Source organism: Phyllosticta citribraziliensis (assembly GCF_038025025.1).
Source record: "Phyllosticta citribraziliensis strain CPC 17464 chromosome Unknown J3D65scaffold_3, whole genome shotgun sequence".
Classification (NCBI taxonomy): domain Eukaryota; kingdom Fungi; phylum Ascomycota; class Dothideomycetes; order Botryosphaeriales; family Phyllostictaceae; genus Phyllosticta; species Phyllosticta citribraziliensis.
The window spans coordinates 2,250,405-2,512,282 of NW_027117340.1; the positions used below are offsets into that span (position 1 = coordinate 2,250,405).

At 50.4% G+C, this 261,878-nt stretch overlaps 77 protein-coding genes and 1 non-coding gene across 78 annotated transcripts; 35 read left to right on the forward strand and 43 right to left on the reverse strand.

The window, feature by feature from the left end:
- Positions 1-415: 415 nt before the first annotated feature.
- J3D65DRAFT_601283 (uncharacterized protein) lies at positions 416-991 on the reverse strand (the record flags this gene model as incomplete). Its single annotated transcript, XM_066798028.1, has 1 exon — positions 416-991. One exon carries the CDS (start codon positions 989-991, stop codon positions 416-418), a length of 576 nt encoding a protein of 191 aa, XP_066658135.1.
- Positions 992-2,666: 1,675 nt separating this feature from the next.
- On the reverse strand, positions 2,667-4,902 carry J3D65DRAFT_270468 (uncharacterized protein). Its single transcript, XM_066794959.1, has one exon. The coding sequence runs from the start codon at positions 4,721-4,723 to the stop codon at positions 2,918-2,920; it is 1,806 nt and encodes a 601-aa protein (XP_066658136.1). The 5' UTR covers positions 4,724-4,902; the 3' UTR covers positions 2,667-2,917.
- A 3,816-nt stretch (positions 4,903-8,718) lies between these two features.
- On the reverse strand, positions 8,719-9,383 carry J3D65DRAFT_617806 (uncharacterized protein). The gene has a single exon (XM_066799592.1). It carries the CDS (start codon positions 9,143-9,145, stop codon positions 8,819-8,821), a length of 327 nt encoding a protein of 108 aa, XP_066658137.1. The 5' UTR covers positions 9,146-9,383; the 3' UTR covers positions 8,719-8,818.
- A 3,052-nt stretch (positions 9,384-12,435) lies between these two features.
- J3D65DRAFT_270744 (uncharacterized protein) lies at positions 12,436-13,667 on the reverse strand. Its single transcript, XM_066794961.1, has 3 exons — positions 13,466-13,667; positions 12,546-13,402; positions 12,436-12,441 (listed from the first exon to the last, which is right to left on the reverse strand). The coding sequence occupies exons 1-2, from the start codon at positions 13,529-13,531 to the stop codon at positions 12,683-12,685; spliced, it is 786 nt and encodes a 261-aa protein (XP_066658138.1). The 5' UTR covers positions 13,532-13,667; the 3' UTR covers positions 12,436-12,441; positions 12,546-12,682.
- A 91-nt stretch (positions 13,668-13,758) lies between these two features.
- On the forward strand, positions 13,759-15,104 carry J3D65DRAFT_617814 (NADH-ubiquinone oxidoreductase). Its single transcript, XM_066799593.1, has 3 exons — positions 13,759-14,199; positions 14,300-14,467; positions 14,562-15,104. The coding sequence occupies exons 1-3, from the start codon at positions 13,858-13,860 to the stop codon at positions 14,688-14,690; spliced, it is 639 nt and encodes a 212-aa protein (XP_066658139.1). The 5' UTR covers positions 13,759-13,857; the 3' UTR covers positions 14,691-15,104.
- Positions 14,956-16,029, reverse strand: J3D65DRAFT_617817 (uncharacterized protein). The gene is made up of 2 exons (XM_066799594.1): positions 15,463-16,029; positions 14,956-15,338 (listed from the first exon to the last, which is right to left on the reverse strand). The coding sequence occupies exons 1-2, from the start codon at positions 15,988-15,990 to the stop codon at positions 15,180-15,182; spliced, it is 687 nt and encodes a 228-aa protein (XP_066658140.1). The 5' UTR covers positions 15,991-16,029; the 3' UTR covers positions 14,956-15,179.
- Positions 16,030-16,338: 309 nt separating this feature from the next.
- Positions 16,339-17,300, reverse strand: J3D65DRAFT_617819 (uncharacterized protein). The gene is made up of 2 exons (XM_066799595.1): positions 16,590-17,300; positions 16,339-16,541 (listed from the first exon to the last, which is right to left on the reverse strand). Exon 1 carries the CDS (start codon positions 17,230-17,232, stop codon positions 16,597-16,599), a length of 636 nt encoding a protein of 211 aa, XP_066658141.1. The 5' UTR covers positions 17,233-17,300; the 3' UTR covers positions 16,339-16,541; positions 16,590-16,596.
- Positions 17,301-18,211: 911 nt separating this feature from the next.
- On the reverse strand, positions 18,212-20,916 carry J3D65DRAFT_617820 (major facilitator superfamily domain-containing protein). The gene is made up of 5 exons (XM_066799596.1): positions 20,567-20,916; positions 20,242-20,336; positions 19,749-20,072; positions 19,546-19,698; positions 18,212-19,497 (listed from the first exon to the last, which is right to left on the reverse strand). The coding sequence occupies exons 1-5, from the start codon at positions 20,751-20,753 to the stop codon at positions 18,532-18,534; spliced, it is 1,725 nt and encodes a 574-aa protein (XP_066658142.1). The 5' UTR covers positions 20,754-20,916; the 3' UTR covers positions 18,212-18,531.
- A 250-nt stretch (positions 20,917-21,166) lies between these two features.
- On the forward strand, positions 21,167-23,884 carry J3D65DRAFT_601290 (uncharacterized protein; the record flags this gene model as incomplete). The annotated part of the gene is made up of 3 exons (XM_066798029.1): positions 21,167-21,203; positions 21,258-23,408; positions 23,496-23,884. The coding sequence occupies 3 exons, from the start codon at positions 21,167-21,169 to the stop codon at positions 23,882-23,884; spliced, it is 2,577 nt and encodes an 858-aa protein (XP_066658143.1).
- A 675-nt stretch (positions 23,885-24,559) lies between these two features.
- Positions 24,560-25,536, forward strand: J3D65DRAFT_271099 (putative ester cyclase). The gene is made up of 2 exons (XM_066794962.1): positions 24,560-25,234; positions 25,368-25,536. The coding sequence occupies exons 1-2, from the start codon at positions 24,845-24,847 to the stop codon at positions 25,428-25,430; spliced, it is 453 nt and encodes a 150-aa protein (XP_066658144.1). The 5' UTR covers positions 24,560-24,844; the 3' UTR covers positions 25,431-25,536.
- Positions 25,537-25,835: 299 nt separating this feature from the next.
- J3D65DRAFT_549745 (amidase signature domain-containing protein) lies at positions 25,836-27,798 on the forward strand (the record flags this gene model as incomplete). The annotated part of the gene is made up of 3 exons (XM_066796969.1): positions 25,836-25,984; positions 26,041-26,621; positions 26,672-27,798. The coding sequence occupies 3 exons, from the start codon at positions 25,836-25,838 to the stop codon at positions 27,796-27,798; spliced, it is 1,857 nt and encodes a 618-aa protein (XP_066658145.1).
- Positions 27,799-28,473: 675 nt separating this feature from the next.
- On the reverse strand, positions 28,474-30,125 carry J3D65DRAFT_617839 (GTP-binding nuclear protein GSP1/Ran). The gene is made up of 6 exons (XM_066799597.1): positions 30,021-30,125; positions 29,810-29,928; positions 29,598-29,690; positions 29,383-29,536; positions 29,126-29,331; positions 28,474-29,075 (listed from the first exon to the last, which is right to left on the reverse strand). Exons 2-6 carry the CDS (start codon positions 29,873-29,875, stop codon positions 28,944-28,946), a joined length of 651 nt encoding a protein of 216 aa, XP_066658146.1. The 5' UTR covers positions 29,876-29,928; positions 30,021-30,125; the 3' UTR covers positions 28,474-28,943.
- Positions 30,126-30,376: 251 nt separating this feature from the next.
- On the reverse strand, positions 30,377-31,655 carry J3D65DRAFT_617846 (26S proteasome non-ATPase regulatory subunit 9). Its single transcript, XM_066799598.1, has 4 exons — positions 31,208-31,655; positions 31,067-31,139; positions 30,680-31,008; positions 30,377-30,619 (listed from the first exon to the last, which is right to left on the reverse strand). The coding sequence occupies exons 1-4, from the start codon at positions 31,364-31,366 to the stop codon at positions 30,497-30,499; spliced, it is 684 nt and encodes a 227-aa protein (XP_066658147.1). The 5' UTR covers positions 31,367-31,655; the 3' UTR covers positions 30,377-30,496.
- Positions 31,656-32,264: 609 nt separating this feature from the next.
- On the forward strand, positions 32,265-35,925 carry J3D65DRAFT_644873 (uncharacterized protein; the record flags this gene model as incomplete). The annotated part of the gene is made up of 6 exons (XM_066802181.1): positions 32,265-33,347; positions 33,396-33,756; positions 33,798-34,003; positions 34,054-34,272; positions 34,322-34,556; positions 34,616-35,925. The coding sequence occupies 6 exons, from the start codon at positions 32,265-32,267 to the stop codon at positions 35,923-35,925; spliced, it is 3,414 nt and encodes a 1,137-aa protein (XP_066658148.1).
- A 799-nt stretch (positions 35,926-36,724) lies between these two features.
- Positions 36,725-37,757, forward strand: J3D65DRAFT_617850 (ribosome maturation protein). The gene is made up of 3 exons (XM_066799599.1): positions 36,725-36,987; positions 37,170-37,293; positions 37,346-37,757. Exons 1-3 carry the CDS (start codon positions 36,824-36,826, stop codon positions 37,400-37,402), a joined length of 345 nt encoding a protein of 114 aa, XP_066658149.1. The 5' UTR covers positions 36,725-36,823; the 3' UTR covers positions 37,403-37,757.
- Positions 37,671-38,361, reverse strand: J3D65DRAFT_656844 (uncharacterized protein; the record flags this gene model as incomplete). Its single annotated transcript, XM_066802507.1, has 2 exons — positions 37,813-38,361; positions 37,671-37,783 (listed from the first exon to the last, which is right to left on the reverse strand). The coding sequence occupies exons 1-2, from the start codon at positions 38,165-38,167 to the stop codon at positions 37,671-37,673; spliced, it is 468 nt and encodes a 155-aa protein (XP_066658150.1). The 5' UTR covers positions 38,168-38,361.
- An 891-nt stretch (positions 38,362-39,252) lies between these two features.
- Positions 39,253-41,429, reverse strand: J3D65DRAFT_271599 (uncharacterized protein). Its single transcript, XM_066794963.1, has 4 exons — positions 41,222-41,429; positions 41,072-41,154; positions 40,479-41,016; positions 39,253-40,430 (listed from the first exon to the last, which is right to left on the reverse strand). Exons 1-4 carry the CDS (start codon positions 41,223-41,225, stop codon positions 39,340-39,342), a joined length of 1,716 nt encoding a protein of 571 aa, XP_066658151.1. The 5' UTR covers positions 41,226-41,429; the 3' UTR covers positions 39,253-39,339.
- A 290-nt stretch (positions 41,430-41,719) lies between these two features.
- On the forward strand, positions 41,720-43,944 carry J3D65DRAFT_665937 (histone acetyltransferases subunit 3-domain-containing protein; the record flags this gene model as incomplete). The annotated part of the gene is made up of 2 exons (XM_066802876.1): positions 41,720-42,230; positions 42,575-43,944. The coding sequence occupies 2 exons, from the start codon at positions 41,720-41,722 to the stop codon at positions 43,942-43,944; spliced, it is 1,881 nt and encodes a 626-aa protein (XP_066658152.1).
- Positions 43,945-45,104: 1,160 nt separating this feature from the next.
- On the reverse strand, positions 45,105-45,744 carry J3D65DRAFT_617857 (uncharacterized protein). Its single transcript, XM_066799600.1, has one exon. The coding sequence runs from the start codon at positions 45,510-45,512 to the stop codon at positions 45,189-45,191; it is 324 nt and encodes a 107-aa protein (XP_066658153.1). The 5' UTR covers positions 45,513-45,744; the 3' UTR covers positions 45,105-45,188.
- Positions 45,745-46,256: 512 nt separating this feature from the next.
- J3D65DRAFT_271631 (uncharacterized protein) lies at positions 46,257-48,578 on the reverse strand. The gene has a single exon (XM_066794964.1). The coding sequence runs from the start codon at positions 48,331-48,333 to the stop codon at positions 46,444-46,446; it is 1,890 nt and encodes a 629-aa protein (XP_066658154.1). The 5' UTR covers positions 48,334-48,578; the 3' UTR covers positions 46,257-46,443.
- A 1,738-nt stretch (positions 48,579-50,316) lies between these two features.
- On the reverse strand, positions 50,317-56,248 carry J3D65DRAFT_585837 (nucleoporin subcomplex protein binding to Pom34-domain-containing protein). Its single transcript, XM_066797752.1, has 2 exons — positions 56,102-56,248; positions 50,317-56,049 (listed from the first exon to the last, which is right to left on the reverse strand). Exons 1-2 carry the CDS (start codon positions 56,173-56,175, stop codon positions 50,568-50,570), a joined length of 5,556 nt encoding a protein of 1,851 aa, XP_066658155.1. The 5' UTR covers positions 56,176-56,248; the 3' UTR covers positions 50,317-50,567.
- An 866-nt stretch (positions 56,249-57,114) lies between these two features.
- On the forward strand, positions 57,115-58,892 carry J3D65DRAFT_271758 (uncharacterized protein). The gene is made up of 6 exons (XM_066794965.1): positions 57,115-57,395; positions 57,445-57,571; positions 57,629-57,887; positions 57,941-58,252; positions 58,306-58,520; positions 58,607-58,892. Exons 1-6 carry the CDS (start codon positions 57,343-57,345, stop codon positions 58,865-58,867), a joined length of 1,227 nt encoding a protein of 408 aa, XP_066658156.1. The 5' UTR covers positions 57,115-57,342; the 3' UTR covers positions 58,868-58,892.
- Positions 58,893-59,605: 713 nt separating this feature from the next.
- J3D65DRAFT_271793 (uncharacterized protein) lies at positions 59,606-61,325 on the reverse strand. Its single transcript, XM_066794966.1, has 4 exons — positions 60,986-61,325; positions 60,504-60,931; positions 60,281-60,433; positions 59,606-60,156 (listed from the first exon to the last, which is right to left on the reverse strand). Exons 1-4 carry the CDS (start codon positions 61,198-61,200, stop codon positions 59,738-59,740), a joined length of 1,215 nt encoding a protein of 404 aa, XP_066658157.1. The 5' UTR covers positions 61,201-61,325; the 3' UTR covers positions 59,606-59,737.
- A 1,657-nt stretch (positions 61,326-62,982) lies between these two features.
- Positions 62,983-64,586, reverse strand: J3D65DRAFT_271821 (cyclin-dependent protein kinase-like protein Ssn3). The gene is made up of 2 exons (XM_066794967.1): positions 64,263-64,586; positions 62,983-64,194 (listed from the first exon to the last, which is right to left on the reverse strand). The coding sequence occupies exons 1-2, from the start codon at positions 64,400-64,402 to the stop codon at positions 63,120-63,122; spliced, it is 1,215 nt and encodes a 404-aa protein (XP_066658158.1). The 5' UTR covers positions 64,403-64,586; the 3' UTR covers positions 62,983-63,119.
- Positions 64,587-64,979: 393 nt separating this feature from the next.
- On the forward strand, positions 64,980-67,146 carry J3D65DRAFT_617875 (vacuolar protein sorting-associated protein 73). The gene is made up of 3 exons (XM_066799601.1): positions 64,980-65,176; positions 65,230-66,026; positions 66,076-67,146. The coding sequence occupies exons 2-3, from the start codon at positions 65,273-65,275 to the stop codon at positions 66,798-66,800; spliced, it is 1,479 nt and encodes a 492-aa protein (XP_066658159.1). The 5' UTR covers positions 64,980-65,176; positions 65,230-65,272; the 3' UTR covers positions 66,801-67,146.
- A 645-nt stretch (positions 67,147-67,791) lies between these two features.
- Positions 67,792-69,486, reverse strand: J3D65DRAFT_650402 (DNA repair protein-like protein Ntg1; the record flags this gene model as incomplete). The annotated part of the gene is made up of 4 exons (XM_066802431.1): positions 67,792-68,082; positions 68,104-68,941; positions 69,095-69,325; positions 69,407-69,486. The coding sequence occupies 4 exons, from the start codon at positions 69,484-69,486 to the stop codon at positions 67,960-67,962; spliced, it is 1,272 nt and encodes a 423-aa protein (XP_066658160.1). The 3' UTR covers positions 67,792-67,959.
- A 194-nt stretch (positions 69,487-69,680) lies between these two features.
- J3D65DRAFT_617877 (P-loop containing nucleoside triphosphate hydrolase protein) lies at positions 69,681-72,141 on the forward strand. The gene is made up of 4 exons (XM_066799602.1): positions 69,681-70,183; positions 70,251-70,283; positions 70,336-71,738; positions 71,799-72,141. The coding sequence occupies exons 1-4, from the start codon at positions 69,747-69,749 to the stop codon at positions 71,945-71,947; spliced, it is 2,022 nt and encodes a 673-aa protein (XP_066658161.1). The 5' UTR covers positions 69,681-69,746; the 3' UTR covers positions 71,948-72,141.
- Positions 72,142-72,209: 68 nt separating this feature from the next.
- J3D65DRAFT_617880 (uncharacterized protein) lies at positions 72,210-75,481 on the forward strand. The gene is made up of 2 exons (XM_066799603.1): positions 72,210-73,135; positions 73,186-75,481. The coding sequence occupies exons 1-2, from the start codon at positions 72,539-72,541 to the stop codon at positions 75,025-75,027; spliced, it is 2,439 nt and encodes an 812-aa protein (XP_066658162.1). The 5' UTR covers positions 72,210-72,538; the 3' UTR covers positions 75,028-75,481.
- A 150-nt stretch (positions 75,482-75,631) lies between these two features.
- On the reverse strand, positions 75,632-76,697 carry J3D65DRAFT_665948 (trimeric LpxA-like protein; the record flags this gene model as incomplete). The annotated part of the gene is made up of 2 exons (XM_066802877.1): positions 75,632-76,270; positions 76,641-76,697. 2 exons carry the CDS (start codon positions 76,695-76,697, stop codon positions 75,632-75,634), a joined length of 696 nt encoding a protein of 231 aa, XP_066658163.1.
- Positions 76,698-77,116: 419 nt separating this feature from the next.
- J3D65DRAFT_617884 (transmembrane amino acid transporter) lies at positions 77,117-79,272 on the forward strand. Its single transcript, XM_066799604.1, has 2 exons — positions 77,117-77,686; positions 77,794-79,272. The coding sequence occupies exons 1-2, from the start codon at positions 77,576-77,578 to the stop codon at positions 79,030-79,032; spliced, it is 1,350 nt and encodes a 449-aa protein (XP_066658164.1). The 5' UTR covers positions 77,117-77,575; the 3' UTR covers positions 79,033-79,272.
- A 58-nt stretch (positions 79,273-79,330) lies between these two features.
- J3D65DRAFT_601312 (uncharacterized protein) lies at positions 79,331-79,983 on the reverse strand (the record flags this gene model as incomplete). The annotated part of the gene is made up of 2 exons (XM_066798030.1): positions 79,331-79,907; positions 79,979-79,983. 2 exons carry the CDS (start codon positions 79,981-79,983, stop codon positions 79,331-79,333), a joined length of 582 nt encoding a protein of 193 aa, XP_066658165.1.
- A 2,546-nt stretch (positions 79,984-82,529) lies between these two features.
- On the forward strand, positions 82,530-84,127 carry J3D65DRAFT_617894 (aldehyde reductase). The gene is made up of 3 exons (XM_066799605.1): positions 82,530-83,523; positions 83,588-83,722; positions 83,775-84,127. Exons 1-3 carry the CDS (start codon positions 82,914-82,916, stop codon positions 84,071-84,073), a joined length of 1,044 nt encoding a protein of 347 aa, XP_066658166.1. The 5' UTR covers positions 82,530-82,913; the 3' UTR covers positions 84,074-84,127.
- Positions 84,012-85,392, reverse strand: J3D65DRAFT_272117 (uncharacterized protein). The gene has a single exon (XM_066794970.1). It carries the CDS (start codon positions 85,248-85,250, stop codon positions 84,285-84,287), a length of 966 nt encoding a protein of 321 aa, XP_066658167.1. The 5' UTR covers positions 85,251-85,392; the 3' UTR covers positions 84,012-84,284.
- A 735-nt stretch (positions 85,393-86,127) lies between these two features.
- Positions 86,128-88,049, forward strand: J3D65DRAFT_272125 (uncharacterized protein). The gene is made up of 2 exons (XM_066794971.1): positions 86,128-86,630; positions 86,705-88,049. Exons 1-2 carry the CDS (start codon positions 86,325-86,327, stop codon positions 87,875-87,877), a joined length of 1,479 nt encoding a protein of 492 aa, XP_066658168.1. The 5' UTR covers positions 86,128-86,324; the 3' UTR covers positions 87,878-88,049.
- Positions 88,050-88,175: 126 nt separating this feature from the next.
- On the forward strand, positions 88,176-90,213 carry J3D65DRAFT_272101 (uncharacterized protein). The gene has a single exon (XM_066794969.1). It carries the CDS (start codon positions 88,475-88,477, stop codon positions 90,059-90,061), a length of 1,587 nt encoding a protein of 528 aa, XP_066658169.1. The 5' UTR covers positions 88,176-88,474; the 3' UTR covers positions 90,062-90,213.
- On the forward strand, positions 90,214-90,938 carry J3D65DRAFT_272158 (uncharacterized protein). Its single transcript, XM_066794972.1, has one exon. It carries the CDS (start codon positions 90,366-90,368, stop codon positions 90,792-90,794), a length of 429 nt encoding a protein of 142 aa, XP_066658170.1. The 5' UTR covers positions 90,214-90,365; the 3' UTR covers positions 90,795-90,938.
- A 550-nt stretch (positions 90,939-91,488) lies between these two features.
- Positions 91,489-94,006, reverse strand: J3D65DRAFT_617901 (uncharacterized protein). The gene has a single exon (XM_066799606.1). It carries the CDS (start codon positions 93,621-93,623, stop codon positions 91,599-91,601), a length of 2,025 nt encoding a protein of 674 aa, XP_066658171.1. The 5' UTR covers positions 93,624-94,006; the 3' UTR covers positions 91,489-91,598.
- A 1,097-nt stretch (positions 94,007-95,103) lies between these two features.
- On the reverse strand, positions 95,104-97,034 carry J3D65DRAFT_665955 (uncharacterized protein; the record flags this gene model as incomplete). Its single annotated transcript, XM_066802878.1, has 2 exons — positions 95,104-96,270; positions 96,333-97,034. 2 exons carry the CDS (start codon positions 97,032-97,034, stop codon positions 95,104-95,106), a joined length of 1,869 nt encoding a protein of 622 aa, XP_066658172.1.
- A 3,489-nt stretch (positions 97,035-100,523) lies between these two features.
- Positions 100,524-103,156, forward strand: J3D65DRAFT_272249 (cyclin-like protein). The gene is made up of 3 exons (XM_066794973.1): positions 100,524-101,760; positions 101,812-102,366; positions 102,422-103,156. The coding sequence occupies exons 1-3, from the start codon at positions 100,621-100,623 to the stop codon at positions 102,704-102,706; spliced, it is 1,980 nt and encodes a 659-aa protein (XP_066658173.1). The 5' UTR covers positions 100,524-100,620; the 3' UTR covers positions 102,707-103,156.
- Positions 103,157-103,906: 750 nt separating this feature from the next.
- J3D65DRAFT_617913 (GTP-binding protein AGP-1) lies at positions 103,907-105,040 on the reverse strand. Its single transcript, XM_066799607.1, has 3 exons — positions 104,628-105,040; positions 104,476-104,568; positions 103,907-104,379 (listed from the first exon to the last, which is right to left on the reverse strand). Exons 1-3 carry the CDS (start codon positions 104,754-104,756, stop codon positions 104,302-104,304), a joined length of 300 nt encoding a protein of 99 aa, XP_066658174.1. The 5' UTR covers positions 104,757-105,040; the 3' UTR covers positions 103,907-104,301.
- On the forward strand, positions 104,998-107,480 carry J3D65DRAFT_617917 (YAP-binding/ALF4/Glomulin). The gene has a single exon (XM_066799608.1). The coding sequence runs from the start codon at positions 105,329-105,331 to the stop codon at positions 107,363-107,365; it is 2,037 nt and encodes a 678-aa protein (XP_066658175.1). The 5' UTR covers positions 104,998-105,328; the 3' UTR covers positions 107,366-107,480.
- Positions 107,481-107,935: 455 nt separating this feature from the next.
- J3D65DRAFT_272323 (Haloacid dehalogenase-like hydrolase-domain-containing protein) lies at positions 107,936-109,041 on the forward strand. Its single transcript, XM_066794974.1, has one exon. It carries the CDS (start codon positions 108,074-108,076, stop codon positions 108,878-108,880), a length of 807 nt encoding a protein of 268 aa, XP_066658176.1. The 5' UTR covers positions 107,936-108,073; the 3' UTR covers positions 108,881-109,041.
- Positions 109,042-109,629: 588 nt separating this feature from the next.
- On the reverse strand, positions 109,630-111,941 carry J3D65DRAFT_617920 (uncharacterized protein). The gene is made up of 2 exons (XM_066799609.1): positions 111,185-111,941; positions 109,630-111,134 (listed from the first exon to the last, which is right to left on the reverse strand). Exons 1-2 carry the CDS (start codon positions 111,790-111,792, stop codon positions 109,904-109,906), a joined length of 1,839 nt encoding a protein of 612 aa, XP_066658177.1. The 5' UTR covers positions 111,793-111,941; the 3' UTR covers positions 109,630-109,903.
- Positions 111,942-113,368: 1,427 nt separating this feature from the next.
- On the forward strand, positions 113,369-115,226 carry J3D65DRAFT_675399 (2-dehydropantoate 2-reductase family protein). The gene is made up of 3 exons (XM_066803574.1): positions 113,369-113,802; positions 113,862-114,520; positions 114,610-115,226. The coding sequence occupies exons 1-3, from the start codon at positions 113,601-113,603 to the stop codon at positions 114,790-114,792; spliced, it is 1,044 nt and encodes a 347-aa protein (XP_066658178.1). The 5' UTR covers positions 113,369-113,600; the 3' UTR covers positions 114,793-115,226.
- On the reverse strand, positions 115,068-117,002 carry J3D65DRAFT_617925 (splicing factor, Prp19-binding domain-containing protein). Its single transcript, XM_066799610.1, has one exon. It carries the CDS (start codon positions 116,829-116,831, stop codon positions 115,533-115,535), a length of 1,299 nt encoding a protein of 432 aa, XP_066658179.1. The 5' UTR covers positions 116,832-117,002; the 3' UTR covers positions 115,068-115,532.
- Positions 117,003-117,250: 248 nt separating this feature from the next.
- Positions 117,251-118,948, reverse strand: J3D65DRAFT_548959 (peptidyl-prolyl cis-trans isomerase-like protein-like 2; the record flags this gene model as incomplete). The annotated part of the gene is made up of 1 exon (XM_066796929.1): positions 117,251-118,948. The coding sequence occupies one exon, from the start codon at positions 118,946-118,948 to the stop codon at positions 117,251-117,253; it is 1,698 nt and encodes a 565-aa protein (XP_066658180.1).
- Positions 118,949-119,462: 514 nt separating this feature from the next.
- Positions 119,463-120,422, reverse strand: J3D65DRAFT_272546 (uncharacterized protein). Its single transcript, XM_066794978.1, has one exon. The coding sequence runs from the start codon at positions 120,316-120,318 to the stop codon at positions 119,608-119,610; it is 711 nt and encodes a 236-aa protein (XP_066658181.1). The 5' UTR covers positions 120,319-120,422; the 3' UTR covers positions 119,463-119,607.
- A 278-nt stretch (positions 120,423-120,700) lies between these two features.
- Positions 120,701-122,630, reverse strand: J3D65DRAFT_617928 (arabinosidase). Its single transcript, XM_066799611.1, has 4 exons — positions 121,878-122,630; positions 121,675-121,831; positions 121,586-121,617; positions 120,701-121,536 (listed from the first exon to the last, which is right to left on the reverse strand). Exons 1-4 carry the CDS (start codon positions 122,220-122,222, stop codon positions 121,054-121,056), a joined length of 1,017 nt encoding a protein of 338 aa, XP_066658182.1. The 5' UTR covers positions 122,223-122,630; the 3' UTR covers positions 120,701-121,053.
- J3D65DRAFT_272449 (uncharacterized protein) lies at positions 122,470-124,298 on the forward strand. Its single transcript, XM_066794977.1, has 4 exons — positions 122,470-122,757; positions 122,820-122,968; positions 123,024-123,121; positions 123,173-124,298. The coding sequence occupies exons 1-4, from the start codon at positions 122,716-122,718 to the stop codon at positions 124,198-124,200; spliced, it is 1,317 nt and encodes a 438-aa protein (XP_066658183.1). The 5' UTR covers positions 122,470-122,715; the 3' UTR covers positions 124,201-124,298.
- Positions 124,299-124,395: 97 nt separating this feature from the next.
- J3D65DRAFT_665967 (uncharacterized protein) lies at positions 124,396-125,104 on the forward strand (the record flags this gene model as incomplete). Its single annotated transcript, XM_066802879.1, has 2 exons — positions 124,396-124,898; positions 124,987-125,104. The coding sequence occupies 2 exons, from the start codon at positions 124,396-124,398 to the stop codon at positions 125,102-125,104; spliced, it is 621 nt and encodes a 206-aa protein (XP_066658184.1).
- A 469-nt stretch (positions 125,105-125,573) lies between these two features.
- J3D65DRAFT_601329 (uncharacterized protein) lies at positions 125,574-127,268 on the reverse strand (the record flags this gene model as incomplete). The annotated part of the gene is made up of 1 exon (XM_066798031.1): positions 125,574-127,268. One exon carries the CDS (start codon positions 127,266-127,268, stop codon positions 125,574-125,576), a length of 1,695 nt encoding a protein of 564 aa, XP_066658185.1.
- A 966-nt stretch (positions 127,269-128,234) lies between these two features.
- Positions 128,235-131,637, forward strand: J3D65DRAFT_617938 (P-loop containing nucleoside triphosphate hydrolase protein). The gene is made up of 6 exons (XM_066799612.1): positions 128,235-128,485; positions 128,540-128,567; positions 128,619-128,671; positions 128,722-128,971; positions 129,027-130,518; positions 130,568-131,637. Exons 1-6 carry the CDS (start codon positions 128,433-128,435, stop codon positions 131,155-131,157), a joined length of 2,466 nt encoding a protein of 821 aa, XP_066658186.1. The 5' UTR covers positions 128,235-128,432; the 3' UTR covers positions 131,158-131,637.
- A 1,640-nt stretch (positions 131,638-133,277) lies between these two features.
- Positions 133,278-134,030, reverse strand: J3D65DRAFT_272377 (uncharacterized protein). The gene has a single exon (XM_066794976.1). The coding sequence runs from the start codon at positions 133,827-133,829 to the stop codon at positions 133,395-133,397; it is 435 nt and encodes a 144-aa protein (XP_066658187.1). The 5' UTR covers positions 133,830-134,030; the 3' UTR covers positions 133,278-133,394.
- Positions 134,031-134,730: 700 nt separating this feature from the next.
- On the forward strand, positions 134,731-136,926 carry J3D65DRAFT_272732 (uncharacterized protein). The gene is made up of 3 exons (XM_066794979.1): positions 134,731-135,204; positions 135,256-135,417; positions 135,464-136,926. Exons 1-3 carry the CDS (start codon positions 134,937-134,939, stop codon positions 136,519-136,521), a joined length of 1,488 nt encoding a protein of 495 aa, XP_066658188.1. The 5' UTR covers positions 134,731-134,936; the 3' UTR covers positions 136,522-136,926.
- Positions 136,927-139,382: 2,456 nt separating this feature from the next.
- J3D65DRAFT_644892 (chitin synthase III catalytic subunit) lies at positions 139,383-140,523 on the reverse strand (the record flags this gene model as incomplete). The annotated part of the gene is made up of 3 exons (XM_066802182.1): positions 139,383-139,574; positions 139,630-140,201; positions 140,283-140,523. 3 exons carry the CDS (start codon positions 140,521-140,523, stop codon positions 139,383-139,385), a joined length of 1,005 nt encoding a protein of 334 aa, XP_066658189.1.
- Positions 140,524-142,025: 1,502 nt separating this feature from the next.
- J3D65DRAFT_548750 (fungal-specific transcription factor domain-containing protein) lies at positions 142,026-144,681 on the reverse strand (the record flags this gene model as incomplete). Its single annotated transcript, XM_066796921.1, has 4 exons — positions 142,026-142,173; positions 142,223-143,220; positions 143,270-144,462; positions 144,546-144,681. 4 exons carry the CDS (start codon positions 144,679-144,681, stop codon positions 142,026-142,028), a joined length of 2,475 nt encoding a protein of 824 aa, XP_066658190.1.
- A 4,171-nt stretch (positions 144,682-148,852) lies between these two features.
- Positions 148,853-152,528, forward strand: J3D65DRAFT_272900 (ras guanine nucleotide exchange factor domain-containing protein). The gene is made up of 2 exons (XM_066794980.1): positions 148,853-149,699; positions 149,756-152,528. The coding sequence occupies exons 1-2, from the start codon at positions 149,049-149,051 to the stop codon at positions 152,498-152,500; spliced, it is 3,396 nt and encodes a 1,131-aa protein (XP_066658191.1). The 5' UTR covers positions 148,853-149,048; the 3' UTR covers positions 152,501-152,528.
- A 1,516-nt stretch (positions 152,529-154,044) lies between these two features.
- On the forward strand, positions 154,045-155,200 carry J3D65DRAFT_548862 (concanavalin A-like lectin/glucanase domain-containing protein; the record flags this gene model as incomplete). Its single annotated transcript, XM_066796925.1, has 2 exons — positions 154,045-154,455; positions 154,529-155,200. 2 exons carry the CDS (start codon positions 154,045-154,047, stop codon positions 155,198-155,200), a joined length of 1,083 nt encoding a protein of 360 aa, XP_066658192.1.
- A 975-nt stretch (positions 155,201-156,175) lies between these two features.
- J3D65DRAFT_t33 lies at positions 156,176-156,282 on the forward strand. The gene has a single exon. It is a non-coding gene; the product is annotated as a tRNA-Met (tRNA).
- Positions 156,283-157,052: 770 nt separating this feature from the next.
- J3D65DRAFT_273230 (uncharacterized protein) lies at positions 157,053-158,099 on the reverse strand. Its single transcript, XM_066794984.1, has one exon. The coding sequence runs from the start codon at positions 157,756-157,758 to the stop codon at positions 157,150-157,152; it is 609 nt and encodes a 202-aa protein (XP_066658193.1). The 5' UTR covers positions 157,759-158,099; the 3' UTR covers positions 157,053-157,149.
- J3D65DRAFT_272989 (isoprenoid synthase domain-containing protein) lies at positions 157,986-159,982 on the reverse strand. The gene is made up of 3 exons (XM_066794981.1): positions 159,071-159,982; positions 158,681-159,007; positions 157,986-158,613 (listed from the first exon to the last, which is right to left on the reverse strand). Exons 1-3 carry the CDS (start codon positions 159,616-159,618, stop codon positions 158,214-158,216), a joined length of 1,275 nt encoding a protein of 424 aa, XP_066658194.1. The 5' UTR covers positions 159,619-159,982; the 3' UTR covers positions 157,986-158,213.
- A 679-nt stretch (positions 159,983-160,661) lies between these two features.
- On the reverse strand, positions 160,662-162,207 carry J3D65DRAFT_548998 (uncharacterized protein; the record flags this gene model as incomplete). The annotated part of the gene is made up of 3 exons (XM_066796933.1): positions 160,662-161,113; positions 161,164-161,698; positions 161,824-162,207. 3 exons carry the CDS (start codon positions 162,205-162,207, stop codon positions 160,662-160,664), a joined length of 1,371 nt encoding a protein of 456 aa, XP_066658195.1.
- Positions 162,208-162,450: 243 nt separating this feature from the next.
- J3D65DRAFT_273104 (uncharacterized protein) lies at positions 162,451-163,353 on the forward strand. The gene has a single exon (XM_066794982.1). The coding sequence runs from the start codon at positions 162,782-162,784 to the stop codon at positions 163,250-163,252; it is 471 nt and encodes a 156-aa protein (XP_066658196.1). The 5' UTR covers positions 162,451-162,781; the 3' UTR covers positions 163,253-163,353.
- J3D65DRAFT_273176 (uncharacterized protein) lies at positions 163,260-164,202 on the reverse strand. The gene has a single exon (XM_066794983.1). The coding sequence runs from the start codon at positions 163,958-163,960 to the stop codon at positions 163,412-163,414; it is 549 nt and encodes a 182-aa protein (XP_066658197.1). The 5' UTR covers positions 163,961-164,202; the 3' UTR covers positions 163,260-163,411.
- On the reverse strand, positions 164,000-165,162 carry J3D65DRAFT_601341 (uncharacterized protein; the record flags this gene model as incomplete). Its single annotated transcript, XM_066798032.1, has 3 exons — positions 164,000-164,615; positions 164,882-164,926; positions 164,966-165,162. The coding sequence occupies 3 exons, from the start codon at positions 165,160-165,162 to the stop codon at positions 164,000-164,002; spliced, it is 858 nt and encodes a 285-aa protein (XP_066658198.1).
- Positions 165,163-167,431: 2,269 nt separating this feature from the next.
- Positions 167,432-169,461, reverse strand: J3D65DRAFT_665979 (RNA polymerase III RPC4-domain-containing protein; the record flags this gene model as incomplete). Its single annotated transcript, XM_066802880.1, has 2 exons — positions 167,432-168,738; positions 168,792-169,461. The coding sequence occupies 2 exons, from the start codon at positions 169,459-169,461 to the stop codon at positions 167,432-167,434; spliced, it is 1,977 nt and encodes a 658-aa protein (XP_066658199.1).
- Positions 169,462-170,339: 878 nt separating this feature from the next.
- Positions 170,340-171,785, reverse strand: J3D65DRAFT_675418 (uncharacterized protein; the record flags this gene model as incomplete). The annotated part of the gene is made up of 1 exon (XM_066803575.1): positions 170,340-171,785. One exon carries the CDS (start codon positions 171,783-171,785, stop codon positions 170,340-170,342), a length of 1,446 nt encoding a protein of 481 aa, XP_066658200.1.
- A 2,907-nt stretch (positions 171,786-174,692) lies between these two features.
- J3D65DRAFT_692591 (uncharacterized protein) lies at positions 174,693-177,772 on the reverse strand (the record flags this gene model as incomplete). The annotated part of the gene is made up of 2 exons (XM_066803941.1): positions 174,693-177,222; positions 177,283-177,772. 2 exons carry the CDS (start codon positions 177,770-177,772, stop codon positions 174,803-174,805), a joined length of 2,910 nt encoding a protein of 969 aa, XP_066658201.1. The 3' UTR covers positions 174,693-174,802.
- Positions 177,773-179,224: 1,452 nt separating this feature from the next.
- Positions 179,225-179,557, forward strand: J3D65DRAFT_549571 (Tim10/DDP family zinc finger protein; the record flags this gene model as incomplete). Its single annotated transcript, XM_066796959.1, has 2 exons — positions 179,225-179,293; positions 179,363-179,557. Coding segments are annotated over 2 exons (264 nt in total), but the record flags the coding sequence as incomplete, so codon positions are not given.
- Positions 179,558-181,703: 2,146 nt separating this feature from the next.
- J3D65DRAFT_618008 (uncharacterized protein) lies at positions 181,704-183,385 on the forward strand. Its single transcript, XM_066799613.1, has one exon. It carries the CDS (start codon positions 182,009-182,011, stop codon positions 183,119-183,121), a length of 1,113 nt encoding a protein of 370 aa, XP_066658203.1. The 5' UTR covers positions 181,704-182,008; the 3' UTR covers positions 183,122-183,385.
- A 187-nt stretch (positions 183,386-183,572) lies between these two features.
- J3D65DRAFT_618012 (Asp/Glu/hydantoin racemase) lies at positions 183,573-185,356 on the forward strand. The gene is made up of 2 exons (XM_066799614.1): positions 183,573-183,839; positions 184,220-185,356. Exons 1-2 carry the CDS (start codon positions 183,723-183,725, stop codon positions 184,946-184,948), a joined length of 846 nt encoding a protein of 281 aa, XP_066658204.1. The 5' UTR covers positions 183,573-183,722; the 3' UTR covers positions 184,949-185,356.
- A 55-nt stretch (positions 185,357-185,411) lies between these two features.
- Positions 185,412-186,221, forward strand: J3D65DRAFT_273452 (uncharacterized protein). Its single transcript, XM_066794986.1, has 2 exons — positions 185,412-186,067; positions 186,123-186,221. The coding sequence occupies exon 1, from the start codon at positions 185,561-185,563 to the stop codon at positions 186,059-186,061; it is 501 nt and encodes a 166-aa protein (XP_066658205.1). The 5' UTR covers positions 185,412-185,560; the 3' UTR covers positions 186,062-186,067; positions 186,123-186,221.
- A 715-nt stretch (positions 186,222-186,936) lies between these two features.
- Positions 186,937-188,769, reverse strand: J3D65DRAFT_585920 (uncharacterized protein; the record flags this gene model as incomplete). The annotated part of the gene is made up of 4 exons (XM_066797753.1): positions 188,318-188,769; positions 187,462-188,266; positions 187,144-187,405; positions 186,937-187,059 (listed from the first exon to the last, which is right to left on the reverse strand). The coding sequence occupies exons 1-4, from the start codon at positions 188,682-188,684 to the stop codon at positions 186,937-186,939; spliced, it is 1,557 nt and encodes a 518-aa protein (XP_066658206.1). The 5' UTR covers positions 188,685-188,769.
- Positions 188,770-190,787: 2,018 nt separating this feature from the next.
- J3D65DRAFT_273500 (uncharacterized protein) lies at positions 190,788-194,495 on the forward strand. Its single transcript, XM_066794987.1, has 5 exons — positions 190,788-190,985; positions 191,049-191,375; positions 192,255-192,481; positions 192,532-192,877; positions 192,937-194,495. The coding sequence occupies exons 1-5, from the start codon at positions 190,958-190,960 to the stop codon at positions 194,391-194,393; spliced, it is 2,385 nt and encodes a 794-aa protein (XP_066658207.1). The 5' UTR covers positions 190,788-190,957; the 3' UTR covers positions 194,394-194,495.
- Positions 194,496-196,410: 1,915 nt separating this feature from the next.
- J3D65DRAFT_665987 (uncharacterized protein) lies at positions 196,411-197,596 on the reverse strand (the record flags this gene model as incomplete). The annotated part of the gene is made up of 2 exons (XM_066802882.1): positions 196,411-196,604; positions 196,672-197,596. The coding sequence occupies 2 exons, from the start codon at positions 197,594-197,596 to the stop codon at positions 196,411-196,413; spliced, it is 1,119 nt and encodes a 372-aa protein (XP_066658208.1).
- Positions 197,597-197,761: 165 nt separating this feature from the next.
- Positions 197,762-201,914, forward strand: J3D65DRAFT_618026 (DNA polymerase gamma). Its single transcript, XM_066799615.1, has 2 exons — positions 197,762-198,075; positions 198,127-201,914. Exons 1-2 carry the CDS (start codon positions 197,904-197,906, stop codon positions 201,450-201,452), a joined length of 3,498 nt encoding a protein of 1,165 aa, XP_066658209.1. The 5' UTR covers positions 197,762-197,903; the 3' UTR covers positions 201,453-201,914.
- Positions 201,915-202,121: 207 nt separating this feature from the next.
- On the reverse strand, positions 202,122-203,607 carry J3D65DRAFT_692623 (ZIP zinc transporter-domain-containing protein; the record flags this gene model as incomplete). Its single annotated transcript, XM_066803942.1, has 2 exons — positions 202,122-203,404; positions 203,470-203,607. 2 exons carry the CDS (start codon positions 203,605-203,607, stop codon positions 202,313-202,315), a joined length of 1,230 nt encoding a protein of 409 aa, XP_066658210.1. The 3' UTR covers positions 202,122-202,312.
- A 255-nt stretch (positions 203,608-203,862) lies between these two features.
- J3D65DRAFT_665990 (nucleolar protein 16) lies at positions 203,863-204,655 on the forward strand (the record flags this gene model as incomplete). The annotated part of the gene is made up of 2 exons (XM_066802883.1): positions 203,863-203,972; positions 204,055-204,655. The coding sequence occupies 2 exons, from the start codon at positions 203,863-203,865 to the stop codon at positions 204,653-204,655; spliced, it is 711 nt and encodes a 236-aa protein (XP_066658211.1).
- Positions 204,656-261,878: the final 57,223 nt, after the last annotated feature.

A 261,878-nucleotide genomic window follows, 5' to 3' on the forward strand; every position in this document is an offset into this window, starting at 1 on the left:
ATCCAAAGAGATGATGATTCTTGCCGCAAAACACCTTCGCGGCCTCAATACCAAGCTCAGCAGGCAGCAGTCGCGCTCAGCAAGAAAGCGGCGGGCAAAGCAGGCAGACAGACAAGCTAGCACACGCAGACGTTTCGCCCCGCAACCCAGCACAAGGCAATCCGGTTGCACCGCAACTGCTCTCACAAGTTTCAACCAAGAAAGCCTTTTGGTCAGACTGCCCAGGCGATGCGGTCGTTCGTTCAGTCTGAGCCCAGCCGGCCCAGGCGGTGGATGCTTGCAACTGCTTGGAGGAAGAGGAGAGCGAGCATCGTTACCTCTGGTTGGTAGGGCAGGTAAGTTCGTACCAAACAGCCATGTTCCCTGCCGCTGGATGCCGCTCGTTTTGCAGGGTTTAGTTGCCTTAAAACCCTACCTAGGCAAGCTCACGAGCTAGGCAGCTAGTTGCCGACTGGAGCTTGCTGAGCTTGGGGCACACGCGCACGCAACCCACGCACACGAGACAGGGCAGCAGCAGTAGCAACATCAGCCGGGCAGGGGTCCAGCTGCGCTTCAGAGCCGTGGCTGAAACACTTGATGGTCCCTGGTCACTTGGCCCGTAGCCAGTCTCTTGCTCGTCCACCCAGTAGGGCGGGTTTTGTTTTTCTGCCTGAGGCCAGTCGGAAACAAACCATGTGTGGGATGGTGGTGGTGTTTGGGCTTTGAGGGGACTTAATTGCTCTACTGACGTGGGGAGCATGGAGCGAGACGGAGAAATATCTGAATGGGCGTTGTGCTTGGTACTGCGTCTTTGCTTATCGGTCTGCGTGTAAGTGGTCGCGCGGAAACCCTCGGCAGGCCGGGTCGCGGGGTTCGTCCTTGTGGTTCTGCTATACTCATTAGTCTGGTCACATTGCGAGAAGGAGAGGAGAGAAAGAGGGGCGGATATGGGTGGCAGCAGCAGGAGGGGAATGCGACATGTGCTCTGCGCATGCTTTGCATAGCCTGGCATGGCATGCAGCCCAGACAGGCAGAGGGCAGACGGCAGACTGTGTAGATATGGTGACCGTGTGGAGAAGACAGTAGAGAAGGAGGCTGCTGAGGGGGAGGGCGGTCTATCATCAATAGACGGGACTACCTCACATGCCACATGCCCACCTGCGCAGATGCAAGTACCTCAGAAGTACCATCCACTTACTCATTTTCAGAGCGCAACAGTAGCTTGTGAATGCCCAGGCAAGTCTACTCCACTCGCCTGCCTCCCTCCTCTTTTTCCCTCCCCCTACATTACATCCACTTTCCTGGATGCGCAGATGGAGAGTGGCCGGTGTGAAATGCCTTGCCTACGTCATTGCTAGTTTTGGTCGCATGTCAGGTCAGTGACTGACACAGACGCGCACCCAGCAACCGTTTCTCCGCTCCCATCTCTTTTCTTTTCTTATTTCCGTTCTTCTTTGCCTTTTCCATGCCCTTCCATCGTATTTCTCCGACAGCGGCGTCATCGCACATTTGCTTTGCCCGCGCAAAGCCATGGGCCAGGCGAAGCTGACGACCTGACCTGTGCGGCGCCGCATCATTTGTGCTACAACGCAGTAGGTCAGAGTCAGAGTGAGCGCAGAACAAAAGCAAAAAGACAAAAAAGGCCGAACGCGCGCCAGACACCGCGCGTGCAACAGTCGATCATGCAGTCAGTTAGTCTACTCTGCGCTGTGCAACAACGCCCAGCCCAGCCCGGTAGACGGGCAGCGCGATAGTCCGTCCGTCTGGGCCCTGTGTTTGTGTCGCCATCAGCCAACCTTCGGCCGACGACGAGCACGCACGCGCTCAGGCGCTGATTTTGGCCAGTGGTGACTGGTGAAAGCCCAGTGAGTGTAGCGCCTGTCCATCTGCTGAGGTTAGCAACCCAGCTAGAGAAGCGCAAGGTGACAGGGACGTCGCAAGTTCTTGTGCAGCAGCGGCTAGCCTTGCCGAGTGGGGTCGTTTGGGTCATCGCGATGAACGTTGCGTTGGTTGCGATGCGAAACGCGTCGTGTGTGGCCCCCGCAGGCGACGGGTATCGGAACGAGTGGGGTGTGGGAGGGGTTCATGTCGAGATCGTGCCGGTGCCGTCATCGTCGATAAGGCGTTGGGAAGCTGTTCCTTGTTCACATGCCGGCCGTGGTACATCGCAGTCGCCGAACAAGAGTAAAAATCGTATGCTCCAATTGATGTTGACTTTCGTTGTTGTTTTTGCGCAACGAATGCTTGCTTGCTTGCTAGCCATACGTAAACTTTGTGTCGTGGTAAGCTGCTTAGCCCATCCAGTGAAGGATCATGGGCTTTGAATAGAATGAGAAACTCTGCCTTCCTTGAGCACTGCTCTCCATATTGATCGAGTTTGCCCTGCCGTGATCCAGTAAAGAGGAAAAGAAAACGAGGAAAAAATGGTCCGCTCATGGATCCTCCCAATGCAACCTGGGGAGAAAATAGAGAGCCGAGAAAGAGTACACACTATGTTTTGACGGTCAAGCCCCCGGCATGTACCGCCGTCGCTTCCAAGATAAATGTCATCAGTACTAATCGCCGCCAACCAAGATAAGGAAAACGCAGTAAATCACCAAGAAAGAGGAAATTTTGAACAAACGCCAAAGTAATCACAAAATAGCCGCCGAGGGTCTAACGATTGGAAGTTGGGACTGTCAGCGAGCGACGGAAGGTCTAGGAAGAGGTAGAAATAAAAAGACGCTGGCGCGCCTTTCGGAAACGGCCGTGGGTATCGAAGAGGTTGGCAACACCGGAGTGAGTGGGATGAGGGGCATAAAAGTACAAGGTGAAAAGGGGTCGAGTGGGGGTCGCAACGTCGTAGCGGTCGTAGCAAAGAGGTGTCGTTGGCGGGGACGCGGGTCGTATAACTGAACCAGTCATGTCGTCAAGCAGCATCAAGCGTGCTCTTCGAGAACTAGTAGAATCCCAGAGTGCTCTTCCTCTTCCTCAGCTTGCGCTGAATTCCAGTCGGCTCAAGCTCGTCTGGGAAGGGAGGCAACTCGAAAGGAGGTTCTCTTTCATCCGCTCCTCTGGGGACCAATTTGAACTTTCCGGGAACGCTCGACTTGCGGCGTTGCGCAGCCACTCCAGCGGCGCTGTCGGGAGGCGATACAGCGCTCATCCTGGAACTGCTACGACGACCATATACCGAGCTTGCTGGAGAGGAAACAGAGTAAGTACTTGGTGTGACTGGGGTTGGCGGCATCGAAGGGCCTAGGGGCGAGGGAGAGTACAAGCTGTGTTTGACTTCGGCTGGCTCCGTCATGGGAGAGATGGGCGACAGGATGGCAAAGTCCTGCTCGGGGGCCGGCTGTGACTTGGATTTGCTCTTGGACCTGTCCCGTTTGCTGGCGGGCGTGACAGCCATCTTGGCCAGGGTAAGGGTGCGGCTGATGCTGCGCAGGCGGCGATGCGTGGGTTTGCCTTCGGCGCTCTTTGGGGAGACTTCCTTCTTCTCGAATGGGTCCGTGTCGAGGAACGTGGGCGTCTTAACCGACTTGGTCGAAGCGAGGGACGTCGTCGACGGGAAAGTGGGCAAGTGGACGGAGCCTGAGCGTTGGCGGATGTGCAGGACAGAGCCGCGTTTGGACCGGGGCGGTTGGGAATAGGACGACCTGGCGGAAGACGGGCGGCGGAAGAAGCTGGAAATCGTGGGGGGCCTTTCAAGGGCTGGCGAAGCTGGTTCCTGTTCCCGAGTAGAAGAACGGCTTAGCGTAGATGGAGTGGGCGTCATTCTGGCGCCATGTTCAACTTCACCTCGGGCGAAGCCAACTTCGCCCTCAGTGGACCTGCGTCCCTTGGAAGGACTTGGGGTTCTGCGGCTTCTCAAATCCATCACGGAAGCTCGTTGCATGCGGCGGTGGTTTTCCCTGGTTTTGGCGTTCCAGCCTGGGTTAGAGTCGATCGGTCCCATGGAAGTGGTTACGTCAGTTGTAGACCTCATTAGCCTGGGGCGGTCAAACTGCCCATACGACGGGGCCATGGCCATGCTAAAATGCCTGGCAGACTTGGTGGTCCGCAACGAACCCGTCGAAGGAATAGGCCTCAGGACGTCGCCGTTCTGGACGAGGGGCGACTTGGGGAGAGGAGGGCGTTGAGACGTGGGCATGGCGGTCCTGCGTCTCTCGGCCTTGACGTCTCGCATGTCCTGTCTCAGAGAAAAGTTTGGTCGATCGGCACTCGCAGGGGGGGTGTGGCCGGCCATGAAGGACATTCTCGACGTTCGGGGAACAGGAGACTTGAGTATGGGGACAGCGTTGGCCACGGACGGCACGCTGATTGTTTGTTCTCGGACAGTAGGACTTTCGGATAGGTCCACGACCTTGGCCCGGCCGGCGGAAACGTAGGATACTGCTGTAGCGACCTTGCACGGGCTCGGAATGGTGGTGCAAGAGTGGCGTGGAGACACGACTTCGGCTTCCATGATTTCGACATCGTCTTCGTCCAGTTCGAACGACTCGGTGGAGTCCCGATCCGTGGGAGAGAGGTCCTCCTCGGAGGAGAGATATCTTTCATGTAGCAAGGCATCCGAGGATCGCAATGCAGGATTTTGGTGGGTGGAAGAGGGCGCAATGCGGATGCGCTCAGAATCGTCGAGGTCAGGCGTGCTGGCAGGGCTGCCTGAACTCCTGCTCTGCTCGTAAGGTTTGGCGAGAGGCCATTGGGGGTGGTGAACGCGTGAGAGCGGCTGGACGTCAACCATTTTGGCGGCGCTCGACATGGGGAACGTCTGTCGGCAGAGAAGGAGGCAGGTGGGAGTTTATGAAGGCACAGGGCCGAAGGGGTAATTGGGAGAAGTCAAGAGAAGTAGGTAGGTAGTGGGAGCTTGACCCAATACCGCGTTTGCGCAGCTTGCCTGAAGCCTGGTGTGGAGGGATCCTGGAGTATTGTCGAGAAGGGAGTCCCCAGCAGGCGGAGGAGTGATCAGGGATCCGGTGGTTCGAGGGACCCTTTGTCGGTTTTATTAGGATGAACCGACGGTTGTCAGTGCGCGGGCATGAAAGGTTTCAGATACAGACGGGCTTGGAGGGAGTGGGAGGAAATGGAGGAGGAAAAACGGCGGACGCGACTAGAGTAATTAATTGGCAGCGCTCGAGGGCGGAAAGGCGGAGAGACGGGCCCGTAAGTAGGTACTGACCTGCAGCGCAAGTGGGTGTGGGCGTGGGCGTGGGCGGTGGAGTCCAGTGCGGTGGAGGCTTGTGGCCGTCAGCTGGTGGTTGCAGGCACAGTAGCCCTGGGAGAACCGAAGTCCCCTGCCCTGCCCTGCTCGCACTGCACTGCCCAGGGGCACACCTCCACCACCACCACCACCACAGCGAGTCAGCAAACGTCGCGTCGCGTCGGCCCTCTGGCCCTTTTGGTGGCCATGCACCTCGGTCACACTGCAACCGCTGCCCTCGCGTGGCCGGCGTGAAGACGCTGAGGTGAGGGTACCTGATGGATACCTACACTCCCTCTCCATCCCATCCGGATGTGGCGCGCCGAAGCAGGGTTGCTCCGTGTTTCGCCTGGCTTCGCGAGCGCAACCACTCGCAAGTCGACGCTCGACCACGACCACGTCCACGACCTCGTCCGTCACCACCATCAAGGTCGCTGACGGATGCGACAGCTCAGACTCATGTCACTCTCACGGGCAGCGAACCAGCAATCCGCCCTCAAAGCTTGTCTGCCCAACGGCGCTTGTCGATCGAGGCACCATCCACGGCGGCACGCTATCGGTTGGCTCTCTCAGGGTCCCGTCTGCCATCCATCGTCACGACCGACTCATGGCCTGACGCACATCATCGCCTCTGCAAAAACAACCGCGGCGGGCCCACCGAGGTTGCGATCACCACCGACCGCAGGGGGCGTGCCGCCCTCGTCACCACACCTCCCCCCCCCCCCCCCCCCCCCCCCCCTCCCCAGATGCAAATGCCATCAACCACCACGGCTGTGCTGTCGCTCTTCATCAACCGCCCTCATCTACTCCACTCCGCTAGATCAAGTAGGTAGCTCTCGCAAACTAGCAGCTGCCGTCCCGTCGCCCATTCTCGTGTCTTCTCGCCCGGCGTCGTCAGCTCCACGAGAACGTCACTCGCCAGGGACGCCATCAATGCATCCGTCTTTGCACCGTCTGCTCGTGCCTCCGCTCCGGGCCTGTACATGGCCAGTGTTGGCCTACTTTAGCCGCCTCCATGCGGGAGCTGGCTCGCTTGCATTGCGTTTGTTGCATGCTCCCGGCCACATCGTCGATGCATCATTTGCTGCCAAAGACCACCGCGCGCCCCCGAAGCCCTCCGAATCCGCATCTCCTTGCCAGAAGAAGCTGGAGTCGTCGCCGAGGCCCCCAGGAAAATCCTCTCGTTCCTGCACCTGCATGACGACGACCATCGCTTGGCTACATCACCTGATGGTCCTACTTGTCCACCTACCGTGGCTATCCTCCTCGCCTATGTGCAGACCCACTACAAACACGACCTCGATGGCTTTTTCTGCGTCAAGCATTTCACCTCTGTTTCAATCTGCTCGACCCGTGGCTTTGCAGAGAGCGTCGTTTGATCCCCTAGCCGGCTGACACGCGAATTGCGACGGAACATTTTTGGCCGTTGGCTGCACTGCAATATGTCGCATGCCGACATTGCTTTTGCTCCTTCTCTCATGCAGGGAAGGCGAGTCACCCCAGGAACGGTTCCGAGCACGATAAACCTCCAGCCTTGGCACCACCACCACCCACTCCATCACCATCACCATCACCAAATCCTCAAGGGCATCAAAACATGACATGTCCATTTTTGCCGTGCCATTTCCATCGTCGCCGCCGTCTGTCGCCATCGGGCCACGCCGCTGCTAGACCAAGCCATCAGCCAGACTAGCCGTTGACGCCCAAACCCTCAACCGCCACTTGCAACGCCCTCGTTCCTACGTAGCTTGCCCCTTATTTTTAGCCGTCATCCCCTCTGGCTCGCCATGGCTGCCCGCTGTCCAGAGTCCCAGCCTCACGAATTTGCCAGACTGCCCAAACCCGCTAACCACGACCAGTCCGCAAACGGTCGGGGCATCCACGGTTTGCCATCATCGTCTCAAACAGCAGCCAGTCTCTCTGCTTGTAAGCAGCAGAAAGCTAAATCGTTTCCTAGATGCAGGCTGCTCATTTCTATTTTCGGCGCATCTGTCCACCTGCTGCTACAACCTCGTCTCTTGTCAGTTGTTTGCAGTCGGCCTGCGAATGCTGCCGTGAACCAGGTCTGCCGGGCGCCCGAATCGCCATGCTAGCGTACCTGACTTCTGCGTCGTCCCGCCTTGCAGCAAAGTGTCCGAGTCGACAGCGTCCTGACAGCTTGACCGCTACTGCGTCGTTCCCTCGCCTAATGCATCGTGGCGCAATAGCGGGCGTTGACGACATGGCGACTTTTCGCCTCTGCAGCAAACGGCGGCCAGCCATTGCAATTCCACCTTCTGCCTGCGCCAAAGAGACGAACAAAGCCAAATCTCCACCGTCGCTGTCAAAAATCGACATCACCACGCCGCCGTATCGACTTGTCTCTTCTCATTTGGCGCTCCGTCGTTACTCTCTCTTTGTTCCTCTCTTCCTTCAGGCTTCCACATTCATCCTCCCGGTGCTGTCTCCGTCTCCCTATCACACCTGGGCAATCAAGTCCCGCGCGCTCGGCGGGCGTTGGGCGTGCCGCCTCCACTGCTGATCTCGCAGCTCTTGCCTTCGTTTGTCCTCCATCTTTGGCGTTCCGAGCTTTCAGAGAACATCATTACCCACGGCGACAAAAAGCCCCGTCCCTCCATCGTAGGAGTAGTCCGGCTTTGGTCCGCCTTAAATCCCCCAAAAGACCCTTCCCCATCCACGTCCCATATTTTATTCTGTCCGTGGCTTCGGCCAAAAGGCGATCACCCACCTTCGCCTCGTGCCTCACCGCCCTTTTGACGACTCGTTGCCTCCAGCTCGGTGGTTCGGCGCAGGCAACCTATACACGTGTGTCCGCCTTGGGAAGCCCTGCACGCCACGACATCCACAACATCACTCCTCCTCCACTACTTGCCCATAAACCTACCCTCTCCATTACCCCATCTACCCACTCCCACACGTCGAGCCCTCTTCTTTTAGTCCACCCAGCTAGGCCCCTAGCTCCCCAGCCCCCCTCCTCTCCATCTTGGCTCTTGGCTTGGGTCTACGTCGTCGACGTCGCCGTCTCGTCCTCTTTCCCACCACCACCAGCGCAGTGCTTACGCGAATTGGCTTTGCGCGGCCTGCCCCCGCTGCCGCAGCCGCCGTCTCGTGTGTACCCGGTTTGGCCTTGTCGCCTTCTTGACGTCAGGCACGCTTGTCACTTCGACGCGGACAGGCGGGTGAGAGGCTTGTGTGCGTTGAGGGAATCAATGCCGTTTCAGCGCCGCCGCGACGGAGCGTGAAACGTGGGGCGCTGGCTGCTTGCTTGCTTGGACTATGCTGTAGGAAGACGTGGTGATGAGCATGTTGGGTACGAACTTGAACAGTAAGTGAGGGGGCTGGGGAGGGAAGGGAGGGAAAGGGAATAGAAATGTGGTGGTTGGTCGTTGGTGATGAAGCCAGTAGGAGCAGAATGTTTGGAGTTAGAGCTGCACATCAGCTGTCACTTACTCCATGTCCTCTTCAAAGACTGTTCCCTTTCGCAATGTCGCGTCTCTTGCCGACTGCGGTATGAAAGATTGGCTTTGCGAAAAGAGACATTCAGACCCGTCGCTCACACTAGACTCCACCATCATGAGCCTGCCAATGAACCCACACAGACAACGAGATTGGCTGTAGGAGAAGAGGTTTGCTGGTAAGGGGTGATTTGGGTCGGGCTTACCTTCGATCAGGAAGAAGCGGAAAAGAGGTGTACGCGCGCCTGTGAAAGCCATTCAGAAGAAACACGTCCGGTCTGAAGAGTAAGACAACAAAGACGAAGCACGACCATGCTATGTACCTAAACTCGACAACGACATGCAGGCATTCCACACGTCGGTACACATCTCTCGACTTGCTCTGTCGTCTTGTCTTGCAGCAGAGAGCCTTCCCTGATCCAACACCAACGAAGAAGAAGAAGACGACGAACGAGGTGGCAACATCAATGGCGACGATGTCGATATCAAGCGTCGAGAAGTCGTTCAAAGACGAAGCACCTCCCACCATCCACCCCCGACATGTCTGACCCCGTCTGCTGCCACGGGCAACAGCACAAACCACAGGCCAGACCGCCGCCAAAAAAGAAACAGACTACAAGCCACAGCGGGCACCGAACAAACCATCAACCTCCTCCACGCCAAACGCGCAAATTCGATGAGCGGTAGATGGGGAATCTCATCGTCGTCACGCTCCCTGCCTCTGCTGCATGCTGTAGATGCATACGAGCTAGCCGCCCGAACAGCGTAAATTGCGGCGATGGAGACGAGGATGCGTTGTCTTTGGCTCCCTGCCTGCCTGCCTGTCTCGCACCTCGGTCGTAAGGGCGAGCATGCAAGGTGCGAATAATGGCAAACAGAGGAAAAATAGATGGGCACCGCGGGACGGGACAAAGATAGGGATAGAGATAGACACAGGGAGGGGAGGCATGGCCGATGCGGCGTGCGGTCAGGGGGGGGGAAGGAAGGAAGGAAGGAAGACAGGAAAGAGGAGAGTGCGAACAAGGGTCGAGATCAAGGTCAAGGTCAGGGTTTGCAAAGAGAACGAGATGCCGAAAGAGGGAGAGCGATTTAAAGAAAGGAAAACAAAAAAAGAAAAAAGAAAAAGAAAAAGCAGACGAACAAGAAAAAGGGGAGATTGCATGAAATTTCCCCTGCGCGGGAAGAAGCGTGACAGGGGAGGTGGCTGTAGGCTAATAGGCGCATAAACGGACAGGCGGATCAGCTGCTATTAGAAAGCTATTAGGAAGATGGGGACTTGCGGGTGGGTAGGGATGGTGACGACATTTGCGTCATTCACACATCTTGATGCTGTCTTCCCCCTTGGTTGGGTTTGTTGGTATCTGCTTTGCTTGGCCGACTGTGCGGAGTTGCGGCGCCGGGAATGAAGCATGAGCAAGATACGAGATCTGTTCGTTTCGCAGGTTGGTGTGCTCGTTCGCGTTGGGAGAACGAGCGGTTTGTTTGCTTGCGGCGAGGCGGGCGGATGGGAGGAAGGGATGGTCGATGCTGTCAATGGGACTGGAGCTCCTGACACTGTGGGTACTGTAGACATTGCTGTGAGGATCAAGACCACACGGCGCAAGTCAACAGATTGGGACTGCGGCTCTTCACCTCAATCTCTCCAGTCGCCGTCCAGCTGGAGAGCGATCTGACCAGCCAGCCTCACAGGGCTGAAGAAGACTACCGTCGTGATGGAATGTCGCTCTGTGCAATGCAGGGTCCAAAGAGCCGTTGCGAGCTCCTCCAAGTCATGGACAAGCCGCATCGATCCTCGCACTCACACGACGCTCTCTCCACCGGCAACCAACCGCTCGCAATTCCAACAACCCCTCCTCGTCACCTCATTACCGCGCTCCTGGAGGATGGACAGCAACTCCCTCCAACCCGCCATGCCTGTCCCAGCACACGGACACGGACAAAAAAGATCTCGCTCACTTCCATCCGGCGGGACCAGGATACCCCCCGTCTCCACCTATCGGTTAGGAGCAAAAAACACACCTCAAGGCACGGCGCGTCTGAAACAACAAGGAATCTAATCTTTTCTCCGCCGCTCTTGTGAAGACAGACGGCTTGCTCGAATCATGCGTGCCCCTGGCAGTGATCGACCCACACGCTCGCAGCGATGGACCCAGGGCGAGGGACGTGCGTGCGTGTGTGGGAATGGTTGAGGTGATTTTGAAAAATGTCTCGCGATGACAGTGCTTGTTGGAGAGAGATGCGTGAGATTGGGGCGCCCGTCAGTGAGATGCCGCGGTACGGAGCGGGTGTTGAAGTGAGTCCGAAGATACATGTCTATGCCGAGGGGGTGGCTGATCGTATGAGTATGGCGGACAAGTGATACTATGATGAATGAATCCCCGCGGTATCTGCCCTGGTGCACTCATTCTACCCATTGACTGTCATTGAAGCGTAATGAGGCGGGCATGATTTGGTGGCTGTTGAGCTTGATCGCTTGCTTGGCCGTTTACAGCGTCGTTGCCAACGTCTTCGTTGTGAATCCGTCGCATCAGGAATCCGCGAAAAAGTGGTCGTCACGGAGATGGCTGTTGGTCGCGCTCAGCATGTCCTCCCTGTCGTCGTGCGCTCTACTTACAACGTCTCCATCGCGTGTGTCCGGCAGTATACTGCCGTACTCGTGTTCTCTCAGTAATCTGCGCGTCCCTATCTTCAATCACCCCTATTCAGCCAACCCAAACAAGAGGCTCCGCTCCGCAAGACCCTTCATTTCGCAAACTCCCGCTGCGAAGCAGGGATGTAGCTGCTGGGGTGAGACTGGGATGTGGTGGTCGCCAGGAACAGCCGAGGAGAGGAACGAGCCAGGGCAGGCAGGCTTGGCCATCGGGTAGACAGGGGCCCCTCTCGACCGGACGATTGAGAGTTTGGCATGACGGAAATGAGATTGAGAGCAATGGCCACAGCCCGTCGGTCGGTCGGCCGGTCGGCCGTGGCTCCACGCGGCTGCACAGGCCAAAGTCTGTTTGGACTGCAGATGGACGGAAGAGGATTCCTGCCTGTTGGCCTGCAGCGGGTGGCGCTGGGACTGGCAGATAGGGTTTTCGCGGGGTTGCTTGGCTCGCGGTTCTCTTGGAAGACATGATGTTGTTGCTGGAACTGCGGATGCGCGGGAGATTGCTGCAGACGCGTACGAATGCCTCGCGATTGGGGATGCTCGTCGGTCGACATGGCAATTTTGGCAGTGTGAAATAAGGACTCGTATACCAGTGAAGAGAATGAGGGGGTAGAAAGTAGAGGACGTCTTGACGCGCTTGTTGGGTCTTGGCTTGAGAGCATGATAAGGCTTGTCATTGGCTATCGGACACTGGAGCAAGCACACGTAAGGCTTAACAAGTAGTCTTTCGACTCCTTTTGCCTTTCCCGAGTATCCGAATACCATGTGACGAAAAGACAAAGGTCGCGTGTGCTGGTGTATCCTTCCGAAATGAATCGCAAAGCGACGAAAGCAAAGTTAACCGCAAGCATTCAAAGCGGTCGGCAGGAAGAGTACTGCCCTTGAGAAGGAACGACTTTGAATACAGGTACTCGTAGAGAGTAGCAATGAGAATGCAAAAAGGAATTGCTGCTTGTTGAAAGCATAAGACAAAAGGGAAGTTTTTTTCACGAAAAAATAGACCCGCCAGCCGGTACTGACAATCCATGAATCAAGTAAAAGCTACCTCACTGGCGGTAGCAGAGCTCACCTCCCCCTATTCACAATCCATCAAGGTTTTCCACACCTTCTGAGCTTGGCATATTTTTCATTGCCCGGTTGTCCTATCGATAATATCTATACTGAAGCTTCTGCGGCTTTTAGACTCCAGTTGAGATTAGTGCCTGGTATGATAGTCGATGAACGAACAGGCTGTTGGGAAGGCCATGTCATGTACCAGATTTGAATTCGGAGCACTGACATGTCAATCAAAGAGCGATGGCTCTAGCAGCAGCGCGTCATGCTCTTCAAAGTCTTGGCCTGAATCGCAAGACGATGGGAAAATCCTGATCCTGCACAGGGTGCAGTTTGTGTGAGAAACCAAGTCCGGGGTCTCGTTCAATCACCCTGTCTGCCCCTTTGCTTTGTGCTTGGGCAATCGGATTTGATGTGGCCTCTTTTACCACAGCCAAAGCACTCGACGCTATTGTTGGCGCCGCGCTGATTGTTCGCGCCTCCCGAAATGCTCCTCAGTCTATTCAGGTTGACCTCCTTCTTCTTGCGGCCCGCTGCAAACTGTGCCATCTTTGCCGCCTCTGCTTCTTTTTTCTCCTTGCGCTTTGCGCGCGCCGCTTCCTTCCGCTGCTCACGGATCATGGCCGCGGTGGGATCCTCGTCCTCGTCCGCCTCCGAGCTATCAGATTCACTGTCGCTACCGCTGTCATTGTCCGGGGCCGGTGGGGGAGGCTTTTTGCCAAAGGTCATCCGCCCCACCTGAGGAACATCGTCCTCATCATCTTCGTCATCATCGTCATTGGCGTTGTCCAGATCGGCGTAGCCGGCGCTGACTACGTTCAACGAGCCCTTTCGGCGTGACTCCTTTTCCGGCTCCATGAATGAAAGGACCCATCTGGTTTCACCAGCTTCAGCAGCCTGGCGCTCCATGGCGGCGGCGCGCTTGGCCTCTTCAGCGGCGATGGCTGCTTGAACTGCCTCATAGTCGGTGGGAGTCGCCGGGGAAGATGCGGCAGAGGTGCGCTGGCGCTTTGTAGGAGGACCAGAGGGCGTAGATGGTGACTTGGGCGTAGTGTTATGAGAGGCGGCTGCGCGTTGCATAAACTGTCATTCATTGCGAAACATCAACACAAAGCCATAAAAAATTGAAGTGGACCTCTTGATTACTTTCATAGACAGGAGCCGGTTCGAGGGCCCTGAGACCTTGGAAGAGCGGCCATTGGGAGTCGTCATGGCGCTCGGTGGGTGAAGAAGAGGGTGATGTCAGTGTCAGGTGGAAAGGTCTGGCGTGAGAAAGGCGTCGTCGTGTTTGGCGGTGGTCCACAAAAAATGAGGAGGTTGTGGAGTTGGGCGGTGGCGGCCGTGAGCGTGACCGCCAATCGTTGCAGACATGGCAGGAAGGAGCGGCCATCACTTACGCACTGACGAGCTCGGGCCTCTCTCCTCCACGCTCAGCCAACATCAGTCCACATCTCGCGGGGAAACGCTCCTACACTGTTAAAGCTCCCATCAACCGCGACGAGCTCACCACTCAAGTCTCATCGATTTCAAATTTCACAATGCTCAGACAAGCACCTCTTCGTCTCAGGGCTTCCATTGCCCCTGCCTCGCGCACCTTCGCCCGCGCTGTCTCCAACAACTCTCAAGTCCCCCCGACCGGCACCGTCCCCGCAAATGACCCGAACCCCAAAGACGGCGTCCAGAATGTCTCCTCGACCAATGCCACCCCAACTTCTTCAATGGGAGCAACCGGCGAGACGCTCGTAGAGAGCGTCGAGCAGGCTGAAGAGCTCCGCACTCAGCAAGCTCCCAACAGGAAGGGCATCTGGAGTAGGAGCCAGCAGCCGAGGGAGCGCGCCATGGCTGGTCCGAGATTCGAACAGACCATCATGGCTGATCAGGTATGTCGACAATGGCTGTTCTCGAGCTTCCTATCACGACGACAAGCTCGTCAGAGTGAATGGGGCGCCGGCATTCTGAATAAAGCTAACCTCGACTTAGCCACGCCCCCATGCTGCCATCGACCTCATCCACAAGCAACCCGTTCGATGGGTAAGCCAACGCCAGGTCTCCTGTGACGGCGGCGGTGGACCTCTCGGACACCCCAGGATCTTCATCAACGTGGACAAGCCCAAGATTTGCTGGTGCACTTACTGCGGTCTGCCTTTCGTAAGCGTCCCTGTTCACTCCTTGGGGCCGGAAATTCGATTCCGAGACCTCATTCGATTCTTGTGACATTGGTATGCTAACAACTCGATTCCAGGCCCACGAGCACCACAGGCAGCACATCGAGTCCCAGCCATCCACTTCCTATCCCTTGGAGGCTACCGGCCAGCCTGGAGAAGTCGAGCCCAGCCAGAGCATCACAAACAAGCCGTTAGAGCAACGGTAAGCGCGATTATTTAGAGATGGGGCCGTGAACCAGGCTTTCAGTTTTCGTTCGTGTTTTGTGCTCATTTTTCTTCCCAATGACAGAATTAAAGAAGCGTTGCTCCAATCCTCCAAGCGAAGAATCAGGTCGCGAATTGGGTCGCAAATGGCAATGTTGGTGGGAGCGATCTGAGTTTCATGAACCACTGAGTTTTGCCTGGCGTTCGAGGAGCATGGTCATTGAAGCGGAGCAGTCACTTTTTTGTTTTTCTTCACGAACTTCTAGACGCCTTACGGATGCGTTGGCTTTGTCATTTGTACTTCTGGTTACCCCAGATCTACGCCCAGTCTGCCACGGCTCGCTGCCGTTGAGGCAGATCCACTGTCCAGCTCAACGTCTCATACAATAGAAGCTGCATCAGCCATTCCAAAGGAATCCATTGAAGCGTGGAGCCGTGAGTTGTCTTGGATGTGGTAATTCTACCGCACCATGTCCCCGTCATATCTCTGTTCATGACTTTTCGCCCTGGATGGTTGCCACCACTTTCCTGGTGTGCTTGTAGGCGCGAAACTCGAGATACCAGATACCTTGCCATGTGCCTGTAGCAAGCTTGCCGTCCTTGATCGGGATTGTGACGCTAGCGCCCACAAGTGCCGACTTGATGTGAGCCTATTAAAGCAGATCAGTGAATGGAACAACCTCAACCAAAACTTTTTCTCGTCCCCCAGGGACTCTTCAATCTCACGCCCTCCAACTCCGGCGCGCCCGGATCCTAAGGCAAGAATCCACGTACCGGCATGTCATCCAGGCCCTCAGCGCTGTGCCTGTACAAATTGCCCTTTGTGTCCTCGGGGGCCACGCGGTCGAGGGCATCGGTCATGTCGTCGCGGACATCCTCGTCCCAGTTCTCGTTGAGGCTGAGGGCGCACGACGTGTGCTGGACGAAGAGGTTGAGCAGGCCGACCTTGTAGTTGCGGATCTCGGGGACGCTCTGCAGGACGTGGTCGGTGACGAGGTAGGAGCCCTTGGACTTGGAGGGCAGCGTGAAGGTCTTTTGCGTCCACGACATGGTGGGCGGCGGCGGCGCGGAGGCGGAGGGGGGTGTGGTGATGCTGGCTGGGGAGAAAAGTTGTGCGGCCGGAAAGCAGTGGGCGGCGGGGCAGCAGTCGCAGGTCGGGAGGTTCGGCGCCAATTGCTTGCTGGAGAAGAGGGGCGCAAATGGCAGGGAGAGGATGGTGATGAAGAGATTGGGGAAGAAGGCGAGGATCAGGACGAGCAGGAAAAGGACTGAAGTCGAAGCTGTCGCGGTGGGTAGCGGCATGGTGGTCGGCGGCGAGGCGGCGACGTCATTGGGTGCCAGCGGCCAAGACACCTAACCTCTCGGAAGAGGCGCTTGGACCGCACTGCTTATTTATACACGTCCTGTCAACGGTCCAGTTCTGGTTGTCACGACAAGCCCCAATCGATTGTTGTGTTTTTGTTCGCAACTCCTCCAGCCCCATCTGTACCGCAAGATTGAATCGTATCCAAAGAAAACCACGTCAAGTTGATCCGCCGGAGCCCGGAGCCCATCCGTAAACCAAAACCAAAAGCAGAAGGAAATTTTTTCGGATGACCTTGATCCAATCCGTCGAAATGCAAGAAGGATGAAAAGCAAATTTTTGAAAGAATCGCGAGCCGTGGTGCTGGCGAATGATAACGGCTGGGCTGTGCCAATTGGGTCGAGGCTGGGCAACGCGCTGAGCCAGTGATCCGAGAAACTCACGTCTTGACTGAAAAGCCGAGACTGCGAGTAGATTTTTGTTGCCTTGTCAAGGCTGGTCTGAAGAGCTTGGAGACAAAATCGTCAAGCCTGTCGAAAGTGAAGTTGACCTTTGCTTTCGTCAGCATTTGCTTCATCAGACGGATCAAAACACGCACCTCGGCATCACTCTTCACTGCGAGCGCGCACAAAGTAGAGGTTGCCGTGGCGCTGGTCAACGCGCCATTCGCCCGGGCGCAAGTTGTCTTCGATGAAAGCGTAAGGGCGGATGTATCTGGTGCCGTCGAGGTCTCTCACCCAGAACGACTGGTCAGGGCGAGGGTTGCGCGGCATGATCTCGTGGCGGCCGTTGGCACCGTCGCGCTCAGCAAGAACCTTGTTGTCGTCACGAACTTCTGCTTCGGTCCTGCCATACCAGACGTGCTGCTGGTTGCTCGGATTGTTGTAGACGACGCAGTCGTTCGGATAGTAGTAGCCGTAGGGGTAGTCGAATGGGTAGAGCGGCTGGACGAACTCAGGTCGGCTGGGAGCGTACATCGGGACCAAGTGCTGGACACGCGCTTCAGCCAAACGCCTCAACCTCTCAATCTCGACAAGGTATCCGTCAATGGCGGGAGCTCTCTCGACAACACTGGCGCTGCGAGGGCGGTACTGGTGCTGATGAAGTCTGTTGTCATTGGGCTGAGGGTTGGGGCCAGACTGAGGGTTGGGGCCAGGCTGAGAGTTGACGATGCCAGTGCGACGGCGACGCGACTCCGACCTCTGCCAGGCATCGTAGTTGCTCTCGCCGAGACGCTCCATGATCTTTGCCGTCGGGTTGTGATGATGATGATGCGGTGATGGAGTGCGAAGGTCGGCGCGAGTTGGATTTATTTGTGGGTGGGTGGGTTGAAGATAGAGAGAGAGGGCAGGAGCCGGGGCAAAAGGCTCGAGACTGACAACGAATCACGAGACTGGCAACTCACCGAGTATAGGCTGGACCACCAATGCACCCGCTTGCACTTCGACTTCTTCGACTGCTTCGCCTGCTTCGACCGCCTTCTCCTCAGTGAAGGCCTCGGCACCTCTTCGAACTCGTACTCGGTAAAGGGCCAGCACATGTTTGCTGGCTTGCGATGTTGAAGTGCTTGAGCAATGGTGGAGACAGTTGCTGAAAGGTGTTGAAGAGTGGGAGAGTATCTGAGGGCTGCCAAGTTGAACACTCTTCACCGACTCTGCGACCACAGCGTATTCACTCCGAATGTGTGTGCGAGAGCCTTGTTCAGGGGACCATACATTTAGGAGTGTGTCACCCTGTGATCTCTTGATGTTTGCTATTTTCTTTGCACCACAAACACAGACAAGCGTCGGTTGGCTCCAAGTGGACACAAAGAAGGTGTCCTGGCATCTGCCACCAGCGCGGAGTGCCTGATTCGACCGGCACTTGACCGCTCAGACGATTCTTCTTCCCAGCTTGCCGATAGCCTCTGACGGTGCATCGTGTCGAGTATCCACCTTATTTCTTGGCTACATGGCATCAACATCTGGCCTCTATTGGAGAAGGTATTGATGTTTAAAGACCAAGCGGAATACCAATCTAAACTTGCCTGGCTTTCGTGCACTGATTCTTCACATAGCAATCAATCCGGTAGGAAAATTCTCGAAGAAGACATCCTTGATGAAACTTTGGTGGTTTTCGCGTGACACCCACCACTTTCGATATCGCGCAAAATTTGCCACAGGTGGAAAGGCCTGCGGTATGGTGAGCGCCTAGTTGCCATTTTGGCTTGGAGAATTCGAAGCCGTCGATTTCTTTTATCAGAAAGACAAAACACTTGTTACTCCCGGCGTGCCCGATGTCTATGTCAGATTGCTTGACATGCCTTATTTCCTTTCATGTTCTGAAATTGAAAAAACGCCAACGACTCCAAGCCTTTCGCCTTTCGCCTTCCTGTGTAAGAGAGAGGGTCTCCAGTATCTTGCAAGACTTCTCTCTCGCGTTATATCGATGCTCCCTTATCTACATATCTATGGTCAATCTATGCAATGCCGAAATGCTTGTCTCTACCCACGAACTTGCCCATTTTCCCGACCGTTGATGAAATCGTTTCAAAAACATCTTCACGCAGCCCCAAATTCAGCCCGCTCGGCCTCTTCAACCTCGTCCCTCCTCTGCTCCTCACTGTCACGTTCGTGCTCACCCGGCCGCTCTTCCCAGCCCTTCCAGCCAGTGCCCGCTTGCGCAAATACGACACCCACGCCGACCGCGACCGCGACCAAAAAGAGGCCCCTCAGAGCACCTTCGTAAGATGCCACTGCGACCTCTCGTTCCACACCCTGCAGCTTTCCAACCAACGCTGGACTGCCGACCAATCTCCTGATCAACTCCCTGATACGCTCCTCTTTAGGATCGATACCGTGATTTTGGAAGCCCTCGTAGAGAAAGCTCGAGAGGAAGCGAGCAAAAATGCCGCCACCGGCCGCGGCACCAAACGAACCGGCAAAGCCACGAAAAGTTGCAAGGAGGGAGGTGACAATGAAGTGGGTGGCGGGCGGCGTGAGGTGCAAGGCGTGGACCAGAGTGTAGTTGACAACTGCGCCGGTGACTGCGCCGTTGATAAACGTCAGGACGACGTAGCCCGCCGCGGGAAAGGCAGCAGTGCCGCTCAACGCCATGGAGAGGAGACTGATTGGAAAGAGCACAGTAAAGAAGAGGGACGGGAAGTAAAAGGAGCCCGCGCGGCGTATGTGCAGGGCGCCAACGGCCAAGCCGCCAATTGCGAAGCCCAAGTTTGTGGGAATGAGAATTGAGCCGGCAGCAGCGGGGGCCCAGAGTCGCACGCCTATGGCGTAGACAGGCGTGTAAAAGAGAACAGACCAGCGTGACGCCATGAAGGTGACGGTGGCGAGGCAGGAGAGGAGTAGGCCTCGTGAGGAGAGCAGAGAGACGGGGATAATCGGGTCAGGAGAGACTCGGAGTTCGACGAAGGTAAACAGGGGAAGAAAGACCAAAAGAGAGACAAGAATGGGGATGGCTTTGATGCTGCGGCCTGAAAGCCCGAGCAGGAGAACGAAAATGGTGAGCGTCTGAGAGTAATCAGCATTGGCTACAACAAATGGGGCGTGTCAACTTACTAGAAGTACAGCTCCTAGATAATCTATCTGCATTAGCCTTTCACGCAAAGATCGCGTGTCGTTCTTTGAAGCTCCAAGATGCGAGGGTATGCTCAAGAAGACGGCGATTCCGGCCAATATCAAAAGTGGCGTCTGTGGCCAAAACACTGCTCTCTTCGCAAGGCGTCAGTCACAGTGCAAGTCCAAACCGCTTCCGAACTTACCCATCCAAGTCTAGGTTCAATGACTCCACCTAGCACAGCTCCAAGAGATACACCAGTGGTGATGATGGAATTGGTCACACCCAACAGCAGCCCACGGTGTTTCGCTCCGCCAACTTGAAGGACGATGATAATGGCAACTGAGGTGACGCCGGCTCCTGCAGAACCTGCGACCACTCGCCCCACGAGGAACCATTCCAAAGATCGTGAGAATGCAGCAATTAAGGATCCAAGTCCAAAGACGAGCGCCGAGACGAATATGCAGATGCGAGGAGAGAAGACCTGACTGAGTCGACCCATGAGAGGGGTGATGCTAGACATTGGGATCTTTCAGTTGTCAGTTGATATACAACACATTACACGCTGTATTTGTAGCGGAAAGCACAGTTCTGGCACATGCGAAGATGACGACTTCAAAACATTTCCCGAATTCGCTGTTGGAAATTGAATGGAGCGGCAGTAGGATCAAAGATGGAGCATCATTTCCAAGACGTACCAGGTAAGCCGAAGTGAACCAGGTAGCCTCTTCAAATGCATCAAATTCTGCAGCAATCGAGGATTGAGTGGTCGTGAGAAGGGAGAAATTGCAGGCTATGTCGTCATCAGCAGCTGGACTCGCATCAAACATGGAATTCCAGGCGAGCCAATAGAGGGGGATGTGTAACAACAACGCAGAAACTCAGAACCACTTGGATGGGATACGCGTGCCCCAACTTTGTGAAACCTTTCCCAAGGCATGGATGCTGTTCATCGCGCTCTGCACTTTGTCTGGCTGAAGTCTGCGAATGGTCGCACCAGCACACCATGTCAATTGCACCGACCTTGAAGGAATATAATCATGCCAAGAGAGGCAACGATGGCCGCTCCTCGATAGACAGAGATGGTCTGCTCAGACCCGTGTTCGACATGCCGAGCCGATGATGTCGACGACTTGGAAGAATGTGATGACGGGGACCGAGGTGGTAGCAGGGGGGATGTTTCGCTGGAGGGGCCGTTTCTGACAGTCATGTTGAAGGATGATGGGAGGTAGAGTGCGGAGAAGGGAGCGAGGGAGCCATGTGTTCCGCAGCCTCGGGGGAACCAAGATCAAAGTGGGAGAGTCAGCCATGTCTTTGATATGGGTCAGATAGTTGATTACAAAGGGAAGGCCGAACTCGTCGGGTGTGCCAGGTGCCGTGGGTGGAGTGCCTGAGGCCGGAGGCTAGCAGGGATCTTTCCGCGGTGAGGTGCCCTGTGCATCTTGCTTGGTGGCATCTTGACCAAGCTGCACTGTACCTCATCCAACCCACTTGATTTCCGCTCGCCACCAAGGCTTCTTCATGATACCCTTTTCCCCTTTACGTCATGTCGTGATTTCTCGCTCTCTTGCTCTCGTCTTCCTCTGGGACCTCTAAACCCTCGTCTTCCTTGTCTTGCGCGCAATGACATACCGGTCTTGGCGGCTTTGGCCGCTGCTACGTGAGCTTCTCCTACACGATCTCCAAGACTTGCGAATCTGACACTCATTGACAGTAATCGCTCTCATTGTCGCAACCATCGCCATCGCCCAAGACCATGCCCCCGAAGACCGCCATCAACACGCGCACAACCATGCCCCTCATCGACAACAAGTGCTGGCCGACGGGAGCTGGTCCAAGGTGTCGCACGACACCCCGGTGAAGGGTAGGCACCACACCGTGGACAAATTCGTCGTCGCTGACCCGGGACCAGGTGTGCACGAGGTCGAGCAAGCAATAACACTCCTTCGCAAGATTCGACCGTCGGGCAGTCGCCTAGCCACAATCGCAAAGCCAAACGGTGTCCTCGGCTCGACCGCGTACTATGCGAAGGAACTGTTCTTCCTCCTGTTCATGAATGGACCTCCCAAGCAAGATCTTCTTTCCTCAGAAGGCCAGACAAGAAAACTAAGCCCACCACTGGCGGATGCCACTCGGCTTCTGGCTTCCGCTGCCGAGGAGGGAAACCCGGACGCCATTTTCCTCTTGGCCGAAATGAATTTCTATGGAAATTATACGCACCCGCGAAACTATCCAGAGGCATTCAAGAGATATCATGAGCTTTCAAACCTGAACGGCAATGCTACAGCTCAACACATGCTTGGATTTATGTACGCTACAGGAATCGGAGGTGTTGTGGAAAAGGACCAGGCCAAAGCAATGCTCTACCACACGTTTGCAGCTGAGGGCGGGAATCTGAGATCTCAGATGACGATTGCCTACCATTACCACACCGGCATCGCTACTCCTCGGGAATGCGAGCAGGCTGTGCATTGGTACAAAAAAGTTGCAGATCAGGCGGTAGAGTACATGCGCTCAGGACCACCTGGTGGATACGTCATGATGAAAGAGGGGTATAGGATTGCAGATGACGTTGGTGGTGTGTACGGAGAAGGCGCCAGCGTGAGCAGTGCAGGCCCAAATGCAAAAATCGGCGGGGCCACTTCTGATGCCCATGCGGCTTTTGACGACGTGTTGGAGTATCTGGATCTAATGTCCCGGAAAGGCGACCTCAAGGCCACTTTTAGCCTGGGCAAACTACACTACGATGGAGGCAGGGAACTCAAACGGGACCTCAAAGCGGCGAAAGCATACTTTCTCGAAGTCGCTCGCGTCGTCTGGAACAAGGAGGGCAAGGTCAACAAAGATCTTCCTACTGGCGCGGAAAGACTTGCATCCAAAGCGGCCGGATACCTTGGACGAATGTTTCTGAGGGGCGAGGGCATCGAGCAAAGCTTCTCCATTGCAAAAATCTGGTTTCAGCGCGGACTTACGCATGGGGACGCCCTTTGCCAGTATTCACTTGGTCTCATGTACCTGGAAGGCCTTGGAGTTTCGCAAGACGCTCTCAAAGCGGCAGACCTTCTAGCCGCAGCAGCAGACCAAGACCTGTCTGGCGCCCAGGTTCGTCTGGGAGCCCTTTTCCTGGACCAAGGAGATGTGGGAACGGCGAGCAAGTACTTTGATTTGGCGGCACGCAACGGCCATTTTGAAGCTTTCTACTATTTGGCCGAGCTGGCCCACAAGGGTATTGGAAGGGACACGTCGTGCAGCCTTGCTGTCGCGTATTACAAAATCGTGGCTGAAAAGGCTGAAGTCATCGTTTCCCCTGTCAGAGAAGCCAACGACGCATATGAAGCTGGCGACGTTGAAACGGCTCTTGTCAACTTCATGATGGCCGCAGAACAAGGCTTCGAGACGGGACAGGCGAACGTTGCCTACCTCCTGGACCAGGCGCGACCACGGCCAGTGTGGAACTCGTTGCTCCCCAAGAGCCATGTGCCCCTCCTGGGAGACTCTTCACTGGCCCTGATTTATTGGACTCGGTCAGCCAAGCAGAGTAATATCGACTCAATGGTCAAAATGGGAGACTACTATCTTGACGGACTTGGAACCTCTCCCGACCAGGACAAAGCAGCAGCGTGCTATCAAGCCGCCGCCGAAACGATGCAGAGCGCCCAGGCTCTTTGGAACTTGGGATGGATGCACGAGAACGGGGTTGGACTGGACCAGGACTACCACCTCGCGAAGCGTTTCTACGACCAGGCGCTTGAGACCAACAGGGAGGCGTACCTCCCCGTGACTCTCGCTCTTTTGAAGCTCAGGGCAAGAAGCTGGTGGAATACGATCACGCACGGTCGCATCAACAGCATCCAGGACGAAGATGGTAAGTCTTGAGTATTTCTCGCCTTTGCTTTTGCATTTGGCGCCGCCGCCGTGGCCCTCAAGGCGCGCGTCTAATTGTCGTCAACAGAACCTCGCAAACCTCGCTCTCTCGCAGAGTGGCTCACTGCATTCCTGGAGGCAGATGCGGCCGCATACTATGAACATTTCGAGCCAGATGATCTGGATGGCGAGAGAGGATACGACGATTACTATGACGAACTGGACGAAAGCATCCTGGAGACACTGCTCATTCTTGGCTTGGCGGGTGCACTAGCGGGCCTCGTTTGGTGGCGCAACCAGGCGGCGGAGAGAGCAAGGAGAAACAGAGAACAACAGCAGCAGCAGCAGCAACAGCAAGGAATGGACGCTGCCAACTTTGGAGATGTTGGGAACGGCGGAGCGCCGGATAGGGGATTATTCCCGCCGCCGGACGATCCGAACTTTAATGGGTGGGTTGTGGGTGGAGTAGGGCATTGATGAAGGTGCATAGAAGGATACCTCTGTGTTCAGTTCCTTTTTTTATACATACAGATATTCCTGCAGCGGGTGCGCTAGAGAAAGTATCCGCTGGTGTCACCAATGATGGTGGACCTTGACCAGCGTAGGCCCTTTGCTTGGCGCGTTGACGTTCCCCAAAAGCTTGTCTCGGAATGGTTCTTGAGCTTCTTTCAGCACGGTGGTTTTTAGCCGGCTCAGCTGCGGTGGCGACCTTGTGCCAAGATGGGGCTGTGAAATCAAATAGCTGCTTGAAGCAGGGCGTTGTTTGCACGGATGGCATAGCGCTAGGGAGGCACGTTTGATGTCTAGACCGCGAGGTAAGACGGGATCAGCTGGCATGTGGTGCGCTGTGCATGTCGACCCCAGCATGCAAACGAGACGGTAGAGCACATGGTGGCCGAGTGGTCAGTCGTTGAATTTTGGTCCTGGTTCTGAAAAAGTCAAAGTCGACCAACCTGTGTTTACATTTCAAATGACAGCCAAGCTTTTTGACCGTTCGTGTTTTCACCAAGACAAATGGCCAAGCTGTCGCTGGCATTGCGCCAGAGGAACAGGGGACCTGTACATTGTCGCCTGGCCAAACAGGAGCGAGGCAAACGCGCCGTGTAGTGTTTGGTCGCTACATGAGGTGCGGGTTAGTATGGTGGCCCGAAACGAACTAGGAAGCAGAACGCGGTAGGCAAGTGCAAAGGGAACCGCGCTGGAAAGAGGATGATGGACTTGGACTGCTCGACAAAAGGCGGCCAAGCAATTGAAGCAGCTAAGGTAGGTAAGCCAATGGTCGTGACCTGAAGCCTGTTTGCCTGTTCCAGCCAGTGGTCTCGTCTCCACCTGACTGCCCTGGTCAACGTGAGCTCAAATAGCAGCCAACCACCCACCTCACCCGCTCTGCTCGGGCTGATCCTCCTCCGCAAGCCTCGCCTCTCCTCAAGGACTCCAATGGACTCTGAACAGCTCGAACAACATTACCGGCGCTACATCAGCCAACTCAATGCAAAAAAGACCGACGACCTAGACCTCAACGACTATGTCCACGACGAGGTCACGCACAATGGCCGCCGCATGTCTCGCAGCGAATACGGCGCCATGATCGCCTCGAGCATTACGGCCGCCCCAGACCTCTTCTTCGACGTCCACCTGCTCGTCGCCAACGACGACCAAGTCGCGGCCCGCATCAACTTCAACTGCACTCCCGTCGCCGAGCTCAACGGCAAAAAGCCCACGGGCGACAAGGTTGCCTTTTCGGAACACGCCTTTTACCAGTTCGAGGACGGCAAGATCCGCGAGGTTTGGGCTTTGTTCGACGAGCCTGCTCCGGTTGCGGCGGCGGCGGGAGCACCTCCACCGACAGCGACAGCAACTGCAACGGCGGCAGCAACATAGGCAGGCGGCGAGGGTGGTCCGGATGCTGAAATGGTGCAGAGTCAGCGCGGAAGGGTCCGCGGGTTAAGGTTGGCGGCAGCGGAGGAAGCGGTTAGCGGAGGGGTTTGGCGCAAGTCATCGTATCCATCACCCACATGGTTAGGTTGGTCAGCTAGCATCCGCCCGCATGACACGAAGCACAAAAGACATGGCCGTTTTCTACTTTGGGCCGAGGTCTTTAGGTCACTGGCGAGGCGTTCGGACGGGCACGTTCTCAATCCCATTTCTCTTTTGCACGCTAACTACACCGTGGTTGTCATGTGAGTGCTGGCTTGTGGAGATTCCGCTTCTCCCGGGGTTTGTCGTGATAACCAATGCCTGGTCCGCGGGTTTCCGTTGATGGAGACAGCTCGAGTTTGACTGCACCGCTGCTGAAACCAGGAAGCTCTGCTCAACAGTTGAGCCCTGGTCGTATATTGACCTCCAGCCCCGGCTCCACAAATACGCGCTGCCACCCGCCGTCCCTAACTCGACGTCATTGCGTTTGGATCCAACCCACATCGTCAACATGTCTGGACAAGAAGAGAATGCCCCGTTTACCGAGCCCACCGCCTACAACTACCCCGAGCCCAAGGCGACGAACAAGCCATTTGAGCAGCCAGACGAGCCAAAGAATCCCGTCGTCCGCGGCCTCCCGCTGTACTATGGAGCCTCACTGTGAGCCGCGCCGCTGTCAAATCCTCCATCGACGCTGACTGACGACATTCTTGTAGGATCTCGTCGCTTGGCATCGTACAAGAATTCCTCTGGAAAAACACTGGCTTTGGCCGGTTGCGTGACAGCTCCGAGCTCAACGACGTTGAGCCGCGCTACAATCCCACCGTCATCCCCGTCCCCTCGACCAACGCATCCAACTCTCAACCCGCGACGCCAGCCGACGCCCCGCGAGTCCCTGCCGCTGATGCCGACGGCCGCTTCTATACCGTTTACGACTACCACGAGGCGTACAAGACTGGCAAGGTCACCCCCACTAGGGTGGCTGAAGTCTTGCTGCCTCTGATACGGCGGGACGTCGAAAAGCCCTCGGAGCACTCGAAGGCGTGGCTCGATGTGAGACCGGACTTGATATTGGCGGCCGCCGCCGCGTCGACGCAGCGCTACAAAGAAGGCAAGCCGCTGGGTCTGCTTGATGGCGTGCCCGTGACTGTCAAGGACGAGGTTGACCTGGCTGGACACAGGAAGAGCATTGGCACAACCCACGACTATACAAACAAGGAGGGTGCAACGTCATTCTGCGTGACGCAATGGGAAGAGGAGGGAGCTGTCATTCTTGGGAAGTCGAGCATGCACGAGTGTACGAAGACCCCAGACAGATGCAACGTGGGAGCTAACCAGGACTTGCAGTGGGCTTGGACACGACGAACAACAATCCCAACCACGGCACCCCTCTGAATCCCTACAACTCTCACTACTACACCGGTGGCTCGTCAGGGGGTTCAGGCTACGCTGTAGGCTCGGGCCTGATACCCTTAGCGCTGGGGGCTGACGGAGGAGGCTCCATCCGCATTCCGTCGCAATACTGCGGCATATTTGGCATCAAGACCAGCCATGGGAGAGTGTCGCTGCGTCCGACCAGCAGTCTAGCCAAAAGCACCGGCGTCATTGGGCCCATGGCAGCTAACATGGCAGACCTCGAAATCGGCTACCGCACGCTGGCGCAACCCGACCGCCTCAACCCAACCTCTGCGCGCTTCCCTCCGCCCCCGACCTCGATCAACCTGCGCGCCTCTCGCCCCAAGGTGCTCGGCATCTGCAAGCCATGGTTCGACCGGGCCGACGCGCCCGTCAAGGAGCGTTGCAAAGCGGCGCTGGACCACCTCGTGCAAACGCAGGGCTACAGCGTCATCGACATCTCGCTGCCGAACCTGGCAGCGGGACAGTCGGCGCACGCGCTGACCATCCTGGCCGAGATCGGGTCCGGCACGCCGTCGCTGGCCGGGCTGACGGCGCCCAACAAGATCCTGCTGTCGGTGGGCGCGCACGCGTCCGGCATCGACTTCCTCGCCGCCCAGAAGCTGCGCAACCTGCTCATGCAGCACCTGGCGCACCTGTATCGCGCGCACCCGGGCCTGCTCGTCGTCACGCCCACGACGCCCAACGCCGGCTGGCACATCAGCGGCGGCGCCGCCGACCTCGCCTACGGCGTCTCCGACGGGAACCGCTCCATCCGCAGCATGGAGTACGTCTGGCTCGCCAACTTCACCGGCTGCCCGGCCATCCAGGCGCCCGTGGGCTACGCGGATCCCGCCGAGGGTGACGGCCCGGTCCCCGTTGGCCTCATGGCCATGGGGGAGTGGGGCGACGAGGAGACCTGCATCGCCTTTGGCTACGACGTCGAGGCGTGGTTGAACGGCGGCTTGAAGGGCGGCCGCCGCAGGCCCGACAAGTGGGTCGATGTGCTGGCGCTGGCTGTGGAGAAGATGGCCAGCGCCGAGGGCGAGGGCGATGGCGAAGTCTCGGGCAAGTTGTAGGCTTTGACGTGCGTGCTGGAGGACTATAGTCCTTCATGGTGAGATTTTGGGTTTCGTCTTGGATGTGTGTTTAAGATTTACGAGTTATTTGGATGGAGGTATCTTTTTAGACATCTTCTCTTGCCCTTGACATTGGATATCAAGAATCATTTCAACAAATTTGTCCCTATTGGTGAAATAAAACATTGAAAACGACGTCGTCCACGAGGAACGATCCCGCGTAACCGAGAAGCAGAAAGCGAGTCAAACCACACCAGACACAGGATCAAGGTCTGACGGTTGAGCTATCGCTCGTCAACCGCTCCAACAGTCTTCCTTCACGGCTCATTGTCGTCTGAGACAACAGGCAAAGCTGAGTTGTCGCACGGGATGGGATGGGCGAGTGCCTGAATGAATGTCTACCCATCAGCTCTTTGTCGGAAGGGCAGGCGCACACATGCGCAACAGAAGCATGAATGCAAGTTGGCGTGCATTTGTGAAGTCACAAAGGCTTCAAGTCTTGGCTGGCGAGCATGCCAATGGCTCGACGAGCAGGATAGGGATGTATTTGGTAGCAGTGCCATCGACGAGGTGAAAGGATTGCTCTTTGACTTGCGCAATGCTCAAAGGGTGCGTGGAGAGAAAGGATCGCTCTGTGAAAACGACGAACGACTACAGGTCAGACAAAACCGGAGGACTCAAGACAGGGAAAGGAAAAGAACAAGTCGTCATTCAAGAGTCCGAGTTGGGTCAATATGGCGCAGCACGTGAAATCTGGATTGCTGCAAACTTTGGGTCTAGTTTTGGCTACCTACTTTCAAAAATCCTCGGACGCGCACCGCACTCCTTCTTGGACTGCTGTTGAGAAGCCGGGTCCAGTGAAAGAAGAAGCAGACGCGCGCAACTTGCCCCGGCTCGCGAAGCGAGAGAGGCAAGCCGAAGAAGAGTGGTAGGGAAAGAGTTCGACGGGGCCCGTGTGTTCGTGTCGCCTGCCTCGACCGTCTAATTTGAAAATCGCTAGCAATCAATCCCATCCATCGGACCGCTGCCTTCCTGTGATGTCGTAGCGGCCGGATGCTATCCCTGATATCATAGCATAAACCGCAAATCGGTCGTAAAAACTTCCGGCTCCTGTCCGCATGACAAGCCCCAGCCCATTAAGCGCTTTACAGGTCCGCGTCCTCCTCGTCGGGCAGAGGCATGTTGGAGGCAGCCTCCATCTCCTTCTGGTACTGCTCGAGAACGGCCTGGTCGACCTGCACCTCGGGAGGAGCAAGGGCGGGAGCAGCGACGAACTCCTACGTCAAGGATTAGTAGTTTTCTAGGGAAGTGAATCAGAGGCACGTACGAGAGACTGGTTGCCGACGAGCTTCCTGGCGAGCCACAGGAAGGGCTTCTCGAAGTTGTAGTTGGACTTGGCCGAGATGTCGTAGTACTGGAGGTTCTTCTTGCGGTGGAACGTGATGGTCTTGGCCTTGACCTTGCGCTCCTTCACGTCAACCTTGTTGCCGCACAGAACGATGGGGATGTTCTCGCAAACGCGGACGAGATCGCCTAACACCCGTCAGATTTTCTTTTCGTGGGCGTTTGGAACGGGATTCTTACGGTGCCAGTTGGGAACGTTCTTGTAGGTGATGCGCGAGGTGACATCGAACATGATGATGCCGCACTGGCCATTGATGTAGTAGCCATCACGGAGACCACCGAACTTCTCCTGTCCAGCGGTGTCCCAGACGTCGAACTGGATGGCGCCAAGGTTCTATCGATCTTTGTGAGTGTGCGTTCGACGGCGAAGGTTATCGGGCGAGGGGGAAGCGTACGGTGGTGAAGCCGAGAGGGTGAACCTCGACACCGAGCGTGGCAATGTACTTCTTCTCGAACTCTCCCGTCAAGTGGCGCTTGACGAAGGTAGTCTGCGGGGTGAGAGGTCAGTAATGATGGCGGTTAAAAAGCTTTGAAAGGCGGTCGCCAGATCATGACGCAACGGCGGCGTGAAGGGTGGCGCTCGGCGGGAGGAAATTCTTGCACTTGCCTTTCCGGTACCGCCGTCACCAACAAGGACGAGCTTGAAGGTAGGGGGAGCTTGACCCTCGGCCATGGTGTTTTGTGATCGATAGCGGGGATGTTGATGGTGGGTGTCGGTTGTTTGGACTGAGAAGGCGGGGTGGGTTAGTGTGGTTTTCTTCTTGGGCGCAGGCAGCCGGTCGGCTAAGCGAGCATGAGGCGGGAGGTTGCAGGCTCACAGATGGGGAGGAGACGTTGGATGGGACCTCGGAGCGTCAAAGATGGTCGTGGGGCAAGAGGTCAGGGAGGAGTGGTTGTGTCTTGGTCGGAAGATTTCGAGTTGTTGTGAGGACGATCATCAGCCTTGGTTCTTGTCAGCTAGCGCTGTCGGCACGTGACTGGAAAATTCCGCCAAGCCCCAGACGGGACTCAGACGGGCGACAGTCACTGCTGTCACTGCTGTGTACCACGCTGTGAGTTGGCAAGTCAACAACATGAACCTAACCCAATCGTCAAGTCAAGGCAAGGCCTCCATCGTGTCGTGTCTTCCTTGATCAATCGCCCGCAGCGCCTACAAAACACCCATGCTTCCCAACGCCAGTTTTATGCCTGCCCACCCATTCCTTCCACCCCGCTTGCGCCACGAAGCCCACGACCGCCACCCAACGCCATCCAATGCCCACGCATCGCCGCTCCACCGTCTACAAGTCCGTCCCTACAGCGGCAGCAAGTGGCAGCCCAGCAGCCCTCGTCCACCCCAGTTCCGCCTGGGAGTCAGCTGCAGGCTCATCGTCTCTGGAGTCGCTCCCTCTCGCGACACCTGCAACGTCAACGGGCGCTGCAACTTTGTCAGCTGTCCATGTCCATTCACCATCCGGTGTCTATCGAGCCTGCTTACCCCCTCGCTCTGCGATACTGCCTCGGCCACTTTGCTCAGCTTCTCATGGTTCATCCAGTTCGCGCTCCCAAACTTGACAATCTTGTCGCCTGCCTTCAGCCCTGCAGCATCCGCGGGACTGCCCGGAACGACGCTATTGACTTTGGCAAACGGAGCCTGGAGAGCAGCATCTTGGTCGGCTCTGGCCGCGGTCGATGTTCCTGCAGCACCCTGAGCAGCCGCTGCTTCTCTTGATGCGGCGTGGTGTGCGTGCAGGCCGATCTCAATCTTGTCCATCAACGCCTTGAGATCATTTTGAAGATGGATGATGCGCGCCCGCGTAATGCGCACTGGCGACAGCTACAAGTTAGAGCGGCGTCGGCCCTGGCACACGGGCTACCTACGCACCTTGGGCTACGTCAATGTCATCTCGCGGATATCCATCAAAGGTGGTCAGGCTCGTGCGCATGTTGACGCCGTGCTGCAGACGGCCATGGTCAGCTACCTATATACGGAGGGCTCGGGCGCGGAGGAAGAGAGGCGGCGCACCGAGTCTAGAACGGAACTTAGCGCTGACAGCTCGCCCTCGACGCGCTGCTTTTCCGCGATGAGGTCGCCAAGGGACAGATCCTGCGTCGATAGTCCATTTGAGGCGCCGTTGGTCGAGGCCACGGCGGGCGTGTGAATGTCGTCCATCGGGAGACCCATGGAATAAGAGGGTGAGGTGTGGGTTCCGTTGCGCAGGGACGAGACGAGACGAGACGAGGTGGTGGGGGATTACATGCAAACGCACGACCAACGCGTCGACTGGTCTGACGAAAGCGGCCGAGAGCGAGATTGACGCGGCGGCGAGGTGGATGCAGTGCAGTGCCTGTGGTGGTGGCGGGGAGAGGCCGTGCACGGGCCGGCGACGCCCTCCCTCCCTTCCGTTCCATCGGATTGACCTGACCCCGGCCCCCGTCAGGTCTTGACCTCCACTCCTCGTCCCTTGGCTCCGACAACGTCAACAACGGAAATGCCGTGGTCATTGCAGACAGCGAGGCCTAGTGCCTGTAGAGGCCGCGTCGTCACAACGGCACGGCATCCTACAACGCATCGCAGCGCGCCAAACGACCCCCGCCTGACGTCTCACCTTTGGTTGCACTAACACAACGGCCCTATCCACGGCCGTGGGACTCACTTCTAGAATCCATCCACATTGCTGTTTGCATTCCTGGTGCACTGGGCCGATTGCGGCCCGTTGGCTCAGAACGACGGACGGACGGACTTGAGCGCGAGCGAGGGAGAGAAAGCAGTCGCGGCCCAACTCCAACATACAAACCTTCTCTTGCTTGATACATACTCCTGTCTGTCCTGTCCGGTCCTGTCGACTTGTTCCATCGGTTCCTGCCTGCCTGCCTAGGTACCTTGGCCAACGCAACCTACCTACCTCACCGCATGCTGGCCTGCCTCCCACTGCCGTCTGGTACCTACCACTACATGTACCTTGCTGCTGCTGCGGTCCCCGTACCATGACCGCTGCGCCCTCTCTTATTCTCTGCGCCCTCTCTCTCGTCGTCGTCGTCGTCCTTGTCCCCGCTGCGTCCATGACTTGTTGATTCCAGTCATGGCATACGTCCTCTCGGTGCCCTCGCATAGCCCACTCAAGCGCTCGTTCAGCGAGACCCCATACCTACGCTCGCCGTCTCCGCTGTCTCACGACTCCGCCAACACTGTCCGACGTTGTAAACCTAACAACGTATCAGCTACCTCCCTCATCTCTTTTGCCTCGGCGCAAAACGGCCCATGGCTCAAACCAAACGAGAACACTCCTCCAACCGTCGCCTCGCGCTCATTGCTAGACTTGATCAATGAGCTGTCTGCCTGTCCTTCCCTTCACTCTTCCCTAGAGTGCGTGCCGGAAAAGATCTCATGGGTCTCCAACATTCCACTCCCTCCCTCCCCGGACCCTCGTCGCACCTCGTTCGAACAGACCGCCCTCTCCATCCACGTCGATAGACCAACCGAAAACTGCCCTTCGCCGGTGCCTACATTCCACGAAGATCCCAATTCCGCCTCAGAATCCGGAGGTTCGCCCACGGACGATCGAGATGCCTTTTTTAGCTCCGCTTCGAGCATACTGGAATCTCCTGGAGAGCCCACAGACTCTTTCTCTGCGCCGGTGATAGAAGAAGAAAACGACGATTATGACGATGACGCTGCCGAGGAAGATGATGGAATCGAGACAAAAGCGACGCCCTTCAAGAGATGGGTCAGCACGCTGAGGCGACGCAACAAGAACCCAGTCAAAGGTCGCAAGTCCAGACCGGAGAATTTGCCAGTGGACGACTTTCCCCCAGAGCTATCGAGGATCAGGACCGAGCACGAGGCAAGATCCAGATCAGGTCACACAAAGTCGTCGTCTCTAGCATCGTCAATGGCTTTTGTCACGGCTGTCAAGTCAGCATCCGTCACTTTGGCGAGCACTAGCATTGCGCCACTCAGCCGCCTCGGGACAAGATACAGCAGAGGAAGAGATCGCGGTAGCAGCATCACTGACGCTCGATCTGCACGGGACACGGCATACCAGTCAATCATCCCTGTCATGGATGAGCGCGCATGGGAGAGAGCCAAGCAACGTCGGCGCATCCTTGAAGAGATTATATCTTCAGAGGAGGGTTACATTGGAGACCTGAAAGTGTTGTCAAATGTGAGGAGAAGACGCGCCATGCAACGGAGACAGGGTTAACAGATTCAGGTATACTTGACGGTGCTCGCGTCGGTCCCTTCGGTCTCACCGCAGACGCGCATGTCGATCCATCGCAATGTTTCACAACTTGTGCAGCTGCATGAGGATCTCCTTGGAGAGCTTCACCGCATCATCCCGAATTCTGAATTCACCCAAGATGACAGCGTTTTCGAGCATCGACCGAGGCCGCGCCATACTCGCTGGCACAGTATTGATGGTCTCCCACACAGAGCTTCCGGAATTGCCATCAATCGTAGATCGCAACGTCACTCGCTGGATATGTGCAAGCCAGAAGAGCCGACTCCGTTGGGCGTGACGGCGGATACGGAAACTGTTGCGCAAGTCGCCAGGCTGTTTGACCAACTTGTAAGTGTACCCTTCCTAGGCATTGGAGCCATCATTGACGGGAAGTTCAGATGAGACGATTCTTTGCATATGAAGAGTACAGTGCCCAGTTTGAGTCGGTCAACAGCGAGCTGGAAGCCAGTCATCGGACCATTCCGGCATGGCAGACCTACGAGAGAGGCATTGAAGCCCTATCGAGTATGCTAGTCTCAGCAAACAAGAGAGATGCTAGCTGTCGGAAGGGCCTGACTCTGGCAGATTTGATGATCAAGGTCAGTGCGAACCAATTCCATCTAGAAGAACGTTCTAACGCTGGCCTTAGCCCATCCAGCGCACTTCGAAATACCCATTGTTCTTTGCAGACCTAATGAAGCACACCCCTGTTGCTGATGACCCTGTCGCACACGCCGAGCTAGAAAAAGTCCACTTTCGCCTCAAAGACGCGAACCAGGAGATCAACAATGCCAAAGACGACCACCTCAGGAGGAAGCTTATCGAAACAACTTGGCTCCTCCAAGACCGACTTGTCTTTGCGCAAGATGTAAGAGACTCGGCCGAGCCAGTGTATGAAGTTGCTGACTGTGACATAGCAACCTATTCCTCGCGTCGTATTGACCAGGCTACTTGGCCATGTCGTCTTGTGTGGTGTTTTACACGTCACATACCAGACAAATGATCCGCGCATTCACGGAAAGTACATGATTTGCATGTTATTCAGGTCTTGCCTCATCTTGGCGCAAACGGACAAGTCTTATTCCAACTACAACGTCTTCGCCATGATCGCCCTTGGGAACGGCAGCATCGAGAGGTCTGACAATGGTCGAGGTGAGGGCTCTATCCTGAATCTTGCGCTGGGATTTGTTTCACTGACCCGACTGCATCAGGCCTTCAGTGCCACACGGCACCGTTCACGTGGAAGCTCATCTTCGAGTCTAGCAACCGGTTTCACGAAGTGATTCTCAGCGCATGCTCGGCGGAAGAAGAAATGGTGTGGAAGAAGACGCTGAAGTCGCACATTTCTGCGGAAAACAGCGATCTCGTTGAGGGCAGGAGCTGCATGCAAGATCTTTTCTCATCTCTCTCGGTCGAGTTGAAATGTCTTGGTGCAAGTTTCGGAACTCCAGACAGCCTGACCCGGAAGATGGCCCTTCGTCGCGCTGCAACTGTTGGGCCGAAGATGCACTTGCAACAAGTCATTATTAAAAACACGCAAGCACAGAAGAGACCAGATGTTTCACAGTCGACAAGCTCGCTTCCAGTGGGTCGATCTCAGTCTACAATGACCTCGAATACTCTCATTCCCACGCTCGCACCTCGCCGCGGCGAGCGAATCCGTCTGGAAACGGTCATCGGTGACGTATGGACCAAGGAGAGCATTCCGTATCCCGGTATGGGAACCCGAAGAGCGGAGAATCCAATCAGAGCGTCGGCCAACTCTGTCATGCGGAAGCTCAGCATGGCCAGCATTGCGAGTAACTTTTCCTCAAAACGCTCTGGCAGTTACAACAGTCTAAGCCAGCTGCGCAAAGACGACCCATGGAAATCGAGGAGGAGGTCACCTTCGGGCACACTGTCCAAACCAGCATCTCCAGCTCCGCCATGTATCAAAGTTGACTTCCACAGCGCGCCGGAGCAATTCTTGCCAGCGGATTTTGAGCTCGTGACGCCAAACAACCGGACGAGGAGGACGGGCCATGTCGCGGAAAGGGAAAGCGACCGCATTGTTGGGCCGGGCACTCTGCCTAGAGGAATGAGCCTCTCTCCGTCTCCGCGACCGTCTCCGCACTCGGGCTTGTCGAAGAAGATTTCAATGCCGTCGCTGGGTCAAGCCAGAACGCCTTCTACACGCGACGCGTCAAGAGAAACAAGACTGCGGAGGAAGCTGTCAATGCCAACACTGCCCAGCTCGCCTCTTCCGGCAAACGGGTATGAACGACCGGCCACGGCAGCTGGGCCTGCTGCGGCACCGAAGCTGGATGTCAAGCTGCCGCATTGCAACGAAGCGGATGATGCTGGTCTTGCTTCACTTCCAAACTCGCCTGGAGCGACGCCGTCGAGGAAGAGGTCGATCAACGTCAAGCCACGTACGAGGTTGTTCAAATTCTGGGCGCATTGCAGCGAGTCGCCAAAGGGCGTCTTTGCTTCGATTCGCGGCAACACGACACCGTCGCGCTCGCCATCGCGTCGCGTTTGATGGCCGCGTGCTTGGCAGAGACGCAGAATGCTGCGTTTGCGGTCGCGTCGTGGGGTGGTGCGACGTGAGGGCTGGGTGCGGAAAAGTCAGACGGGTGGGACAGGATGGAGTTGCACAAGACAAAGCTGACGTTGAGATATGATATCATTGGCAAGAGTTCAGGAGAGGCAGAAGTGGAGCTTCGTTTTGGAAGATGGTACTTGCTTTGCGGTTGACGCAACTTGTTGGTTGTGGAGCCGTGGCTGGTGGGTTCAGGGCGCAGGTGGCACGGGCGTTTCTGCGGTTAGGTTTTCTTGGGAGTGAATGGATTTGGAGAGGGGGATCATCGTCATGCAAGGTACCCGGACACTCAGGGACATGGTTGAGGAAGGTGTTTCTGGGACGGAGGAGTTTGTTTGTTGGAGGCTCTCCTCTTCTTGCTGGTCGGTTGCTTTTGGGACAGCTGCTAGACGGCCGCAGCATTTGGACTAGAAGAAGACGGAACACGGAGCTGGCACTTGACAGCATGAACAGGATGATATCCATAGCGAGCAGAATACAATTTTAGACTGACTGACTGGATGGCAAGCCAGCCTCCATCATCAATTGTCGCAGATACAGGGCGTTGACGTGACCTCAGTCTTGGAAGAGCATCGAAAGGAAGCGCAGCACAGCCAGTGGAGTGCCAGTGCCAGTGCCAGTGCCAGGGAGCAGCAGATCGTGGGGTCCCTGCGCCCGTGCGCCCATGACGTAGCCGCCAGCCCAGGTGCTACAAAACCACCCCGCCGCTGCCCTCACCTCTCCCCTCCATCTCTCTTCACACACACCACTACAAAGCCTCTTACAACTCTGCTCGTCTCACTTATCCCACCAAACAACACACACACTCATCACCCTCGAAACCTATTCTCTCGACACAATGACTCGCGGCAACGACACCCAGACCAAGGTCCACTACCAGGGCAAGGAGGAGGACTTCATCATCTTCGTCGACGACGTCGAGGCCGTCCAGAAGTGGAAGAACGACAAAAGCGTTCCCCTCGCCCAGGTTGTCAGCGGCTGGAAGGTCTTTGTCACCCACAAGTAAGCTTCCCCGATGGCTCTTCAGTCACGCGACACAGGTTCCTTCTCAAACGCGTTGCTTGCCTCCATGGACTCATCGGATGCGCCCTCATCGATGCATCCACGGCAAGCTCGCACTAACTCTTTCCAATGGCCTCCGAAATCATGCTCAAGGCAACTTATGCTAACGCGGCTGTCTACAGGCACGGCGCTCAGGGTGTCCTCGACGGTGCATCAAAGGCCGCACTGGAGAACGAGTTCGGCACATCCAAGGACGACGACGTTGTAACTCAGATCCTGGAGAAGGGTGATGTCCAGGCCACCGAGGTAAGCTCCAACACATCTCTAGCGTTGACTCCAGAAACTAACGCTCCACCAGAACGCTGGACGCAATGGAGACCGGAACATCGCCGGCGGCCCTCGCGTCGCACACTAAGCGGCTCAATGGAGCTCAGCTGAGCAAGCGGACACTGGCTACGACGACGATGCATATACCCAACCAAAAGAGTTTCGGCTCGTTATCAGCTACACCCAATTTCTTCTCGTCAGAACAACACCACGACGGGCGTGGTTTTGGTTCTAGGGACAAGGCGTAGTCCGCCCATTTCGTTTTTTCGATTCAAAGCCGGGCTCATTGATTGAGAAAAGGGCCTGGAAACCACCTCAGGGTCGGAGATACCTACCACCTTGCCTACCTACCTCTCTTACATAGCTATGCCGTATAATGTCGGCGTCTCTTGAGGAGATGAGACGGAAATGAATGACACGATGTCTACGACACAGTTTGAGCCTCCATTGCGTGTTTGATTGCTCTCGTCTATTTTGTGTGTCACTGAATGGGCTTACGAAATCGCGTGATGGCCCCATCTGAGAACACAGCTGCCTTGCTTTGCAAGGCGAGCTGGCCCCAGCTGGCACCCGTGGACCTTGGAGGTCCCACCAGGAACCCCACCACCGTCGATGACGTCACACACATCTCACCACAACTGGAAAGGAAGACGACGGCGGGCATTTGCATGCATTGATACATTCCAAACACACCATTCCATTCTTGCCCCGGCAACCAACCAACCAACCAACAACCGGCAGAGTAAACATTCCTCCCTTCATATAGCATCCAAGTAGGACACCGTAGCGCGCACGGCAGGGGCAGCGGCAGCGGCAGGGCCAGGGCCAGGGCGAAGGGATTGGCAGGCAGCATGCTGCGCGCGCCGAACCGTTGTCCGTACCGTGCCGTGCCCGAGCCGTCCGTGTCGTTATGTAGCTACTTTCTTTCTCTGCTTTGTCGGTTGACGGGATAATAGGAGTGGTTCGTATCGCTGCTGCTGCTGCTGCTGTTGTTGGTTGTTGTGCCTCATGACTGCCGCAGGGTACCTTGGTACTTAGCCCGTGAGGATCTTGGGCTGGCTGGCTTGGCTGGCTGGCTGGCTGGCTACCTTGGGCATTTCCTGCGTCACACCTACTTCGCCCGCAGGAACGGCACACTTCATGGATGGATCGATGGATTGATTGACGCGGGGTGGGTGTTTTCGGCTTTCTTTTGATGCATTTGATTGTCATTTCTTTTCTGTGCCTAGGTTACTGCGTGCCTGGTACTTGTAAATACCAATCACCACCACCACCATGACTCTCCCCTCCTTCCTCCCTGCTCTGCTCTGCTCTGCCCTCCCACCTTTCCCTACATGTGCCGATGGTTGACACGCCGATGAGTACTTTCACCTCCGTGCTACGCTCCAGACGTACACGAGGTTGATATTACAAGACTGTATTAGAAAAACCGCGGCAAGAACGAGTGGACGAAAATAAAAAAAATTAAAAAAACCCCCCGCCCCCCCGACCAAAAGAGAAAGAGTGTCTCGAGGAGAAAATCCAATGAACAAGAAGACCATGAGAGCCAGCTCCGCACTTGGAGATAAAAGATTCGACAGTGCCGGTTAGACAAGAGCAAAGCAAAGCAAAGCACTGCTGGATTACAAAATGAATGAGTGCGTGGCGGCGCAGTTGTCTGGGTATAATTGCGTACCAAGCGCACGAGTACAAAGAGCAACTAAACCAAAGCCGTGGGGTGGTGGAAGAGAAGGTTATACGCAAGATAGAAAGAAAAGAAAAGAAAGCTTTCGACGCAAACAAAAGAAAACCCAGGGTATCATTATTCGTCTTCGTGTCGTCCAATCCCCTCCGTCCCGCCTCCCATTGTTAACAAAAGGAAAAAGAAAAATGCCACTCGAGACCAAAGATTTTAGAAAAAGGGGATGTCTCAAAGCCAAACCATACCTTAGTCTCCTGAGACCAAGTCGACAACAGAAACATCAAACCAATGCCAGCCTGCGTTTGGCTGTTTCTTGCAAGTCCAGACGAAGAGGGGCTGTCGCATTATCCCAAATTTGGCCATACTCGGCCGAGCATCTTGCGCCAGCGGCCACTACGCGACTCGTTTGCATCAGCCACAGTCGACGCGTCTGGATGATGGTCGCGACCCAGCATGGAAAGGGCGCGCTGGCGAGCCCATTCGCGGCGCGAGGCGGTGCCGGCAGCCGGACGTTGCGGTGTACCAGCAGCCGCCGGTCTCGATCTGGAAACGTCGGCCATGTTTGGCGTCGGGGCGGCCGATGCATGATTTCTGTGATCCCCAAGAACAGTCGCGGTCGGCGTTGCTGCCATGCGACTGCGCTCTCCAGCGTCATCGTCGGGACACTCGGTAGATGAAGCCACTGCTGACCTGCTGGTTTGCATTTCGACATCGGGCCTCGCGTTGGCGCCGGTTGCTCTTCTTGCGGCGTTGCCCATGACCATGAAAGCCGCTGCGCGCATCAGACCGCCTCGACTGTTCTCTGCAGCTCTGCGCATCTCCTCTTCCCGTAACTGCTCCTCGCTCACGCCGCGTGCAGCTGCTCTTGACCGCAGTCTCCGAATCCAGCGCTCCCTCCGAACCATGGAGTTGGTGATGACCGCCGGACAATAACCTACGGGCAGCACCGTCTTCTTGCATAGCGGGCACAAGGAAGAATTGTCGCGCAAGAAGTTGTCTATGCACTCGGGGTGGTAGATGTGGTGACAGGGAAGCTCGCGGACTTGCGTCTCCTTGTGGACGAAGTCGTCCAGACAAATTGCGCATGTTGGCTGAGAATAGGAGACGGAACGTTCGGACGTGGCAGGCACAGCCGGAGGATCGGCTCTGAGCGCGTTTCCGCTGCCGTCCACCGAGTCCCCGACAGGAGGCGTGGCAGAATTTGCATCATAAATGTAGAGGGGCAGGCGATCCAGAACCTCTTGAGGTACAGTCAGACGTCTGACGCCTAGCGCTTCGAGGTCGATTTCGCCTCGGATGACTCGATCACGAAGCTGATTGCGCAGCCTCTTTTGGTGCCAATGAACACCAACGGATGAACCGGCAATGGCTAGGATCATGAGGCCAAGGACAATGAGCAGAAATACCCATAGACTGGGCAATTGGGAGCCACCGTCTAGAAACAGTCAGCACTGCACACGCTGTAAAGGCGTTGTAGACCCACTAGTTGGAATCTCGACAATCTGCCGCACGTAGTCGCTGGGATGGTACAGAGATGATAGGTTTCGGCCATACGGAACACTGGTGAGATTGCCAGAATACGCTGCCAGCTCTGGCATGACCAGGCGTCCCGTGTAACCGGATACGGCATATATTGCAAAGTCGCGGTCAGTCTTCCATTGGCCGCCATCGTTGAGATCCCATAGCACAGCGTTTGCGGGAGGTGGTATGCCGACGCTGTTGTCCGTGGGAAAAAAGATGAAGGCCCTCAGTAGTGGATCGGCAGCGGCGTTGGATAGAAATTCGTGGACGCACTGGGCCGAGGACCACGGAGCTATGGCAATCTGGTGATACTTTTTGGCCGGAGGCAGGTCGGCGTAACGAGTGACGTTGGCGGGAATGTACGGAGCAGTGACATTTCTGCAGAGGTCGGTCTGGAGGTCCGGAACGTAGAGGGGGCCGATGATGTTTTCGCCAGGACTGATGCCGTTGGTAGAAAGGGTTCGTACGTTGGTGTCGGGCAAGTAGAAGCCGAGTCGCGACTGCACAGAAGGTTATGGTTAATTGTGGACATACGACAACGTTGAACAAGCTTACTTGGACCAGAGTCACATTGTCGGCGGGCTCCACAGAATCAAGCCCGGGAAACACAGCCGTCTGGAATTGGATCTGCTGGGCAGCTGGGTAGAAGGAAGACGATCAGATCAGCAAGAGGATTGGAACGCGAGGGCGGAGGCGTGTACATACTCATAGTACGCAGACATGCGTGCGGACGAGGTTAGCGGCAGCAGGAAGAGGCGGCAAGAGGCAACGCGACGGCGGTAGAAGAGAAAATTGGAGAGAGAGTTGCGGCGAGGGCGGAGAGAGGATCAAGCAGCCAAGGTACGGTTAGGGTAGGGCATGTAGCGTGGAGTTAGTGTAGAGAGAGGTAATGCGTAGTCCCCAGCCCCCAAGCCAGCCAGCCAGCCAGCCAGCCCACACAGCCCACAGCCCACCACCCACCACCCACGAACTCCATACGATCCGGCCACCCCCAGACGCGCCCGGCATCCACCTAGGTCGATCCCGCCCGACGCACGGCCCGGCGGTCCCGCTCGCCAGCGCCAGCCCCGAACTCCCGAACTCCCGAACTCCCGAACTCCCGCTCAGCTCACTAGCTACCCTACCCGACCTTAGCAACCTACCGACCGACCTCTCTGTACCTTACTGCTTCCAAAACACCCGCCCCTCTCCAATCCTGGAACCATGCCTATCCACAGACCCCCCTCCAAGTCAAAGACGCACTCTCAGTCGCGCGACCGTCGCTCCCGCAGTCGCAACACCACGCCCATTGACCGCCAAAGCGTCCAGCCCTCCGTCGAGTCGACCACCTCGCCCTCCGTCATGCAAAATACCCTGTCGCACCTCAGCAATCCCTCGGCCGTCTTCATCGAGGACATCTTCACCAATGGCTCCTCGTCCCAGGCCATCCCCTCGCCCGAGAGCCTGCACGCCATGCTCGAGGACGTCAAGAGCCGCTTCCTGCCCGCCCAGAGCCTGCGAGTCGAGGCCAACGAAAAGTTTATGCGCCACCTGATGCAGCGTCGCAAAGCTCGCATGGAGCGCCAACACGACCTTGACCGCGCCGACCGCGAGGCCGAGGAGAGGAAACACAAGCTCAAAATCAAGCCCAAGAAACGCGAGCCCGACGAGGACCGCCCACTTGCCGTAGGCGCACACGGCCTGGCCAGGCAGGATGGGACCGATATGCACAAAGGTAGGCACCTTCTACTCTTTTGCTGTCCTTCCCTGGCACAAGTCGACCCAACGCCTCCATCATCTTCGACTCCCAAAATCTCGCATCCTTACACAATGCGCCGACATGCACCATCACATACGCAGTATATGCTTCAGGCAGACGAGGAGCTCCTCAAATGGGTCCGACAGCTCGGTGCTGTGGAGGGAGAGGTGGCTCCGAGGTGCTCTCACCCACCTGACTGCGTCGCTAGCCTGCCCTTCGTATTCGGCCCTTCAGTATCTCTGTACCCATGATGTTATTTGGTCGTCCCTTAACATGGCGCCCAAGACACGACTCTTCCCCGCGCTAATCAATCTTTGCAGATGCATCCTCGACCATTTCCTCGCCAATCTCTCAACCACCTCCATCAGCCACCGGGACTGGTAATATGGACAGAGCTTCTGTGAGCGGTTCTGAAGATTCACACCAACCGGAGAAAGCGCCTGCAGTTCCCGCCTACCAAACGTTTGGCCCTGACCCGACCAAATTCGACGACCCTACGATATACCACATCCGCGAAATCGCCGACGACACACCAGAGAGACTGAAAAAGGAAATACTGGGGGTGGCGACATATCCAAAGAGCGACCTGAAGGATCTTACTCCTGGCACTCCACCAGACCGTGACTTTAGCAATCCGAAACCGCAGACTCAGGTCAACGCCAACGTTTTTGCCAACTATGTGGAGCCTTATATTCGGCCGTTGACCGAGGAGGACTTGTCTTTTCTCAAGGAGCGTGGAGATCGGATAGCGCCATTTAATATGCCGCGTCGGGGGCCTCGCCACTACAAAGATGTTTGGGCGGATGAAGACGGCGCCATGGCCATCGACTCGACGAGCGACAAGCTCCCTCCCAACGAACCCCGGGGTAACATAGAAATGATTAACGACGAGGTGGCCGAGACGGACGCTGTGGGACCAGGACCGCTCGTATCGCGCCTGCTCTCCACCTTCCGCTCCGAAGGCCGCAACCCCTCAGATTCCAACGGCACAAATTCCATGACCGAGATGGAAATCGACGGTGAAAATCCACCGGATACCGCGGGTGCACCCTCGCTCCCAGCAACTCATATAGCCGAGTCGAACAATGCGTCCTTCAAGAACGGCACGACTCAAAAGCCGGACTTTGTGACTATGGAGGAGCGTGCCATGCAAGAGCTGATACACATTGGTTTTCTTTCTGCCGACGACAAACCAGACTACGATGGGCACTTTGATGATGAAGTCGCAGCGCGGTTACGGTATTTGCAAGATGAGCTGCGACGGCAGAGTATAGTGAACGGCGCGCGCAAGGCGCGGCTTCTGGAACTGGCCCAGCACCGCATGGCACAGCAAGAATACTGTGCCATTGAAGACGACCTCAACAATCAGCTCAATGCTGCGTATCTCAAACGCAATCGCAACCTGGGGAAAGGAAAGAAGAACACCAAGAACCGGCCCGGCGGAGCGGGTGGTGGATCGCATGTGGTGCAAGTGGGCGGCGGCGTCAGCGGGGGTGCTGGCGCCGGTGCCAGGGGCCTCGGCGAGGAAATTCGCGCTCTCATGGAGAAAAAGGAGCGCTGGACCAGTGTTATTGGGCCCGTCGTCGACTATGGCAAGGCGGGCATTCCCCGCGAAAGCGTATTCGACGAGGAGACGATGAAGCGCTATATCGAAAAAGAGCAGGAAGGCTGGACCGAGGAACAAGAGTAGCACGCATGCTGGCTTTCCTGTGGCGCTGTATTTGCATGTGGCGTGTACATGTTGCTCGCGCGTTGTCGGTCTACGCCGTTTCGTACCGCAGATGGAGAATTATTCGCAGAGCTTTCACACCTGTCTGCTACCATTTGCTCCATGTGCTATCTCTGCAACGCCTTATTTTTGCCTTCCCTCGGCCGACATGGACTTTTCTGGCCCCAGGCCGGGTCTACTCTCCCAGCGTCGTCGAGCAGCTGGGCGTCGAGTAACAGCCATCTTTTCCCCCTTCATTGCTCCAGACAGCCGAAATACCGCCTACACTGCCCAGGAGACGCCGAACAAGGCACTTCATCCCAGAGACTCGCCGCCAGAATCTCACTCTCCAAAGCTATCCTTGTCGTCATCTACGCTGTCGCCAATCCGGTCCTGTGCGAATGCACTCAATCAACATGTCCTCCTATCGTACCCACACACGGAAGTAGATGCTTGACCCCTTTGGAGTTTGGCTTAGCACCAGGCCGCAGTAGCCTGCCATCAGTATCAAATTTGGCGTCGACGTCTTGAGATTGGTGGGCCCCTGGATTTGGTATAGACAGGCGGATGACAGGGCTGGACAGGGCACGTGGGAGTAGGAGTGGCAGTGAAAGAGGATGCGCGGACTAAACACTACGAACAACTCGCTGGCTACCCGATTCGGCAGTTGCAGTGAGAGGTCTTACCGGATTTGAACCATCCAAGGAAGTGTTTGGAACGCAACTTCATACGTCATAGGACGGCACGAGGTGCGTGATTGGGTCTATTCAGGTACAATTTCAATATTGGGGATCAGGATTGCAGCCGCCGCAAACAAGGCCAAGCGCGGACGTGGCATTATTACCGGCTCAGGTCTTGAGCGAGGTGATTCGATTCGCTGTATTCAATCCCAGAAGACGTTCTCGCAGGGACAAATCGGACCCGTTTGGCCAACTAGAACCGCATCTGCTAGCCAGTGATGATGGGGGCTAAGATGCTGCTGGTGGGTGGAGGGCGCGGATGATACGCCAGCAATTGGACGCGGAGAGATGGTGCGAGCAATCTTTTCCCAAACGCATCTGCCCGCCTGACCGATATCTGATCCTGTTTGCAGAAGAGATCTACGCGTGATTATCTATCTTGTGTCGTGCCTGTTGTGAGCCCCGGTAGGAGAGCCGCAGTGCAATGCCTTTGGCTGGCGCGTCGTTTTTTCTCCTATATATCTCTGCCCGAAAGTCATCGTCTTTTCAGACCAGGCCAGACAGACTCGGACCGCCAGATAGCTTTGCCCTTGCTGTGGACAGCTGGCTTGCTTGCTTTTTCCAACCATGACGCACCCTTCCTCGGGTCAAGTGCAGAAGCACAACCAACACCACCACGTTCAACACCACGGGCACCACGGGCACCACCAGCATCAACATCAACAGCATCATTCGCACCACTCGCACTACCACTGGCACGAGCACTACTCGTACCACCACCACTCGCACCACCAGCACCAGCATCACCAACACCAGCATCATCAGCATCAACACCATCAGGGCCACCAAAACAACAGCAGCAACCATCATCACCAGCACTCCGCCCAGCAGCACCACCACAAGCACCACTAGTTAGCACCGGCGCTAGCACTGGCAGCAGAAGACGCAGGACTGCAGGCAGGCCCAAAAATAGCCATGTCTGCTGCGCGCTGCGTGCAGCGTGCAGTGGGGGCGCCAGTCAGCAGCGGCGGCTGGGCGGCCGAGCGGTTGATACCAGTGGCTGGAATTAGAGCGCGGGCGGGCGCGGCGGGGGCATAGAGGGAGGGAGGGAGGGGATTTCCGGGTCTGATTGTGGCACGGCAGGTACGCACGTGTTGGGCGTGAGTGACGGGCAGGAGCGCGGGCGGCGTCGAGTGGGGGCGCGTTGTTGGTTGGGGTCCAGGAGGCTTTGGGTGCTTGGAGACGGGGGCTGTGGCTGGAAGCGGAAGAGTGTCGGAATAGTGTGGGGGCAGTGAGCATGTGGTGGAAGTGAGAGGGACGTGGATAGTGTAGTCATTGAACAGAGGAATCGTTTTCGGGATACGGAGATGGGCAAGTGCTCTGTTGTTTGTAGATTTTCTTCATTTGTTGTGGACAAAGTATTCATTTGTCTAGAGACTATGATGATATTGGACTCAAACGTTACCTTCAGATCAGTGGTGAAAGGAGAAGGTTCAAAACGCCATGAAATGCCCAAGCGGAGGTGGTATAACGAAAGTGAAGCCAAAAGCCCGACCCATCCCAACCCAATCCAGTCCAGTCCGGTCTATGCGTTCATTCATTCCTGGCAACAGCTCGCTCAAGCGCTGCAGAAAACCCAAAAATGCCGCCCAAAGAAAAAAAGAAAAAGAAAACGAGGGACAACCAATCAATCGAGAATATACCCAAAATAAGTAGAAAAAGGCTCGCGCCGCACGGCTCTGACCACCGCAGGAAAGATGTCAACAGGCAGGGCGAACAAGGAGGCCCTGAGCCGCTCTAGTCATAACTCCCCCTGAAAGAGGAACCCGGTGCCCTCGCCCCCTTTGACGCGGAACTCGGCGCCCTCCTCGGCGCCCACCTCGGGCAGGGGAACCGTAGCCCTAGGCGTGGAGCCGTAGCAGCTGTCGAGGCGCTCGTCGAAGCCTTCCCAGCCGACGCACTTCCAGCAGCGGAACAGGCTGGTTGGGTCCCACTTGCGCTTGATGCTGAGCAGCCTGTCGTAGTTTGCGCCGAAGAACGTCTGCTGCCACTCTTCCTCGCCGTAGTCTGCCTCGTTGAGGTAGCAGCCGCCGCCCGGCGTCAGTTTCTTGATGAAGTCGATGGCCGTGCGGGAGGCCTTCCACAGCTTCGCGACGGCCGCCTTGGACGTGCCGTCCCAGTAGCCCGACACGAAGTCGATGGTCCACAGCGCGTCGCGCCAGGCTGGGTGCGCCGACGTGGCGCCCTCGCTATCGGGGGTGTTGGCTGGCGTGGTCGCGTAGATCTGGAGCATGAAGCCTGGCACCTTTGTGCCGGCCGCTAGGCCGTTGAGCAGGGCGTCGACGAGAGCTGATGTCTTTTCTCCTGGCGCAAAGAGCGGACGCGGAACCAGACGTCCGGTCTCGACAACTGCCATGCCGCCCGGTGCATTGCGCTGGATGATCCAATGGTAGTCCGAGTCGGTAGCCCAGTCCTTGTAAGTGTTGAAGTGCTCGTACGCGTGCTTGTGGATGCTGAGGCCGGGGAGCGAGGTGAGGAAGTTGGCCCATTCCGAGGTCAGGTCAATGAGATGTGACAGGGGCTTGTTGGACGGATATACGAGGTGGGTCTCGATCTTGTCGTGGCAGAAGAAGTTGTAGCCCGAAATGTTGTTGGCTGACCAAAAAGGTTGACTCTGGACGAAGGCGTGAAGAATGGTGCGGTAAACCCATGACTCTCGGATGTCTTCGGGGATGTCGGTGATGTTTGCCAGGAAGCTGTAGGTGTTGAATTGAACATGGGGGTGGACCTTGAACTTGTAGTTTATCAAGACGGCATATGTTCCACCGCCGCCGCCCCTCATGGCCCAGAACAGGTCTGGCTCGTTGCATTCGTTGATAGTCCTGAAGACTCCATCGGCAGTGACCACATCGAACTCGACTGCCTGGTCGACCATGAGACCGTAAGAGGGACCAAAGGGACCGTGGCCAGCCCCCTGACCGAAGCCTCCAGCAGGGCCTACGGTACCGACAGCACCTAGCGTAATATCCATGCCTCGTGCCTGGAAGAAGTCCCGAGCTTCGCCAGCGCTCACACCAGCACCAATCACACCAATGTTTTCGTGCGATCCAGCGCAGTTGTGGAGAGAGAAGTTTTCATGATATTCCAGATTCCGGATGTTGCGAGTCCACAGCGCCAGCGAATTCGCAGCCACACTGCGTCCAAGATAATCATGGCCAGAGTTCTTGATGGAAAGCCTAATACCGGTCTTGTTGACAAACTTGAGAGTCTGAACAACGTCGTCTGTGGTTGTCGCGTTTACGTAGTACGCTGAGAGGGCTCCCAGAGAGCAGGGTTCTTGTATTGGTGCGCTCTGCAGCTTGCCCGTCTTAACCAGGCATTCTTGTTCTCCACATCCCTCCCATTGAAGATTTTGCATCGCGCCATAGACCGAAGCTCTTGCAATGTCGTCTCCGTAGCGACTTTGAACCCAGGCACACTGCTTTGCGTCGTAGTTGCTCGAACCCTCAAAGCATGAGCTGGCAATGGGCTCCGTGACCCGTAGTTGGCCGCCGAGACTGGTGTTGAGAGCACGCCATTGGTCGTTGGAAGGCCAGCAGGGCTCACCCGGTTGGCATGAAAAGGAGGCTGATGATAGTTGTGCTGCCAGAAGCAGCAAAAGCGTCTGCGGTAGTGTTGATAGAGTAACCATGTTGCGTTGGGTATAGGACGGTCAGGACCGGTCTGTCAAGATGGGACCACGGCTATATGTAAAACACATGTCGAGCAGAACCAGGGCCGTCTAAGGCGCTGCTGCGGCTGCGTCGCCGGTAACAGCAAAAGACGAAAAAAGGACAATGCGCCGCAGCAACCCCCATCACCGCCCGGAGTCTAGGGTAGTGAGAAGAAAGTAGCGAGAATGATGAACAGAAAAAGCGTCATTGGCTCAAGCGCGAGGCATCATTGGCGGCGGCGCAGGCAGCCAGGCGCTAGAGCGCTGTGATGAGGGCTCAGCCTTCAAATCGGGGGCCATTCTTTTGCGCAACTGACGTGATACTGCTTAGCAGAGCGCATGTTCGAAGAGAAAACGGTCGCGACGGCTAGGCTAGGCTAGGCGACTTGTCCCCGCGTGCGCGTGAGCCGTCAGACATTGGCGGCGGCCGCGGTGAAGGGGTTCTGGGGTGGGAAAGTCAGACTTGCAGTCAGCCACGGCACTGTAGATCCGCTTGTCGTCGCCGCGATAAGATGAACAGGTACGTGGACACGGGCCAAACCATTCCTGAACCAGCCCTCCGACGGTGAGTGACTGGTACTGCGCCGCTTGCAGCCTGCGGATTTGCGGCAATTGGGATGGGAGGAGCGTGAGAGGTATTCATGCGATGACGCTGTATTGCGTGCGCTGCTGGTTCGCGAGCACCGGCGACAACAGCTCTATCCATTTCAGTCTAGGTCGATGGATAGGTCGTGGAACACATTCGACAATTTTTTGCGCAGAAGCCGAGTCCTGCGCGACGAGACCTGAGCTATTCGTGGATTTGTGCAACTTTGATGGGACGCCAATCAGCCGCATGTAACAAGGACGCTGGCCATCCCGGAGGTAGGATCTAACCCAACGGAATAATCCATCTTGGGAATCGAATCACTCTCCCCAGAGACTGTCCAGCGCAAGAAGGCACCAGATGTGGACTGGCCCCCCGGCGACGTCAGTAATGACGCGCTCCATTCCGCAGCCTCACCGTCGCCCTTTGGCTTGTGGGTTGAGATGGAGGAGATTTCTCAGTCGGATGCATAGTCGGATGCATACTGCACCTTCTGTCGGCAAACGACCTTTCCCAGATGAGGAATATGGTGCGTGGCGTGTGTGGTACAACGATTGATGTCGACTCGGCAATGCCCGGCAATGGTTGATGGGTTGGTTGCAGACCAATGACCATGCGTTTCCGACAATGGGGCACGCACGATGCTGCTGTGTTCCGATCATTCAGCCTCATCATTGCCTTGCGGCCTGCCTCGTCGCCTGGCGGTCGCGGATACGGCCACGGGAAGCAGCAAATGCCAAAAGTCGTCTTCTCTCCGCCGTGGCGGTCTTGGTCCATACAGTCACCGTGGCATGGATCATTCGTCTGCTCAACGGTGCGTCAGCTCAGCCGATTGCGCGGGCGATCCTTGCTCGTCGTCTTGTTCCTTTTGTCCATTGGCGCTGGGCGCGCTGCTCTCGGGCTGGTCTGGACCGTCATGGCGATAGGGCTGTGAGGTTGACTCGTCAGTCGTTTCCGGTATAGATTGCCTGTAGTCGCGTTCCTTCACCGTAGCTGCACGGCGGTCAGTCGCTGAGACGCTGCCCTGCGCATGGGACTGAGGGAGATCCGCGCAACCGAGCGGTTACGTCAGTGGGGTGAATCGGCCTAGGTCAGGACGTGGTATGAACATATTGACCGTAATTCGTATCCCGCGGCTCAAAGCGGGAATTCGAGACTTCTGGATGCTTCACGTCCAGTTCCAGAGACATCGAGGGAGACACACAGCCAAGGCCGTGGGGGTGAAACCGGAACACGTAAGATGGCCAAGTGCTTGGTTGAAGTTTGATGTTTCGCGGATGGTCGAGTTCCTTTTCGACTCCGGTCTGGCGGGGTCGTTTGAAACGAGAAGGCATGTCGTTGATTCAAAGTTTGGTGATGAAAGAGAACAGGCAACAGCCAAACACCAGCTTGAAGGGCGCTAGTGGCTGTGCTAGATGCCTGACGGTCAATCCTGAGGCATGCACTGGAGACCCATATCCAACACAACAAGCTTGGTATTCAACACGTGGAGCCGCCTTTCCGCCCCAGCATGCAGTCGGTCTCCTTGGTCAACTTCCTAGTTTTCCTGATAAACTCCACCGCTTGAAAATGCCCCAAAAAGAACAAAGAAACCACGCAGACGTTGAATCCCGGCAAATATTGCCCCTTATTGACCTGTCTCAACGCTAGCCACGAGACACTCCAACGCCCGCGTCAACTCGCCCAATATCCTCTCCTCCAACCTGTTCTCGCTAGAGCTGTTTTCCTCCAACGGCTTCTTGCTCAGGAGCTCAACCTCCTTCTCTGTTACTGGCACTATCCTCTCCCTTAGACTCCTCCTTCCTTGCACCCAGCCCTCGACGTCTTCCTTGACAACCGCCTTGTCCCACTTTAGCTCTAGCATGCCGCCATCCACACCAGCAAGCTCCGGGTTCTCTTGGCGGAACCTCTCTAGAACAAGGGAGATGAGTGCAAGAGAGTGTGCCTCGGCAGCAGAGCCAAGGTTGACCCCACCAGCGTTCGGATCTTTGGCCGTGGGTGTGATCCTAGGATTGAGGCATCCAGAGGCACGGGCAAGCTGCTCAGGGAACTGATTCAAGAAGGCAGCGACCTCCGGCGCCACAGCAGGGCCAACGGCGACCAGAATGTTCAGGCAGAGCGGCAGGATTCCCTTGACCCAAATTGAAAAGAGACGATGAGGTGCGTCAAACGGCCCCATTCCCCTAGGTCGGCGGTACAGATTCATCAGGTTTGCTGTACTGAGACGAGATAAGACGCCCTCGACGGCCAGCATCTCCGCCATTGGGAAAAGGGAAGAAAGCTCGAGCAGGAACAGAATGCTCAATTCGCCAAAGACCGGATCGTTGTCAGTACCGACGATCAATTTGTCAGCCCACGTGAATAGTGACACCGCATAACGCACGGTATTGCAGTTGGCGAACAGGACGGTTATTTCGGCTTGGATCCCCTTGATTCCTGGAAGGCGGAGAATGCTCTGCAAGAGTCCGCTGATGAGCACAAAGTCCGCAGGCTCTACGCTTTTCGCGTCCTCGTGCAGCTGACTGGCAAGAGACTGGAGGCCTCGTGCAACGACCTTGTCAAGAATTTCGAGTACCTGCGTTGTATTCTCAGGCATGGTATTCCTAATGCCTCGTTCTTGCTGTGATGCTCTGAGGGGGGCATCCGACCGAACGTGAGGTTGCAGGGTCAAGAAGAGAATCTTTAGCAGCGTGCGGTAATAGTCAGCCTGCTCTCCAACAAAAGCAATGTCGAAATCTTGACCAGAGAGTCGGATCGTCTCCCATGCCACGTTGAACAAGCCTCGGAGGCGTTCGCCCTTGAACTCGGCCGCCACAAGCTTCTGCATGAGCACAAAGGCGAATTCTGCTCGGATCAAGACTAAACGCGCAAAGAGCTGTTGAGATCCTGTGGCTTGCTGGTTGGCCCTGAGGCAATCTTCCACCACCTGAGTCAGAATGTCCTCCAGTCTGTTGTCCTTGTTGGCGATGGAGGCGAGCTCCGTAGCGAGGAGCTTCCAACTTTTTAAGAGCATGATCTGCGTCTCCACTTGCGAGAGATTGACGTTGGCCCTTTCGAGCTCGTTGCTGAAACCGCCGTTACCATCTCTTCCGACCCAGGTCTGGTCGAAGCCAATGACCTTCTTGGCGAACTCCAAGTCATAATAGTAACCCGTGCCGAACTCTGTCTTTTGCAGCGCAGTCTTTTTGAAACTTGAAAGCTGACAACCAGGAAACCTTCTTTCAATGTTCCTCTTGAGATTGGAATGCAACGACTGGTTGTAAGAGGGCGGCTCCACGCCATGTGCAATCAGATAGTTTAATTTTGCCATGACGTGCTGCGCAGGGCGGACGTCACCCAGCTGGCGCGCATAGTGAAGGCACATGGCACCGATATCTGCAACCAATGAAGCCATGTGGGCCTTGATGCAGTCTTCCACGAGCTCCCCAGGTGGACGATTCGGTGTCCCTTGACTCAGATCGCGGATAAAGTCCATGATGGAAGTCAGGAATTGGCGGTGTCGGTGCATACTAGTCACTGCCCACGGCCAATGATTCTGCGCCACACAGATGAATTGCAGCATTGCCACAGCTCGTCGAGGCTCCAGATTCTGGATTTCACACAACTCGTCGAGGGCGATTTGCAAGACTGGCTTACCCCTGGGCCTGCCCTGGACTTGCTTTGCCGTGCTCTTCAGAGAGTCGCGAGGAGTGTTGCCGGTGAGCAGGTAGATGGAGAACCATTGTTGCTTGCTCCCCACGACAGCTGAAAGCAATCTCCAGACGTCAACTTCAAGCTGCTTGTCTTTCAAAGGTCCGCTCATGATTGACATGACGCTGAGGAACGCCCTGGCGGTTTCGGGTCCTAGATGCCCTAGGAGAGACGGAGGTTCTCTGTCTCCTCTTGCAGCACTTTTGACTAGTGTTTCAAACAGTCTTAGCACCGGAGACTTGAAGCTTTCATGGGCTATTGACAGCCGTGCGAGAAGCGGCGAAGCCTTGAAGAGCTTTTTCTCAAGATATGACGTGGGCAAGTCCAAGAGGACTGTTGCCTGCAAGGCAAGGGAGGTGAGTTCAAGTGCGGAAATGGTAGAGGCCGTCCAAAGCTGCACAGTTTTTACAGACGTAGTCGTCGTCGGGCGGTTGGTTCCGTAGAAGAATTGATTGAGCAAAGCGTGGACTGAGATGTCATTGGCAGACTCCGACGCGTATGTGTCCAAAACGTATGCAGCAGCGGGTGCGAGAACACCGAAAAGCTTTTGCTGCGCATCGGTGGTCTCGTTGTCAAAGCCGTAGACTGTCTGGAGGATGAGGTAGAAAGTGTCGGTGATGAGCCAATTCAGCTCTAATCTTTGCTCAACTGCTGCGAATCTCCAGCTGGGTGCGCTTTCAAAGACACCGACCAAAGTCTTTGTGAAAGCCATGATTACTTTGGTTTTGATTTTGTCAGAAGATGATCCGCCAGCAGCTGGAGAGGCCGCAAAACGCACGGCGGCGCGGCTATTCTGGCGGCTAGAAACGGCATGCCCGATGCAGTCGTCCGTAAGCGCTTTGAGGAGCCGAGCACAACTCAGGAGAAAGTCGTACCGACCCGCGACCATCTCGGTTCCTGACACAACGGCCTCGAGATTGCCACCAGAGCCCTCGATATCCAGCAATCGGCTTCTCGTGAAAAACGGCCAGACCCTGTTGGGAAAGACTGAAAGGAGGGCGTGGATGAATTGGATGCAGTTGACGAGCAGCTCCAGAGAGCCTTCGGAATTTGGCCTCTCACGCAGTCCCTGAAGCTCTTGCTCAAAAATGTCGAAAATCAAACTGATAATGTCGCCTTGATCGTCCTCAAGGCCCTCGCTGGCATCTTCCAAGATGCTCTGGGCTTCCACTTTTGGATCTGCGTCTGCAATGTGGGCTTTGATGGAGGCGGTTATCAACATGGCAAGAAGGCCAATGTATTCGCTCGCAATCTCTATGCTGATGTGCTCGCCGCTTCCCAGTTCGATGACGTCGTTGCCTGCGAGATAGCTAGACAAGTGCGTCGCCAGATAGCGCAGCACCGAGTGCCTGTATACCCAAGCAACAACGAGCGGTCTGGCATCTGGGTTCAGAACGTACCCGACAGTCCTGGCAGGCAGAATATGCCTAGACTCTACGTGGAGAGTGTCCTCGGCCAAGACAACTTCGTTACCCTCTGGAATTTCGACGATTGGGCGCTTGGTCAATTTCTTGTTCCAAAAGAGGCTCAAGTCCTCTGTGAGCTCGACGGCGTAAGAGTTTTCTTCCTCGCGAATTGGCGTGTACGAGACGAACTTGGGGGGCAGCGTCTGGGTGAATTGGGCCTTGTTTTGCAGCCAATCTGCCACCACGAGATTTCCTTCTTCATTGAGCTCGGCGGCGAAACACGCTGCCCGGCAAAACTTGAGCAGTGGCAAGGTTTCGTACGGATATCGCAGTTTGGCTTCTTGAAGGATGCCAAGACCGTCCTCTGCCAGAGCCGCATCTAGGACGGGGTCTCCTGCTGCGGCTGCTGGCTTGCCGATGAAGTCCCAGTAATCTTGGCCGCCGTTCACGACGGCAAAAACGCTCAGGATAACTTCAGGAGAATACTGCACTGTGAACATCCCATCGCGAATGAGGGACATCAACTGGAAGCGCATGCGGTTTTCGACATGCAAATCCACCCATGCTCTTATCCCCTTGTCGCTGCGACCAGATCGTCCGTCGAAAATCTCTCTTACGTTCAATGCCAGGTCGGAGATAAGCTCGTGTACCCTAGCATTCGCCACTGTTGCTTTTGTGAGAAACACGATAGGCTCGTCGTCGATTTCTAGATCGATGGTGATAAAAGCGTCGTGAATCTTCTCCACGAGAGTGTTCTGAGAAACCGCGCCGCCCTGAGTTAGGGCATGGTCGCGTTCCTGCGCCAACACAGCACTCTCCTGCTTGCAGATGAGGCCAAAAATCACAAATGCAAATGCACCCAACGTCGCTGGTGTCGGACCTTCACTAGCGATAAGGAAGATGTCCAACAGACTTTGGATACACTTTGTGTTGTGCACCCACTTTTCGTCTTGCAACTCGTTCTCCACGCTGGCGTTCGCGCCATCTGTTTCGATGAACCTGAGAGCCGCTGGCAGGTTGAGAATTGCCACTGAAACCATAGCAACGAGGATTTGAAAGTGGGGAACCAAAGCGGGTTGGGTTTGAAAGGGCAAAACAACGTCTCTCAAGAACTTGAAATCCTCCAAGAGCCGGAACCAGCTCAAGACGCAGACCTGAGGGAGGGGCTCGCTGGCGAAGTCCGCGTGGGTGAAAATGAGTTGGAGAAGCAGGCCGGCTTCCGCGAATTGGCAATGGCTCCACAACTCTGCCGCTTGCACGCTGCCTCCCTGCTCTTTGAACCATTTGTCTCCCGCATAGCATTCGGACAAGCGAACCCGAACTTCTTCGATGCCAAGGTAGATGGAGTTTTCGCCTTGCGCCAAGAAAGTCTTCCTCCCAAGCTCTTGGACCCATTGCGCACATGCTCTCCGATCGGGTGTGCCAGAGCGCTCTTCTTCCAGAGTTGCAGCTCCAATGCGAGCAATAAGATCGCCCACGCGCAGAATGTGGATCCTCTCGGAAGTGTAGACTTCGAGAATCCGTAGCCGTCTCTGCTCCAGGGTGTTGAAGCCTGCAAAACTCTGACCAATGCTGCTGGCCGTCGCCGCCATGATGGATGATTTGGGCAAAAAGGTTGATGAGCCCAGATTCGCGCCTCCAGCAGCGTCTTGCACGCTGAGGGTCTCCTCTTCTGTAAATCCACTCAGCAGCTGTGCAGCAGGCCGTGCCTGCCACTCCAGCAAAACAATCCTGAGCGCATCGATTTCATTGACGTTTGCCTCTCCAGAAAGCCATTCTGTGTCCGCCTTGATTTCTTTGATGTCATAATGGTCGTTTTCTCCTGGAGTAACGTTTATGGCGGCGGTCTTGGTCTCGTAGCTTGATTTCGACTGGGGATTCGGCGGTCGGAAGGGCTCGAATGGTTTGTTGAGCGCGGCGGCGACGCTCTCGTCGTTCAAAAAGTTACGCAGGGTATCGTTTTCGCCATTGGGGTCTTGGTTGGAGAGGGCCGAAAACACGTCCTTCCAGGACCTGAAGCAGTCAGTAGAGCCCATCAGTCGCGCTGTGTTGATGAGGTGCGTACAGGAGCGGCTGCTCTCCGCCGAGGCATCTGTCCAGAGGAGGAAAGACAGCGGCGTCTCCAGATATTGCGGCCATGTCGCGCGTATGTGCGCTTCGATTTGCGCACTCAAAATGCCATGGAGTGGTGTGGCAGAGACTGGAAGAGTCGAGCTGGATTGGAGCTTGGGGAAAACACCGCGACGGACGCGGTCCGAGTGCAAGCGCGATTCCGCTCCGCCCACCGCCAAGATTCTCCGACGGCTTCTTCACCAATCACGGCCTCCATCTCCTTCTACACAACGAACGCTGCGACGTACATTCTTACCGTCATCAAATCCCGGTCTTCTCTTCGGCGCCTTACAGAATCGATCGCGATTCACGAACGGCGTCCACAAGTAGCAGGCCTTGATCAGTCGCTTGATGCAACCGGAAGCATCCGCGCTCGCCGACTTGACTCTTCGCGACTCCGCTTCCAGGCAGCCCTTTGCTTGACCCAATACTTCAGACAGAAGAACATCGCTCTTGCTCAGTCTTGAAGAATCTTTGCAAAGGACGTCTAAAATTCCGGGAAAAATCAGGATACGCCTGCTTGACTTGAAAAGTCGTTCAGCAAAGGCGGACGGACGTCTTTAAAATGTGCTCCAATCCTCGAAACTGCCTCTTTCTCTCAAAAGCAAGCTCTTTCGACTTCTTTGGCCCAGGAAAGACCGCGATATTTGAGTCAACAGCCCAGTCTTGGCCCAATGAGACGTCTGATACTGATGCGGTTGCCTCACTCCAACCAATCTACTTCCAGGCCAACCCATCGTTGTACACCTTGATTATGTACACGTCGTAATGATTAATTGTCACGCGCTTGCTGCGGCATTCCAAAACTTCGCTCCCGTTGTCACGAACCGTTGCTGAAACCTTCATCCGACGACATTCGAAACCAGCCAAATTCGGACCTCCGGCTTCGCACCACGAGGCGCCTCAGCCATGTCGAAGCCTAAATTCTAGGAGCAGAATCTGGCTCTCAAGGACGGGCCATGTTTTCGTCTTCAATGCGTGATCCCTCGCCTTGCCAATTCGGTTTAGATGGAGTTCGCCCAGAGAGCTTGCCTCGCATTGCATATTCATATAAACTGATTTGTTCCGCAACACTTAGCTCTTCCGGCCAGTCTTTCTCTTTGTTTTTGCCAAAGTTGGACACACTTTCCTTTTTCCCCAGAAACGGTTTGTTGCGAATATTCTAAGCACTGGATTTCGACTACCACTTGCGTAATGTTTTTAAGGCTCGCCCTCGTAGCGTGTCTACTGGCACTGGCGGATGCTCGGTAAGCCCTTCAATGTTCTCTCTTGGGATCGTCTGCTTACCCGACCCAGCACCGGACAGGAGCAGATACCAATCGCCGCAATCAGGGCCATCAATGGCGCCAGACGAGGGCAGGCGGATGCAATCGCGGACAGGGCCGTCAGCGATCTGACGACCAATGCCAACTCATGTGATAAGGTATAGCAAAACGATATCCGCAATTGACTCGTCTTGATCTAAACAGTGTCAACATAGCTCCGCCGCGCAGACCAAATCATGGCTCAACTAGGAACTGGCGCAGATTCCCTCAAAGCCGCCATCGGGATGGTGGCAGCCGAGAAGAACTTCAACAACAACCGGGGCTCGGGCTTGCCAGCATTGTGCGGCGAACCGGCTCTACCTCAAACCCCACAGCTCAGGGGCATTACTCCCCTCATCGACCCAGAGGTGCTCAACGCCCAGGTGGCAAATCAGCTGTCGGCGAAGACGGAGGCTGCTCCCATCGATGCAAGAGGTATGCCCAAAGATTCAATTTATGACAACGCTATGAAGCTGATTGAATATTAGGCATGAGTATTGCCGACCTCATGGTAGCAAATGGCTTTACCCAGTTCGTCAGAGAATCCTTGGACGGGACTACTACTAGCAGCCAAAACCAAAACCCAGCCCCTGCTTCAAATAATCCCAATGTAAACCCCAACGCCGCAAATCCAAACGCAGGCGCAAATGGTGCTGGAGCTGGCACGAACAACCCCAACGCTGGCGGTGCCGGCGTTGCAGGAGCTGGGGCTGGCAGTTCAAACAATGGGAATACAGGTGCCACAGCCTCAGGGGGTGGTGGAAGCTCAGGCATCGGTGGTGCAAGTGGAAGCGGAAGCAGTAGGTCATTCTCAAAACTTCATCACCATCCTCATTCTGACGATTCTCGGCAGTAAGCGATCCTCTCGTCATCAGTCCTCAATTTTCAGGGCAGGGGCAAACGGCCCAAGCCGCGAGCAACGGGGTCAATCTCCAAGCGTCAAGCATCAGTGGAGTTGACTTTGGCAAATGCCTCCCTACCATGAAGTTCGAAGGCGGACTCGACGGCAGGTCCGCCAACGAAGGCGCGTTCCAAGCCATCGACCCGCAAATTGCAGCCGGCCAACAGGTACGTAGACTCTGTCATCCACAACAAAAAAGGCTTCCTCCACACTGCTGTCATCATGATCCAACAACTGACGCTGCTCCCTCCAGTCCTCGCGCGACCCCAAAGACATCACAGCCCGCGTCTGCGCCCAAGTCAGCAGCGCCGCATGCGGCGCCAACGACGCAGCCCAGGGCGCATGCGAGTCGGCCAGGGCGCAAATCGCGGCGCAAAACGACAACGACAAGAGCACGGTGGACGCGTGGAACACGGCGCTGGGATTCGCCGGGACCAAGACGAACCCGAGCGGCGGCCGCGAAAACCCTCGGAGTCGTCGACGACTCAGGAGTCGACGCTTCGACGCGTCGTAGAAACTTGCTTGCGTCTGCGGCGGGGAAAAGGGGGGGGGGGGGGGGTGTGGAGGATCAAATGTAAACGAGGAATTCAGGTGGTGGTAATTTGATATATACCTTCCTTTTTGAACAAACTGCGGCTCGGGGGTTTTCAAACGGAGTTTCGATTCGTTCGTCGGTTGATGATCGTAATGCGCGTCGTCAAGTTACGCAGGCCAAGCACACGGGCTTCTATGTCCAGCGAAAGGGGGAAAGGAGAGCAACGAGCGAAGGCGCCGAGCTCAGGGTGGAGGAGTGGAACAAGATGACGATGACGGCACAAGGAGCAGTCTTGGTAGTAGATTTGTGTTTGTGGCGCAATTCGATTCTGTACCTGTTTTACCTCTCCTCAAAATGTAGCAGCAGCCCAAACGACTAGCAGTAGGCCTGCTGCACATTCCTGTCCTTTGTATAACAATGCATTCATTGCCTTCCGCCTCCGTCTCGAGCGACCTGGGAGCCTCCCGCAGCCGCCCTGCCTCGCCCGTCCCTCTAGTGTTGAAGCCAAAGGGCGCCCTGGCTTTCCCAAGCAACTTGGCCGCCACACCACGACCACTCGCTGCCGACGCCTGCCCGTCTCAAACATGCCACCGCTGAACCAGCCAGCCAGCCGTGTTGAACTAAACCCAGGGTCGTCGAATCGTACCCGTACGTGCACTGTCGAATCCAGTGCCGTCCACCTACCTGTACGCCAAGGAAAATGCTTCAATACCACACACCCAGCACCTGATTTTTGGTTTTCACCTTGTGTAACTCCTCTCTCTGCTGCCTTCAACTCCGCTCCCCAAATCAGCACAGTACAACACACCCACCCACAACTCCCCCACCACCTCGTCCTTAACCAGTCTCTTACGGCTCACCCGGCCAAATCTCATCCGCAATCTGGCGAATCAGCTGCAACTTCTTCCACATGCCATCCCAATCAATCAAGTTGCCCTCCTCGTGGCTAGCAAATCCGCACTGGGGGCTGACACCCAGACTCTTGAGCGCCTGGTCGCGCGTCTGGCCGCGACCCTGCGCAACCACGTCGGCGGCCTCAAAGACGCGCCGCTTCATCTCCTCCTTGTCCTCGAGCTGCGGGAACTTGGATGTGACGACGCCCAGCACCACGTTCTTGTGCGGCGGCAGCGCCGCCAGTGGCGCGAAGCCGCCCGCGCGCGGCGTGTCGTATTCGAGGTAGTACGTCGATGCGTTGAGCGTCTGGAAGAGCTTCGTTGCGATGCGGTCATATGCGCCTTCGGCGAAGTGGCGCGAGCCGACAAAGTTGCCTGGACGGGAAGGTGAGCGTCAGTGAGGGGGGAGAGATTGGTGAGGCGGGCCGTTGGAAGTGGGGCCAGAAGGAGGGGAGGGGATGCGGGGAGAGAGTTAAATATCATCCCGTGATTCACGCACCTCTGCACAGGTGGATGCCAATGTGCATGTCGGCAGGGACCTTCGCGATGCAGTCGTTGTACAGCTTGATGTATGCGTCGAGCGTCTCGTCGGCCGTGTGCTTGTTGCGGTTGTCGTTCTTCCAGCCGTCAAGCATGTTGTCGGAGCAAAAGTCTGCGCCTTGTGAGCCTGGATTTCTTTCTATTGGGCCACATTACAGAGGCTGGCCTCGTCAATGACTTACACGCCAAGTTGGGGTCGTCGTATTGGACGTTGCGCACGCCGGCCTTGTACAGAATGTCCAGCTCTGTCTGGTACGCTTTGGCAATGTCGGCGAAATACTCCGCGTCGCTGCTGTACACATCCGTTGGGTACGCCTGTCCCTCCCTGTAGCGCAAGTGGTACCAGTTCGGCGCCGCGAGCGTGAGCTTGATGTCGCCCCAGCGCTCCTCGGGCACGAGCGTCTTGAGGTGCTCGACCTGGCTGATGTAGCTCGACTTGCCCGTGTGTCTAATCTTGCCAACGCAAATGACCGTTTCGCCTGGCACGTGGTTCGTCTCGAGGAAGGCGGCCATGTCGGGCACGTAGGTGCGGAACATGTCGAGCGAAGGCTGCTGGACCTCCTTCATGCCTTCGAGCGTGGGCCAGAAGGAGCCCCAGAACATGTGACGCCTGCGTCTGGAGTCAGAGTAGATTCGTCATTGCTGTCGATGGGCTGCTACGTACGTGTACTCGCCATCCGTCACGGCGCGGAATCCGAGTTCGATCTGCTTCTCTACGGCTTGCTTGATGGAAGCATCCTCGACAGGCTTCAAAGCCTCAGGCTTGAGCTTGCCATCATGGACAGCCTGGCGCTTTTCCAGGAGTTCCTTGGGACGGAGCAATGAGCCAAGGTGTTCGGCGCGGAAAGGGGGTTGGTGATGCTCCTTGGTTGCAGACATGTTGGTTCGAGTCGACTGGAAATCCGATAATTGTCGTTGACTAAAAAGGACGACCCAATCGTAGGTGAATTAGATGTATGAACGAGACGATCCAAGACTTAACAGGATGAGGGGAAGGAGCAAAGTGAGGAAAGGAGGGCTGGGGAATTGAATTTCAGCTGCTAAGCTCCGGAAGACCCCTCTGTGGGGTAAGATCTAAACAAGCCGACGAGGCGGAATACTCGACTTTCATGATTGGTCCGTTTAAAAGTTTAGTGGGTAAATATGTCCGTGGAGAGTGTGGAGACGCTCCGCTGTCGTATGCTCGCTGAAAACTGGACCAGTCCATGGAAGTGAGGAAAAAGCTGGAGCGTTGTTCCGGCGATTCGCGGCGTCCATCGGCTTTGTATGCTTCCGTACCTAGCCAGCATCTCATGGACAAGGTTTTAATGCTTCTGTGATAGTCATCTTGTCCCGATGTTGCCTGTAAAAACCATCAGCGACCGCGCAGTGGCAGTTCGTCCGATCATGCTGGCGGGTGCACAATTTGAAGAATGCCGCGTGGAAACTGTGTCGTCAAACCAATGCTCGTCGGATTTAAGCGGGGGTCCATCCGACTCATGACGCTACCGGGTTCTGGGGACTGTTAAAAGTGGGGACCCTCCCGGACGATCAATAAACCCTGTCGGTAGCTTGGCTGTTGCCCGCTCGCACCTAGTTGCGTACTCGCGACCACTTCCCATCCAGCTCATTGGTCGATACCTCTCGTGAATTCCGTATCACTGCGTCGATAGAGGCGTTAGTCGATGTCTTTACGGTGGGAATGACTTCTGGATCTTTACCTCTAGTTCAAGCAAGTCCCTCCGCAAAAGCCTGCGTCCTTGTTTAGAAATACAAAGTACCGTAATCGAGCGAAGTGAGGATAGACGGAGGATGATGGAAAGGAATCTATTCTAGAATCTATTGCAGAATGTGATGCAACCATGGATGCAATGCAATGCCGTGATGCAAAAACCCCAAGTGTATGCAACGAGCAGTAGTCCAATCTTCCAGGCTGTTTTTTCAAAAGGGAGTAATGCATGTTGGCTTCAAGGTCCCAGAATATCAATCTCTGAAACCAGGGATTGGCAATCAGACCATTTCTAGGAATGAATGCTGCGCTGAGAATGCCATGCCTCGTTGAGGCGGTCTGAACTATTTCAGTGGAACGAGTCCGTTACGAGTCCGAAATTATGCGCCTTCCATCCGAGCTCCCGGGTTCCCGAGTCGATGATCCAGGCGAGCAAGTGATTTCGTCTCCGCAGGTAATCAGATCGACGGATGACGCCGTGCTAACTACTGAAGAGCATGGGCTAGCCACTGGCGGTGGATATTGGTCGTCCAAGTAGTCCGTTTCCTCGGGAGAACCAGTCGGTGTTTCTGGCGACGGACCAAAGACGGAAGTCGTGAATTTGAACTGTGTTTCTGGGCTGGGTAAAGGTGACGGGTGTGGACCGAGATTCAATTCCTCCATTTCTTGCAGGCTAGGACCATCCTTTACTGTATCGATGGTCGCCATTGCTTCTTCGAGAGGCTGGACAACATATTCGGGGTAGGCAGCCGCCAAGAAATCAGCGATGCCAGATTTCGGATGCTCCTCGACGATGAGATTGTGCTCCGCAGTCATTATATCCTTGGCATACCCTACTCCCGCTTGCCCAGGACTGCTGAAGTTTCCTGCTTCTCGGATTAGAGCCCGTGGACATGGTGATGAAGCAGCGCAAACACTGCAAGCAGAATGCTTTTTGCTGCTAACCTCCAGTCTGTCAAGAATATTTAGGAGATCCTGAGTGTCCCACGTCTGCCAGGTCTGGGTCAGTCTGGGCGACGCATCCTGCTCACAATGCCATTAGCAAATGGCAAACACGAGCAAAAGAGACTGGGCGCTCTGATCATGACAATCAGACCTCCTTGAGCCTCTTAGATGGTCTGCCCAGCAGGGTATCATCCGGAAGTCCACTGCGCTTGGAGCCTGGCAGACTCGACGTCCTAATGTCGTTGTCGTCGGCTTTGACGGCGCGGCGCGGATACTCGATCTTGGATCCTTCGAAGCAATTGTCACTAGGCTTCTGGCCGTCGGCCAGTCCAACCTTGAAATACGGATGGTGCAAGGCCTGCTCAGCGGTGAGACGCTTCTTAGGGTCGTATTCGAGCAAGCCCTGCAGGAGAGCATAGCCCTCTGGACCAGGAGTTTCACCAGGCCTGTCAGGATATCCATTGGTTCTCATGCAAGAGTCGTACCAGGCCCGAAGGCCCATGGGCCTGTTGATGCGTGGATTACCGGCGGAGAGCGAGGGGAGCTGCGGATACTCGGGCATGGCACGGAGGAGCGGCCACTCTTCGACACGGGGCATGCCCATTATCTCGACGATTCTTTGCATCTGGTTGCGCTGGAATGGGGGCTGTTTTTTATTGTCGAGCTTGGCCTCTTCTCCCTTGAAAATGGGCCGCAAAGCCAGCAGCTCAGCAAAAATGCACCCAACCGCCCAGAGGTCGATGGCAGGTGTGTAGTGCCGGGCGCCAAGTAAGAGTTCGGGAGCACGATACCAGATGGTTACGACAACCTTATCGCCGCTGTAGAGGGAGCCAAGGGGCTTGTAAAACAGTCTTGCCAGCCCGAGGTCACCAATCTTGACGGCGCCGGCGCCTGTGACCATGATGTTGGCTGGTTTGAGGTCACGGTGCATGACCCAATTCCTGTGCAGGTAATGGAGGCCTTTGAGCAATTGATACAAAATGGATTGGATGGTCCTGGCTGGAATGGGCTGGCGGGGCGTTTGCGTGTGGTGATGGACGATCTGGAGCAAGTCGTGTTCGGCGTACTCAAAGACGATGAAGATGCACTTGTCCTCGAGAATGATTTCAACCGTGTGGACCACGTTTGGATGCTCGAGCTCTGTGCACAAGGCCATCTCGCGAATGGCAGATTGAGAGATTCCCGTGTACTGTATCTCGCCTTCCTTGTCGGGCTTGAATCTGGTGAGGGGAGGTTAGACGGCGGGTTGCCTGATGGGGAAATATTGATGGGGCAGGGATGGGCAAACTTTTTGATGGCAAACAAGCCAACCTGGCCGGTCCTGCTCTGAGCCTTGAAGACTCGTCCGTAGGTGCCGCTACTGATGAAGCCCAGGATCTTGTAGCGCTCCTGGACGCGCTTCTTGCTCGAGTAGCCGCCGGCCAGCATGACGGCGGGTTCAGAGGATGGAGCTGTCAAGGGCGTCTGGTTAGGATTTGATTGCCAAAGGAAAAAGCGCCAGCGCACGACAGGGACAAATAGCAAGCAGGGCGGCAAGGGCGGCACTGAAATGCCGTCCGTTCATCAGACTGGAGGAAAGGAAAGGAAGGGAAGGAGAGGCGCCGACGGAGTCTTGGAAGAGAGAGGCCCGGGGTCAAGGCTGGGCTGGGGTTATCGATACCGAGCGTGGTATGAGGTAAGCTGCTTGTGTGCATCATTGCACCGGCCAGCGGCTGCCCACTGCCGCTGCCACTGCCGACTGAGGCGGATGCGGATGCGGGCGCCGAGCAGTAATCTGGGGATTTGGAAGCCATCGGATGGTTTGTCTGTCTGGCTTCCTTGGGTCGGGACGAACGCGTCCACCATGTTGCTGTAACAGCTGCCAGCCGGCGCGGGAAGCTAATGTGCATGTAAAGTCATGGCCTCCTCGGCCGGATTCCTGCACCGAGCTAGCGGCAACCACTTACCCTGGTCCTCACCCCAAGACTCCGGTCCGCCATCGTTGGTCATGCCGACCTACGGCCTACCTACATACATATTCTTCCATACACCTTGTTTCCGGCCATCGCAAAGCTGTGTCCACCAAACATCTGCGTCGCTGCTCTTGATGACTGAACCCCCGCTGCTTGCACACTTCTAGCCTGCGCCCTCGCGCGGTATTCCACCCGCTCCCTTGGACTTCGCTATCCAGGAGAAGCCCGTCTCAAGCCTCCCTCGGGCACAGGTATGCTTCCTCAGCCCGCCACAACCACCACCACAAGTTGACATCCGCCGCGGTCCGGAGCTTTCCACCCTTTCCTTTCCCTCAGCTCGCTCGCCATGGATTTCCGCAGCTGGGCCAGGGACCTGACGGCCTACTTCATCTTCCTGCTCTTCACAGCCACGCTGGGCCCGCTGCTGTTTGGCTTCCACCTGGCCGAGCTGAACACGCCCGAAGATGTCATCAGGTGCAAGAAGAAATCGCTGTTCGCCAAATCGGCCGCCAAGCTCCCGCAATGCATGCCCATGGACCCGGCCCAATGGGGTCTCGTAGGCTCCATCTTCACCCTGGGCGGTCTGATCGGCGCCCTGTCTGCCGGCCCCGTGGCCGGCCGCTACGGTCGTCTCAAGTGCATGCAGTTCACCACCGTCTTTTTTGTCCTTGGTCCCGTGCTTGAGGCCTTGTCGCCCTCTTTTGGTGTGCTCGTCTTCGGCCGCTTTGTTTCTGGTCTGGGTGCTGGCGTTGCCGTCGTCGTTGTCCCCATTTACATCTCTGAAGTTGCGCCTCCGGCCGAGCGCGGCTTCTTTGGTTCCTTTACCCAGATCATGTGCAATGTAGGCATTTTAATTACGCAGCTGCTGGGTTACTTCCTCAGTCATGGCCGCATGTGGAGGCTGATTTTGGCTGCCGCCGGTGTAATCGGAGTCATCCAAGCAGTTGGACTCATTGCTGGAGTCGAGAGCCCCAAGTGGCTCGCGGACCAAGGAAGGCCCTCAAAGGCAAAGAAGAACCTTCGCAAAATCAGAGGCCAAGATGCCAACATTAGCGAAGAGGTTCAGGAATGGGGCGTTGGAGACGTTGACCAGATGAGCGGTGCGTGTGGCCCCTCGAAGCCCCCAACGCAGCTAACACCCCCCTTTAGATGAAGAAGAGACGCTCCTCAACAACCCAGAGGATAGCACCATATCGCCGCCTCCAGACAAGGCCAACAAATCACCGATGGGAACACTGTCCGTCCTTACGCACCCCGAGACGGCGCGCGCCACCTTCTCCGTCATGATGGTGATGCTAGCGCAGCAATTCACCGGCATCAACAGCATCATCATGTACGGCGTCTCCCTACTTGCGACACTACTCGCAGCCAACTCGGCGCTTCTCAACCTGCTCGTCTCCGTCGTCAACATCATCGCCACGACGAGCGGCGCGCTGCTCGTCGAGCGCCTCGGCCGCAAGACGTGCATCCTCGGCTCCATCTCCGGCATGGGCGTCTCGTCGCTGCTGCTCGGCCTCTCCATCCTGCGGCACATCCCCATCCTGTCGGCCATCGCCGTCGTCGGCTTCGTGGCGAGCTTCGGGCTGGGACTGGGCCCCGTCCCCTTCATCCTGGCCAGCGAGCTGGTCGGGCCCGAGGCCGTTGGCGCCGTGCAGAGCTGGGCCCTCGCCGCCAACTGGGTCGCCACGTTCGTCGTCGCCCAGTTCTTCCCCATCCTCAGCGCTCGCCTGGGCGGGCACGTCTTCTTCATATTTGCGGCGCTTGCGATCGTCTTCGGCACTTTTATCGCGTTTTTTGTCCCCGAGACCAAGGGGAAGCGGAATGCTGATGAGGTTTGGGGCCGCCAGAGACCGGCGTCGACGAGGGAGGACTAGACGCGTGTGTCCTTGGGCGAGAGATTGCGAGCTACCAGCGCAGCGGTCGTCGTGCCATACCACTCATCGGTACAGTGAGCATGCGGTTCTTGTCAAATTGCTTCCCCCGTTCTTCTCTTTTTACTTTCGCCTTGTCTCATTGCACCTTGCGCCGCGCTTTCCACTCGTTGCATCCCATCTTCGCACCCCATCCAGCTGGCGATTGTTCGGGGTTGGTGGCTATGGGTTGGTTGGTTGGTCAGTTCATTTGGGACACGAGTTACGATAGCGATACAGACAGACAGACAGAAAGAAAGAAATGAAAGAAATACAGGCAGGCAGGCAGCAGGCGTTTGTCCATCTAGCTCTCCCACAACCTCTAATAACCTTGTTCGTGCTGCTTTCTACATTCTCTGTCTTTCCCCACTGCGTGACCTGCCCTATCTCGTCTAGTTCAACAACTTGTGCATAGTACTCATAGCCTAAGTCAGACTCAGTCATCCTTCACCTCATCACAGGATCTGTACAACGGAACCCCTGGTCCCCTCCCAGAGAGTCAAAGCCAGCAGCCAACGAAGCACTCGCCCAACGACCACCACTACTACCACAACCGTACAAACCACGAAACTCAACGCCCTCACATCGAGCAATGACCCGTCGTGGTGCAGTGGTAGCCACGCTGGATGGTTGACTGAGGAGCACATTGGCAATGCCGTGTGGAGCCCAATGGGTCAGCCATTGGGGAACCCGCCCTGGGGTAAGGGGAGCTTAGTTCAAAGTCCAGAGACCCGAGGTCGATTCTCGGCGACGGAGTGTCTTTTTGCCTTGTGTTCACTGCACATGTACGTGTGCGGGGGAAACAGAGAGGGAGTGAGGGAGGGAGGGGGATCTTAAGGAAGGAGGAGGGAGAGGAGGTATCAGGGCTAGGGAGGTTGAGTTTTGGGGGTTCGCTCTTTCAGAGGTAGAGTTGTGAGGGTTGTTGTGCTTTCTGTTTGGAAGAGGTGACGGAAGAGTAGAAGACGTTTCATTGATAGGAAGAGCCATATTGTTCTCCTCGGTATTTACAGGTTTTTCTTTTTACTTTTGCATGCAACGACTAATGCGTGGGATGGGATATCTTGTACATGACAGCTGCAACACGCTCAACTACTTCGGCAAACAAACAAAGAATCCCAACGTCTCACTGACCTACCTTGATGGCTCGTCCCCTTGTCGTCCGCGTCGTCGTTTCCGCTTTCTCGACCGTCCCCAAGTCTTCAATATCCGGCACCGTCTCGACCTTGACTTGATCTTCGGCCAACTCCTCTTTAACAGCGGCACTTACCTCGGAGCCTAATACTCCCACTTCTCCGTCAATTTCCTCCTTGATCACCTTCTCCTTCTTCACGGTCGTCTTCTTCTTGCGCTCCGCCACAACACTCGGACACAGCGCGGCGGCAGCCAAATCGCACTCGCCACACTTCCTGCCCACAGGCGTGCAGACAGTCTGGCCCAAGCCGACCAGCAGCCAATTGATCTCGTGCCATTTGTCGCGGGGCAGCCAGCTCTCGAGCTGCGCACGCGTCTCTTCAGGCGTCCGCGTGCGGTGCCAACCCCACAGGTTTGTAATCCTGTGCACATGGACGTCGACCCCGATGCCCTCGTCGCGACCCCAAGCCGCCGACATGCACAGGTACGCCATCTTGGGCCCGACACCCGGCAGCGCTGTCAAGCCCTCTATCGTGTCGGGAATGTCGCCGTCGTGGCGGTCGCGCAGAATCTCGGCAGTGGCTTTGATATACTTGGTCTTGTTGTTGTGAAAGCCGACTTTTTCAATCAGCCGGTTCAGGTCTGGAGGAGCCACGGCCAGTAGCGACGAGAGCGTAAAGCCGCCGGGCAGATTGCTGCGCAAATTGGACATGGCGGCGGCCGTCACTGTGTCTTTGGTTTGCGAGGAGAGCATCAGCGCGACGAGCGTTTGTAGACGTTGGTCGCGTGGTGACGATGCCTCATCCGCCAACGTTTCGCAACCCATGGTGTCCACAGGCGCGGGAATGCGCCGCCGCATGGCCATTGTCGTGCTATATACCTGGTCCCAATTGGGAGGAGGGTCAACCTTGGTAATGCCATCGGCAGAAGTGGTCGCTTTTGCGGATTTACGCCTAGGCTTTTTCGGTTGTGAGCTGGGCCCATTTCCCACTTGCACAGACTCTTCTGCGACGCATTCTTTCAGTGATTCAGCGGTGCCGGATGCTGCTCCTTTGGTCCTCGACGAACGCCGCGTCGTCACTGAAGTAGCGGCCGGGAATGACGAGGCGGAGGTTGGATTCAGAGACCCGGGCTCGCCGGGCGACACGGCGCCGCGCTTGCGCTTGCGTGGCGCCGCCGTCGTAGAGGCTGGGTCAGTGGCAGGCTTCAGCGAGCTCTTTTCGAATGCGACAGTCTCTCCGTCGATGTCGGATGGCACGGACGAGAGATCTGACGATGGGTCGCCGGCAGCGGACGGAGGTTGTGGCGGGGCTTGCGAAGAACTTGTCGAGGGGGCGGCGTGGGAGTGGGCTTCGCCGCTGTCTTCGTAGTGATGTTTGATCGGCGCTCGCGAAACTCGTCGTGTTTTACGAACAGAAGAAGCGCGAGCCGAGTTGGACAAGGTCGGGACTTTCCATGGCGAGGACGACAAAGCGCGCATCGCGAGGGCAGCATCCTGCGAGAGGCGTGAGCTGCGCATGTCGAAGATGGAGGGAGAGGAAATGGTGCAAGTGTTGGTGATGTTGTGGAATCAGCAGACGGTGATAGGACGAGAGGGGAGCAGCCCAGAGCACGGCAGCCAGGCACACACACGCGGGAACACTGGCCCAAGCTTTGGTGCTTGCAAGCTAAATGCTCTTGGCGTACGCAACGCGGCGTCTCTGTACCGTAGAACTCTCATGCGCCGATTTGGCTCCACGCCTCCCAGGTACCGAACTACAACCTCAAACCTCGACGACGATGCCTCTCCAGCCGACCGATATCCCCTCGTTCGCAACGACCCAGCTCTCCTTGCTCAATGCCGAACTCGAAGCCGAACGCGCCGAGACCGCCCTGCTTACCTCTGCACACGCGCCCCAAACGCTCGCGCGCGCCGGCCTCGCCATCGTCAACCTGACCGTCGCGTCCCAACGCACTGGCCTGGGCGGCAAAACCGTGCTCGATCTCGAGCAGGATTCGGCCGTCAAGGGCGCCACCGGCGAACTGCCCCAGCATGGAATCCGTGTTGGCGACATTGTGGGCCTGGCCGAGCAGCCGGCGGGGAGCGCACGCAAGAAAGACAAGGTGGAAAAGAAGGAGCGAGGCGTCGAGGGTGTCGTGCTAAAAGTTACGAGAGGCGCCGTATCCGTGGCACTAGACAAGGAGGAGGTCGAGGTTCCTGGCGGACGACTCTGGCTGTGGGTTCCCTGCTGCTGTCTCGAGAGGCTTGCGCGAAAGTCCTATGCTGATGGCTACGTGTGGCAGAGTCAAGCTCGCCAATGATGTCACTTACAAGAGGTACGTCTCTAATATTGCCTTTTTGGTGCGACGCACATCTGATGGATCAAAGAATGTCGCAAACAATGACTCGGCTGCAGAAATTCACAGAGAGTGAATACAGTCCTTTCATTCGTGCTCTGTTTGGCTTGTCGTCGCTCTCTCCGCTCCCTTCCGATCTGCCAAGCCCCGATTGGATCGATGCGACCCTGAACGACAGCCAAAAAGACGCCATCAGATTCGCCTTGGGCGCACGGGAGCTTGGTCTGATCCACGGCCCGCCAGGCACGGGTAAGACGCACACGCTGATTGAGCTTATTCTGCAAATGCTGAGGCAGGGGTTGCGGCTACTCGTGTGCGGACCAAGCAATATCTCAGTCGACAATATTGTGGAGAGACTGGCGCCTCATAAGGTGCCCATGATTAGGCTGGGGCACCCGGCTCGGCTCCTACCGAGCGTCTTGAACCACTCGCTCGACGTGCTCACTCGCACGTCGGACGCGGCCGAGATAGTCCAAGACATTCGCAATGAAATGGACCAGAAGCAAGCGAGCATCCGCAAGACCAGGAACGGGCGGGAACGCAAGGCAATCTACGCAGAGATGAAGGAGTTGAGAAAGGACTTTCGGGAGCGGGAGAAGCGGTGCGTCGACGAGCTGGTGCGGGGCAGCAAGGTTGTGCTTGCTACACTCCACGGAGCCGGGGGGTTCCATCTAAAGGAGCAGCAGTTTGATGTGGTGATTATCGACGAAGCCAGCCAGGCCCTTGAGGCGCAATGCTGGGTGCCGCTGCTCTCGGCCAAAAAGGTAGTGTTGGCAGGCGATCACCTGCAGCTTCCGCCGACGATAAAGTCTTTGAATAGCAAATCGAGACAGGGGCCGAAGAAGGACAAGGTGGGCGAGGCCAAGGGCATGACCCTGGAGCAGACGCTCTTTGACCGTCTGCTGGCTCTGCATGGGCCGTCGATCAAACGCATGCTCACGACTCAGTACCGCATGCACGAGACGATCATGGCGTTTCCCTCGCAGGAGCTGTACGAGTCGAAACTTGTTGCAGCCGAGTCAGTCGGGGCGCGGCTGCTGTGCCATCTGCCCTATGGGGTTCAGGAGACTGACGACACACGGGAGCCGTTGGTGTTTTGGGACACGCAGGGGGGCGATTTTCCCGAACGGACCGACGACGAGAGCTCGCTGCTGGGCGACAGCAAGAGCAACGACATGGAGGCGGCGGTCGTGGGGTTGCACGTCGGGCGGCTCGTCGAGGCGGGCGTGCGGGCAGAGGACATTGCGGTGGTGACGCCGTACAACGGGCAGATGGCGGTGCTGTCGCAGATGCTGAAGGAGCGGCACCCAGGACTCGAGCTCGGCAGCGTGGACGGGTTCCAGGGGCGGGAGAAGGAAGCGGTGGTAGTGAGCCTCGTTCGGAGCAACGCCGAAAACGAGGTGGGCTTCTTGGGGGAGAAGAGACGGCTCAACGGTAAGGCTCTTCAGTTGTAGCGTGCCGAGGTCTGAGAGACGACCTAGCTAATTGTGACAGTGGCCATGACGCGGCCCAGACGACATTTGTGCGTGGTAGGGGACTCGGAGGTGGTGGGCAGGGGCGGCAAGTTTCTCAAGCGGTGGATGGAGTTTTTGCAGGACCACGGCGACCTGCGATACCCTAGCGTCGACGAGCTGTCGGTGTAGTACCTGGCTACAGTAGCATGAGGACGACGACGGAGCTTTGTCTGTTCTGTGGGAGTTGAGGGTGCCGGAGCGGCGGGATCTGCCCGGCCCTCATTTTACATTCGCGACTGCTTGTGCAACAGCGGGGTCCAACCTCAGACCCCCCCGTCCCGTTACTTAAGCTAGTTACCACCGATACCCTGCTCTGCTCTGCCTACTGTTCCCAGCTCTCCCATCGTCCAGTCGTCTCGACCTCCGCGCTGCTCAAACGCCCGCTTGCTTTCTTCTTCTTCTTCTTCGTCGTCGTCGTCTCCCTCTTCTTCGTCTGCTTCTGCTTCTACCTACTTCTGTCCTTCCCTTCCGCATCCCGCCGCCCCGTTCGATTCGACATCGCTCGTTTGACACCCGACCACTTTTTTACTTACTTCACTTGTCCTCTGGTGATACGGCATTGAACCTCTTCCCACACGCTCGCGCCCCGTGCTACACTAGCCGCCCCGGAGCTGCATCACCATGGGCCTTTCCATCCCAGCCCTGCCTCTGCATTGCCAGTAAAGCCAACAAACAACGTCAACCCCGATTTTGACCCGCCGCCCGCCTGCCGTTCCAGCCATGGCTGACGCACCTGTCGACCGGTCCGCCGCCTCCGTCCCTGCTGCAAAGCCACCTGCACATCGCCCAAGTTGGAAGGCCGAAGCCATTCGTCGTGGCCATTTGAGATTTAACGGCCCCTCGCCGCTCGACGACGACTTTGACCTGGACGACCAAGTCTGCGACGAGGGCCCTCCGTACAAGAAGCGCTTGACCGACCCCAACTCCTTCTTCAAGGATCCCGCCGCCCCTGCTCGCCGCCTACTCCACAAGGGCCCCCAAGCCTCCATTGCCTCCTCTCTGCGCCCCACCAGTCGGCATGACCTGCGCTCCTCAACCGACGTCCGCGAACCCAGCATCATGCAGAGCAGCGACTGGTCTTCGAAGCATACTCCCGACCGCTCTGCTTCTTTCCTAGCTTCGTCCTTTTCCGCCTCTCATTCCGCCTCTCATTCGGCTTCCCATTCTGCTTCTGTTGGCACTGTGACCAAACGCAACACCAAGCGTGGCTCGATATCCACCGCGTTCAAAAAGATTTTTGGTGGCGGGAGAAAGAGGCAGAATGAAAAGACCGACTCACCATCGCCGTCGGCCGGCGCCCACTTTCACCACCGCAGCGTAATAATACCGCTCCGTACAAGCCCCTTCAATGTGCTGACACGGCTCAGGAACCTCTGGGTCGTAAAGTCTCCCCACCGAGACCTCTTCTTGTACAGCATCGAGCTGTTTCTCAAGACTCGCGTCGTTCCCAGTCATTCTCTGCTCGCAACTCGTCACGCGCCACGCCAGTCTCCCACCTACCGTTCCCCATGAACGTAAACGCGCCACCTCAGGAAGATGGTAGCCAACCAAGTTACATGGAGCATGGAAGACCTCCTCCCCAAGGGCCTCGCCGCCGCGCAACCCTTCCAAGCGTCGTCAGGAACTCCGCCGACGCAACTACTCTATCTGCCATTTGGAGCGAATCGCAATCTCGTACAGGACACGATGATCAAAGTGTACGAGAGGATATCGGAGTCGCCTATTCTGGCTCGCCAAGATCATCAAAGAGGACGTCTCGGCGAAGATCTCGCAGCGTGAGCGCGATTGACGACCTCAGGCACTTACCCGACGTCACTCCCAGCCGCCAAAGTGGCCAAAGCTTCCAAAGTAGCAACTGGCACAAGCATCTGAGCTCGAGCCCGGAGCCAGCCACAAAGTTTCGGCAGGCCAGGGACTTTCGTTTCCCGCCGAGGGTCGATTCTCGCTATCCAAGTCACGAAGCTCCTCGCCAGAACGCTCATGTCCAGAGCCTGAATGGCGAGGAAATTCGTGCTTTCGATTTTGGGCCGTTCCATCCAAGTGATCCAGGGACCCCCCGGACCGGACCGCAAACACCTTCAGCCAGGGCCGAGTTCGGGCTTGGCCTTGAGCCACCGCCGACGACTATTGAAGATCGTCTGGAGCGGTTGGAGACCAATATGCGCTACTTTGACCAGTCGTTGCGCCACATGAGAGGTCGCAATAACCGCCAGACTATCATCCTCGAAAACTCACCCACTAGACGCCCAAGCTCATCATCGCGCGCCGAGCAGCTCTCCGATTCGTCAGCTCGAAGACCCTCCGGTCCCTTTTCCGAGAACCATACCAATTCGCCGGTGACCCCTGCCACGTCCTATCCTTCTCACTCGCAAAACCCTAGCGCTAGCGTCCACGAGTTTCCTGTGTTGGCTACGTATCCAAGTATGGGAACCATGAGCAGCGCGCCAACCATGGTTGCAACTGCACATGGCCTTCCTCAAACTTCGTACTCTTACAACGACGAAGGACTTGCTTCCCTTTACTCTCTACTCTACCAGGAACGCACGGCTCGTCAAGATCTCGAGTTGCAGGTGGAACAGCTCCGTCGGGAGATGGAAGAGCTCAAGCTGCGAGCTGATCGACGCTACTCTCGTGTCTACCAGGCTCCGGTCCGCGTCCAAACCAAAGGCGTCACAAAGCAAGCTCAAGTCACATACACTACGACCAGCGCGCACACAACCACCAATTTGTACAACTACGCGTCGTACCCTGGTGCCCAAAACGCCTATGCGACCTCTAGCCCAAACATCCTCCTGACCTCGGCTCCAGCCAGCAACATGACATCCTTGAACGGTTCCAACGTGCCTTCGACTCACGTCTCGGTCCACTTTGACCCAGAAAGCGAAGCCGAAGTGAAACATCTCCGGTATTCGGCCATTTCGCTGGACGACCCAAACCGCGCGGCGCGGAAATCGCACTTTAGCTTTGACAGTGAGCAGGAGTCGACCAGCTGCGGCAATGGCAGTAGCATTAGTCCAGCACGCGGGGGACCCGTCGGCGGCGAAGAGTTGACGGTCCTGAGCGATATTCCGATTCCGTCGTTTGAGTCTGAAGACCGTAGTCCGATTGATGGCTACACGACGCCGTACGAGTCGCCGTACGAGAGCCCAGTGCTGGAGAAGCAGCCCGACGAGTCACGCTTGTCGAAGGTGGGCGTGAAGATGTTTTGATGATGGCACTCGGAATGCCTTGCTTTCTTGTAAGCACAAGAGATCTTTCGTTTCACGGCACACAAAGGCCACTTTGGATGCATTCTTTTGTAATGACTTTTAACGACGGGCGTCCTGTCTCTGTTGCTGTCTCTTCTTTCACATAATTCACGTCATTCGCTCCTTGCCTTTTTCTCTGTCGACTTTTTACTTGCTTTCATGTAGCCTTGCCCAAAAGATACCCTTCTTGATCTCTTGCGTAATCTCTTTGGAAGAGGGGTGAGGGGAAGGAATGAGGCGGCGACAGGTTGTAAACCGTCGTAGTGGCGTGGTCGTCTACAGTAGTAATTTTCGAAAGGGTTCTCCATCCAAGCGTCTCGTCTGCTCTTGAAACCTCGCATGCCGGATTTTGGTACTGGTTGTCTACTTGCCAAGGTGTCAGTTCCATTGTTGAATAACGAGATGCAATGAATTCCTTCTAGCTCCTGACGCCACCTATGATATTCTTTTACTCGACTGTGAGCATGATGCCTCTGAGAATCTCATGAAAGCTATAGCCCTCCCGCAGCACCCTCCCGATTCACCAGCCACACAGCAAAATCCACATTGTCCACGCGCCCTCCCACTACCGAATACTCCTGACCAACTCCCTCAAATCGCCACCCTCAACCCACGCCTCACCGGGCGCGCCGCTCGTCGCAGCAGCACCAGCAGCAGCGCCGCCAACACCACCACCAGCCTGGACGCCCCAGCCCTCGCCGAGCTCGGCGACGACCCTGGCGGGGCGGCCACCGACGACGGAGTTGCTGGGCACGACCATGTTGGCGGGGACGACGCTGTGGGGCAGGATCTTGACGTTGTCGCGGATGAGGCAGAAGGGCTCGAGGACGGCGTGCGCGCCGACGTGCACATGAGAGCTGATGCTAGCAGCGCTGATGCGGCAGTGCGGGCCGATGAAGACGTTGTCGCCGATCTTCATGGGGTAGTGCGAGAGTAGGCCGCGCGAGACGCGCGCGGGCGGCCGGATCGTGCAGTTGGGGCTGATGATGGTGCAGCGGCCGATGCTGATGGCGTTGGAGTGCTGAGAGGATGAGGGCGGCGGCTGCTGCTGCTGCGCCGTTGATGATGTGGTTGACGAGCTTGTTTTCAGTCGGTGCAGGTCGCCGCGCAGAACCACTTCGGATTGGATCACGGTTTTGCCGCCCAGCGTGATGTTGGCTGTGCCGCTGATGTGGGCGCGGCGCGAGACTTTGTTGCCCGAGTCCTGGGGTGCGAGGGGTCGTTAGCTTGGGGATTGATGGATCATGGTAAAGAAGGACGAGGGGAGGACGGACACGGTTTGGCGAGAAAAATCAACTTGGTGATGGACGCTGGCTGGGCCTTTTTCGGCAGGGCAGTGCAAGGAAAGCTAAGGGGAGAGGGCAGACAGACGCAAAAGCACAGTATCAATATGTCCTGCCAAGTAGCCAACGTGCTCTTTTCAAAATAGCTATTTTGAGAAGAAAGACATTGAGAGGAAAGGCAAACCTTCTCGCGACAGAAGCAAATGACGGAAGAAAAGCAGTGACAAGAAGGACTCCATGAAAGCACCCAAAAAAGCCAAAAGAGAAATAATGAATTCAAGCTGCACTCACCGTCTCAATGTACTCGCCCTTGGCGGCTTTGCGCGCCGCGCTCGGACGCGACGACATGCTGTACGCGACAAATTTGGAGTGGAGCGGGGTATCGAAGAAGACTACAGCACGCTTGTTTTCGGTCTCGAGAATTTTCTTGTCGACGTGATGAGGTGGTGGAGTATAGTTGTTGCACTAGTGTTTGGTTGCAGTTCCCAAGTCGTTGACAAGCACGTGGCAGGGCAAGGAATAGGTCAGATCACGTGAGCCGAGGTCGACGACGCTCTGCCCATGATAATTCATACCTTGGAGTTGCCTACTTTTTTGTGGACTTCACACATGAGGAAAGAGCTTTTGCTGCTGATCTTGCCCTTCTATGCCGCAATCTTGGATTCTAGACAGACTGCCTGCTTTGGTTCCACTATCACGTGTATCTCACGCTTTGACCATCACCTAGCCCTCTGACTTCACCCCATCTTCGTGCGACCTTTTTAACTGCCCTATCAACGGATCGACCCGTTGCGCGTCGCCAACGAATCATGAAACAAGCCCAACTGCAGTCGCACGCAATCTCCTGAGCCGATGAAGCGACAAAAGCATCCAACAAGCCGTCACCTTGCCTATCAGTGCCGTTGTCCGCGCAAGCTTTCGAGGACCTTCGCGCACGGGTAAGACAATCAACGTTTCTTTTGGTCGAATGATGATCGACTTTGCGCCGTCTCGCCAGCTGTGCGATGTGATTGAGCGCGTTGTGCAAGGGTGCTGGCCGGCTGGCGGCACGTTGAACACAGAGAGCGATAAGCAAGCCTGCCTACGGATGGCTACCCTCTTTGGTGAGTAGGTTGACGCATCTACGCAGCCAAATGGGAATGTAGGTTGCGCGCTCTCTTTTTGCACCGCTTGTCATGATTGAACGAGCACTCTTTTCTTTTGGACATTCACTGTCCTAGGCCGCAATGGAATCCAAAGCCCCCGGCACTGCCTGTCATAGCGATGAGCGGCTGTCGACAGCTCATCCCGTCACCTATGATGACGTCGATGTTTTTGGCTACGAGGGCAACCATCAGGTGAGAACCATTCGCTATTCTCACGACGCTTTCCAACGGACAGAGACTCACGAGCTCATTCCAAAGTCGAGATTCTCGCGGGCCGCTCACGCTCACAATGGCTCTAGATTGTCTACAAGACCCTGTCTTGGCAAATGGTGGCAGTCCTGATGATTTGCGAAATCGTCTCCAATGGCATGCTCTCACTGCCATCGTCGCTCGCAGTCGTAGGAACTGTGCCTGGGCTCATCCTCATCATTTTCCTGGGCATCTTTGCGACGTACACGGCATGGCTCCTCGTGCAGTTCAAACTGCGCCATCCAGACGTCCACAACATGGGCGACGCCGGCTACATCCTCTTCGGACCCATTGGCCGTGAAGTGCTAGCCTTTGGCACCGTCCTCTTCGCCATCTTTGGTACAGGCAGCCAGATGCTGGCTGGCGAGATAGCACTGGCAACGCTTTCGGACAACAAGCTATGCGCCATGCTCTACACCGGCATCTTCGCCATTCCCATTCTCATCTTCAGCTTCCCGCGCACCTTCTCCAAGCTGACGCACCTCTCCATCGCAGCCTGCGTGTCGATTCTGGTCGCCGGTCTTGTGGGCATGATCGGAGCTGGCGTGCACCCAACGCCCAACCGCAGCGTGCAGGCGGCCAAGTCGTCCGACTTCTACTCGGCCTTTGTGTCCATCACGAACCCCGTCTTCGCTTACGCGGGACACTTCATGTTCTTCACGCTCATCTCGGAGATGCGGCGGCCGGCCGATGCCATGAAGGCGGCATACTGGCTGCAGGGCTTCGCAACGACCTTTTACGCCGTCTTTGCCGCCGTCGTGTATGCATACGCGGGCAACGACGTGGCGAGCCCGTCGTTCTCGAGCCTCGCGCCCAAGTGGCAGAAGGCGGCGTACGGCATCGCGCTGCCCAACTTTTTGATCGCGGGCGCGCTGTACTCGCACACGGCGAGCAAGCTCTTCTTCGTGCGGCTGTTCCGCAAGAGCCGGCACCTGCACTCGCACACGGTCCGCGGGTGGGCGGTGTGGACGGCGCTGATCGTCGCGTCCAACGGCGCGGCCTTTGTGCTGGCCGTCGGCGTGCCCATCTTCAACTACCTGCTCGGCCTCGTCGCCAGCCTGTTCGCCGCGTGGTACACGTACGGCGTCGCGGGCTTCTTCTGGCTGCACGACGCCTATTACGACTTTGACGGTTGGCGCACGTGGGCCAAGCGCTGGCCGCAGACGTCACTCGCCGTCTTCACGATTGTGGCGGGCGCCTTCATTTGCGTCGCTGGCACCTATGTTAATGTCAGGGGCATTGTTGATGCATACAGAGACGGTACGGTGTCGGGAGCTTTCAGTTGCTGATGTTTCAGTCAGGGGGGCGGTACGGTGGTGATTAACATTATGTGCACTCTCTGTTCTAGTGCCTCGACGGCAAATGAAGGAGCTGAATGCCGCTTTATCCGCTGCGGACCATGCCAACAAGAAACCCATGGTACACGCTCTATTCCCGTTCCAGATGCATATGAAAAAAAAAAAAAAAAAAAAAACGAAGGCGCCGTGTCCCAATGCTTCCCAGAACTTTTTCCCCGATCCAAAAAGAAAAGAACAGCGAAAGACCCATAAACGCTCCAAAATGCTATCAACAACCAACGTACCCATGTCACCACGTCCGACTACGCCTTGGCACGTCGGCTGCTGCTTCCAGGCTGGCTCGATGCAGCGCCTCGGCGCTGTTGCGCCGCGAGACGATGCGGCCCTTTTCCTCGCGAAACAGGCGCCACAGCTCGGCGCACCAGCCGGGGAAGGCGAGCCAGGACGAGGGCTCGAACAGGTAGTCGATGAGGGGGTCGAGGGTGGCCATCATGGCGGGCAGCTCGCGCAGCAGCAGCGGGGCGGCGATCAAGTACAGCAGGTTGATGCTGAAGAGCCAGTCGGCGTTGTTGTCGGTGTTGGTGCTGCCGTGGTAGTTGTATTGGTATTGGTGCTGGTGGTGATGATGTGATGCGACGTGAGATGATGTCGATATTGTGGGGTCCGCAGGGTAGCAAGTGTCGAAAGCGGCGGCGGAATGGTGCTGGTAGCCGAGCAATGGCAATAATGCGTTGGTGGGGAGAGACCCACCCCCGCCACCACCGACTCCACCGACGGCAGCCGTTGCAGCGGCCAGGACGTGCAGTGATGCGAGGGCGCGGGTCGAGAGGGGTATTATCGCGGCGGCGGCAGCAGCAGTGGTAGTACTGAATTTTAGGATTTGGCGTTAGTTTCGACCGGCACGAAGCGAGGACGACTATGCTGGGGCCAGACTTACTTCATGGTGGGATTTGCCGGAGCCCTTGATTGCTGATTGCTTATCCGATTACTGTTGGGTGGAATCCGCGTCGTGAATTGCTCCTCTGCTGGATGTTGAATGCGTCGTCGTGTCTATGTAAATGGGCGGCAAAGCGATGGTTCGACCAATTGACGTTTCGTTGCGAGGCGTGAGAGACGTCTAATAATGAGGCATGCTCTTCGTGTGCTGCGCGCGTGTTGTTTGCATGTCCGCCGGGGACCATTCAAGCAGTTTGACGGCGATGATGCTGCGACGGGAAAGACCAAAACAGGACGGAGCAGAAAAGATGGACAAAGACGAGGCACGCAGGAAGAACGCAGAGGCAAAAGCAAGACCAATTGACCGCAACGCGAACGAGGAGGTTGGTCTGGTGTGTGCGTGGTTTTTTGGATGTGATGGGTGAGAGAGGGAAAGAGAACTGAGACCAGGCCAGGCACGAGCGAGGATCGAGGGGCCAACACCGCTCCCCAATATACCCAATCCACACCTGGGTGACCCAGGAGCAGCACCGGGATAGGCACGGCGGGCGCGGCGGGAACTTGACGAGAGAGAGGGCCGGCCGGCCGCAGCCAGTCCGACGGAAAAGACGGGAGGGGTTAAGGGTACAACCTAGGAACATAACTTCAGTTCCTTCGCAGGGACCCCAAGGAATTATTTGGCGCGTCAAAATCTGACTTGCGACGCGCACACCACCATGGCCCTATCGCTCTCGTCGTCTCGTTTTCCTCGCCGCCGCTGCCGTGCACCGTCAATTGACTGCGAAAGCATCGCAGACATCGATGCCATGCAATGCAAAGCCATGTCCATTCCTGTGCCCAACCGTTACCTGGTTGGGCTGCCGAATGCGGCAATTCGTCGTGCTGGTTGCCATACACCAGACCACCTAGGTGGTGCGGAAACATATCTGCCTCCTTCCCGCCACAAAACCGCCGCTTGTAGAGTAGTAGCCTGCTCGGTTGTTCGTGTGGCTCGCTTCGCTTTGACGGCGAGCGTGTTAGTTGAGCGAGCGCGATGCGGTGCCATGTCTCCACCTCGCCTTGGTTGCACCATAATCGCCGGCTCAGCGGCCCTCGGCGAATAGTTTGGTGGGTAGGACGGTACATGCAATAGGCAGCGCTCGCACCGAGGCCAGCATCTGCAAGCCATCGTAATCGTCTTGGCCTCCTGGTACTCGCTCGGATTCGGGTCCGTGTTTGTGGAGAGACCAGCGGCGGTTGCGGCGTTAGACAGGCCTGCGGCTATGCGCAGCAGCAGCAGTTCGGCGTTAAGTGTCCGTGGTACAACTATGAGCCCTACCTAGCCGAGTCCAGTCGCGTCGATAATATTCTAAGCTGATGCATTTTCTTCGCTGGCTCTCTGTCGTAAGCGCACGCCTGTGCTCGGGGCCCGACGTCGAGGTACGGATAGCCTTTCGGCTGCTTCACAACCCCGGGACACGTTGGTTGCGGCATCGCGCGGCGCCGGGGCAACAAATTGGGTGCCGCAGTCCAGTGTCACTGAGTGGCTCTCACAAACATCACTGCCTCCACCGTTTTTCCTCTTCGGAGACTTCTCGCACTCGGCTACCTCATCCAGCCCACCACCAACATCACAATCCACCCAAGCAGGCAGCCTGTCCGCTTCATCCGGCGTCCGCCCCCTTCGCCCAGGCGCGATGACGCCGTCAAGGTGGACGCGTGAACACCAAGCGCGTTTTTGTTGGCGACATCATGCGCCGCAGCAACAGCAGCAGCAGCGGTGCCTGCCGTGGTGCCGTGGTGCCTGTTGTACCTGGCACCCATCGGTACACGCAGGTTCTGCGTGCGACGCTACTGGCCTGCTTCGGTTGTGCTAGCCGCCGTGACTGGTCTCTCTGAAACGTGGGACGCGAAGTAGCTTCCCCCATATTGAGACAAGCGGGCAAGCAAGGGAGCAAGCCCAGCGCGAGCGCCGTTCAGAACTCTATTCCGCTCTGACCGCATCTCGAATCTCGATTTCCTGCGACGGCCGCATTTGGATGGGCGAGAGGTTGAGACTCGAGACGCCAAAGTGGGCGGGCGGTCGGTTGAGAACGAGGACGGCTCGACATGAGCCGGCTCATGTTCAGGAATGAAGATTCCCCGGCCGGATGCGGTGAGCTTGTGTTTGCTTCACGGTCGCCGGGCCGTTCACCCAGACTTTTCTTTTTTTTTTTTTTTTCGTCCGGCGTAGACACGAATTGGTCAGCGATGACCGGCGACCATGCAGCGGAAGGATGCGATTTCCACCCCGCCATAGCGCAAGCACACAGCCAGAAGCGAAAGAGCGGGGAAACCTGGTCGATGACGTAGGCCCTGGGGCCCGCCGCCTTCGGTTTGTCAGGTCCACCGGCAGTCGCTTGTGCTGTGCCTCAATTGGTCGCTGGCTTCCAAGACCCTGAGGCCCTGCAGCGCTCATTGTACGACAGCCAAACCCACGTTGACCGGCCAATCGCACGACATGTGGAAAGAAGGATTCTGAAAGAGGTAATCTACCCCCATGTCAACACCAGTGAACCATTGTGAGAGTGAGTCGTCATGGCCGGCAAGCACCGCCACAGGATACAGACGGCGGCAGTCTTGACTTGTTGCCTGCCTATCAGAGACTACGGCACACGCTATGGGCCGTTCTCACACCGAACAGCCAAGCCCAGGTCTCCACCTCGTTGATTGATTTCTTGATCTGCCGAAAATATGAGCTACTGTCATATGCTCCTCGTAGTTCGGGGACTTGGCGAATTACAGCCACGGTGGACGGATAGCCGGACGCAGAGACAGAGCACGCGGTGTGGAGACCAGCACAGTCTCGAGGCGCGGCTCAGTGTTGAAGTAAGGGAGCTGGAATACTAGCACTTCTTTTTAAACCGCCGTCCAACTCGAGTAAACGGTTGCTTCCCAATCCCAAGCCCGCGCGCAACATGGCACCCATCGACAACCCCGTCCTGCCCCCTGGCTCCACGATCCTGGTCACAGGCGTCAATGGCTTCATCGCCTCGGTCGTGGCCGACGTACTGCTGTCCCATGGCTACAACGTGCGCGGTACGGTGCGCGACACGGCCAAGCATGCGTGGATGGCATCGCACTTTGAGCATAAGCACGGCGCTGGCCGCTTCGAGCTCGTCCACGTCGCCAACATATCGGCGCCGGGCGCTTTCGATGCGGCCATGCAGGATGTCACCGGCGTGGCTCACGTCGCTGCCATCATGAACCACGATCCAGACCCGAACAACGTGGTCCCGCCGTCTCTGGAGGCAATCAATAGCGTCCTGGAGAGCGCGGCCAAGACGCCTTCGGTCAAGCGCTTCGTCTTGACCTCGACGGGCATGACGGTGCGCTCGGTCGATTCGAGAGACCATGTCGTCTTGACGCAGGCGTCGTGGAATGAGACGAGCGTCGAGCGCGCGTGGAAGCCGCCGCCATATGAGCCCGAACGCGGCCTGGAGGTATACGGGGCGGCCAAAGTGGCAACTGAGAAGGCCATGTGGAAGTTTGTCGAAGAGCGGAAACCGGCCTTTGCGTGCAATTCTGGTAAGTGTGCCTTTGATGATTGATGTGTCACTATTGCTGACTGGGGATTTGTGAATCGGAATAGTGCTGCCCGCATTCACCTTTGGTCGTCTCTTGAGCCCTGAACACCAGGGCACCCCGTCGTCCACCCAATTCGTCGCTGCGCTTTTCAAGGGCGACATGCAAGTCCTGGCCCATATGACATCCTTGATCAAGTGCTGTACGTGGCGGCCCCTGAATCCACCTGTTTATCTGCTGACGACGTGCTTCAGTTGGATACTCGGACGTTGATGACGTTGCGTATTTGCACCTTGCTGGCCTCATCCACCCAGACGTCCAGGGCCAGCGCCTATGGGCATATGATAAGTCATACCATTGGAATGACTTGCTCGCAGTTTTCAGAAAGAATTTCCCTGACCGCCAATTCGTCGATGACGTTGCAGGAGTCTTTCGTGACCCAGCAGAAAATCAGCCTGCCCAGAAGTCGAATGAGATCTTGAGGGACTTTGGGAGACCTGGGTTGGCCGAGATGGAGGACAGCATCGTCAAGTGGATTCCCCAATTCATCTGAAGAACGAGAAGATGTATTGGAGGGCCCCGTGAGTGGTTTATCTTTCTATGCTCTATGTTAGATGTTAGGAAACGAAACATGGCAAGTCACTTGATCCAAACGAGCCAGAATGGAAAGTGAGTGAATCAGAAGCAGGCCGAGAATATCATTCTGTCAACGTTGACTTACAGAGACACCGGTCTTGCAAAGGATAGGGATTGTTTCACTCCTTTCAAATTTTCGCTCCGAACTCAGCGCCATCCACCTTACCTAGGAATCCCACGACTCTTTTGATCAAGTCCTTGACGACTTCGTCTGGGCTTTTCATCAGGTTGTGCGACGCTCCCGGCACGATACCACCGTTGATATCGTCCACGGAGCCCCCAGCCTCCTTGACAAGCCTCATCCATGTCTTGACCAACGCCTCCTTGTCCACAGACTTGGGCACGAATTCATCACTGCCTCCGTACAAGAAGCAAACGGGTGTCTTCGACCTGGCAATAGCTTCACACCACTCGCCCCACCTCTTTTCACCCAGGTCAGAACTGAAATAGTCATCGGCTCCGCGGTGTTCAGGACCCGGGCTGGTCAAGTCGAGCCACCGGCGCGCACACACCGGCGCCGGGCCCATGAGGTCTTTTGTGAAGCGGCTGGGAAGAACATCTTCGCCACGGCCCTGTTCCACAAACTCGCGGGCCGCAGCGACGCCTTCATTGTAGTCTTTCTCGCCAAGCGCCAGGTACAGGGCCTCACGATCGCTGACGGGCGCCTGCAGCGCAATGCCGTCAACCTTTTCCCTCGCGTCCGCCCCCTTGCCTGTCACGTATTCGGCCAGATCCTGAGTGCCGGTCGAGTGCCCCATCAGCACGACTTTGGTGCCCGGCCGCAGCTTGCGGAAGTATGCGACACATTGTCCGATTTCGGCGGCGTCCTTTGCGATGCTGGACATGCCCCAGCCGTTGTAGGCGGACGAGAGGAGCACTTGTGCGAGCGTCCAGGTGGGCGGCAGCGATGCTGCGAGGTGCCTCACGTAGGAGACGGTGAGCAGCCCATCTCCAAGTCCGCCGACCCAGAGGAGTGTGTTGGGCGGGCTGGATTCGGTCTGTGTGGAGCTGGACGGCGTCGAGAGCTCAAAGGCGCTGAGCTGCGGTGTGAAGCGGTGGACTGTTCCCGGGACAGAGAATGGCGTGAATGGCATGGTCACGATTGAGTTGTTGTATCCGTGATATGAATGATGTCGTCGGCAGAAGTTTGAGGTTGGTGGTCGCGCAATGGTGCGGTCGCGAAGCTACCCCGCGAGTGGGAAACAGGCCAGCTCTTATCGCACCCCGCCATCGCAGCAAACTTTCAGCCATCGACTCTCCGCATACGCCGAACCCTCCATGGAAAATCTTCACGCCATAATGTTCCCCTTTCTTGCAATGAGCTTGCTGCGAGTCAAGAACATCCCCATTTCTGCAGCTTTGAAACGCCGACCGCGTGTCAGGCTACACCGATCACGTGGTCACGCGCCCAACATGACGGAATCAGAGACTCGCGTTGCGCGAATGCAACACTAATTCGCGCAATGAAAGTTTCAAAAAAGTCTCGGATCATTCCCCTTTCTTCAAACGGTGAGGCTTGCTCCAGAGAACGGGACTGCAACATGTTAGCATATGAGCCTCGACCAAAGCTGCCAGTGCTCGTTCAAGGCGGTTTGAAGCTCGCTTCACTTTGCATGACCTGGAGCCACTGTCTCCGCCAGATCTCATAAGACTTTTGGATACAAACAGCCTCCAGGGGAAAACAAAAGGCTGCAAGAACAGAGGCCAGAAAAATGTTGAAGAAGTTTTGGTAATGAGTCTGCAACGGACGAGATGAGAATGCTTGCGCGGGACGGTGTGTAAATGGTGCAGAGGAACATTTTTCTTCTCACCATTCTCAAAACCATGTCTGCGTTTGTCCAAGGCGTCGAAGTACATGTAGACCTGTCTCAGCGATTACGCGTCTCCGTGATGGCGCGACACAGGAAAACCTACTACTTCATTTGGTTTAGCTCGACGCGGCCGGGGTTGACCTCGCGCGTCGCCCGTCGAACTCGGTTTCCCCCGCAACTCCTCTCTTTGTCGCTGACAGGCTCTCACGATACTTCTCTGCTGGTTTTCATGTCGGAGTTGTCCTTTCGCGCGGTTCTCACTCTCAACCAATCAAACCCTTCCTGTCGTCTAGTCGCGCGACTCTACCATACCACAAAGTCCCGGTTCGATCGATCCCTTGCTGGCCAACGTAGAACATGCCAGAGATGTTCAATCCGACAAAGCCACCGGTGCTCAGATGCAACGGATTTCAGTTTTGTCGAGACCGCTTCACCTTGGAAGATACGGATATTGCGCGCGTTGAAGGTCCACGCCTACATGGGCTTTTGCATCCAGAGACACTGTCGCTGCAAGGCCGCATGGTAGCCGCAGAAGAGGCTCGCAAATTATTCAAGAAAGACTTCTTCGCGGCACAGTTGCGCTTTTATGGAATTGAATTCCGTATGTCCAGCAAAGTCGCCGATCTTCGAAGTCTGCTTGAGGAGTCGGTTCATCATGGCAAGGTAAGTACCGGGATTTCACTTGATTCTCTTACGGCTTTACATGAAGCCGTACCTATAGACTGATATCGTCTCAGTGCGACGTTGTCCCCGAACCAATAGCGCGCCTGGAGCAAAGAATGTGCCTCGAATATGAATCGATGTACCAAGCATGGAAGAAGCAGGTTCGCGCTTGGGACGAGGAGAAAAGGCAACGAGAAACCGAAGCCAAGGCGAGAGAAAAGGAGCGTCAAGATGCAGCCTTTGCCCAATGCAAAACACCCAGCGAAAAAGCAAGCTATGACTTGCAAAGATTCATGGATTTCTACTACTTAAATGAGGGAAAGCCGGATAAATCGAAGACCCCTGCGCCTATGGTCCTTCAAATTCACCCCAGAGGCCTTGACAAGAAGCTGAGTCTCCATGATCTATCTCAGAGATACGATCTCCACACGAAATTTTGCATGTCGCACGAAGGCCCAAGACACTGCATTGGATGGGATCGCGACGCTGTGTACCGCTTGGCGGACAACATCAATAAAGAAAAGAAAGAAGCGGAGAGAAGAGAACGTGATACTGACTATCAGCGTTGCGTCGCTCGAGCAAGACAGCGCTGCCAATCGCAAGGCAATACATCATTTGAGCTTCGCCAATGCGTAGGCTCATATTCCATTGAATGTGATGCGGCTCTCAAGTTTGACAAACGCTACGAAAACAACCTCACGATGGACATATCAACAGCTGGAAATGAGACTCTGATTGCCGCCTACGATTTTGGGGTGATAAAGGGGACCATGCTCTTGAGTCTCTCTGAAGAGAATCTGGACGCCATTACTGGAGCAGTGTCTAAACAGCAATACTATTCTGACTACGACGATGAAGAGTACGACGAAGACAGTGACGAGGCAACGAATACCTTGGCAAAGACTGTTCCAAAGACTGTAGCAAATAAACGAGCAGCAGGAGGCCCTTCAAATGCTTCAAAGAAACGTAAAAGAATACCTACCCTCTCTCGGCGGGTCTACTACCGACTCCGAGGCCAAGAAACTGGCGAAGGTCAAATAATTCCTGACTCCGCGCCAGGCCACCTCGAATTCCTATCAGATGGGTGCACAAAATTTGTGGGACTGGCCTACGATTTCCCCTACATCGACCGCAACGTCAGATTTTTGGGATATAAAGTATCGGAGCAGCCGCTAAAGAAGCCGGATCCATGGGACGCTTTCTCCTACGGAACTTATGGACTTGCATCCACAGGGAGATGGAATTGAACGACTCACCGTTGCTCGATGAACGAATTGGTCACAGAAGATGGAGATCTGTTTTAATATCCCCTACATGAAGAGGTCAATGCTGTTAGGTTTCAGTGATTCACGAAGTCAAAATCCTCTCCAATCAAACAGCGTTTGGCCTGCTCAAAACCCCTTTGCTTCGGGTACACGATGCTCCTCTGGGCCTGACCAACAACGCCTCGTAAGGAACATTACCAAAGAATCAAGGAAATTGGGAAAACAGCATACAACACAGGAAGATTCACTTTGCTTACGATTCCTCTCCTAATTCACTACCAGTGGATCACTAGTCACCTCGACACTGTATGAATTCAACCAATCAATGACGTTGGTCGATCCCGCAGCCCGAGCCTCTTCTGAATCAGTGCCTTGCGCTTCAGGGCAGATACTTCTCGGAAGCGCGCGCTTATTTCGTCGGCTTCCCTTAAGCCCAGACGCGAAATCGCGCGACGCGTCACGTAAACCACACCACTGCATCTTGGGTTCTTCAACTTATCACCAACCACACTCCGCCGCGTCCAAGCAGTTCCTCTATTCGCCCATCTCACCTTTGCCACTCGACTTGCAGCTTGGAAAATGGCATCCTTTCATTATGGTCGTCCAGAGCCTCCAGTGTTCAAACAGAACGGCTTTGAACTCCGTGACCAGACTTTCACTGTGTCTGGGTACGAGCGTTTCGACAGCCAGCGCTTGAGGGAAGTCCTCTATCCTCAGCCCCAACTAACTCAATCCACTGGGCAAGAAAGTGTTTTTCGCCGCGCAACTGAAGCATTACGGCATCGACTTCCGCCCATCAACCCCGGTCGCCGAGATACGCACCCTACTCGAGGAGTCAATTCGTCAGGGCAAAGTACGCGGGAGAAGGGATCCCTAAGATTGAGTCTCGATGCTGACTGGTCTCATCAACAGTGCGAACAGATTTCAGACTCCGCGATTGAAGTTCAGCAAAAAATGAAGCGCGATGACGAGCCACAGCGCCAGGAATGGGCAAACGAGTTTCGAGTCTGGGATGAAAGCAACAAAGCAAAGTGTAACACGCCCCAGAAGAGAGCCGAATACGACTTCGAATGGTTCTTGAGTCACCACTACTTTACTGATGGGAGAGAGCCGGATCGCACCAAGACACCAGATGTCTTGGTCTTGCAGGGCTTCGACCACAAAAGGGACCTGATCGCTCGTACCATCCCTGGCCTTCACACAGCCCTGTGCCGCTCTCGGGACGAATTCACAGAGACTCCTGACCTTTGCATCGGTTGGGACGAAGCCTCTGTCGTTCGCAAGGTGCAAGACACAAACAATGAGGTGGAGGAGGAGCGACAGCGCAAGGAGGATAGAGAGCTGAAAAAGCGCGACGAACACTGGCAAAAAGATATTGAGCCACACCGACGATATCTTCATCGGCGGCATACCATGAACACTCCTCCACTGCAGTCATTCGAGCTGCGACACTGCGTCGGCTCATATCTTGTCCGCTGCGACGAAATTGCCAAAAAGGAGTGGTGGTGCTCTCCACGCATGCTGCACCTGGATATCTCGCTTGGTCCAGACGGGATATTGATTGGTACCTTCGATTTCAACCTCATCGAGGGCACCATGCTGTTGGGGTTCTCAGAGGAAAAGCTTGATGAACTCGTTGCTAGGATCGAAGGAAAAGAAAGACGCAGGCGAGAACGCGAGGCCAAACGCAACAGGTACAGGTGCCACAAGCACGAAGACTGCTGGGAGGATTACCCAAGCGATCTCGACGACGATGACGAGGAGGAGGAGGAGGAGGAGGAGGAAGACGAACTCAACGCCTGTGCTGCTGGCACCAAACGTGCCGCGCCAGACACCACAACCACGCCCTCCTCCTCGCCTGCCTCAAAACGCCAAAGGACAACGCCCTCGAACGCTATCCACCTACCTCGCCGCATCTTCTACCGCATGCACGGCCGCGAGGCCGGCGACGAGATGATAAAACGCCGCCCCGAATACTTCTCGTCCCCTTGCGCCGGCCTGCTTCACTTTGCCGACGACGCGTGCACCGCATTTTCTGGTATGCTCGACGACAACGAGTTCGTGGGTGAAAACGTCAGGTTCGTGGGCTGCAAGGTGCCGGATGTGCCGCAGTGGAGCGCTGATCCGTGGAGCACGTTTTCGGGGAGACACTCGTGGTTGTTTTGAGGTGTTGGGAGAGTGGGGAGAGAAGTGGCTATAAGTTGAGGTGTTTGTGTTGTTGACGTTGGTTGAGGTACATGTCCTTTGGATCTTGAGGACTGGTACTGTACGTATCAGAAGCGCGCCCCTGATCTCGGGCAAGTTCCTTGACAAGCAGTACCAAGAAACCTCGACCGTATCTGGGTGAGGAAGGCGAAGCCAGCCGAGTTCCATGGTTCGATTACCATTAAGGGGCACCTAAACGGAGAATTGAAGGTATAAAGCTCCCGCGACCTCGCTTTTTCCTTTCCAAACCTCAACAACGCCCAACATGAAGTCAGTCTCTCTTCTTGATCGTCCACACGACGACGACGACGACTTTACTGCGAACTCTCATTCAAGCATATTACCGACGACATCATTGCCATCATCCTCAACACCAGACACAACGGACCGGCTCGATCCCGAACTGGATGAATATGAATGTGTCACAGCTCTGATCACATTCTTCCTCGTGCTCTGGATCGTTGCCTGCATCATTATTCTAACAATACTCCCTCTCCAACCGGTGGTCAAATGTGCAATCATTACCACGCCCGAAACATGCCTAAGCGTAATCCTCCTCTTGGTGGACAAGAACACTCCACCGCCGACGTCCCCTTCAATGATAAGACCATACCTCGAGAGCGCCTATTTCTTTTCTGTATTTCTTAGCGGCATAACGCCGGTGTTGGTACTGTTTCAACAACCCCCGCAGTGAGAATGCTGGTAAGTCTGCGCCCTCAGATCGTGTGACAGTCACTGATTGGGAGCATTCAAGCGACTCGAGACCAGCGTACGTGCTCAGGAGCATTCAAGCGATTCGAGACCAGCGTACGTGCTCAGGAGCATCCAGCAGTACAAGAGAGCAGTGACAAGGAGCTCCTGAGCCCTGATGCGCAGAACCTCACGATGGACCCAAAACAGCGAAACCAAAACAAAACAACCCCACGACGTCACCACTCCGATCTCGGCCCGCGCCAGCGCCCCCAAAACACACCAGCGGAGGTCAGTGCGGTGCCTGCGTTTCACAGCAGCCGCGCACGGGCCAAGCGGGGTAAATTGTGGATACAAAAATAGCAGCCACGCCGCCCGCACCGGCACGACGTGTGCCAGTCCAGCCAGCCAGCCACGAGCTCTCAAACGCGCGCGCTTCTTTTGCTTGGCGGATCAACGTGTTTGGCTGCTGTGGCACGCGCGAGTCGCAAGGCGGGAATGGAGAGTTTAGGGACGGGCCGACTGACTGAATGTGGGATGATCGTTGGGGGAGGGGAGGGGAGGGGGCGAGGGGCTTGGTTGTGGTGTGGGTTGTGCCATCAAGGTTGCGTGTTTTTGGTTTTGCGCGATTTGTAAATGGGGAGGGGGATGTAGAGGTGAAAGGGATGATATGACATGGCATGAAGAAAGGAGCTCGTGCTTGTTGCGAAAGAGTTGGTCGTACAGCGACAAAAAGGTTAATTGTACATTTTGGGTAGGCTTAGGTTCGGGAAGACAACCTGCGACCAGAGCCAGCTCAACTACATGCCTACGCAACATCCCAAGCAGCGACGCCACTGTAGCCCCTGATGCCATAGCGATCGCGCTCCCACATGTCTCTCGTCACGCCTCTGCCACTGCCCTCGGGCCCATCAAGCCATTTTGTGCCGGCGCACGCCAGCACCTTGTGGCCGGCGCCTGGGACGCCCAGCTCGACGCGCTCAATGTCGCACCACCAGAAGCGGCCATCGTGCTCCATGGGCAGCCACTGCTTGTTCTGCCCGCCCCGGCCCTCGATGATGACAAAGTACATGAACTGCTTGCCTTCGCCGAGCGCCTCCGGGTCGTAGTGCGGACAGCGCTTCTCGAACTCGAAACGCACGACTGATGGACCGTTGGGGTCGTGGACTCGCACCTCTCTCTGCCACGGCTTGAAGGACACCACGTTCAATCCATAGTCGCCGGCGGCGCCATAGACTTGCGGGCCCGGCGGTGCCAGGATATATTCCTCCCACGGCACCGTCGCGCGCCCGTCTGTGCGGAAAAAGTAGCGCGAGTCCTCTGGGTAGTGCTTCATTCCGAACTCGTTGTTGTCCATGATGAAATAACTCGGGGTGAAGTGGCGCTTGTAGCTGCGCGAGGCCCCGTCGACGCTTCCCGCGCCCCAACACGCATCGATGAGCTTCCACTCGCCGCCGTCGATGCGGACGGCATTCCATGCGTGGCCGCATTGAAAGGACGGAACAGGGGAGCCAGGCGCCAGAGGAGCGTACCCAAAGCCCTTTCCATGGCCGCCAATGACGACACTTTCCAAGCCGACTTGTGCACCCAGAGCAGCAAAGAGGCCAGCGTATCCTTCGCAGACGGCTAGACCGCTTGCTATTGTGTTTGCCGGTGTCGATGGTTGGACACAGCCACCGAAGAAGGCGGCGCAATTGTAGTCAATGTTGTGGTGCAGCCAGGTGAAGATGGCGCGGGCTTTATCGGTGAGGGAAGGGAGAGGATCGCAAAGCTGGTGCGCCAGCCAGTTTAGGTCATGAGATGGAATTGATTCGCGGGGGAACCGAGCAGCATGCGCGTCGACAGCGCGGAAATCGCGACATTTCAGACATGCCCCACTTTGGCCATTTGACCTGGGTTTGCTTGCTTGAATAGAGGCAAGATCTGGTCGGGATGAGAGGGGTATAGGAGGCGGTGCTCCACCATTGGGTTGGCTACGAGTGGAAGCAGGACGGCTTGTCGGGACAGCGGGGGGAGTTTCGGTGCTCTTGTTCAGGCCCCATTCGAGTGCAGAACGTCTTGGCTTTGTCTCTGATCCTGAACTTCGAGTTGAACTCGGCCTCGTCGGCAGTGCAGGTCTTGAAGGGAGACTGGGGGGCTGAGACGGGGTGGGTTGCAAGGCCGTCGAGCTCTTTTGCCTCGTCAGATACTTTGAGCGCACGGGGTCATATCTTGCCAGCTCGGCGTCCTTCTCCTCTTGTGTCTTCTTTGGTGGCAAAGGAGGGAGTTTCGAGGGATCAAACGGCGGGGCCTTGACTCGACCCGGTTGCGCCTCTCCAAGTGATGTAGCCGTAGTGCCACTTGTATTTGTGTAACCCGAGCGCGCAGAACCCATGGACTGTGTAGAAGCTATTGTGGATATGGATTCCTGGGAATCTTTCCTCAAGACGCTCTGACTCGAGGTTTTCCGTGGCGGAAGGCTTGGGGGAGGTGGCTGACGGGGAGTGTTCGTTCGCGAGGGTAGTCTTGGAGGGAGGGATGGTTTGGCAGAGTTTCCATTCAACGCCGGCGGCGGCAATACCGTCCTATGACCGCCATTATCTGCTGGCTGGTTGCCTACACCTCGTGCAGTTGTCGGCGCATAGTTCTGGACCGGAGGTACGTTGGCCGTCTGAGAGCGTTCGGCGAGACGCGGAGGCGGGGCTGACGGCGGCGGAGGGGGAGGTTTCTTCTTGGTGTTCGTCGCAGCGTTTCCATGGGACGGAGGAACACTCCCGCCCTGCACTTGCTGAAGGTTAAGCGCGGCTATACGAGCCTTCAGGCTCAGCGAGGGAGCAGACGCTTCTTCGGCCATGAGTGGCAAGGTGGGTCGAGCAGCGGGCCGTTGCGGTTGGTCGGACAAGAGGCGCGGGGCAGCGAGGATCAAGGAGTAAAGTTAAAACGAGTCGTGGGACCTTGAAACTCGCAAGAGAAGCAACCAGTTGAAAAGAATGGGGGGCATGCAAAAGGAAATAAGACTGACGGACGGCGGGAAGCAGTCAGAGGTCCAGTCTAGGTCGTGATGCGGCTCGAGACACGGATTGGCTAGACGAGACCCTGTTTGCCATGCCTGCCAAATTTAGCACAGGATGGATACATAAATTCCGCGGATGGATTCCAGGCACTTGGGGGCGGATCATGCGATGTGCTGTGCTCTCAGACCATGAATGCGAGTTTGATGGGGTAGGAAGGTTACCGCGACGCAGGCTGGGCGAGTCGCATGTGCCATCGTTGTATGCATCATCGAGCGCCCTTCGTTGAGATGAGGCTTTCACCACTTGACGAGCACCACTGCGCAACTCATACAATTTGACCTTCAAAAACTTCCATGAGTAACAGTCAATCTAGTGCCAGGATGAAGAACCACCGCCACGACAAGACATGCAACCCGCTTTGCAACCCGCCAAATGACCGTCTTGGAATTACCCGTCCCCATCGATCCCACCATCACGAATTTGTTGTAGGCTTCCTCTTTTTCTCTTTTTTTTCGGAATTTTCTGTTCTTTGCTAGACCTCAAGACCGCGGTAGCTATCTCCAATTCCCAACACCCCAGAGCCTGTCGCCGTTTTGAACCAACACATAGAGCACGAAGGAGACATTGGGAAAGGAGGAAAATAGAGTGACATGTTGGAGAGAGAAAAGAGAAACAAAAGACCTCTGCGTCTTCCACCGGATCATCTTGCCCTCCCATGTCGCGTCATGTCGCCATTGCGTTCTTTCATCTTTTGCTTCGGCTCAACATCCACCAGAGAAAAAAGCCTTGTATGAAAAACAGCGAAACCAAGCGAGTCCACCCGCTCCTTGGACCCTTGGACCCTCGCCAAAAGGCGCGCTCGATTTCTTTTGCTCGATTTCTTTTCGGAAGGTTATCTCGTCTCCTCGTGCACAAGTCCAACGAACTTTTTGAGTAATGTAAGGATCGTCGGTGAAGAAAGAAGCCGATGCGCAGGTTTTCCTTATCCAACGGTGGTTTCGAGAGCCACCTTGCAGCTGCCCCCAGCAAATGCCTCCTCTTGCTATTGTTTGAACAATGTTTTGAAACGTGAAACCAAGTATTGACACGAAACGCCACAAAAACACCACCGCGTTAACGGTCCGAGCCGGCCCAAAAGTGGCCGGCGACGGCTTCAACGATTGACTTCTAGGAAACAAATGCAAGGCGGAGACGTGTAAGGATCGGATCGTCGCGGACAAAGACTGAAAACCACCAAGAAAAGAGATCAACCGCTAAACCTCCAACGCCAGCGCCAGGTGACAAGGAAAATCGCATACCGACATGGGCAAGCATTGAGGTTTACCTCTTGCGCTTCTTCGTCTTGTCGGCCATAGATGCAACAGAAGTGAAGCTGCCGGCAGTCGGGACAGGACCGTTGACTGCCTCGAAGAATGGCGGAGGCTCCGGGACGGACGACTTCTTGATGGGAACACCCATGTGACGGCCATATCGGCCCTTCCTCCCATTGCCCTCGTCCTCACTGAGGCATCCATCGACGCCAATGCCGGCATCCTTGCAGCGTTGGCAGGGACGCTGACGGTCGCAGCCTTTCTTGCTCTTCCTGCAGCGCTGGCATCGGGGCTTAGACGAAAGGTCCTCCTCATCGGCAGCGAACTGTTGCACGTTGAGGGAGGCGCTTGACGTCTTGCGAGACGCCGGAGGCAGCGAGGTAGGGGAGATAGGCGGCTTCGCGACCTGGGGCGTCTTCGCCTTACTCTTATGGTTGTGAGGACGAGGCTTTGAAGGCTTCGCCGAAACCTTGGCAACGAGCCCAGGGCGCGGCTTCTTCAGGAGCTTGGGTTTGCCAACGCCGTTATCTTCAGGCACAATGTCATCGCTATCGCCCTTGAAAGATCCATCCTTGTTGTCCTCGTACTCGTCGCAGCTGTCTTCACCGCTCTCAAAGCTGCGGGGGAGCTCAGTGTCGTGCAGGCGTGCCGCGGACGGCAAGGCACCCGTGTGGTGGGGCAGCTCGTCTTCTTCGCTGCCTTCATCGCTAGCCTCATCGGACGAAGCGGCCTCAGCACGGCCGCTCAGAGCATCGTCAATGGTGGAAGTCGAGTTGCGACCGTGCGAAGAGAAGTTGGAGGCGTCGCCAAGACGCATGAGCTGGAGAGCGACATCTTCGTCAGAGATGACGCTGCCCCCGATGGTTGGGTCGGGCGTGGGCAAGACACCACCCGTCGAGTTTCGCGGGAGGCACTGTCCGGTGCCACGTGTACGCAGCCGATGTCCGTGCGGCTGCGCACTGGAAGTGGTGTATGGAGTTCCCATTTGGTACCCCTGCATGTACGAAACATCCCCATGGCTCTGCGGCGACGGAAGCGGGTTGGTGTATGAGAATGTCTGCTGGTTCGAGTACGAAAAAGGAGAGGCGTCATTGATGCTGCTGATGCGTCTCTGAGGCGAGACAGAAGACATGGACGTCGTCATAGGCACCTGCGGCGGCGCGAACAAGGGCAGTTCCTGAGCGGGAAGCACTCATTAGCCTCCTATTGTCCTCAGACGCAGTCGCCATCAAGACTTACCGAACTGTCAAACTTGGCTCGCTTCCGTCGGCCACCCTCGACTATATTGTCGAGGCTGATGTCCGCACTCGCAACATTCTCACGGCGGGAGCTCGTGACGGAGCCTGCCTCACTGTCGCTGTAGTCGCCGTTGAGGTCGGCCAAACTGCTGTGAGAGCTAGTCGCCCGAATCTTGAGACCTTGCCGGGAGCGAGACTTGGGGTTCGTGCTACGAGAGAGGCTGCGCCGCCCACGGTGGTCGTCAGGGGACAAGCTGCGGTTTCTGGCAGTCCGCGACGGAGGTCTAGAGAACTGCCCTGGAGGAGGCATGTTGAAGGGTTCCTCCAGCCTGCCCTTCCTCGGAGACATGGAGTGACGAGGAGTATGACTGTACTCGTCGACCTCTTGGGGAATCCTCCGAACGTAGACTGTCATGTTGTGGTAGAAATTCTCGTACCGAGCAATCAGCGTATTGCCATCTTTATCTTCAAAGCTGACGCCGTAGCCTTGACCGTCATAGATGCCATGGAAGTTTTTGACGGTCGCAACAATGGACTCAGTAGTGTCATGAGGCCAAATGTTGACCCTCATCGGCAGCCGCGCACGATGCTGCGGTGATTCTTGCAGCAGCAATTCGAAGCTGACGTGCTTGGGTGGCTGCGCCAGAGGCATAGCAGCAGGGCCAGCGTCAGCGACGGCATAGCTCTGGTAGATCGAGCCCATGACGTATCCGTTATCGCCTGCGAACACCCCTGTGTTGTGTAGTTGTTGCGATGATGGCTGGGCAGCGATAGGCGACTCGTTTCGTGTGGTCCGCTGGGTAGAGTCGGTGAGCAGGTTGGAAACTTCCATACCAACGACTTCAAGCGATGAGACGAGCACAAAGTCGTCCCTTGTGGTCGCCGTAGATCAAATATGAGTCGGAATCGCTCGGGCGGACGCAACTCTCACCGATCCTGCCGGTGTCGCGAGAGGAAGAGGGGGTCGTGGGTTGGGTGGAGAAAGGAGGAGGGCAATAGCCTAAACCCACGAAACCTGTTAGCAAACGGCATGAAAAGCGTTTAATGGCCATGGCCGCTGATGCTGATGGCATGAATGAGATGTTGACAGTCGTGGCTGTCTCGCAGGCCGTCGCTCGGGGGTATCCAAGGGCGGTTCAGCAGCTCAGCGACAGCACCCACCGATCCTGGGGAGAGGATCTGGGGTGAATCTCGCACATAGCCACGGTCGCATAGGGAGTATAGAAGTAATGACATACCCTTGAGTGTGGGATGGAGCGTTGGAGTTGAGGTAGAAGGCTTTCCGCGAAGGGCCGCCGGGCGTCTGGCACACCGATTCTGTGAGTTCACGATCGAGGAGGAGGGCCGGTGTCTGGCGTCCAAAGATGATTTGCTGCGTCGGCTGGCAAAGTACGATGGATTCCGGAGACGTACCGTGCAAGACTGGGTAGATGAAGAGAGAAGCGTGGGTGGGACACAGGTTGGTGGAGAGAGAAGCGTGGGTGGAACACTGCGACTCTAGTAGGCGAGTCTGGTTTCCGGCCCGCCTGATGCTTTGCTTCAACCCATCCATGTGGCGCCCAACACACACGCCGATCCGAGGGACATGGCCTCAGATGAGCAAGACCACTGGATGCATTTATGGACGTTTAATAACTCCTCAATTGCTAACTGCAGGTTGTTTGGTGGTAGCATGCGGCACTTGTCGAGGTCCGCCGCCCAGCCAGCGCCCAGAGAGCCGATAGACGGTCGCCAGCCATGACGACGCTCTACAGATCTAATTTCACTGTACAAAGAATCGCAAATGTATATAGCTGCTTGATCGAATCACTTTGCACAGGTAGCAGCGGGCGACATGGCAGCGCATGCGCCTTTTGAGGGGTCATGTCCAGGGCCGAGGGGGCTTGTATCGTGACGACAGATGCAGTCGGAATCAGCTTCGCGCCGGTCGATCCAAGGCGGCTGGAGATGAGAGGTCCTCGAGAGAACCCGGAGCCAGGCACTTGAGGGAAGGTGACAGGCACAAAGCCCCGTTACAGGGCTATTATCAGCACAGCGCGAGCTCTCACAGTACAAGCCAAACTTCCCGACTTGCGCTGCAGAGCGGGCCAATCCGCAATAAGGCCGCAAAGGCAATGCATGCCGCATGCCAGTCAAGCTAGGAGTAGGTCGCTGCGAGAGACGCAGGCCGGGGGACCAGTAAATACTGTTGTTGGCCGACCAATGAAAGCCTTTGCCGCGGGGATCGCACAATCTCTCGCAGCTCCCCCATCGCATTGCGCAGCTCCAGACACCCATATCCCATCATGAAGCAGTATTCATCATGGTCGCGGGTGCGCGACAAGAGCATTCGAGGGAATATGATGGACCGCCAACGCAGCGCTGCGTCTTCAAGGCGGTTTTCGATGGGGCATCAGGGCTGAAGCTCCACAGAACGATGGCAGCGGCACCGTCGCATCATGGAGGGAGCCTCCCAGAGAGCCGCCACCAGAGCGCACATGGCAGCAGAGGGCTACAAAAGGGCCAAAGAGCAACAGCGCAAGTGTCCGTACGAGTTGACGCTTTGGCTGCGGTCGCGATGGACTAGGCCCAGGCATGGATAGGCGGGCGCAGACCTGAGGCTCCGCAATTGCGCCGGAGGGGGACAGGCCACGATGATGCGACTGATGAGTGCGGCATATTCCCCACAGTCGACACCGGTGGCCAGCTTTCTGCACAAAGACAAGCGAGGGGTTGCATTGTTGCAGGTTGGAGGGTCAATGACGAGTCGCGCGCAGTCGGCGGCTGTAAACGGCCATGCAGTCGCTAGGAGCGGCGTCACGAAGGTCGGACAGCACAAGGAGCGCGCGCGTGCGATGAGAGTGTACCATGAAGGTTAAACGGCCAGCGCCTCGAAAGTGAATGGCGGTCGGCGTGGCAGCGTTTTGTGGGCAGGCAGGCGCAAAGCGCAACAATGGAGGACAGCGGGCGGGCGATTGACTTCCTTGATAGGCTGTGGGGCGGCAGTGCTGGCAAAACGCAAGCCATGACGGGGCGGTCCATCATGGTGTCAGTGCCCTAGGCAAGTGCGCAAGTGGCCAAAAAGCGACGAGGGCGGATTTGAGTCGAAGACAAAAGGCTGATGGAAGAGTGGCGGAGTGTCAACCAAGGCCACAGCGCCGTCACGTTACTACGCGCCCCGGGAGCGACCGATCGCGTGGAGCCGCCCGAGACCCGAGCGCATCATGGACGGGGCCCGCAGCGGGACCGGGGCTGGCGCGGGCGGGTCGAGGATAAGGCTGAGGATGGGTGGCAGAGTAGCGATCGGATTGACAGCGTTGCAGCGGGCGGCAGGCCAAGTTGGTTGGTAATGGAGTCGAATTGCAGAAAGGATGGCGGTAGAGTTGACGCGACGAGGCGGGGATGACGACAGAGGCTAGCCCGGCAGCATCCCGGCAGCCCACCCCAGGCCGTCGTCCAACCCACGGGACCAACCGCCGCAAGTTCCCGCCAGTGGAGGCCAGGGAGGCCAGGGAGGCCGGCTTGCCGACCTGACGGGACAGACGGTGGGTGCAGCGCGACAGGGCCAGTTTGCGGATGCGCTGAATGGCATGCGCTGTCCCGGTCTGGTGTTGAGGATGCACCGGCAGTAGTCAAACAAATTGGCAGACCGCCGCCGCGAGATGCCCTGCTGTCCAGTGGGCGCTCAGGTCGTTTCAGGCACGAGAAGGGCAGGCGGCCAAGAGTCGGTAGGGCAGCCACGGCCGCGCTTACCCTGCTCGGCTAGCGAGGCCGGGTCTGTGTTTACTTTACAGCCGTGTTGACCTCTCTAAGCAGAGGTAAACAGTCGCTCGTTGATGCCAAGCGGCTACCACCTTTCTTTCCATTCCCCTCGCACGCTCAGCTCCATTCTTCTCCGAGCACCGCTTATCCACGCTTCTCTTACGGATAGCTATACGTGCTTCACCGTCTCCCACCCCCGCGCCGTCTTGCCGACCGTCGCGACAAGACCGACGCGCGCCGCCGTTGTTCCCACGTTGTTGTTGTCGTCTTCCCGTCTCGTCTGTTGTCCTCCGCAGTCATCTCCGGAGAACGCTGTCCGTCTGTTTATCCTCCCAACACAGACGTGACTCCAGACGACATATTCCATTTGCGCTCATCATGGACGCCAAGGTGCGTTGCTCCAGCACCCGCCCACCCACTGCCCAACCGCTCGCGTCCATCCACATTCAACTCTCTTTTTACCATCCGCAGATCCTGGCCTCTGCGCACTCCATCCTCCATTCCCAATTTCTCCTTCATCATCTTCGCGCTGATTGACCCCGCTAATCATGTCCGATGACCAGCCTCAGCGACCTTTGCGGTCTCTTCGCATACACAATGAGAACAACGTCCCGGCCGCCGTCCCCTCCAAGACACTTCACCAACGCAACAAGTCCACCCCGGCCTTGTCGTCCGTTGCGCAGACGGGTGGCATCAAGGCTGCTGCAAAGCGCACTGCTTTCGCAGATGTCAGCAACACGGCTCGCAGCAGCAAGCTGGTGAAAGACGACTTGGTCGCGCCCGGTAAACAAACCAATGGCAAGAAGGATTCGGGCCTGCCCACCGTCCAAGAGTCATCCTCGAGGTCCTCTGCCATTCTTCGTCCTGCTCAGCGACCCGTCAGCTCCATAACGCACAAGTCAAGCGCTCCGGAAACGGTATCGTCCACCCTTCCAAAACACGCAGAGCACAGCCAACCAAAGAAGCTTGGCTCGAAGCGCAACACTGCAGTCTTCAAGGAGGTCGTTCACCATGATGCACCTGACCAGGACGACGTTGAAGAAGACTCCAACGTTGCGCTGCACCACCAGGCCCATCCTACGCGCCGTGAGAGAAGCAACACTGCCCCTCAGCTGTCGCCGCCTTCGGTGAAGCTCCCCAAAGTCACCAGTGCCTCTGAGGACGCCATCGAAGACCAGATTGCCCGAATTGCCCGCGAAGAGTCAGTCACCAGCATTGAAACAGCTGTTGCACCTGAGGAATGCCAAAACTATGTCACCTACGAAGACGAGAGCCCGGTACAAGAGGATGAGCCTGTTTCTCCTAGCTTGCAAGAAGATGACGAGGCCCTTGAAAATCAACAACTCGAGCACGACGAGCTGGAAGAGGCTACGGAAAAGGCTGGCAAGGCTTTGTTGACCGCTGAAGACAAATACGAGGAGCACTGGGAGGAAGAAGAGGAAGAATACTATGACGCTGACGGCTACACCACGACGCGCTCTCTGAGGCCAAGGACGGACAACACCACTGGAGGAGCTACCATCGTCCTGGCGCCCAGGGTCACCGCTCGCACTCGCCGACGGCTGGAGGAGTGTAAGAAGATGGCTCTGAAGCACAAGACACAGGAAGACTACGAGGACGAGCACTGGGACACGTCAATGGTGGCTGAATACGGAGACGAAATTTTCGAGTACATGAGGTCCCTCGAGGTAAGTCATTCACTTGGTACTGGTGCATTTGCATGCTCACTCATAATGCAGGAGAGGATGAAGCCGAATCCATTCTACATGGACAACCAAGCTGAAATCCAGTGGTCTATGCGTTCGGTCCTGATGGACTGGCTTGTCCAGGTCCACCACAGGTTCACACTCCTTCCAGAGACCCTCTTTCTTGCTGTCAATTACGTCGATCGTTTCTTGTCCTGCAAAGTTGTCTCGCTTGGCAAGCTACAGCTTGTCGGCGCGACTGCCATCTTCGTCGCTGCCAAGTACGAGGAAATCAACTGTCCTTCGGTTTCCGAAATTGTGTACATGGTTGACGGTGGATACACCGTTGACGAGATCCTCAAGGCTGAGCGCTTCATGCTCAGCATGCTCCAGTTCGAGCTCGGCTGGCCTGGTCCAATGAGCTTCCTCCGCAGAATCAGCAAAGCTGACGACTACGACTTGGAGACACGTACCCTGGCCAAGTACTTCCTTGAGATTACCATCATGGATGAACGCTTTGTTGGATGCCCTCCCAGCTTCACGGCTGCTGGCGCTCATTGTCTTGCCCGTATGATGTTGAAAAAGGGAGCCATTTGCAAGGGCGAGTGGGTAAGTGAATCTGAGACACGGCACGCCACATCATTCTTGTACTGACTCTAAATAGGGCCCATGCCATGTGCACTACTCTGGCTACACTTACGATCAAATCCGTCCCCTCATCGGAGTCATCCTGGAATGCAGCGAGCAGCCCCAGAAGCATCATGCGGCCGTTTACGAAAAGTACTCTGACAAGCGTTTCAAGCGTGCGTCCTTGTTTGTCGAACAAGAAATCCGCAAGGGATTCACCATTCCCGACATTGCCCCTCGGGATGACTACGAAAAGAAGTACGGACCTCTTAACACTTGCCACCCGCCACCCAACATCTTGCGCTACGCCAAGAAGGATTGAACCGGGCAGGTCTGCGGTTCTTTTGTGGCATACACGTCTGCCTTTTGATGCGAGCCACGGGAATCTCACGGTGTGCAACAATTTTCAAAAAAAAAAAGTAAGCGTGGCTTGCTGCACACTTCACCTGCAATGTTCACCCCCTGATCACAACTAACGACCGTTCCCCCTGTTTCCAAGCCTTTGAACTTCACCATCATTTGTATTTTGGAGTTTGCCTTTTCTTTTGCGGTTGGGATCAAGTTGATGACATGTCTTTCTTTCCTTTTAGGCTCAATGGTCCCTTGAGACAAAAGCCTGAGTTGATACCCCCAATAAACACGGACTAGTGGCTCCCTTGGCTCAGAAGGATCATATGATCAGCGAATTCGGCAGGCCTGCGATTGCTTTCTGCTTGGTCAAGGCGGTGGCTTGCTACAAAACCCAGTTGAACCTTGGGCAGGGGCTCTATTTGGACGAGTCGGCAACACTCAGATTTTGCTCGTCCTTGAGAAGGCTGACAGCTCTTCTCTCTTGCGAGAAGTGATACCCAACCTTTACCTTTTTGGACAGGCTGGCCGCGGTTCGACGTTTCGACAATTTGTCGGGCTTGTTTTTCCTTCACCTTTCATTTTTGTGGTTCCGATTGCATTTCAGCTCCCTGGACGTTTTTTCTCATGGATTCGATGCACACAACCCCTTAACAAGATACAAAGATAACGACGGTATGAGGCGACGATACACGTAATCATCCAGCACAACTTTCCCCCTATTCCCCCGCTTCCCCACGTCAACAATTCCCCTTTCTTGTTCTTTTGAGCCGAGGTTGCCTTCTTTTCGATTGTTGCAGCGTTTGCACTTGGACGGATGCTTGTGCTTCCGCCGATTCTGGAGGGTTGGACGAACAGGGTTCGGGTGCGGGCGCTAATGGAGCATTGAGAAGGGCATGGCATTGGACCTGGCAATGACTGGCTGGATCAAAAAAGACTGGTGAAGCCGGTGCGGGTAGTCTAGACGTTCCAGCATGAGGGTCCAATAAACTCTTTCTTCTTTTATCCCATCTCCACGCCAGCTTGTGCTCAGGTTGATTCTGGTGGTGACGGCAACATGAGTCCGATTGGAGTCACATCTTCGTCGCCATGGCAACGGTGAGGGGTCGCGAACTGGTTGCGGAGAATGACGCTTTGGGGTGCTGAGTAAAAGAGTGAGACTGAGCAAAAAAGTTGCTTTGGAATGCTTTTGAATTTTTTTCATTGGCGCTGGCAATCCCACGCACGATAAGGGCGCGCTCGGCGCCTTTGCTAGTTGCTAAACGGAGTTGCGTGGCCGCAGACAGGCAAGCCACATTGGGCGTCATGGTATGGCATCCAGCCTTGCCCAGCCAAAATTCTTCTGGTTCTACCCAGACGGCATCTTATCCGAGCTGTTCGTTCGCGCCGAGAGGTATGCCAGACGCTTGTTCAGTCGCAGACGAGCCTTTCCCCCCAATCCATGCTGCCTTTCGTTTTCCCCCAGCATCCTGCCCGCCTAGTCCAGTTTTTGAGACTCCTCACATTTTAGCATCGCCCTTGTGCGGCTCGCCACTCCGCGCGTCCGTCCGTCATCGGTGCGTTTGAGCATCATGAAGCTGGTTGAGGAGAAATCAGAACGACCGAGTCGCCTCGTACAAACAGCATCTCGGACTGCTTCTTGACCGTCTGTATCCCGCAAGTTAGCCCGCATGTCCACACGCGCTGCTCGCAGATAATGTGTTGCGGCCCAGCATTGGACGCCTCTCTGTGGCAAGTACTAACCCGCACAACGTCGTCCTCGTTCTCGTCCTCCTCGACCACGTATATCGTCTCCTCGACATCGCCGAGAACCAAGTTGCAGTGCGAGTCGTAGGCCTGCATGCCTCCATGTCAGCTCGATTGCTCCTTTCTCTGTTTGCGTCTGCGCGACTTACGTGTAGCCGTCCTTGCAGTTCGCGATCGCCCCGTAGCTTGACAAACACGACCTCGTCAAGGCACAGGCGCACAAGGTCGAGCGGCTCGTTGACAGGCGCGCCGGCGCCAGCATCTTCGACGTCAGCCATCGGGTGGCTGCTCCAGCGGAAGGAAAGGTGGTAGAGCGTGGATTGCCGGGGTGGATGGTGGATTAGATGACCGAGTGGTCGAGCTGGCGCTGGTGGACATGTGCCCGTCGTCTGGCGTCGGAGCTAGTGCCAAGAGCGGCGGGGCGGAACGGAAGCTCGGAAGTCAGCTGAGTCCCGCTCCACCCGCTGCCGCCTCCCGTGCACATTGTCATTGCGAGGGAGCGGAGGACATGCTGCGGGACGTGGAGAGCGCAAAGCCCCAGGCTTGTGCTTGCACGATTTCCGACGGCTGCAAACGATTCTATTTTGGCTCTTCGACAGCCTGAGGTCCGGTACTGCCTTGCAACGCACGTGATGTTGATTGGAGCTGATCTGCCCCGTCTGAAACTGCCACGACCATGACGTGCAATTCGTCGGATCAAGACTCCACCAACCCTGCCAGTCATCATTTACTCCAGATCCACCGTGGCTGCGCCTCCATCCATCCGTCCATCCATCTTTTGTAAACACCCTTCACGGCACTTCTCTCGCTCTCTCCAACTTCACACCTCCCGCAACAGAAACCGCTCACCATGGCCTCTCAAGACGAGCATCCCCTCCTCGCGGGGCGGCCCCCGGTCATGGATCACTTGACGTACCTTACCCTCATCGAGCACAACCTCACTCCGGAACTACTTCCAATGCTCCACACGGTTCTTCAAGATGCAGAGCTTACTGCCAACATTGGCTGGGACCTCGTCATTCTGTTTCTTCCCCTTCTACCAGCGTCTGACATGTGCCTGCAAGACATTGCACGATTGGGAAATCCACGCGAGGTTTGCCTAAAGGTCACAGAGGCCCTGAGGCTCCTCGATTTCGAAAGTCAACAAGAAGAGGAGGATGACGACGAGGCTCTTGCGCGCGCAGCAGACAACGCCGTTCTAACAGACGACGAAAGCGTTGCCAGCAAGCAAGGCGAGTTTGCGCCGAACCGTTCCAAGGCTCCGCTCCCTGTCCTGCAGTTCAATGCGCTCCTCTCCATGCTCGCCATATTGCACCCGCGCATCAAGACAAAGTACCCCAGCCGCTTCCTGTCCACTTCTCTTCAGGCTGTGCTGAGTAGCTATGGCGAGGCTGGCGCTTACACGAGCGACCTAACCCCTGCGGTGACGCAATTCATCAAGACACTTTCTGGAACCAAGAGACCGCATCTTCCTCCCAGGACTAGCAGCTTTTCGGTGGCGAGCCCTCCCGCCACTGAATCCGCTCCAGACCCAGAGGCCGCGCTGGAAGAAGCGACCCCTGAGGAGGACGAACTCCAAAAGAGGCTGCTGCAGTCCTTCCTGACCCACATCCTGGAATATTATCTGGATTCTCTCAGCTCAGACGGGGATCTGCCAGCTCTGGCGGTGACCAGCAGAGTGCATGAGAAGCTTCACCCAGAGAGAACGATACCTAACAAGAAGTCTATCGCGGACCGCTTCAATGAAGAGGAGCCCTTGGTCGCGCGAATCGGCATCGTCGGCCAGCTGGCCGCTCTGGCAGTCGACCTGGAGCTGAGTTCGGACGATCTCTACAAGACCATCATCGACCCGACGCCGGAGGCGAAGAGCCTGTCGAACGAGGAAGACGACCCCCCAGCTTCGGCTTCGGACATTCCCCTTTCAAAAACAGGCGCACTCTATCTCTACACGAAGCGCAAGGTCGGCGAGACGCTGTACGATCAACCCTCGGATGCCAGGGACATGTCGATATTCCCCGACCACGCAACCGTTTTGCAGAACTATGTTGGTGTCGAGTCGGCTGGAGACAGCGGATTTCACTCGGACGCTCTGATTGACTCGATTTTGGCCCTTGGTGTTTTGGCGGTGGAGAAAAACGAGGTGGGCGAGCCAAAGGAGGATGACGAGTTTGTGCGTTATCTCCAGACGACGTCGCTCCTCTCGGCCAACAATCCATCGCCTACCCTGCGCTACCACGCGCACTACCTCACGTCGACAGTCCTCCGCTCTCAACCATCGGATGTCGTGCGCCTATCATTCATCCGGGACACGCTCGAGCACTGTCCGTACGAAAACCTCAAAGCCGTCGCCGTCGGTTGGCTCAAGGGCGAGACGGTAGAGGCCAACATGTCTGCCCTGCAACCCTCGAGCGGATCGTCCGGCCACTTGCACTCGCACTCGCGCAACGTCTCGACGTCGTCTGCCGTTTCCGAGGTCGTCACTCCTTCCATCTTCGCCACTCCCGTCGCTCTAGCTACCACGGCGCCCTTCCTCTTTCCCGACCTCAGTTACGACCTGACGGGGCCGTCGCTCAGCGAGGCGTGGACCAAGTTCAAGCTGGACCTCGCCTTCTACCTTGCAACGCTCAACTTTTACATTCTCCTGCTGACGGCACAGCCGCTGCACAAGCAGCTGGACGTACAAGGCCTGCATGAGGGCAATGACGTGGGAGGCAGCTTTCTTCACCCGTTGCGCCAGGCAGCGCAGACTTTCAAGAAGGCGCTTGGTGAGGGAGGAGAGCTGGCGGCTGAAGGCGAGGATGTGGAGAGAGGGCTGGCCGAATTGAGTCTTTTGGAGCATGTTCTGGATCGGGTGGAGGAGGGCGTCAAAGCGCTGAATGCTGCGTGATGAGGCAAATGGTCGCAGCAGCATAGGGTTAGGTCGTTTTGTGCATGGATCGGATATTTGTGGGCGAACGGGTTTGTTCTGAGGCGAGATGCAAGAATCGATAATTATTTCTGTACCTCTGACGACATGGATTGCAAGGGGTGAGTTACACGTGGGGAGGGCAGAGCACGCGGGGGGCGTTCAGGGAGGGCCGACTGGACACCTCCCCCTCCCTCCCGCCAGCAGGCGCTAAGGCAGCTCGGTCCCACTGTTTCGGAAACGGCGGGGGCGAGGAAGCTGCGGGCCCTGAAGAAGAGGGAATGCCCGAGCTATCCCCATTCCATACCTGCCCCAGACCTGAGCCACCTAAGGTAAGGCATCGGATCAGGCGAACGTCACGTCTGGCCCCACGGCAGATGATGACGAGAAGTCGACGACAACGGAAGCCATGACCTTCGCCGTTGACTAACATCCTTTCTCCTCCTTCTGCGCTGTTCTGTCTTCCTGTTCCACCTCTCCACACCCGTCTACACGTCTTCTTGGGAACCCCACACTTGCCAACGATAAATAAACCCATTCGCGCCCATTGCGCTCTCCAATCCATACCGCTCCCGTCATCTCACCTTCGCTCTCTTGGCCCGCGAGCTAGCTGCGTAGCCATCAGTCCAGCGACCCTCCCCGATTCTCGAGCCAGACAGTCCAAATCCTCACACCCGCCGTCCACCCATCATGCCGACCACGCACCCGCTCACGCACTTCGAGGCCCTCACCTTCGACGTCTACGGCACCCTCGTGGACTGGGAATCAGGCATCTACACAGCCCTCTCGCCGCTGCTCGACCGCCTGCACAGTCTCAACCCCAACCACCCTTATCTCTCGTCGCGCAGCACCGCCCTCCGCGCCTTCGTGAAGCACGAATCCGCCATCCAATCCAGCCACCCAGACCTCCCATACCCGCTCCTCCTCGGCGAAGCATACAAGGAACTCGTCGAGCAGCTCCCGGTGGAAGCGCCCTCGGAATCCGAAGTCGCGACCTTCGGCGCGAGCGTGGGGCGCTGGCCCGCGTTCCCGGACACGGTCGACGCGTTGCGTCGGCTGCGCCGCTTCTACAAGCTCGTCGTGCTGTCCAACGTGGACCGCGCCAGCCTGGCAAACTCGATCGCCGGGCCCCTCGGCGGCACGCCGTTCGACCGCCTCTACACGGCGCAGGACGTCGGCAGCTACAAGCCGGCGCGCGCCAACTTCGACTTCCTCGTCGCCGGCGTCGAAAAGGACCTGGGCGTGCCGAAAGACAAGATCCTGCATACGGCGCAGAGCCTCTTCCACGACCACGAACCGGCCAGGGAGGTCGGATTGGCTAGCGCGTGGATTGCCCGTGGCACCCGTGAGGGCGAGGCGGAGAGCATCATGGGCGGCAAGATTGACGACTTCGAGGGCCGCGTCGACTTTTCGTGGAAGTTCCATTCTATGGGCGAGATGGCTGATGCTGTCGAAGAGGCGTTCAAGAAGGAGGGATTGGAGCCGAGGAGACCTTGAGTGACCTGGGCCGACTGCTGCATGCACTCTTCTATTCCATGGAGAGAAATGAGAGAGGCGACGCGAGGTAGCTGGCAGGGAGCTACGTCGGAGTAAGTCAATGAAGAAGAAGTTGGTCCAAAAGTCGCCTTGTCTTGTACCGATACCTCTGTTTGTATTCTACTGCTACTGCCACTACTGTACGATGGCGGGTTTTCTAGTTGCTTTGCTTGCGTCTGAGCGACCTGTATCTCTTTCGTTGCTGTTGTCGCCGCTTGCGTTGTCTGTGTGTGATGCAGCTAGACGACTACTATTCGTGTCATTGATTTGGACTTGATCGAGTTCAATGGTTACGGCAGAGTACTCGATGGACGGACGGCCTGCTCCTTAGGTAGAGTGAACGGGATGATTGATACTGAATACTATGAACGTGTGTGGAATCACATACACACATTGCCCCTTGTGGATCAGCAAATTCGCTTACGCGCAACGAACGCATGAACTCGGTTGAACTTCCAGTGTCTTTGTGAATGCCTTCAATTGACTGGCCGACTGAGCAAGCGCTCTCAGATGAAGCATGTCCGGAGCGCGTGGTCTTGCGTCCCCTTTTGTTTTTGATGCCGTGGCCGGCCCCCTTCCTTTTGTCATTTTCCTTGGTTACTTATTGGTCAGTGTATTTACTCACTGCGTCCACTTGGGGTTTATGTTGACTGGTGGACTTCTTGATGCTTTTTCTTGTCCTTTCTCTTTAAACTGGAAAGGATATCTCAGTGGCGTGTGGTGCATGTGTGGTTAGTTGGAGAAGATGTTTTACACCGCGACGCTGTCTACTGGTGCGAAATAATGTCTCTTGTGGTAAGTTGACGGGTCTGAGAGACTGCCACAGAACTACATGATCTCTCGGGTCCTTTCCTATTGAGACAGCCCCTCGATGAGTATAGCATAAGTGTTCCCAAAAGACGCTTCTTATCCTATCAATCCAGCAAACCGTTGGGCCCGACACTGGCTCCAACACCCGCCTCCTTATTCGCCAGCTACATGTGTTTAGAACGGTATACAGTCCGCCTGGGTAGTGCTCCTCCTGGCGCGCTTGGAAGCTCGCGCCGGCGGCGACGGCGGCGATGCGCTCGTCGGGCTCTCGGCCGCCGTCTCATACTGATACTCGCTGCCTCCACTCCCTCCACTGGGCGCGCGCATCACCCTCTCCCTGCGCTTCTGTCGCCTGCTGTCGGCTTTGCTACTGCCCTTGAGCGCAACGCCCTCCTCTCCATTCCTGCGTTTGGTCCCAGGCTTGGCCGTTTTCGCGTCGGTCTCCTTCTTGCTCTTCTTCGCCCGCGGCTCATCGTCGCCCGGCTCCCCTTGCTGCCGCTGCTGCTGCTGCTCTGACCGTTCTTCTTTCACGTCGCCCGTCTCTTCTTCTGTCGCCTGCGACAGGAACGACGAGCGCTTGCGCTTCCGGCCCGCACGCGCCTTGGCCGCGACTGCCTTGCTCGCCATGGCGCGGCGCGCGCGGGCCTCGGCCAGCCGGCGATCGACTTCATTGCTAATGTCGTCGAATTCGGAACGGAGCGCCAGTTGCGCCGAGGAGGCGTACGCGGGGTGGATGTCGCTGGCGGTGTTTGGTGTCGTGGGCTGTTCGTCTTTAGGTTCGTGTCCTCGTTGTTGCGGGGTCGCGCCCGTCGATGGGGAGTCTCTGACTGAGAACGTGGCCATGGGCGGGGGCTGGGGCTGGGGCCGGGCCATTGATTTTGTGGGCTCGTCGAGTCGCGCTCTCTTGCCTGACTTGGGCGCTGCGGTCTCGGCTGGGCTTGATCCTGTTTCCGCTGCGTCCAATGCTTCGGCACATATGGGAACGGTATCTGCATGTCTTTTCTTGTGTTGTTCTGCTGCGGGTGCTGGAGATGATTTTGCCGGTCCCGGTGTCGGCTGGTTCGATGATTTCGCATTCTGGTTGGTTTGAATGTGGGCTGGGGACATTCTCGGCCTCTTGCTCTGCGGATACGTTTGAGGACTGCCATCGTTCGCATCGCTGCTCAGGCGCCGTTTGTATCCGGCAGTTGGGGTTGTGGTGGGAGCACAAAAGTGGCGCACAAGTATGGGGTCCACGTGATGGCTTTTGATCCGCGTCCCATTGAGCTGTGAGGCTGCCCTATTTGCGGCCTGGTAATCGGATAGGTCCAAGGTAGCCATGTATCGCGTCTTGCACTCCCCGGAGAGACCATGGATCTTGGTTTCGGCGAGCCGGGGCAGACGCAGAGTGTGCTTGAAGGTAATCCTGAGATGGAGGATTAGAACACATCAACTGGCGCGTACCGCGTCACTTACGGGCCAACGCTCTCGAAGTGCTTCTGCAGCTCTTCTCCATGTACATCAAGAGGTATGTTTGCCACGATTATGCGGTTTTGCATACTTCCCTCGTCCTTGGATTCATCCGGAAACAGATTTTGATGCCAGGGAGGCCGCATCGATTGGAACGATTTGAGCATTCCATTTGGAAATGGTGGAAGGACTGGTGGAAATGCCGGCATGTACAAATTCGGATGCTCAGAGACGCGCTGACGCTTTGCGGCATTCCCAACTTGGTCCGGTTCCGTGCTTCTTCTCCACGACGGCTTGTTTGAAATATTATTGGTCTGGGTGTTGGCAGATGGCTTTGGCTGCGTCCGGCTTGCGTTCAATGCAGCAGGACTGCTGTCTTGAATTTGAAGGCCCTCCATGAGTTCCCCAGCGCGCTTTGCGTCGTGCAAGATTTTCTCAGCTCTTTCGTTCATCTGCCTGAGTTCGGCTGCGACAGGAGTAGACTGGCTACTCTGGATAGCGGATACGTAGTCACGGATTTGCCGCATCATGGCCTGATGGCTTTTCAAATTTGATAGGTGTGCTTCCAAAAGCGCGTCCAGCGCGGCTTTGTTTGGCGCTGCCATGTTAAGCATTGAATGATTTGGTTTAGGATAAGATTATCGCAGGGATGTCGTATGCGGCGTAATGGTCGTGATCATGTCCTCTGTGACATGCTTGCAATCCAAGAGCTAGTGGGTCTGGACAGGCCAAGGATGATTCGAAGTTGCGTGTTTTGTTGTCGAGGGCGGGAGACGGTTGACCTGGCTGGGGGACGTCACGTCTTGGCCAATCTCGTCGAATCGGACCGAAGTTGCGGCAGATCTGCAGCATGGATCAACTGCAACGCGTCTTGCTGTTCAACGACGCCGCGACACCGCAAAACCAACAACCTCGACTTCTTTTGTCGCAACTGCTTGAAGGACCCATCGCTCACCGGAGTCACCATGTCGAAGGTGAGCGTCAAAGTTTCTCGTCGATTGAACCAGCCGACTCGTGTTTCTTCACGCCCAGGCCACCGCTGCAACTCTTGCAATCGCGCTTTCGCTGCGTCTTTACGATGGCAGCCCTGTCTCTGGTCATCGATGCTCATGAGAGCTTGACCATCATGTCAGCCTGGAGACAAGGAATCTCGCGATGCGACGATCAATCTTAAAGGGCCATTGGAAGCTGGCCTTGTCAGAGCGTCTGCCACCCGCCCGCCGCGGCGCGAATCCATTTTCGACATGTGCCGATTATTTTGAATGATAACTTCACAGGAAACGCAGCTTCTTGACTCGGCACTTTGCTAACAGCTAACATGATGCTGCCGACGCAGACTCGATGATCAGCACACACGCATTCTCTACCCAATCCACTCTGACGGAATCCTCAATGACCACCTTGCAGCCGCCCTTTCCGTTGTCAACGCGAAGCGTCCCCCAACCCGAATGTGTATTTACAAGGCCACAGCGTTCAGGAGATGCTTAGCCCTAGGGCTCTCCATGAGTTCATCCGCGCAAGTATACTGTCTCAGCGTGGCGTGGTTCACTCAGAGCCCGCTGCCGAGCGATGCGTCAGGCCAAGATCAAAGCACTGTACGTTTGGGCCCCTACTGCAACTCTAAGTAGGGGGCACAGATACGCAGCCAACATGTTGGATATGGTTATCAGATGGAGCAATCTTCCTCGAAGAACCTGATGCGAGTGCTTTGGAGAAACCCCACCATTCATCCCACTTTGATTACTCGGGGACCGCCGAATGGTCCAAAGTCTGCGACGAGAATACATTGAATGGCTCTTGTCCCAATCCGTAGGAGCTTGAACAGGTCTTGAACCGGTAACTTGGAGCGGTTGTCCAATTCCAGGCCTGGAGAAAGGGCGTGAGGATGGGGGCTTCTCTTTGCACAATAGCCACGGCATGCGATCATCATCGGCACATTGGCCGCTCTGAATTTGCCTTTGTGGAAAAGGAAAAAAAGAAAACAGAGATCCTGGCCACTGATATAGCGCTTCGCAAAAGACCGATTTGTCCATGGCTCAAATGATCAGAAAGACGACTGGGCAGCGGCGTCTGGCAGTATATTCACTCCAATGAAGCCATTGAAAGCGGACGTTATTGCCAAAATATTCAGCCTTTGCAACCAGCCAAGCTGATCTTTTCTATTTTTAGCTTATCGCGTCTACTCCGCATATCAGCGTGTCGTCGTGACCCCTCACGCCCTTCACGCCCTGCGTTGACATGTGGATGATGATATCGGCTCACGCAATAGTGTTCCGAGTGCGAACTAGTCCAGCGTATAATATTTAGGAGTCTAGGTATTTAACAGTCAGGCTATTCAACTCCAATGGTCTTTTCATTAGCTTTTGCATCCCGTTTTTCTCGCAAGACCATCCCAAATTTGTGATTCTTCTCCACCTCAGTCATGGGTTCTCAACAAAAAAAGTCAAACGTTCTTCTCGTTGGAAGCGGTGGTGTGGGGACCATAGCAGCGGTGAACCTCGAGGTCGGCGGACTCGCTGAAGTTACGGCGGTGTTGAGATCGAACCACGATGCTGTGGTAAAGAATGGCTTCCACATCAAGTCGTGCGACCACGGCGTATTGTCAGGATGGCGGCCATCAAAAAGTAATTTCCTGATTCAGATCAAACTCACGCCTTCATGTATACTGACTGGAAGATGTCAGTCGTCAAATCCATCCCAGACGTGCAAAAAGAAAATCTGCCACCGTACGACTACATTGTCATGAGCACCAAAAACATTCCCGACGTACCACCCACAGCAGCGGACTTGATCAAATCCGCTATAACGCCGCACCACACGACGGTAGTCCTGATCCAAAACGGGCTGAACATCGAGAAGCCCTTCTTCGCCGCCTTCCCTAACAACGCAGTACTCAGCGGCGTCAGCCTCATCGGCTCGCACGAAATATCCCACGGCGTGATCGAGCACGACGACAACGACCGGCTGGTGCTGGGCCCGTTCCGCAACCCAAACCTCGACGCCGCGTACGAGGAAAAGGTGGCCAAGGAGTTTGCGCGCATCTACAGCGCCGGCGGCAAGACCAACTGCACGTACACGGCCGACGTGGGCTTCAGCCGCTGGAAGAAGCTTGTGTACAACGCGTGCCTCAACAGCATCTGCGCCATCACGGGGCTCGACACGGGCCGCATCCGGCTCGCCGACGGCGCGCTCGACGCCCTCGTGCGCCCGGCTATGGAGGAGATTCGCGCGGCGGCTAAGAAGGCTGGCTACGATTTGCCGCCTGAAGTCGTCGAGGCTACCATCGACATGGATCCGCTCACAATGTATCTGCCGCCGTCGATGCTGAATGACTTGCGCAAGGTACGTCGACACCAGCTCTTTCCCCATATTGATCAAGCAAGAGAGGGGAAGCGTGAGAAACCGAATATGTCGAGCTAACAGACACGCAGGGCAACTTCATCGAAGCAGAAAATATCCTCGGTGAACCAATCCGCGAAGCTGAAGCCCTGGGCGTTCCGACGCCCACGCTCAAGGTCCTGTATGGCCTCTTGAAGGCCATTCAGTGGCGCACCAAGGAGGCACGGGGGATGGTGGAAATTCCGCCAAAGGAGGACTTTGTGGCTCAGTCTTGACTCAACATGCAAGGCGAAAGGAGACTGCGCTCCGTGCTGTGAACGGCTGGTAGAATCGACCACGACATTTGGGAACCGATCAGGGCATGTCGTTCTCTTTGCTACTAGCAAGGGGGACAGGTTTTGGTCAGCCGTTCGTGTAAATATGAGTTGTCCCACTGGAAGTCCAATGATGACAAAGTTTCAAACGCCATGGCTTCGATGCGCAAGGAAGCTTGATTTGGGTGAGCAATGAGGCGAAACACGTCTAAATAGACACAACCACATATCTGTGGCTCCCCAGAATGCTAGCTTCCACTGGACAGAACACGCAGATGCAGCTCCTCGTGGAAGTAGCAGCCTCAGTCCCGACACGACTCTCGACGCCCATGTCCCCCACGGCTTAGGTTTTGTATAAGGTTACTGCTTGTAACTCCTGTTAAATTCAAATATGCAATGCACGTGCCTACAAGGAGATAGGTGGCTGTTGCCCCTGGCTGTTGAGACCGAGTTCAGGGCGCGCCTTCCTCTTTTCCGCCCTATCGTTGCTTTGATTGTGGGGCGAGAGAGGGGACCTAGTTGCGCATGTCTAAGCCACGGCAATCATGCTCAAGACTGATTGACATGTGTAGCGCAGACTGGGACCATGGGTGATGTCCCGGCTCATGCACCACATGCTCAGGGCGTCTGCAGTCACCGAGTACAGTCCAAGATTACGGATTGCGGCTTGAAGCCCGTCATTCCAAACTTGATTCAGCTCTTCAGTCGTCAACGCGTGCCCTTTTGCCTTCACGCTCGTCACGGTCCCTCTCCGCTCCACCAACCCGTTTCCTCTCGCCCACAGGGCGTGCGTTGGCACCCGTAGCGCCGTCTCTGCCCTCCCACCCGCCACCAGCATCCGGGCGGAACCGTTCGTCGACGCCTCTGAAATCGCCTCCTCCGGGCCCACCTCTCCTCCGATCCAAAAAGTCGCCCCACCTGCCCGTATCCTCGCTCTTCATGTCCTTGTACTTTGTGCGACCCTTGCGACCGAGCTTGGTCATGTCGCGAATCTGCATGTACTCGGGGAGCGTGTCGACGTCGCGCACCTGGTCAGTAAAGCGGCTGCCCATAATGTCGCGGCGGTCGAGGCCCATGTCTGCCGCGTCGTCCTGGAAGAAGGCGCCGCGGTGGAAGTACTTCTGCATGCCGGCCATGGTTCCCTTGCCCGCGCGCTCCTCCTTTTGCTGTGCCAGGTACGCCGCGTCTTCGGCCTCGCGCTCCGGCGTCGTGAGGTTGCGCCGCCGCTCGATTTCCTCGCGCTCCTTTTCGGCCTCCTCGATGGCGAGCCGCTCGCGCTTGACGCGCCGTAGTTCGCGCAGCCGCCATGCTGCGTGCTCCTCTTCTGGATCGATGCCGTCCGTGTCGTCGATTTCTGCGTCTGAGCCCAAGTTGTCTTCGTCGTCCCAGTGCTTCTTGCCCGCTGCGCGCGCCGCGGCCGCCAGTTCCAACTGTTCTTGCACCAAAGCGTCCGCCTTTGCTTTGCGACGCGCTTCCTCTTCGGCCTGTATCTCGTGCTCTGACTTTTGTACCGCGGCAGCGTCGTTCCCATTTGTCCCATTCTTTCGCTGATCCTTTTTGAGGAAGACGGGCCGTAGCAGCTTTCGCCGACGCGCGGCTTCGTCATCACTGCTCTCGTCGCTCTCTTCCTCTTCGGAGCTGCTTTCTTCACTGCCGCTCCCGCTCCCGCTCCCACTCTCGCTTTCGCTCTCTGTCTCGAACCCTTCCTCCGCGGCGTTCCTCGCTGCCTTCTCTGCCGCTAATCGCCGTTCCTCAGCTTGTATTGCTTCGCGCCGGCGAGCATTCAAGTCGACATTTTTGAGATTGTTGGCGATTTGACCCGCGCCGGCGGGAAACGAAGTGGCCTTGGGCGCGGTGGATTGCTTGCTTTGCCGCTCGGGCTCTTCGTCGTCGGGCTCGGAGTCGGACTCGGAGGATGAGGAGTGCTCTTCGGCCGTGGGCTTTCCAGGTCGGTAGCGCGCAGGGCGAATGGGGTTCGCCGTCATGCGTTTTGGAGGCATGGTAGGCGGTCCGGTGGTTGGTTTGCGGGGCGCAATTGCAAACTTCTCGAATGGATAGCAGGCTCAGGCCGTGTTGCTCCCAGAGATTAATGCTGTTGGAAAGTGCTTGTAAAAAGAGGCGCTGCTGAGGACTCGATTGGCGTGATTGGGTGTACTGTTCAGAGGTAGCGGAAGAGACGAGTGTCGTTGGCGTTAGGTTCGGTCCGCGCCAAGCTTCATACTAGCGCCGTAGGGCTGAGAGCTGGCACAGCAGGGGTGCTCCTCAGGGCTTTGAGTTGTAGGTAGACAAAAATCGCGAATTTGAGTCAAGACAAGGCAAAGAGTTTACCATTAGCTTCATCGGCTGGGCTGTGGCGCAGCTCCTCCATACTCTAAATGTACTGCCTATGCTAGAACAACCATGCACCACGCCATGCCGCCTACCAATTGTCGAAATTTCCGAATCCGCCTGTTCGTACTTTTTTCTTGACTGGCTCCTCTGGCTCGTCCCATTCGCCGACAATCTCGTCATCTTCCGCTTCGGCCGTCCTTTGCTCCTCAACCGCTTGTTTTAGGTATTTACCAACGCCTCCGCTGCCCGCATTTTCCACCGTTCCATCACCGCGGATCCGCTTGCCGGTCCATGTTGTCTTGTCATCCTCGGTGCCACCTTGCCGCTGAATCTCTTCCTTCTCTTTCTCCTTGGCCTCCTTCTCCGCCTTCTGTTTCTGGAATTCTTCAAACGGATCGACAAACACAACAACGTCTTCGAGAGTGACCGGCGGGTCAGGTCTATTTGTTTCCGAGTTGGTCGGCGCGTTCTCCAGCCGTGACAATGTCTCGAGACCGCCCACAACGCGGCCGAATATTGTGTGCTTTCGATCAAGATGCTTGGCTGCGCGGTATGTGATGAAGAACTGACTGCCGTTGGTGTTCTTGCCTTTGTTCGCCATGCTCAGAATACCTCTCGCATCGTGCGACTGCGGCCCTTCAAACTCGTCGTTGAAGTTTTTGCCCCAAATACTGTTGCCACCGCGCCCCGTGCCTGTTGGATCACCTCCCTGGATCATGAAATTTTTGATGTTGCGGTGGAAGGCCATGTCGCGGTAGTAGCCCTTTTTCGCCAACTGTACAAAGTTCCAAACAGCCTTTGGTGCATACTCCGGAAGCAATTCGACGTTGAGTTCGCCGAGAGACGTCTGCATGCGGGCGTAGCCCAGTGCCTTGACCCGTTTGGGCTTGAGCATGTACTCCTCCTCTGACAAAATTGCGCGCTCATTCGACGTATGTGGTGTAAGCCCGGTGCTCGTAAATGATGCGGCAGCCTTGCCCGTCGTATGCTGTGCGGCATTATAAGGTGCGGGTTTGCTCTGGCTCTGGCCGGCTCCGGCGCCCTGCTCAGCTCTCGCCCGTGCAAGCGCCGCAGCCATGCCGCCACCGTTCGCCTTTGCCTTTGCAGCTTTGTCCCTGTCTGCTCTTGCTTTTGCGACTGCTTCTTTCGCCTTCAACACCTTGGCCGAACTACCCAGCGCATCAGCATTGACGCCGCTTGCCCTCTGCTCCTTTTGTTCATCCGTCAAGATATCTGCGCCTTCCTTCAAATATTTGAAAGTGCTCAAATCCCGGGCCTCGAGGTTCTGAGGGTCTTGAAGCGTGATGATGTCTTTTCGGGAGAATTCATCATCCGTGACCAGATCTCTCCAGTTCTTCGCTTTAATGTTTAACCGCTCGATGGTGTCCCAGGAATATACGTTGCCGGTGTTTTTCAACGCGACGAGGTGTGTATTTTCTGTAAAGACTTTGTATGTGACGGGATCCGCGTATTCGCCGTCCTCATTCTTCATGAAGTTGAGTTTGATCAGATCCGAGCTCTTGAGCGGTGAGCCGTCCACGGGATTGGTGCCATGTTTCTTGAGCCACGGTAGGATGTTGGTGAGATCGAATATCGTGCCTTCGGCGGTGCAGACGGGGTGCTCGAATGGTTGGAGTGAGAGCGCGCAAAAGTTGAACGGCAGGCGCCTGAACGAGGCGCCGATGACCTTGGATCTGTTGACGCCAGAGCCATAGCTAGCGGAGTAGGCATCTTCAGAGGCCCATTCGGAGTGGGTTATGTAGAGTTTGTCGGTACCTTTGCCCATGGTGGAAAAGAGGATTCTGTTGTGGTGGACAGGAGCGCGCAGACGAGAGGACGCGGCGCCATGACGAACGGGCGGCCGGGCATCCAGCCACCACCGCATGGCCCTACTAGTGCACTGACCAAGCGGGGTGAAGGACAGGAGCTGCCGCCGGGGGATCAGTACACTACCACCACCACTTGTTCTCGGCGCTCGTCGAAGAATCATCATTCATTCCGTCCACTTGCAGTCCGCCGCCTCGCTCATACAGTGCCATCAAGGCGTGTCTCTAAAAATGCTTCCACCCTAGCCTCTGTGGCACCGTCGCCCGCCGCCTTCTTCCAAAAATGTGCGTTTTTGTACAGTTACACACACCATCGTACAGGAACTCGAGGCAATAGCCGCGTCCGGATGTATCCCCCTCCAAATAATCATTACCCTCTGCTGCACCTCGACGCCTTTTGAAAACTGATTTACGGGGACTCCGGACACTCCAAGTAATAGCCATTAGTGCGCAGCAACCGTTGCAGAAAGCAGAGTGCTGATAGAATCGTGTCGGCACTCGTCGCACTTTCAGGTCGAAACTGATGCGTGTGACCGTAGTCAAGAACGAGGTCGTGGTATCAAAGAAACAAGAAATGAAGCCGCGCAGCAAGCTTTCGTCACCTCGGCATGGCCAGAGGTCAAGGAGAAATTTGCGCCCAAAAGGCACAGAGCAGCATTGGGATCGTCAAGAGCCAGGTTGACAAAGCGGCACTGGTTGGCGCCGCGTTGAAGAGGTTGAAAGGGTCTCCGCCGCCGTGGCTATTCGGCGATGATGTGTCTGTTGTCGCTGGAGCAGTCGACGCCGTCGTTGTCGTTGCTGCTGGCTCGTTTGCGCCAGCAGTCGAATCGGCAGTAGTGGATGCAGTGGTTTCGGAGGTGGGCATCGAAATTGACAAAGTCGTGGTGGTTCCAGGTACGCTAGTATCGACCTGGATGCTCGTTGCCGCTGTTGGTGTGGTGGACAAGTCCAGAGTACTGCTCCTTACAATAATTTGGGATGATGTTGTCGGCGCCGCGGTGGCGCTGGCGGCATTGGAGCAGAGAGTCGAAGGGCCTTGACCAGCCAAGAAGATGGCGATGATGGAGTCGTTGTCCACATCGGCATCGTTGCAGTCCCGGGCAACCTGTGCCGCTATATCGGCCAGGCCGGCGATGCATCTGGCAGAGCAATTGGCGGCGGTTTGGAAGTCATCGCCAGAGCAACCAGAAATGGACTTGCGGTAAGTGATCAAGCATTTGCCAGTCAGACCGGTGACCCGAGGCGTAAAGTCGGCAAGAGAAGCGGAGCGGGCGAGAGATGCGAGAAGCAGGACGAGCAAGCCAGGGAACAGCAGCGATTTGGCAGACATGGCGGCAGCGGCGGTGCAGACAGACGAGGCCTCGGCGGAAGAGGCAGCAGGACGAGGAAGACGAAGAGAAATGTGGACAGGCGACCGTGTTGTGTCAGCTGTGAGCCGCGGCAGCAGGGCAGTGTCGAGACGTCGAGCGTATGGGGTGGGTAGAACAAGAGGCGGTTCGTGCCGGAAGAGGGAGATGGCGTTGTCCGGTGCAACGTCCTAAGGCCCTGGGGGGGTAGAAGCAGGAACGTGGAGAAGAGAGGGCCTTGGCTTCCAGGCAGTCTGAGAGGCAAGGGAAGGGAAGGGAAAGGAACCGCCATGTTTGAGCCTTTGAAGCACCTGGTCTTGTCTTGCTACCGCTTCATGGTGGCCATGGCGGTCCCGAACGGAGCCTACCAGAACCCACCATCGAACCAACCTACCACCCGAGAGCGGCTTCAACAATTTTTCAATCTTCGTCTGGCTCGAGTCGCTCCCGTCTGAAACGCCATTGACGTGTGTGTTCAGTTCCTGCAGGGGCTGGCGCATGCCCCGGCGCTTGTGTACCCTCGTCCCTCCCGCCGCATTCTCCTCCACGGCCAATCCAAACCACAATCTCCGCCGCCTTGCACGACACACCCAATGATGCTTCCCTGCCAAGTCAAAACACCCTCACGTACACACGACGCGACCACACGGCCGTTTCACACTGGTCCAAAGACAAACAACACCTCGCTTCGATTCTTCGTCTACCTATCTTGGCCAGTTTCAACGGTAGCGTTGGCTCAGTCCGTCATACTGGCCCTTGTTCACAGGCAACACGTACCCGTGCCTGAGACCTTTGGGAAACCCGGGGCAGCTGCTCGTCCACCGCCCCGATGGAATGTCGTTCGACTCGTACGCCATGTATGAATTTCGGTCCAAGAGAAGGTGACCCTTGCCCTTGATCTGGTTATCCAAATAGGGAGCTGGTCCCTCCACGCTCTTTTCAATGTCTCCTTTACCAGTCCATGGCCCGTAAATTCCGCTCGTAGAAACCTCGGAGTACACGGTATTGTCTCCTTCCCTTTTGATGAACCGGACATAGGTACTGCCGCCCAGGGACAGTATACTCATATCGATGACCGAATTTGGGTTCGCGTCAAGATAGACGAATGGCGGTTGGTCAAATTTGTGGAAGTCCGAAGTGTAAGTTGCTCGGATCACACTGCGAATCCCATTTGCCCGGTGTTGGGGGTCGTCCTTGGAGTACTGTTTTCTGGTAAGACTCATCCGGTAATACTGAAATACAGCGACTCACTATCTTCGCGGACCAGTAGACAAAGAATTTCCCTAAACCATTGGCGTTCAATTAGTGGCCTCTCTCACAATCGGGTGCCTTGAGACTACCTTTGGATGCGTCAAATAGTGATTCTGGAGCCCACAACATTCCGGCGAGGTCTTCCTCTACCTTGATCAACCTTTCTGAACCCCAGGTGATCAGATCTGAGCTTTCCCATATGAACATGCTCAGGGAACCGTGCCTCGTGGCTTGGTTCAAGTCCGCCTGTCTCTGTTAGTTTTGGGTTCGCTGATATGTGCAAACTACAAACCTTGGCGAGGTCGAGGTCCGTCCCGAGTATGTACCACTTGTTCCCGCGGCCGACAACGATGGACATGTCTCGCGTGGCGCCAGTTCCTCCCTTGGGGATCAGAACGGGTTGGTCACCATTTAAGGGGCGGAAAGAACAGGGGTCATTGCCGTTGCTCAAGTAAAACCAGACTCTTTGATCGGCAGTTGTGTCTCCCTTGAAGAATACAGCAAAGTAGCCAACGAGATCCGTAGTCTGCCTCTTGTCGAGTGCGCCGAAATCTAGCGGTAGGGCGCTGGCCGTGACCGACACGTAGAAGAGAGCAAAGAGCAGGAAGATGTTTCGACAAAGATTGTACGATGCCATTTGGGGTAGGAGGACGTGTGACCGTGATGGGTGACCATAATGCTGGAAATATGATTTATATGATGTTTCCACAGGACATTAAATGAGCAAATTTTGTGTTAGAACGCCCGGAAGAGATCCTTGGGCGATATCAAGAACCCTGAACCGTTTGCATTTTGCATCGACCAAAACGCAATATCCGTCCGCTTCAGCGAGGCGGACGCTGGGCACAGAATCTTGTTGGGTCGACGAGGGCGCGGAACAAGCTGACCGTGCAATTTTGGGTAGGAAGAGAGTCGCCTCGGTCATTGGTGATTAAATTTGGTGCTAAAAGGCAAACGAGGGCCCTTGGGGAGAACAAGAAGATGTCATGCGGGGAGACCAGGCGCCTTCCCTGCTTGGGTGCCTTATCTTTTGGCCTGCCGCGCAGCCGCAATGATGTCGTCTCGTGCGCCAAATCTAAATCCACTTCCGCCTCATCCCATGCTTCCCAAATGTTGCTAATTCTCCCACCATGAAAAAGACGCTGCTCTTAGTCTTCATTCACGGCTTCAAGGTGCGTCCAACTGCCTCGATACCATTTCCTCGGGTCGACCACTCCAGCTAACCTCAGCTCAGGGCGGGGACGATACTTTTGGAAAGTTCCCACAGCACCTGCGCGCCGTCGTCAGCAATGCGCGGCCGAAGATTTCCGTCGAAGTAGCTACCTATCCCAAATACGAGACTCGAGGCGACCTCCGCGAATGCGTCACCAGGTTCAGAGAATGGTGCGCGTCCCCCGCGTGCGTCTTCAGCTACGCGCTCGCTCACCGCGACATCCAGGCTACAAAACAAAGTCATAGATCTCGAGGTGGCGAATGGCACGCCGTCGCCAACGGTGGACCCCTCTGTAAGAGTGGTTCTATGCGGCCACTCGATGGGTTAGCAGGCTCGACCAAGAAAACCAACCAGCTTCGACTAAAGACTACTAGGTGGAATCGTGGCAGCAGAGACCGTCCTCTCGATTACGAATGACCAACCCATCCAAAACGACGCCTCCGAGTCCGATCCCTCCGTTTCCTCGAGCTCCCTCATGTTCCCTTACATCCAAGGCATCCTCGCGTTCGACACACCGTACCTCGGAATTGCCCCCGGCGTTGTGGCACACGGAGCAGAGGGTCAATGGAATGCAGCAACGGCGGCTTACTCCGCATACACAAGCATGGCGAGCACTTTGGGAATGGGCAAGAACCAGCCACCAGACCCAGGTGCTGTCGAAGCAAGCAAAATGCTCCCCGCTGCCTCAACGGCTGCTGCCGCAACGGCAGCAGCGGCTTCGGATGACCCAAACAGAGACACGGCCAAAGTTCCTGGCTGGCAAAAATGGGGAAAGATTGCCATGTTTGCTGGCGCTGCTGGAGCGGTTGCAGCAGCTGGTGGAGCCGCGTGGATGAACAGAGAGCAAATAAGTGAAGGCTGGCAGTTTGTGGGATCTCACCTGGAGTTCGTAGGATGCCTCGCGCGTGGTGAAGAGCTCAAAAAGCGCCTCGCATCTGTTGCCGCCCTCTGTGAGTCCCAAGGCCTCGGCTTTGCCGACCTCTACACTCAACTCGCCGTCGACGCGCAAGGCAAAGCAACACAATGGGCTGCTGGTGTGGTTGGCGACCGCCGCACCTTTTGCGTTATACCCAAATCGGAAATCAAGAAGCACTTTGTTCCCATCGTGAACGAGAAAGCGACTGCTGAGACCGCAGCGCACATGGCCATGTTCGAGCCGAAGGCCCACCCAGGCTATTACGCCATGGGTGAGCTGTCCAAGGAGCTGATTGTGGACTGGACCTCCAACTCGTGGTACGAGGAAGCTACCGGGTATGAAAGTCCGAATAGACGTGGATCCGGCTCCTACGCTGACGACCAGCCAGTTGACGACGATGTCGAGTTGGTCGAGAAGCCCGACGTGGACCAGACTGATTACGACGACCTGGCCGAATCGATTTTGAAGTACCGGAACAAGGCATGAGGTACAAGCAGAATGCTGTGCCGTGCTGCATTTGATCAGCTTTTCTTGTCTATTTTTGCGCAGTCTGGATAGAAACATCATTGCTATCGCGCAGGACCGATTGAGTTAAGGTTGCCGGCCCATATCGCTGGCTGCTGGGCATCACGCTTTGGAAAGGGCTCTCCTCCTGAGCTCTGGTCTGCGTGTTTTTGTACCATGGAAACATCAGCACCTCAACAAATACATTCGGCGGGTACCCCTGTGTCCACGGAGACACATCGCCCTTCAAAAGCCCACTCCACTTGTTCATCTGCATTGGCCATCATAAGAGTACACACCATTGCCTTACAAGGCCGCTTTGGTATCCACTTATCACACAATTCAACATCGAGATACACCATCGGCTCCCCAGGGACATTCACTCAACCGAGCGCACACCATACGCCGCGGCACTTCTACAAGGAGCCAAATCAATATGCCATCTCTCAGAACCCTTTTGAGCAGCCTCGTCAGCTCTCGCAAGAGCAGCAAAGACCAAAAATCCAAGCAACCCCCGACGCCTGCGCTGCCGGCTCCATCAACACGCAAGCAAAGGCGCCGCGCCAAAGCGTCTCGTCAATGCCCATCCCCGCCTCGAGCACCATCCCCGTACCCAACGATGAACACGGCATCCCAGGACCGGCCCTCCGAATCGACCAGAACGCACTTGTCGCCAAGCGGTACGTGGTCGTCGTACAAGAAAGCGCAGGAAGTGGCCTTGAGGGACGGAGAGGAGAAGGAGAGGATGGAGCAGGAAAGTCAAACTAGCGAGAGCAATGGGAGTGAGAAGGGTTCGGCGGCTGGAACGCGCGAGAGCAGGGAGTTTCGGATGTGGCTCAAGAAGACCGTGGATTTTGACAACTTCACTGCGGGCACCGTAAACTGAGCAACGGCTTTCTCTTGTGCCGGTCATATCGCTGGTCTGGTGGCTTCATGGCGGATGGGTTGTTAAGAATGGTGGCATTGGGCTCACTACTTCATCATCACTCAAGCAACATGCTTTCAAGTGCAGCTTTGGTTTGCTAAATAATCTAGACCAGCAAGCCCACCAAGGTCTCATTGCCTGTAGCAAAATGGGTATCTCCCTCACTGAATGCCACGGTCCAGAATTCCCGATAAAACCTCCTGCTACTCAAATTACCATCCTGCTGCAGTGTGCGCCGTCAACTACAAGCATTGCCACCCTCAGAACATCGTGGAACTGCTCGCGAAGCTACTACCCATCTGCCCCTTCTCCACCAAGCGATCCCTCTGGACCAGCTGACGCTGGCACACGCCCGTGGCCTCCTTCTGTCGATCCGATTCTCCACTCGTCACTCCGTCGTCTTGGTGATCCTTCTGGGCCGTACCAGTGACTAATTGGGAAGGAAATCAGGGAAAGCCTTGAAAAAGTCTGCCTTCCACAGACGGAGACCTTCATCCGTATCTGCGTCGTCCAACTTTTGAAACCAAGTCGCACGCTCCTGGTCGGACATTTTGGTATCCTCTACTATCTTTCTCATCCGTTCTCTGGTGCTGAGGGCCCTAGGACGGTTGTCGCCGGTCTTGATAGCAACCGCAGTCTTAGTTTTGTTGTTGTTGTTGTTGTTATTATTGTCGTTGTCATCGCGCTCCGGCTCGCTACTGTCGCTGTCGATACTGATGATGTTCTGGTCCTTCAGCTCCTCCTTGGTGACCTTGCGCCTTTTGTTCGCTGTTCCCATCTGACTTCGACGATACGACTCTGCCAGGGCCATGCCCCTGTTGCGCTGGAAAGCGATGCGATTCTGGTGGGCCTCCCTGAGACGGACCTGCTCCCTCGTCCAAGCCGCCTCGTCCTCCGGCGTCCACAGCGGAGGGCCAGTGTACGCAACGCCCTTGGCAACAGCCTCTTCTCTCTTCTTCTGGCAGTACTCGACAAAGAGGTGGGGCGTCCAGCGCAAGTCGTCCTGGAAGCAGCGCAGACGCGCCATGCTCTTGTTCCAGACGTACGTGTCGGCCATGACCCAGCCCGGCCTGTCCCAACCGAACAACTGCGCGCGCACGCCGACCGAGACGCGCTTGTAGATGCCCCACCTGACCTGAGTGCCTTCGTCTTTGAAGTTGGCGCCGTATGCCGCGTCAAGCAGATGCTTGTACTGCTCGTTGATGCCCATGACCAGCGCGCCGCGCACGTGCGTCTCCTTGTAGGGCTTGTTCAGGTACTGGCCCATCGCCTCGTCGTGGTTGCGCATGACGGCCGCCAGCGGCACGTCGCCCGCCACGCAGTAGCGCGTGCAGTAGGGCAGGGCTGCCGGGAAGTAGTTGTTTGCTAGACGCATGGCGGCACCCTTTGGTAGACCGAGCTGCTGGGCGAGCACCTCGGGGAAGAGCTTGGAGCCGTAGACGAAGAGAGGAAGTCCGGTGACGGCCTTGTCGGCGGCTGCTGCTTGGTTTGGTGTGCCTTTCCTCGTTTGCGCCCGAAGGAAGGGCATGGTGAGCTTGATTCCGGTCGGGTCTGAGATCGAGGCCTGGAAGCTGTCAGGCTCGTCTTCGTTGAAAGTCATGGTGCGGATCTCGCCGCTTTTGGCGGTGACACGAGAGCTGGACGCGCCATTGCCTTGCTGCTCGGTAGGGAGGTCAGGCACGTCGCTATAGTCGATTCCGGCGAGGGCGAAAAGCTCGCGGTCGTCCGGATGTATTCCTTTGGGTGTTGTTGACGTTGCTTGGGATGTTCCTCGAGCCGTTTCTTGACGACGACCTCCTCCATCACCACCTTGCTTGGGAGCTGATTTGCGAGTGCCTGGCATGCTAAATGTGACCGAGCACTGGCGGTTGAGATGAAGTTGAGGCGAAGGTGGATGGAAATGTAAGAAGTGCGTGATTTGAGCAATATCGTTGAGCTGGTTTGGCGGAGACGTGCGTGTGAAAGCCTTGACTAGAACAGTCACCGGCGCACTGGTGCGCCGACGTGCCTTCCTCAATGGGCAGCGTTGCCACGTGTTGAGGCTACGGCCTGGCCTCGAAGATATAGAGAAGGTGCGCAAGGCTATCATTTCCGCCGATGACTGGAGGCCGAGGGAGAGACGCATGCCACGGGAGAGGGAGCCTCAATGCAGTCATGAAGTTGCAGACATGCAGGATTCATATCTTACAACAAACCAAACTAGGAGAGACAGCAGGTGATAAAAGGAATGGCCACACCATGAGTTCGTCGCCAGTCGGAAGGGTAGTCTCTGCCGTGGTGAATGTTCCCTAGGTCCAGCAGTGCCATTTCTTTCGATGAGTATGGAAGGCTTTGAAAGAGTGAGCTACGTAGGAGAGAGAGAAAACCCCCCCTCCCCCCGTAGTTCTGAGAAGACTTAAGAGAGGCAATGGAATCAATTTTGTGAAAAGGTATTTTATCCTATCGCTTGGGTCGACAAGAAAAGCAAATGAAAGACTGTGAGCGAGTCGCTAAACGGTAACTTCAGAGAAATGGACGAACGAGTGAGGATCTTTTTAATCATGACTGTTGATGACATTACCGGCCTATGAAGAGTTTGAAGTCCGTAATGGCAGGATCCTAGCTTTGAGGCTAAGTATAGAGAAAGACATCATGGTGTCTTGCCTGCGGTATTGAATGTACTACCAATGTAACCGCAGGCATTGCCAGCCATCGTCAAAACAAAAGGCGGTGTCGGGTATCTAGTCACCACCTGAAGCTGGTGTACTGATGCATTGGCAGAAGAACTGTTAAAAATGCACGAATCGGCTCGGGTGCATTGTGGCAAGGCGAGGATGAGGCGGGAGCTTGCCACAATAGCGCCGAACGGGTCGGGTCCCAAAACAAAAGGCCGTACGTCTAGTCGAGAGTCACGATGGCGTTGGCGGCGAAGGCAGTAGCATTGGAGTTGGGGGCGACAGGCGAGCGGGAAGAGGACAGCTGTTGTTGGGTTAGAAATCGTCGCTGGGCGGGTCTGCGCGCTTCGACGTGGTTCTGGGGGTGAGGAGCACGCTTTCGGCCTAGCTCCGGAGAAAGGTGCGAAGCTTGGGCCTGGCGGACGCTCGCAACTAACATCATCGCCAGCTTTGCCTCGCGTCTCCTACTCATAACCTCCTCCACTCCCCAACACCCCGACCCTCCATCTTCAAACCCCATCTCACTCGCGCCCGTCCAACAACCGCACTTGCATCTACCATCTCCCGCCGCATTCAGGCCCGCTCGCTCACCCGCTCTCTCTACATCCACTCCCGCCTTCTAAGCTGTCCCGACCATGTCTGCGGAGCCGGAGCACGCCGCCGGTAAGGGCAAGGTGAAGCTGGAGAAGTAAGTCATGATCTGGAGCTGCCTCTAACCACCACTCTGCTAATGAAGATGCAGCGACCCCTCCGGCGCAACCAAGCACGAGGTAAGCCGTCCAGACACGACGCCGCTGGCCGTCAACGCTAACAACGCCCAGGATGAAACCGCAACGGCGATTCTCAAGAAGAAGAAGAAGCCCAACTCGCTCATGTGAGTGATACTCCAAAGCGCTGTCCGTTGACTCCGCTGACTCGCTACAGTGTTACCGATGCCGTCAACGACGACAACTCGATCATTTGCTTATCCAACAACACCATGGAGACGCTTCAGCTCTTCCGCGGTGACACCGTCCTTGTCAAGGGCAAGAAGAGGAAGGACACTGTTCTCATCGTCTTGAACGACGATGAACTTGATGACGGCGCCGCTCGCATCAACCGCGTGGTTCGCCACAACCTCCGCGTCAAGCACGGCGATGTCATTTCGGTCCACCCATGCCCCGATATCAAATACGTAAGTTACACCGCCGAACTAGCTCCGAAGATACCATCAGTACTAACATCAGCAGGCAAAACGCATCGCCGTCCTGCCTATCGCCGATACCATCGAGGGCCTTACCGGCTCTCTGTTCGATGTCTTCCTTGCGCCGTACTTCCGCGAAGCCTACCGCCCCGTCCGCCAAGGCGATCTCTTCACAGCCCGTGGTGGTATGAGACAAGTGGAATTCAAGGTCGTCGAGGTTGACCCCCCGGAGTTTGGCATCGTCGCTCAAGATACCGTCATTCACTGCGAAGGCGAGCCGATTCAACGCGAAGATGAAGAGGGAAACCTCAACGAAGTCGGCTATGATGACATTGGTGGTTGCCGGAAGCAGATGGCTCAGATCCGCGAGCTGGTCGAGCTGCCTCTCAGGCATCCCCAGCTGTTCAAGTCGATTGGTATCAAGCCGCCTCGCGGTATCCTGATGTACGGTCCTCCCGGTACCGGTAAGACTCTGATGGCTCGCGCCGTCGCCAACGAGACGGGTGCTTTCTTCTTCCTGATCAACGGTCCCGAGATCATGTCCAAGATGGCTGGTGAATCGGAATCGAACCTCCGCAAGGCTTTTGAAGAGGCCGAGAAGAACTCCCCCGCCATCATTTTCATCGACGAAATCGATTCCATCGCGCCTAAGCGTGAGAAGACCAACGGCGAGGTCGAGAGGCGTGTCGTTTCCCAGCTCCTGACGCTCATGGACGGCATGAAGGCCCGTTCCAACGTCGTCGTCATGGCCGCAACCAACCGTCCCAACTCCATCGACCCTGCGCTCCGTCGTTTCGGCCGTTTCGACCGCGAGGTTGACATTGGCATTCCCGACCCCACTGGACGTCTGGAGATTCTCTCCATTCACACCAAGAACATGAAGCTCGGAGAGGACGTCGACCTCCAGCAGATTGCCGCCGAGACTCACGGTTACGTCGGTTCGGATTTGGCCTCGCTCTGCTCGGAGGCTGCCATGCAGCAAATTCGCGAAAAGATGGACCTCATCGACCTGGACGAGGACACCATCGATGCCGAGGTCCTGGACTCTCTTGGTGTCACGATGGACAACTTCCGCTTCGCTCTTGGAGTGTCCAACCCCTCTGCTCTGCGCGAGGTTGCCGTCGTCGAGGTTCCCAACGTCCGGTGGGAAGACATTGGTGGTCTCGAGGAAGTCAAGCGCGAGCTCATCGAGAGCGTCCAGTACCCTGTCGACCACCCGGAGAAATTCCTCAAGTTTGGCCTTTCCCCCTCCCGCGGTGTCTTGTTCTATGGTCCTCCCGGTACTGGTAAGACGTTGCTTGCCAAGGCCGTCGCCAACGAGTGCGCGGCCAACTTCATCTCCGTCAAGGGCCCTGAACTGCTCTCCATGTGGTTCGGTGAGTCGGAGAGCAACATTCGAGACATCTTCGACAAGGCTCGTGCCGCTGCACCTTGCGTCGTCTTCCTTGATGAGCTCGACTCCATTGCCAAGGCTCGTGGTGGCTCTGTTGGCGATGCTGGTGGTGCTTCAGACCGTGTTGTCAACCAGCTTCTGACTGGTAAGTAATTCTGATTCTAATCTCAAAGCCCCACGCTGACCTGAAATAGAAATGGATGGTATGACTTCCAAGAAGAACGTCTTCGTCATCGGTGCTACCAACCGCCCCGAGCAGCTTGACCCTGCTCTCTGCCGTCCCGGCCGTCTCGACACTCTTGTCTACGTGCCGTTGCCCGACAAGGAATCCCGTGCGAGCATCCTCAAGGCTCAGCTGCGCAAGACTCCTGTCGCTGGCGACGTCGATCTCGACTTCGTTGCGGCCAACACCCACGGCTTCTCCGGTGCCGATCTCGGTTTCATCACTCAGCGTGCCGTCAAGCTTGCGATCAAGGAGGCCATCTCGGCAGACATTGAGCGCACCAAGGCCCGTGAAGCTGCTGGCGAAGACACGACGATGGATGACGACGTTGACGCCGAGGACCCCGTGCCCGAGCTTACCAAGGCGCACTTCGAGGAGGCCATGCGCTCTGCGCGTCGCTCGGTCACGGACGTCGAGATTCGCCGTTACGAGGCCTTCGCCCAGCAGATGAAGAACTCGGGTGGAAGCAGCTTCTTCCGCTTCCCCGACGCCAACCAGGGCCAGAACGGCTCGAACAACAACTTTGGCGAGGGCGGCGACGACGAGGGTCTCTACGATTAAAAGTCGGAAGCTTTTGATTTGTTCAGAGATGGCTAAGAGGATGGCGTGGTTTCCTTTATGATAATGGTTGCATGAAGTGGGGACTTACAAATTTCCTCTGGTCCTCGGGGTCGGTGTCTGTTCGTGGCCATCGTCGTCTTGGGAGGTTGCTGGTACTTGATTTTCCAAACGGCGAAATTCACAAATTTCCAACTTCCCTCCCCCCCGACTGCCCGTCATAGATCAGGTGTTGCTTTTTCTCCCCTTCACAAGGTCGATTCGTGCTATTTTCTTTTTTCCACTCCACCACCCCATCCATCTGCGCTGCTTGCTTATTTTCTTTTTCTGTGCTTTTACCCCCCTCGCCCCAGTGGTTTGCGTGCGCCCCCCATCGATTCTCTTGCTGGCTGGTTCGACGAGATAGGCTAGGATAGTCTCTAGCTAGTACCCGCCCGCTCCCACTCTGGCGGGTAAAAGAATGAAAGCACACCAATACCACGCTTATCAAATTTGCTAAGTTTGTGATTTGTTTTTGCTTTGTTGTGCTTATTCCTTGTTGGGCTCGTCGCCATCGGTGGATTTGGGAGTCGCGTTGAGCTTCTTCACGTTCCACAGACAGCTTTACTTTGTCGCTGGTGGGCTCGATATCTCGTGAGCCGGAGTCCTTGTCTAGTTGTATTGTGATTTCGATGTTGCGAGTAATGTCGAAACTGGCGTCGTAACCGCCATTTCTTGCTCATTCGTTACATAGATTGAAACTGTTGGAACAATTCTACTCGCCTCGACCGACGACGCCTGCCTGCCTCTTGCCTTCCTCGCCCGCTCGCTTGCTTCCGCGTCGTATCTATCCACGTGTCTGGCTAGCTCTTTTTCTACTCAAGTCACCAAGAAGAGCAGAGCGCGTCGCCATTATAGCACACAGGCCAGGCTCGCGGCGGTGGCGGCGGCGGCGGCGTCGCGTTGCGATGTGGTGGTGTGATATGGTGTGGCAAAGACGAACGAGAAGAAAAGCCCGCAAGCAATGGGGTGGCTGGCGACTGAGATATCAGGATGCTGGACACACGAAACGAAGAGCGGAAAGACAAGACAAACGTGCTATGGGTTGTGAAAGCTTTGGGTCTGCGTACGGGCAAGCGGGAACGGTTGGACGGGCATATGTGGAGAGCGAGCGGGATGAGAGGCGGGGGCCATGCGGAGAGGCAGGGTAGTACATCACTTGGGATTTCTGTGGACTGATGTGTTGTGGCGGATGCCAATCACACAGTTTTCAGACAGAGAAGGACCAGGATGAATGTTTTGATGTGATTCTTGGTAAGATGGACTACCAAAGGTACTTGTACCTGTGAGTGCGGCCTTTGCTCTTCATGCAAACGCTCGTCGTGCTGCCGTCATTCTGCCCAACCCAGGAAACATTCTTATTGATGGCAGTCCTGTTGTCTCATGGCGCTTCACTGGTAGTGTCCATATCAAGAGGCCAATACAGAAGAGCATATTGCCGCCGTCTCGTATTCGAAGCAAAGGTCAGGCTAGTTCCATAGTAAGCAAGGAGCATTCGAGTCTCCATGCGCAGCAACAGACCTCATCGGACTAGCCGCTGAGAGGCGGGCAGGGGCTGAGCGCTGCTGCGCGCCAAGAAGGGCCTGGACGTTGGCGTCATGGCCTGGCTGGTGGACAAGGCGCGCAACGTGGGAGCGGTGCGTGCCGCCGCTGCCGTCACGGCGGGAGGCTTCAAATTGGATGGGGGCGGGTGGCGTTTCCAGGGCGCAATCTTAATCTTCGAGAAGCCTTCTTCGTTGCCAATCGAAGTGGGCTGGACAAGGTCTGGGTGGCGTTTGACAACCGGCGAGGGCGAAAGAGAAGGTGCAGATTCGGAGGTTGGTGCGCCGACGGAGCGTCTGGATTCGGAGAGCGTCCCCTACAATGACGGATTGTTCGGGCCCAGACGGACCTGGATGGTCGTTTTTGGTTTGATTTGCTCATTCGCCATGATTTGCAGCAGTGGCAGGCATTGGTTCAATCTCTAGTTTTTTGATTGGAGGAACGTTGGCGATGACCGTTGGAGGGCAATGGAGTATGAGTCGACGTTGGTGGTGTTTGGGGTGTCCCTGCTCCTTGTGGCGCGGGGCTAATTGGCCGCCAGTCGAGTCGCATGGTTTCTTGACGCGTGCAACTTTTGAAGTCGTCGAGCATGTGAGAATGCGCCCGGATTGAACATGACCTGGGTTTTTGTCGCAGCGCACTGACAACGGCAGGGTCGTTCAGTCAAAGCTGATGTCGCAAACGCGCTCAATCTCTTTTCTGACAGCCCTGATTCCTTCCCGCACAGCCCTATCTGGGACTTTGATGTCGACGCCACTTCCGTTCTTCGACGATGTCCCATTGACAGCACCGTCACCGTTTGCGCTGTCCTTGTCTTTATCTTTGTTGTCGGTCGCGGCGTCTCCTGGACGGCACTCGGCCATGACGCGTGCCATCAGCTCCTCGTAGGTGGTGCATTCGCCGTCGCGCAGGAGCTTGAGCACGTAGGAGTGCAGATTGTGTGTCCATCCCGACTCTTGCAGGGACTGCTGCAGGGCCGATTGTATGCGGGGGATGGCGTTGGCTGAGAGTAGAGCGGAGGTCAGGGCGGCCTGAGTGGCGGGATTGAGAGTGGTGGCAGACGAGGAGACGGTCACGGGAGTCGCGGAAGGCATGTCGGGCAGAAATTTTGCTCGGGGCGGAAATCTCCACGCGGTGACGATGTCGAGGGAGGTGGTGGTGATGAAGTTGGCTCGGAAGAGACGGTTGATGAGGACTAGTCGCGGCTACAGGTGGGACCCGAAATGAGATGGGCGGGACGTGCTCTGCGAGATCTGAGGACGAAAATATTGAATCTCGGGTGAATGGCGACGAATGCGGGCGTAAGACGACTGAAAGCGATGGAGGACCGAGCAGAGCAGCGCAGAGCAGATGGGGAGTGAGTTGGCCGGGCTGACTAAGAGGGTGGGTGGATGGGCGGGAGTGGTGCTAAGCTTTGGCGCGAGAGTCGATGATGATGATGATGATGATGAAAGGCAGAGGCAGAAGCAGAGGAAGAGACAGGCGGATGGGACTGATCAAGAGGGACGGTAGAGGATGATCCGCACGGTTGTGGTCGTGGCCTTGGACTTGGTTGACTTGCATTGCTCCCCTGACGCCCGAGGCCCCGTTACTATGAATGGATGCAGTGACCTCGCGAACCGCCGCGTGCCACTGCCACCTACCTTGCCTTGCCTTGACTGAGGTGAACTCCTCCTCAACCACCACCCACCACCCACCACCCACCACGGCCATCTCGACAGCGACGTCTGCCCACCCTGCGCGTGCCTTGGCACATCCCAAGACAAGACCCGTTCCTCACTCAACCTGACACTCACAGGCTCAATCTCGCTTCTGTCTCAGCAGGGTTGCTGCCGCCTTGTAACTGCCTGTCCAGTCCGGTGGCCTTCGCTCTCTCGACAAAGACTCTCCACAATCTGCCTTACAGGGCCTAGAAGCCCCAATCCCGACTGTACCTTGGCTCCCTCGAAATCCACTGCTGCTGCTGTTGCTGCCACCGCTACCGCTACCGCTACCGCTACCGCTACCGCTGCTGCGCAGCTTGCTCCGCCGCCCGCCTTCCTACCGCGACCAACCACAAACACCGACAACACTGCTCCGCCCAACCTCCCGCAACCACCTCCACCATCGCAACGCGCCCGCTGCGCCGCCATTGCCCCTCTCCTCGACCCCATCGCATCCCCGCAGTCGATGCGCCTGCCCTCTGCGCACTCTTGCGTACCATGGCAACCTACCGAACATATCAAGAGGACTCGGACGCCGATGACGAGTATGAGCGCAGCGTCATCACCTCTCCCACTCTGCCACCGGACTGCGAGACCAGCCCCACAGACTCGGAGCCTCCCTCCGCCGAACACACCCCAACCACCTTCACTCATTCGGCCGACAGCTACGTCAGTCCCAAGGGTGTCATAACAACGTGGACCTCGGAACAAGTGGCGGATTGGATATCAAACCTGGGCCTGAGCCAGTATGCTGTAACTTTTCTGGGTGCGTATGCTCTGCGTGGAGCCGCCGTGGACCTTTGCTGACGCCGACCAGACGAGAACGTGGACGGAGACGCCCTTGTCGCTTTGCAGCACGCAGACCTGAAAGAGCTGGGCATTTCGAGCGTGGGTCACCGTTTAACTGTGCTGAAGGGTGTATACGACGTCAAGGTCAAGCAAAATGTTCCGCTGGATCCCGACCACTATGTGCCTCTGTGTTGGTCTTCCCTTCCCACGAACGCGTTCAAGACTAACCAAAACAGCCGCCGAAACACAGGCACAGGAAACCGCCCCCACGCAAGACGACATTGCGCGCATCATTGAGATTATAAAAGACAGAGACGACCGCATTCGTTTGGCAGAACACGAACTCCGGTCTATGAGGGACGACCTGAGCAAGATGGCAGAGGAAAATCGAAAACTACGCGAAGACGTCTTGCCAATGGTTCGGGAGGCCAAGAACCGATCACAGCCGCTGCCGACCCCGGACGCGCAAGAGAGAGACAACCACCATGGATCGCCTCCCGAACGTTCAGGTAGCACACTGTCTCGCAAGTTCTCCACGAAGAAACTCTTTCTCGGCTCGGCGCCAAAGAACCCATCGCCAACAATCCACGAAGGGCGGACGCTAGCTGATACGTCCAACCTCGACCCCTCAGCTGCTGCCATGGCAGCTTCCAACCACCTCACGGCATCTCTGAACAACAACACCCTCACAGGATCCACGCTCAACGCCTCCCCACAACCACCACAACCATCTCCTACCTCGCCCGCATACAGCACACATGCCGCTTCCCGGTCTCGAAGAGATCATGGCGACGACGGCAGCTCCTACTATGAGCGTGATGCCACACTAGCAACACGGTCAGGCTCGCGCAGAGAACGAGATCGCGATCGTGAACGGGGCGACGGCAATGAACCTCTTTCTGCTGGCCGCAATCCCGAGACTGCCTCGCTGGCCCCTTCGACCGCTGGCACCTCCAACAACCCCCAAGTCGAAATCTTCAAATCTTTCCGCGTCAGCATTGATGATCCTTGCCACAAAGTCCTTCCGGTCGCTCTCAAGAAGTACAACATCACAGCAGACTGGCGGCAATATGCGTTATACATTGTCCATGGCGATCAGGAGCGTTGCTTGGGGCTTAATGAAAAGCCGTTGATACTATTCAAACAGCTAGACCGCGATGGCCGAAAACCGATGTTTATGCTGAGAAAGCACGCTGCACCAATCGAAGGCCACTCGAGCACAATCAATCCCGGTGGACCTGGAGGGTACGGGGCGCAAGGCGTGGCCGAAGGGCTCCCAGGCGGCGTGTTATAAAACAAGAGGGCCAGGAAAGTGTCAATCATAGCATGCAGGAAGACTCGTTCGTCCGTCTGAAAAATACGACGGCGTCAATGGACATGTTGGTGTGAGGAGAATCATCGACGCCGCTCATGGCTCATGTCCTCGCCGCATCAAACATACGTCCAGGATCTCTTCCCACGGCTCTCCTGCAGCGCTCCAGGCACGCTCAAGCATACCCAAACGCTCTTCTCTATCCGCGCCTCAGATCGAACATGTGGTTCGCGAAGGACTTCAATGCTACAAGTCGGGCGGTGACTTCCCCATTTCCCACTTCCATTCGGCTTGCGCATCCCACTGGTGCTCTCGACCAAGAACCGCAGCCATTTCTTCTTCTTATTCGAAATTTCAATCATGTGCGACGGCCTCCCCTGCATCTTCTTGTGGCGTCTCTGCATACATCTCTCCTTCACTACGCTGCGCGCGCCCACTAAACTTGGGTGTACGCCTGCGATATCATTGCCGGATTCTCTTATTGCGACGCCTGTCGCCGTCTTTCTATAACTCTTCTCCCTCTTCCTCTCCGCCTCCGCCCATCAAATCTATTTGCACCTTCGACTGCATTTCCGAGAGGAGTTGCTCGCCAGGTTAACCTCATACCTGACATTGTCACTTTTCTACCCTAGGTTGCCGTTGTGTGTTGGTTGAACCTACCCGCCGCGGCCGCCATTTGGCGAGAAATCCAAGGCCAAGGTCTCCCACACTTCATCAATCCACTGGCTTTTCATGGTCATTTTCAAGACACTTACAGCTTGCAAGTTAGTCCTGGCCTTTTGCATCACTATATGGGGTTGGGGAAGCAAAAGATTCGTACGACAAGCGTGTGTGGCGGGAGAAGCAGGACAAAGTCTACCGTGAGCCGGAAGCGAGAGAGAACGAGGGATTCGCAGGTGTCCCCGTTGTCTTTTGCGCTCTCCTTCGCCTTGCCATCTACCTTGGGTTTGCTTCTCTTGCCCGCCGTCTCATCATCATCATCACCATCATCTCTTCATCTTCTCGTCTCTGGACTCTGTTGATCTTTCTTCTTTGATCTTTCTTGAATCATTCCCCGCCATCTTGTGGCTTCTTCCTCCTCCTCTTGGTCGCCTTTTTGCTTGTGGGTTGGTGAATGCCTTTCTCTTGCTTCTCTCACGTTTTCTATCTTCCCTTTTTTTCAATCTTCTTTAGTTTTTACTCTTGGCTTCTTCCCATGCGCTTTGCTTTGCTTTTTTCTCATCGGGACGGGTGCTCAAAAGTTGGGTCGGTCGGTCGGGTCGGTCGGTTGGTTGTTGGTCGGATCGGCTAGGTTGGGTGGGTGGGGTAGGTGATGCCCACGGTGGGAAGAGCAGAAGAAGAAGAAGCTGAAGCTTTGCAAACAACATGGATGGCGCGAGTAGAGGTCGAATCCATCGGTCGGTCGGTCGGTCGATCAATAGTAGTAGTAGCTGCACTGCACCTGCACACACACACACACACACACACACACACTGGAAAATGGACCAGAGATCCGTTTGGTCCCCCTTTTTTTCCCTGTCGTATCGTATCCATGTAGCTTCGCGGACAGTTGTATTTGCATGCATGCATGGGCAGAGGTGGCGTGGCGGCGTACTGTATCACATATGTATGTAGCATGTGCGCCTGGCTTTTATGAAGCTGGATGAAAAAGATGATTATGAGGCCCATTTCTCTCTTCCTCTTCACAAACAGATCAGTGACGCGACAAATGACTAGGCCCTGCCATGCCCTGTCATGCCATGCCATGCAATGACGATGCTGCTGCCGCATGTGGCTGCCTGGGTCAGCTGCTTCTGAGAACGCACGGAATTGCAATCATCTCAGCGAAAGGATGGATGCATGCATGGACAGATGGATGGCCATCGTCATTTGATTTTGGCAGCCGACGTGGGGACGTTGATAAAAGACTCAGCAGAGGACGAGGGCGGCGTGAATTTGATGAGGTCAACGCGGTCTGCTCGCCGCTGGATCAGGGCAGACAGACGTCGCGATGCGATGCGATGCGATGCGATGCGATGAGATGCGATGCTGTCGAACGAGCACAGTTCAAGCAGATGGACGAGCAAGTAGAGAGTAGTAGATAGTAAAGGTAGTTGATATATCGACATTTGCAGTTAGCAGAAAGGTGATGATTGTAATCACGACGTGGAGAGGGATGGGGAGCGAGCGAGCGCAGGGTGCCAGAAAGACCCAATTACCAAGCAGGTCGCTTGCTCACTCGTTGGCTCTGCCTCCTCCTCCACCTCTCCTTGTCTATATCGATCCTCACCATCACCACTAACACCTCCGCTTCCGCGTCAAGACTCGCCTCTTCCTCTTGTCCGTCGACCCGTCTCCTCTCGTTTCATCATCGCTCTCTCCGTCTTCCAGCGGCTCAAGCGAGTCCTTCGGGCGACTTCTTCTAGCGTGTTCATCGCACATTGCTTCATCCTTACTCGGCGCAATCAAATAAATAATGCAAGACAGATTAAAAAGAAGAGAGACAGAAAGATGACCGACTTGCAGGCTTCGATGCCCGCCCAGCACGTACGCCCAAGGAAAGTTGATGCGACGAAATCTTATCGAAAGGGGAAAAAGGAGGGAGTGGTTGCCCAGTCGGGAACGGTCTGGCACCAATTAGGAGTTGTGTATGAGAGAAAAGTAGGAGAGATTGGTGGAAAGATGCAGGGAAAGATAAAAGGGAACGTCTTGTGGTATCACGCGAAACAATATGAACCGGCCGGCCAAACCTAGAAAATGAAAACAGCGGGAAAGGGGCAGATGGCTTGTCGTAACTGGAGAATAACGCCCAATCGTCTCAACGCAGCGCAATTGCAAGTGCATGGACCGAGTCCGCCTCGGTTTTAGTAGCCGTGCATGCTATAGTACGACTGGCGGTTACCACCAGTATGATAAATGGAGCCGGAATCGAGATCCACGCGACCATCGTTGAAGGCGGCCGTCTCAGGCGGAGGGAGAAGTTCTTTGACTTCCCAGTTGTGTGCTTTGATGCCGACGCTGAATTCGAGATCTTCTTTTGTGATTGAATCCCAGTACTAATTTTCACGTGTCAGCAGGGTCGGCGAGCTATTTTTGGTAGGGCGAACTTGCCTTGTAGACCATCATGACGCCAAGGAGGTTGCAGATGGTCGCGAAAAACAGACCGTCGAGGTAGTGTGCCACGTTGTCGCAAATGGTAGAGCTGAACGTGTAGAGAATGACCTGGCCAATGACGAAGAAGAAGACGCCAAAGATGATGTGGCTGAGCGGCCAACGGTCCTCGAGCGTGTTCAGTACCAGCATGAGTTGCATGACCAGGTACACAAAGATGAAAATGGCGTTGAAGAGGTACAGCACGACGAACATGCCGGTCGTGTTCTCAGGGCCCAGTCCTGCCCACTCTTTGAATGTGAGGAGCGACACGATGAAGGACACGCTGCCAAAGACGAGAGAAAATGCGCGCAGCAGCCATACTGAGAGCCGTGTGCCGTCTTCGTATAGTTGGAATCCGACGAATCCGTTGACAAAGAGGCACATGCACAGCGCAGAAGAAAAGCCGTTTTGCGCAGCGGCAAAGTATGGAAAGGCACCGCTGCCTGGCGGTACGACGCCTGCGTCCAGGAGAAGCGACAGGATGGTGAGCACCATGTAAATGTAGAAGAAGGTGGTGATTTCTTTGCGGCCTGTTGCGTTGTTACCGCGGTTAGCATTGTGACGTGGCTATGGAACAGGGTCTCGAGGGTCTCCAAGGGGGGTCAACATACCAACAGCTGTAAACTTTGAGCGCACATGGACGATCATGATGGTCGTCATGATGAGCGCAAGGATATGCATGAAATCGGCCGCCGTCTCAAAGATGAGGGTATTGGCCAGCTCGATCGTCCGCGCATAGCACTTTGGCTGGATTCCATGGCCGTCGAAGGAGATGTTCGAGGGTGGGCCGACGAGGATGCACAACGGTATAGGTGCCTGTTCGCATAACGAGTCGAAGTCGCCGAAGCCCATGCTGGCGACAGCTGAGTGTTTCTTCTTGCCGCTACGGGTACTGCCGCCCGGTTCCGTGTCGTCGCGGTGATGTCGCTCTGTCGTCTGTCTCGTATGGCGACAGCGGACAAGGGTGTTTGGTCGAGGGATGTGAGGCGCGCGCAAGGGACGGTGACGGGGTCTCGGCAGCGATGGGGCTCGGCGGCGAACAACGAACGAGAGTTGTGTAGCGAATGGCAGCGGCGGCGATGAGAGCGACGAGGTGGGCCGAGGTGATGCAGGTGTTGGAGTGCAAGAAGAAGTGAGAACGGTGTTGGGTTCGACGAAGATTGGCGTGCAAGCCGGTCGGGCGCTGAGAGCGCGGCTGGGCAGCCCTGTCCTATTGTGGGGGCCCGCAGAAAGTCGTGGCAGGAAAGATCAACACACGGGTCTCCCGTCGCTCCTAGTCCTGGTCGTCACCCCGCAACCCATCGCTACCTACCTAGAGGTACTCCACTACTCCGCGTCTGGAAAAGAAAAGAAGAAGAGGATTCAGACTCGACACTTGTCGCTTGTCTCGGTCTCACCCGCATGTCTCACTCCCGCGCTGACTCCGCTGTCACGTCTTCACTGTCCAATGCCAAGTGGCGCCGCCAATTTCAGTCAATCCACTGCGCTGCAACCGAGCCAAACACGGCGCGTCGACGCTTGCAACCTCAGGTCACGTTATATCGCTAGAGTCACTCGCTCAACCATGGATGAGCACATGATGATTCTCACTAATCGCAATCATACTTGTACAAAATACAAGACCCAAAGAGCGCATTACATCCTTCATGACCCATTCTCAGAGCAAAAAACAGGGCAGTGGTAAGGCAACAAACGCTCTGGGACTCTCCAATGTCAAGCACGCAGCAGAAACGAATTGGTATATCATAGTCCATGGACACCAAGAAAGCAAGAAAGCGATGGGAGTCGGTATTAATGATGAGGACCAGAATTGAAGGCAAGGAAAGGAACAAAGAATACAAAATCCAAAGCAAAAAAAGGAAAAGAGCAAAGACCCAAAAGACCGGGGGGGAAATAGTACCAACACTTGTGCGGGTCCAGCCGACAGATTTGTACGCTCACCGAGGAATCGCGACAGAGGTGTCGATCCGAGGATAGGAGAGAAGATGTAAGAGAAAAAAAAGGGAGCCGCAGCTCGGAGAGGTACACTGAGCGAGCCCACACCCAAGCCAGCCCAATCCAACCTTGTGTTCGCCGAATCCCCCAGGTTTTGGGCAACGAGATTATCAAGGTATCTCGGCTAATGAAAAACCCACTCCCAGTGATGCGAATCCGGAAAATGCAAACGACTCCGAGCAAAGCAAAGCATAAAATCATGTGGAAAACGAAAAATCACAAACTGTGTAAACATGCCCCTACGGGATAATCGGAGAGGAGATGATGGAGAGAAGAACAAGGAAACCCGTCTCAATCTACTTGGGCGTCAGGCGAAAGGTGTAATGAATCGTGAAAATCGTTACAAGGAGATGGGCGCGTTAGTATGCGGTCTGCATTTCGAGCACCTGGACTGGCTGATTCGGTATCGAAGGAGTCGGTGACCCCGAGCGAGAGGACATGGCGTCCTCGTAACCGACGAGAGCCTGTGAGTGGAGCTTGAAGGATTCGCCCATGAGTTTGGTGATTCTGCGCCCAGTTAGTCTTGATCAATCGTCCGGTTTTGTGCCAAACTTACCCCCAAACAACCACTTCGTCAATCATGCTGCCCCAGAGGCGAGCCACAGTCGAACTCAACTTGGCGCCATACACGTCGACCGAGTCATCGTCGAACAAGTTCCTAAGCTTGTTGTACATGACAAGTTCATCCTCAGTTGCGGGCTCCTCGTCATGTTCCAGGCGATAGAGCCACAAGGTGAGGATGACCATCAAGTCCAACCCGCAGAGAGGATGCTCGATGCTCCAGTTGGTCGCAGAAGTCCTGGCCACCCAGCGGATGCCTTGAAGCGCAGCGACCTCGATGCACTCGAAGCACTCTTCAATGACTTTGATCATCTCCTGAGATCGCTTCACGTTGTCTCGAGCATTGGTCATGGACGCAGCCACCTCGTACGAGTCGTGGTATCTAAGAGCCTCTTGAACAGACTTCAGGTCAACCAAGAGTCGCGCACGAGTGTTGCGATACATGGCCATAGCATTGAAGATGAGCGGGTGCCCTTTGTGCGGCGCGCTGAGCTTCACAACCACGGTTTCGGGCTCGCAAATCTCAAGGGATTTTTCCCAGGTCTCCAACGCCAGCCGCAGCTTGTACTCAGTCACGACGTCTTGGAGAGCCTCAGGGCTGCGTTTGTGATACCAAATCTCCAGGAAGAGAGCGTTGATCATCACCCTGGTGGCAAACGCGCTGTACCGGGCAGTCTCGCCCTGGAATAGATTGCCATGAGCTTGGCGGAACGTTATGATGTTGGAGGCGGCGAGATTTTCGCGCCACGAGTCGTCGTCAGAGGGATCCGTGTTCCAGAGAGTCTCGGACGAAGGCAGCTCGAGCGTGTCGAATTCGTTGAAGCTGATGGCAGGCGTGTGGTTGTACGTCATGGTAAGCAAACCGAAAAAGATGTACACTGCGTAGTATGTACGGCGGCACTGCTCATCTTCGATCCATTCCTCGTGAGTAGGATGCGCACCCTCACGAGCGTCGGAACGGTGCTTCAGCTCATAGCGGTTACCAGCGACCATCTGGACGTGTTAGCAGGTTGATCAAGCGATCGTTTGTAGAGCGACTTACGTTGGCAAGAAGACTCTTGATGGAACACGCCCATTCAAGTCCCTTGGGATCACCGCTCCAGCTTGCAAAAATCATATTCAACAGAGTGCTTTGCATGGTCCAGAGGGGACATTTCCGGGAGCTAAAGTTCTCCTTGTGCTGCAAGAACTGGTTGATGAGAAGTTTGGCGCCAATGTGAAGCATGTACGCTTGGTCCTGGTCGAAAGTGTAGAGTGCACCAATAGAGAGAACCGCCAGCAAGAGCGGGGCGGAGATGGTGGTCGGATCGAACGACGCAGGATGCAAGAATGGCAAGTGGTGATGAAACAGGTTGAAGTACGTGGTCAAGTACCTGTTCAACAAAGTGACACTGGGCAAGTGGAAACCCGCTTCGTTGAGGAATTCCTGGCTGTCGCAGCGCCGGATGTTCTCAAGAATCTTGACGCATGCCTCTTCCGACTCGATCTGAGGAGCCCGCGCCATGGTCAGCGCTTGGCTTGGGCCAGGGGACCGACGGTAGTCGACGGGAGAAACGGGGCCCATCAACGGGTACGGCGAGAGGGCACCAGGGGTGGCAAGGCCAGAGCCTTGAAGAGAACTCTGAATCGAGGGAAAGGAGGGCGCCAAAGTGTCGTTCGCAGAGGATTGGCGCTCCATGATGGGAGCAAGTTGGTTCGGATGCGACTGGCCATTCGCGACGCTGTTGAAGTGCGAATCCTGCGATCCCGACATGCTCGAGGACAGCGAGTTGGACTTGGCTCCGTCGACGGGGTGGGGCAACATCGAGTCCCACATGGGCATCTGAGGGAGGGAGACGGTGCCAGAGGAATAAGCGACCTGGGGCTCGAGAAGGGCAGGGCCGTGCGGCGACATGACCGTTTCTTGCTGTGCCTCGTGGCCGGGGTCTGGCTCCTGGCTTGCCATGGCCTTTTGATGGAAATCGGTGACCAGCATGGCGGCCGTCTCGATGTCGACCATGGCGTCGTTGCTCGCTTCGATCTGCTCGAGGGTCGCCGTGTCGATTTCGACCGAGGGCTTCGACGGACCAGCGGAGGGCGCAGGCGTCGACTTTGGAGCGGCACGGCGCTTTACTTCGCTGTGGAGAGGGACGCCGCCGTCTTTGGCGTGGACGGTGCGGTCATGTCGCAGGAGCAGGTCGCGGCGGACAAAGGTGCTTCGGCACTTGTGGCATTTGAAGGGGCGTTCCTTGGTGTCTGTGGCAGTGGATCAAAGTGTCAGTGGCGCGGAGGGCCAGTTACGGTAGGCGAGGGGTCGGCGGCGAGTGGGGACAACGTACGCGATCGTTCGTGTCGGCTGCGGTGCTCGCTTCTGCTGAAGGCGCGGTTGCAGAACTGACACTTGTACTTCTTTTCTGGCTGGGCTTGAGGCTTGCGGGCGCCTGTTGAAGGCGAGCCGGAGGCGAGCAGAGCCATGGCGGCAGCGGGCATCGAGGCAGGGCAGCGACGGTGGTTCAGCTGTGGTTGGGGTCCGGGGCGGTCGAGGGTCGACTCGGCGACTGGCGCGTTCGGTTCAAAGCGTGGTGGTGTTGTTGCTGATGAGCATTCCGTATGCGCAGGATCATAGGACGGCAGCGATGGGCGGCGACAGGAGACGAACGACTCGTCTCTCGTCTGGGAATGAGCAGAGGGGCCAGGCGACGGGGCGACTGGCGTTGGAGGGCGGTGGGTTGTGGGAGGGCGCTGGGGGTAGGCGATGCAAAGTGAGTGATGGTTGGAGATTGATTTGGAGAGGTGGGGGAAGAGCGGCGGGCTGGAGGAGGGAGACGTTCCCCTCGTTGAAGGAAGGCAATGGTGGTCCGTGCGTCGCGACTGACGGCCGGGGGCTGCGGGTGCCCTGGTGCCGACCGACGGCCTGCCTGCCCTGCCTGCCCTGCCTGCCCTGCCCTGCCCTCACCCTCATTACATGTACCTTCAATTCATTACCTACCTCCGTCTCCCTTTCGCTCTCCACCCGGTCCAAAATAATGGCCGTCGCAAACGCTCGCATCGCTCTGCATGGGTGCCAATTCACAATCTAACTGGTACAGGCACCGGCGCAGGCGCAGGCACACCGGCAGGCACAGGCACAGGCGGCGGGGAGGCGGGGGGCAACAAGTGACAACGGAATACCTTGCGCATTTTTGCAATCGGCGAGGGATGCGCGCGCGTCGCGTGATGGCAGCTTTTTGTATTATTGCGCTGTGTGCCGACCTGGCCCTGGCTCTGGCCCTGAGGTCCCCTCCTCTCTCCTCTCTCCCCTCTCCCCTCCCCCCTCCCCCTCTTTACTCCTACTACTACTGGACATGCACCTACACTACAGACTGTACCCTGGCCACCAAACGCATTCCCTGCCCTTCCGAAATTTTCAACAAGACGTCGCCTCTCCTCTGCAGCCTGTCTTTGCTTTTGGCCCTCGTCCAATCTATCATCAACACGACGCTCCGACCAGGGCCTTAACTCCAGAGTCATCCGCTCCGACCCCCATCACATCAGCTCGCTCCGCTTCCCTTCCCTTCGTTGACGTCGTCGCCAACGTCACCACGGCCTCGTCTCAACCCGCCGCATCATTTTCCCGCCCTCGTAGCGCCCGTTGCACCGCGCCGTCGTCTTCTACCCGGATCAGAAGCTGAGGGCTGCTGCACTGTCCTTTGTGAAACACTAATTTGCGAGGGCCTGGTCGACGTCGTCCTGCAAGAGGTCAACGCCCGCCTCTTGCTCGGCCACGATCTGCGCTCGTCTCCGGCGCCTTGCCCATCTCCAGACCAACGACGGCCAACACTCGCCGGCACGGGAAAACGGTGACGCATGGCCAAACCCATCTTAGCTGCCTCTTCTAGTCCCCGCTATCCACCAGCTGCCCGTCAACCGCCGCGTTGGCCTGCACCCATGCCCACCCTGACTCGGTCAACATGCCCTCCGGTCCCAATCAGCCCTGCGCACAGGTAGAGAGAGACCGCTCTTCTGCGCATGAGGCTGAAATCGCAACGCCTTGTCACTCGTTTGATTTGTCCTCGGACTGAAATCAGCGCCTGCCCGGCATCCAAGCCTGGCATGGTGCGCCAGCCTCCTTGTTTTCTTGGCGGATTCTGTGCCTGATCAAGCACACGTCCACGTCGCACCTGTCTCTGAGCCGTGGCACAGGCGACAGGAAGGTTGGATGCTCCCATTCTTCTCGATTTTACAGAGGTAGGTTGGTCGTCTGGGTACACGGCCCATTTATCTTTTTTGCAAAGGACACGAACAAGTTCTGTGCGTTTTGATTGCTGCTTCTGTCTTCTTTCCGTCTTGTTTTCATATCACGCCTGTTGGCACAAACCTACCTATGGTTGGTTGTTGTGCAGGTGAAATCACATCCAAGTGGGGCCATCTTAACGAATGTACCACCCCGCGCTGCAAAATCACAGCTTGCCTTGGCTTGTCTCGAGCGGCAAACGCCCACCTCCTTCAACTGGCATGGTCGGCAGCGCTCATCTCCGCCAGTCTCGGCGTGCGCGTAGTGAGTCGCGTCACACAACTCAGAGCCCCTTTTCACTTTTCTTAAACTGTCCACTTGCGCCTGCTTGATCGATTTTGGCTGAGCATCTTGGGACGGTGGGCGTTCCGGGGTTGAAGTCGAAAGTTGCATGGCCCGACTGCACCCGGCTGCACCATGCGACCCGGTCAGTTATTCCCAGCTTCCGCTTCCACGCGACACTCATGACTCGGCACGCAATCTTGACCGAAACCTCTGTTCCTGAACACATCGTCGATCCTTGAACGATGGCCGTTGGGCGGCTGTTGGCGTACATAGGCAAGCGATTCCAAACCTCCCGCTGCGGCTCCGGCCGCTTCAATGAATCGAGAACGTCAACATACATCTCGTGCTCAAGGGGCTTTCTCGGTTGCTTTTGTTTCGACTACGGCGTCGTACATACGTGCCCACGTCTGGACTTGTCCCGGATGGACTGAGACCAAACCAAGCTGCAGGAATGGTGGCGATCACAGGCCGCACAACTAAAAAACGACTTGGCTGCTTCGCCCAAGAGTACGTCTTGGTGGTGTTGTTGTCGGAAAAAGTGTGTCGAGCGACTTCATGAGCAGCACGCCGGCCTTGGCCAATGTCCCGACCGACATGCCCGACACGTCCTCTGGTTGATTCCCCTCCCCGCCAAAGTCGCTGTTCTGAGAGATCTAGCAAGCGCCCCAATGACGGCTGTAGGGCCAACAACCAAAGTTGAGCTCGCCTTTGTTGGCGCTTGATTGGAAATGTCTCGGGCACGTGGCCAAAGACAAAGAAAACTTGATCCGGCGCCGACAAGCTAAACTCAGACGAATTCTTCTTGTAAATCTTTTTTCCAGCGCGGGGCAAGGTGGCTGTGAGGCACTGGGCCGCCACAGCGGCGACACTGAATGCCTGCCAACCATTTGGCCTCGAGGTCCCCAGCGCAAGTAGTCTGGTTTAGAACACAATGAAAACAACCCGCTTAAAACGGCGTTAGAAGCGACATGGCGGATAGTCTCACGACGGACTAGACAAACTAAAAGCCTCATGCGCCGAGGGAAACTACTGGAATCTAGAAACCGCAGCGTGTTGCTGGGAGTATGGTGAAGTTACTTGGCTGCCCCGCTTCACAAACAAGCAATAACCGGCGGCTCGCCGGACCCGTGAGATTCGCCATCCGCAGCGGGGTTGCGTTGCGTCGCGACCTGATCTGGCGGAGGTGTGGCCCGACCTGCAACGCCGGGGACTACGACGAGGTGATGGTGAAGACGATATTCAAGCGGACGAAAGCCATCGAAGCGTGCGGTGGATATCCAAGAAAGATGGCCCCAAGCAATGGTAGATCGTCTGGGGCTATCCCTGGGGTAGCTCCACACCGGCATGCCATGATTGGACCGAAATTTTGAATGGACCATGGATGTGAAGCTACATTGGCACAAGATTGCGCGATTAGATCTTGAGGAGAAATGACCATGTACAAGAAAGACGGTAGGTACAGCCACAGGGCTGCATGTATGGACGGGAGCAACGGGAGGGAGTGCAAGGCTGCATCTGCAGCGGAGTGCTGATGCCCAAGACGGCGATTCCTCGTCAAAGGAACAACCTTGTCGTCAAAAGTCGGCCGTGGTAGAGGATCTTCGCCTCAGAGCCTGCCCTGGCTGGTCAACACGTGGACCAAGCTTGCGGAGATTGGTTTGACGTGAGCGTCGAGCACGGCGTTCGGGTGCTCGTCTTGAGCCCATAATCCAAGAGGTGCAGGGCATGGTCGGACAGTTTTGGGGGGGGGCCAATTGCAAGTCGAATGGTAGATCCCGGCCGCCGGCCTGGCTTTGTTCTCCACGTGACCGCTGGGCGTCAACCCTGAAGCGCAACGGAAACCCTCATACCTGAGCCAGTCACCACCACGTTGCCGTCGGACTCCAGGCATCACCACTCTGGACTACTGCTCCTGCTCCGCCCTCCTGCTCCATCCTCTGTCGAAGAAAAAAAAGAGGCTGCGCACGCCCATGTGGTGCCGTGTCCCTACGAGCCCATGCTCTTGAAGCCCCCCGGTGGTGCATCGCTCGACCTGACCCAGCTGGCCTCTCGCGAACCCCCGATCCCCTCCTCGCGCCGAACCAAAATTCACACGACACGACCCTTCGAACCCTTTTCCCCTGTCAGCCCCGTCACTCTCCCTTGGCTCAGCGTCGCGCTTCTCCGTCTCGGTCCGACTCCGACAACGACGGAACGCGAAAGAGGGGCACCAGGGCCCTGAAAGCCGGTCCATCGACGTGCTATCGCGACCGCCGCTTGTCCAGCTGCGCTCTTTGCCATCGCCATGAACGGTTACTCGGGCACATTGGCCCCGCCAGGAGGCATGTACGTGCGGGCCTTGTACGACTACGAGGCGGACGATCGGACCAGTTTGAGCTTCCGCCAGGGAGACATTATACAAGTCATTACCCAGTTGGAGAGTGGCTGGTGGGACGGCGTCATCAACGGCGTCCGCGGCTGGTTTCCAAGCAACTACTGCGCCGTCATTTCCCGGCCCATCGACGACGGGCGCGACGAGAGCAGCGCCGACGAAGGCGACGGAGCCACCATAGACGGTTCGCAGACGGACTTGGGAAGCTTCTCGGAAGCTTCAGACACGGATGACGATGGAGGCAAGACTTCTTTGCCGTTGGAGGGCACCGAGACGACAAAGGAAGAAGAGGCTGCGTTTTGGATACCCCAGGCGACCCCAGACGGACGACTTTTCTACTTCAACACGTTGACCGGCGTTAGCACAATGGAACTGCCTCTGGAAACGCCCTCTTCTTTGTCAGAGAATGGACCGCGAGACCGGACGAATGTGAACATGCCAGAAATGACAAGACCGCCACCAGAACTCATGGCTGGAGGCTGGAACATGTATAATGGGGACACGGATGACGAGAACTCGGCGTCTGATGTCGAAGGACCAATGGCCGGCTCCCACAGCTCATTGGTGAGTGCCAATATTTTTTTGCGCTGGGTGTGACATTGTGACTAATGTGCATGCAGCAACGGCGGCGCTCACTCACTTCCAACGGCGTGTCACCTGCAACATCCATGGACTCCATAGGCGGTGGATTGACGCGCTCACGCTCAGACCTGCACGAAAACGCCCAACCCTCAGGATTTTCTGGCCTTGGTCCGCCTTTGGGCACGACTTTGTCTACTTACGCCAACAACTCGTGGGTCGGCGGCCCGATGACTTCTGCAGTTTCCCGTCAATTCTTTGACGACGCGCAGGCAGTACCTCTCACCTGGAACAGGATGGTGGAGGATATGCGCCGATCCGTCGAGCGTTACCGCCAGGCCATCAGCAACAGCGATCGCTCCGAGTTTGTAAAGCGCGCTGAAGACATATCAGATCACCTACGGCTGCTTCTTGCTGCTGGATCTGGCACAACCGACAACCACTCTGGCAACCCTTCGATCATATCCGCCAACAAGGCTCTGTATCCTCACTTCAGAGAGACCATGTCTCGCTTTTCGAAACTCGTCTTGTCGTCTCATATCGCGGCGGCAGACTGGCCACCGCCCGACTCATACTCCAAGTGCCTGAAAGAAGCGGACGGCGTTTTGAACGGAGTGTATGGATTCGTCGAAGTCGCTAGGCAACAACGCGGCGAGGACATTCCGCGCCTAATCCCTGGTTTCATCATTGGCAGCTTCAACGGTGGCAACTGGCAAAGCAACGGCTTGAGTTCGCAGGACCCCATGAACCCCATGTCCTTCATCGATCAGGACGACCAGGACGAACCAAGCACGCGCCTCGACGACAAACTTGTTGAAAGGCTCGATGACTTGAAGAGATTCATCGTTTCGAGCATCAGGAAACTCGAAGAGCGTCTGGAGCTCGACGACAAGGTCATAACCAACGCTGCGCATAAGAAGCTCGGTGATCGGGTGTGCAAGTCCTGTACCAAAATCCTCGAGGTGTATCGACCATGGATCTCAACCGTCGAGTCTATCAATCTTGCTCCAATTGGGTCGACTTTCCAAAACCCTCAGGTCGCCGACTTTAGTATTGCCAAGCAAAAGGTTTACGACATGATTTCCGAGCTCATTCTAGCGGTCCAGGCTGTGGGAGCTCCGCTAGGCGACGAATGGGCAGAGAATCGTGGCGAGGCAATTGAGGATCGTCTCAACCATGTGCGGAATGTCGCCCACGATCTCGAGTCAAACACAGCCAAATTGTACTTTTCCCTCCAGCTTCTCTCGGATCTCATGCCCATGGACGACAGTCCACCGATGGACTCGAAGCGCTACACTGAGAGCGACATTTACAATCACTACCAGCGCAAAGGTTCAACAGCAAGAGCTCTTCTCGACGAAGACGTCCCCGGAGGTGGAAACAATGCCAAACTCAAAAAGTTCTTTGGTGAAGTCCCAGCACCCGTCATCCAGCAGCAAGCTGCCGAAGAGATACCAGAGTTTCTTCAGTTGGATCACGAGGGTGAAATTTCATATGATTTCAAGACCACGCCTCCTGCGCTCAAAGGTGGCACCCTCGCCGGCCTCGTCGAACAACTTACTCGCCATGACCGTCTGGACTCTCCATTCAACAATACGTTTCTGCTCACGTACCGTTCATTCACGAGTGCAGCCGAGCTCTTTGAGATGTTGGTGAAACGGTGGAGCATCCAGCCCCCGGCCGGTCTGTCTCGCGAAGACTACCAGCTTTGGGTGGACAAGAAACAAAAGCCCATCAGGTTCCGCGTGGTCAATATTCTCAAATCCTGGTTCGACAATTACTGGATGGAGGACAACAATGAAGAAGCCCAGGCCCTAATCCAGAGGGTCTACGCCTTTGCCAAGGACCACGTTGCTACCAGTGGCACCCCCGGAGCTACTCCTTTGATGGCTGCTGTAGAGCAGCGTGCACGTGGCCAAGATGCTCCATCAAAGCGCCTTGTCTTGACGCTCAATACTCAAACGCCACAACCCATTCTGCCCAAGCACATGAAGAAGCTCAAATTTCTCGACATTGATGCAACTGAGTTTGCTCGCCAGCTCACCATTATTGAGTCGAGGCTGTACGGCAAGATTCGGCCGACCGAGTGTCTGAACAAGACTTGGCAAAAGAAGCTCTCTCCTGGCGAAGCTGACCCAGCGTCAAATGTCAAGGCGCTGATCCTGCACTCCAACCAGCTGACCAACTGGGTGGCGCAAATGATTCTGACGCAGCAAGACGTCAAGCGGCGTGTGGTTGTGATCAAGCACTTTGTCTCTGTGGCTGACAAGTGCCGCATGCTCAACAACTTCTCCACCCTCACATCCATCATCTCAGCGCTCGGCACAGCGCCGATCCACCGTCTTGGTAGGACCTGGACGGCGGTCAACGCGAGAACAATGGCGACGCTGGAGAATATGCGCAGACTCATGGGAAGCACCAAAAACTTTGCCGAGTACAGAGACACTTTGCACAAGGCCAATCCGCCGTGCATTCCTTTTTTCGGTGTCTACCTGACCGACCTGACGTTCATTGAGGATGGCATTCCTTCTCTGATCAAAAAGACGAACCTCATCAACTTTGCAAAGCGCGCAAAGACGGCCGAGGTCATCCGAGATATTCAGCAGTACCAGAATGTGCCGTATCCTCTACAGCCGGTGCCGGAGCTCCAGGACTACATTCTGACCAACATGCAATCGGCGGGCGACGTGCACGAAATGTACGACATGAGTCTACAGGTGGAACCTCGTGAGCGTGAGGATGAGAAGATCGCGAGGTATGTAGCTTCCTTTCAAAGGCGAATTTGAGGTTACTAATTTAGACAGACTTCTGTCCGAGTCAGGATTTCTATAATGATACCCCCCTAATCTATAGCATTTTTGTTGCCGCTCAGGGCTGCCGACACAGTCCCAAGCTTTGCCTCGGCCATGATGAGTGCACCACTTGCGTAGGAGCTTGGTTGGAAGGAGTTTTGTATTTGGAAGTCTTGGCGGGTAGTGTCCACGCCAGTTGGATACGAATGATCTACTACAGCCATGGCGTGATGAGAGGCACAAAAGGAATCTCAGCAAGCAAGGTGTAACGGGTTGAGGAGTATTTCGAGCAGACAGTAGAAGGAACTTGGATTCAATTTTTGCTTCTAGCAATGGGACGCCACCAGACCATGGACGCGATCGAACTTTTGGATACGCAAGAGCGGTTTTGCAGTGTGAAACGAGTCAAAGCCGGCGCTACGGCCAAAGCGAGGTGGTTTGCGGAGGGTTGAGGCTGTCTTGTGAGCATGTACTTTGACTGATTTGTCTCTTGACGGCGATAATACACGGTCTCGCGGACGATGATACGATCAACACTTGTACGGATACCATTTATTTAATCAAGCCCAGCATAGTCAATTCGGCAGACGAGAGAAGGATGCGTGCCACATTTAGGAGTTGAAAGGCACGTCCCGAGCACCGGGCTGGTCCACGCTGAAGCTGCTCACCAGGTGTGTACATGGTGCCCATTGTCTGCAGGCTGGCGTGGTGCAAGGCTCATGTTTTGCAGCAAACAAACGGGGTTGCCACCGGTGTCCCTGTGGATCAGCCGTGCGGATGCCGGAAGAGTTTCAAGGTCGCTTGGGGAAGCATACACGTCGCACCGGCGCGCCCTTGCGTTGCAGCAACTTGGTGTTTGTCATTTCCTGGTGCGCTTGTCCTGTGCAACACCAACGTCGTGCAACACCATCTTCTGCTCCATGTCTCCACCTTGAAAGCGTCATGGCGCCCAGTCTTGCCTGAGGTGCCTTCTCGTCGCAGCTTCCCTTCCCCCGCTCTGTGCATGCACTGCACTGCTCTGCCGGTGCCCTGGTTGGTTTTTCCACCATGTGACGGTCCACCTATACCTCAGGTCGTCGCAGTCTCGTCTTGTCGCTACCTTAACACCAGACCGCTCTCGCCTCTGTCTTCTTCTCTGGGGCGGGACTGCCCTCTTACGGCGCTGTGCATTCCCTCTGATCCCCTCGTCCTCAAGTCTCGACTGCCTGGTGCGGTGACGGACTGGCTCCTTCCATCTGCCACCGCAGATTCGTGCGTGTGCAGCGCTTCTTTCTTTTGCCTGTGCTGGCCACTACACGTCGCTGGCGCATGATCAACCACGCGACATCAGACTTTCTAGGACTTGCACACTTTCCCTCCACTGCTGCCACGCAATTTTGGGCTCACTCATTCACTTTTGGCCATGGCTCCGGTTTTCCTCCACCGCCTCGGTGTGTTTGGCGTGCTTTGCGCTGCGATAGGCAATGGTAAGTTTTGTTTCTCGGTTATGCTCTCTGGAGGCGGCGGCCAATGAGCGTTCGTTGAATCTCTTGTCAGTCATGGCGGCAAGCTGCGATTGCGGCTACTCGGTCAATTCAACCAATGCGACTTCTTATGCGCTCTTTACCGACCTCGTCGAGACGGATTTCCTGCACGCTCAAGATCTCAAGGCCGCTGGGTGGACGCCGCAAGTCTACAACGTCACCCCCGACGCGGCGCGTGGGCCCTATGGCAAGATGGCGCTCCTGGAGAATGTCGTGCCAAACCCACTCAAGAGCGATTGGGACTGGGCAGGCGATTCAGTCCATGGAGGCGACCCTGGATTGCAGGTGTACGTGCGCTCTGATCCGATCGACGACATGATTCCAATGGGCGAACTCGTGATCCAGAGGACCGACATGTTGTTTGGGAGCTTCAGGGTCGCCATGAAAATCACCAGCGCATCGGGAACCTGTGGCGCATTCTTTTGGGTAAGACGATGAGCAAAGCTCAGCCAAAATTGGTGTCAGAAAAAGCAAGGGTAACAAATTGGCAAATCCGCAGTTCCGCAACGACACTCAAGAAATCGACATGGAGTTTCTCTCCAAGCAGCTCAACGACACATCGAACCCCGTCAACCTCGTGCTACAGTCGCCACAATCAGCCCAGGCTGGATTCGACGCCTCGCACACGCAGACCTACGACATCTATCCGCTGCCGTTCCGGCCAGACGACGGCTTCCACGAGTACCGCTTCGACTGGCTCGACGACCGCGTCTCGTTCTACGCCGATGGGCAGTGGCTCAAGGACATGACCATCGACCTTCCCAATAGCGCCGGCCACCTCGTCCTCAATCACTGGAGTAACGGCGACCCGCTGTGGTCCGCTGGCCCGCCATCCACCGATGCCATTCTCACCGTCTCATACGTCAAGGCCTATTTCAACTCGAGCGAAGCCCAGCGCCAGCGCGACTTTGCACGCCGCTGTCCTAAGCCCGATGCTGACAACCAGTGCGTCATTCCGGATCAGACGCGTGCACCGGACGGTCAAGGTCCGGATGGCAATGCCACGGCGCGTACCTTTTTCTTCTCGGCAGACCCGGATGACGTCGACAACCAGACGGTGTTTGACGGCTGGCCGAACGAGAGTAGACGGACTGACGGCGGCGCCGAGTGGGGGATGCTCGTCGTTGGATTGGCAGTTGCGGCAGGATTGGGGTGGTTTGGTCTGGTATGAGGCCGCAGAGAGGTGATTCGAGTCGTTGGAGGTGTTGTGTTGGCTCTACGATCAGGGGGGAAAGATGGAGGTGGAAACCACAACCCCTACCCTTTCTCGTCCCCCCTTCCATATCTTTTTCCTTCTTTCTCTTTCCATCACTGCATTCGCTGCTTCTTTCTCTTCTTCCTCTTATGGTAGCCTGTCTGCCTGATACCCCGTCCTCCAGCTCTTCTGCTGCATGCACGTCTTCCCACTTCTCAAGTGCTCTGTATTGCCCATTGTACAGTAAACCGACAGTCAGCACAGCACAGTTGCATGTCTTGCTTGCCGCAGAGACTTTTTACTTGATCACGGCACTCCTCTTGTCACTTTTCCTTTCTCTCCTTTTCCCTCGGGTCATGCTTCCCAAATTTCTGTGTGGTATATTAACATCGTCCTCTCTTGTCAAAACATACTCATACACATGGCAGTTGTTAGGAAAGCAAAAAGGCACCTTGCGCAAAACCCAAAAGAAAAAAAGAAACAACCACGCTACGAGTCTGCAGTTGCGGTCCTTGTCTCCCACGACATCAGGGGACCTCGATTCTTTAACCCTCATGGTCTTCGTGGAGCAAACCAAAGAATTGTCGATCTCTCCTCGCTGTCTTCGTCATGGCTCCCGTCCGGTTGTGCCTACCCTCAAAAGGTTGCTGATTTCTCAGGACACCGTCGTCGTTTAGGATGCTCCTCATTCGCCTTTTTTCCTGTCGCTAAACCCATTCGTCAGATCACTTTCACCACACCATCTCTCCAGCCCCCATTAGCACCGGCCCCTCCAGCGCCCTCTCATCCCGCTTTAACCCCTAATAGTGCCGAGTCGGTCCGATGCACTTCACTTCCCAACACCTTTTTCCAACCACAACATCCCAAACCCTCTTGTCAAAGCAGATCAACCCTCTCACGCCTCACTTAAGACACTTTATAAATATGTTAGCCACCTCGCTTTTCAACAACGGTTGATTGGTCTAGTTGGTCATGACGTGGGTCTCATATTTTCAATATGATCACTTCTTCAGGAGTGAGCGATCCCAAGGTCACCAGTTCGATCCTGGTATCGACCAGTTTCTTTTGCACCTTTTTTTGCTTCCTGTACGGGGATCTGGGTATTCATGTGGATGAGGGATGGATGCGTTGATGTGTTGTTTGATTGGATGGGGGACGGGGAGGGATGGTGGCGGGCGAGCAGATTGGGTGGACGATTAGGGGCGTGAGGGCTTTTGGTTGTGCGCGGGTGGTGCGTCTGTTGCGTTTTCTTTGGTTGTCGTTTTTGCTGCTTTGACTTTGTCTTAATATTGTTGTTGGGGTGACTGCTACTCGGGCCGACTGGTAGCTTTTGTCGGTCGACGGCGATGCGAAAGGATAGACGCACCGACAAGACTACACAGAGCATGGCAGGCATGCATGCATATCGGCAGACAACACCGTACCCTTGACTTAAATGATAGCTCCTCACTGTATATATTTGTGTTTGGCAGACACAGTTGTTCATCCTCCCGAATCCCCATCACCCTTCTCACATATGATTTTAGCTTCATTGTTGTTAGAGAATTTGTATATAAACTCTCACGCCCGCATCCTTTCCGCCTTTTTCCTCACAAATACGCCACGCGCTCAGTCAGAGGAAGGCCGGCACTCCCGCCTCCGCATGTGCAGACCAACAAGAAGAATAATGCACATGTATGGCTGGAAGGGCGGTGTATTGTCCAGTCGCTGCCGCCACCGCTGCCCAACTGAGTGACTAGACAAATATGCGTGTATACATGAACACAGCGAGGAGGTATGTACGTGGTGGCCAGAGAGGAGGCACATGCCGGTCAACCAACTGCCGCCACGCTGCGCCGCCGCCTATCTCAAGTAGAGAGAGAGAGAAAAAGAGAGAGGCAGATCTAGCTCCCACATCTCATCTCCCCGTCCGCTCCGCTAGGCATCTATCTACTACAGGTACGCTGCCATTGTTTGTGCTGTACTGCGCGCCCCCCGGCGGCCCCGAAAGCGCCGCCCGCCTGTCTATCGGTCCACACGGTAGGCGTCGACGCGGTCAATTCATGAGAGCAGGTGGATGAGAGGGAGAAGAAGGCTGGCTGGCGGTTTCTGCAGAGCATCGCCAGACGCATAGAGTAGAGACGGACGCCACGAGTCGCGAACGCCGGCGATTCGGGCTGGGGATACGCGGAGCGGGTAGACGAGAAAAATGGAGACGAAGAAGAAGAAGAAGAAGAAGAAGAAGCCCACAGCCAGAAATATAAGGTTTGTAGGTAGAAGTCTCGGTCGGTCGTGGTGCCACGCGCCAAAGCGACGACAACGACGGCCACGACCAGGGAGGAAAGGGGAAGCCGGGGTAGGCCGACAGTTAGACAGACAGACAGGGAGGATTCAGTCCACACGCCGTCAATGCAGAGACGAACGGGCAAGACAGCAAAGAAGAGACGCGTGGGATTCAGGGCCTCGACGACTCCGTCCAGCGGCAAGGCTGAAGAGGAATTCCGGCCACGTTTGGAGGATGGCGGAAACGGAGAGGGAGCGACGGAGGGGGGCATCCGCAGCGCTCACGGGTGTTGAGCCTCGTTGCTTCGCATGGCTACGCCGTATTATGGCGACGTTGGTGCTTGAGTGCTCCCTGGCCTTGTCTCGAGGAGATTAAGCGCTCCCTCTTCATCCCTACTTTTCCCTCCTCGGGACGACCAAACGTTCTCCGTGGGTAGAGCATGTAGGCGGACGAATTCCTTAGTCGCGTGCTGCGACCTTTCGAGCCAAGACTCGAGAGAAACTAGCACGGTGGGCCTGGGGTGCCGAGAACAAACAAGGGACAGGAGGAAGCTGATTTTGGAATGGGAGGGGTCGCAAAACCCGTGACGACCGCTTGCGTCCGTAGATGCTGCGAGGCGGGACAACCAGTGAAGACGACGGATCCGTCCGCATTTGACGCACCGCACCGCACCGTCTCCTCACGCGAACAAGGCACGCACGCACGCATCATGCTACGCACCGGCACCTACTCAACCTTCATCCTATCCACTATGGCACGAATCGCGTCGGCGCCGTTGCGGCCGTGTTCGCCTACTGCCAGCTGGCCCTCCTCGACCAGCTTCAGCGCCTTTTCCCGCAACTCCCTGATGCAGCGCGCGCTGTAGTCGAAGCTGCCCTTGCGCTCCATGTACTGGACGGCGTACTTTTTGACCTCGGGATCCGTCGTCTTTTGCTTGAGCACGTTGACAAGGACCAGGTTGGACGGGTCGGCGCGGATGGCGTGGATGACGGGGAACGAGAATTTGCCTTCAGTCAAGTCCTCGGCGAAGCCTTTTTGCGCGCTCAGCCGCGCCGATTTGAGGTTCAGGTGATCGTCGAGAATCTGGAAGAGGAGGCCGATTGTGTTGACCAGGGGAACGCAGTCGCTGCGTCGGTTAGTCCCAGGAGCGGACGAGGTTGGGCGCAGTTGGGCCGCCGCTGCTAGCTACTTACAGTTCCATGCTCGACTCGGCTTGCATCAGCTTCACGGCTAGTCGGAACAGGCCGCCCGTCTTGTTGCTCACCATCTCGAGGTAGTCGGCTTCGCTTGGGCACGTCAACGTGTCGCGCCAGAACAGATCCATGCCCTGCCCGCGGTGCAGGTTAAGTAGCTCCTCGGTGAAAATGGTCATGGCGGCGGGGTTGCGCAGCTGCGAGAGCGACTGCAGCGCGAGAAAATAGACATAGTTGGCCGAGTTGATGGTTTGTGCGGTGCCAAAGATGCTGTTCGCGACGGGCACGCCGCGGCGCAGCACGGAGCTGTCTTCGACGTCGTCGACCCTGGTGCGTCAAATTGTCTTAGTCGCCTGCCTAGCAAATGTCCAAAACCGTGCATGGGCTTACAGTAACGACGCCGTGTGCAGCATGCCCACGACCTTGGTGATCATGTCCAGCGACTTTTCCGGCACCTGCAGCCAGGCATTAAAGGCCGTGATGAGCTGCGTGCGAATGTCCTTTCCCGGATGCCCGTACAGGTACTCGTAAGGCCCCAGCAGTATACGCTCCTTGTCTGCCGACCAACCGGTCGAGCCCTTGTTATTGATGAGGTCTTGGTCGATGCCCTTGAGCGGGTCCGGGGGCGGAGGCGTCATTGGTACGGGGTATTGGTGTGTTTGGTGGAGCTGCTCGGGCGAGGTCGAGGTCGAGGGCGAGGACATGGTGTTGTTGGATTGGGTTGGAGCGGACATGGAGGATGCGGGGCGCGAGTTCTTGCCCGACGAAATCCAGTCGACCTCGGAGAGCGGGCGCAGGACGGATCGCTGGGGCGAGGAGCGCTTGGGGGAGATGGACGACTGGCGGTGGTTACTGTTGAGGATGCCACCGTAAGACGAAGAGCGGGGCGGTATGGCGTTGGGGGACTGCAGGCTGTGGGCGCTGCCAGCCGTGGCCATGGCTACTTAATAATAACAGAGGTGTACTATGCGGGACGGGCGACTCGGGGGTAGCTCCAGTGAGCTAGGAAGGAGGTCGGTTCGGCAGGACGTGTCTCAGAGTTGACAGAGGCGAGGGCAGAGGTTTGAGCGATGGCGGTGTCGATGCGAGACTGGAAGATGGTTGGGTGTTTGAGGCAGCGCAGAAGAAACAGGAGCTCGTGTCGTGGATAGGATACGGTGGGATAGGATTGGAGCCCGGGTCGCGCAGGTAAGGTAGAGAACGCGTGGGGATGACGCTGTGACAAAGTCAGGGATCGCCCGTCACATGCCATCCGGGTGATCGACCACCGCAGACCTCACCACCACCTCGACTCCCGTCACCTCACGACTTGTCAATTCACCATCAGGGGCAGCACTTGGCTACCCGCCCGCCCCCTTGACGACCGGCACACCACAGCATTGCAAAATCGAACATGGTAGGATGCTGACTCGCATCAAGACCGCAGTTGGTTGCAGGAGGAGCGCAGCAGGAACAACGCCATAAGACCACGTGGACGCCCTCCTTGCCTCCAATCCATCCTCAACTTGCGCTGCATGTCCCAATCGGACACACCAAACTCGTGGCCATGCATGCATGTCAAGGCTGCAGACGGATGCTCCGCATTCGGTTGCCCTTGCTCTAGCTACCAGCCTCGGTTCCGCCAGCGTCATGTCAAGAGGATATTAAATCATTATCCTACACCACTCTAAAGGTGCTCGTCTCAAGCCACTGCCTCTAGGACAATGAGGTGGGCGTAATGGTCGTTATCGCCAAGAAATGAATCCAAAGAACCCTCCTCCCATGACGTCTGCATACGCTGCAGTTGCTCGTGTATTCCATTCCATCAGGCCCCAATGTTCCGCAGAAAAATGAGCAGAGTCGTTTAAACAAGGCGGACGGGGAATCTCGTCTCTTCGTGAGTCCGTCAATGAAAACGCCAAAGTCGAAGCAAATGTCGAAATCCAAAAGGGGCTCGGGCCACGTCCGAAATGATGCAAGAATCCAACCTCTTTCAAAACTCTCAGACCACGGCCTTGCCTCTCCAGACCCCATCTTCACTATCCCTGCTCCTTGCACTGTCGACGCTTCCTCTGCTTCCCAAGCCCTCGAGCCAGTCCACAACGCCCACCTCGGGCTTGTGGATCCTCACGCACCACAGAAACCAATCTTCGAGCCACAGCAGATTCAACAGAATCCTGTTGCCCTTCCATGCAAGCCAGCAGACCAAGGCTCCGGCGACGGCGTCGAGGACAAAGTGGTTTGCCGTGGCGACAATGGCGACGAGGATGGTGAGCGGGTAGAGGATGCCGACGAGGACGCATGCGACGCGGCGCGGAGAGGGGAGACGAAGACGGAGAAAGGGAAGTGGACCACGGACGACAATCGGACGCGCGTGATGCGGGGGGAGGGGGATCGTGAGAATCGTCAGGCCGATGAGGAGAGAGTAGCCAAAGTGAAGAGAGGGCATGGCAGCTGCGAAGGGATTAGCTGGCTTATTTTGGGCAAGTTTAAGGTTTCCATACCATATTGGTTGCAGAATTTGTTCTGCGTCCAGACGCTGCCCGCGCCGTCGGCACCATGGACCGTGTCGACAAAGCCGTAGCTGCGCGCCTCCTTGCCAACGTCACCGGGGACGTCGGGGTCGCTCAGCAGGCGAGGGGGCATGCAGGGCCATAGGGTAAAGACGATAAAGGCGATGAGGTTGCACACGGCCATGGTGCGTCGGCGCGCTTCATAGAGACGGGGGCCGGCAGGGCTGCCCTCAATTTCCCCGTAACGCTTGCCAGCTTGGCGCTCGTCGAGGCGGTTGCGGGTCGTGGTGAAGTAGTAGAGCCAGACCAGGAAGAGAATGGTGCCGGGAATGTGAATAAAGGAGTAGATGCGGTTGATCCATGTCAGGGCGGTAGGGTGCTTGAGAAAAAAGTGCTGGACGGCTAGCTCGTGGAAGATGTGAAGCTTTTGCTCGATATGGATAAGCTGCAGGGCATGTTTGCGGGCCACATCGACGGTGCCTTCGACGAGGGTGACGGCGGTGAACGCTCGACCGAGCTGGTATACCTGTTGGACGATGTCAAAATAAGCCTTGGATCGAGTTGGGTGGTTGGAATGGAAATTGAATGCCAGAACCCTGGCGCGGGTCGGGGCGAGCGAGGCAGTGCAAAGAAACCCCAGGCAAAGCATACCCAGTAAATCAAAGCCCAGTACCACGCTTCTACCAGAAACGGCAACTTGTTTAACAAGCGGCTCAAGAAGCGATCCTTGAAGACTCGGGTGTTTGGCGACGTCACGGCGCGGCGGAATCCAAACAACTGCAACTCGCGCTTCCTCCAGCGGTCTTCTTGCGGCTGGGGAGATGGCAGGCGACGCGGGAGCAGGCCATCGACAGCCGTGGGACTCTCGAGACCAGATTCGATGCTGTCTGGCGAGTCGCTGCGGGCGTGGCTGGGGCGATATCTGTCGTGGCGCGAGGAGGCGAAAAGACGGTACTCGGAGTTGCGGTTGATCCACGTGCCGCCAAACAACAGAGTCACGACGACGAGAGGTTCTATAAAGGCGCCTGCGCCCATGGTGAGGGCCGAAGAGGAGCACGCAGAGCAGGGTAGGAGTAGAAAAGAGGGAGGCAAAGAGGTCGCGTGACAGGCGAGGACAAGATATGGGAGAGACGGCGTGTACGTGGATGGGATGGAGCTGAGGATGACAAGAAAGAGCGAAGCACAAGAGATATCTACTGTAACAACCCGACAGGACAGGCGCCTACCCTACCTAGAACAAAGCCAAGGGGCGTGCACACCTCAGCGATGATTACTGCTGCCGGTGCTGACCTGACAGGAAGACCGACGGGACTGCCGCTGACGACTGGTTTACCACCCACCCACGACCAGACCTCACCTCACGGGCACTTGGACACCCGAAGCTCCGGATGTGCCTGGTTGACCTTGTCTTGACGCCCGTCTTTGTCCGCCAATCTCTTGTCGCCGTCCGGAATCGCATGGAACCAGAGAAGCCGTCATCTGACAGCTGCATGCTAGCCTCGAAGCGGTCAACAGGCGCACGACAGGATACAACTGAGGCGACACGGCTCACGGCTCACGGCTCACGGCTCGCGGCTCACGCCCTCGACCGAATTACAAACACATCTGGATGGATAACGCCCCGCCTGGTCCGTTCGCCTTGCCGACCATCATCCTCAGCTCATCCATGCCGTTCCATGCGCAGGGCTCTGTATTACTTGCCCCGTCTCTCGCTGCCCTCGCATTCTTGACGTACCTACATCAACACACACAACAACCAATCCCCGCCACCGCCGTTGGATTCTGCGTCCTTGGAAAAAGAAACCAGCAAGCAAAACAAAACAGAAAAAACGGCCGCCGAGTCCGCCGCCCACAAAATTTCCACGACCCTGGTCCCGGTCCCGGTTCCGGTCCCGGGAGCTTTCTGACCTCCCGTCGCTCTCGCCGTCCGTCCATCGACGACAAGAAGATTCGTTTAATGCGGGCAGCTCCAGTACCAAGCCCGCCGCCTTGCGGTCAGTGTCCTGCCAAGACCAGCCCAAATAAACGAAGCGACTCGTGTGGATCCGAACGCGTACGACCGCACGTTACCCCATTCTGAACATGGCCAATTTTTTCTCCCACTCCTCTCTCACGTCCGGCTTCGCGGGTCCCAGCTACACACAAGAAAGACAAGCAGAGCACCGACTGGGCAAACAAAGTAGCAATCAAGCTTCGACCCGAACCTCCGTCTTTCGTCCAGCTCGGTACCTATCCTAATCTACCAACAGCGGGTCCCCAGCAAACGCCCACATGCAAACACCATGAACGACAAGGAAAATAAGGCCGACGTGATGCCCCGTCCCGATCGATGCGCAAACCACTCCACAGACACAGCAGTCCAGACAAACACAAACACCACGGAAATAAAAAACAAAATATTACCAACACATCCGTCTCGTATAGTATCCCCGAGCTCCGTCGGCCGTCTCGGTCTTCCGTCGCAGCTGGACCATCCAGATCCGAATCCGAGATCCCGCTTGGCCCCCCCTCTATCTACCCCGGCGGCCAATGATGGGTCACAAACGCCCGGGTAGCTGCGGATAGCGCCGCCCGCCTCCGTGTTGAGGTATGTGTGTGAGCCATGTCGTCTTGAAGCTTGATCTCCGCCGCCGCCGTGAACATGTGGCTCACGAAAACTCGACCGCCACCGAGCGCTTACAGGGCTGTCCTTCAATGCCAGCCTGCTTGGTAGTTGCGTGCTGGTCATGGACATTTCTTGATCTTTCGAGCACGCGCCATGCCCAACAGCTCCATGTCCATGCTCCATCAATTCTTTTCTTCTTGGTCTTCGTCAGTCGCATCATCATCATAGCAGTGCGCCCAGCACCCCAACACCGGCCCCCAATCCCGCCCCCACGTAGTGCCATCCAGGCGTGGGTTGCGCGCCCGCCACGTTGTCGACGGCCGTCGACCAGATGCCCAGCCCGATGCTGCCGCTGCCTGCCGACGACATTTGGTCGGGGACGGCGGCAAACGTCATGCGGAGAACGGTTGGCGTCCATGTTGGCGACCCGTTCGTCAACCACACCTCAACCCACATGGTGGTGGTCGAGACGCTGGCCGTAGGCCCCGTTGTCACGGTCGACGAGGGCGCTGCCGTGACCGCGTCGGCTGCGTCCGTGGCCGCCGTCGTGGTCGTCGATGGCAAAAGACTAGTCGAGGAAGTCGAAGATGAAGTGGTTGAGGTGGTTGAAGTCGTCGATGAAGAGGTAGCGGCGGCTGCCGGCGCGGCGGCTCCAGCTGCGGCCTGATCATCCGTAGCTACGCTTGAGCTTGACGATAAGCTTGTTGACGACGCTGCTGCCACCGGGGCCCCCCCTGCGAGGGTCGAGGTGGAACTGCTGACGGCGGAGGTCGAGGACAAGGCGGCTTCGCCCGCCGCGGTGGTTGAGGTGTCTGTGGAGATGGGGGCCTGACGGAGTCTGTGTGCGTGGAACCCCAGAGTAGGGTCCTTGTGTTAGCCGGATTCGTGTGTGGGGATTTGCACGAGTGCACGAGGTCGGGCGATGGAAAGAAAAAAACCAAAAAAATTTGCTCCATGGTCGTGGCAAGCCAAAGACCAAAAGGGAAAACAAGGCTTTACTTCGACAGAGTGTGGACTCGAAGTGATCACTAATTTGATCCTTTGAGGCAAGGAAGTAGATATCCCGACTCCCCGCCAGAAGAGACAAGACGTCCGAGTACACACGTCCGCAGAATGTAATCGATAGTACCATGTCCACTGACATGGAACCTGGGCAGGGAAAGGATTTGGGGGACTCAGGATACTTACTCGAGATTCGCCGCCGGAGCTGCCAATGGCAAGACGACCGTGGGATCCGAAGCCATGGACGCCGCAGCTTCGGCCGCATCCGTCATAGTGGGCGCCGCCACGTCCTCTGGGACAGGAGCCACGGCTGCGGCGGCGGCGGTGGCGGCGGGCATCAAGAAGACGCCAAGTGCCACGCTTAGTGCGGTCAATGAACGCATGATGTTGATGATGCTTGACTGCTATAGGCTTTCCCCGCCTTTAGATCCAAGGGGATGGTTAGGCTGGTTCGAAGCGGAGAGCTGAGGCTTGCGGTGGTGGTGGTGGTGGTGGTGGTGGCGCAGTAGTACGGACGACCAGACGGATGGGTCCTGACAAGTCTCTCTTTTTTGTCGTTGTCGAGAGCTTGGGGTGAATCGTGTGATGATCACCACTGACTACCAGTCGGCTGGATCTCTTGGTGGAGTGATTTTTGTAAAGACCGAGGTCGATGCGTTTGACAGGACGGACCGCGAGGTAGGTCGAGCAGCAGTAGCAGCACAATCAGTTGATCCACTTCGAGTGTCCACGAGCGAGACGGACCGGGCCGCGATCAAGCAGGGACGGGCGGAACCACTGCGGAGCCGTGTAGATGGAGAAGAGCAAGGACAGGCGGACAGAAGGCAGGGCGATGACGGTTCTCCTCCAATTCAAACGAAGGGACTGATGGACGGCGGCGGCACGGGACACGAGAGACAACAGAAAAGACGACGACGGACACAGCGGCAAGCCAAAAAGACTTGGGTGAAAGCGCAAGAGAAAGAGAGAAAGGGGGAACAGAAGAGACAAAGACGGGAAAGAAAAAAACAGACCTACCAGATCACGGACATGATGTGCTATCGCGGAAGAGGCGACTCCACCTCTCTCAACGGAGGAGAACCCACAGACTCACGACAACACCCAACGGCAGCAAGCAAGCGGACATCGTGAGCCAGAGTCAGAGCGCAGGCTCATCAAAGGACGGGGCGCAGCGCGAGCTAGCTGCGTTATCGCGGCGTTGTCGTTGCGTTTTGGCCCCACACACACCATGGTGAGTACGGGCGCACACGCTTTCTCCCTCTCTTTTATTTTTATTTTGCCTCCAACTTCCTTCAATCCAGTTTCACCAGGCTCTTAGGCACGACGGATGGCCTCGGGAGCGTTTGCGTTGCGGTGAATGTGGCTGTGGTTGCGCTCGCTTGGTCGTGGTCCCCATCTATCGTGCCGGGCATCCGTTGTAGTGGACGCGAGAGTGAGAGAGAGGGAACACCAACAGAAGAAGGTGGGATGCCGCATCTGATCCAACCTTACAAATCGAGTACGGGTAGAGGAGAGCAGTGCGCGTGGTGGAGTCGTGGGCTGAGCAGGGCTGATCAGCCCGTCGACACGCATGCAGCACTCGTCAACCGCAGCACAACAGCACTTCTCTTTCTTTCGTTCCTGCTGGGGCTTGTCGTCTTTGCCTATCGGAAACAGACCGGCTCTGAATGAGAAAGGGATTAACATTGTCGCTTGGCACGAAGTCAAGGACAAAAAGAGCCTTCAACATCGTGCATCCGGACAAGAGTGGCGGACATGATGATGACAGGGAGGGCAAGGCAGCCGAGATAGGGCGAAGGCGAGAACCGAACGAAGGGTCTCCGTGGCCCCAGCGTGCGCAAGCAGACGTCGGTGGATAGCACCACGACAACTCGCCGCGCGTTCGCCTTGTCGAATTGCGTCTTCCAGTCTCGCACACATAGCCAGCGCCGTTGACACCTCATCCTATTCAATCGACGAGAGAGGTGTGGTCAAGGAATGTGGAGATGCCGAGAAAGAAGCCAGGAAGATTGAAACCAAACAACAAGGAAGCGACGTCTCGATTTTTTCGGCTGCTGAGAGGCATTTCCTCGGCATCCATCTCGGGCCCGTCCGCACTGACTTGCATCTCGCGAGTCAGAAAGTATTGCAAGGAAGTGCCATGTGCAGGCCCGAGAGCTCCATGGATGTGCCATGCACCTGCACCACACACCACTACTCTCGACTCTTGTCACGCACCAGAAGCGTCTACAGAGAATGAGAGGCTTTGAATGGTTTATCGGGCAGATTTGACCGACCTGCCATCCTTTGAGGCCATACTGAACACACCATGAAGAGGACAAAGACCTGGGGAAAAATCCACAGAGAGAGGAGGCAGCAAGTAAGTTATGGACCACCATTCAAAGACGGTGGTGGTGGTGATGGTATTGAATTGGAGAGAACTCCTCCATGCTACCAATCAGCCGGCAGCTGCGATGGCGCATTCAACGCCTTTTGAGGTGAACCAGGAGATGTAGCGCCGTGGTAATGCAACCAACAAGTGACCCATGTAAAAAGACTCCCGCCGCCCGTTTATCCATCCATCCATCCATGCTTTTTGACCCAATGATGACCACCTGTACGCCTCGACCGGGTTGTGCTTGTTCCCCCCGGCCCACAGTCCCACCGACAGTACTAACCGACAATCTCCTCAAAGTCGGGCGTGACGACGAACTTGCCAAAGACGCGGCCGAAGCTCATGGCCTGCCCGGCGTCGCGCCCGACGCGCTCCTCCTGCGGGTCGATTTTGGAAATGACAATGTCCTGCAAGAAGCTGGCCTCCATGCCGGCGTGCAGCTCGAGGCTCGTGCCGCCCCAGTCGAGCGTCGTGCGGCCGCTCTCGTGAACGCGGAGCTTGCCCACCTTGCCGCTGGACAGCACGGTTGGGAGGTCTGGGCTGACTTGGTCGAGTCCCGAGGGGCCGTCGTCTTCGATCTTGACGGCTGGCTGCTGCGGCTGCTTGTTGGATGACTCGGCCGTGGCAGCAGCGGGCGCGTCGACGTCGTGAGGGTGCGTGGGCGAAGTTGGCTCGGGCTTGACCGTGTCCTTGACTGTGAGACTGGGCAAGACGGGCGGGAATTGAAAGAGGTAGACGCGGTCTTGACGGTTGTCGATGGCTTCTTGCTTGGGCTCGGTCTGTTCTTTGGGAGTGCCTTCGTTCATGGCAGTATCGCCGTCAGCATCGCGGGGCGTGCTAGTGTCCGCGTCTGCGGCAGGCTCACGCGGAGGGACGATGGTGCCGAGTTCCTTTGCGACACTCTCCCTGGCCTCGAGGATACGCGCCTGTTCAGCCTTTTCCTCCTCGGTGTGGGCGACGAATTCGCCCCAGCGCGGCTTTCTGCGCGACTTCATCCTGGGCTTGGTTTTGCGAGACAGCTCGGGCGACGACGGGGCGTCCTTGATGGGCGCTTCTGGAATGTCCGTCGGGATGGCCGAGTCTTCGGTGGGCTCGTCCTTGATGTTGACGACGCCGTCTTCGTTTTCCCAGCCCCAGGCGCCTCTCCAGTGAGCCTGCTCGCCGGTCACCTGAACGTCCTTGGCCTTTTGTTTGCCCTTCTTGCTGGAAGAAGCACCGTCCTCGGTTTTGATTTCAGGATCACCTGGCGCCTCGGCGACGATTTTGCGTGCGGCGTTGTGGTGCTCCCGGCGCTGAAGACGGACAGGCGCGAGGCCAGTGTTGTTGTTTCTTGACCTCTGCTGGGCAGGTCCTTCCCCGGTTATTTCCAAATCGTCAAATTCGTCCTTGATGTTGATCCTGTCCACGTCGATGCGCGGGCCCAAAGAATCGGCTTCTGGGTCTGATGAAATGTATCCTCCGTCCTCAGCCTCGGGTTGTTCACCATCGCCCCCCTCGCTCTTGACAACTGGCTTGCGCCTGCTGCTGCCCGACGAGAATCCTGCGCCAGATGACTTTCCACGGTGGATCATGAGCCGGCTCTGGTCTGTCCGCCTGTTAGCTGCGCCCACCACACCACATAGGCTCATAAACACTCACCAATGCCAGTCGCCCAGCCCTCTGTGAAGATACCCTCCTCCTTGTGCTGCTCCCTTGACCCCATGAAGCCGCCCCTACCACCCCTTCCGCCACGGTCACCACCACGTCCACGTCCGCGCCCACGATCCCCACGGCCTCTTCCGGCGCCCGCAGCCCTGGCTTCCGAGTTCAACTGCGCCATCTTTTCTCTCCTTTTCGCCTGCGCCTCGGCCTCCATTGCCTCTCTCTCTTCCTTGCTCCGTCTTCCCTTGAATGTCGGCATCCTAGCCATGGCCTTGGCCTTCTTGCCACCCCTTGCGCCCTCCGTAGCGCCCGATAAAGCAGGCGATGCCGCAGCAGAAGGCGCGCTACTGGCAGCCGAAGCCATTGCGGCAGTGTTTTCGGGTTCCGAGGCTCCAGCGGCTGTGTCGGCGGCCTCTGTGTTGGTCGTTGTCGCGTCCGCCTCGCCCGCACCCGTCATGTCCACGTCGGTCGTGGGAGCGGTAGACGTTGGCGCCACTGCAGGCTCATCCTTCGGCACGAAGAGCGACTCTTCCTCGTTGGCTTGCGGTTCCGCCTCGGTAGCTTCTGGGCGGCTCTCGGATGCAGCTTTTGCGCCGCGGCCACGACCACGGCCTCTGGGATTCGTTGTGCCTCGCTTGGCGCGAGCGGTGCCCCGCTTGGGAGGCATGTCGAGTCGAATGCGAATCAAGAAAGAAACAAAGGCACGGGTCGTTGTTTGCGGAAACAAAGGCGCAGGTGGACGTGGGGGGAGCTGTTGGAACTTTTTAGCGAGGCGAGTCAGAGCTGTACCACCATCGATCTGCTGCGGTGGTGACGTAGGGCACGGTTCACCAACATTTCCGCCCAAGCTGAAGTGAACCAGGGTGGGTGACCATTGGCGAAACAAAACAGGTGGTCTAAGTACTTGAGAGAACCAGAGACGGAAAAGAACTATTGGCATGGGCCATGTCTATCCTACAAGCTGATTCTTGAAGAAATCCAGGTAGTCAAGTCATCCATACCGGCATGTCACATCCAACCAGGGAGTAGCAACTTGAGGTATTGGTTTAAGTCTATAAGATTTCCCGGTTGACCCGTTTGTACCATCGCTGGCCATTCTATCCCTCGTCCATCTCTACACAAGTTGTGGATACTTCACCCCAGTATCAGAAATACCATCGCTCCCCTCCATAATTTCCATCTCCTATCCAAACATGCGAGTATTATTCCCGCTAGTAGATGATTCTTCAAACAATACACTAAAAGGATCGTAAGGACAAGCCCGCCGCCGATATGATGATTCGCTGAAATACAGGCAACAACGCTCATAAACGGATTAAATGCATAGAAAGGACAGGCTTTTTGGCGGCGGGCAGTCTGGATGCAGGCATGCAGTCGTGACGGCGTAAAGGAGTGTGGGTATGGAGCTATCAGAATAGAAAACGAAAAAATAAAATAATAAAGACAGAGAAGAGAATCTGAAGATATACAAGTGAAGGATCCTTATGAAAACCTGGCAATGCTGGAGATTGACGTGAAAGGTTGCCATGACAATTTCAAGTCACCTTAAAGCAACCAGGTCAGGCCAAAGACGCCACCAGCCAAGGCGGCCGCAGCCTCGACGCCGGCCATCTTACAAGCCGCACCCGTCTGGAGCGTGGGAGCGCCCGCGGTCGCAGTGCCCCCTGAAGCTTGAGCAATTTGCGTTGCATCAACAGTGGCATAACTAGTCAGCGTCGAGCGCTCGCCATTTGGCAGCGTCGTCGTCGACAAGACAACGCTGCTGACATTGTCGGGCGTGTACGTCGTCTTGAAGGTGCTGGTGCCGCTGGTGCGCGTCAAGACCTGGCCAGAGCTGTAGGTGGCGCGCGAGTAAGCATTGGCTGCTGAAGTCACAGTGACTGTCGACCCGGCGCTGTTGGTGGTGGTAACAATGACGCCAGGTTGGGTGGTCGTCTTGCCCTCACTGTTGGTGGTAGTTACGGCCACTGTGGCGCCAACCAGGGCCGAGCTAGCAACGACGGTGGTGCTGCCGGCGCTGTTTGTCGTCGTGACTGTCACATCAACGACAACGGGAGTGGCAGAGGAAGTTTTGGTCGTGGTGGAAGTCTCTTGCGAACTGGACGGAGTCGTCGTGATCGTAGTCGCAGCAGCTGAGGAAGAGGACTCTGTGTCAGTCGTTGTAGAAACAGTTGTAGAAGTAGCAGCAGCAGTACTTGAGGGCTCGGAAGAAGTCGAAGAAGAAGCTGAAGATGATTGTGAGCTCGCAGAACTTGACGATTGCGATGTGGATGAAGATTCCGGGGCGGAAGACGTCGACGATGCCTCTGCTGAGGAAACGCTCGCAGTAACCACCGTCGTTCTTGTAGAAGTCGGAGCGGCAGAGGATTCAGAAGAAGACGCAGGGGCAGTGCTCGAGCTCGACGAAGACGCACCTGGGGAGGAGCTCGACGTAGCAGCGCTCGAAGTGGCCGTGCTAGTGACGGTCGAGGTGGTACTGGTGCTGGCTACAGACGAGGACGGGATGGTGGACGTAGCAGGGACAGAGGTCTCAGACGAAGCGGGAGATGACGTACTTGCAGCAGAAGTGGCCGTCGAAGTCTGCACCGTCGTGCTGGGAACCGTCGAGGTCGAAGGAGCCTGCGTAGACTGCGTCGTCGAAGGGGGCACCGAGGTGCTTACGACCGAGGACGTGGTTGGGGCGGCAGTGCTCGATTGGGACGGCGAGGATTCGCTCGTGTTGTTGTTGGTCGACTGCCTCTTGACAAGCTCAGGCTTGGCTGCAGCAGCCTCGTCTGCCTTTGCATCATGTGCGACGGCAGGGTATTCTTTCTGGAAAGACAATTGATGGTTGTGCAGACAGTCTTGAACCGAGTCGGCAGCGGCGTCGAGCAAGGCTTCGACTTTGCTTTTCAGGGCAAGGGAGTTCCCTGCAGGAAACGCCAGGTCGGCCTGGACAAAAACGTTCGCAAGCGGCAGGGCGAGGAGAGCGAGGGAGCGAAGGGACGGCATTTTCGATTTGTCGAGGAAAAAAGGCTTTCGGAGTCGCGGGATGGAGGGTCAATTATAGACGCGTCGAGCAGTGGCAGACTGGCGCAGGCTCTTTGTCAACAAACGGCACATTGTGGGAGGGGAGGCGTGAGACGGCAAAAAGCAGCGGCGGTGGATTGGACGTGCAACCAACGGCGATGAGACTCACCAAGTGGCCGAGTGGCTGGACTTGGCTGTGTGGTGCAGCGAGGTGCAGACACGAGGGCGTCGTCGGGCTTGTCGATAAGCAGAGGAGATGTGTGGTGAAGGAGAGACGGTCGAGCGAGAGACCTGGCCTGGCGCAACCAAGAGAGCGAGGGGGAGGTTGAGGAGGCGGAGAGGGAGGACGGGTGAGGTATGTCGGTAGAATGGGCGAGCAAGAGAGAGACCAGGGCTGTCGCTTTAGAAGGAAGGAAGTGAATGGTACGAGCAGGCGCAGGCGCAGGTGTGGAGCGGGATTATCATAGCATGGCATGGCATGAGCTGTGGGTGGAGCCTTCCTTTCAGATTCTGCCATGATGCGCAGCGCAGCGCAGCGCAACACAGCGAGCACAGCACCGGCCAGCCAGCCCGAAGCCGACGCAACGGATGGGGGAGCATACATAGCATGATGATGACCGTGTTTTGCGTGCATGCTGAGACATGTGCTTCGATGGCACGTCAGTCGTATATTCGTCCATCCGTCCGCTGCGTCGGGCCCTCCGTTGACGTCTCCAATGACGCATTATACAAGCATCCCGTGCACTCAAATACGATCCCGGCAGCTATTTTCTTCGTCCAACTTCTTCGCATTCATTTGCATCGCCAATTACCCTCCCACACCGCAAGCCTGCCCTCTTCGACAATCACAGCTCAACAGGGGGTGGGTGCCAGGGGGACCACGACACGTTGGCGTGCTCACCACCGGCCGAGAATGCCGCTGCTCGTCCCCTTGCAACAGCAAAATCCGCTTACACCGTCTTGCATATCTGCATGCTCGTGCTAAGAATAGCAGTAAGCTCGGCAGATCAAAAAGGCTTGGCCGTGTGTTCCCGCTGATCATGGCCAACTGAAGTTGCCCTGGCTGGGCTGCACCGCCTCGGGTCGACACTGCAACGCTTCAAGGCTCTCAGCCAACGCCAGGTTTCACTCAGATCCGCTGTCATCTTCGTCGCGGCCTTTGTGTGCGAGCGCCCGCATTTCCAGGTCAGCGCTGCCCGAAGACTATGCCGAATAAGCGAGGCTGTTTGTTGGTCATTGCGAGCCAGCATAAACGAATAGATGACCATGACGACGGCGATGATGAAGGTGGCAGAGGTCTGATCTACACGGCGACACCGAAAACCTGTCCCTCTTGACCCTTTGCTGCTCCGTCGTCTCAATAGTGTTCGGACAGGAGGCACGGTCTCGTCCATGCCCGCTCCACCATCACGAGCGCAAGGACAACAGTCCGGATAGCAGCAGCGCAGAGGCGTGAACTTTGCTTGCAACAGAAAGCGCTAGGTACTCTCGACCCGAACCTTGTTCACGACAATCGAACAAAAAAAGGGCAAAAACAGGCTCATTGCGTGGCCCAACTCTGACTTCGCGCAGCCGGATCTGCCCGCCGTTCTCCCCCTCTCTCTGCAAAGCGCAAACCCCTTCCAACTCGCGATCCACAACCTACCCCTCCACACACCACCCCTGGCCCCCCGCCCCATCCACCAGCATCAACCTTGACGTCTCCGCAGCACCCCCATGTCTCTCCCCCACACCACCACATCTTCGCGACATCCCTACTCAGCTGAGCGACCCCTTTTCCCACCTGCCCATGGCCACGCTCCTGCTTTTCTGCCCGAATGTATCCATATTCTGCTGCTCATCCTGCCTGCATATCCGCCGGCCCGCCAGAATCGTACATAGAGGGCAGGCCAAGGAAGTCTATCCGGCAGCATGCGTTGTTTGCATTCTACCCCGCGAGGTATAATATAGGGCGGCCTCCACTCGTCTGCCGGAAAAGGGTCGCGTTAGCCACGCGTGCTTTTCGCTCAGGCAGCGCGTTTGCCTTGCTGCCGTCTCGGCAAGGCAGGCAGTGGAAGACATTGGTCGAGTCTCGGGATGGAGAGACAGAGAGACCATTGGCGAGTCCCCATGGTTGATTTTCTTCCCCTCTCTATCAAAAAAAGACTGGCTGAAAGAACAAGCAGGCTTCAAGCAGACGTGTACCTACCTTGTCCAATCTAGGAGGACTGCTGCTTGCTTTTTTTTCTTTTTCTTTTTCTTTCGTAGCTCGTTGTGACGACAAGAGCCGGCGCAGTAGCTAACTCACGACTCCAACTTTGAACAACACTTGACGACCGAATCCGGTGGCTTTGCGCGAGTTCCACTCGGACATAGCAATCAGTCGAACGCAAAACAAAAGGCAAACAAATGAAAAGAACAAAGATGAGAAGAAATCGGCGATACGTTACGGTTCGAGGTACTAGACTCCACGTGTAGATACAAAGTGTCTCTCCTTCCTCGACCCCCTTCTCGCATCTTCTCCTACGACCCCTGTCCACATCCTCCCATTATCCCACCAGTCATGAGGCGAGGAAGGAAGAGGAACCATTGCGAGAGAGCGATGAAGGAACCCGACTGCTTTCCCTCCTGCCAGCACCCCGACCTTCGCTGAAATGGCCCTTCGCGACGACCCCCACTCAAGTCCTCGAGTCTGACTGCGGCCATGGAGACTGCCGACGTGCCATTCGCAATGCGTTGCCAAGCGGCCCAGAAATAAGAGAAACCTTTACGCTCTCTCTCTCTCTCTCTCTCCGCCATAACTGGTGTCAACGACGCACGCGGGTCGCCATGGCCACAGAAAGATGAGGCGACTGATCCAAACAATCGAAACGGGACTCGGGCCGACGCGGCCTGATGACCAACCAAACCAACTCCCAAACCCCCAACACATGCACGCTCGCTCGTACCATGCAAGACACCAAAGGCAGGCGAGAACACAGCCTGCCAGACCTGCACCACTGCTTGCTCTCCCCCCGCCTCTAAACATCCAACATGGACCGAATGCGTTGAGTACGCGGCGATGCCGTCGAAGTAGGGGAGCCGCTGCGCGTTGACCGAACCTCCGCATCAGTTGGGAGCTGCTGTAGCCTGTCCGTAGGAATTGCCGTCTCGACCGAGCCGTTGTTGATAGGCGGCGCATCCTCGATGCTGGGCTCAAATGGCGGAAATTCGACTACACTGCTTTTTTCGGCGGGAGCGGACATGGGAGCTGCCGCCGCCGAGGTGCTCCTGCTTGCGCTGTGGTGATGACCTGAGGTTGGTCGCGAGCCTGACGGCTCCCGTGGTGTGCCCGGGAGCGGGGTGTAAAAGTGGTCGTCAGGGTCGACAGGCGGAGTGCCGTGCGATGGTGGTGTCTGAGTAGGGGTGAGGTCGACCTCGGAGTCCATTAGACGATTTGGACTGACCCCAGGGGTGGGCTTGGTCTCCAAAACTTCCGGAACGGGGCTGACGATGTGAGCTTCAGGGAGTATTGTAGATGTACGAGGCAGTTCAGCCGAGCGGCCACGGCGATGCTGGGAGTGGGCAGCAAGACTGGACGAAGAGCGTTGCTGTCCCAAACCAGCTGCCGACCCTGCATAACTAGTGTGACCATGAGAGTCTACCATGCGGTTGTTGGGTGGGCTCTTCGCGCGTTGCTTGGCCTCTTCTCGTTCCTTTCTCTCCGCAAGCTTCCCTCTGAACCACTCAATCGGTCCCGCCTTCTTTTCCGCTTCCCTGCTGGCATCACTCCAGATCGAAGCCTCATGTGGCTCAATGGTCAAGCTCTTACGGCCACCGCGCGACCCAAACGAACTCATGCTCTGCTCAGCTCCGGGGTTAGAACCGAATCCATGCTCAGTGACGCCCTGGGACGGCTCCTTCTTGTGGGAGATGCGCCAGTGTCGCTTCCTCTCCTTCTCGGTGTGGTCATAGGTGGAGGCCTCGTCCCCGTGCTCGACTTCCGAGTAATCTGCTGTCGTGGAATGCGAGCGCGTGGATGCGCTTGGGGACATGCTGGGTTGGAGCGGGTTAGCGCTCATCGGCTGTTGCTGCTTCGGGGGTGAGGATTCTGGCATGGCTGAAGGTTGCGTTTGTTCTTTGATTGGCGTACCTGCCGCGACATTTGGAGGGAGCGGGGATGGCGGTGCTCCTCCCGGAAGGGTCCCGTGGAGAGAGTGCGTCGAGCTGGCTGCACTGGGGTTAGTGCTAGGAGCCCTCTTCTTCTGCAGCTTATTAGGCCTGCGCTTCTCCTTTTGCTCCGTGTCCGATCCAGGTGAAGCCGAAAACATGGTGGTAAACGAGCGGAATCCACCTGGCATTTCGCGGTCAGAATTGTCTACCCTACCCTTTTGTGGCGTCTCCCGGCTGGGAAGGAGGCCGGTCGCAGACGTCACACTGGGAGGGGCGGCTAATGGGGTCGTATCGTTGCTTGAAGGGGGCGAAATAATGTGTGTTGGGCTCGGGGGTGGCCGACCTGGTCTGTTTGACTCGGGGATTGAAAGAGACGCACCCGCGGGCGAACGCGGACTGTTGTGCGATTCGCTATATTCTCGAGAAAATCTCTGAGGGATGATGGCGGGAGATCTCTTTGAAGGTACCGTGTTGCTCCTATGCAAACCTGTTGAGGCACCACTCGCGGGACTGGCTGCCGTAACCGAGCCAGATGCTTTGGACTTTCGAGAAGAGACGGAGACGTTTCTGCGCATGATTCCCTGCTGTCTGACGCTCTCGGCTCCAGCGCTGGCGTTTGAAGTTGACCTGCCCAAACTGTGCGTCTTTGAGCGGTTTGGCGTTACCGGAGTCTTGGATGAAGGTGAGGGAGGACCGCTTTCGACCTCATCGACAGTCTTTTGGTCCGCAGCGGTGCCTTGCATGCCAATAAGGAAGTTGTCCTGGTTCTCAATCAAAAAGATGAGTACATCCTGGCTAAGCCGGTAGTCCGGAGGAGACATGTCGTGGTTCGGGTGGGACAGGATGCCTGGCTGGAAAATGGCGGCAAGGTTGGCGGTTGTCATTTTGTTCAGGTCCGACTTGGAAGCAAAAACTGCCAGAAGATCCAGAATGTAGAGCAACAACTGGCGGTTCAAGGGCGGCAATTCCGTAATCAGCCGCTGGTATTCCCGAATCGCCCCGTCCATGTCGAAGTCGCCCACGGTCTCTCGCTGACCATCCATGGGGCCGACAGCCTGAGCTTGGTGGTCCCGCAGAGGCTCTCTGAACCGCTCGTAGAATTCCAGTGGTATTATGGGCTCGGGCAACTGATTGAAGTATCGCCTGAGAATGTTGGCCGCGTCGTGCACGGTATACCCTGCCCAATCGAGGCCCTTGCCATAGCGATCGGGAGAGTTGAAGGCTTCGCGGAGCTCCTTGATGCGTTTTTCGGAACCGCTCAACCTGAATATGCCCTCGACGTCGACAGCTGGAAAGCCGAGCCGAGTCAGCGCGATGCGAGAGCTCAGCGGGGAGGTTCAAGACGCACCTTTCTCCTTGAGGAAGACACCACACTTTGCCACCACAATTGGAACGTAGCCATATATGTAGCTTTCCCCTTGTTCGTTGAAGAGCGAGATTGCGACGTTAGCATACTTTATACTCTCCTGCAACGGTACGCCGAAGATGCCCTTTGGCTTCTCCTGGTCTGTTTTTGAAAGTGTCAGCTCCGGACGAGTAAACATGATGCGCGAAGCAAACTGGGAGCAGCGGCGTAAGACTCCAGACAGGCGCTTGGTTTGCCGGTGCACCAGAGTCAAGCATCGCGAGGGCAGCGAGGGAAGGGCGCCTAGGGATGAGCGCGCCATGGTCCACACTCGGAAGAATATACCTTTCTCCTCGTCTTTCTTTGCACTCCCGCGTTTGAATTGTCGCCACCACGATGCCAGATCGCGCTTCGAGGGGACATCGCCAGACTGCGACTCGGGGGGCGGGTCCCAATTGCGACCCGGGACGCTGGGTTGTGCAGTGGATGGCATGTCGGCGGGTTACGACGAGGGCTCACAGCCTCTGAGTCGGCGTGCTGGGGCTGTTGTACTCGCAATGGCGGGCGTCGTCCTCTTGGGGGGGAGGGGGGATGCGACAAGATGGCAGCGATTCCTAAAATAGAGAGAACGAAGCGAGGGCGTGCTGGCGAGGAATCGATGCAGCCCAGGCGAGCGGCGCTGCAGAGCGAGCGCGCTGGAGCGGGAGCGGGCCAGAACAGAGGGAGGTCGCCGATCGAAGCGTGATATGTGGGCGCGCGGTGGAGGCGCGCAGGAGGGCCGAGGATGCGCGTGCTGTGGGTGAGGATGCCTGAAGGGCGTCTGAACAGATGCAGGATGACCGTTGGCGTCCGAGGTCGTGAAACGTCAAGGACGCGAAACCCAAGTTTTGGCGGGACGAGGCGGAGAGGCCTTGTACTGGGTGATGTAATGCGAAGATGGACGACGCAAGCAGAGCTGTGGCAGAATGGCGCTCACGAGGGGTCAGGCGTGCTGCTCGCTGGGGGTTGGCGCTGGCGACGATGGTGGAGTCGTCGGCTTGGATGGATGACGATGGTGGTTCCCTGCTGACGGGCCGGGTGGTGAGAGGGAAACTGGGGCGAGCGAGAGATGGCAGCAGGGTGGTTTTCGGTAGAGCGAGCGATGGGGTCGGCGGACGGGGAGGTGGAGGAGGAGCAGCAGTGCGCAAGTCCAGCTCAGCAGCAGGCTTTCAGGCACTCAACTCTCAGGCTCGCACGCGGCTGGCAGGCTGGCCAGGGTGTTGGGGACGCGGGAACAACGCAGCAGCGCAGCCAGAAGGAAGCGAAGGCAAGAAGACGTGAAGCGCGAGACGAGAAGACGAGGGAGGAAGACGGAGGGCAGCACGCGCTGTACAAGACGCGAATACAGTACAGTACAGCACAGTACGAGCAGAGCAGAGCTGGGAGAGAGAGGGTGCGGTAGAGTGGACAGACACAGGACAGGACACGAGCTAAAATAGCAGCTAACGCTGCTTGGGCAAATGTCTTCTGCTGGTGCTGCGTACGGCAAGGTAGCTAAGCTGTGGGAGCGGCGCCAATCAGGGTCTGTCAGGTCTGGTCACGTCTGTGAATAGGTGGAATTCTTCGTCTCATCACGCGGCGTCCAGTAGAGCAGTCGGTTGTGGTGCTCCAGTCCAGTGGCCTCTCCGCTGTTTCTAGGCCCGGGCCCGGACCAGCTTCAGCCAACGGAACCCTACGTCAATCCCCAGGGCCATCCACTGCCGAAATTTGTGCTCAAAGCTCCAACTGCACAACACACACACACACCTCCCTCCAGCCCACTCCACCCCACCGCCCATCCACATCCATCCAGGTCAGGTTTTCGCTCACCGATTCTCCTCGCTACATCATCAACTATGGATGGGTACGCCGCGCCGCCCCCTCCCACGTCGCCCTCCTCACGCTGACCCTCGTGCCTACACCCAGTCTCTCCGGTGCTGAGCAGCGCGAGCTGCAGAACCGCATGGAGCGCAAGCAGATGAAGGAATTCATGAACGTAAGCCAAGTCACCGTCGCTGCAACTCCTTCGCCCGCCCAACCCAAGCTCACCCATTCCCGCCGCTAGATGTACTCCAACCTCGTCCAGCGCTGCTTCGACGACTGCATCAACGACTTCTCCTCCAAGTCGCTCGGTTCGCGCGAGGAAAGCTGCATCTCGAGGTGCGTCGACAAGAACCTCAAGGGCACCGAACGCCTCGGAAACCGCTTCCAGGAGCAGAATGCTGCCATGGCCCAGAGCGGAGGTCTGCCTGGCAGGTAGATGTCTTTTTCTCTGCGCACAGCATCTGTTGTACACTCGCGTCGTCGCTTGGCTGCAATTGTCTGAAAGAAGAGAAAGAAAAAAAAGGGCATCTTTGAGGGTGAATTCAAGGGGCGTTCCGGTCAGTCGAGCTTGTCCAACCAACCAGATACCATCATCTCTCCACTTGGACCACATTCGCCGTCAAAATGCAAGAAATCTGGCCATACGATTCCAATTCGAGATCGTCCTGTCCGATGGCGCGCGAGATCGTTGCTTTCCAGGCAGCACCCGTTTGACAAGGGCAGACCAAAAGATGTTTTCGTGCCCACATGTGAGGTTTGAGCACTCTGCCCTACATGATTATTTTTGTAGCTCGCAAGTACACGATTAGCAGTCGACCAGTACATGTAGCTGTAGGATTCCTCATGGCGCCCGAGAAGCTAGGCTGGCCCATGCACAAGAAGCCATGGACTCCTGCAAGGTTCTCTCCCGTCGGCGTCGCACCTTTTCAGCAAAGTTGAGATTATTTTTACTTCAATGGGTCGAGCGAATACGGGCCCCGTGTCGAAGGCATGAATCCAGAACACGTCCTGCAGCCGGCCCAGCGAGACGACCTTCCCCAAACAATCAAGCACCACGCGACGTGCAGCCTCGTCGAGCCGCGCGGCACCCGACGCCAACCGAGATGCTGACTTGCCAGCAGAGGACGGTGGAAAATGGTGGCCAAGACCTAGGAACAAAACGTGGCTCGCACCACGGACGCATTCCGCTTGGTGTCTGGCTTGCAACAAAATGGCGTGCAGCTTTTGGTTCCACTCGTGGCACCGCCTTTCCGCAGAGCAATTTCCGGGTTCGATAGACTGCACTGCACCGGCGACATGATTTTCGAGTGCGCCAGATCGAGTCGAGCGACAGCAGTGATGTAACATGACGATGTTCTGATATGGGGGCGAGACGTGGCAGCGGGACAGGAACTTGGTTTGTGTCAATGAGGTCACTGCTCTCCGCTGTCTGTGACCATGCGGCCGCCACAACTCAGTCTGCACTGCGCCAGTGCCACAGTCGTCTGTGGCGGTGCAACGCCGAGCGGTTCTTGGTAGGAATGAGCCTGCTTTCTAGGGATCTTGGGCCTTGGCGCCGGCTTAAATACTGGCGACGACTCGATGACGTGGGATCACCACCATCACCCTCCCTCCAAACATCGCGACACTGACCTTTTGCATCTCTCCCGCATCGCAAACGATACCGCACCCAGCTCCTCATCACCTATTCCGTATCCTTCATATCACCGGACAGTTCGAGCAGAATCGGCTAAAATGCCTTTGATGTGGACAAAGCACTTTGGCGGCAGACGCGCGGGTAAGTGCCCATGACCAGCAAACGCACCGCGAGGCATTTCCTGACCAGCGCAACAGGTGGCGGAGTCGTCGTTGACAAGCATGGCGTGCGCCGCGCACCCTTCCGATTTAGCTGTGGGAGGTTCAGCTGCTTTCGCTGATGGTTTCCCGTGAAATTGGAAACTACATCCAACCCCCCGGTCAGTCTCAAATCTAGGAGCCAGTTCCTTGTGTCTGACTTTCGAACAGCTTGAACAATACCAACACTCCCAAAGACTCTTCCACCTGACGATGCGCAACGGCAAATGTGGGTAGCCACGAATCTTGGGAAACGACACGAGACCTGACGACGGTGTGACTGGTGTTAGAGGGTTTTCTGGGTGCGCAGGGTAGCAATTTCATACAAACTTCCTTATTCAAATCACCAAAAAGCTATCTGGCCTACAAGTGAACGAATGAATCAACACGCCCATGAACCGTAAGCTTGTGAGTATCAAACCCATCACCTCCGCACGCTGTCCGTTTTCTACCCTTACGCGAAGCCTGTTCTCCAGTCAGAGCATCCAATGCATTTCCGGGCCGCGCGACAAGAAGATGCTTGGCTAAGTATCCAAATGTTGGGAAGCTGACATTACTCGTCTCGTCGAAGTGCGGTTGCGCATGTCATGGTTTCCGTTCTGGCGACCAGGAAACTGTTACCTTAAGCTTACCGACAGACAACTACAAGTAGGAATGGAGCAGGCAAACTTTTTTAAGATTAGCGCCCCTTTCCCCTTGCCTGCTCTGGCGAAATACAGGAAGAATGACTCCTAATTGGCTTTGGTATTGAAGTTAGTGCAGGCCGCTTTGACCTACGTAAGCGCACCGCTTTTTGGCTACATTGCACCTGTTTGCCCGGAACTGCCTACAACAAGAATGCCCGAGCGCGAATCTCTTTTCCTCCACTGAGCACCTACCTTCTCCGGCCGGCCCGGTGGATCTAGAAAGTTGCTTGTCGCTAGAATTTAATGAGGCGGCGGGTAATTGAGTCGTCAGGCAGAGATGTCGAGCAGTTCACCATCCTCTTCTGCTTTATAAAGCTTCGGACATTCGTTGCCTTGTTGGGTCAACAAACACACCAGCAATCATCGAGATGGGTTTTTTGTCGCTCTTGTCGTCCACACTTTTTCTTTCTCTTGCCTTGGGGTCACCCCAAGCTCAAGTTCAAAACGCACAAACCGACTCCAAGTCGAAGCCTCCGACCACTGGAGCAGGCACAGGCACCGGTGTGAAGCTCGCCGACAACCTGGAGCGAGACAAGCAGACCATTCAGGAATTTGCAAAAAAAGTCACCGAAGATCCCCAGGGTGTACTCAAGTCGTGGCAAGGTGACGACCCTTGCAAGTTCAAGGGCTTCAAATGCGACAAGACTCCAAAAGGCTATTGGGCCGTCTCTGCGCTCGACTTCAACGGATTCCACCTCGGCGGTCCTGACATGGTTCTTGAAGGCCTTCTCGACAAGCTGGTGGACATTGCCATCTTTCACGCCAACTCTAACAAGTTCGTCAAGACTGTGCCGGACAACCTTGCCCAGATCACCTGGTTCTATGAGTTGGACTTGAGCAACAACCAGCTGTCTGGGGAATTCCCAAAGGGTGTCCTCACGGCCAAGCAGTTGACGTTCCTCGACCTGCGCTACAACCAATTCGAAGGATCTGTTCCATCCGAAGTGTTCCACATGGATCTTGACGTCCTCTTCCTGAACAATAACAAGTTCACTGGTAGCATCGCCAGCGACCTCGGAGCCAGCCCGGCTCTTTACATAACCCTTGCCAACAACCAGTTCGACGGCTCCCTGCCCAGCGAGCTCAACAACATGAAGGGGCTCAAGGAAATTCTCTTCCTCGGAAACAAGTTCTCCGGCTCTCTGCCTACCGAGCTGGGAGGCATGGCAGCGTTGACTCTCTTCGACGCTTCCGACAACCAGTTGTCAGGAACAATCCCCGAATCGCTCTGCGGACTCCCCAAGTTGGAGAAGCTCGTCTTGAAGAACAACCAGTTCGCCGAAGACCTCGGCCCCAAGTGCCTCGACGCGCTCAACAAGAAGAAGCTCGACGTCGCCGGCAACTGCATCAAGAACGCACCGAACCAGAAACCCGGCTGCGGTACCGGCAAAGACGACAGTAAAGGAACTGGCAGTACCAACACAGACAGGACAAGATTGGTTCAAACCAATGGCAATGCTCCTCAGGGGAAGCCGTCATAGGGTGAGCGGGGATACTTCAGAGATTGAGTAATGTTTTTTTGGTTCGTATTTCGGACCAGCCCGTGGTCCGGCGTTTCGAGTTGAAAACGTCGCTTTGAGGGAAAGATGCATTCAGTTCTCTGGTGGCTGTTTTGTTACTTCTTGTCTCAAATGCGAATGAGCATTTCCCTGGTGGAACTCGACAGCTATATTAGTAGTACTGGATGAGGTTATCAGACGTCACACTCGCCTCTGCTAATTCAATCAACCAACCACTTCTTGCCAATACCTGCATCTTCTCGCTCAGTATGAAATGATCAGCCGTCAGTGCTCTTGAGGGGTTTCGACGAGATGCGCTGTACTCGGAACAGCCATTGGCGATAACGTTGGGCCCGTGCACCGCCACCCTCCGGCGGCTCCGCGCTAATGTGCGCCTCCGCCTCCAGATTTGCCGGCGCCTGGAAAACCAAACCTAATTTGCTCCCCGCAGAAAGTCTTTTGAGATCAATCCTCGCATTCAATTCCCCTTTCACAACACTTCGTTTCAGAAGCGAGAAAAAAGCTGTCTCCTTGACCACCGTCAATTGCGATACAGTAACACCGTACCATTTGCTTCGACGCCATGGCGCCCACGATTTCCAAGCCTCCTCCACGGTCAATCTTGATCATCAACCCTAATTCCACCGAGTCGATGACCAAGGCGCTCGAGCCCGTCGTCAAGGCCATGGAGTATCCTGATGTCAGCCTTCCCACGTGATCTTGCATCTCGGCATTCATTCCATGTCAGGTTATTGCCGGCGTTTGGTGCAGGACAAGGTGTGACTTCGGCTTGGTGCGCGGATGGAAAAGAGCATGGCTACGCAAAAGGAGACGCGCAATTTTTCGTTTTATTCTCAATCCAATTGGCCCTTTTTTTTTTTTTTTTTTTTTCCTTCGTAAAAGAGCACGCACGAGTAAGAGGAGGAACAAAACAAGAGGGCAGCCCATCCGTCGTGTCCACCGGAGAGATTACTGAACCGCGCCTTGTCCATTCTTCACGACAGTTATACTTCCTTCTACGAGCCTCATCGCAGCTCGGTTCATGCTTGTCGCCGGACTAACGCCCTCGCTGTCCTGTAGACTCTCCACGCCTTCTTCACCGGTCCGCCGAGTTCTCCGCCTAGCATCAATGACCTCCCGACCATCGCCGCGTCGGCTTCGGCCTGCCTGCCCCATCTTCGCCCGCTGCTGTCCACCCACTCGGCCTTTCTCGTTGCCTGTTACTCGCCGCACCCGCTCGTCCCACAGATCAAGTCGGACCCCTTGCTCCTGTCCTCTTCGTCTTCTGCACCCAAGCCCGTCGTGGGCATCATGGAAGCCAGCGTGACGGCGGCGCTCCTGACCCTCGCCCCAGGCGAGCGGTTCGGCGTCGTCAGCACCGGCAAGGCCTGGGAGACGATCCTGGGCCGCGGTGTCAGGGAGTTCCTTGGGACGTGTCCGACTGCCGAAGGAGAAGGAGAAGGAGAAGGACAGCAAAAGGGTGAGGGTGGCAATGCTACCATCGGCGGAGAGACTGAAGACGACCGCTTCGCTGGAGTCACGACGACCGGTCTGCATGCTACTGAGCTGCACACAACGCCGCGCGATGTCGTCGAGCGCCGCGTTAACGAGGCCGTCAAGAAGCTGCTTGCGCGCGGCCGCGTCGCCGCCATTTGCCTCGGGTGCGCTGGCATGGCGGGCATGGACGCGTGGGTGCGTGAAGCATGCGTCGAAGCATTAGGAGAGGAGCAGGGCGGGAGAGTGCGCATCGTGGATGGAGTGAAGGCGGCGGTTGCTTCCATCGAGGGAGCTTTGAGGATGGGGGTTTGACGGTGGATATGCTGTCACAACGATAGCAATGATGGCGCAGGATGGAGAGGAACGGCAAGGAGTAGATGACCAACGAAGAGTATGTGCTGGGAATCGTGAGATGGGAAAAGGTAACAATCCGACTTGTCCACAGAATGAATTTGACGGCCGCTTCACGATGCGTTGCCATGTACACCAGTGGCCATGAAGATCTTTGGAAAAAGGGCAATCTACTACTCTAAGCGCACGGAGGAAGCAAACAACAGAGACTGAGGAGAATGACATGGCACCAGTGAACAAGTACAGGCCAGTGTTGGTTAGACCTCCAACTTCCAAAGACTTGTGTCTACCGGGGCCACAGCCTCAGAATTGTGCGCCATTGAGCTCGAGTACATATCGCTCAAGCAAACACAAGTCCTCCTTTTCCCATTGATCTTCCCAACAATGCGAATCAGACAGCCTACGACATAGAGACAGACTCATACTCATTTCACCACTTACAAGGCAGACCCTCTACCCGTGACGCCTCCTCATCCCAACCCGGGCATGCGTCAAACCCACCACATGACCAAAGCAGTGCGTCAAACAACCCAACCTAATCACCTTGAAGCTTCACTGTAAAATAGGAGAGAAATGGAACAGTGTTGCCAACCACCGATCATCTCCGCGATCTACATTTGTCTTTTATCCCAACCGACCAAAGCTTCGGCTGACCGCACGGCAATACAAATCCTCCCATTTGCCGACCTACAGTATTACACATCCGCAGCCCTCATTCTGCCCGCACCTCACCACCGCATATCCGTCACCCAAACAGCAAACCCAAAAAATCCAAGAACTATCCAAACCAACCAACCGACCAACCGACACAGTCCCGGTATACCAGGCCCAGGCTCACCATCCGCTGCCGGGGAATATCATACCTACATAGCGCGCACAGCACCAGCGCGGACACAATGCCTACAAAGAAGTCAAAACAAGCAAAAGCCGCCACTCCTGCCTCACCCGTGTCGCGCGCGCCTGGCACGGCCGCCACGCCGCAGACGCCCCCAAAAACCTAAATCGAAACCAAGATTCGCGACTCCGACCTTGGCAACATTAAAGGCTGCTGCACTAATTAGGCAGGTAAGGTAAGGCTAGGTAAGGCACGGCAGGCAGAGTAATTAGTGGACTGAAGCTAATCGTGGGAATGGAGAGAAACATGCGCGGCAGAGACCAGTAAATGAGTATAGTCAGTCGCCGCGCAATCATAAGCTTCTATGGCTCTGCTTGTACCGCGCGGAAGACAGAAACTTGAGAGATTTGCGAGAGGCCTTCGCGTCGTCAACGAACGAACGAGCGAGAGAACTAAAGAATGCTGTCTGACGTTGCTGTCCGTCATTGCTTCTTTCCCCCTTACTTACCTAACATAAACCATTAATGCGCAGGCATGCCAGCATACGGGCGGAGGAGTAAGCGTGGATAGCCTTTTGGGTTTGATTTGATTCGATTGATCATGCTTTGATTGGTCGAGCGGCCAACGCAAATAGTTGATTTGCTCTTTTATTTTTTTGGATTCCTTATGCTCCAATCCGTATAGTTGCTCGCCTTCCCGTGACATCCATTCGCCCGCAGGAACGAAGGCAAAAACGGCTCCTCACCGTGTTTAAGGCTTCGGCTGCGGCTTCTTCTGCTTCCCGCTTGGCGGTCGAGTCGTCTGTTCGTCTAGCTGCCTGGTAAGATACTGTGCCTGACTTACTGGCCTTCTTGGCTAAACATACATGACTTGGCTAACATACATGCTGCTGCTTATTCTACTGTAAAACACTGGCCTCCCTTTCCGTCTTGGAGCCCACCACCACTTCAGAGTTCATCAATTCGTTTGCTCGTTCCAGAAATGCTTGAAAAATGTTGGCTCATGCAGGACACCGGATTCGCTTGAAGACGCCGTATCAAAACATTCGTCCTGCTCGACACCTTCAGCCATCGCCTCAGCATGATCAGGTCATCCGTACAGGGGATGCTGAGGCTCAGTCTGCCTTGATCTTGACGTAGCCAGCCAGCATGGGAAAGGCGCTCTCGAACGCGGGAGTCAACGTCCAGTTCTCGAGGTTCCGCAGGTGCGCTTCGAACGCCGGGTTCAGGACGTACTCCTGATGGGAAGCAGCGCTCTCTGGAGCTCCGTCGCCGCCAGGCTGCTGCTCCGCGGCGCCCTTCAGGCCACCATCAGCCGAAACAGCGTCGGGCCGTGATGAAGGTTGCGGGGACGCCTCGGTGGCCGGGTCTACAGGGATGCCGCTCGCCGTGGTGTTGATGCTTAAGCCAGCGGCGCTGTTGCTGTTGCTTCCGCTGCCCAACGGAGCAGGAATCAGAACATCGCGCGGGTCGTACGGCCAGTTTAGTGAGAGTGACGCCGTATACGGGATGAAGAAGTTGTCAAGTGCGGGAGTAATGTGCGGGTTGGACTGGAGAGATATCAGGCGGTCGCGGAGACGAGGCCTTTCAGGTTGGTTAGTTGGGTTTTGATTGCTGTAGAACCTTCGCCAGTCACATACCACGGTACGTAGTCTTGCCACATTGGATGCGGAACGAATATTTGACTGGGGCGAGGCGTCAACCAGTCTGGTAGGCGCTCGTAATTTTCCTCCGTTGATTCAATATGCCATCGCATGTACAAAAACATGATGTACAGGACGGCGACCTTTTCGGGGAGACCGGCCAGGTCAGGGAATGTGCCCAAGATGTCTGTGAAGACTCTGGACAGTGGATGGGACTGCACGGCGCGCTCAGGATGAATCAACGCTGTGAAGTTGGGATACGGCGGACCGGCCACCGACTTCAACGGCAAGCCCTGAGCTACCTGGTTGTTTCCATCACGCAAAAAGTCGATGAGGACGTTGTCCAGCGGACATGTTGCGTGCAGCGTCCGGGGGAAAAAGGTGCACACCTCAAGAGCGCGGTCTTCCGGATTAAAGTCCCATCCAGACGACAAGTTTTCCTTTTGAACCCCGAGACTCAGCTTGGGCCTGTTCTCCACCAAAAAGCCAACTCCAAGGCGTTCGTCGGAGCTTTGTGCAAATTCGAGGTCGGGGTGGATGTTGCTCCGTGGCTGCTCGTACGGCGGTTGCTGTTGATTCCATGCGCGTACATTGCTGGTAGGCGGAGCTCCCGGAAAGGGCCAATTGCGGCCGTTGGATGTTTGGCTACTGGGTGAAGACGAAGGACCTTGTGTTGAAGGACCTGGACCTGGGACTGTTGATACCGAGGGATGAAAGGCGCGTTGGTCTGGAATTGGTATGGGTTGCGGAGTGCGAGAGCCAGGGAGCTGCATGGGACTTCTTTCAGCTGCAGCTGCCAGTTCTAGAGGTATCCGTTAGCAGGGGATCGCTCAAAGGCTTTTGGGCTGCGTGCCATTGAGACCGTGGTTACCGAGAATGGGCTGGATGATGGACATGACGGTAGCCAGGCGGCGGCGTATGTCCTCATTCTCGGACTGGATGAGATCCTTTTGGCGCAGGGCATTGTGGAGGTCATTGATGTGCTGTTGTGACTCGAGTTCCTTGATCCTGTTCTTCAGGCTCTCGATCTCATTCTTTGTGCGCTCGCGAATGGCGCGCTGAGCCTCGCGGTCGTTGGCGCGCTTGCGGGCAAGCTGCTCAGGAGTGAGGTTGGCGACTCCGCGCGACGACGGGGCACCCGAAGTGCGACGGCGCTTTGGGGCTGGCGAAGGCTCAGCTGTCTGGGGCTGGCCATTGTTGCTGTGGTCGCTGACGTCCATTGCGATGAGCTGCAGATGGATTGGGGTGTTGGAAATTAAGTCATGTTACGCTTACGTCGAGGCTCTCGGGCCTATCAGAAAGGTTCTCATGAATAATAATCCGACCGCCCGACCCGACGCCCCAACAGCGGTAAACCAGTGCCTTTGAAACGCTGTCCGCTCTCTGCACTCTGTCTTGCATCTGAACAAGCAGATGGTGCTGTGGAAATTTGCCATCATGACCTCGACGCCTTTGAGCTCATCCTAAATTTCAACACGAGCATCCAATGCCGCCACCCCGCCGCCCGATGCGCCTCGACGGCGCTCTCGCCCTACTCGTCTCCATTTGCTGATTGCTGCTGTCGTTGATGAGCTCTCGATGGGCACTGCAATGTACAAAAGTGGCAGCTGGGGCATCGCATCATGGACGAATTTGTCGGGGCCTGAGCGTCGAGGAGATTGCGGCTGCGAGAGATCGACTTCGATTGAAAACGACCTGGGAAAACATGGTCTTCAAGCTTCAGCAACGACCATGGCGAAGTCGGCTTACCGCTGGTCGAGTCGACAGAGCCTCAGGGGGATTCGGACGTTGAACTAGGCTGAGAGCTAGCATGGTCGGCACTGCGACTTCAAACGGCCATCAAGGCTCGAGTGTCGCCGAGCTCTGCCAGCGCAGTGCGCACTTGAAGAAGGTGGACCAGCACAGACTTGCTGTTGGCCTTGTGCCTAAGCAGGGCTTGACGACACGGGACACGGTGTCAGAGCCCCAAAAATGCAAACATGGTCGAGGGCGAGACAGTGGACGGGGCGAGACATGTTGGGGCTGTTTGCATACACAAAATTGTCATTGATTCCAAATTGGGAGCGTTCTTGGAGAGGCACTGGTGTTGAGCACGGCAGTTCGCAAGCCATGACTCGCGGAATGCCGAGCGGCACGAGGAGCAGGATGCATGAGGCGTCGGAGATGGCGAGCTGCCGAGTTCAAGACAAATTCGTTATTCTGGAGCAGGCAAAGTGAAAATCAAGCGAAAGCAGCTGCTGGGTATTGAGCGGTGGCTGCTGCAGACTGACGTGTGGACTGTGGAGAAGCTAGATGAATGGAGTATTGGATCGTGCGGGATGCAGGGCAGGGCAGGGCAGGGTGGGTGTTGTGCTCGTGCTGCCCAAAAGGGAAACGCAGGCGACTTGCAGGCATGTGGAGTTTTGTTTTGTTCATTTTTTCTTCGACGTTCCTTTTGGCGGGTGAGAACGAGCATCGATGGATGAGATGAAGACGCACGACATGGCATGGCAACACCGTCATCTAGGACATGGACAGTCCAGGACGCGCAACCCAAGGCCGGCGGCCGGGTCGCTTATCGCATGCAGATGGAGGAGGCCTGTCGCTGTCTGACTTGGTTCAGAAGTGGGGCAGAGACAGATCGATCTATAGTCTTGGGTCTTGGAGTGCCGCAAGGCAAGGTAGGCAAGGTAGGCAAGGTAGGCCAGCTGTGTTTGAGAGCAAAAGCCTATCTGGCCCTTCGAAGAACAATACATGTCCACTAACACGCCGGCGACCACGCTTGGCATCGGCCACGGCAACTGAGGACAAGTGTGCGCCCGTCGATGCTTGCGACAATGTGGCCAAAAAGATGTAGAGAAACAGACATGGAGACTCTTGGAGTTGGGCGGGAGGCTGCTCACGCTCACAATCTGCACAGGGATACTCGCAGCTTCGCCTCTAGCGGCCGATTCAATCTCCGGACGCCTTCTTGAAACGCGCCCGAGCCCCTTGCGCCGCCCACACCCACGCCCACGCCCAAAAACTCCAATGCACCGCACCTGGCCCGTCAGCGCGTGTCGTAGTCCAGTCCTCTGCTCCTCATCCCATCCCATCCCATCCGTCCCAATCCAATCCAATCCCATCATCAACTTCTCCCCTCCTTCCCCACGGCCACATTCCCCTCCCCGCTGACCCTCGTCCCACCATCCTCTCTTTTGATCTCGGTCGCAGTGCGCTCGCTCCCTCGTTGCCCGCTCTTTGTTTACTCTCCCGCTGTCCAGCCACTCTGGTCCACCGCTTTTCTGTCAGAGCTGCCATGACGGCATCCCTTTGCGCATAGGGCCTGCCGAAACCTCCTACCCTCCAGCGTCGCTCTCTGTCGCCTTGCAACACCACCGCAGTCACCCCCGCCCGCTCCCTCACTCTCGCTTTCGCTCGCTGTCTTTGCCCGTCGTCCCCTCGTCTCTCCGCCGCCGTGCGACCCTCCCAGCCTCCGCACCTCCGACGCTGAGCTGAATGCTCCTCCGCAACCATGACACGTCCTACCATAATCAGAGCAGGTGAGACTCGACCACATCATGTGCCGCGCCCGCTCCGCCCAGTCGCTCACGGTTTCGCGTCAGATACCATCGACCTGCAGGATCCAGGTTCGCCCTCGGCCTCAGACCACAGCCGGCAGCCAACACAACCCGCCCCCCTTGGCATTGGCCCAGCCGCTCCCCATCAAGCCGCCGCCGTCAAACACGTTGAAGAAGAGCGTCAAACGGAAGAGGACGACCTCGCCCACCAGTGGAACGGCGATCAAAATCACAACGGCGCCAACGGTAATCCGAACCACTTGGAACACGCTCCCGACCCCAACGACGACGCCGACATGGCAGACTCCGAGACGGAGGACATGGACGATGACATGCTGGACAAGATTTCCAGCTCTCCATCTATCGACGATGGTGGGTACTCTCTGAACTTCACTTGCGCTTCTCCTACGTCTTCTCCACTCCGTCCTGCACTTTCAGCCCCTTCAGCCCCAGAATGGCCAACTCGCAGCACTTCATTGTCCGCAAAGTCTACTACTTGCAATTCCCCGTCTTGTTCGACATCGACTGCTTCTGTCACGTCGCCCCCATCCGACTTTAGTTCTTCATCGCCCTTCACTTCAACGCCTGAACATCTCCCGTTGGTTCTCCAGAAAGGAGAAATGGTTGGCCTCGGTGATGATGTGTTTTCTTCGCCGTATTTTTCTCCGCCTATGCATTTTCCCTTTCGCATGGGATTTCGCGCGCACAGATCGTCATCCAAGGATCATCATCATCATCATCATCATCTCGTCAATGTCACTCCAAGGGACCAGTCGGAATTCTCCTCACTGGGCAGGGATGCTCAACACCCCAGCTCACCCCCGCTCCCTTCGGAAGAGCAAGATTCTGGATCCAAGGAGAGCCTCAGCTATTCAGACGAAATGTCGGACAGCATTGGCCCCCTCTATAGCGAGCAATGCCAGGATTTTGAAGACGATGAGAACGACGACGCCATGGTCTTTGACACACCCCGTCCACTGCCTCCAGTTCCAACGCCAGACAGCATGGATGAGCTTGAATCCACATCAACCTTGAACGGCAAAGTCTCTCCTTCGGAAATCTCTGAGACGTCTCTCGAAATCATTGAACCTGGCTCGCCTGCCTCCTCGTCTGAAACTTGGCAAACCGACAGCTACGCGTCCAGCTGGAACGAACTTGACGACGATGATGATGATGCCCGCGACGATTTTTCTTTTCTTGACACCGAGCGCATCGACTCTGGATGGGGCGGAGAGTGCTTACGCGAAACAGAGGACATCGACTTCGAATTCGTCTACGCACTGCATACGTTCGTCGCAACCGTTGAGGGTCAGGCCAATGCCACCAAGGGAGACACGATGGTTCTGTTGGACGACAGCAACAGCTACTGGTGGCTGGTCAGAGTCGTCAAGGACAGCAGCATCGGTTACCTTCCCGCCGAACACATCGAAACCCCGACTGAGCGTTTGGCTCGCCTGAATAAACACAGAAACATAGACGTAGGATCAAGGTTGAGGTATCGGCTGCATCTTGCTAACCGTTGTCACAGCTCGCGGCGGCGATGTTGGGCGACACGACTGAAAAATCCAAGAACCCGCTCAAAAAAGCAATGAGACGACGCAATACGAAGACCGTACAGTTCACCGCCCCTACATATGTCGAAGCATCCGAATACGAGTATTCCACGGACGAAGAAGATGAAGACGATAGCGAAGTGTTTGGAAATGGTCATGTACACATCGAAGAAGCGCAAGAAGAAGATCACGACGACGACGCGATTGCGGTCGAGCCGCTCCGGATCGGCTCCAAGGACAAATCGGCCGACGACCTGGATGCGCTCAAGTCTGAAGAGGAAAGAATGGGCGACAAGTCTGAGGAGCAGAACGAGCGACTATGTCGGTCACCCACTACTACTACCTTCAAGTCAATATTGGGGAAGCTAACAACACGAAAGTGGACGCCAAGGTCTCGCGGAACGGCACGCTCCGAAACACTGACTCCTTCTTCAAGGATGATACTGTAGAAACGCGCAAGATTTCGCTGACGCCGAACCTCCTGAAGGACGATTCCTCTCCATCCACAACCAAATCCGTCGAAACCAGGGAGCGGGGACCGAGCTTGGATAGTCTTGAAAAGGAATTGAAATCCCCAGAACGAGTCAAGGACGACAAGAAGAAGAAGGAAAAGAAGCCGGGGATGCTCAGAGGTCTCTTTGGTCGCAAGGACAAGAAATCCAAGGGTTCAGAGTACGAGGCTGGTGAAGAGAAGCATTCCGGCGAGTTCTCGCGCGAGTCCTCGTCGAGGGATTCAGATGATATTGGCTCGCCAAGAGAGTACACCAAGGCCGAATCAGAGTCCCCGCAAGCAAAAGAAAAGGCGAAAACTCCACCGAAAAAGCCCGAACCAAAGGTTAATGGTCAACCGAAGCAGCCGGCTGCTGAAGTTAAACCCCTGCAGATCACGACGCCTGAGAAGGCGGCGGCCCACCAGAATGCAGCCGAAGCGACTATGCGTCTCGTGGAAGCGGAGCCTGAATCGAGGGAACCCGACTCTTCCGAAGCTTCACCACGCACACCTACAGATCAGGAGTCCCGCGCAAGAAGCGGTTCCAACACGGCCAAGCAAGCGATATCGAACATGCTCCGGTCGAACAATACAGCCCAGTCGCCAGAGAACAAGATGCCGCCCCGTCAAAAAGTCATCAAGTCGAAACAACGAGTACCCATGGACGATTTTGACTCGACACCAGAATACGAGACCACCGACCCTTTCGCGGACCCGGAGGAGGAGAAGCAGCAGCAACCTTCATCGTTGTTGGGCAAAGACGATGGCAAACTGACACAAACCAATGGCAAGCCGGAAATATCAATCGATACATCGCACCCTGACCATCCACCAGCACTTGTCGGCGACACTTCCAGCCAGGATGAGCCAGACATCTCTCCCGTTTCTCCCTCAGGTTCCCCAACCCGCGGCAGGCATCCCAGCGGCCCGCCCTCCTCAACCAAAGTTTCTTCTCCGACCACCACGGGCCCGCCTCCTCGCGCTGCCCCTGCTGCCCCTGGAGCCATCAACACCAGTATTGTCCCCAGTCCGACACTATCTGGCCATTCGAGAGACCCTTCTTCTGCGGCAAGCCTACCTCCTTGGTCAGACGCATCCCTGCGATCGTACCTGGATGACGGCAGCGACATTAGAGACATGCTAGTCGTGGTACATGACACGAGCGGTGTTGTCCCCGTTGGCCCAGAACATCCAATCATGAGTGGTCTGTTCAAAGAAGAAAGAAGCAAAGTAGCACAGATGGGGACGCAGTTGGATTCTTTACTTGGCGACTGGTTGGGGCGCAAGCAAAAAGCTCGAGAACGAGCAACGAAAAGTCCACCCAACGCTCAACTCGGTAAAGTCTAGAGACCGTTTTATTCACGTCTTGTTGGCGTTTGTTTGGCATACGGTCCTCGTTCTATTAGTCTCCGGCGGCGCTTTGGGAAAAGGGAGCTCACGCCCATTGGTAACGCGCAGACGGAGGAGCGTTTTGATTTTCTTCTTCTGTTTCAGACTTTTGCCGCGCTGCGCTACTTTGCTGACTACAGTGCGCGCGGTCTTTTGATTTAATGCTGTCTCTCAGCCTCTGCTGCCCTGCAACAGGAACGACGAAATGCGCTCTGCTGTTCCGGGGCCAAGTTTGGGCGGTCATCAACCCCCTTCGGATCCTCTCTTTTGATCCTTTCCTTTTATACGCTCTGCCTACTACCAACCTTTTCTCCTTTTCAAATTCTCACTTTCGTTTCTTCCTCCAAAAAGGACATCTTTTGGAACTGGCGTCCTCATTTGTCACCTGGCCCACGTTCCACGTAGTTTTTCTTTCTCTTCAAACTCCCCATGTACCACTGTATACACCACTCGCACCACCCTGTCGCCAGCTTAATTCTCTTTCCTTTTGTCTTTTTGATCTTGATCAAAACATTCACATACGTCGGACTCGACCTAGAGGAGGGAACCACTGGAGACTTGGGCGGGACGTGGAACTGATACGGCCGGCATCCTCACAGTATTGATGGTAGAAGGATACACACGCGTTCGCTGCTTTGCGTTCTTTGGTCGATGATGAGGGGGCGTTTCAACGATGCACAAGGACACCCCCTTTTTCTCTTTCTTTTCTCCTTTTCTTCTTCGTCTACTTCTGTTTGCCACCACCTTGACGAAGGCATGACATGTATACCCTTGACACCTTTTTTGATTTTACTTCTTACCTTATCTGTTCGTTCCTCTTAATGTTGAATTCTGTACCGTACCGCACCCCCGAGTCGAGTCGGTCAGGCAAACAGGTGGTGGATGGGAGACCAGCGAGCGTTGTGTTATTCCTACCTCTTTTCTTCTTTCCCTTTCGTCGTCCGTCTTTGCTCGCTTTTTGTCCGGTGGGCCCTGTAGTTGTTCCTCGTCGCAAGCGTTGAAGCGCGGAGTAGTGGCAGATTACATATGCAAAGCTGGGATGGGAGCAGGCAGTAGCAGCAGCAGTGGTAGCCTGCGGTAGCGGTAGTGTCAGGCTGTCGTAGCAGGCGAAGCCAGTGGCCAATCCACCACATCAATACACTTAATGATTGAAGATGGGACTTCCCTTGTGCATGATGCCTTCTCTGCATTGTAAGTCCAGCTCGCTCTAGCAGACGCTGCGTTGGGTGGCGGCGGCGCCTACCTAGGAGGGAGGCGCTAGTTGGTCGTGCAGCGGATACGCGCAGGTAGTGGGTACGAGGTTGGATGTATTCCTGCCTGTCTGTGTGTACTTGGAGCAAATGGGTTACTGTAGTTACCTTAGGTACATCGTAGGAAAGCGCGTACAAATGTGAGCGGCCAGCTTGGACGACTTCCGTTGCTAGACCACCAACTGAAATGCATTACACAAATGCAGGGCCCATCCAAGAAGAGATCGAATAAATGCGGGCATTCTTGTCTGCCTGTGCGTCTGTCCAAGTGTCCGTTCGTGTCTCGCGTTTTTGTACACCTTGAACACCAGACCAACCCTGCTCGCCATGACTCGCCTTCGTGTCATCATGCTTGCTAAACAGCCAACAGCAAGAAAGAACAGGAAATGAGGCAAGTGCCATAAACCAAGTCACTCACTGCTCCCTGGAGGCTCCCTGGAGAAATATCTGAAAAGGGGTTCATGTTCAGGTCGTGGAAAAGAAAGAAAGAAAAGGGCTCCGAAACGCCTGTGCCTGCCCCATGTGCAGCCAGTCCCAGCTACAATGTAGTCGTGCATCATGCCTTGACCCCATAGCCCCATGCCCCATGCCCTATATATGATGTCTACCTCTTTCCCAGTCGCCGAGTATTGACAAAGAACACTCCCCAATGCGCCAGCAGCCGTAGCCATATTCTCACACGCACACAGCCTGTACGTTCGCACACGCCCAATACACGTCGTCGACTAGCTTTGCCGCTGCCGTCGGGGTTGCGTTGCGGCGCCCTTTTTGAGCAGCAGCGGAATGACGTCGCTTGCCTTTGTTCGGTTCAGCGTCTTCCGGCACACGGGGCACTGTGACCGCTTGGGCCCGTCGTAGCCCGCGCGGTTCTCGCCGGCTATCAGGGCCTCCATGAGGCAGGTGTGGCAGAAGACGTGACCTGGGGCGCTTTGTAAGCCTCGCAGCCTTTGACATTCAGGGGGAGATACTATGGGGGGTTGGCCTACCGCACGCAGTGGCTGTGATGTCCTTGGGCGAGTCCATGCATATCACGCACGTAATATTGGACAGGCGCAGCGGTGCATCGGCCGGTGGTCGTTCTGCCTGTGCCTTGACTTGCTCCACCCGCTGCTTCTGCAACGCTTCGGCCAGCGATGTCTTGTCGTCTGCCAGGTCAATGTGCTCAATCTCGGACACGTCTGGCGTGTTGTGGCTGTTTGTATTCAGCGTCCCCGTAGTGAGGCCCGACCGAGACGAGTCGCCCCTGCTGGCCCTTCTTTGCGGCATGCTTGCGCTGTTCAGCCGCGGCCGCTTGCGTGACGGTCCTGACGATGATTCGGGCGTGGTTCGTGAAGACGACGTCGACGCGGCGGCCGCCCGCGAGCGCTTCGTGGTTGAGGGCATGTTTGTTTCGCTGAGTTCGGCAAAGTCGGAGAGGCGACTTATGGTAGAGCGTTCTTGGGACAGAGGGGGAGTCGCTTCCTCGCGGGTGAGGTCGACGTAACCAGGGCTCCTGCGGCTCTGCCGACGCGGCATGTAGGGTTGGTCCTCTTCGGCACCAAAATCTTCGTACTCTGGGTCTAGGTCTTGGTCGTCGAAGTCGTCTGGGTACAAGGCGAACCACCCGTGGTCTTCAGAGTCCAAAGATTCGTTGCCGCCGCGGCTAAAGGACTGAGGGTGATGTGGTGTGGAGGGAGCGGCGGAGGGTTGGCGATCGAACCAGTTGAGTTCACCCGTATTTGGGGAGATGCCTCTCGCGACTCTCGAGAAATAATCGAATGGAGGTAATAAGGGGTTGTCGTCGTCAAAGTCGTCAAGATGGGGCAAAGGCTGTGGCCAGTTGTTGGTGAGATCGGGTCCAGACGGGCGCGGACTGTCGGAGTGGTGGTGGAGGTGGTGGTTGTAGCGGCGGTCGTAGTTCGCTGACGACATGGTGAGGCAACAATCAACAATGGGTCGTGGTCCGTTTGTTTATGGGCTGCTCGCACTTCGTTCTCTCCCGTCCAGCACTGAACTGAAGTGGCTGGCGCAAAGCCAATTCAAGGGTGCGGTGGATCCTTGCGGCAAATCACTCGTGCTGACTGATGAGGTAACCAGCTACCTTGCCGATGCGCTGCGACGCAAAACTAAATTGCTCCCTCCGCTTTGCGCTGCTTCGTCTTCGTCCATATTCCACCGACGACAACAACATCTACCAATTCCCAGGACCATGAAGTGACGGCCATCTCCGCTTCGCCATATGATGAGAATTCAGTATCGTGGCGCCACTGTCGTCAAGCCCGCAACCCTCCGCGCGCCGCGAGCGCTGTCTGCGCGTCACGCCACTCCTCTGCCATGTCTCGTTCGGAGATGGTATGCGCAGGCTGCTCAATCGCCCGAGCAGCCTCGCGAGCGCAGGAATAGCCTTCTCGGTAAAGAGCTTTTGCTCCCATCGCACCAATCCCCGCGCTGACTCTGTCCAGTACCATCCGAAGCCCGCTTCAACGAGATAGGCATCCAGCAGCTCAGTAGCAATGTTCACCCGCAAATATTTTCGTCAGGACAGCCGCGACCGTCGCAAGAGCTCATAGACCTCGCAAAAGACCACCTCACCAGACATGAACTGCTCGGAAAAAACCAAGACTCGACACCACCCGTTGGCTTGGAGCTGCCGCCACTCAACGGCAAGACTTTGGACGAGCATTTTCATAAAATCGGAATGGACGTCGCGGAACCATATCTTTCTCTGGCAAAGGAATACATTCGCGCCAATGCTCCTCCAAAGCCCCGAAAATGGGTTCGCCGGAGTGGATGGACGAAATACTACTCGGACGGATCGTCGGAGGCCGTAAATGCGCCGAATGAGTCTCTGCTGACTTTCGACACCGAAGTCATGTACAAGGAAACTTCGTATGCCTGCATGGCCTGTGCCGCGAGTCCCACTGCGTGGTATGCCTGGATATCACCTTGGTTGCTCGAGGAGAGCGAATCTGACGGCCACCTGATACCGTTGGGAGACCCGGACAAGCCAAAACTCGTCGTGGGACACAACATCGGCTACGATAGAGCAAGGATAGCGGAGGAATATTCGTTGCTGCAATCCAAGACCTTTTTCATGGACACCATGTCATTACATGTTGCAGTGAATGGCATGTGTTCACGACAAAGACCGAAATGGGTGAAGCACCGGAAAGAAAGAGATTTACGGGACAAGATTGCCAGTTCTGACGAGAATGTCGACCTGAACTCGCTGCTGCAGTCGGGCAAGCTCAGCGACGAAGAGGAGGAACTCTGGATTGGGAGGAGCTCGATCAACTCGTTGCGGGACGTGGCCAAATTCCACTGTGACATCACCATCGACAAGGCCAGGAGGGAGTATTTCGGAGAGCTCGATCGCCAGGGAATCCGGGAAAAATTGGACGAGCTGCTGGACTACTGTGCTGCCGACGTCGAAATCACGCATCGAGTGTACAAAAAGGTGTTTCCGCTGTTTATCGAGCTATGTCCCCACCCGGTCAGCTTCGCCGCGATCCGGTTCATCGCCCAGGAAATCCTACCCATCAACGAATCCTGGAACGAATATCTCGAAAATGCAGAGGGCACGTACCAAAAGATGTCGGAAGGGGTCCAACAGCGTCTGGTCGATTTGGCGCACAAAGCTTTGGAATCCAAGGACGATCCAGACCATTACAACAACGACCCTTGGTTGAGCCAGCTGGACTGGTCTGGTCAGGAGATCAAGATGGTGAAGGGAAAGAAAAAGAGCGACCCTCCCAGGCCGTCGGCCAGCCAAAAAATGCCTGGTATGCCCAAATGGTACAAGGACCTATACCCCAAGGCCAAGGGCCCGATAAACTTGACGACCCGAACACGAGTCTCGCCAATAATGCTGCGCCTCTCATGGGACGGATTTCCTCTTGTTTGGTCGGACAAATACGGCTGGACCTATCGTGTTCCCAACGAGACGCCGCTGAGCGATGAAATGAAGGCGGCAGTGTGTGACATGCATGAAGAGGAGGATCTCAAGCTTCGAGACGATCGGGCAAATGTATACCTCAAGGTGCCCCACAAAGACGGACCAACAGCGCGCTGTACCAATCCCATGGCAAAGGGCTATCTGCAGTATTTTGAGAATGGCAGATTGACATCTGCATATGCCTACGCCAAGGAAGCTTTGTCCATGAATGCCTCCTGCTCATATTGGATAAGCGCTCGGGAGAGGATCAAGTCGCAGATGGCTGTTCTTGAGGGAGATGCCCATCTCAATGGCGAAGCTGTTGTGCCTTCTGCTGAAGGAGTCGAAAAGAGAGACGGAGACAAGAAAATTGGATACATCCTTCCCCAAGTCATACCCATGGGCACCATCACCCGCCGGTCCGTCGAAAACACATGGTTGACAGCCAGCAATGCCAAGAAGAACAGAGTTGGATCCGAGCTGAAGGCCATGGTCAAGGCCCCGCCCGGCTACGTCTTTGTCGGTGCCGATGTAGATTCCGAAGAGCTCTGGATTGCCAGTCTTGTCGGAGATGCTCAGTTCAAGCTCCATGGCGGCAACGCCATTGGCTTCATGACGCTGGAGGGCACCAAGTCGGCTGGAACAGATTTACACTCGAGAACCGCTTCGATTTTGGGCATCTCCAGGAACGATGCCAAAATCTTCAACTATGGACGTATCTACGGAGCAGGTCTCAAATTCGCAGCCCAACTCCTCCGCCAATTCAACCCAAGCCTGACTGAAGCTCAAACAACGGAGACTGCGTCTAAACTCTACCAGGAAACCAAGGGCAAGAAAACACTACGAAAGATTCTTCTGGATCGCGGATTCTGGAGAGGAGGCACCGAATCGTTTGTGTTCAACAAGCTTGAAGACTTTGCTGAACAAGAACAACCCCGCACCCCTGTGCTTGGAGCCGGCATTACGGAGGCCCTGATGAAGCGATTCCTGAGCAAGGGAGGCTTCATTACCAGCCGCATCAATTGGGCCATTCAGTCCAGCGGTGTCGATTATCTGCATCTGCTGATCGTAGGCATGGACTTTCTCACACGCCGCTACAACATCCAGGCCAGACTGGCCATCACCGTACACGATGAAATCAGATATCTTGTAAAGGAAGAAGACAAGTATCGAGCTGCCATGGCCTTGCAAGTCGCCAACCTTTGGACGCGCGCCATGTTCAGCCAACAAGTGGGCATCGACGACTTGCCACAGTCTTGCGCCTTCTTCTCCGCCGTCGACATTGACCACGTCCTTCGTAAAGAGGTTGACCTAGACTGCGTCACGCCATCGCACCCCAATCCCATCCCCGCTGGTGAAAGCATCGACATTGAAGGCCTCCTCGCAAAGGGCGATGCCGCATACCTCGACCCGCTCATCCAACCTCTCCCAAATCAAGCACCCAATCCCGAAAAGTACACCTACACGCCCCGAACGCCCGTCATGGAGACACTGAACAAGAACATCAACATGTCGCTCCTCAAGGCGCAAATCACATCCGACGACAACGAGCTCAAGGAAATCATCAGGGAAGTCCGCCCCCCGCCAGCACCGCGCGTCAAGCGGATTGGCACCGGCGCAGGCGTGCTGGGCGACGGCAACAGCAAGTCCGCTGGGGCCAAAGCGCCGCCCAAGCCGCACTACCCCCCGCAGAGCGCCAACCTGATAGAGACGGACGAGTTTAACGGCAAGTCGTTTGTCAATCTCTATGACCGCAAGGTCAGGGGCACCCCGGGGTCGTCACAGTACCACTGGCCGAACCGCTTCGACAAGTCGGGAGGAGCTGGGTCGCGGAATTGGCAGGGTCGTGTGTAACTTGTCTTGTGCAGTACATGTACGGAATCTTGTCAAAAATAGGTATCTCCTTTGGAACGGCAAAAGTCGGGTACGGGACGGCTTTATGGGGTCAGGATTTTCTTTCAGGCGCAGCGTTGGGTTTGGCTTTTGGCATGAGCGTCACGGCGAAGGGAACAAGGGCGAGGTCGGATTCTGTCGTTTTCATCCACTGTGATTCTTTCGACGCGTTTTCCTTGGGAAGTTGTGGTTGATCTTCACTTTCTTCTCCTCACGGCCGCAGTCCTTTCTTTGTTGTATTTTGTTGTTGTATTAAGCCATGACTTTCTTCCACAGTACAAAGCGACGGCGTGTGCCCCGTTTGTATGTCTTCTCTTGTTTGCAGATACCTGTTGATGGTAAATCGGCGCGCATGTCAAATCAATTCCTTTTCCAGATATTGATACCATCTATTTGCGCCTGCTGGGCCAGGCGTTGCCACGATCATCGTAATCCATAGTCACTCGACGATAACTGTGGCCTATCGATGCCTTGCAGAACACTGGTAAGCTCGAATCTGTCGACTACTACAAATACGATTCAGAGTTCTACATGCCCTTATCGCCCAATCAAGTTTGTTCCTACGACGCCAGTCCACAGTCCAGGTGCGGATTTGATCGAGGAAAGTGATGGAGGAAAGTGATGGAGGAAGTGCTGTCTAACGACCCATAAACACCTACATGCTGGACCCAGCCGCGCAGAATGCTGTATCCATGCGTGTTCCCACGCACATCTATGTCAAGCTCTATCCCGAATGCTCCTTTAAGACCAGGAAATCCTGTGCGTCCGTGTCAGTCTTACTTCTCGCATCCGGAAGAAGTAACAGAAAGAAAGTTTGTAACTTACGCAAGCATGATACCAGCGCCGGCGGCAATGGCCACGAACTGCGTCAGAGTCTTGCGAGTCTCTTCAGCCTTTTTCGGTCCCGTCTCCAGCATCTCAGGTATGACAGCAACAGTGCCGACGTAGAGAAAAGTACCCGCGGTGAAGGGGAGCAGCATGTCGCCCCACCTCAGACTAGTCCCCAAGAGACCTGGACCGTCCGTGTCCGCCAAAACACCGGAGGAGCTGCCTCCGATTTCCTGCACTGCTATGCCAATGACTGTTCCGAGGAAGGCACCGACTGCGGTGACAAATTGGGCGCCCATGGCTGCGCGCTTGCTGAAGCCTGACTGCACGAGCAGCGCAAAGTCGCCGACCTCGTGTGGGATCTCGTGGAAGAAGACGGCGACGGTCGTGGTGGCTCCAATCGTTGGGGATGCATAGAAGCTACTAGAGAGAGCCAGGCCATCGGTGATGTTGTGTGTAAAGTCGGCGATCAGGTTGAGGTACCCTCCAAGTTTCACGCTAGTGGAGGGTTCCTCTTTGGGCGGAGGATAGGCCTGTTGAACCGCAGAAGAAGTTGGTTTGCGAGACTGGACGTTGGAAGTGTCAGGCTTGTCCACGCTGCTAGATGTCGCCGTGGAGTCCTCATCCTTCTTCTCAGATGAATGATTGTGGCCATGGGAGTGATCGTGCGGGTCCTGGCCGCCAGTCGCGATACGCAAAGCCTTGTCCATTGCTACGAACGTCATGAAGCCAACCATGATGGCCACGCCCAGAAGCAAGTTCTTGTTTGGCTCGACCAGAACAAACTTTACTTTGTCGACTTCATCCTCTCCCAGAAAGATCTCGGGCAGGAGATGGAACAACGTGTCGCCCATCAGCCCACCCACGGCAAAGGCAACCATGACGCTGAGCGACGAGGGGTCGATGTTTGGTGGGCATAGTGCCAGCAAAAAGTTTGGCGGCCCAGAAATGTATAGTGTAGCAAGCAGCGCATTGACAGCTGGACTGCCGGGGAAGAGGACGCCAAAGATGCGTGACGTCAGGCTGCCCGTGGAGGGATTCGAGGCGATTTTCTGGGCGTTGAGGTCCTGGACAATGGGGCATTCCTAGGGAGAGCTGGTTAGCAATTCCGCCATACTGTCAATAACGGCATTGGGAAGCAGAATGGTACCTGCAGCTGCTCTTCGATGTGTCCCGCAGTCAGGATCCCAGCAGACGCTCGGTCATGCTCCGAGGCGGCGGCATTGACGTAGCAGGCCAGAGAGGCCGCCAGAAGAGCGCCCGCGATGAATGACCGGCGTATCGACATTGGGAAGAAGCGAGAGGGAGAGAGAGGAAGAAGTAAGCCCGGATACCTCACGAACGACTTCCCATGGGTCCGTTATCGCGCAGCGGGCCCTTGAGCTGGTAAAAGGGCCAGCGGGCGTCGGACATACGAGCAAGGGCGCGTGCTGCACCTTAGGTAATTACCGCTATCGATAAGCGACTGGCCGCTGGCGGTGCGAGAAAAGTTCCCGGCTCAGGGCGTCAAGTCTCCACTCGACCAAGACCAACAACAGAAGCCATGGGTCGCGAACTGCAGAAACGCAAGAACCGCTCGTCAATCGCCAAAAAGCGCCAAAAGCCAAAGTCCAAGAAGAAGATATTGAGCAACCCCATCATCGCCGCAAACTGGTATGTCACGCCCCAAAGAAAAGAAGATTCTTCTTTCTTCGCACACACGGCAACACAACCTCGCTGACCACCGCTGCTCCAGGAACCAAAATGAGACTCTCACGCAGAACTACCGTCGCCTGGGCTTGAGCACCAAGTTGAACCGCGTGACCGGCGGCACCGAGCGCACAGCCAAAACGGACAACCCTGGAACCGCACCCCTCGCCCTCAACCCCAAGGCCGCAGCGGCCGCGCCAGAAACTCAAGAAGCACGCATCGAGCGCGACCCGGAGACAGGCGAGGTGCGCATCGTCGACGACGGCAGCAACAAGGCGCGGGCGAATCCACTCAACGACCCGCTCAACGACCTCGACCCGGACGACGAGGAAGAGTGGCACGGCATCAGCGAGCAGCACTCGCTGCCGCAAAAGACGAAAAGGGACGGCAACAGCGCCGCCGCCTCGTCGGGCCACAATGGCAACACGGTGATTGCGCAGCTGGAGGCCGTCGCGGCGTCCGGGGAGCGCAAGGCGCCGCGCAAGCAGTCGGAGCGCGAGCAGGAGTGGGTCGCACGGTTGGTGGCCAAGTACGGCGACGACTATGCGCGGATGAGCAGGGACGCGAAGCTCAACCCGATGCAGCAGAGCGAGGGCGACATCAAGAGGAGGGTGGCGCGATGGAAGGCTGCCGCTCAAGGCCAGTAGGCCACTCAACTGCCAGACCGGAGACATAAGAGGGGGGCGAAAGGGAACCCGCATCATCACGATGCGAACGGCTGTCGTGTCTGGCCCTTTTTTAAAGTTTGCGCGAGCATGCTGCTGTGTGCGTTTTGGAGCAGCACCCATGTATGTTGCTGTACTCGGCCTGCCTGCAAGCAAGCAAGCATGTCAGCAGAACACAGGGCACGAACGCTCACATACACCAGACATCAGCACGCACAAACCACAGCGCAATGGGTTGCAAGGGCACGGAATGGCGTTTACTCGGCGCATCGGGAGTTGTCATGTGTAAAATCTTCGATCCATCAATCAATCCTCGGGGGATTAGTCATTCAACGGCCAAGAGTCCCAGGTCGCGAGCAGCAGCAGCGGCCATGGGACGGACCACCTCAGCTAGGCAACGTAGCAAATCCGCATGTACTGATATGCGGTCATGCATGGAACGGAGGTCCAGAAATCCAAGAGTTTCAAACTGCTGCCATAGGTAACGGTCTGTCAAAACCCCTACTAAATCATACACGCTTTTACTACTGCTCTAACAGTTATTAATATTCATCATATGCTTTATATCCTACCTATATTTTTTTTTAGGACATAATCTTAATCTACCCTCCTACCCTCCTAATTTATTACTATCTATACTCTTAAACTAAATCTACCCTCCTATAAATTATATAAGTAAGGGGGCCTATAAGTAGTAAAATTTTTACTATTCTCTTATATTATAATCTACCTCCTAGTATTTTATAAAATCTTATTAACTTTTTTAATACTACTCTTACTACCTTATTATTACCTTACCCCTATCTTTTAAGATACTCCTACCTATTAGAACTTTATACTTTATTATAAATAAAGTAAAGGAGGCTATCCTCCTTACTATTATATTTATAGACTAATCCTAGAAGCCTATTAATAATAATAATAAATACTATTAGGCTACCTTCTATATCTTTAATAAGAACTATTATAGTTTCTATATTTATATCTCTTACTATTAAACTAATAGCCTAGTTTATATATATACTATAAATAGGTATATATACCCTCCCTCTACCTATATTAGGTCTAAGTAGGTTAAGTAAACTAAGTACTTAATATAGGTATTAAAGAAGTATATTATAGGTAATTTAAAGGTTAAAGCTAAGATAATCTATTTAATATACTAGATCTTTACTAGATAGAGTATTTCTTAATAGTAGATAAGATATACTCTTACTATAATTTAAAAGATACTTAATAGTAGTAAGGATATTAGCTTTTATAAGATTAGGTATCTATTTAAGTAGATTTATTAATTAATAGTCCTTAATAATAAGCTCTAAGCTAAACTTAAAAATAATACCTTTACTATTTATAAAATAAAGTAGTACCTTAATAGAACCTACTTTTTCTACTATTTTATTATACCTATAGGCTATTAATAAGCTCTCCTTTAAACTATACTAACTTTAATAATTAATTTAACCTTCTTAAAGAGCTAGTATAGTATATATCTCTTTATTACTACTATAAAGGACTTTAATAATAAACTACTTCCTATTATTTAAGGAGTATATCCTATTAAGGATAAGCTATTTTAAGACTGTTTTTATAAATATCTATAATATATACTCTAGTTTTAGGATATTCTATTAAAATAGGAGAATAATATAAATATTATAATTATTAGTAACTATAACTCTAGATTATTTAAGGCTATTAAGAAGTACCTTATTATTATAAGTTTAGTTAGGATATCTTTTCTTAAGTCTAAATTATATTATTATTATTTTTATCTTAGCCCTAGGGCCCTACTTATTCTTATCTACTTACTTATACTGCTAAGCCTACTAGCTAGTGCCTGCCTTACTTATCTAAGGTATCCCTAACTATCTATAGACTATAATAGTAGTAGCTAAAAAAAGGAGTTATCCTTAACTTAGAATTTACTATCCTCCTCTACCTATTAAGAAATATTCCCCTTCTAGGATAAGTAAGGAAAGAAAAGGAAAATTAGAAAGAAAGAATAAAATAGGTCTATACTAGGATGTATTTAGTTACTAGTATCCTTATCTTTATCTATATTAGACTAGTCCTTACTACCTATTATATTATTATCTTAAGGTAGGGCTAATAACTAGATAAGGAGGTTTTTTTATATATTAGTACTATAACTACTTTTACCTTCTCCTAGTATAGGTATATAATATATAGTAATACCTATATCTATATAGAAATTAGGGTAAAGGTATCCTAAGGGAATATAGCCTATAAACTAATTAGTAAACCTAATATTAGTACCTAGGAATTATTACTCTAGGCTATCTATATCCTATAATATATATAATATAAGTAGTTATAGGGTAAGTAGTCTAGTAATCTATATATATTCTAGAGGATCCTCCCTAATATATTAGATTAAGTAGTTTAATCCTATATAGAAAGTAAGGTTATTAACTAGTATAGGAGTAATAAACTTATTAGGGATAATTCCTCTAATAATAAGGTATATAGCTTAGTAAGGGTCTATTATAAGGAGTATAGCTATTAGGTCTATATATTAGTAGAGAGAGCCTACTTCCCCTAAGTTAGAGTATTAATATACTATATAGCTTATTAAGTACTCTAGAGAAGTAGCTATACTTAGACTAGTAATATTATCTTAATTAGTAGGACTATCCTTAGGGATTAAGGGGTTCTTTATACTAGTATTAGATCTAGTATACTTACTATTATTATTAGGTTTACCTAAAAGTAGCTTATTCTAAGTTATAAGTAGGGTATTATTAGTATCTACTATAAATATAGTATAGTTAGGGTAGTCTAGGTAAACCTATAGAGTAAGCTTATTTAGGCCTTTAGATTTTATATCCTATAATATTATATCCTTATTAGGAGGGGGTATATCTTAAAGTATTTCTATAAGCTCTACCTTATTATTATTAATAGGACTATTATATTAGTACTAATCTACTCCTACTCTAGGAGTATAGAACCTAGTACCTATAGACTACTTATTCCTATTTTTTATAAGGGTAGTAGTAAATATATAGAGCTCTACTAATAGTATATTACCTCTTATTATATAGTCTATTATAAGAGTATAATAGCCTACTCTATTCTATATTTCTTACTTATAAAGGTGCTACTTTATACCCTTAGGGACTAGGATATCTTTATATATAGAGAAAAGTAGTCTATTATAACTATAGATAGTAAGGCCTCCTATTATCTAGGGGTATATCTTATTAATATTAGGGTTATTAGGCTTCTTCCTACTAATATACTTATTATAGCCTTCCCTACTAATAAGTCTATACTACCCTATAAGTATTATATACTAGATCTTACTATTCTTATCTTAGTAGTATAAGGCCTATCTATTAGGGTAATAATATAGGTTTAGCCCTCTATCTTTATAGTAAAATAACTAGAGTTAGTAGAGATTATAGAACTTAAGATCTATTATTACTTAATAAGCTAAGTAGTAGAGGGTGCCTATTATTATAGAGGATAGGCTTATACTAGGTAGGGGAAGGTACTAATCTTTAATAAATATACCTAAAATATAGTTAATAATAGGAAAGTTACTAGTATCTATAAGGAATATAGTATCCTAATCCTATTTATACTCTATAAAAGTCTTAGGGTTATAGAATAGATAGTATATACTTTCCTTTAGGAATAACTAGTCTTCTATTTTATCTTAGGGACTAATTACTACTAGTTTATTTAGTATAATATTAGGCGCGCCCCTTAGTTTCTTTAATTATATAGTAATATTTAGTATACTAGTAGTCTTCCCTATTTTCTTTATCTTCTATAGTATAGCTAGTCCCTTAGGGTCTACCCTTTCTTTTCTCTACCTTAGTATTAGGGTGTTTAGGAATTCCTTTCCTAAATCTATATTATTATTAGGAACTTAGGGTATATATTAAATTATAGTTATAATAATTTTATTAGTATTATAGGAAGTATTAGTAAGTTAGTAGATTTACTTTCTAATAGCTAAATTCTAGGCCTATAGGTCTATATTAGTAATATCTACTATTTTATAGCTTACCTTAACCTATAGAGTTACTTTAATTATACTAAAACTAGGAGGTATCTATATTAGGTAAGAAGCTAGTATTCCTATACTAAGAAGGCTTATAGCTAGGTTAGGGGTAAGACTAGGTTAAGGTATAGTTTCTAGTAAGAAGGTAGGTATCTATTATCTCTTATCCTTAGTATCCTTCTTTAATTCTTTAGTAGTAAAGTACTTATACTTATTATTATAATTAGTATTATACTTTCTTATATATATTTCTAGTATACTACTATCTTTATTATCTTAGTAGAAGCTATAGGTCTAGTATCCTAAGCCTCTAGCCCCTAATATACTATATCCCTGTATAGTTATAGAGGTAGGAGGTAGTATATTTATTATTAGTATATTTACTATCTATATTATAGTGCTAGTATATAGGATAGTCTTAAAAGGGTCTACTATCTCTTTATTATTAGTAACTTAGTTTAGTATATCCTGTTATAAATACTTACTAGTATTAGGAGAGAAGTGGTTATTCTATACTTCTATTCTAGGGATGGTATTATTTTACTTAAGGGTAGGTATACTATTACTAGTAGTAGGGGTATTATTTAGTATTATATCTGCTAGGGGAACTATACCTATATTAGGTACTATATTATAGTTATTATATAAAAGGTTTTACTATTCTTATAGGTTAGTAATATTTATTAGGGTAGTACTAGTAAGTCTATTCCTATTATAGTCTAAAGGCTAACTATATTAGTCTCTTAGGTAGTTTATATATTTATATTATAGATAAGGTTATATAGTAAGGTTAGTATAGGGTTATAAGTTAATATCCTATAGGGCCTAGTATTAATTAGGTATATATACTATAGCTAGTACTAGTTACCCTACTAATATATAGCCCTCTTCTTACTTAGTAATACTTATATATATAAAATATTTTTAGTAGTAATGTCCTTATAGGCCTCCCTTTATTAGAAGGTACTTAGGTATACTATATTAGCTCCCTCTATAAGGTAGGTACTAACTTAGTACTCTTCTCTAATAGTTTAGGATTTCTTCTCCTTATTCTTTATACCTAGTAGATAACCTTACTACTTTAATACTATAGGAATAGCTATTTCTAGTAGTATATATAGTAGTTTATTATATAATAGCTTATCCTATAATAATTTATTATATACCTTAGTAGGTAGTAGCTTATCTATATTATTATTTTCCTTTAGGTCCCTAGGTATAATAGTAGTATATTAAGGTAGTCCTAGTTTCTATTAAGGCCTATACTAGTCTAGCTTTACTATTATCTCTTTATTTAACCTTATATTATATTCTTTAATAAGATCTATTACTCCTTCTAAATTATCTAAGTTATACTATACTTAATACTATAGCCCCTAGCCTTTCTAGTTAATTAAGTATTATAGTTTCCTAGTCCTATAATATTTATACCTATCTACTAAGTATAAGATTTTATACTTAGGTACTAGCTTATTAGTATTAATAATAGGTCCTAGCTCTAATATAGTATTATACTTAAAAGGGTTAGGACTATCCTTTTCCTTTTCTAATTAGGAGATATTAATAACTAGATAAATCCTTAAGCTACTAGGGATAGCTAGTTTATAAGCTTATATACTAACTACTTATATTACCTTATAAGGTCTAGTATATATATTCTAGAGTTTCTATAGTAGATTACTATATACCTTATAATTATAGTATAATTATAGATATACTTTATCCCCTAGTTTAAACCTAACTAGATAGTATTTACTATTATATTACTCCTTTTATACTATTACTATAAAAGTGAGGGCTTCTTAGGCTTTAGTATAGTAGTTTAAATAAAGGGTTTTTAAGTCTATATCCTTAGTAGATTCTACCTAGTTATACCTATTATCTTATAGGTTAAATCTATATAAGATTTTATAGGGGGTATATCCTATTAAGGTATTTTAGAAAGAATTTATAGTCCCCTAAATATAAGGGAGAGTATCTACCTAACTCTAATTAGGATTAGCTATAATAAAGAACTATAGAGTAATTTCTATTATCTAGTTAGTATACTTACTTTACCTATCTATCTAGGGATAGTAAGTAGTAGTAGTATTTAGGTTAATTTTTATTATCTTAAAAATACTACTTATAAATTACCCTAACTAATAGGAATCCTAGTCTATAATTATAATAGAAGGTAGACCCTACCTATATCTATAGAGTTCCTTAAACTATAAACCTCCCTAATTACCTATAGTCTAGGTCTCTTAACTAGGGATTAATAAGATTACTTTAGAAAATTTATAAGTTATAATTAGAAGTATATTAAAACCCCCTTTACTATATATAGGTAGCTTAGTAATAAAATTAATATATATAATAAAGAAGGGGACCTTTACTACTATAATAGGGACTATTAACCTATTAGGTTTATATTAAGGTATTTAGTTAATATAATAGTTAGAATAGTAATTAATATATACCTATACCTACTAGTATAGGTACCTTATATAGTAGTAAGTATAAATATAATCTATATATTAGTCTACACCTTAATAGAAATACTAATTATATACTTATTTAAATACCACTTACTTATAGCTTTAGGGAATATATAGCTATTCTTACTAGTCTCCTAAGTAGTCTATAAAGTAGATTAGCCCTTTCTATAGAAAGAAGTATAAACTAGGAACTAGTCCTTTATAGGTACCCTTATTTTCTTCTATATTAGTAAGGGGAATAGGCTTAGCTCCCCTAGTAGGGGCTAGTATTACTAGTTTAGTAGTTATAAGGGACTATAATCCTATAGGTATAGGGTTCCTACTAGTAGGTTAATTTATAGTTATCTTAGGGCTTACTAGTCTATAGTTATATTCCTACTACTACTTAAGGGCCTACTCTAAAATATAGAGTACCTTTACCTATTATATATCAGCACCATATACTATATAGAGCTCTTACTTAAATCTATTAGAGAGCTCTACTAATACTATATAGAAGTAAGTAGTAGTATTACCCCCTTCTAAGGTATACCAAACTAGGTCCTTATTATTAGGGAATTCTATACTATTAAGGGTATTATCTACATCTATAGTTACCTTAGTATAACTTATCCTATAGACAGGTATATAAGCTAAATATATCTTGATTAGACTAACTACCCTAGCTAGGGCTAGGGGCTAACTATATAGGCCAGGGCCCCTACCTATACTAGGGCCACTACCCTAAATATACTAGGCGCTAAGTAAAGATACATAGATATATAATAAAATAGTAGCTATATACTAGTAATATCCTTATTATAAAGTCTAGTTATCCTCCTATATATAAAACTCTAGTTTCCCTATTAAGCCTAAGTAGTCTAATACTTTATAGGGCTAATTATTAGGTGTCTAATATAGAATATTAGTAATACTAATATTAGGGGCTATAAGACTTACCTATTTAGCAGGGTAATTAGTAGTATAGTTAATATTAGTTTTATACTATTATTAATTATTAAGGAGCTTAGTAAGTAGGTTATTCTAAGCCTTAGAGTTAATATTATTATTAGTAGGTAGGATATAGATATACTAAATATTAATATTATAGTCCTCCTAGAAAGTCTAGGGTAGTAGTCTATATATAACTATAAAAGCTACCTATACTACTATACCATTACTAATACTAATATTAAAACCCTTAATAAAAGCCTTAGACTTAGTAAGGTAGTAGTAGTAGACTAAGGGTATATACCTTAGGTATATAAGCTAGTTATCCTTATACTAAAGGGGGTTATAGTCTAGGAGTAGGGTAATATAGTAACCTATACTAAGTTTAAATTATAATATAGAGATAATTATCTTATTCTAAGAAGCTTAGGTAAGGAGACTACCTAGGATTAGGTAAGTAACTATAGTAGGGTCTATAATACTTAATAGTATAGGGATATTATACTCTATCTATAGGGTATAGGTCCTAATACCTATAATTTTAGGGTTTCTTATTATTAGGTAATTATAGATCCTGGTTAGTATAGCTTTATTATTATTAAACCTAGTAGTAAAGTAGTTATTAGGTACCTTAGGTATAACTATACCCTAACTTATATAGGTAGGGCTACTACTAGCTATATAGTAGGCTTCTTCTTATATAAGGAATATAGTAGCTTATATATTAGCTTTATTATTAGCCTACTTATTCTATTAGTATATCTCTTATAATATCTCTTTAGGGATATAATTAAGCTAGCTACTATAGGTGCCTAAAATAGCTATAAGGTAGTTAGGTTATACTTCTAGTATATCCTTACTATATATCTTAAGGAAATTAGGGTCCCTTATAATATTACTAGTATCCTCTAGGGTAATATTAGGTAAAGTATATAAGTAGTAGATAAAGTCCTTATCTTTTATAGGGACTACTAGGGCCTACTAGTTCTTTCTATTACCTATCTAAGGGGTATAGTACTTATTACTAATAATAAACTCTCTATCCTTTTCTATTAGGTACTTTATAAACTTCTAGAGCTATAGTATTAAGAACTAGTAAAAGTTAGTAGGGTCTAATATTAGTAGATAGAATTATAGTTCTATAGGGAAAATTAAGTATATATAATCTAATATAAATTTAGGGACCTTAAAGGTATAGTCTAGGATTAGAAGTAGACTATAGTACTTATATAAGTTAACTATAATAGTATACTATAGGGTAGTAGAGTTAATATCTAGGTCCCCTTCCTTCTTATAGCCTAGGAACTATTAGTAACCCTAGTCTCTATAAAATAAGTATCTACCTAGCTTAGTAAGATAGCTAAAATAGACCTATCCCTACTTATTAATAATTAGTAAACTAAAACCTATAGGGTAATATAGTCTATTTATACTACCTTTTATAAGGAAATAGGGATATAGGCTCTTAGTATTATAGTCCTTAAGATTATAACTAGTATAGTAAAGCTAAATAACTATTAGGAGTATAGTAATAAGTTAACTAAATAAATAGACTCCTTTTAGTAGTAAGGTATTATTATAGATAATATAGTAATAGGCCCCTATATACTTAAAAAGTAGCTATTTATAGGTATCCTAGAGGAAGTAACCCTTTCTATAGTTAGAGGGTTTAAAGGTATTAATATTATATAGCTTTAGCTTCTATAACTCCTTTAGGTATATCTAGTTACTAGCTATAGTTAATCTTACCTTACCTTTACTAGGGTTATTATTATTATCTCTATTAAGTATTAAGGTATTATTATCTATAGTACTATATTTATTAATATTATAGGTAGCTCTACCCTTACCCTTATAGTAGGTTATAACTAGGGCCTTATTATTACTAGATATTAGGATAAACCCTGCTACTTTATTAGTATCTAGTATAATAGGGGCCTTTCTAGTTAGCTTAAGAAGCTATTTATACTCTAAGGGAGTAGTTATAGCTATTAGTAAAGTATTATTTAATTAGTTTCTATTATGGTCTAGGGGCTAGCTACTATTCTTCTTTATATTAGGGGTCTTACCTCTACTACTTTATCCTATAACTATAACCTCCTCCTTATTACTTTCCTTAGTATTATTACTTTAAGTATATTAGGGTTACTTAGTAATAGTAGGTAAGCTACTTATAGGTGTACCCTACTTAGTTATTATTAGTATTTCTAATAGGAGTAGGAGTAAAGATATACTTCTAGGTATCTCTAGGGGTATAACTATAGCCTTTAGTATAGTACCCTTAGGTTTAGTTAGTATAGCTAGGGGTGAGTCTATAGTACTACCTTTAGTACCTTTCTTTAGCTTTATAGTATAATAAGGAACTATATTAAGTAAGTTAGGCTTATTAGCCTTAGTTAAGTAGGTAAAGTATTAGGTACTAATACCTTTAGTAGCTAAGGTGGTTACTAATATACTAGGGGTGCCTTTCTTCTTTAGGGGTATAGTATAAAGGATAGTATATAGTATAAGTTAGAGGGTATACTAGTTATAAGGGTAGGTTAATAGTATAGTAAAGATTAGCTATATACTAAAATAGTAGATCCTAGGTTAGTAGGTACTAAGTCCTAAATAGTCTTAGATTAAAATAACTAACTTAGGAAAATCTATTTAGCCCTCTATATTACTTATATATCCTCTATACCCCTCTAAATAAAGGAATAAAATAAAGAAACTCCCTTATAACTCTATTATTCTTTATTATCTACTATTCCTTCTATTAAATAAAGGAAACTATTACTCTCCCTATTATATAGAGGGGTAATTACTATATAAACTATAATATAAAATAATAATAGGAAATAAGGAAGAATAGGAATACTAATACTAACTATACTATATTTATAAATACTATAGGCTAAGGGCCTTTATATAGGGGGGATTACTACTAAAGGGCTAGAGTACCTAGCCTAGGAATAGGTTTAGTAGCTACCCTATAGCTTAGTAGTATCCTTACTATTAGCTAGGATATAATTATTAGTAGGGCACATAACTATAGTATATACTAGTAGTTTTAGTATATATAGTAGTTATCTTCTTATAGAGTATAGGGTGGTACTAGTCTTAAGTCTTTTATTATACTCTTTAATAAGATCTATAGTATTTTTAAGGTTATTAATATTATACTAGACTTAATACTAAGGGCCATAGCCCCTCTATTTAACTAAGTACTAGAGCTACTTTATAAAGGGGTTATATTAGTAGTCTAATAAGGTTTTAATTTTATACTTAGGGGCTAGGTTATTAATATTTACTATAGGTATAGGGTCTAGAGGTACTTAGTAACTATAAGGGTTATTAGTAGGATTATACTTAAGTTAGCTAACTAATATAATAGGGTAGATTTTTATTAGCTCTAGGAGGTTAAGCTTATATACTAAGGGGCCTATAACTCTCTTTACTTAGTAAGGCCCTATTCTTAGTAGTTATAGCTTTTTTAGTAGGTTACTATAAACCTTATACCTAAAATATAGGTATAGGAGTACCTTATCTCTAACCTTAAACTAGACTAGCTTATAGTAGGAGTTATAGTACTCCTTCTAGATAATAGTAGTAAAAGCTAGGGCTTCCTAGGCTTCTATTTAGTACTAGGTATATAGTACCTTAGTATTAATATCCCTTATACTCTTAAGATTACTGAATATAGTAGTCTATAGGTTAAAGCTATATAGAATCTTATATAGTATATACCTAGTAGATATATTATAGGATATATTTATTATCCCTTATATATAGGGAAGTGCGTCTATCTATATATAATTAGGATTAGTAAATATAAAATAATATATTATATATTCTACTATCTAGTTAGTATATTTAGACTATCTATTAGCCTATAGGTAATATACTATAGTACTATAGAATTATACCTTTAGTATTATAAAAACTTATATAATAAATTTAGATAGCTATTTTATATCTTAGTCTAAGATTAATATACTAGGTAGGCCCTAGCTATAATTATATAGGTCCTTAAACTAAACTAAGGCCTATTACCTAGTAGTCTATATCTCTAGCCCTAGGGTGAGTAAGATTACTTTAGAGAACTTATATATAGTAGTAAGGAGGCTATTAAAACTACTATCTATAATAGCTAGGAGCTTTATAATAAAATTAGTATATAATATAAAGAAGGGGATCTTAACTATAGTAATTAGTATTAAGCTACTATAAGGGTGGTGCTATTTAGTAGTTACATACTTATAGTTAGGGCAATTTTCTATATATAAGCACAGCCGCTTGCGTAACTAGGGAGCCGCTTTATAAAGGGGTTATATTAGTGGTCTAGTAAGGTTTTAATTTTATACTTAGGGGCTAGGTTATTAATATTTACTATAGGTACAGGGTCTAGAGGTACTTAGTAACTATAAGGGTTATTAGTAGGATTATACTTAAGTTAGCTAACTAATATAATAAGGTAGATTTTTATTAGCTCTAGGAGGTTAAGCTTATATACTAAGGGGCCTATAACTCTCTTTACTTAGTAAGGCCCTATTCTTAGTAGTTATAGCTTTTTTAGTAGGTTACTATAAACCTTATATCTAAAATATAGGTATAGGAGTACCTTATCTCTAACCTTAAACTAGACTAGCTTATAGTAGGAGTTATAGTACTTCTTCTAGGTAATAGTAGTAAAAGCTAGGGCTTCTTAGGCTTCTACCTAGTACTAGGTATATAGTACCTTAGTATTAATATCCCTTATACTCTTAAGATTACTAAATATGGTAGTCTATAGGTTAAAGCTATATAGAATCTTATATAGTATATACCTAGTAGATATATTATAGGATATATTTATTATCCCTTATATATAGGGAAGTATATCTATCTATATATAATTAGGATTAGTAAATATAAAATAATATATTATATATTCTACTATCTAGTTAGTATATTTAGACTATCTATTAGCCTATAGGTAATATACTATAGTACTATAGAATTATACCTTTAGTATTATAAAAACTTATATAATAAATTTAGATAGCTATTTTATATCCTAGTCTAAGATTAATATACTAGGTAGGCCCTAGCTATAACTATATAGGTCCTTAAACTAAACTAAGGCCTATTATCTAGTAGTCTATATCTCTAGCCCTAGGGTAAGTAAGATTACTTTAGAGAACTTATATATAGTAGTAAGGAGGCTATTAAAACTACTATCTATAATAGCTAGGAGCTTTATAATAAAATTAGTATATAATATAAAGAAGGGGATCTTAACTATGGTAATTAGTATTAAGCTACTATAAGGGTGGTGCTGTTTAGTGGTTATATACTTATAGTTAGGGTAATTTTCTATATATAAGTATAGCCGCTTATATAACTGGCGTATATAAAATAAGGCTTAGATAAAGTCTATAGCTTAGTTAGGGCCTTAGTGGCTGTAGGTATTATATATAAACTAGAAGATTTCCTTCTTATAGGCTAGAGGGATATATAGGTATTCCCTATTCTTCTTAGTATAGTTAATAAAGTAGATAAGCCTATAGTATAGGATAAATTATAGTCCTAGAATAGGATTATCCTTACTAGGGTATATCTCTATACTCTATAGCTATCCCCTATTACTTACTTCTTCTTAAGGGGCCTTTACTAGTAAGTTACTTCTCTTAGATATATTTACCCTAGTTAAGGCTAGTATATCTACCTTAGTTAATATAGGTATATCTACCCTAGTTCTATCTTAGGTTACCTTAGTAGGCTGGCTTTTAAACTACCTTTCTAGGGCTATAGCTTATTTAAGTACTTATAATATATAAGCCTACTATAGATCTACTATATAGCCTTTCTATACTTTATTCTTAAAAGTATTAGTTATCTCTACTAATATAATATAGAAGTAGCTTATAGCCTTAGTAGAATTAGGGTTATATATTACTATAAACTATATAGGATCTATATTATCTAGGAATTCTACCTTATCTATAATATCCCTATTATTATAGCTAGCTTTTAAAGGTAACTAGCTTAGGGTATCTAATATAATATAATTCTATCTAGGGTGGTACTTTATAGTTAAAGGAAATTATAAGAGATACTATAATACCTATATTAGGTATAGATTTAATTACTTATTAGATTAAGAAGTAGTAAAAGTCTTCTACTATATTAGTACTATTACTATAGTATAGTCTATAAAAAGTATTATATAGGCTACTAATTATACTAGAGTATATAGTTTCTTAACTACCTAGTATACCCTAGTTATCTTAAGTTTAGTAATCTAGTACTATATTTCTATATTAGATAGCTATTATAAAAGGAATATAATTAGCTTAATTAATTAATATAGGAAGTCCTTTACCTATTTTAGCTATAGGGGTAGTTTCTCCTTATTAGTATTAGCTATTATAACCTTTAGTTACTAGTCTTCTATTTCTAGCTTAGGGTCTTTAGTAATATAGTATACTATAACTCTAAATCCTAACTTCTTTAAAGTATCTATATTAATATATAGTAGTTATAATAGATTATAGTAAAACCTCTAATATATCTTATAAAGTATATTATATATTATATTAAATACTACTATTAGTAATAGCTCTAGTAGTATTAGTTTAGCTACTATAAAGTATCTCCTTACTTACTTACCTTCTAGGGCTTTCTATAGATATAATATTTTAATTACCTCTAGGGGCTTAGCTAGTTAGGTATAGTAGGGGAAATTATCTTATAGCTATCCTATTAAACTAATAAATATCTTAAGTTCCTATAGTATATATGTCACGACTTGCAGATTTCTCATTATGCAGGTAAGGGCTAAAGGCAAACTACTAGAGAATGCGTATATATCTTAATTAAATATAATAAGTTAAAAGAATAAAATATAAAAGATACTTACTACCTATATATTTCCTGGTCCTTCCTTTATACTATTCTACCTCTTATCCTTTATATAAGGGTCCTTAGTTATTATTAGGTAAGTTATAAAGGTGAGGTATTAATAGGCTGTTATATGGTATCTACCTAGGGCCGCAGTAGCTAGTACCAGGCTACAGTAGCTAGTACTAGCCTATAGGTTTTAGCCTAAGCTATAGCAGGCTACTACCTAAGGTAAGGCTTATACTTCCTATAACTATATAACGCTGGGTTCATCTATGCTGGCCCTAGTACTTATATAGGCGCATATACGCCTATCATAACATGCCCCCCCTAAAGAGAAGCTAAAATTATAGGAATTAGTAGCTATAGGCGCTTATATAGGTACAGACTTATAATATATAACAGTAGTAATTTAGTAATTTAAGTATTCTATACAGTTATAAAGTATAATTATTAGTCTAGGTCTACTACTATACCATCTCTTTCTATTACCATCTCTTTTACTACGCGACCTATAGAAGGTTGCCATCTTACTTAGCTATATCTAAAGCTCCCTATTAAAGTACATTATTACCCTAGTCTAATTTAGCTATAATCTGGTAAACTAACTATTACGCATAAAGGTTCTAATAATTTAAATAATTTATACCCTACTAATAGTAAAGCAGACATTTCTAGCCACTATATACTTAATATATCTACTACTTATTATAGTCTAGTCCATCAGGACTCATTACTATTATATAAGAGTTACAGCATTAAGTCATTATTATACAGCATTATTTATAATCTATCACAGTCACTACTCACTTAGAGAGCTATTTTAGCTAGCAGTATCTATAAGGACCATTATATAGAGTTCTAAGATAAGTAAACTTTAATTCTATCTCTTTAAACTATTACTAATTATTATCCAGGCCATTAAGTAGTATTATATATCTAGGTTTTACTACTTTATCATCCCATCTTACTAACTAATATAATTATAGAGGAGGATACTTATATAAAGACTTAGTTAGGCCAGGCTTTACTTATTCAGCTAGGAATAGCTATAGGCTTATCACTTTACCTACAGCATACTACAGTATTAGGTTCTACTTAATTAGTATTATTAGTTATTATATAAGGTTCATCATCTATAGCTACATAGCCTACTACTAACCAGCACATTACACCACATTACTACTAGTTCGCTGTTACACAGCCTATTTCAGAGGAAGAAGGTAAAGAGCCTACTTATATATACTATTATTATAATCCTACAGCTCATCAGGTTCCAGCAGCTAAGTACTTACTACCTACTACTTTATATAATAGTAGTAATAGTAAGATTCACATTACTACATCACCAGTTAGCTCTAATAAGGCGCCTATTAAGTAGGACTTTAAGTTAATACTTTATATTCCTTATAAGAATATAGAGAGTGTTATATAAGTAAGTTTATCTTACTAATATAAGAGATTCTTATCTAACTAACTATATAGGTATACCTTAGTAGTTCTAAAGCGCAAGAGCGCGCTAAACACATCTTGGCCTTAGGTAATAGCATACCTTACTCACATATTATAGTTTCTACTTAGTAATTTAACTACTTATTAGTTAAAACTTAAGCCAGCTTACACGATGCTTTTCTTATCTAGTACACTAGAATTAATAACCCTATCAGCTATACTAAGTATTATAATAACACTAATACTTATATATTTATTAGTTATTACTACCTATCTAGTTTCTTATAGGGCCGCTGCGCCAACTGCCTTTAGGGTATAGGCAACTTAGACTATACTATTAGTAACTTAAAGGGTACCAAGCCACCTACTTATTATAAGAGGCATAAAGATGAAATTTATATAGAGGAGTTCTAGAACTTATACTATTAAGCCAGGGTAGAGGATTAAACTAATTAGGCTTTAGCTAAGTAGGACATCCTACCTAATAAGCTAGAGGATCTAGAGGAGACTATCTTATATAATAATAGTTATAATAAGAAGAAGGGAAAAGGAAGGAAGTAAAGAAAGGAATAGTAGGAAATAAGTAATAAAAAGGAGAGACTAGAGAGTAGAAGTTAAGATTAATAGTATTTATATAAGAGTAGATTAAGGATATAGGAGGGTCCTTCTATTCCTATAATCTTAAAAGGTCTAGTATTAGGAAAGTCTAATTTAAGGTTTAGCTAATTAGTAGACCATCCTGTTTTCTTAATATAGATATAATCTCTAACTATAAAGTCTAGCGCATGATGGTATTTATTGGCTTGTTAGCGCATATACTCTTAGGATTTAAGAATAAGATTCTTTATAAATTTAAAAGCTTCTTATCTTCTCTTTTATAGTATTTATACTACTATGCAAGCTATTTTCTCTAGTTACTAGGGGGTTTTAGTTCTTTATCACTAGTTATAGTATAATTAAGGGGAATATCCTAACTCAATCTTAAAAGGTAAAAGTCTAGTAGCTTTATAGAGAAGTATTACTTATATAAGGTCTATTAATAGTAGAAGATCAGACTAATTATTTTAAAAGTAATTAATAAAAGGTCTTAATCTTTATATAAGATGCTGATTAATAATCTCTATAATACTATTAGTTTAAGAGTAGTAGGATAAATTAAAATACTACTCTATACTAGTCAGCTTATACAGTTTATTTATAAATACTAAGATAAACTAAGGGCCTTAGTTAGATAGGATAGACTTAGGGTTTCTATAAATATAGTAGATATATTTATAAAAGAGCCTAGAGACTCCTTTAGTATTAATCTTTTTTATATAAGGTAAACTAAAGGTTCTTCAACTTAACCAGTCTATAATAACTAGGATTACATTATAGCCCTTTTAGTCTTTAGGCATCTCTTTAAAATCTATAGCTAAGTATTACTAGGGTCAAGTAGGAATCTCTAGGGGTTATAGAAGGCCTAGGTCTTTATTATAAAACTCTTTTATTTAGTAGTAAATATGGCATCCTCACCTATAAATATTAATTATACAATTTATAGCTAGCTAATAGTAATATTACTTAAGGAGTTTTCGCATCTTTATAATACTAGAATAGGCGGTTATATAGGTAGTATATAAAGTGTTAAGTATTCTTATATGGAGGTTGTTGCGATCTGGTATAAAGAGTATACTATATTATAGTAAAAGACCATCTTTTAGTTCCTAACTATTTCTTTATTTAAGGTCCTTTAAGAGGGCTTTCTATCTCTAGAGTTCTAATTTAGAATCTTCCTAGTTTATATAGAGGAGTTTATCTAAAAATAATACTAGAAGAGGAAGTTCTTATTCTAAAATAGAAAGAGGGATAATAGTCTCTAGTAGGATAAGGCATATCTCTTATATAGCCCTTACTTTTTCTTTTTAAGTCTTCAGGTCTTCTTATTTTTAAGTAAGGTAATTAGCAATAATATTTTCCTTTCCTAGTTAATAGGAGAATTATATATAGAACTCTATAAAAAACTTAGACCATCTAGCTTATTATTAATTAAGTTGTCATTTAGTAGAGTAGTACTCTAATACCTAATAGTCTATAATTATAAGAAAAGGTTTTTTAAGGCTAATAAGTATTAGTCTCTATTCTTCTAGTTTATTCTTAATAGCTAGCAGTTCTTTATCTAAAATTCTATAATGAAGTTCTGCGTCCGCCATTGCCTTAGAGTAGAATACTACTAGTTTCTAATTATATAAAGGTTGCTAGAGCTACATTAAAATGCTAGCAGTAACTCTATTACTTATATTAGTCTCTATATAAGTGTTAAGAGTAGGGTTATAATTAGCTAGAAGTATATTACTATATATTAGCTTCTTAAGTCATTAAATTACCTCTTCTTCTAGGGGTCCTAGTTATTACTATTTTGCCTTAGAGTATAGTTTCTCTAATAGCTAGCTAATTTATCTATAGTTAGGGAGAAATTATTAGTAGAAATTATAGAAACCTAGGAAGGATTAAAGAGCCTTAAGGGTTTTAGGTATTAGCTAGTTTTATATAGGTTCTACCTTATCTAGGTCTATTTAAATGCCTTCTATAGAAACGATGTATCTAAGGAACTTTATATAAGTAACTAAAAACTTACTCTTCTTTAAATCCACCTATAGTCCCGCCTTTTATAGTCTTACTAGTACTTTTTTTACTTATTCCTCATACTCCGCAGGGTTTTTAGAGATAATAAGCATGTCATCTATAAAAGCTATAATAAAATTGTCTAAATACTTAAAGAGAACCTAGTTAATAAAATATTAAAAGGCTGCCAGTCTATTGCTTAATCTAAAAGGTAAGACACAGTATTTAAATAACCTATATCTTATATAGAAAGTGGTTTTATCTTCAGAATCCTTAGTAAGATAGATATAGTAAAAAGCTTATTAAATATCAAGCTTAGTATAAATCTTGCCCTTTCTAACGCGCTAAAGCAACTCTATAATAAGAGGGAGGGGGTATAAATCCTTAGTAGTTTATTTATTAAGCTATTAGTAGTCTATATAAAATCTCTATCCCCTACCAGGCTTTTTCACTACTAGAATAGGAGAAGCGTAGGTAGTAAAGCTTTTAATAATAAAGCCTTTCTAAATATTCTTAATAATATACTCTTTTACAGCCTTAAGCTGTTCTAGAGACATTCTATAGAGAGGGCTAGGTAGAAGCTCTAGTAGACCATTATATATAAGAGATATTTTATAATTAACTCCTACATAATATAGTAGTAGCTCATTAGACTCTATTTTAGAAAACATATCTTGAAATTCCTTATAAGCAGCTAGTAGCTTAGAAGCTAATAATTCCTTAGTTTCTTTATCTTTAAGAGCCGCTTAAACTTATATAAGGTTAATAGCATAGATCTCTATTAGTGTAACTTATATTTTATAGATAGAAAGCTTAAAAGTATCTTAAGTTTAAAATTCAATTCCCTTAATAACCTATACTAAGGGAAGAAGGCGTTTATTAAAGTTTTTATCTCTATAGTCTATATCTACTTAATATTCTTTCTATAGTTTATTGCTTTACACAGAGACTTTTAGTAGGTATAAAAGATACTAAAAGGATTAGTTAACTAGTAGCTATCTCTAGACTAGTTTACATTATTTATAGTCTAGAAGAACATTATACTAGTTAAAAAACTATTACCTAAGAATCATGTTATTACAGCTAATATCATAAATAAAAGCATAAGTAGAAACCATTTAATCCTAGAAGCAGAGTTAAAGATAAAAGTAAAAATTAACTTTCTTATTTATATATTAGTTAAACCTAGTAATATTAAGCCCTTTACCTATTATTCTCTTTTTTATAGTACCTATAGACTAGAGAGTTAGTAGTAGCTTAGGGTAAATAAAACTCATACTACTAGCACCAGTATCAGCTAGGGCACGAATTTCTAAGGCGCGGCTATTAGATATAATTAAGGTTTATATAGTAAAGGGTACACCTCTAATAAAGTAACTAAGATTTATATAAGAACCCTCAATATATATTACTCTAAGTTTAGACCTATAGCAGGAGACTTTACCTAGGTCTTATTATTTTCTAATAAAGACTAATCTCCTTTATTTATATAGATATCTTTAGTACTTTCTTCTTTAACCAACTCTATTACCTTTATCTCTAGTTATAGGTATTATCTCTATAAATAGCCAAACTAGCCGTAGCAATTATACAGTTTAATCTCTATATAGACTTCTACTTTACCTTTATAGGTTATATTATATAAGGGAGCCCTAGATATAGATCACACCTAGGTACAACTAGAAGATAAAGCACTTATACCACCTAAGGTAGTTATCTTTACTTATTCTTATTATCTCTTCTTTACTCATTCCTCGCGCGATATAAGCGTTGGTTTTCTATAGTTAGAATAGTAGTTACTAAGACTTTAAGCAATAGGGTAGGCTCATTAAAGGTACTTATAAAAGTTAACATCTTTATCTTACTCTATAGTAACTATATAGGTTTAAAGGAGAGGATCTATTATATTATAAAAGTCCTCTTTCTACTATTCTTAGGGAAGATCTACATCTAAGGCCAATTATATAAAGTTTAATTAAAACTTCTAAAGGTCTATAGAAATACAGTATATAAGAGAGTATAACTACTTCTTTATATCCTTATATTTATATAGACTCTAGAGGAGGTTATCTAGGAATTTAAAGATATCCTTATCTAGAGTGACTTTATTAGCCTTTATATAAGAAGTAAGGAAAGGAGTCAGGTAATATAAGACTTCTCTACTAATATAGGAAATAATATAACCTGTAATATTCTATTTAGTCTCCTCTACTATATCTTTAGTAAAGTAATCGTGGTTTTATTTAATTTTATTTTATATAAGGAGGGTCTAGTATTTATATAAGGGGTCTTCTCTATTAGTAAGAAGAGGAGGATTAGGAACCTTACTACTTTAGTATTTCTTACTACTTAAAGATAAAGTAGAGGTTTTAGTAGTAGTTTCCCTTATATAGGTTAGAGGAGGTCTAAGAGTCCTTATTACTCTACTAGTAGAAGGATCTTAAGAGAGGGTAATAGGTCTTAGGTACTAAGCTAATAGAGAGGGCCTAATATATCCTTCTCTTAAGGCTTCCCTTAGTCTATTAGTATAGTTTAAGAGTATTTACTTAAGAGCCTAGTTCTGCCTTTATGCGCGGTTTAGTTACTGCTATACTTAAGACTTATTTAAGGATGTAATCTTAGATTTAAATTAATTAATATCTAAGTGTAGTACCTTTATAAACGCCTCTATAATAAGAGCTTAAATAGTATAAGTTGACCCTAGGTCTTAGGTATATTCTTTTACCTCTACCACTAGGACTAAGTAGAAATTATATAGGAGAATAGGGGTAGGTCCTCTCTTATTATTATTTAATAAGTATCTAGTATTATATAAATCTTTAGTTCCTTCGCGCGAATCTTATTAGGTTAATTAACTAGTACTAATACCTTTAGTAGTACTAGATATATTAGCTTTATTCTTAGCTATACTGTCTTTATAGTCTTCTACTTAGAATATCCCTTAAGCAGGTTATAGATAGGACACCTCCTAAATATTTACATACTACCCTATAGCCTTAACTAAAGACTTCTATAGTTAATATATACTTAATACTCCTTAGTCCTTAAATAACACTGATGCGCCTAATAAAGATAACTTAGGTTTACTAAGGAAAAGTAATAAGTAGTCTTATATAAGACTATAGCTATATATAATGTTACTTAGGTCAAATATTATAACACCTTTATAGGTGAAGAAGTAGGATAGAGCTAAAACTTAGAATGATCTTTTATATCTATTATGACTTATAGATTTCTTATTATATAGGTAAGGGCTAAAGGTAAACTACTAGAGAATGTATATATATCTTAATTAAATATAATAAGTTAAAAGAATAAAATATAAAAGATACTTACTACCTATATATTTCCTAGTCCTTTCTTTATACTATTCTACCTCTTATCCTTTATATAAGGGTCCTTAGTTATTATTAGGTAAGTTATAAAGGTGAGGTGTTAATAGGCTGTTATATAGTATCTACCTAGGGCTGTAGTAGCTAGTACTAGGCTGTAGTAGCTAGTGCTAGCCTATAGGTTTTAGCCTAAGCTATAGCAGGCTACTACCTAAGGTGAGGCTCGTGCTTCCTATAACTACGCAACACTAGGTTCATCCGTGCTGGCCCTGGTACTTATATAGGCGCGTGTACGCCTATTATAATAATATAAGGGAAAACCATATCCTTAAGGGCCTAGATCTTAATATTAGAGGTAGTAATTCCTAGCTCTAATACCTATTAGCCCCTTCTTATAGGCTAGAGGGATATATAGGCATTCCCTATTCTTCTTAGTATAGTTAATAAAGTAGATAAGCCTATAGTATAGGATAAATTATAGTCCTAGGATAGGATTATCCTTACTAGGGTATATCTCTATACTTTATAGCTATCCCCTATTACTTACTTCTTCTTAAGGGGCCTCTACTAGTAAGTCACTTCCCTTAGGTATATTTACCCTAGTTAAGGCTAGTATATCTACCTTAGTTAATATAGGTATATCTACTCTAGTTCTATCTTAGGTTACCCTAGTAGGCTAGCTTTTAAACTACCTCTCTAAGGCTATAGCTTATTTAAGTACTTATAATATATAAGCCTATTATAGATCTACTATATAGCCTTCCTATACTTTATTCTTAAAAGTATTAGTTATCTCTACTAATATAATATAGAAGTAGCTTATAGCCCTAGTAGGATTAGAGTTATATATTACTATAAACTATATAGGATCTATATTATCTAGGAATTCTACCTTATCTATAATATCCCTATTATTATAGCTAGCTTTTAAAGGTAACTAGCTTAGGGTATCTAATATAATATAATTCTATCTAGGGTAGTACTTTATAGTTAAAGGAAATTATAAGAGATACTATAATATCTATATTAGGTATAGATTTAATTACTTATTAGATTAAGAAGTAGTAAAAGTCTTCTACTATACTAGTACTATTACTATAGTATAGTCTATAAAAAGTATTATATAGGCTACTAATTATACTAGAGTATATAGTTTCTTAACTACCTAGTATACCCTAGTTATCTTAAGTTTAGTAATCTAGTACTATATTTCTATATTAGATAGCTATTATAAAAGGAATATAATTAGCTTAATTAATTAATATAGGAAGTCCTTTACCTATTTTAGCTATAGGGATAGTTTCTCCTTATTAGTATTAGCTACTATAACCTTTAATTACTAGTCTTTTATTTCTAGCTTAGGGTCTCTAGTAATATAGTATACTATAACTCTAAATCCTAACTCCTTTAAAGTATCTATATTAATATATAGTAGTTATAATAGATTATAGTAAAACCTCTAATATATCTTATAAAGTATATTATATATTATATTAAATACTACTATTAGTAATAGCTCTAGTAGTATTAGCTTAGCTACTATAAAGTATCTCCTTACTTACTTACCTTCTAGGGCTTTTTATAGATATAATATCTTAATTACCTCTAGGGGCTTAGCTAGTTAGGTATAGTAAGGGTAATTATCTTATAGCTATCCTATTAGACTAATAAATATCTTAAGTTCCTATAGTATATAAGGGAAAACTATATCCTTAAGGGCCTAGATCTTAGTATTAGAGGTGGCAATTCCTAGCCCTAATACCTATTAGCCTAGGAGTATAATTAATAGGTATCCCAGATAGGTTTTCTTAGTAGATAGGCTTATATTAACCTAGTCTAATATAGTAAAGATAGCCTCTAAGTACTAGATATACTTATCTAGTAATTATAAGAAGATAATAATATTATTAATATAGGGGTATATAAAGGCCTAGCAATCCTAGAGTAATATATCACATTATTACTATATATATTAAATACTATTACAGTAGCCTATAAGAGTAATATTACTTTATTCTACTCTATAATAGGTAAGTATTACTAGCTTATAGTAGTCCTCTATATATACTCTCTATTAGTAGAAGAATACTATTATATTAACTACTAAAATAAAGAGGTACCCTTAGATTTCTAAAATAATATTAGATACTAGTAGTAGAGGGTAACTATCCTTCTCTATAATAGTATTTAGTATATAAATATTAATAATAATATAACCCTTCTATTTAAGCTCCCTATTCTTACTAGGGACCTATCTCTATACTATAAAGACTAGGAACCCTAGACTTATATTACCCTATACCTATTTAGCCTTACCTTACTTATATATAGGGTTAAGGGTATTATCTTAGAATTCTTTATCTTATTATAAGGCTATATATAGTTATATCTATTAGAATTTATCTCTTTAATCTAGAACTAGTAGAATATATATCTACTCCTCTTTAGGAACCTTAATAAACCCCTTTTAATTAGTAAACAGGTCCTTAAATTAGTCTATAAGGGCTTAGTAATATTCCCTAGTCTTAAAAGGGCTAAAGGTTAGGATACTATTATCTAGCCTTCCTTCTTCTATTATTAGAAGTAATAGGTTTAGGGCTACTAGGCTATAGTCTCTATTAGTAAGCTAGTAGCTTATATTAAACTCTACTACTACTAGACTACCTAATCACAAGTTCTTTAAGATAGTTAGGGTCTAGTTAGAGTTATTTTATATAATAATCTATATTATATTAGTATTTACTATAATAGAATATAGGGATCCTCCTTTCTATAGGAAGGGAATAGGTCTTATACTATAGTTAGGGTAGAACTTATAGTATTAGATTAGTAATATTAGTCTAGGTATATAGATAGGTACTTTTATAGTACTATAGGGTAGTACTATAGTATACTTACTTACTATAATATATTAATATACTAGTATTATATATATCTTTATTATTACTAAGATTCTAAAGCCTCCCTTACTAAGGTAGGGCTAAATTACTTAATCCTTTCTAAGGTCTATAATTACTACTTTAGGATATAGGAGGTTATTCCCTATTAGTAGTAGGACTAATATATCTTAATTAATAATATATATATAGTAAGGGATATAGGCTATAGCCTTACTATCCTTTATATACCCTAGTAGGTAGAGGGGTAGGAGTATATAGTCTATATATAATATTATAGTACTAATACTATTAATTTATATAGGCTTTAGGAGTATAAGGATCTTTATATCTAGTAGTTACTCCTATAAGAAGCCTCTAGTAATTAGTAAGGATAATGCCCTAGTATTAAGATATATAATATCTATAAGTCCTAATATATAGAGCTAAAAGCTATACTTAAGGGACTAGTAGTAAGGGAATCCTAGTAAGCTATTATCTACTAGTAACCCTAGTAGTACTTATTTAGATGTTAAGATAGGGGGATCCTTACTAGATAAAGCCTTTTTATTAGTTCCCTTAGTTCTAGGATCTATTATATTTACTATTATAAATAAACTACCTATTAATAGGGTATTACCTTTAGCTTTACTCCTCTAGTCCTAGTATAGTATAGTATATATAGCTAAGCTAAATAGGAAGAGTAGGCTCTATACTAATATATAGATTACTAGAATAAGTTATAGTTAAGAAGGGGCTATATATTATTCTATTATATAGCCCTAAGTCCTTTTAGGGACTCTTACTTATTATTAATAGTAGCTATAAATATATCCTTACCCTATATATTATAGGTAGCTCTTAAAGATCTATATTAGTAATCTATACCCTATAAATAGTAGTATATGTCACGACTTGTAGATTTCTTATTACGCAGGTAAGGGCTAAAGGCAAACTGCTAGAGAATATATATATTATTATAATAGGTATATACGCGCCTATATAAGTACTAGGGCCAGCATAGATAAACCTGGCGTCATATAGTTATAAGAAGTACAAGCCTCACCTCAGGTAGCAGCCCGCCGCAGCTCAGGCTAAAACCCACAGGCTAGTACCAGCTACTACAGCCTGGCACCAGCCACTATAGCCCTAGGCAGATACTATATAACAGCCCATTAACACCTCACCTTTACAACTTACCTAATAATAACTAAGGACCCTTATACAAAGGATAAGAGGTAGAATAGTATAAAGGAAGGACTAGGAAATATATAGGTAGTAAGTATCTTTTATATTTTATTCTTTTAACTTATTAGATTTAATTAAGATATATATATATTTTCTAGCAGTTTACCTTTAGCCCTTACCTATATAATAAGAAATCTATAAGTTATAATAGATATAAAAGATCATTCTAAGTTTTAGCTCTATCCTACTTCTTTACCTATAAAGGTATTATAATATTTAACCTAAGTAATATTATATACAGCTATAGTCTTATATAAGACTGCTTATTACTTTTCCCTAGTAAACCCAAGTTATCTTTATTAGGCGCATTGGTATTATCTAAGGACTAAGGAGTATTAAGTATATATTAACTATAGAAGTCTTTAGTTAAGGCTATAGGGTAGTATGTAAATGTCTAGGAGGCGTCCTATCTATAACCTACTTAAGGGACATTCTAAGTAGAAGACTATAAAGATAGTATAGCTAAGAATAAAGCTAATATATCTAGTACTACTAAAGGTATTAGTACTAGTTAATTAACCTAATAAGATTCGCGTGAAGGAACTAAAGATTCGCGTAATACTAGATACTTATTAAATAATAATAAGAGAGGACCTACCCCTATTCTCCTATATAATTTCTACTTAGTCCTAGTAGTAGAGGTAAAAGAATGTACCTAAGACCTAGAGTTAACTTATACAGTTTAAGCTCTAGTTATAGAGGCGTTTATAAAGGTACTGTACTTAGATATTAATTAATTTAAATCTAAGATTACATCCTTAAACAAGTCTTAAGTATAGCAGTAACTAAACTATATATAAAGGTAAAACTAGGCTCTTAAGTAAACGCTCTTAAACTATACTAATAGACTTAGGGAAGTTCTAAGGGAAGGATATATTAGGCCCTCTTTATTAGCTTAGCACCTAAGACCTATTACCCTCTCTTAAGATCCTTCTACTAGTAGAGTTATAAGGACTCTTAGACCTCCTCCTAACTATATAAGGGAAACTACTACTAAAACCTCTACTTTATCTTTAAGTAGTAAGAAATACTAAAGTAGTAAGGTTCCTAATCCTCCTCTTCTTACTAATAGAGAAGACCCCTTATATAAATACTAGACCCTCCTTATATAAAATAAAATTAAACAAAACCACGATCACTTTACTAAAGATATAGTAGAGGAGACTAAATAGAATATTACAGGTTATATTATTTCTTATATTAGTAGAGAAGTCTTATATTACCTAACTCCTTTCCTTACTTCTTATATAAAGGCTAATAAAGTTACTCTAGATAAGGATATCTTTAAATTCCTAGATAACCTCCTCTAGAGTCTATATAAATATAAGGATATAAAGAAGTAGTTATACTCTCTTATATACTATATCCCTATAGACCTTTAGAAGTTTTAATTAAACTTTATATAATTAGCCTTAGACGCAGATCTTCCCTAGGAATAGTAGAAAGAGGACTTTTATAATATAATAGATCCTCTCCTTTAAACCTATATAGTTACTATAGAGTAAGATAGGGATATTAACTTTTATAAGTACCTCTAATAAGCCTACCCTATTACTTAAAGTCTTAGTAACTACTATTCTAACTATAGAAAACTAATACTCACGTCGCGTAAGGAACGAGTAAAGAAGAGATAATAAGAATAAGTAAAGATAACTACCTTAGGCAGTATAAGTGCTTTATCTTCTAGTTATACCTAGGCGCGATCTATATCTAGGGCTCCCTCATATAATACAACCTATAAAGGTAAAGTAGAAGTCTATATAGAGATTAGACTATATAATTACTATAGCTAGTTTAGCCATTTATAGAGATAATGCCTATAACCTAAGATAAAGGTAATAGAGTTAGTTAAAGAAGAAAGCGCTAAAGATGTCTATATAAATAAAGGAGATTAGTCTTTATTAGAAAATAATAAGGCCTAGGTAAAGTCTCCTACCTTAGGTCTAAACTTAGAGTAATACATATTAAAGGTTCTTATATAAATCTTAGTTACTTTATTAGAGGTGTACCCTTTACTATATAAACCTTAATTATATCTAACGGCCGCGCCTTAGAAATTCGTGCCCTAGCTAATACTAGTACTAGTAGTATAAGTTTTATTCACCCTAAGCTACTACTAACTCTCTAGTCTATAGGTGCTATAAAAAAGAGAATAATAGGTAAAGGGCTTAATATTACTAGGTTTAACTAATATATAAATAAGAAAGTTAATTTTTACTTTTATCTTTAACTCTACTTCTAGGATCGAATAGTTTCTACTTATACTTTTATTTATAATATTAGCTGTAATAATATAATTCTTAGGTAATAGTTTTTTAACTAGTACAATGTTCTTCTAGACTATAAATAATGTAAACTAGTCTAGAGATAGCTACTAGTTAACTAATCCTTTTAGTATCTTTTATGCCTACTAAAAGTCTCCATGTAAAGCAACAAACCGCAGAAAGAATATTAAGTAGATATAGACTATAGAGATAAAAACTTTAATAAATGCCTTCTTCCCTTAGTATAGGTTATTAAGGGAATTGAATTTTAAATTTAAGATGCTTTTAAGCTTTCTATCTATAAAATACAAGTTATACTAATAGAGATCTATACTATTAACCTTATACAAGTTTAAGTGGCTCTTAAAGATAAAGAAACCGAGGAATTATTAGCTTCTAAGCTACTAGCTACTTATAAGGAATTTTAAGATGTGTTTTCTAAAATAGAGTCTAATAAGCTACTACTATATCGCGCGGGGGTTAATTATAAAATATCTCTTATATATAATAGTCTACTAGAGCTTCTACCTAGTCCTCTCTATAGAATGTCTCTAGAGCAGCTTAAGGCTGTAAAAGAGTATATTATTAAGAACCTTTAGAAAGGCTTTATTACTAAGAGCTTTACTACCTATACTTCTCCTATTCTTATAGTGAAAAAGCCTGGTAGGGGATAGAGATTTTACATAGACTACTAATAGCTTAATAAATAAACTACTAAGGATTCGCACCCCCTTCCTCTTATTATAGAGTTACTTCAGCGCGTTAGAAAGGGCAAAATTTATACTAAGCTTAATATTTAATAAGCTTTCTACTATATTCATCTTACTAAGGATTCTAAAGACAAGACTACCTTCTATATAAGATATAGCTTATTTAAATACCGTGTCTTACTATTTAGATTAAGTAACAGACCTATAGCCTTTTAATATTTTATCAACTAGGTTCTCTTTAAGTATTTAGACGATTTTATTATGGCTTTTATAGATAACATACTTATTATCTCTAAAGACCCTATAGAGCACAAGGAATAAGTAAAAAAAGTACTAGCAAGACTATAAAAAGCGGGACTATAAGTAGATTTAAAGAAGAGCAAGTTTTTAGTTACTCATATAAAGTTCCTTAGATATATTATTTCTACAGAAGGCATTTAGATAGACCTAGATAAGGTAGAACCTATATAAAACTAGCTAATACCTAAAACCCTTAAAGCTCTTTAATCCTTCCTAGGTTTCTATAATTTCTACTAATAATTTCTCCCTAACTATAGACAAATTAGCTGGCTATTAGAGAAACTATACTCTAAGGCAAAATGGCGACTACTAGGACCCCTAGAAGAGGAGGCAATTTAATAACTTAAGAAGCTAATATATAGTAACACACTCCTAGCTAACTATAACCCTACTCTTAACACTTATATAGAGACTAATATAAGTGATAGAGTTACTATAGGTGTTTTAACGCAGCTCTAATAACCTTTATATAATTAGAAACTAGTAGCGTTCTACTCTAAGGTAATAGCAGATGTAGAACTTCATTATAGAATTTTAGATAAAGAACTGCTAGCTATTAAGAATAAACTAGAAGAATAGAGACTAATACTTATCAGCCTTAAAAAACCTTTTCTTATAATTACAGACTATTAGGCATTAGAGTACTACTCTACTAAACGACAACTTAATTAATAACAAGCTAGATAGTCTAAGTTTTTTATAGAGTTCTACATATAATTCTCCTATTAACTAGGAAAGGAAAATATCATTACTAATTACCTTACTTAAAAATAAGAAGACCTAAAGACTTAAAAAGAAAAGATAAGGGCTATATAAGAGATGTGCCTTATCCTACTAGAGACTATTATCTCTCTTTCTATTTTAGAATAAGAACTTCCTCCTCTAGTATTATTTTTAAATAAACTCCTCTGCGCAAACTAGGAAGATTCTAAATTAGAACTCTAGAGATAGAAAGCCCTCTTAAAGGACCTTAAATAAAGAAATAGTTAGGAACTAAAGGATGGTCTTTTACTATAATATAGTACACTCTTTATACTAGATTATAATAACCTCTATATAAGAACGCTTAATACTTTATATACCACCTATATAACTACCTATCCTAGTATTATAAAGATGCGAAAACTCCTTAAGTAATATTACTATTAGCCAGCTATAAATCGCACGATTAATATTTACAGGCGAGGATACTATATTTACTACTAAATAAAAGAGTTTTATAATAAAGACCTAGGCCTTTTATAACTACTAGAGATTCCTACTCAACCCTAGTAATACTTAGCTATAGATTTTAAAGAGATACCTAAGGACTAAAAAGGCTACAATATAATCCTAGTTATTATAGACTAGTTAAGTTAAAGAACCTTTAGCTTGCCTTATATAAAGAAGATTAATACTAAAGGAGTCTCTAGGCTTTTTTATAAATATATCTACTATATTTATAGAAACCCTAAGTCTATCCTATCTAACTAAGGCCCTTAGTTCATCTCAGCGTTTATAAATAAACTATATAAGCTAACTAGTATAGAGTAGCATTTTAACTTATCCTACTACTCTTAAACTAATAGTATTATAGAGATTGTTAATCAGCATCTTATATAAAGATTAAGACCTTTTATTAATTACTTTTAGAATAATTAGTCTAATCTTCTACTATTAATAGACCTCATACAAGTAACACTTCCCTATAAAGCTACTAGACTTTTACCTTTTAAGATTAAGTTAGGATATTCCCCTTAAATACACTATAACTAGTAATAAAGAATAGAGACCCCCTAGCAACTAGAAAAGATAGCTCGCATAGTAGCGCAAACGCTATAAAAGAGAAGATAAGAAGCTTTTAAATTTATAAAGAATCTTATTCTTAAATCCTAAGAGTATATATACTAATAAGCTAATAAATACCGTCACGCGCTAGACTTTATAGTTAGAGATTACATCTATATTAAGAAAACTAAATAGTCTACTAATCGGCTAAACCTTAAATTAGACTTCCCTAATACTAGACCTTTTAAGATTATAGGAATAGAAGGACCCTCCTATATCCTTAATCTTCCCTTATATATAAAGATGGTCAACCTTTTCCACGCTAATAGGCTATATAAGGCCGAAATAGAACAGCTTCCTAGTTAGGAATATACTAAACCTAAACCTAAGATTATTTAAGATAAGCCTAAGTAGGAAGTAGACTATATTTAAGCTAGTTAAGTCTTATATAGGAAGCTTTAATACCAAGTTAAATAGACTAGATATAACTAAGATGACTAGTAGTATAATATAAGTTCTTTTAGTAGTATACTATAGAAAATTAAAGAATTCTACTTATTACACCCTATTATAGCAGGACTACTAAAAAATCTAGAAAAATAGAAGGCTGCCTTCCTCTAAGAAGAACTATAGATTAAAATAGAAAGTAATAATAAAATAAGTCACTTAGGCCCGTAGTAAATATTATAAAGATATAGAAAGTAGACTAATTAGTTTACTATCTACCCTTATATAAATACTATTAATCTTAACTTCTACTCTTTAGTCTCTCCTTTTTACTACTTATTCCCTACTATCCTCTTCTTTAATTTCTACCCTTTACTTCTTTCCTTTTCCCTTCTTCTTATTATAATAGTTATTATATAAGACCGTCTCCTCTAGATCCTCTAGCTTATTAGGCAGGATATTCTACTTAGCTAAAGCCTAATTAGTTTAATCCTCTAACCTAGCTTAGTAGTACAAGTTCTAGAACTCCTCTATATAAATTTTGTCTTTATACCTCTTATAATAAGTAGGCGGCTTGGCACCCTTTAAGTTACTTATAGTGTAGTTAAGGTTGCCTATACCCTAAAGGCAGTTAGTGTAGCAGCCCTATAAGAAACCAGGCAGGTAGCGACAATTAATAAACGCATAAGTATTAGTATTATTATAATACTTAGTACAGCTAATAGGGTTATTAATTCTAGTATACTAGATAAGAAAAGCATCGCGCGAGCTAGCTTAAGTTTTAACTAATAAGTAGTTAAATTATTAAGTAGAAACTATAATATATAAGTAAGGCATGCTATTACCTAAGGCCAAGATGTATTTAGCATACTCTTACGCTTTAGAACTACTAAGGCGCACCTATATAGTTAGTTAGATAAGAATCCCTTATATTAGTAAGATAAACTTACTTATACAACACTCTCTATATTCTTATAAGGAATGTAAAGCATCAACTTAAAGTCCCACTTAATAGGTACCTTATTAGAGCTAACTAGTAACGCTGCAACACAAATCTCACTATTACTACTATTATATAAAGTAGTAGGCAGCAAGTACTCAGCTACTAGAACCTAATAAGCTATAGGATTATAATAATAGTATATATAAGTAGGCTCTTTACCTTCTTCCTCTAAAACAGGCTACATAACAGCGAACCGGCGGCAACACAGCATAATGCACTAGTTAGTAGCAGGCTGCGCAGCTATAGATGATGAACCTTGTATAATAACTAATAATACTAATTAAGTAGAACCTGATGCTATAGTATGCTATAGGTAAAGTGATAAGCCTATAGCTATTCCTAGCTAAATAAGTAAAGCCTAGCCTAACTAAGTCTTTATATAAGTGTCCTCCTCTATAATTGTATTGGTTGGTAAGACGGGACGATAAAGTAGTAAAACCTAGATATATAATACTACTTATCAGCCTAGATAACAATTAGCAACGGTCTAAAGAGATAGAATTAAAGTTTACTTACCTTAGAACTCTACGTAATAGTCCTTATAGATACTGCTAGCTAAAATAGCTCTCTAAGTAAGTAGCAACTATAATAGATCGCGAATAATACTATATAATAACAACTTAATACTATAACTCTTATATAATAGTAATAAGTCCTAATAGACTAGACCACAATAAGTAGTAGATATATTAAGCACACAGCAGCTAGGAATGTCTACTTTACTATTAGTAGGGTATAAATCATTTAAATTATTAGAACCTTTATATATAACAGTTAGTTTACTAGATTATAGCTAAATTAGACCAGGGTAATAACATACTTTAATAGGGAGCTTTAGATATAGCTAAGTAAGATAGTAACCTTCTATAGGTCATATAGTAAAAGAGATAGTAATAGAAAGAGATAGTATAGTAGTAGACCTAGACTAACAATTATACTTTATAACTATATAGAATACTTAAATTGCTAAATCACCACTATTATATATTACGAGTCTATACCTATATAAGTACCTATAGCCGCTAATTCCTATAATTTTAGCTTCTCTTTAGGGGGGGCATGTCATAATAGGCATATATATGCCTATATAAGTACTAGGGCCAGTATAGATAAACCTGGTATTATATAGTTATGAGAAGTATAAGCCTTACCTTAGGTAGCAGCCCGCTGCAGCTCAGGCCAAAACCTATAGGCTAGCACTAGCTACTATAGCCTGGCACCAGCTACTACGGCCCTAGGTAGATACTATATAACAGCCTATTAACACCTTACCTTTACAACTTACCTAATAATAACTAAGGACCCTTATATAAAGGACGAGAGGTAGAATAGTATAAAGGAAGGACTAGGAAATATATAGGTAGTAAGTATCTTTTATATTTTATTCTTTTAACTTATTAGATTTAATTAAGATATATATACATTCTCTAGTAGTTTGCCTTTAGCCCTTACCTATATAATAAGAAATCTACGAGTCGTAATAGATATATCTTAATTAAATCTAATAAGTTAAAAGAATAAAATATAAAAGATACTTACTATCTATATATTTCCTAGTCCTTCCTTTATACTATTCTACCTCTTATCCTTTATATAAGGGTCCTTAGTTATTATTAGGTGAGTTATAAAGGTAAGGTATTAATGGGCTATTATGTAGTATCTACCTAGGGCTATAGTAGCTAGTGCCAGGCTATAGTAGCTAGTACTAGCCTGTAGGTTTTAGCCTAAGCTATAGTAGGCTGCTACCTAAGGTGAGGCTTATACTTCCTATAACTATATAATACTAGGTTCGTCTATACTAGTTCTAGTGCTCGCCTACTATATAATACTAGGTTTATCTATACTAGCCCTAGTACTTATATAGGCGCATATATGCCTATTATAATATGCCCCCCCTAAAGAGAAGCTAAAATTATAGGAATTAGCAGCTATAGGTGCTTATATAGGCGCAGACTTATAATATATAACAGCAGTAATTTAGTAATTTAAGCATTCTATATAGTTATAAAGTATAATTATTAGTCTAGGTCTATTACTATACTATCTCTTTCCATTACTATCTCTTTTACTGCGCGACCTATAGAAGGTTACTATCTTACTTAGCTATATCTAAAGCTCCCTATTAAAGTACATTATTATCCCAGTCTAATTTAGCTATAATCTAGTAAACTAACTGTCGCGCGCGAAGGTTCTAATAATTTAAATAATTTATACCCTACTAATAGTAAAGCAGACATTCCTAGCTACTATACGCTTAATACATCTACTACTCATTATAGTCTAGTCTATCAGGACTTATTACTATTATATAAGAGTTATAGTATTAAGTTATTATTATATAGCATTATTTATAATCCGTCATAGTCACTACTCACTTAGAGAGCTATTTTAGCTAGTAGTATCTATAAGGGCTATTATATAGAGTCCTAAGGTAAGTAAACTTTAATTCTATCTCTTTAGACTATTACTAATTATTATCTAGGCTATTAAGTAGTATTATATATCTAGGTTCTACTACTTCATCATCCCGTCTTGCTAACTAATATAATTATAAAGGAGGACACTTATATAAATACTTAGTCAGGCCAGGCTTTACTTATTTAGCCAGGAACTACTATAGGCTTATCACTTTACCTATAGCATACTATAGTATCAGGTTCTACTTAATTAGTATTATTAGTTATTACGTAAGGTTTATTATCTACAGCTATACAGCCTGCTACTAACTAGCCTATTATACCACATTACTACTAGTTTACTGTTGCGCAGCCTATTTTAGAGGAAGAAGGTAAAGAGCCTACTTATATATACTATTATTATAATCCTATAGCTTATTAGGTTCTAGTAGCTAAGTACTTACTACCTACTACTTTATATAATAGTAGTAATAGTAAGATTCATGTTATAGTATTACTAGTTGGTTCTAATAAGGCGCCTATTAAGTAGGACTTTAAGTTGATGCTTTATATCCCTTATAAGAATATAGAGAGTATTATATAAGTAAGTTTATCTTACTAATATAAGGGATTCTTATCTAACTAATTATATAGGTACACCTTAGTGGTTCTAAAGTATAAGAGCGCGCTAAATATATCTTGGCCTTAGGTAATAGCATGCCTCACTCACACATCATAGTTTCTACTTAGCAATTTAACTACTTATTAGTTAAAACTTAAGCCAGCTTACACGATACTTTTCTTATCTAGTATACTAGAATTAATAACCCTATTAGCTACACTAAGTATCGCAATAATACTAATACTTATATATTTATTAGTTATTACTACCTGCCTAGTTTCTTATAGGGCCATTACGCCAACTACCTTTAGGGTATAGGCAACTTAGACTGCACTATTAGTAACTTAAAGGGTACTAAGCCGCCTACTTATTATAAGAGGCATAAAGATAAAATTTATATAGAGAAGTTCTAGAACTTATACTACTAAGCTAGGGCAGAGGATTAAACTAATTAGGCTTTAGCTAAGTAGGATATCCTACCTAGTAAGCTAGAGGATCTAGAAGAGACTATCTTATATAATAATAGTTATAATAAGAAGAAGGGAAAAGGATAGAAGTAAAGGGTAAAAAGTAAAGAAGAGGGAAGTAGGGGATAAGTAGTAAAAAGAAGAGACTAGAGAGTAGAAGTTAAGGTTAATAGTATTTATATAAGGGTAGATAGTAAACTAATTAGTCTACTTTCTATATCTTTATAATATTTACTACAGGCCTAAGTGACTTATTTTATTATTACTTTCTATTTTAATCTATAGTTCTTCTTAGAGGAAGGCAGTCTTCTATTTTTCTAGATTTTTTAGTAGTCCTGCTATAGTAGGGTATAATAAGTGGAATTCTTTAATTTTCTATAGTGCGCTGCTAAAAGAACTTGTGTTATACTACTAGTTATCTTAGTTATATCTAGTCTATTTAACTTAGTATTAAAGCTTTCTATATAAGACTTAACTAGCTTAAATATAGTCTACTTCCTACTTAGGCTCGTCTTAAATAATCTTAGGTTCTAGTTTAGTATATTCTTAACTAGGAAGCTGTTCTATTTCGGCCTTATATAGCCTATTAGTATAGAAAAGGTTAACTATCTTTATATATAAGGGAAGATTAAGGATATAGGAGGGTCCTTCTATTCCTATAATCTTAAAAGGTCTAGTATTAGGAAAGTCTAATTTAAGGTTTAGCTGATTAGTAGACCATTCTATTTTCTTAATATAGATATAATCTCTAACTGTAAAGTCTAGCACGCGACAGTATTTATTAGCTTATTAGTATATATACTCTTAGGATTTAAGAATAAGATTCTTTATAAATTTAAAAGCTTCTTATCTTCTCTTTTATAGCGTTTATACTACTATATGAGCTATTTTCTCTAGTTACTAAGGGGTTTCGGTTCTTTATTACTAGTTATAGTATAATTAAGGGGAATATCCTAACTCAATCTTAAAAGGTAAAAGTCTAGTAGCTTTATAGGGAAGTGTTGCTTGTATAAGGTCTATTAATAGTAGAAGATCAGACTAATCATTCTAAAAGTAATTAATAAAAGGTCTTAATCTTTATACAAGATGCTGATTAATAATCTCTATAATACTATTAGTTTAAGAGTAGTAGGATGAGTTAAAATGCTGCTCTATACCAGTTAGCTTATACAGTTTATTTATAAATACTAAGATGAACTAAGGGCCTTAGTCAGATAGGATAGACTTAGGGTTTCTATAAATATAGTAGATATATTTATAAAAGAGTCTAGAGACTCCTTTAGTATTAATCTTTTTTATATAAGGTAAACTAAAGGTTCTTTAACTTAACTAGTCTATAATAACTAGGATTATATTATAGCCCTTTTAGTCTTTAGGCATCTCTTTAAAATCTATAGCTAAATATTACTAGGGTTAAGTAGGAATCTCTAGGGGTTATAGAAGGCCTAGGTCTTTATTATAAAACTCTTTTATTTAGTAGTAAATATAGCATCCTTGCCCATAAATATTAATTGTGCGATTTATAGCTAGCTAATAGTAATATTACTTAAGGAGTTTTCGCATCTTTATAATACTAGAATAGGTGGTTATATAGGTGGTATATAAAGTATTAAGCATTCTTATATAGAGGTTGTTATAATCTAGTATAAAGAGTATGCTATATTATAGTAAAAGACCATCCTTTAGTTCCTAACTATTTCTTTATTTAAGGTCCTTTAAGAGGGCTTTCTATCTCTAGAGTTCTAATTTAGAATCTTCCTAGTTTACGCAGAGGAGTTTATCTAAAAATAATACTAGAGGAGGAAGTTCTTATTCTAAAATAGAAAGAGGGATAATAGTCTCTAGTAGGATAAGGCATATCTCTTATATAGCTCTTACTTTTTCTTTTTAAGTCTTCAGGTCTTCTTATTTTTAAGTAAGGTAATTAGTAATAATATTTTCCTTTCCTAGTTAATAGGAGAATTATATGTAGAACTCTATAAAAAACTCAGACCATCTAGCTTATTATTAATTAAGTTGTCGTTTAGTAGAGTAGTACTCTAACACCTAATAGTCCGTAATTATAAGAAAAGGTTTTTTAAGGCTAATAAGTATTAGTCTCTATTCTTCTAGTCTATTCTTAATAGCCAGCAGTTCTTTATCTAAAATTCTATAATAAAGTTCTACATCTACTATTACCTTAGAGTAGAATGCTACTAGTTTCCAATTATATAAAGGTTGCTAGAGCTGCGTTAAAACGCCAGCAGTAACTCTATTACTTATATTAGTCTCTATATAAGTGTTAAGAGTAGGGTCATAATTAGCTAGGAGTGCATTACTATATATTAGCTTCTTAAGTTATTAAATTGCCTCTTCTTCTAGGGGTCCTAGTTATCGCCATTTTACCTTAGAGTATAGTTTCTCTAATAGCCAGCTAATTTATCTATAGTTAGGGAGAAATCATTAGTAGAAATTATAGAAACCTAGGAAGGATTAAAGAGCTTTAAGGGTTTTTAGTATTAGCTAGTTTTATATAGGTTCCACCTTATCTAGGTCTATTTAAATGCCTTCTATAGAAATAATATATCTAAGAAACTTTATATAAGTAACTAAAAACTTACTCTTCTTTAAATCCACCTATAGTCCTACTTTTTATAGTCTTACTAGTACTTTTTTCACTTATTCCTCATACTCTATAGGGTTTTTAGAGATAATGAGTATATTATCTATAAAAGCCATAATAAAATCATCTAAATACTTAAAGAGAACCTGGTTAATAAAACATTAAAAGGCTGCAGGTCCATTACTTAATTTAAATAGTAAGATATAGTATTTAAATAACCTATATCTTATATAGAAGGTGGTTTTGTCTTTAGAATCCTTAGTAAGATAAATACAGTAGAAAGCTTATTAAATATTAAGCTTAGTATAAATCTTGCCCTTTCTAATATGCTAAAGTAACTCTATAATAAGAGGAAGGGGGTGTAAATCCTTAGCAGTTTATTTATTAAGCTATTAGTAGTCTATATAGAATCTCCATCCCCTACTAGGCTTTTTTACTACTAGAATAGGAGAAGTATAGGTGGTAAAGCTTTTAGTAATAAAGCCTTTCTAAATATTCTTAATAATATACTCTTTTATAGCCTTAAGCTGCTCTAGAGACATTCTATAGAGAGGACTTAGTAGAAGCTCTAGTAGACTATTATATATAAGAGTTATTTTATAATTAACTCTTATATAATATGGTAATAGCTTATTAGACTCTATTTTAGAAAACACATCTTGAAATTCCTTATAAGTAGCTAGTAGCTTAGAAGCTAATAATTCCTCAGTTTCTTTATCTTTAAGAGCCGCTTAAACTTATATAAGGTTAATAGTATAGATCTCTATTAGTATAACTTGTATTTTATAGATAGAAAGCTTAAAAGCATCTTAAGTTTAAAATTCAATTCCCTTAATAACCTGTACTAAGGGAAGAAGGTGTTTATTAAAGTTTTTATCTCTATAGTCTATATCTACTTAATGTTCTTTCTGCAGTTTATTACTTTATATAGAGACTTTTAGTAGGCGTAAAAGATGCTAAAAGGATTAGTTAACTAGTAGCTATCTCTAGACTAGTTTATATTATTTATAGTCTAGAAGAATATTATGCTGGTTGAAAAACTATTACCTAAGAATTATATTATTATAGCCAATATTATAAATAAAAGTATAAGTAGAAACCATTTAATCTTAGAAATAGAGTTAAAGATAAAAGTAAAAATTGACTTTCTTATTTATATATTAGTTAAACCTAGTAATATTAAGCCCTTTACCTATTATTCTCTTTTTTATAGCACCTATAGACTGGAGAGTTAGTAGTAGCTTAGGGTGAATAAAACTTATACTACTAGTACTAGTATTAGCTAGGGCATAAATTTCTAAGGCATGGCTATTAGATATAATTAAGGTTTATACAGTAAAGGGTACACCTCTAATAAAGTGACTAAGATTTATATAAGAACCTTTAATATATATTACTCTAAGTTTAGACCTAAGGTAGGAGACTTTACCTAGGCCTTATTATTTTCTAATAAAGACTAATCTCCTTTATTTATATAGACTTCTTCTATACTTTCTTCTTCTACTAACTCTATTACCTTTATCTCTAGTTATAGGTATTGCCTCTATAAATAGCTAAACTGGCTATAGTGATTATATAGTCTAATCTCTATATAGACTTCTACTTTACCTTTATAGGTTGTATTATATAAGGGAGCCCTGGATATAGATCGCGCCTAGGTATAACTAGAAGATAAAGTACTTATACTACCTAAAGTAGTTATCTTTACTTATTCTTATTATCTCTTCTTTACTTAATCCTTATGTGACGTGAGCGTTAGTTTTCTATAGTTAGAATAGTAGTTACTAAGACTTTAAGTAATAGGGTAGGCTTATTAGAGGTACTTATAAAAGTTAATATCCTTATCTTACTCTATAGTAACTATATAGGTTTAAAGGAGAGGATCTATTATATTATAAAAGTCCTCTTTCTACTATTCCTAGGGAAGATCTATATCTAAGGCTAATTATATAAAGTTTAATTAAAACTTCTAAAGGTCTATAGAAATATAGTATATAAGAGAGTATAACTACTTCTTTATATCCTTATATTTATATAGACTCTAGAGGAGGTTATCTAGGAATTTAAAGATATCCTTATCTAGAGTGACTTTATTAGCCTTTATATAAGAAGTAAGAAAAGGAGTTAGGTAATATAAGACTTCTCTACTAATATAGGAAATAATATAACCTATAATATTCTATTTAGTCTCCTCTACTATATCTTTAGTAAAGTAATTATAGTTTTATTTAATTTTATTTTATATAAGGAGGGTCTAGTATTTATATAAGGGGTCTTCTCTATTAGTAAGAAGAGGAGGATTAGGAACCTTACTACTTTAGTATTTCTTACTACTTAAAGATAAAGTAGAGGTTTTAGTAGTAGTTTCCCTTATATAGTTAGGAGGAGGTCTAAGAGTCCTTATAACTCTACTAGTAGAAGGATCTTAAGAGAGGGTAATAGGTCTTAGGTACTAAGCTAATAAAGAGGGCCTAATATATCCTTCCCTTAGAACTTCCCTAAGTCTATTAGTATAGTTTAAGAGTATTTACTTAAGAGCCTAGTTTTGCCTTTATGCGTGGTTTAGTTGCTGCTGTACTTGAGACTTATTTAAGGATATAATCTTAGATTTAAATTAATTAATATCTAAGCGCGGTACCTTTATAAATGCCTCTATAACTAGAGCTTAAACTGTATAAGTTGACCCTAGGTCTTAGGTATGTTCTTTTACCTCTACTACTAGGACTAAGTAGAAATTATATAGGAGAATAGGGGTAGGTCCTCTCTTATTATTATTTAATAAGTATCTAGTATTGTGTAAATCTTTAGTGCCTTTATGTGAATCTTGTTAAGTTGATTGACTAGTACTGATACCTTTAATAGTGCTAGATATATTAGCTTTATTCTTAGCTATACTGTCTTTATAGTCTTCTACTTAGAATGTCCCTTAAGTAGGTTATAGATGGGATACCTCCTAGATATTTATATACTGCCCTGTAGCCTTAACTAAAGACTTCTATAGTTAATATATACTTAATACTCCTTAGTCCTTAGATAACACTGATGCGCCTAATAAAGATGACTTAGGTTTACTAGGGAAAAGTAATAAGTAGTCTTGTATAAGACTATAGCTGTGTATAATATTACTTAGGTTAAATATTATAATACCTTTATAGGTAAAGAAGTAGGATAGAGCTAAAACTTAGAATAATCTTTTATATCTATTATAACTTATAGATTTCTTATTATATAGGTAAGGGCTAAAGGTAAACTACTAGAGAATATATATATATCTTAATTAAATCTAATAAGTTAAAAGAATAAAATATAAAAGATACTTACTACCTATATATTTCCTAGTCCTTCCTTTATACTATTCTACCTCTTGTCCTTTATATAAGGGTCCTTAGTTATTATTAGGTAAGTTATAAAGGTGAGGTATTAATGGGCTATTATATAGTATCTGCCTAGGGCTATAGTGGCTGGTGCCAGGCTATAGTGGCTAGTACTAGCCTATAGGTTTTAGCCTGAGCTATAGTAGGCTGCTACCTAAGGTGAGGCTTATACTTCCTATAACTGTGCGATGCTAGGTTTATCTATACTAGCCCTAGTACTTGCCTACTATATAATGCTAGGTTTGTCTGTACTGGCCCTGGTGCTTATATAGGCGCGTGTATGCCTATCGTGACAGTATAACTATTATTTTAACTAGAATCTCTCCTAATAACTGTTATATACTGTTAGGTATATAGGGGCTGGTCTAGGACCTATATCTAGCTAGTCTAGGGATTGGTTAGAAGCTACTAGATAATAGTATTAGCTATAGTTATAGACTAATATATTAGGAGGCTAGTTAGTAGATTCTATTTTCTCTTCTCCTATAGTTTTAGAGGTAGGGGAACCTAGCTCTTCTAGAGTAGATTTCTCCTTCTTACTAGACTCCTTTCTAGCTTCTTTACCTTATATAAGGTACTATCTATAGGTAGTTTATCTCTTACTAGTGCCCCTTATATTATTAGCCTTAGATAGTTATAACTAGGATCTTAAACCTAACTCTCTTTTTAATCCTACTCCTGTATTTGCTGGGGTGGGTAATATAAGTTATTTTAGGTAGGTATAATAATCTAACTAGATATTTATAGTACTAATTTAGGTGTAAGAGTTGTCCTATTACTTAGGCTATCTATATAGCTAAAGTACCTATCCCCTATAACTACTAAGCTTACTAAGCTTACCCTTAGTATCTAATAGCTATACTAGATCCCTATAGGATCTACTACTATAGGTAGTAGCTAAAGTGGTTTATAGGTACCCTTACCTATATTTACTATCTAGTCCTAATCTATACTCCTAAATCTATAGAACTAATCTATATAGTAATTATAACTATTACTAAAGGAAAAGAAAGGGAAAGCTTTACTTATTATTATTATCTATTACTATCTACTCTAGAGTCTTAATCTATCTATCTCTAGTATCTAAGAGGTAGGAGCCTATAGCCTTAGTATTCTACTTTACCCTAACTATAGCTATTACCTTATTATCCTAGGATTACTTACTACTTAAGTACTTAGATCCTAATTAGTTATTAATATTAATTACTCTATTACCCTTAGTTTATCTATATATCTTACGCGCTATATTATAGATAGCCTTATATATAGTACTATCCTTTTTATAGGTAGTACTATTAGTATTAGACTTATCTTCTTTATTAAGTAGGTTAGTTAGGGCTAATATCTTATCCTTAAGGTTAATAACCTCCTTATTATCTATTATACTAGGGTAATTAGTAATCCTATATTACTTAGGACTTAGCTTATTAGGGTCTAGCTTAGTCCTTATAGTCTACTTCTTCTTAGGCTTAATTATAGTTATAGGGTTCTTAGGATCCTTATTCTTAGGACCCTTATTATTAATAGCTTTTAAGCTATACTAGGGTTTACTATCTATACTAGATCTAGGTATACTAGTAAATATACCCTAGTATTATAGTATTAGTATTATAATACTAGATTTACTAGGTATTAGGGTAGATAGGGAGCTAGGATAAAAGTATAGATTAGGGTTAATAATCTTACTAGGATTAATTATATTAAAGATATTATTACTAGGGCTAGTAGTAGGATATAAGGGAGTATACTTCTATAATCTAAGTATAAGTAGAGTTCTATAGTACTAGTAGTCTAGCTAGTTCTATATCTCTACTATATAGTATTTCTTCTCTTATTCTATAGTATCCTTCCTTACCTACTCTTTAGCTAGACCTTCTTTAATCTAGGCCCTAAATAGGTTTACTAGGTAGTACTAGGGGCCTATAGGTATATAGTTATAGTTATAGAGTATTAGATTATACTAGATATCTATAATATTCTACTTAATATAGAAATCCCTAGGTAGGGTAGTATATAATATAGACCTAGCCACCTTCTATAGTAATCTAATCTTAGTTAATAACTAGGTAGTAAAACTATAATATAGGAGAGTATAGTTATTAAGTAGTACTAGGATTATATAAGATAGTAGGCCTAGTATCTAGTAAGTCTATAATTTAGTTAGGTTTAGTAGTAGGTTACCTATACTATCTAGAGTCTAGAAATACTTATTAAAGGGATAGGTATACTTTAGACCTATATACTAGAATACTATATAGACCTCTTCTATCTAGAGATAATTATAGGGCAGGATACTATAGTATATTATAGTATATAGTACTATTAGATCCTTAAATTAAAATAGGTCTTCCTTTATCTATCTATAGTATATACTACTAGCTATAATAATATTACTTCCTTTAAAGTATCCTTCTTATAGGGATTATCTATCTTCTACTCTAGATAATAGAGTAATAACTAGCTTAACCTTATTAATATAGCTAGTAGTAATAGGTAGTATCTTAGTAACTTCCTATTTATAACCCTTCTTAATAATAAAAGGTAGAGGTAGCCCTATAATATTATAGTTATAGGTAGCCTAGTATATAGCTTAGAAAGCCTTATTAGATATATTAGTCTAGAAATTAGTATTATTAAAGATATAGAAACCCTAGAGGAGTATTATAATATTAGATTTATAGGGTTTAACTATATTATTATCCTTAACTTTATACTAGAGAATATAGATAGTATCCTAACTAGTCTTTATAACCTAATAGCTATTATTAAAGGTGAGCAGGGCTATATACTAATATAGGATATTAAAATAGTACTAGTACTATAAGTAGGCGCATACTTTAAAGTAGAGGCCTAGGACCTAGACTAGCTTAATTAAGGTAAAGTACTCCTTATTAGGGGTAAGGTAGTCTAGAACCTTCTTATCCTAAGTAATAATAGGTACTACCCTACTACTAGAAGATATATTCCTCTATTTATTAGCTTAGTAGCCCTAAGTATATTCCTTATTTAGATCCTTACTAGGATCCTTAGCTATAATAGTAGTATATATCTTATCTCCTCCTAGCATCTTATACTTATAGATCCTAGTATAATAGAAGGCATTACTAATCTTCACCATAAAAGCTCTACTATAGAACCTATAGTAGGGATTTAGTAAGCCCTCTATATAGGTATAAATATAGTACTTACTAATATTTATAAGCTAGAGGTTACTAGCTATTAATTATCCTACTAGTAAGTAGAGCTATCCTTCTATATATAATAATAAGTTATATCTATAGGGTAGAAGACTATAGGTATATATAACTATAGTCTAGATACTATTAAAGAGTACTATAGAATCTATAGTAGCTAGATTAGTAGTTCTTACTAGTTTACTATCCTCTCCTTTATTATAGGAGCTCTTTACTAGTAGATAGGTAAATATAGATATTAGAGCCTTATCCTTAGATAAGAAGGATATTATCTCTTTACCTAGAGGTATATTAGTATTAAGGTTAGGATCCTAGTTATATATATTAGTTACTAAATATTTACCTTTACTAGGTTTATATTTTATAATAGTAGTAATACTATAAGCCTTAGATTTATATTTTACTTAAGCTATAATCCTAGTAGACTACCTTAGTATAAGCTAGCCTAAGGGTATAATAGTTAGTAAGTATATTAAGCTAAGATATAATAGATATTAAAAGGGTGAGGGTATAGTGATAGATAATTATAGTTTAGACCTTAGGTACCTAGGTAATATAATTATACCTACTAGTATCCCTATATCCTAGCCTAAAAATAAAGGGAAAATAAATAAAGAAAGATAAAGAGAACTCTCTATAATATCCTAACTCTCTATAATATCCTCTATATTATATCTTCTCCTTAATAAATAAAATACCTTAGTATAACCTCCTTATTATATTCTTATTACTATTACTAGAATCTATATCTTTATCTACTATTACTAGCTCTAGGCTAGTATAAAGAAAATGTCCCTAGATATATATATAAGGAAAATAATATGGGATAATAATAAAGGAAGAGCGCCTATTTAGGCGCAGTATAGGATTACTATATAAGGACTCCTAGTATAGTGGCCCCTGTGCTTATTATGCTAATAGGCTACTTTACCCTTATTAGTAATATTATTATAGGCTTGTAGGGGGTCCTTATTTACTATAGTTCCTATAGGTTCTTAGATACTAGTAGTCTCTTCTAATACTAGGATGCTAATAGTAGTGTTAGTAGGACCCTAAGGATACCTAGTAGGGGTGTATTACTTAGTTATATAGGTTTCTATATTAATCCTTATATTGTACTCCTTAACTAGGTCTTAGGTATTATAAAGGTTCTCTAGGTTTATCTACTAGTAGTATTTAGCTCCTTATCCTTACTAGTTAACTAAGTATTAGATCTTCTTTAAGTAGGGATTATGGTGCTGTAATAATAGTACTTAGATTTTATATTCTAGTACTATCTTACCCTTAGTTATAACCTCTAATAGTCCTAGAGGTAGAATATCCTGGCTATAAGGGTCTGCCCCTAGTATAGTATAAGGCTTAAGCTGTATAATGCTAATTACTAGATAGATTTTTATATTATTAGGGAGCTTAAGCTTATATACTAGCTTAGATCTAGTATAGGCCTTAATATAGAAAGGTCTAATAAACTAGTAGGTAAATTTCTTACTTATATTTCTATATATATAGTATTTATAGTATAGTTAAAGTCTTACCTAGGATCTAACTAGTAGGTGGATAAGCTTATACCTCTAGTTATATATATATTTATAGGAAGTATTTATAAAAGTAATACCTTTATAAGCTTAGTCCTAGAAATGAGCTCTTATAACCCCTAGTTTAGTATCTAGTAGCTCCTATTAGATTATTATTATTAGGTTAACTTATAGCTAGAATCTAAGGTATATCTTATCTGGAGTCTGGCCTGTTGCTATATTAGGGGAAGAGTTTATTATAGCCTGAATTATAGGAAGGGTATTAGTCTACTATAGCTTAGTATTTACTATAATAAAGTAGTATAAGGTAATTTTAACTATTTAATTTATCTACTTACTCTAGCTATCTATCTAGGGATGGTATACTATACTAGCTATAAAGTTAATCCTAAGATACTTAAAAATACTATTTATAAAGTTAGAGAGCTAATAGCTATCCCTATCTAAAATTATAACTGAAGGGAGTTCCTAGCTAAGTACTAGGATGGTTTTAATAAAAATACCTCCCTATTTACTAGCTATTTAGGTCTCCTATCTAGGGACTAAGGCTATATACTTAATAAATTTATAGGTAACTATTAATAGTATATTAAATACCTCTATAGTAGGGGGTATCCTAGTAATGAAATCTACTATGATAGTATAGAAAGGTAATTTTAGGCTAATAATTAGGTATAGGGATCTATATAGCTTATACCTAGGAGTCCTATTCTATTTATAGTCTAGATAGTTATAGATATACTTAGATAATTATAAGTTTAAGTTATAGATAAAGTAAGCTAGATAGATATAGCTAAGTACCCTATTAATCCCCTAGTAGCTATACTTATTATAGGCTATTTTAAAGATATCCTTCTTATAACTTAGTAGGATATATAGGTACTCTTATCTATTAACCTAATCTTAAAAGTATACTAGGCTATTATAGATAAAGAACTATAGACTACTAGAAGGAGCCTCTACTAGGATATAGTTCTCTAGGGGTATATTATCCTAGTTAGCCTACTACTCCTATTTAACTATTATAACTATCCTAGACTACTTTTAGTCTTTAGTATAGCTAGTATAGATCTTAGCCTTAAAGGTATTAGAAAGTTCTACTAAGGTAACTTAGAATATAAAGGTTTAATTATCTTTTAGAATTATATAGTTATTATTAGAGGATAGATATTCCTTAGTATCTAGGTAGCTAAGTATATCTAGAATAATATAGTTTTACCTAGCCCTATAGTATAGCTCTAAGTAGAACTAGCTTAGGAACTAGGATCCTTATATAAGCTTTATATTTAGGTATTCTATAGAATCTATACTTAGGAAGTAAGTCTAGGTAGTAATAGCTATAAGAGCTAAGTAGTCTATAAAAATAATTATATACTTTATAGATTCTATATAGAGATAAAGCTTATAAATAGCCTAGACTACCCTAGCTATCTTAAGCTTAGTAGGCTAGTATCTAGATTCTATACCCTTTACTTATTTAGATAGGAAGATAATTAGCTATACTAATACCTTAGGAAAATATTTAGTATACTTAAGCTATTTAACTAATAGATCCTAGACTAATCCTAGTCCTACCTAGATACTATCTAGTTACTTAATAGCCTAAGTATATAGGGCTTATCTATCCTATACTACTAGTACCTAAGGCTCTATTTTAGGCTTAGGATCCCTAATAATATGGTAGGCTATTACTCCTATACTATATTCCTTACTTATATTAATATTAATATATAAAGGCCTCTCTAGATTATAATATACTAACTAGTCTATATTATATAAGGTTTCCTTAATTACTTTAAATATATCTAGCTAGTCTAGGTTAGGGTTATTCTACTTCTTAGCTACTACTTAATAGTATGTACTCTTAGTCTTAGGGATCCCTTTAAGTACCTTAGCTAGTAGTACCATTTTAGTTACTTCTAGTAGCTCTACTAGGTAGGTATAATATAGTATATACTACTATAACTATCTAGTAAGCCCTAAGAAAGTTTTAAGCTTTTAGAGGGTATTTAGGAAAGTAAGGTCCTTAATAGTATAGATCTTATCTTTATAGGTAATTACTCTATAGCTATAGATATACTAACCTAAGTATAAAACTAATAGGTATCTAAGTAGTATCTTCTTAGGTAATAAGGAGATCTATCTATTATCTAGTACCTTTAGTATAGAGTCTAGGTATATAAGGTATTTATTAAAAGTTTTAAAGTATATTAGTATATTATTAATATATATAAAAGTAAAATCCTAGCAGCCTATATAGTATAGGATATTATTAAATTAGTACTAGATATATAGTATACTATTATAGAATCCTATAAGAGCTACTACTAGGGTTTCCTAGCTATAGTAACTCTAGATTATTATATAGTACTAGTAGGCTTACTTAACTAATTATTAATAGAAGAAAGATTACCTATTAATAAATAAGGCATATAGATATCCTTATAGATAACTTACTAAGTCCTAGATAGTTTTTAAGGCATACTTATTATAGCACATTAGGGTATTTAAACCCTAGATATCTATAACTCTATAACCCTTATACTTATACTAGACCTATAGGGGCCTATCTCCTAGTTAGAGAAGCTAGTAATACTTATCTTTCTAGATAATAAAGGCTAGCTAAGCAAATTCTATTAGCTTATCTATCTATAATATTTTAGGCGTTCCATCTACAGCAATCTAATTATATAGGTCTTTAAAGGTCTTATTCAGCACCTACTTACCCTTATAGGATATACTATATACCTAAGTTAGTAGGAGGTATCCTAGCTTATCTTACTAGTTATCTACTAGGTTAATAGGTATCTAGTCTTCTTTAGGTATATTAACTATAGTATATTAGTCTATAAATAGTAGTAGATACTTCTTTAGGATCTTCTAAAAGGTATTAATATAATCTAGTAGGCTATAGATATAAATACTATTATTAAGAGTAGTTTCTAATTCTAGTAGGATCCTATTATAGAATATACCTGCTATAGAGTAGTTAGATACCTAGTAGTAGCTATTAATTTCTATAGCTACTAAGTATCTAAGCCTTACTTATTATAGGATTATGAGTAGCTTATCTATATTATTATAAGTAAAAAGCTAACTAAAATCTAAATTATATACTATATAATATAGGATACTGCCTTAAACCAGGAATAGAATCTAGCTAGTTTACTAATTAGGTTAAAATTTATATAGCTAGTTAGGGAGATCCTTACCTACTATTATACTAATTAGCACTAATAAATATAGCTTAATAATTACCTGCTATATAGCCTTAATAACCCTGTATACTAGTATGGTATACTTCTATAGGACTACCTTAGTCTATAGGTTATAATAGAAAGGCTATATTACTATACTTTAGCTATTAATGAGGACCCCTTAAGGTTAGATAATATTTATACTAATAAGTAGTAGGATTAGTATATTATTAATTACCCTTATATAGTATTATACTATCCCTATAGCTTATGACCTATTAGGCAGCACCCCTAGTAAGTAGAGTGGTAAAAGGATATACTTGTTAGATACTATAGGCTTACCTACTACTCTATAGATAGTACCTACTATTAGTAAGGTCTAGATCTTAATATTAGGTAGTTTATTATATAGGAAGCTTCTTATTACTAAGGATAAGGATACTCCTATATTTAAGTAAGCTATATTAAGGAATCCCTTAGGTATGAGCTAGAAACTTATTTCTATAGATTGGTATATAGGGAAATAGGGAGGTGCCTAGATATCTACTATATTTACTAAAGAACTAATTATCTATAGATCCTATATACTTATAGTAAAGATGGTATTAAGTACTTATAGTATCTTATTAAGCTAATAATTATACTCCTTAGTTTTATTACCCTTAGACCTATTCTATACCCTAGTAGGATGGTCCTTTAAATGCGCGAATAGCTTATTATGTAATATAAAATATATTAGATAGAACTGGTATCTGTATAGTAAGATTAGTTAAGTATTATCTAGGGTCTTATTACTGGTACTAGCTAATAGGCCTAATAGGGTAAGGTTAATAAAAAGTATAAAATCCTTATAATAGTAATAAGCTGTATCTTCCTCTATAGTATCCTTATCTACTAATGCCTTATTACCTTTATCTAGGCTGCTATCTAATATATCTCCTTTATCTTCTTTACTATTACTACTATCTAGGCTGCTAGTATAGTAATTAGGCTATACCTTAGCTAGGCCCTTACCCTTCTAGTTCTAGTATTAGGATTTTGAATTAGTAGTATTTCTAGTATACTAAGGTAGAGTAGGTAGGGCCTTTTTCTTAGGATATATAATCTACTTCTTAGCTATAGTATTACTTATATAACCCTAGCCCCCTTAATAGGAGTTATTAGTATTATAGTAGGGATTTTATAAGAATCCTTACTAATTAGTATTATATATAAAAGGTTACTTACTTACTTATAGATATACCTTATTATATAGCTCATACTATATATACTAGTATAACTTAATATCCTAGATAAATTCTTCTATAGTAGTATCTACTTATAGGTATAGGATAAGTATATAGTATTATACCTCTATCTTATTCTAAGCCTATATTAATTAGCTGCGCACCCTAGTAAGGCTAGATACCTTACTATACTAGACATAATCTAATATAAAATCTGCTATTAGAATATTATTATATATACTATATTTATTAAACTTTATTTTATCTAGCCACTTTATAGCTTTATAGACTAGTAGTCCCTACTATTCCTATAGCACTTATACCTAATTATTAATACTATCACCATCTAGGAGAGCATCCTAATAGGCCTTTATTAACTACTAGATATACTATTTAGTAGCTTATCCTTTAAGGCATCTTCCTAGGTTTTTATATATAACTTATACTAGAATATATTATAAGGATATATCTGTAGCTTTAATAAATTACTTAATATCCTAGTAGTAGGTCTAGGTTCCTTTAATTATAATATTACTAGGCTTAAATTTAGCTTCTAGGAGGTATAGGTTAAAGAATCTAACCTCCTTAGGGCTAAACTTTAGTACTAGTAACTACTAATAAGAAGGAAACTACTAATCTAGATCTAGGGTAGTCTATAGACTAGTATTATATAGGTATTCTATAGCCTTCCTTTTATAATCTATATACTAGATTATAGCTCTCAGGCTATCCTAATTAGCTTAGGCTTTATAGGTAGTATTATATTAGGTTTACTAGTAACTCTCTAGGGATTTAAATAATTTACCTAATTATATATTAATTTTACTTATACTAGTATTAATTATAGTAAGCCTTATTCCCTACTAACCTAGTAGCTTAGATTAGTTACCTAACTATATATTAAGGTCAGTAATAGCTACATCCTAAGCACTAAGATTAGTTTTAAGGTACTAGGCTTAGGCCCCTATAAAAGATAGTAGGTCCTCTATATTACCTTATCTACTACCTCTAGATCCTAATCCTTTACTAGATCTACTAGCCCCAGATATCATAACTCTCTAGTAGTATTAAGAACCTATACTTAATTAGCTTATAGGATAGTATTTAGGTACTCTAGGGGGTAGGAGTATAGGAAGTAGCTTATATTAGTTATATTATAGTAACTAGGAAGGTTTTAGTAAGGGGAATTAAGTATCTAGGCAGTTAGTATCATACCAGATAATTATATTAAGGGATCTACTATATAAATCTAAAGAGAGGTTATTACTACTTATATTATAATAGTTAGGGAAATAAAAGGCTCCATAGTAACTAGGCTAGTAAAGGTTTAGATCTATAGAGTAGGATTTATAGCTTAACACATAAGAATAGTAGAAAAGATTAGAAGGTATATATAGAGAGGATAAAAGTCTATAGGATATATTAAGGGAGGATATATTAAATAGTCATTATTAGGCACAGCTAGGTATTAAAGGACTAGCTAATTCCTAGGCAGGTAATAGCAGGTATATTACACCTATATTAGGACCTAGGATCTAGTATAGTAACTACCATTATAGTTACTTAGTTACTATAGTACCTAGTTATTATATACTATCTTCATAACTAGCAGATCTGTGCAGACTAAACCTATAGAGGGTAATTATACTATATTCCTTAATTATACTCTAGGAAGACCATTATACTAAAGGGGCTTATAGTATTAAAGGGTAGATTAGAGTTAATATATATAGTATTATAATATATTAAGGAGTAGTAGGGGTTAAAGATATAGGTACTAGTATAGGTAGTACACTTATAATACCAGCTATAAAATATATAGTATCCATAGATTAGCTTATTAGTACTAGTATCTAGCCTATAATCATCTAGGATTAGCTAGAAGAACTAAGTAGTAAGCCTATAATAATAGGTAGTAGGGTAGAGCCTTATAACTAAATCTTATAGGCTAGTATACTAATCCTAGCAACCTAAGTAGCATACTCATTAATAAACTCCTATATAGTATATAAGAGAGTCTATTAGCCTTTAATAGTAGAACTCTAAGTAATAGGGTATCTAGGAAGAGCCCTACTAGCCAGATTCCTTATACTAGCCTAGATCTTAGGAGGATTAAACTATTATATAAAGATAAAGATTAACTAATAGGTCAGGGCAAGGAGTAGATCCTAGAGGGACTATAGGCCAGTATCTAAGAGGTTCTATAATTACTAAGTAAGTAGTTAAAGTTTTATAGGTAGTTCTTATTACTCTATAGTTATTAAGGTAGACCAGGTTAGATTCTAGGTATAGGAGGATCTTAATACACTATTAATATAGTAGAAGATATATTATATATTTAGATCTAAGTAGCTAGTATAGCAGTAGTAGAAGCAGTATAAAAAGGGGTTTTAACTTATAGAATAACCCTTTTTAGCTACTATATATAATAATCTAACCAGATATTTATAGTACTAATTTAGGTATAAGAGTTATCCCATTACTTAGGCTATCTATATGGCTAAAGTACCTATCCCCTATAACTACTAAGCTTGCTAAGCTTACCCTTAGCATCTAATAGCCACACCAGATCCCTACAGGATCCACTGCTATAGTAGGTAACCTGCTTATTATTACTTAGTCCCTTAGTACTTATATTATACTAAGGGGCTGTATATCCTCTATTAGTCCTTTTATAGTTTACCTAGCTATAGGGGTAACTTTAGTTAGTTATCTATCCCTAGCCTTACTAGGGGAAGGTTCCCTTACCTACTTTATAGTGTTATACTAGGTACTCCTAAGTTTAGTAATAGCTCTTAATTATTTTAATAAAGGACTATATAGTTATTTAGGGTATAGGCTCCTCTAGCTACTACTAGTAGAAAGGATCTATTTTAGTAAAGGTATTAGTAAGCTAATTATAGATAGTCTAGAAGCTAGCTATATATCCTAAATAGATATAAGTAATTATAAAGTCCCTAGTACCCTTATTATATACCTCCTTAAGACTAAAACTAATAGTATTTAAAGTATTAATTACTTTATACTAGGTTATACTAAAATCCTCCTAAAGTAAGGTAGCCTAGTATTTAATACTAGCCCTAGTATATATATAGGCACAGTCCTCCTCTATAATTTATAAAGTAAACTATATATTAGTAGTTCCTTTAAGATACTTCTATAGATTAAGTTATACTATCCTAGTACTAAATATTATATAAGCTATCTAAGTACTATTAATAAATTATTCTATAGTATAGTAAACTACCTTCCTATATTTTATAGTACTACTACCCTAGCTAACCTTATCTTTACCTAGATTAGGGTTAAAGTAGCTAATATTATTAGGGTAGAAGTATAGGAAAGTATAAGAGTAGTTATAGTTATTATCTATATACTAAATAATTTATTAGTCTACTACTAGTAGTAGAGACTACTTATATATTATACTATTAGGGAAATAGAACTAGAAGTATAATAGTAGTTATAGTTATATAAGGTTTAATAGTCCTCTATAATTATAGGTTTTAAGAAAAGGAAAACTAGACTAGGCATAGTATTCCTAGTAGTACTATACCTTTATATCTAGGTAAAAGTAACCTATATTATCTTAGAGGTAGTAGGTATTATTTATAGTATTACTAGTAGATTTAAGACTAGCTAGGCACTTACTTAGTAAGCTATAGAGGGTATTAATACTATTATTTATACTCTTAAAGCTTTCTATTTATACCTATTACTAGTTAAGGATAAGCCCCTAGAGTCTAGTAATCTAGCTTATTAAAGTAGTATACTCTACTAGGCCTTATAGGATCTCCTCTATCTTATCTATAGTATTATAGTACTATCTTTCCTTACCCTAAGTATCTATTCTTTAGCTAGTAGGGCCTAGCCTAGCTATAAACCTCTAAATACTAGGGCTACTAATATTAAAGCCTATAGTAGGTATACCTTATATTAGTATAGGTAGTATAAAGGTTCCTATAATCTAAGCTAGTAGAGGTAGGAAGATTCCTACTATAGAGACTATTAGTATAGTAGCCCTAGTAGAAAAGGGGGCCTATACCTACTCTATACTAGTACTATAGGTATTAAAAGTATAGGTATATAATTTTAGTAGAGGTACTATTATTCTAGATCTCTAGATACCTAAGAGATCTAAATAGTCCCCTTACTAGGTCTTATCACCTTTATCCCCTTAATAATTATTAAGACTATTATTATAAGGGTTATTATACTACTTAGTATTATAATTAATATATAGGTTCTCCCTACTATAGGGTAATATCTCCTCTATATCCTTACTACTACTATACTAGGGGTTTAGTTTAACTATCTCTATTAAGGAGGTATAATATCCTTTACCTTTATTAATAGGGACCTATAAAGCTATAATTAAACTAGTATATAAATATATACTCTCCTATCTATAAGTACTAACTAAGGTTTAGCTAACTTAACTTAAGGGCTAGGCTCTTAATTAAAAGTATAGGAGTAGTTTTATAAAACTAGGGGAACTATAACTATATCCTTATAGTATTTAGGGTAGAGTAGTCTTAGTTAAATTATTAGGTTAAGCTAGAATATTAAGTTATAAGGTATACTCTATATAAGGTTTATAGGTAGGAGAGTTAAATATAAGAGTTAAGGGGTATCCTTAAAGAGTAGTAATAGGAGTATAGGCTAATAAGGATAATAGGTTAGCTAAGTATATAGTTAGAGTAGCTTAACTAATTAGGTAGGTACTACCTAAGGGATAATTATCTAATTATCCTAATATCTAGCCTAAGGTTACTAGGTTAGTTATTAAAGGTCTTATAGGTAGTAACCTTTAAGATATTACTAGGGTACTTCCCCTTCCTACTTTAGAGATACCTACCATTCCTAGGGCCTCATTTATTTATTATAGGCCTAAGCCAGGGGTTATTAGGTAGTCTAGGAGTATTTATATAAAGGAACTAAAGCTTCTAGGTTCTAGTATAGTAGTACTTACTAGGTTATTATTACGACTCGCAGATTTCTCGTTATGTAGGTAAGGGCTAAAGGTAAACTACTAGAGAATATATATATATCTTAATTAAATCTAATAAGTTAAAAGAATAAAATATAAAAGATACTTACTACCTATATATTTCCTAGTCCTTCCTTTATACTATTCTACCTCTTATCCTTTATATAAGGGTCCTTAGTTATTATTAGGTGAGTTATAAAGGTAAGGTATTAATAGGCTATTATGTGGTATCTACCTAGGGCCGTAGTAGCTAGTACCAGGCTGTAGTAGCTAGTGCCAGCCTGCAGGTTTTAGCCTAAGCTGCGGCAGGCTGCTACCTAAGGTGAGGCTTATACTTCTTATAACTACGTAATACTAGGTTTATCTATACTAGCCCTGGTACTTATATAGGTATATATACGCCTATTATAACATGCCCCCCCTAAAGAGAAGCTAAAATTGTAGGAATTAGCAGCTATAGGTGCTTATATAGGTACAGACTTATAATATATAATAGTGGTGATTTGGTGATTTAAGCGTTCTATATAGTTATAAAGTATAATTATTAGTCTAGGTCCCTACTATACTATCTCTTTCTATTACTATCTCTTTTGCCGCGCGACCTATAGAAGGTTACTATCTTACTTAGCTATATCTAAAGCTCCCTATTAAAGTATATTATTACCCTAGTCTAATTTAGCCATAATCTAGTAAACTAACTATCGCGCGTAAAGGTTCTAATAATTTAAATAATTTATACCCTACTAATAGTAAAGCAGATATTCCTAGCTGCTATGTACTTAATACGTCCGCTACTTATTATAGTCTAGTCTATTAGGACTTATTACTATTATATAAGAGTTATAGTATTAAGTTATTATTATATAGTATTATTTACAATCTATTACAGTCACTGCTTACTTAGAGAGCTATTTTAGCTAGCAGTATCTATAAGGACCATTATATAGAGTTCTAAGATAAGTAAACTTTAATTCTATCTCTTTAGACCATTACTAATTATTATCTAGGCTATTAAGTAGTATTATATATCTAGGTTTTACTACTTCATCATCCCGTCTTACTAACCGATATAATTATAGAGGAGGATACTTATATAAAGACTCAGTTAGGCTAGGCTTTACTTATTTAGCTAGGAATAGCTACAGGCTTATTACTTTACCTATAGTATACTATAGCGTCAGGTTCTACTTAATTAGCATTATTAGTTATCGCATGAGGTTCATCATCTACAGCTATACAGCCTGCTACTAACCAGCCTATTATGCTATATTACTGCCAGTTTACTGTCG

Coding starts and splice junctions, on each gene's coding strand:
- J3D65DRAFT_270468 (XM_066794959.1), bottom strand. CDS start 4,723: ATGTCGAGCGCCGCCAAAATGGTTGACGTCCAGCCGCTCTCACGCGTT.
- J3D65DRAFT_617806 (XM_066799592.1), bottom strand. CDS start 9,145: ATGGTGGGAGGTGCTTCGTCTTTGAACGACTTCTCGACGCTTGATATC.
- J3D65DRAFT_270744 (XM_066794961.1), bottom strand. CDS start 13,531: ATGACGACTCCCAATGGCCGCTCTTCCAAGGTCTCAGGGCCCTCGAAC. Junction 13,403..13,465: donor ACCGGCTCCTGTCTATGAAA/GTAATCAAGAGG, acceptor AATGAATGACAG/TTTATGCAACGCGCAGCCGC.
- J3D65DRAFT_617814 (XM_066799593.1), top strand. CDS start 13,858: ATGCTCAGACAAGCACCTCTTCGTCTCAGGGCTTCCATTGCCCCTGCC. Junction 14,200..14,299: donor AGACCATCATGGCTGATCAG/GTATGTCGACAA, acceptor ACCTCGACTTAG/CCACGCCCCCATGCTGCCAT. Junction 14,468..14,561: donor CTTACTGCGGTCTGCCTTTC/GTAAGCGTCCCT, acceptor ACTCGATTCCAG/GCCCACGAGCACCACAGGCA.
- J3D65DRAFT_617817 (XM_066799594.1), bottom strand. CDS start 15,990: ATGCCGCTACCCACCGCGACAGCTTCGACTTCAGTCCTTTTCCTGCTC. Junction 15,339..15,462: donor AGGGCCTGGATGACATGCCG/GTACGTGGATTC, acceptor CTGCTTTAATAG/GCTCACATCAAGTCGGCACT.
- J3D65DRAFT_617819 (XM_066799595.1), bottom strand. CDS start 17,232: ATGGAGCGTCTCGGCGAGAGCAACTACGATGCCTGGCAGAGGTCGGAG.
- J3D65DRAFT_617820 (XM_066799596.1), bottom strand. CDS start 20,753: ATGACTGTCAGAAACGGCCCCTCCAGCGAAACATCCCCCCTGCTACCA. Junction 19,699..19,748: donor TTGAACCTAGACTTGGATGG/GTAAGTTCGGAA, acceptor CGCCTTGCGAAG/AGAGCAGTGTTTTGGCCACA. Junction 19,498..19,545: donor ATCTAGGAGCTGTACTTCTA/GTAAGTTGACAC, acceptor GATTACTCTCAG/ACGCTCACCATTTTCGTTCT.
- J3D65DRAFT_271099 (XM_066794962.1), top strand. CDS start 24,845: ATGGACTCTGAACAGCTCGAACAACATTACCGGCGCTACATCAGCCAA. Junction 25,235..25,367: donor CTGCTCCGGTTGCGGCGGCG/GCGGGAGCACCT, acceptor GGTTGGCGGCAG/CGGAGGAAGCGGTTAGCGGA.
- J3D65DRAFT_617839 (XM_066799597.1), bottom strand. CDS start 29,875: ATGGCCGAGGGTCAAGCTCCCCCTACCTTCAAGCTCGTCCTTGTTGGT. Junction 29,691..29,809: donor GTGACGGCGGTACCGGAAAG/GCAAGTGCAAGA, acceptor CTCACCCCGCAG/ACTACCTTCGTCAAGCGCCA. Junction 29,332..29,382: donor GAACGTTCCCAACTGGCACC/GTAAGAATCCCG, acceptor GACGGGTGTTAG/GCGATCTCGTCCGCGTTTGC.
- J3D65DRAFT_617846 (XM_066799598.1), bottom strand. CDS start 31,366: ATGGGTCTCCCGATGGACGACATTCACACGCCCGCCGTGGCCTCGACC. Junction 31,009..31,066: donor TGACATTGACGTAGCCCAAG/GTGCGTAGGTAG, acceptor AGCTGTCGCCAG/TGCGCATTACGCGGGCGCGC. Junction 30,620..30,679: donor CAGTATCGCAGAGCGAGGGG/GTAAGCAGGCTC, acceptor ACAAAGTTGCAG/CGCCCGTTGACGTTGCAGGT.
- J3D65DRAFT_617850 (XM_066799599.1), top strand. CDS start 36,824: ATGACTCGCGGCAACGACACCCAGACCAAGGTCCACTACCAGGGCAAG. Junction 36,988..37,169: donor AAGGTCTTTGTCACCCACAA/GTAAGCTTCCCC, acceptor GGCTGTCTACAG/GCACGGCGCTCAGGGTGTCC. Junction 37,294..37,345: donor GTGATGTCCAGGCCACCGAG/GTAAGCTCCAAC, acceptor ACGCTCCACCAG/AACGCTGGACGCAATGGAGA.
- J3D65DRAFT_271599 (XM_066794963.1), bottom strand. Junction 41,017..41,071: donor ACAATGTGACTCTGGTCCAA/GTAAGCTTGTTC, acceptor CCTTCTGTGCAG/TCGCGACTCGGCTTCTACTT. Junction 40,431..40,478: donor GATTGTCGAGATTCCAACTA/GTGGGTCTACAA, acceptor GACTGTTTCTAG/ACGGTGGCTCCCAATTGCCC.
- J3D65DRAFT_617857 (XM_066799600.1), bottom strand. CDS start 45,512: ATGATGGTTGCTGCTGTTGTTTTGGTGGCCCTGATGGTGTTGATGCTG.
- J3D65DRAFT_271631 (XM_066794964.1), bottom strand. CDS start 48,333: ATGGTTACTCTATCAACACTACCGCAGACGCTTTTGCTGCTTCTGGCA.
- J3D65DRAFT_585837 (XM_066797752.1), bottom strand. CDS start 56,175: ATGGCCGCAATATCTGGAGACGCCGCTGTCTTTCCTCCTCTGGACAGA. Junction 56,050..56,101: donor GGCGGAGAGCAGCCGCTCCT/GTACGCACCTCA, acceptor TGACTGCTTCAG/GTCCTGGAAGGACGTGTTTT.
- J3D65DRAFT_271758 (XM_066794965.1), top strand. CDS start 57,343: ATGTTTTTAAGGCTCGCCCTCGTAGCGTGTCTACTGGCACTGGCGGAT. Junction 57,572..57,628: donor ATGCCAACTCATGTGATAAG/GTATAGCAAAAC, acceptor GTGTCAACATAG/CTCCGCCGCGCAGACCAAAT. Junction 58,521..58,606: donor AAATTGCAGCCGGCCAACAG/GTACGTAGACTC, acceptor TGCTCCCTCCAG/TCCTCGCGCGACCCCAAAGA.
- J3D65DRAFT_271793 (XM_066794966.1), bottom strand. CDS start 61,200: ATGTCTGCAACCAAGGAGCATCACCAACCCCCTTTCCGCGCCGAACAC. Junction 60,932..60,985: donor GTGACGGATGGCGAGTACAC/GTACGTAGCAGC, acceptor CTCCAGACGCAG/GCGTCACATGTTCTGGGGCT. Junction 60,157..60,280: donor TGGCATCCACCTGTGCAGAG/GTGCGTGAATCA, acceptor CTTCCCGTCCAG/GCAACTTTGTCGGCTCGCGC.
- J3D65DRAFT_271821 (XM_066794967.1), bottom strand. CDS start 64,402: ATGCTGGCCGGCGGCTACTCGAGCAAGAAGCGCGTCCAGGAGCGCTAC. Junction 64,195..64,262: donor GGCTTGTTTGCCATCAAAAA/GTTTGCCCATCC, acceptor TCCCCTCACCAG/ATTCAAGCCCGACAAGGAAG.
- J3D65DRAFT_617875 (XM_066799601.1), top strand. CDS start 65,273: ATGGATTTCCGCAGCTGGGCCAGGGACCTGACGGCCTACTTCATCTTC. Junction 66,027..66,075: donor AGACGTTGACCAGATGAGCG/GTGCGTGTGGCC, acceptor ACCCCCCTTTAG/ATGAAGAAGAGACGCTCCTC.
- J3D65DRAFT_617877 (XM_066799602.1), top strand. CDS start 69,747: ATGCCTCTCCAGCCGACCGATATCCCCTCGTTCGCAACGACCCAGCTC. Junction 70,184..70,250: donor CCTGGCGGACGACTCTGGCT/GTGGGTTCCCTG, acceptor TACGTGTGGCAG/AGTCAAGCTCGCCAATGATG. Junction 71,739..71,798: donor GGAGAAGAGACGGCTCAACG/GTAAGGCTCTTC, acceptor TAATTGTGACAG/TGGCCATGACGCGGCCCAGA.
- J3D65DRAFT_617880 (XM_066799603.1), top strand. CDS start 72,539: ATGGCTGACGCACCTGTCGACCGGTCCGCCGCCTCCGTCCCTGCTGCA. Junction 73,136..73,185: donor CCCACTTTCACCACCGCAGC/GTAATAATACCG, acceptor GACACGGCTCAG/GAACCTCTGGGTCGTAAAGT.
- J3D65DRAFT_617884 (XM_066799604.1), top strand. CDS start 77,576: ATGGAATCCAAAGCCCCCGGCACTGCCTGTCATAGCGATGAGCGGCTG. Junction 77,687..77,793: donor GCTACGAGGGCAACCATCAG/GTGAGAACCATT, acceptor CAATGGCTCTAG/ATTGTCTACAAGACCCTGTC.
- J3D65DRAFT_617894 (XM_066799605.1), top strand. CDS start 82,914: ATGGCACCCATCGACAACCCCGTCCTGCCCCCTGGCTCCACGATCCTG. Junction 83,524..83,587: donor GGCCTTTGCGTGCAATTCTG/GTAAGTGTGCCT, acceptor GAATCGGAATAG/TGCTGCCCGCATTCACCTTT. Junction 83,723..83,774: donor GACATCCTTGATCAAGTGCT/GTACGTGGCGGC, acceptor GACGTGCTTCAG/TTGGATACTCGGACGTTGAT.
- J3D65DRAFT_272117 (XM_066794970.1), bottom strand. CDS start 85,250: ATGCCATTCACGCCATTCTCTGTCCCGGGAACAGTCCACCGCTTCACA.
- J3D65DRAFT_272125 (XM_066794971.1), top strand. CDS start 86,325: ATGCCAGAGATGTTCAATCCGACAAAGCCACCGGTGCTCAGATGCAAC. Junction 86,631..86,704: donor AGTCGGTTCATCATGGCAAG/GTAAGTACCGGG, acceptor ATATCGTCTCAG/TGCGACGTTGTCCCCGAACC.
- J3D65DRAFT_272101 (XM_066794969.1), top strand. CDS start 88,475: ATGGCATCCTTTCATTATGGTCGTCCAGAGCCTCCAGTGTTCAAACAG.
- J3D65DRAFT_272158 (XM_066794972.1), top strand. CDS start 90,366: ATGAAGTCAGTCTCTCTTCTTGATCGTCCACACGACGACGACGACGAC.
- J3D65DRAFT_617901 (XM_066799606.1), bottom strand. CDS start 93,623: ATGGCCGAAGAAGCGTCTGCTCCCTCGCTGAGCCTGAAGGCTCGTATA.
- J3D65DRAFT_272249 (XM_066794973.1), top strand. CDS start 100,621: ATGTCCGATGACCAGCCTCAGCGACCTTTGCGGTCTCTTCGCATACAC. Junction 101,761..101,811: donor AGTACATGAGGTCCCTCGAG/GTAAGTCATTCA, acceptor CTCATAATGCAG/GAGAGGATGAAGCCGAATCC. Junction 102,367..102,421: donor CCATTTGCAAGGGCGAGTGG/GTAAGTGAATCT, acceptor GACTCTAAATAG/GGCCCATGCCATGTGCACTA.
- J3D65DRAFT_617913 (XM_066799607.1), bottom strand. CDS start 104,756: ATGGCTGACGTCGAAGATGCTGGCGCCGGCGCGCCTGTCAACGAGCCG. Junction 104,569..104,627: donor AACTGCAAGGACGGCTACAC/GTAAGTCGCGCA, acceptor GGAGGCATGCAG/GCCTACGACTCGCACTGCAA. Junction 104,380..104,475: donor ACGAGGACGACGTTGTGCGG/GTTAGTACTTGC, acceptor TGCGGGATACAG/ACGGTCAAGAAGCAGTCCGA.
- J3D65DRAFT_617917 (XM_066799608.1), top strand. CDS start 105,329: ATGGCCTCTCAAGACGAGCATCCCCTCCTCGCGGGGCGGCCCCCGGTC.
- J3D65DRAFT_272323 (XM_066794974.1), top strand. CDS start 108,074: ATGCCGACCACGCACCCGCTCACGCACTTCGAGGCCCTCACCTTCGAC.
- J3D65DRAFT_617920 (XM_066799609.1), bottom strand. CDS start 111,792: ATGCTTAACATGGCAGCGCCAAACAAAGCCGCGCTGGACGCGCTTTTG. Junction 111,135..111,184: donor CACTTCGAGAGCGTTGGCCC/GTAAGTGACGCG, acceptor CCTCCATCTCAG/GATTACCTTCAAGCACACTC.
- J3D65DRAFT_675399 (XM_066803574.1), top strand. CDS start 113,601: ATGGGTTCTCAACAAAAAAAGTCAAACGTTCTTCTCGTTGGAAGCGGT. Junction 113,803..113,861: donor AGGATGGCGGCCATCAAAAA/GTAATTTCCTGA, acceptor GGAAGATGTCAG/TCGTCAAATCCATCCCAGAC. Junction 114,521..114,609: donor TGCTGAATGACTTGCGCAAG/GTACGTCGACAC, acceptor ACAGACACGCAG/GGCAACTTCATCGAAGCAGA.
- J3D65DRAFT_617925 (XM_066799610.1), bottom strand. CDS start 116,831: ATGCCTCCAAAACGCATGACGGCGAACCCCATTCGCCCTGCGCGCTAC.
- J3D65DRAFT_272546 (XM_066794978.1), bottom strand. CDS start 120,318: ATGTCTGCCAAATCGCTGCTGTTCCCTGGCTTGCTCGTCCTGCTTCTC.
- J3D65DRAFT_617928 (XM_066799611.1), bottom strand. CDS start 122,222: ATGGCATCGTACAATCTTTGTCGAAACATCTTCCTGCTCTTTGCTCTC. Junction 121,832..121,877: donor CGGACCTCGACCTCGCCAAG/GTTTGTAGTTTG, acceptor TAACAGAGACAG/GCGGACTTGAACCAAGCCAC. Junction 121,537..121,585: donor TCTACTGGTCCGCGAAGATA/GTGAGTCGCTGT, acceptor ACCAGAAAACAG/TACTCCAAGGACGACCCCCA.
- J3D65DRAFT_272449 (XM_066794977.1), top strand. CDS start 122,716: ATGAAAAAGACGCTGCTCTTAGTCTTCATTCACGGCTTCAAG. Junction 122,758..122,819: donor TCTTCATTCACGGCTTCAAG/GTGCGTCCAACT, acceptor ACCTCAGCTCAG/GGCGGGGACGATACTTTTGG. Junction 122,969..123,023: donor GTCACCAGGTTCAGAGAATG/GTGCGCGTCCCC, acceptor CGCGACATCCAG/GCTACAAAACAAAGTCATAG.
- J3D65DRAFT_617938 (XM_066799612.1), top strand. CDS start 128,433: ATGTCTGCGGAGCCGGAGCACGCCGCCGGTAAGGGCAAGGTGAAGCTG. Junction 128,568..128,618: donor CCGGCGCAACCAAGCACGAG/GTAAGCCGTCCA, acceptor AACAACGCCCAG/GATGAAACCGCAACGGCGAT. Junction 130,519..130,567: donor TGTCAACCAGCTTCTGACTG/GTAAGTAATTCT, acceptor GACCTGAAATAG/AAATGGATGGTATGACTTCC.
- J3D65DRAFT_272377 (XM_066794976.1), bottom strand. CDS start 133,829: ATGCCTTCCGCGACTCCCGTGACCGTCTCCTCGTCTGCCACCACTCTC.
- J3D65DRAFT_272732 (XM_066794979.1), top strand. CDS start 134,937: ATGGCAACCTACCGAACATATCAAGAGGACTCGGACGCCGATGACGAG. Junction 135,205..135,255: donor GTATGCTGTAACTTTTCTGG/GTGCGTATGCTC, acceptor GACGCCGACCAG/ACGAGAACGTGGACGGAGAC. Junction 135,418..135,463: donor CGACCACTATGTGCCTCTGT/GTTGGTCTTCCC, acceptor TAACCAAAACAG/CCGCCGAAACACAGGCACAG.
- J3D65DRAFT_272900 (XM_066794980.1), top strand. CDS start 149,049: ATGAACGGTTACTCGGGCACATTGGCCCCGCCAGGAGGCATGTACGTG. Junction 149,700..149,755: donor CCGGCTCCCACAGCTCATTG/GTGAGTGCCAAT, acceptor ATGTGCATGCAG/CAACGGCGGCGCTCACTCAC.
- J3D65DRAFT_273230 (XM_066794984.1), bottom strand. CDS start 157,758: ATGCCCCCCTCCGTCGCTCCCTCTCCGTTTCCGCCATCCTCCAAACGT.
- J3D65DRAFT_272989 (XM_066794981.1), bottom strand. CDS start 159,618: ATGGCCACGGCTGGCAGCGCCCACAGCCTGCAGTCCCCCAACGCCATA. Junction 159,008..159,070: donor CTGCACACGGCGTCGTTACT/GTAAGCCCATGC, acceptor TTGACGCACCAG/GGTCGACGACGTCGAAGACA. Junction 158,614..158,680: donor GCCGAGTCGAGCATGGAACT/GTAAGTAGCTAG, acceptor TAACCGACGCAG/CGACTGCGTTCCCCTGGTCA.
- J3D65DRAFT_273104 (XM_066794982.1), top strand. CDS start 162,782: ATGGATAACGCCCCGCCTGGTCCGTTCGCCTTGCCGACCATCATCCTC.
- J3D65DRAFT_273176 (XM_066794983.1), bottom strand. CDS start 163,960: ATGGAGCATGGACATGGAGCTGTTGGGCATGGCGCGTGCTCGAAAGAT.
- J3D65DRAFT_618008 (XM_066799613.1), top strand. CDS start 182,009: ATGGGTTTTTTGTCGCTCTTGTCGTCCACACTTTTTCTTTCTCTTGCC.
- J3D65DRAFT_618012 (XM_066799614.1), top strand. CDS start 183,723: ATGGCGCCCACGATTTCCAAGCCTCCTCCACGGTCAATCTTGATCATC. Junction 183,840..184,219: donor AGGCCATGGAGTATCCTGAT/GTCAGCCTTCCC, acceptor GCTGTCCTGTAG/ACTCTCCACGCCTTCTTCAC.
- J3D65DRAFT_273452 (XM_066794986.1), top strand. CDS start 185,561: ATGGAACAGTGTTGCCAACCACCGATCATCTCCGCGATCTACATTTGT.
- J3D65DRAFT_273500 (XM_066794987.1), top strand. CDS start 190,958: ATGACACGTCCTACCATAATCAGAGCAG. Junction 190,986..191,048: donor TCCTACCATAATCAGAGCAG/GTGAGACTCGAC, acceptor GTTTCGCGTCAG/ATACCATCGACCTGCAGGAT. Junction 191,376..192,254: donor CTCTCCATCTATCGACGATG/GTGGGTACTCTC, acceptor TACGCGAAACAG/AGGACATCGACTTCGAATTC.
- J3D65DRAFT_618026 (XM_066799615.1), top strand. CDS start 197,904: ATGATGAGAATTCAGTATCGTGGCGCCACTGTCGTCAAGCCCGCAACC. Junction 198,076..198,126: donor GCGCAGGAATAGCCTTCTCG/GTAAAGAGCTTT, acceptor GACTCTGTCCAG/TACCATCCGAAGCCCGCTTC.